At 35.5% G+C, this 288,358-nt stretch overlaps 2 long non-coding RNA genes and 1 pseudogene across 2 annotated transcripts; 2 read left to right on the forward strand and 1 right to left on the reverse strand.

Moving 5' to 3' along the window:
• Window positions 1–52,005: 52,005 nt before the first annotated feature.
• On the reverse strand, window positions 52,006–112,336 carry LOC105474880 (uncharacterized). The gene is made up of 6 exons (XR_011621624.1): window positions 112,264–112,336; window positions 111,685–111,750; window positions 74,696–74,854; window positions 60,516–60,591; window positions 54,164–54,257; window positions 52,006–52,673 (listed from the first exon to the last, which is right to left on the reverse strand). It is a non-coding gene; the product is annotated as an uncharacterized lncRNA (long non-coding RNA).
• A 54-nt stretch (window positions 112,337–112,390) lies between these two features.
• Window positions 112,391–171,802, forward strand: LOC105474886 (uncharacterized). The gene is made up of 6 exons (XR_011621625.1): window positions 112,391–112,560; window positions 119,657–119,817; window positions 132,809–132,939; window positions 155,664–155,812; window positions 168,371–168,446; window positions 171,703–171,802. It is a non-coding gene; the product is annotated as an uncharacterized lncRNA (long non-coding RNA).
• On the forward strand, window positions 134,525–134,886 carry LOC112425378 (large ribosomal subunit protein eL31-like; annotated as a pseudogene).
• Window positions 171,803–288,358: the final 116,556 nt, after the last annotated feature.

Genomic DNA, 288,358 nt, shown 5'->3' on the forward strand with positions numbered 1-288,358 from the left:
GGCAAGACGACAGGACTCAGGCTTTGCCGACCTGTTATTTTAATTTATAAATAAATAATTCAGTCCCAGATACATGAGATCTGCATGTCTTTAAATCTAGTGCTTTACCTACTACATCTTCTTTCTCTCATCAATGACTAGGAAAATGGTGTAACAGATAAACCTGTAATAATTTTTTATCCTATGTAAACCAAGAAAAGTATCAGACAGGTCTCAATCAATTAAAAATTTTATTTCGCCTAGGTTAAGGATGCACATGCGGGAAACAGGTCCATGCTTCTCCAGTGATGATTTTGAGAGCTTCAATATTTAAAGGGGAAAGGGTGAATACAGGGGACGAAGCAAGACATATTTAAAAGGTATAGGTAGATGAGGCAAATGGTTGCATTCTTTTGAGCCTCTGATCAGCCATTCACGTGTGAGGAAAAGATAAATAGTCACTTATGCATTCATCTGGCTCAGTGAATCTGCATTTTTACATATGATAAAATAAATGTAGGGCAGAGGAAGTAATCAGATAGGCATTTGTCTCAGGCGATTAGAGGGATGACTATGAGTTCTCACACCTGTGAAGATGAGCCATCAATTTACATTGCCAGGGTGAAATTCAACAGAACTGTTTTAGGGTAAAGATCTTGAGCCTCACATGGAATTTCCTAATGGGCAAATTGTGAGGGAAATATGTAGTGTTTTGTTGTTGTTGTTAGTTTTTAAGTGCGGCTGTCTTATTTGGGAATGAAATGGGAGACAGGTTTGCCTCAGTTTATTTTCCTTTCATACCTATGTTTTATTATTGGGTGCCAGTTCTGTCCACTCCCTTTTCAGAGAAATTCCACCTCCTGTCCTGGCTGAGGTGTTGTCATGTCACAGAACCCAATGTCACCTTAACTCACCTCAAGTGATTGGGCCAGGAGAAATCTTCTACGCTACAGCTTTAAAAAAATGATAATTCGCCTAGATTGCTTTATTGGGAATTTGAATGGAGAAATCAGAGGTAAATGACAGTTATCTTGGAGTTTTGACACAGTTAATTTATGAGGTCACACCTGAGAGAAAAAAATAGAAAGTGCATGAAGCAGTCAGGGGTGAGGCTGGTGTGCTAGCAAGTCAAAGCCACCTGCAAGCAGAAGTTATTAAAGACTAGGAAAGTAAAGTAAGTCAGCAGTAAGGAAAGGCAAGAGTAAGAATCACACATGCTGAGATCAGGGAGATCATGCAGCCCCTAAGAGATGACAAGAGAACCCTTGTTTTTCTACTTCTTAGTTTCAGTCCCTATAAGATTATGTTTCTTATTATTTGGTAACTGTACAATTGCCTGTTACATCTTTATTTTAAAAGATAAATCTTCCCTTTTCTTTTGCCAGAACTAGTTGGAGAGGTCTCTCTTGAAATTTAAATGATTGTAACTAGAACAGATTATACTGCTCCAAAAAACCCATTATTTTGTGAGGGGTGTGTGTGTGTGTGTGTGTGTGTGTGTGTGTGTGTGTGTGTATTTAGAGAAAGAGTCTGTTTTCTCCTCAAGCTATGAGTTTCAGTTTTATTTTAAGGCACACTTTTATCTGTTACCTCAGAGGGAGAAGAGAGAATTTTTTTGTGTGTGTGATTTCTTGCTTTCAGGAAAGAAAGCGTTTCGAAAATTGAATAAGAAATAATAGATAGGAATCATCTTTGTTACAGCCTCCCAATCTTATTCACATAGTCGGAAAATTCAGCTTTATGTAATAAGAACTACATCCATCTCATAGTTACAATAATTACTGAAGAAGTTTAATTTTGCAGGAAATGTAACTAAGAATAATAACAAATGAAGATTTCTTAAGCTTACTTAAATATTACATTTAACACTATATCAATTAATGAAAGTTTTATTTCAATAATAATGTTTGATTGACTTAAGCTAGCATTTTTATTCAAAATAAAAGCTTCACCAATGTGCATTTATAACTTATAGTCCTGATAGTTAAACTGAAGTTTGGGTTGAAAATATCTTTGTGCAATAGAAATGCACATTTAAGACTAACATAAACTATGGTTGACATTAAACAGAAGGGTATTACAAGTATCAGACCTAACTCAAAAAATGTCTGCTAATTGCATGCAAATACTCTAAAGGAATAAGATAAATGTCTTTTTGTGACTTAATAAGCCCAATTTCATTATTTTATACTTACACCACTATAACTTCAGTACAATGTGTAAATTGCTGTCTTTCAAGTTAATAAAAAGTAAAGACAGGTTTTTTAGGGGTATTAATGTTTTTAGACATAAATGTAGAGGTGATAGTTGTTTTCCTGGTATAAACAGAGCAGATAAAATATGCAAAACAGGTTTAAATCATTAAGCAAGAGAAGCAAAAATTATGAAACATTAGCTCAGCCATCATTCAGGATTAAGGTCACTTCAATAGGTTATTCTTAGAGACACTTAAAGTCATCCATTGGCCAAGCATAGAAATTCATTTCTCTTGTTAGGATTTTCTGTAAATATAGAAAGTTGGCTGTGTTTCCACAGACCCTTTATTCCGGCACTTCTCCTGTGGTTCTTCTCTGTTATCTACTACTGCTCCATTAATTTCTCCATGAACATTGGGATGATTTCCTACAGGCAGTTACCCAAAAGCCATTGCCAAGACTGATGTTAATCCTTCCTACAGTTCACATAGTTTGGCTGGTAAAGCCTACGCAGAACGTGTAGCTCTGTTCTCTCTGCCATCACGATCTCTTCTCCATTTGCCCCCGATCTCCTGTGTTGGCGTCTATCTCTAGCCCATCAGAAGCATTTTCACATTCTTGTCAAAGTGAGGAATGAGGGAACTAGGCCAGCATTATTAGTCACAACTTCACTCAGTACAAACAGGCATCATTCACTCTGCCCCTGGAACCTTCTTCAGAGAACTATCATTTTTCTTTATCACTATGGCAATATTCTTTCAGAAGTTTCATGGACTCTTCTTTGACTTTTTCCATAAAATCTTGAATCAAATCTGTCTCCATGCAATGATTCTCCCCAGCATGAGTAAGTTTAGGTCCTTTCCCTTGGGGCTGCCAGACTCCATACAAATAATGGGCCTTATGATGATTAAGGAATTCTTCCAAGTGACAGTTAAAGAGGCTGCCTGCCTAGAGCAGATGAAAGGCATGAGGAATGGAGATGGGTGTTATAAAGAGAATGAGTTTGGATGTGCAAATTTCACACAATACCTTCTCCGAAGATCAAATTCTGATGCAGATAAGAGACTGGAATTAGGTAGAAATTCTAGTTACAAAATCCATGAATAATTTTCTATTTCTGAATACAATATTGCCAGTTATTTTATTACAGAGTTGATGAAATGTGAATTTAAATACTCGACGCTTAAAAATCAAGAGAAAAGTATTAGAGGTGACTTTATCATTGCAAATTAAACATAAGAGCTAGATTTCTTCTTAAGTTTTTCATTTTTGTTTTTCTTCACCTGTAGTTTTCTCAAAACCTATATTTATGCTGACAAGACTATTTTGGTTCTAGTAGTAGATTCGGGTTTGCAACAGGGAATAATTGTAATTAGCAATTTATGCAAAATAATTGTTCTTTTTTTATGACTTGGATGTTGACCTTAGTATGTGTCTGTGTGTATGCACGTGCATGTGCATATATGTATGTAAGTGTACATATTATTAGAAATTGTTAGAAATGTTTTAAGGAGTACTATTAAAGTTTATAAGTGAAATAATCTTCATGATATAAAAAACATAAATAGACATAAATGAATAAAATATTTCGCAATGTATTTTTGAGTCAGTAATTTCAGGTGTCCTTTTAGTATTTTCCTACAATTCTGTCTTTCCCAAAATATAAAAATGTGTTTTATTATCTTCTCTCCAAAAATCCTTCCCTCTCCTGAGCTCCTTTTCATCCTTATTACCACCATCATTTCACCAATCACAGTTTCATACATCCTTGTCATCTTTCATTGCTCTTCCATCTTATTCAATCAAGGCATCATACAATCTTTAGAATTCACTTCAAAACATGCCTTACATTTATCTCTTTCTTTTTGTTACCTCTGTCTCCATTTTAATTGTGGAACTTATTATTTCAAATTTAGAGTGTCTCTACAGGTATCTCTACAGTTACACTGATACTCTACAGATATGCTGATATCTCCACAGGTATATTGTGGGGGCACCTCCTGCTATGTATAATACAATGTTTTACATTCACCACATATGTAACAAAATTTTTGTTTAACTGTTTTTTTCTTCACTTCCATTTTCTTCCTCTCCTTCTTCTCCCCTACAAATTTAGATCTGTATGTTATTGTCAGGCTTTCTTTATTGTTTTCATATTATTCCTTTCTTAAACAATTTTCAATAGCTTTCTACTGGCTATGGAAGTAAATCTAGATTTATCTGCTCTTATTTCATATCTGACAAATTCCGACTCTGCCATGCCAATCAAAACTTGTATTCCATAGCTTCACAGTGTGGACTGTGCTTTAGACAAGCCAACTCGAACACAATCCTTTCATAATGACATGCTTATGCTGACTTCATTCTTCTCTTTTGCCTAAGGAGTATTTAACGCTTCAAGTTTATCATTCAAGATGAGGTTAAGTTTAGTTTTCCAAATATCTGCTATAACATCTAATTCAAATTTTGCTCATGTAGGTGTTACACTTCATCATGTGCTACTTGATGAGAGTTTCTGGCATTTGCTTTCCCAGCAGGAAGGAAAAATGCCTCGATGGCAAGGATTAGGCTGCGTACTCTAAGTATTACAGAGTCTCCTGGCAGTAAACTGCCCTAGAGACCAACTAGGTCAGCCCCTTCATTTTAAAGCTGATAAAACTGAGGCTTAAGTGATCAACTGGCTTCAAAAAGCCATAGAACCCCTTAGCAACAGCATTAGGAATCACACTCCATTTTCGCCTCAGTGCATAGCGTAGCATATACATAGGAAAGCACGTATTAATTCCACTTAATTCTGGATTTGCATGTAACTAATTCTCTGTAGACAGGAAAAGATGTTTATTTTCACAATGTTATAGCTTTCAAAGCTGGCTGATTTCAAAGTATCCTGTTGTGACAAGAAATGAACAAAATATTTACTAAGGGAGAATATATGTCTTATTTTTAAATAACTTCTATTTTTTTCTTTTTTTTTTTTTTTTTGAGATGGAGTCTTGCTCTGTCGCCCAGGCTGGAGTGCAGTGGCATGATCACGGCTCACTGCAAGCTCGGCCTCCTGGTTTCACGCCATTCTCCTACCTCAGCCTCTAGAGTAGCTGGGACTACAGGCGCCTGCCACCATGCCCTGCTAATTTTTTGTATTTTTACTAGAGATAGGTTTTCACGGTGTTAGCCAGGTTGTTCTTGACCTCCTGACCTCGTATCTGCCCGCCTCGGCCTCCCAAAGTGCTGGGATAACAGGCGTGAGCCACCGCGACCGACCATAGCTTCTATTTTCTAAACAGAATGGGAACCCAGTTATCTTTTATTTACTTAGTAGGGTAATGTACCTAAAGAATCCAATGTGAAAATTGAAGAGAAAACTATAGAGGAAAAGAGTTAGAAGGAAAGAAGAGATGGCTGGAAGCATGGAGGGAAAACAACATGAGGATTTTTTGTAGTGAATTGCTAAATGCTTTGCGTTGTAATGTCATTTCTTCCCTAATCACTCCAAAAAATCTTTAATAAATTAATCTTACAACTCATTATTTCAAAACGCAACCCAAAGTACTTCTGCACTGGTTGAATGTGGTTAAAAAAAGAAAAGAGATTCAGCATAAACTTTCAGATACATCTGTATTACTTTGAGTCATCAGCAATAGTTTAAATTTTTTAATTATTTGTCTTCTTTTTTAATGCTGACAAAATCCTACTTCAATTAAAATAATGTAATTTACAAAAATTAAATATTGTAGGTATTTCATGGAATGTCTTAAGTATATAGGAAAGATGTATTTCAATGATTAAAGAAAATTTTTCATTAAACTACAAAATTGGAAATAAAAGTGACATTTTCTGAAAAAAGCTGAACAGGGAAATTTTTTTTTTTCCTGAAACGGAGTATCGCTCTGTCACCCAGGCTGGAGTGCAGTGGCGCGATCTGAGTTCACTGCAAGCTCCGCCTCGTGGGTTCAAGCCATTCTCCTGCCTCAGCCTCCCGAGCAGCTGGGACTACAGGCGTTTGCCACCACGCCCGGCTAATTTTTTGTATTTTTAGTAGAGACGGGGTTTTACCCAGTTTACCGCGATGGTCTCTATCTCCTGACCTCGTGATCCGCCCACCTCGGCCTCCCAAAGTGCTGGGATTACAGGCGTGAGCCACCTCGCCCGGCGAACAGGGGATATTTTTAAAATAAAAGCTTTGATTTTCACACAGTGTTTTACATAGTTTTGACAAGTCATCAAATGGTCCATTAGTTGACGAGTACAATTTATATGTAGAAGAAATATTTGAAAATATTAGTTATAGATGGATGTTTTTAGCTTAGTTAGTTGTAATACATTATACCTGCTAGGTACAAAATCTAAAAGTATCCATTGATTTTACGTTTGTGCTTGATTAGTGATTAATACAGTTTTGTGTAGTTTATGTAAAACTGTAACTAAATGCAAAATTTTTTGCATGATTCATGTTATTTTCAACATGCCAGAAATGTTTATAGTGATGTTTTCTATCTTGAAAATGTGTCATACATGTTCACCATTTAAATTTTTATTAAGCTTGTAATCCCAGATAAAACAACACCATCATGTTCTATTCTGTGAAATAGTCTTACTTGAACTCACTTGTTTATTTGGAAAATAAGCTCCTAAAAGTTTGAACTTTTTTAAAAGTTGGGGTTATTTTAGTCAACATGCAGACTCAGTGTGTTAGTTCCATATTGCTGCTTTAACCGATTATCACAAATTTAATGGCTTAAAACAACTAAAATTGGTTATCTTACAGTTCTAGAGGTCAGAAATCCAAAATGGCTCTTGGCAGGCTAAAACCGAGTGTCAGAAGAGCTGAATTCCCTTGCGGGTTCTAGGGGAGAATTGTTTCCTTGTCATTTCCAGCTTCTAAAGCCTGTTTGCATTCCTTGATTTGTGGCCCCTTCTTCTGTTTGCAATGCCAGCAGCATAGCGTCTTTAGATCTTTCTCTGACCCTTCTGCCTCCCTCTTCCACTTATAAGAACACTTGTATTTACATTGGGCCCACTAAAATTATCCAGGATGAGATCAGTTGATTAGTAGCCTAACTCCACCAAAATCTTCATTTCCATTTGTCATGTAGCCTAATGTATTCCCAGATTCCAGTGAGTAAGATGTGAACATCTTTGGAGGAGTACCCCCAGCCATTAAAATAAAAGTTGCTTAATTTTATTATAATCTCCATATCTCTGATTTTTAAGCATTCGTAGTTCATGTTTAGATTCATATCTCACAATAAACTTCTATACTCAGAGGACTACAAGATAAATTTTCTGTTTAAATAGAATTAAATTATTTTGTTGTTAAAAATTATCCAGTAAGTTTTCAAAATTTAGGTCGAGAGTACATGAAATTCAAAACCTTGGATCTTCATGCATTGCTCATTTTGTGAAGAAGATTGGCCAGAAAATTATTATAAAATTCCCCGGCAAGTGAATGCCCAGCAGGAAGAACATTTTTCCTACTTCCCCTACTACACGTTTGTCTACACAAATCATGTGTAAATGTCAGAATCTAGTTCTACAATTCATTTTTAAAAGTTTCCCTTCCATAGTGCTGAAATTTAACAACCAGTGAGCCAAACAATAAACTTAAATCTTACAGCCAAAAGTGGCTTTCAGAATCATGAAATTTTAGGATTGACTTAATAAAACACCACTATATTGTAGAAAGTTTTATGATTTTTTTGTAATGTTGTACTTTATATTTGGCATTTACAACTTATAGCTAGAAGGACAAATTTATCTTAAGTTTCAGTCCTCATTGAATATATATAGTTCAATTATGCCTCAAATCAGATATTAGTCTCTAAGCACAACTGACAAAATAATTTTGATAATCATTTATAAAATCTAGAAGGAATAAACATATTTTATTTCAATATTTTGTGTGACTTTAGTTTGTATAATTTCTATATGGCCTTTTCTATTGTGTCTCTTCTGTCAAGCTCACCAACTGAACTATTTTTATTTCAAGTATTGTGTTTTTCATTTCTGTTTGTATTTCATTATTTTAGAGGTTCTATAGCTTTTCTAAAATATTCCATATACTTTATTATATACTCCTTTAACTGTAGAAACATAAACATATTTAAATAGTTAATATAGCCTCTTTCTGATAGTTCTAACATCTGTGTCATTTGTTTTTCTTTTATTCTTAATCCTCTTGTTTATGTGTTTATTTTCTGCTTACATAGAGTATTTTTTATTATATACTGGACATTGCAAAGTTACATTTTAAGTATTCTGATTTTTAAAATATTTCCAAGGAAAATTATTGTTTTTCTAGCAGACAGTTAAATTACTGGTGTTTTGCTGTCTTCACATGAAGACTTTGTTTTACACTTTGCTTGGGTCTGTTTATTTTGGCTTTGCATTTAGTTCTAGGGCAAATTCCTTCATCCTGGGGCATGGTCTTTATTCCTAAAATGGAATCTAAGGTTTTGATGGAAATCTGAAGTGTTGTAATATCTCCTCTAGTATGACAATACTTCAACGCGAACATCTGTATTCTCAATGCCTAGAAGATTCTGAACAATCTACTCAGTTTCTTAGACTTCTTTCTGTTTCTCTTTTCTGTGTTCCTTGCAGCTTTAACCTTTTGCTTTGCCTTTATTCAAATTTTGTATTCAAATTTTGTATCATCTCCAAACTATGAGCAAATGTTTATAGTAATTTTATTTATAATCACCAAAAAAGGGAAGGAACTAAGATGATCTTCAATAGGTAAATAAACACATTTAGTAAATCCACACAAGTGAATATTATTCAGTGAAAAAAAAAAAAGAAATGAAATGTCATGCTATGAAAATACATGGATGAATCTTAAGTGAAGATTGCTAGTGAAAGAAGAGAGTTGGTAAAGGCTGAAAATAGTATGATTCTAATATACAGCATTCTCAAAAAGCAAAATTGAGGTGATAGTAAAAACATCAGTGGCTTTCAGGAGCTTGTCATGGGAAGAGGGTTTAATAGGTGAAACACGAGGGATACTGTAGGTTGTGAAACTATTCTATATGAGACTGCAATGATGAAATCAAGACACAATGGAAGTGTCAAAATTCATGGAGCTTTATTCCACAAACTGTTAACCTTAACGTATGTAAATTTAAAAACATATAGGAGGTCAGAAGATCTCAGGACAGAAAGCAGAGTTTAACAAAATTATCTAACTTTATTAGGAAAATATGAAAAGCGTTCACTAAAGAGGGTGAGAAAGACATGGTGACCCGAAAAACTCTGGAAATGGAGTATATAAGACAAAGGACAAAAAAAGAAGTGTATATAAGCATTGCCCTTTAGTTGATAAAGTTGATTCCCACTGGAATATGTATGAGCAATTCTTACAGTGCTATATGTTTATACTGGAGTTGAACAGTTAGGTAAATGTTTGGTAAACCCCAGGAGCCAGGTTTCCCACTGCTGGGGATGGGGTTATAGATAAGTAGGGGAAGGAGTTTAAAATGATCCATGTGATAATGGTTCAGAATTGGAGATATCAGTATGAACTACACGTTTGGCCTAATACAGATAAAGATGGTTACATATAGAAATATCTGTAGATACATGTCTATAAGTGAGTTCATATGTACATGTATATATTGCAGCCCCATGACAATGAGGACACCTAGCATCCAATTCTGGGTCTCTTTTTTCCTTTAGTTCTTGGTTTCTAATATTATTCTCAAATTTTAAAAACTAGGGTTCTTTGGAAAAGTCCATTATGTACAACGGTTCGAGCATTTTTTAAGGCCTCTGGTATATTGAAAATGCTATTATTATGTTTTCTCTCTTTAAAGAATCTAACGCAGCTACTCAACACCATCAGTTAATTTCTATTGTCCTCCTGTATTAAAAATATCTGTTTTATTTTTGAAATGTGCATCATAGCATATGTTCATTTCTTTATCTTCTTTAACTCAGAGCAACTGATTTCTTCATATAAATTACTAACTAAATATATGATTATATTTATGCACAAAATTCCAGTTTCATTGTGATGCCATAAAACTGCCTTGCACGTATGAAGATAGCTACTCACCTGCTTGGCCACTGTGGATCCCCACTTTTGTGCTGATGAGTTTGTAGCTTTTCACCTCGAGGTCTCACATTTGCTTTTCTCATAGCCTCATAACAGGCATTACATCACTATGTCCATCCAGTACTGAAAGTTTGTTCAGTATACATTTAAAAAGTTAAATATTACTTTAGGTTAACTGTATGTTCAAAGCAGCTGAACTAATTGGCTAGATCTGGGATGAAACAAAACATGTACCTCAAATTTCTCAACAAAGCCAGTATTACTATACTGATAAGCATTTTTAAAATTATTTTGGCTTTTTTTCTGTGTATTTTTTATTGTCAGTTGTAGGTCATTATTAGTAAAGATTTGACTATAGAGATTTTATCAGATAGAGATGATTATAGCTTTGAATCTAACTGCTGGTAGAAGCACTTCATGGGATGATAATCATCCTCAGCATTGATGTAAATCAAAATCCAAAGGAAAACTGGACAATTGTATATGATATTTCATTAGGACACCTTGCCATGCTGTGAAGGAATTAGGTCAAGCAAGAACTGGCTCTACCTAAAATTTTACACAGGTTTCATATCAACTCTTTCCAGTAATATTTGTTATCTTCTTCCAAGAAGTTATACTCTTTTTCTCTCGCTTCTTCTTCCTCCTAGTAAGGTCTATTCTTGAGTCCTTTACTCATTCTAGGGCAAGGATGGCTAATAAAACAAAAATGGAGCACTCATCTTCTTAATATGGACAAATGACATACACTCTACTGGATGAATTTTAGATCTTATATGTTGAATCAGAATTTTCCACGTTTCATGTGAGTGAGAAAGGTGCAATCAGTTTTTCTCATAGTACTTAAAATCATATATTACCCTGCATCATGTGTTAGCAACATATTTTGCAGGGAATTAAGACCACTTTTAAAACAATGTCTTGTTTTTACAGCTTTAAGGCATGTCTTAGAGGGCTCAAGCTGTCCAAGTTTGTTTGAGTGTGTCTGAAAAGTGAGAGAGGATGTCTAAGCAAAGGAAGGACAGGTAGGTGACGTGGCAAGGACACAAATTCTCTGTCTGCTCTGCCCTCTCGTAACATACCACTTGCTCCCTCCCTGGCACACTCTAGATCCAGATGATGATTCTTTTAGACTCTTAAGCACTGGAAATCCTTTCTTGCCTCAGGGTTTTCATAGGTACTTCTCTGTTTTTGCTCCAGGTAAAGGGATATGCACATTGTGTTTCCACAACATTTTGTATTTTCTCTTATGATACACGGTTTGTTCTAGATGATGAGAAACTATTTAATTAATACGATTTTGATCTCATTTATTTATTTATTCTCGATTAAGCCATGCTACAAGGGCTTGCCAAGCATAAGCATTTGTAAGAAGATTGATTTGGGCATTTTAGGGCCACTTTTCTTTGCTAGTTCTTCATCATGGCAAACAATGCCCCAAATATAGACAATGTCAAAGAGCCATAGTAGTGCAAGAGAATGTCTCTCCCTGTGTGAATCCTTTGGTCCCCAAAGAGGTGCCCAGGTTTCAGTATCTATGGAATAAAGGGTCTGCCAATTTCAGGAGCCCACCATCATGGAGCTGCTGTCCTTTTTTCATTTATTGGGCTGAGGAGGAGAAGAAGTAAGTTGTCAAATACCGATTTTTTTATTACCACCATTAAATTAATTTCTAGGCAGGAGCTTGACTCAAATCCAATTTGCATCATTAATGATGAAGAGTTGCATGAAATATAGACAGCCCAGTTTCTGCTCCCCCAGAGGATAAAATCTAGTTGGGACTAACATCAAATAATGAAGATCTATTCCTGCCATTTGTTATTTTAGTTATAAAAGTAAAAAGCCAATCTCAGCTGTTTGGAAATACCCAAGTGCCGAAGGGAATTGTTAGAGGGATGGGAGGCAGCTGAGTTGGGCTTAGTCTGGGTAGGCTCTGCATTGCTAATTCCCTGAGGGGTTTATCCTCTCCTTGACGACCATGAGGTTTTTTCCCAACTGTTTGACGTTGACCCTTAGTATTTTTATTCCCTTAGATCTAACACACACACACACACACACACACACACATAAACACACCCCACATAAAATGCTTGGGGGGAAAACAATTGGTCTTAAGCTGTTAGATAACAACTTTAGAACAACTTCTAAACAATGTTCAGGGGAAAAAGACAATTTATCTAAAGTTGTTAGATATTTCAATTATTTCTTCTTGGTTTTCTGATTCACAGGGGTTAGTCGAATTTACTGATTACCCTTTTTACAGTTTACTGATTACCTTTTTTTCTGTTTCTTTTTGAAGTTGGACCTATTTGAATGTCAGTGATCTAGGGCAGAGAGAAAGTATTTTCTGAAGAGGAAAATAAAAGTAGGAAAGATTGAGCATCAAATCTAGAGTTTAGTTGTTTCCACAGTAACACCAATGGCTTGTTCTGGATGTGCCTGTGAAAGGAACCCTGAAGGCATCAGAAAGAGCGGAGAATAAAAACTGCACTGGAGAAAAAAGGAGAAGGGAAAACACAGTGTCAGAGTTTGCATGTGGCGTGGTAAGAAGCTGTCTCACAGTTTTTGCCAGGCCTGACTCTAAAAGGACTAAATTATACCATCCCTTGGTATATTGATTCAATATTGATTCAAAAAAATATTAACTCACTTTCATGTGTTAGACACAACACTAAATTTCAGAATACAAAAATACTTTTAAAGTACATTTTCTTTCAAAGCAGTAATAACTTAGCCAAAAAATGTGACATTTATGTAACTCATATCAAGTTACCCATTTGCTAACAACTGCTACTCTTGACTTAAAAGCATCTTTTCCTTAAGTTGCTTACTGTGTATTTCTCATTAATTGTTTTCCCTACTGGCAATAATTTACCCAAACAGATCTGTTGCCATATCCATTCATTTATTAACAAATGTATTTAATTTCTATTCATGTATTTATTGATGCCACCTACATACCAGCCAGTGGAGATTTAGCAGTTAATAAAATAGGAATAGTGTCTACATTTTACATCATCCATATGTAATCCCATCATAAGTTTACAATTAAGTAGATAAAACAGACATTTTTGAAAGGGTCACACAAGTAATATAATCACCACTTAATGATCAAAGCTACTGTAAATGTCTTCTTTCTGTTCTTTAGGTGACTATCCCTCTCTACCCTCTGAGAAGGTTGTAGCAGTAGTATGTGTGTATGTATGTGTGCCTGTGTGTTCTGTATTTGTGTGTGTGTGACAGGTGGGTAGGGAGTCTGGTCTATCAGGCTTGAGGAGATTAGTGTCTATGAGAGAGACAGCCTTCTCAAGAACCATTAGTGGAAAATTAGTTGGTGTTCAGTGCCATCCCAGTATTTTCTAAGTGTCTTGCAATCTGTCTTAGACATTTTCTTCTTACTATCCCCAAATAATATCATTCAGACATAACTTCATGCAGATATCTTTATCTGAAAGTCAAATTTACTTTAGGCCATTCACTTCTATATTTATTCTTTCATTCAGTCAATATGCATTGAGTGCCTGCCCTACATAATTATATCACTTACGCTAGGTGTTTGGAAAGAGGGCAATAATCGATATAGACTAAGCTCTTATACTCTAGAACTTGTATTCTTGCTGCAGAAGGAGGGGATGAGAAAGACATTAAATTATGAAAAACTATTGATTATTTAAATAAAATTGTGATAAATGACACAAAGTAGAAATACAGAAGGCCAGTAAATATTATAATTGAGGGAACTGACTCAGTCTGGAAAGGAGGGTAACAGAAACTTCCCTTGAGAAAATGGCTTTTAAGTGAAGAGACCGTAAAGTAGTTAAGAGGTCAGAACCAGAGAGATAATGATTCATTCAAGCTTTGAGGTAGAAAGGAGCAAGTGATGTGCATAAAAGCTTATGCCGTAAATTCAGATGAGGAAGAAATACTGCTTTCTATTTTCCCCTGAAGCAAATTAAAAATGATTTCAATACTCCAATTCGGCAAGACAATGGGAAATCCTTCTCTGTTATTATCCTGGCTTCCCATCACATTTCTTTCAGCCACATGACAGCAGTGATCTTAACCTGAACAGACTAACTGGGAAAGCCTTTCCAGTTCCGTTCATTATAGTCGCAAAAAAGATGTGTGTAGTCCAGCCTTTGTCATACCTTGAAGTCCAGCTGCTCTGCTGATTCTGTACATTTTTAAGCATAGAGAACATTTCATGGAAAAGAATCCTGGCTCACAAATTACAACATTCTTACATTTTGTATACATCCTCCGCGGGGCCTTATGAGGAAGCCAGCCATGGGCCCCTTCCATTGGCAGAGCTCACTAACAGCCATCAAATCCTCCCCCTTACAGACGCTTCCCCTCCCTACTCACCTTGCACAAAATCTTTAAATAATTCAGGCTATGGGAAGAAAGCAAGTGGCTTGCAAATTTTGTTTTTGGTACTCCCAACTCCCAAAGCAAGAGAACAGAAAATCTTTACAACTTGGTGAATTTAAAAATAATCAAGAAAAGCTAATCAAAATTTAATGTATCAAGAACTTTTGATGAAGCATATAACATTTTTAAAAATTTAAAATGTTTAACAGTGGCCAGAGAGCAAGGAATTGAGAGACTTTCATTAGTTAGAGAGGAATAAAATTCTGCCAGATCTTGAGTACCACCTAAAATTCATATCTATTAACATTCTGGAGTAAAATTATATCACTCCATTCTATGTACAGTGTAAAAATATTTCTGCTGTTTTTGTCTCTACTTGCCAGCATTAGTTACAAGATGACAAAGCCAGTTTATCTTTTTTTCAGAGTTCCTCTTTTTAACCGTTATGCATCCAAGGGTCTCTCAGTCCTGTATATGCATGCATTGAGGAGAGAATCCAGATCTGAAAAGTTGTATTTTGTGAACTGACTGGGTGAGAATTTTCAGAAATCCAGTTGAAACTAGGACATGGAAAGCTAGAGCCAGAATTCTGGAGCTGAATGAAGTCAGAAACTCCCAATAATCCTAGCCCCACTGCAGTGGCTGAATTTTAGGGATTGAGCTGCATATGCTTTTATGTTTTCTGATGAACAGGCTTCTAGTCAGCCTGTTCTGGGCAATCTGGACACTTCTCATTAAAGATGTTCTTCTCATTGACACTTTGCAGATATGAGACAGGGGAAATCTTTTCAGGTTACAAGTATTTCTTGGATTGAGGCACATCTCATCATCCATGGAAGAACTGGGCTGTGAGGTAGTGAAGCACTGCTCATATCAATGAGGCTGTGGCAGAGGAGGAGGAGTCCAAACCAGTTGCATAGGTGAACTCTTCTTTCTCAGTTGCTACGGGAAGTGCTAACATGGAGCCCTTTATCGTAGCTATTTGGGGAAACGTGATTCTCAGTGTCAAATTCAGAAATAGGACTCTCTTCCCTGGCAACTTGAGTGCAAAATATTGTACTCTATTAGAGAGTTTGGCTCTTTCAGTTTCCATATACACCACCACCCTAATATATTCTAACCTCTACTTAGGTTAGCACTAGCTCAGAGTTTGCCTGTCTTTCTGCCAGAACCACTTTTTTTTTTTTTAATTTTCCTAACTTCTATTTTAAGTTCAGGGGTATATGTGCAGGTTTGTTACAGAGGTGAACTTGTGTCATGGAGGGTTGTTGCACACATTATTTCATCACCCAAGTATTAAGCTAAGTATCCATTAGTTATTCTTCCTGATCCTCCCCTTCCTCTCACCCTCTGCCCTCCAATAGGCTCCACTGTGTGCTGTTCTCTCCTATGTGTCCACGTGTTCTCATCATTCATCTCCCACTTATAAGTGAGAATATGTGGTATTTGGTTTTCTGTTCCTGTGTTAGTTTCCTAAGGATAATGACCTCCAGCTCCATTTTTGTCTCTGCAAAGACATGATCTCATTCTTCTTTATGGCTGCGTACTATTCCATGGTGTATATGTGCAACATTTTCCATATGCAGTCTGTCATTGATGGGCATTTAGGTTGATTCCATATACTTCACTATTTTCAACAGTACTGCAATAAACATGCATGTGCATGGGTCTTTACAATATAATTATTTATATACCTTTGGGTATATAACCAGTAATAGGATTGCTGGGGCAAATGGTAATTCTGTCTTTAGGTCTTTGAGGAATTGCCACACTGTCTTGCACAATGGTTGAGCTAATTTACACTCCCACCAACAGTCTGTAAGCGTTCCTTTTTCTTTACCACCTTGACAGCATCTGTTATTTTTGACTTTTTTATAATAGCCATTCTGAATTGTATGAGATTTTATCTCATTGTTGTTTTGATTTTCATTTCTCTAATGATCAGTGATGTTGACCTTTTTTTCATACGCTTGCTGGCTACATGTACGTCTTCTTTTGAGAAGTGTCTTTTCATGTCCTTTGCCCACTTTTTAATGTTTTTGTTTGTTTTTGTAAATTTAAGTCCCTTATAGATGCTGGATATTAAACCTTTGTTAGATAGTTTGCAAAAATTTTCTCCCATTCTGTAGGTTGTTTGTTTTCTCTATTGATAGTTTCTTTTTGCTATGCAGAAGCTCTTTAGCTTAATTAGATCTCATTTGTCAACTTTTGCTTTTGTTGCAATTGCTTTCGGCATCTTCATCATGAAATCTTTGCCCGTGCCTATGTCCTGAAGAGTGTTACCTAGGTTGTCTCCCAGGGTTTTCATAGTTTTTGGTTCTACATTTAAGCCTTTAATCCACCTTGAGTTAATTTTTGTATAAGGTATAAGGAAGGGGTCCAGTTTTAATCACCTGCATGTAGCTACCCAGTTATCCCATCACCATTTATTTAATAGGGAATCCTTTCCCCATTGCTTGTTTTTGTCAGTTTTGTCAATGATCAGATGGTTGTAGGTGTACGATCTTATTTCTGGGTTCTCAATTTTGTTTTATTGGACTACATTTCTGGTTTTGTCACAGTACCATGCTGTTTTGGTTACTGTAGTGCTGTAATGGAGTTTGAAGTCAGGTAGTGGGACGCTTCCAACTTTGTTCTTCTTGCAGAGGATTGCCTTGGCTATTCAGGATATTTTTTGGTTTCATATGAATTTCAAAATAGTTTTTTTTTCTATTGCTGTGAAGAATGTCAATGGTAGTTTAATAGCCATAGCATTTAATCTATATGTTACTTTGGGCAGTATGGCCATTTTAACAATATTAATTCTTCCTATCTATGAACATGGAATGTTTTTTCACTTGTTTATGTCATCTCTGATTTCTTTGAGCAGTGGTTTGTAGCTATCTTTGAAGAGATCTTTTACCTCCCTAGTTAGCTTATTCCCAGGTATTTTATTCTTTTTATGGCAATTGTGAATTGTTCTTGATTTGGCTCTTGGCTTCACTTTTTCTGTGTGTGTATAAGAATGCTAGTTATTTTTGTACATTTATTTTGTATCCTGAGACTTTGCTGAAGTTATGCATCGGCCTAAGAAGTTTTGCACTGAGACTATCAATTTTCCTAGAATTAGCATCATGTTGTCTGCAAATAGAGATAGTTTGACATCCTCCCTTCATTTCTTTCTCTTGCCTGATTGCCCTGAACAGAACTCTAATACTATGTTGAATAGAAATGTTTGAGAGAGGGCATCCTTCTCTTCTGCCAGTTTTCAACGGGAATGCTTCCAGCTTTTGCTCATTCAGTATGATGTTGGCTGTGGGTTTTTCATATATGGCCCTTATTATTTTGAGATATGTTCCTTCAACACCTAGATTGTTGAGAGTTTTTAACATGAATTGATATTGAATTTCATTGAAAGGCTTTTATGCATGTATTGGGATAATCATATGGTTTTTCTCTTTAGTTCTGCTTTATGTGAAAAATCACATTATTGATTTGCATATATTGAACCAAACTTTCATGCCAGGAATTAATCCCACTTGATTGTGATCTGCCAAGCATTGGTATCAGGTTGATGTTGCACTCATAGAATGAGTTAGGAAGGGGTCCCTCCTCCTCACATTTTTGTAATAATTTCAGTAGGAATGATACCAGCTCTTCTTTATTCAGTAATCTCTAAAAATCAGATACCCATGTCAAAGATTAAGGGAAATAATAAATTTGAAACATTTAACATGGTACCTGTTACGTGAAAATAATTGTTTTTGTCATACAAAATATGAAGGCATACCTGTCATATGAAACATCGCATTTGTAACATAAAATATTCTGTTAACAATATTAACATCTATTAACATGTTGATATAAATATTAATAATATAAATACCAAATCTAAAAAATATATGTATTTTGTGTGTGTATAAACACGCATACACAAATATATGCGTTTAATTCTTGATTTTCTAAAGAGAATTGGTGTGTAAATTATTACACTAATTAAAATAGAAGTCTATGTTAAAATGAAATTTAAGTATAAATCGGAAAAATATATTTATATTATTATCTAATTATCTAAAAACTAATTATTAGAAGGGTATTGCCATAGACTAAATGTTTATGTCCTAAACTTCAGTTTGATAGTATTTGGAGGTGAGACTTTTGGGGGGTGGAATTGGTTTCCTTATAAAAGAGGCCCCAGAGAGCTCCCTCATCTTTTCTTCTAGGTGAGGTTACAGGGAAAAGACAGCTGTCTGTGAAAAAAAAATAGGTGGGTTCTTACCAGACACCACATATGCTGACACCTTAATCTTAGACTTTTCCAGCCTTCAAAACTCTGAGAAATAATTTTTTTTATTGTTCATAAGCCATCCATCAGTTTATAGTATTTTGTTACAACAGTTCAAATGGATAAGACAGCCATCTACCATTTAGAACTACATATAGTAACCAAAAGAAAATATACAATGTTAAATCTCTTGTTTTGTGAGATTCCCTACCTTCTTTGCTTTTCGGAGTGAATTTTGTCTCTTGTTAGCTGCCTATCAGGGAGTAAAAGAAGTGGGCAAAATTTAATGTCACATATATTTGGGAGTAATATTGTAGTTCAAAATTCTGATTATATTCAATGCAGTTGAGAAAATAAAGGTTTTTTTTCCTATTTTTTCTCTTCTTGTCTCTAAGAAACTTTATATATATATGTGAATATATATATGTATGTGTATATATAGGTGTGTGTATATATACTCACACATATATACATTATATACATATATATGTATATACATATATAAATGTGTTTTTTTGTCATGACTAAGGGGTGGGGAAGAAAGTGTCACAGTACAAGGTATATCAATCCCAGGACTTGTCTAAAAGGACCAGTGAAACTGAAAATGGTAGGTCTTGCTCTGAAATATTTTAATTTCACACAGATATACACCAGGACTTATCTGATGAAGAAACAAGTACATACTCTGAAAAAAGAGAGAAAGACATTTGAGGAGGCTAACAATAGAGAAGTAGATAAGTTAAACTGATACTATGTGGCTTGGCTGTGATAGATGTGAATCAGACATTGAGTCATTGGGCATAAGGGCATTCAGGTTGTTTGGAGAAGAGAATAATGCTAATTAGTGAGAAGGAGAGCCAGCCAGGGAAACAGAACCATAAAGCTCACGAGGTTTAGTCACTTAGGCAGTATCTGCTCAGCTACTTACAAAGATCGGCATAATGACAAATCATTCACTATTTATGCAACAGATGTTTATTTAGTTCCTACCATAAACCAGAATAAGCAATGAGGTTCGGACAGTGGGCAAAGAACAGATTAACAGATAGTAGCATTTAACTATTCTGAGTCAAGCAACTAATGTTGTTGTTCATAATGAACTGAATTTGAACTGTTGTTCATAATGAACTGAATTTCCACTGGAATTTTTATACTTTTAGATGTTATCTTTATGATGATAATTTTGTCTCTGAATTATATTTATTGTTATAATTAAAAACATTATACATTTCCAACCATGTTTTGATTAATATTTTAGTAAATATTATTCAGTGTTAGTGAGCTCAATCACAGTTCTACTCTCCAGTATTTTCTTTAAGAAAAAATTGAATGTGTATTTATAATGATAGCTAAGCCCAAAAAGAATGACAATTTATTCACAAAATAATCACAGGATATATAAATTTTGAAAGTAGCAATGATAAAGCCCTGCTAACATGACGCATATCCTTATTTTATATGAAATTGGATTCCATTGTTTCCAATAAAAATCAGTGCTTCCTTTGAAACAGTTTCTTTGCATGAGACTGAACAAGGGGCTTGAAAGAAGGATTGAGGCATAAATTCGTATGGATAGAGGGGCTGAAGAAACACTCTTTTTGAGAGCACTGCTACTGAAGTCATCCACTAATGTGGTACAAAAGAATGAGTTGGAAAAGACAGGACATATAAATTCAATCCGCAATTATTCTCAACTCATAGCCCTTCCTTAAGATCTATTTGTTACTATAACAAAGACTCTCATGCATCTACAGTCTATTCTGGCACTTGCTTTTGACCGGCAAGGAAGAAGCATTCTGGAAAGTTATTGTTGCCTTCCTACATCATCTTACAGAGGGTCATAATAAGCCAGAGCTGGAGAAGAATGTGACCACTCCAACTACTCTGCAGGATCAAGTCTAGGTATCTGCAATGCTAGAAAGATTCATGAGCCAGCAGCAGCTGCAGCAGCCACAACAGCCCAGAAAATACCCTTACAAATCCTCATCGCCCGAGCTGTGAAGACTTCACTTTCCTGGTTAGGCAGCACAGAAAATAAGAACAGAAATAAGCAACGATTGCCAGCTAATACAGTTTTCTAAAAGCACCATATCACATTAACTGATTCACTTCAATGTTTTCTGCCATAACTTGTTTACTTAAAGCAGAAAAATTAAAATCGTTGTATATCTCCAGGTGAATGTTTAGGTGAAAAGCCAATCTCAACATTTAAAACTATTAAAAGATGATTGAATAAAGAAGTACCATTTTACAAACTATGCATATATCTTAATTACCCAAATATGATTGAGGACCTGATGCTGAGTTTTTGCTGGTATTAGGGAACATTATTTAAGCCAAACATCATCTAATGCAAGTTTTTTTGTTTAGTAAAGAAGTTTTGATTTGGCCTGTGATTAAATGGGTCCTAATAACGAGTCAAAGAATTCCACAACTGACATTTTCTTTTATTTAACATTTATTTTAAGTTGAGGGGTGTATGTGCAGGTTTGTTACACAGGCAAACTTTTGTCATGGGCGTTTGTTGTACAGATCATTTCATCATCCGGGTATTAAGCTTAGTACCCGTTAGTTGTTTTTCCTGATTCACTCTCTCTCCTCCCACTCTCCACCCACTGACAGGCCCCACTGTGTGTTCCACTCCATGTGTCCATGTGTTGTCATCATTTATCTTGTACCTGTAAGTGAGAACATGCAGTATTTGGTTTTCTGTTCCTGCGTTAGTTTGCTAAGGATAACGACCTCCAGCTCCATCCATGTACCTAAAAAGGACATGATTTCTTTCTTTTTTATCACTGCATAGTATTCCATGGTGTATATGTACCACATTTCATCAATGGTTTGGCATTCACAAGATATTTTCTTTTAAAAAATACTGCATGAAATGGTTGCCTTCCTAAGTGACATCATAAATTTAACTCAGCTCAAAATACAACTGACCAGGTGAAATACTAATTCAGCCTATGTTAGGCTCCATGTAATACACTTCAATACTACATTGATGTATTCCTTTTGTTACTATTATTACACTTGTAGTTATAATAAAAATCAGCTCTAACAAAATAATTGATATCCAAAAGTCATATAAGATGTGTAGTTGTATCTTATGAGATTAATAAAATGAAGACAGCAGGTTATCCATGTAGCTAGTTATTAGTTCTAGAAGTGCAACTTTGTGATACACTGCTGTGGTTTAAATATTAAAGAGGATGACTCCATGTCTTGTGACCGATCAGGACTTCTAAGACAGTGGCATTGATTTCAGCATTCCTCTGGTTAATTAGCACCCCTTTTATTGGCCAGCCATGGTGTAAAACTTGGGCTGGGAAATACTGAGAGATTCAGACACCAACCTTAAGTGTCTTTCCTCCTTTTCAAGTTGGCGTTGCATTATTTCCCTATATCACCTTACCCTCCCACAAAATCCTCTATTTTATCTCTGAAAAGCTGATGAGTATTAACATTTTTTTGTGAATGCGTGGACTGACCCTTTTTAAGATTCCTTTTTCTCATTTGTATTAAGAGTCTTACATGTAAATATGCTTAAGGGATTATGGTATGCTATGTGCTTCATTTACTTTGTTGACAAAAGCTATAATGCACTACTGTTCTATGATATGTCATGCTGGTGAGAATTCAAAGCCAAAAGCAAAAGTGGTAACATATCAAGGAAGAACTAACATGACGTTCCCAGGATTCAGTTTAGGAATAGGAAGTAACCAGAGAATTGTCTTTCAGTAAAATATTAATAATACATAAATAAATTACCCTAGGAAATTGTAGAAAAAGTAAGCAAACTCATGATTCCTCACTTCCCTGAAGTTCCATTGCTGCCCATTAGGTCCCTGCTCTTCTGTTCTCCTTATTTTAGGCCTCTGTGCCACTCGCTACACATGGCTTAGGGCTAATGATGATTTCCCCCTATGATTGAGGCAGATGCAAGGAGAAGGGAGAGAGAGGTATTCCCTCTTTAGCGAGTGGTAGGTGTGGTATCAATATGTATGCAAGTAGTTAGATGTATAAAAGCGGGGAGTGGGAGGTGGGAAAACTCTGACTGAAAAAGAAGTGGTTATTTTATAAAATGTTCCTCCAGTCATGAAAAAATGCTTGGATAACTATTATTTACTAGGCCCTCAGCTAGTTTCAAACGACTCATTAGGAAATAAAATATGGATTCAGGTCTCACAGAGCTTATGTTTGAATCTCAAATTGGATATTAAACAAATATAGAGACAATCTGCAATAAAGAACTCTACAATAAAGCAATAAATTAATTCTGATGGAATGCGAAAGATGGCTAGCTTCTGCTCAAATCCCATTCACATGCCCTTCACACAGATACTAAGACCTTATTCCTCCCTACATATGAGATTTAGATAAAACATACCAATACATCAAAGAAATGTCTTGATTCAGACTTCTCCTGATTTTGAAACTTTCATATCAGAAACTAGAGCCACAGGGGAGATTTGGGATAAGAAACATGATCACTAGGTAGTATAAAAAATAGAATCAGACCACAGACATCTGAAAAAAATGACCAGACATGAGAGCCCTCCTGAGGGAGGTAAAGTGAGCAAAGTCATGTGTATTTACTTTTATATCCACTTCCCAACCTGCCCTTTTTCCTCCCTCCATCTTTCACCTCTTTCTCTGAGGACACCAGAGTCTCCCACCTTTATTCAGACTAGATCTTGGGCAACGAGACCAAAGGACTGAATAGACAGCCCTGGTAGCAACAAGCCAAAGAAACAGCAGAGAAGATTCAAGAGAATTTCCAAGTTCGACGCAGTACTGGTGGGAAGCCTGAGATATTCTGGGTAAGCACTGGTTTTAAAAAATCACTCCATATAAGAGCCTACCCACACAGCAACAACAACATTCTACAACAGCTCAGTCCACCAGTATGTGAGGAATTTTAGGGACTATACATTATAAATTAACACTCTGTCAAAATGAAAAGTAATGGTATCAATATTAGAAAACTCTCATATGTATACTATCAACTTTTTTTTTCTTCAAATCGAAGCTGTCTTGCAGTAATTAAAACTAAGCTATGGAAAATACTCTCCCCCAAAAAAGTAATGTTACTATTTTTTTATTATCTGCCCCTTTCTTGACTAAGGAAATTGTTTCTGAGAATGTGTGACGCAGTTTGAGACTAAGTTTAAAATATTAATAATACCTTTGAGGAGTTCAAAAAAACTCAGCAAATGTTAACTCATTAATTCTAAATGCCCATTAGTGATGGTAGGAAAGAAGTGTCCTCAGCTTTAATTTACAGAGGCAGAAACTAAAGCACATCTTGAGTAATCAGCTTTTCTAACGTCAATAATCACAGATGACTTTATATTCATGGAGATTCAGAGAATAGGTCATCCCTTCAATGTGACTTCAATCTCAAGCCATTCATCCAATCCATTGTGCTTGAAAAAAATATATACTTGATTTTATGTACTAGAAATAAACTGTATATATATATATGTATGTATAACCACTTATTAATTCTGCTCCTGAACCAATTTTTGTGAAATATCCAGTTAATTATCAGATTTGTTACCCATCGAACATTAGCATGAATATCGTTATTGAATTGAAGTAGAAATAATCTGGAGTACTACATATAAAGTTAATAAAGTTACAAAAGTGATATGTATGTGTGTAAGACATACAACTAAAGCCTATTAAAGATAAATTATACACAAACACACTGAAGTACTGTATATGTTAGCCTAGCTGCAGTTGGCTGTCCTACAAAGAGACTTTCAGTTTAATAAGGTCAATAAGTTTTCAACTCCTTATTCATTTCTTCACTAGACAAATTATATATCATCATTAGAACATGATAGCTCCCTGAAGAAAAAAATGAAAGAACAATAAAATAAGCAAATTTGTTAAAAAAAAATACATTAACACAGTCTAATGAGTTTATTGACTTTAGCTATTAAGGCATATATAAAGTCAAAAAAGGTATTATCAATATATAATTTTTTCTATGACTCTGCAAACTGGTCTTGACAGAGGAACTAATGGGATAACTATATCACAGCCCATTAACACAGAAGTTTTAGGGGAAATAATAATCATGTATTTGAGGCCATTAAAGAAAATAAATAATAATCATAAGTAATGGGAAATATAATTGTATTCCACAGAAAATGCCTCAAAAGGGTTTTAGGTTCTAGTAATTGCAGGAAGGTCATATAATGGATGCTCCTCCTGTATGAACTGCAGCCTAATGTTATATATGTGTGTGTGTGTGTGTGTGTGTGTGTGTATCGTGTGTGTGTGTGTGTGTATATAGATATATCACAGATATATTACATATTTTATTTATAAAACACATATACTCCCCCTCCCCGCGGGGACTCCTTGAAAGAATACTGCATGATGTGTGTATATATCTCTCACTCTGGGGGTCTGTCCTAAGATGACTCCTGATGATTCGTGTCATTGTATAATCCTCTCTCCTTCAATATGGGCTAGACCCAGTGACACTCTCTTATAACAAATAAAATACAACAAAAGTAGCAAGATGTTGATTCTGAGATGAGATTACAGAAAGACTGGATTCCATCTGGCTCACTCTCCCCTGGAGTCTTCACTCTGGAGGAAGATAGATGCCTTGTTTTGAGTACACTTACTTAGTGACTATGTGCCAAGGCACTGGTATCTCCAACCAAATACACTGAGAACTTCAGATTGTCAACATCCCTGTGAGTGAGCACAGAAGTAGCTCTTGTAAGACCATCCAACGTCCACATGAGTGAACTCGAAGTGATTTCCCCCAGTCAAGCCTTGAGATGACTGCACCTGGTCTACACCTTGATTGCAGTTTTATGGGAGATCCTGAGGCAGAGGACACAAATAAGGTGCTCCTGAGTTCTAACCCTCAGAAACTGTGAGATAATAAATCCTCGTTCTTTTAAGCAACTACATTGGGGAGGAATTTATTATGCATAACAAATACACATTTGTAATGAGAAATATAATGTAATGTTATTCAACAGAGATTCCTCAAAGGTTTCAGATTCTGGAAATTTCAGGAATCTGTACTGACTTACCATCCTACAGATATTAATGTTAAATGCTGTTCAAAATACATGTTAAAAAAACTATTAAGTTTTTGAAAGAATGATAAAAGTAGGCAGAAAGTGGCACGTTTTGATTCTTGAAAGAAAGGAACCCTTGAAGATATGTTTATGTGTCTCCTTCTCTGAGGGCCCTCTATAGGTCATATGGAAGAATACCCTTAGAACTCAATCAGAATTGAAGATCCAGGCTGTCACAATACCTGTAAAGCAGGGGAAGAAAATGCAGATGGAAGGAAGCCACAGAGAAGTAAGGTTGTGTATATGTATGCACACAAATACACAATATGTATATATCTTCTCAAATTCGTGCCTGATTCATGATTTTTACATTTATGGGACAGACAGAGAAATCCAGTTGAAAACAACAGAAGACTAAAACCTGAGCATAGATTTTAGTTGTTGTTCACAACATAGAACATGGAGTTTAGTGTTTGAATTCTACTACTTAGAGGGTATTGGTAAACAATCTGAGCTTCACATTGAACCCCCAGCTGGGTAATGGTCTCTGAATAAATACCATATGCCAGGAATAAGAATTATCCCTACGATTGGAAACTATGAGACATATCTACAGTAACCGAATTTTAAACCAACGTTCTACTAGTTTCAGCAGTGTTTTTAAGATGACCAACTTCAAAATAGCAAAATGTCAAAAGTGTTTGGAGAAGAGAATAGATGCCAGATTCTGTGCATGGCATCACTGAAAATTCTTAGTATGCAATCAAACATAGGGGATTATTGCTAAGATTGTAAGTTAGTAATTACTAAAAATATGAAGGCACAAAAAAATGTCACCTAAATAAAAACCAAAATCAATCATGAAAACTGGACCTCAAGATGATTCAGCACTTGGAATTAGCGGGGGGGGGGGGGGGGGGAAGCAAACTTTTTAAAAGGGCAATTTGAAATATATGCAATGACATAAAATTAAAGATGGTTGCAATGAGTGAACAGTGGAAGAAACTCAGAATCTTTTTTAAAATTGGAATTTCTGACTGCAGTAGTAAATACATGAAATTATAAATAAGCTGGAATTATATTAATATAGCAGTAGATTAGATATGGAAGAAGAAAGGATCAGAGAAATTGAAGAGAGATAAACAGAAATTACTCATTCTAAGATACAAAAAAAAAAAGACTAAAGATTGAAAAAAAAAGACTGAAAAAAATAAAATGCATCAGGAACTTTGGGACAAACATTAAGCAGTTTAACATACATAACACTGGAATAACAAAAGAAGAGGAGATCTAGAAGAAGTAGAATAATTATTTAAAACAGCAATGATCAGTTCCAAGATGGCCAAATAGGAACATCTCCAGTCTGCAGCTCCCAGCGTGAGTGACACAGAAGACGAGTGATTTCTGCATTTCCAACTGAGGTACCAGGTTCATCTCACTGGGGCTTGTCAGACAGTGGGTGCAGCCCATGGAGCAGTGTGGGGCATTGCCTCACCCTGGAAGCACAAGGGGTTGGGGAATACCCTTTCCTAGCAAAGAGAAGCCTTGACAGATGGTACCTGGAAAATCAGAACATTCCCACACTAATACTGTGCTTTTCCAACAGCCTTAGCAAATGGTACACCAGGAGATTATATCCTGTGCCTGGTTCGGAGGGTGCCATGCCCACGGAGCCTCACTTACTGCTAGCACAGCAGTCTGAGATCAAACCGCAAGGCAGCAGTGAGGCTGGGGAAGGGGTGTCCACCATTGCTGAGGCTTGAGTAGGTAAGTAAACAAGGCAACCAGGAAGCTCGAACTGGGTGGAGCCCACAGCAGCTCAAGGAGGCCTGCCTGTGTCTGTAGACTCCACCTCTGGAGGCAGGGCATAGCTGAACAAAAGGCAGCAGAAACTCCTGCAGACTTAAACATTCCTGTCTGACAGCTTTGAAGAGAGCAGTAGTTCTCCCAGCACAGAGTTTGAGATCTGAGAACAGACAGACTGCTTCAAGTGGGTCCCTGACCCCTGAGTAGCCTAACTGGGAGACACCTCCCTGTAGGAGCCAACTGACACCTCATACAGCTGGGTGCCCCACTGAGATGAAGCTTCCAGAGGAATGATTGGGCAGCAACATCTGCCATTCTGTAATATTTGCTGTTCCACAGCCTCCGTTGATGATACCCAAGGAAACAGAGTCTGGAGTGGACCTCCAACAAACTCCAACAGACGTGGAGCTGAGGTTCCTGACTGTTAGAAGGAAAAGTAACAAAGAGAAAGGACATCCACACCAAAACCCCACCTGTACGTCACCATCATCAAAGACCAAAGGTAGATAAAACCACAAAGATGGGGAGAAACCAGAGCAGAAAAGCTGAAAATTCTATCAGAGAGCCTCTTCTCCTCCAAAGGAGCGCAGCTTCTCACCAGCAATGGAACAAAGCTGGACAGAGAATGACTTTGATGAGTTGAGAGAAGAAGGCTTCAGACTATCGGTAATAACAAATTTCTCCAAGCTAAAGGAGGATGTTCTAACCCATCACAAAGAAGCTAAAAACCTTGAAAAAAGATTAGACGAATGGCTAACTAGAATAAACAATGTAGAGAAGTCCTTAAATGACCTGATGGAGCTGAAAACCATGGCACAAGAACCATGTGACGCCTGCACAAGCTTCAGTAGCCAATTTGATCAAGTGGAAGAAACGGTATCTGCGATTGAAGAGCAAATCAATGAAATGAAGTGAGAAGAGAAGTCTAGAGAAAAAAGAGTAACAAGAAACGAACAAAGCCTCCAAGAAATATGGTACTATATGAAAAAACCAAATCTACATCTGATTGCTGTACCTGAAAGTGACAGGGAGAATGGAACCAAGTTGGAAAACACTCTTCAGGATAGTATCCAGGAGAACTTCCCCAACCTAGTAAGGCAGGCCACCATTCAAATTCAGGAAATACAGAAAATGCCACAAAGATGCTCCTTGAGAAGAGCAACTCCAAGACACACAATTGTCAGATTTACCAAAGTTGAAATGAAGGAAAAAAAATGTTAAGGGCAGCCAGAGAGAAAGGTCAGGTTACCCACAAAGAGAAGCCCATCAGACTAACAGCAGATCTCTCGGCAGAAATTCTATAGGCTAGAAGAGTAGGGCCCAATATTCAAAATTCTTAAAGAAAAGAATTTTCAACCCAAAATTTCATATCTAGCCAAACTAAGCTTCATAAGTGAAGGAGACATAAAATCCTTTACAGACAAGCAAATGCTGAGAGATTTTGTCACCACCAGGCCTGCCTTACCAGAGTTCCTGAAGGAAGCACTAAACATGGAAAGGAACAACTGGTACCAGCCACTGCAAAAACATGCCAAAATGTAAAGATCATCAATACTAGGAAGAAACTGCATCAATTAATGGGCAACATAACCAGCTAACATCATAATGACAGGATCAAATTCACACATAACAATATTAACCTTAAATGTAAATGGGCTAAATGCTCCAATTAAAAGACACAGACTGGCAAATTGGATAAAGAGTCAAGACCCATCACTGTGCTGTATTCAGGAGACCCATCTCACATGCAGAGACACACAGGCTCAAAATAAAGGGATGGAGGAAGATCTACCAAGCAAATGGAAAACAAAAAAAAGCAGGGGTTGCATTCTTAGTCTCTGATAAAACAGACTTTAAACCAATAAAGATCAAAAGAGACAAAGAAGGCCATTACATAATGGTGAAGGGATCAATTCAACAACAAGAGTTAACTATCCTAAATATATGCACCCAATACAGGAGCAGCCAGATTCATAAAGCAAGTCCTTAGACACCTTCAAAGAGACTTAGACTCCCACACAATAATAATGGGAGACTTTAACACCTCACTGTCAACATTAAACAGATCAACGAGACAGAAAGTTAACAAGGATATCCAGGAATTGAACTCAGCTCTGCATCAAGCAGACCTAATAGACATCTACATAACTCTCCACCCAAAATCAACAGAATATGCATTCTCCTCAGCACCACATCACACTTATTACAAAATTGACCACACAGTTGGAAGTAAAGCACTCCTTAGCAAATGTAAAAGAATAGAAATTATAACAAACTGTCTCACAGACCACAGTGCAATCAAACTGGAACTCAGGACTAAGAAACTCAATCAAAACTGTACAACTACATGGAACCTGAACAACCTGCTCCTGAATGACTACTGGGTACATAACGAAATGAAGGCAGAAATAAAGATGTTCTTTGAAACCAATGAGAACAAAGACACAACGTACCATAATCTCTGGGACACATGTAAAGCAGTGTGTAGAGGGAAATTTAAGGCACTTAATGCCCACAAGAGAAAGCAGGAAAGATCTAAAATTGACACTTAATATCGCAATTAAAAGAACTAGAGATGCAAGAGCAAACAAATTCAACAGCTAGCAGAAGGCAAGAAATAACTAACATCAGAGCAGAACTGAAAGAGATAGAGACTAAAAAAACCCTTCAAAAAATCAATGAATCCAGGAGTTGGGTTTTTGAAAAGATCAATAAAATTTATAGACTGCTAGCAAGACTAATAAAGAAGAAAAGAAAGAAGAATCAAATAGACACCATAAAAAATGATAAAGGGAATATCACCACCGACCCCACAGAAATACAAACTACCATCAGAGAATACTATAAACACCTCTATGCAAATAAACTAGAAAATCTAGAAGAAACTGATAAATTCCAAGACACATAAACGCTCCTAAAACTAAACCAGGAAGAAGTTGAATCCCTGAATAGACCAATAACAGGTTCTGAAGTTGAGTCAATATCTAATAGCCTACCAACCAAAAAAAGTCCAGGATCAGATGGATTCACAGATGAATTCTACCAGAGGTACAAAGAGGAGCTGCCTTTGAATATAGTTTCCTTCTGAAACTATTCCAATCAATAGACAAAGAGGGAATTTTCCCTAATTCATTTTATGAGGCCAACATCGTCTTGATACCAAAGCCTGGCAGAGACACAACAAAAAAAGAGAATTTTATACCCATATCCCTGATGAACATCGATGTAAGAATTCTCAATAAAATACTGGAAACCAAATCCAGCAACACATCGAAAAGCTTATCCACCTCGATCAAGTTGGCTTCATCCCTGGGATGCAAAGTTGGTTCAGCATAGGAAAATCAATAAGCATAATCCATCATATAAACAGAACCAAAGACAAAAACCACATGATTATCTCAACAGATGCAGAAAAGGCCTTTGACAAAATCCAACTGCCTTTCATGCTAAAAACTCTCAATAAATGAGGTTTTGATGGGATGTATCTCAAAATAATAAGAGCTATTTATGACAAACCCACAGCCGATATCATACTGAATAGGCAAAAACTAGAAGCATTCCCTTTGAAAACAGGCACAAGAAAAGAATGCCCTCTCTCACTGCTCCTATTCAACATAGTGTTGGAAGTTCTGGCCAGGGCAATCAGGCAGGAGGAAGAAATAAAAGGTATTCAATTGGGGAAAGAGGAAGTCAAATTGTCTCTGTTTGCAGATTACATGATTTTGTATCTAGAAAACCCCATCATCTCAGCCCAAAATCTTAAGCTGATAAGCAACTTCAGCAAAGTCTCAGGATGCAAAATCGATGTGCAAAAATCACAAGCATTCCTATACACCAGTAACAGACAAACAGAGAGCCAAATCATGAGCTAACTCCCATTCACAATTGCTTCAAAGAGAATAAAATACATAGGAATCTAACTTACAAAGGATGTGAAGGACCTGTGCAAGGAGAACTACAAATCACTGCTCAGTGAATACTGCCCAAGGTAAGTTATAGATTCAATGCCATCCCTATCAAGCTGCTAATGACTTTCTTCACAGAATTGGAAAAAACTTCTTTCAAGTTCATATGCAACCAAAAGAGAGCCTGCATTGCCAAGACAATCCTAAGCCAGAAGAACAAAGCTGGAGGCACTGTGCTACCTGACTTCAAACTATACTACAAGGTTACAGTAACCAAAACAGCATGGTACTTTTACCAAAACAGACATATAGACCAGTGGAACAGAATAGAGCCCCCAGAAATAATACCACACATCTACAGTTACAATCATCTGATCTTGACAAACCTGACAAAAACACGAAATGGGGAAAGCATTCCCTATTTAATAAATGGTGTTGAGAAAACTGGCTAGCCATATGTAGAAAGCTGAAACTGAGTCCCTTCTTTACACCTTATACAAAAATTAATTCAAGATGGATTAAAGATTTAAATATTAGACCTAAAACCATAAAAACCCTAGAAGAAAACCTAGGCGATACCATTCGGGCTATGGGCATGGGCAAAGCCTTCATAACTAATACACCAAAAACAATGGCAACAAAAGCCAAAATTGACAAATGGTATCTAATTAAACTAAAGTGCTTCTGCACAGTAAAAGAAACTACCATCAGAGTGAACAGGCAACCTACAGAATGGGAGAAAATGTTTACAATCTACCTGTCTGACAAAGGGCTAACATCCAGAATCTACAAAGAACTTAAACAAATTTACAAGAAAAAATCAAATAACCCCATCAAAAAGTGGGCAAAGGATATGAACAGACACTTCTCAAAAGAAGACATTTATGCAGCCAACAGACAGATGAAAAAATGCTCATCATCACTGATCGTCAGAGAAATGCAAATCAAAACCACAATGAGATACCATCTCACACCAGTTAGAATGGCAATCATTAAAAAGTCAGGAAACAACAGGTGCTGGAGAGGATGTGGAGAAATAAGTATGCTTTTACACAGTTGGTGGGACTGTAAACTAGTTCAACCATTGTGGAAGACAGTGTGGTGATTCCTCAAGGATCTAGAACAAGAAATAACATTTGATCCAACCATCCCATTACTGGGCATATACCTAAAGGATTATAAATCATGCTGCTGTAAAGACACAAGCACACATATGTTTACTGTGGCACTATTCACAATAGCAAAGACTTGGAACCAACCCAACTGTCCATCAATGATAGACTGGATTAAGAAAATGTGGCACATGTACACCATGCAATACTATGCAACCATAAAAAAGGATGAGTTCATGTCTTTTGTAGGGACATGAATAAAGCTAGAAACCATCATCCTGAGCAAACTATCGCAAGGACAGAAAACCAAACACCGCATGTTCTCACTCATAGGTGGGAACTGAACAATGAGAACACTTGGACACAGGGTAGGGAACATCACACACTGGGGCCTGTTGTGGGGTGGGGGAGCGGGGAGGGATAGCGTTACGAGATATACCTAATGTAAATGACGAGTTAATTGCAGCACACCAACATGGCACATGTATACATATGTAACAAACCTGCATGTTGTGCACATGTACCCTAGAACTTAAAGTATAATAATAAAAAAAAAACAGAAAAAGAGGGTATCAAAAAAAATGATCCCCAAAAATACCAAGTGGTGTAAAAATTAACCTACTGAATGAAGAATTTCAAAATTTTCAAGAAAGTAAATACAAGGAAAACTATACGTAGGAAAATCATTAAAAAATTAATGACGAGTAACTTGGTTGAGGGCAGTGACTCAAGCCTGTAATCCCAGCACTTTGGGAGGCCAAGGTGGGTGAATCGCTTGAGCCCAGGAATATGAGACCAGCCTGGGGAACATGGAAAATCCCCCAATCTACAAAGAAGGCAAAAATTAGCTGAGTGTGATAGCGCGTGCCTGTAGTCCCAGCTACTCAGGAGATTGCTGTAGGAAGATCACTAGAGGCCGGGAGGCAGAGGCTGCAGTAAGCCAAGACAGCACCACTGCACTTCTGCCTGGGCAACAGGGCCAGACACTGTATCCAAAACATAAAAAAGGAAAACTTTAAAATATCCAGAGAAGGGGACAAAGACACATACTGTCAATCCATAATTCCATATCCTGAAACACATTCTGAAAAAAAGACAAAATACATTCTTAAATAAATTGTTCAAGATGTATAATGCTGCAGTAATTAAGGCATGCTAGTGTAAGTAGAGGACAGACAGACAGATAGAGCAAAATATAATAATGAGCCCAAAATTGCATCACCACTTGGAAAGAGTTAGTGAGTTTTGTGTGAAATTAAACCTCCATTTACCATAAGATATAGCAATCAATTATTTTTTCTGGGTATTTAGCCAATGGAAATGAAAATATATGTTCAAATGAAGATCTGTATGTGGATTTTTATAGCAACTTTATAGCCCAGAGCAAGAAACAATCCACATGTTCAAAACATGCATCGGTTACACATAAAATGATTTAAAAAATAAAATGAAAGACACTGCTAGGTACTGGCTGTAGGTGGGTGGATGAGTTTTACTGCAAAGCAGCAAGAGGAAACATTTTGTGTTGATGAAATGCTCCTTGTCTTGATTGGTGTGGCGGTTATATGACTGAAATCATTTGTTAAAATCCATTGAATTGTATTTTGTGAGTGAGTGAATTTTTGCTGTATGTAAATTATACCACAATTAAACCTGATTTAGAAAATAGGGGTCTTTTAATTAATCAAATGAGCATTCGATTGAAGTAATTTAAGATTATGTAAAATAATTTCAGATTATAAGTTAGTTTAGAAAAGAGATTTGAGGATTTACTTGCCTTAAAATAATTGGATGACAACTTAGGGAAATTGAACACTCACTAGTTAGCTCCAAATTAATAAACTAAAACCAGTAAGTAGCAATGGCAAAAAGAGAGATTTTATTTCTATATAAGGAAAATGTCCCAACAATAACAGAACAGCTTATTCTATGAGTTAGTGAGTGCCTTATTAGTCAGCTAAGGAGAAGCTGGAGGTCCACCTATTTGAGATGAAGTAGATGGGTTTATTACATTGCTTGGAGAGGTTTTCTAAAGGATTCTTTGTAATTATAAGGTTCTCTGGTTTTATGCTGTAAGTCCATATGACCGGAATAGAAAACATGAGACAGTATTTCAATTTTTGTGAAATCAGAGTTTTATCTCCATCTTGAATTGTGCAGGTTCTGTCGGTTTTGACACAATATAAAATTATATTCTTTATAATTTACACAAAATGAATAAATAGACCAATAAATTATTAAGTGCCACTTTGGTACTACAACAAATTTAGAATTTATAATATTTTCATAAAACCTGTTAATATTCTACTTTCTTTCTTCTCTAATACCGTAAGTATCACCCCCAGGCAAATGTGTATATTTTCAAGCATAAATTTAATTCTTTGCATCTGTTTTAAAGATTGTTGGTTCTACCATGTAAAAGTTTTGTTTATAGGAAATATCATCATTGTAGTTTTAAATTGATTAATGTATTTATGTACTATATTATGTATTAAACATAGTTGTCTAAATCTTTTGTCACATTCCAGACACTGCATTTTCCTTAAAGTTAGAATGAAAAATATACCATCGTTATTATGAGATTTTACTCTTCAAGTTTAAGAGACAAACAATATTTGCTTAGAAAATCAGAGACGTTAACTTGTGAACAGCTGCTGCATCACACTATTTAGAATAGAATTACAAAATTGATTGGAAAATCTGTCTTATAAAAACTTTTCTATCAAAATACACAATGCCTAAAATAAAACAAAGATATGAAAAATAAACTACGCAGAAATGGAGGGGTTTTTTAACCAAAAATGCATGAAAATATAAATATTCAGATGTGAAATGGGAAAAAATAGGCTGTTTATTTTCATTTCTAGCAACTTTTTAAAGTTTTGAATCAGTATGCTAGTTTTAAAAATTATTAAAATACATATCATTTAGTTATGAAAAAGTTTGTGTTTGGATACCTCAAACAACATGGGATTTTAGAAACAGTGATCAAGAAGCTAGAGTTGATAGCAAGGAATGAAATGATATATTTAAGCTATCAAAAGAAGGGGCAGGAAAACAGAGTTCATAACACAGGAAGTCAAAATACAGCAGTCTTTGAAGACTTAGAAAGTTAAAGTGGCAATTGGTCATGTCTGAAAAAGAAATGAGCTAATGAAGACCAATGGGTTGAAGGTGCAGAAAGGGCTGCATGTTCTGAAGATAAATAGGCATGGAAGTGAGGCGAGAGGAGACAAGGTAAAGTGCACTGAATGAATGATAATGCCTGAATAGGTAGCATGTTGATTATTGAAGTAGTTCACAGCACTATAGATGAAACCAAAAGGGTATTAAATCATTTAATGGCTTTCTATGAATTATAGAGAAGGCCCATTACTGTGGTATGTTGTTACATAAAACTACATGTTCCAGAAAAGAGATCCACAGCCTTCTGCAGCCTTCCTCAGGGATTTCTTTATCCATTTAGAATTCTCTCATGTGAACCAGACCAAATATTAAGTGTCTCTCGGAGGAGTGACAAATCTTGTATTCTTCAGAATGGTGCAATAAAATTTAGCCACATACAGATGTATTGATTAATCACTGGATCTGTTAAATGTAAAAATCAAACTTAGAAGATGCAAATTTAGATGACCTACACCTTTTTTGCAAAATAAAAAAAGAAGAGCATTGAAGAATTAAACGTAACTGCTGAATCGGAGGAAAGAAAGTTTTCAGAACTAATCTTTTATATTTTTAGTATCTAAAATAAAGCACATATAACAGGAATTATACCTTCACATTTTTGAAATAAGCATTCATATATGAGTATATTGAATAGTACTAAATAGCAACTAAATTTATGCAAAGGAAATAGAAACTAGCTACATATTGATTATGCATTAATGTCATTAGAAATGGTAATTCAGATGAAATAACACCATATCACAGATTTAAGGTTTTGAATTTCAATTTAGGGCTCGCAAAGAAAATAATATAAAGTCATATATTTTACTTACTTGAAACCAAGAAGAGAAAATTAAATTTTGATAAACATAATTATTGTTATCTACATACTAGAAACTAATTAGTATGACTGGTTTTAAAATAGAAAATAATTTTGTGCTGATAAACATTGAGGATTAATTACTGAGATCAAACAACATAGATACTGGAACACTTGTCATTTTATTTTTGTAAATTAATCAGCAAACCAAAAAATGTTAATTGAGCAATAATGAGTTTTCTGGAAGTATACTAAATAATGAAGGAGATACAAAAGAAGAAAAATTTGCAATTCATATAATCAAAACCTCAATTGCTGGGTGACCACCATGACTTATGATTCCTAAATCTTATCACACAGGTAAGAATATAAGCTCTATTACAATTTAATTTTGTGAGTTTTTCTTCTTGAAAAAAGCAAAATAGCTAGTATGCTTTTGTATGAGCTTAATTTTTGAAATAATCAGAATATAAATTTAAATCATATTAATTTTGGCTAATTTTGGTGAACTGGGATTTTCATTGAATTTGGTTAACTTTTGCGGAAAATCATTCCTATTTATGGAACCAGAAGGAGATGCCCAAGTGAAAATCTCTAGCCATTAATTTATTATACTTCAAAATATGTTAAACAAAGCTATTAAGCATAAGACAAGAAATAGGAAGCTGATAATTGTATATCTGAGAGAATTTTTAAATGCCTACATAGACTATTATGAAATATATTTTTGATTATTTTTCTTTTCCATTACTTTTCTTGTATATTTAATGCATACATACACTCATATATACATACATTATTTAATAAAACATTTCAAGGGTTTCAAAGAAACCTATAAATCGAATGTTTTTGGCATTCTAGCTAAACTATTTTTAAGTAATTGAACCACATTTTAAAAAATATTCTGGAGTAATGTATATACTTATAGTTAACTCTTTACCCAAATGTGATGCCAATATCAAAAACCAGATATGATAAGAGAGACATGATTTCTTGGAAATCTTAATTTTTGTCACATAGAACTTCAGATTTGTTTTAAATAAGATACCACTGATCTACCTAAGTCCCTTGATAAACTCTTCTCAATATTTATCTCTCCCATCAGAGTAAGCCAGCATATGGTTTTAGATGTATCATTCAACAACGTTCTTCTTTAAATATTCACAGTCTATAAACAATTTTAAATTTCTGTAACAATATATATTTGTAAATCTAGAAATAATTTTGGTCATAACTTTATTTGAAATTAAACCAAAAATTGTCAAAAAATATTTTTCTTCAAAAGTGTTTTATAATTGAGAATAATGTCTTCAGATATAATTTCAAAGAAATTGAATTTTATGATTTTCAGGCCTCAGAACTTAATTCCTAAATATATTTTGGAAGTAAAGATAAATGAGTTTTTGAAACATGCAAAGACACCACTTATTTTAATGTTGATATCCTGTTATAACAGTAGACAGCAGAATTTTGTTCTTGCCATAATTTTAAACACTTAACTTAAAAATGCATAAGCCCTCTTGAAGGAGAACCACAACCACTGCTCAGTGAAATAAAAGAGGACACAAACAAATGGAAGAACCTACCATGCTCATGGATAGGAAGAATCAATATCGTGAAAATGGCCATACTGCCCAAGGTAATTTATAGATTCAATGCCATCCCCATCAAGCAACCAATGACTTTCTTCACAGAACTGGAAAAAACTGTTTTAAAGTTCATATGGAACCAAAAAAGACCCCACATTGCCAAGACAATCCTAAGTCAAAAGAACAAAGCTGGAGGCATCACGCTACCTGACTTCAAACTATACTACAAGGCTACAGTAACCAAAACAGCATAGTACTGGTACCAAAACAGAGATATAGACCAATGGAACAGAACAGAGTCCTCAGAAATAATACCACACATCTATAGCCATCTGATCTTTGACAAACCTGAGAAAAACAAGAAATGGGGAAAGGATTCCCTATTTAATAAATGGTGCTGGGAAAATTGGCTAGCCATAAGTAGAAAGCTGAAACTGGATCCTTTCCTTACTCCTTAGACGAAAATTAATTCAACATGGATTAGAGACTTAAATGTTAGACCTAAAACCATAAAAACCCTAGAGGAAAACCTAGGCAATACCATTCAGGCCATGGGCATGGGCAAGGACTTCATCTCTAAAACACCAAAAGCAATGGCAACAAAAGCCAAAATTGACAAATGGGATCTCATTAAACTAAAGAGCTTCTGCACAGCAAAAGAAACTACCATCAGAGTGAACAGGCAACCTACAGAATGGGAGAAAATTTTTGCAATCTACTCATCTGACAAAGGGCTAATATCCAGAACCTACAAAAAACTCAAACAAATTTACTGGAAAAAACAAACAACCCTATCAAAAAGTGGTCAAAGGATATGAACAGACATTTCTCAAAAGAAGATGTTCATACAGCCAACAGACACATGAGAAAATGCTCATCAACACTGGCCATCAAAGAAATGCAAATCAAAACCACAATGAGATACCATCTCACACCAGTTAGAATGGCAATCATTAAAAAGTAGGAAACAACAGGTGCTGGAGAGGATGTGGAGAAATAGGAACACTTTTACACTGTTGGTGGGATTGTAAACTAGTTCAACCATTGTGGAAAACAGTATGGCAATTCCTCAAGGATCTAGAACTAGATGTACCATATGACCCAGCCATCCCATTACTGGGTATATACCCAAAGGATTATAAATCATGCTGCTATAAAGATACATGCACACGTATGTTTATTGTGGCACTATTCACAATAGCAAAGACTTGGAATCAACCCAAATGTCCATCAGTGACAGACTGGATTAAGAAAATGTGGCACATATACACCATAGAATACTATGCAGCCATAAAAAAGGATGAGTTCATGTCCTTTGTAGGGACATGGGTGCAGCTGGAAACCATTATTCTCAGCAAACTATCACAAGAACAGAAAACCAAACACTGCATGTTCTCACTCATAGGTTGGAATTGAACAATGAGATCACTTGGACGTGGGAAGGGGAACATCACACACTGGGGCCTATTGTGGAGAGCGGGGCGGGGGAGGGATGGCATTGGGAGTTATACCTGATGTAAATGACGAGTTGATGGGTGCTGATGAGTTGATGGGTCCTGACGAGTTGATGGGTGCTGACGAGTTGATGGGTGCAGCACACCAACATGGCACATGTATACATATGTAACAAACCTGCACCTTGTGTACATATACCCTATAACTTAAAGTATAATAAAAATTAAAATAAAATGCATAAGCCATTATTTCAATCTGATCTTTTGTTTTTGTTTTTGTTTTTTTTCTCTGAGAAAAGTTTTCTTCTGTACTTTCTTATGCATGGTTTACTCTGCACAGGCTAGGCGTACCCTTTAACAATACCCAGTAGACCTATTAATTAGAAAGAAAAGAGGACATTTCTACCCCTCAAGGTGAAATAATAGTAATGAAGCAACAGTGACCTTTATTCTCTGAAACAACAACAAAAGTTCACTCAAAACAAAATAGCATCAATTGTATATCTGTTAAAGAAACTGCATTTATTGTTAAAAAAAAATTGTTCTATAAAGAAATTCCAGACTCACATAATTTTAATACTAAATTCTACACAAACTTAAAGAAAAATACTAAACATGCACAAATTTCTCCAGATAATTAAAAAGAGATTTCCTAATGTGTTTCAAAATACTAGAATTATTCAGGACATTATAAGAAAATGAAACTACAAATCCATGTTCCTCATGAATATAGGTGCAAAAATTCTAAATAAATTATTAACAAATCATACCCAAAATTATATCATTACCCTATAGGGTTGATCCCAGGAGTGCAAGTTTGGTTTAATATTTGAAAGTTATTCAATCTAATTTACTATATAACAAATAAAAAGAAAAACCATATGATACTCTCAATAGACACAGAAAATTGTCTATTTCTCATTATAAGACAAAACAAAGAGAGCCAATAGAAATAACAATACATCTTTCAGCAAACGAGAAATGCAAGGATACTTCCTGAACCTGATAAAGGACATTTAAGAAAACCCTACAGCTAATCTCAAACTTAATTGTAAAAACTTAAACGCTCTTCTACTAAGATCAGGAATAAAATAAGGTAGCCCATCGTCATCATTGGGCTGGAGTTCCAGCCATTTAAAAAGACAAGAAAAAGAAAGAGAAGACAGAAACTGAAAAGGAAAAATGTAAAATCATCTTTATTCACAGAAAACATGACTGCCTATGTAGAAAATGTCATGGAATCTATAAAAATGCTATTAGAGTTCAAGTGAGTTTAGGTTGAAGAAGACAAGATTCATACAAAAAAACTATTTATAGTCTTTATACTTGCAACAATCAGAAACAGAAATTAAGGAAGCAATATCATTATCAATAGAAACAAAATATTTTAAAAATATAAAAGTAGAGAAAAAGTGGCGCAGGAACTGTACACTGAAAATTGCGGTAACTGTGCTCACAGAAAGACCTCAATAAAAAGACAGATGTATTGTGTCATGAGTCCAAAGATTCATCATTTTTAAGACATAAATTATCCCAAATTGACCTATAGATTCAACATAAAACCCATAAAACTTCCAGCAGGATCTTTGTTTTAGAAATTGGCATTAGTGTTCTAAAATTAGAAATGGAAAGGATTTATTATAGCCAGAACAACTTTGAAAAAGAAAACAAAGTTCAAAAACTAACATTACCTGATTTTAATAATATTTTAAAGGTACAGTAATTAGCACACAGTAGTACTGGTACAAAGATAGACAAAAACATTAATGACACAGGGGGTCCTGAAACAGATTTATACACATACAGGTAACCAATTTTTAACACAGATTCAAAGGCAATTCAGAGAAGAAAGGATAACCTTTCAAATAAATGATGCTGAAACAATACAGCATTCATAGGCTGAAAAAAAGTAAAAGCAAGGAAGAAAGGAAAAAAGGAAGGAAGGAAAAAGAATGAACTTTCATCCCAAATTAATTCATATCAATTGATCCTGGGAGGCGGAGGTTGCAGTGAGCAGAGATCACGCCACTGCACTCCAGCCTAAGTGACAAGGGTGAGACTCCATCTCAAAACAACAACAACAACAAAAACAACAACAACACTACCCAAATCTAAAAATTAAATGACTAAATAAAGAAACAACAAGCAAAAGCTTTGAACAGACATTTTACCATAGGAACACACTGATGGCAAATAAGCATGTGAAAAGATGTTCAATTTCATTTATCCTTAGAGAAATGCAGACTAATCTCTAGCATCAGAAAGCAGATCAGTCTTTGCCTGATTACAGGTAAGTGGGGTGGGGATGGCTAAACTGGGGGGATTATGAAGGGGCGTGAGAAATTTATTGGGTTGAACTATATGTCCCTTTGTGCTTACTGTGAGAATAGAATAGATTCATGAGTATACATATACGCCAAGACTTATCAAATTTAAATTTCCAAATATGCAGTTTATATAACTTGTACTCCAATAAAACCAATAAAAAATGTATACCGTCATCAATTTCCATTTGTCTGAACCTGTTGATCCTTTATTCTCCCATTTATAATATATTTTTAAGCTTCATTTTATGTGGTCTTCATATTTTTCTTCACAGTACATAAAATGGATATTACTTTGAAGAGAAATATTGACTACATAAACTATTTTGTGCTACATTATTGTTGAAGGGCATTGCTATCTTGTTCGGTTTTAACACTTTATTTTCTAGTCTTAACCAAAATATGAATGTGGAGTTGAAGCTCATTTTGAAAATGTTTAGCACTTCATATTTTATTCACTCCCTTCAGTTGCATGCTAGTATTTCTGCCAAACAAAAATAAAAGTAAGGAATTTTAAGCACATAGAATTTTTTTTAGATTACAGTGAAATTATGTCTTCTATGCTAAGGTTAATGGTAATTAGCCTTTTAACTTTTTTCTATTTAGATATTATTGTTTTGCACAGTAAACTCATAACTTCCTTTTCCCTGTTATTAACATTGAAAAGATAAAGGAACTTTATTGTTGACTGAGAAATATCGAAAATGTACTGTTTTTTTATGAGCCATTGTTTATGTGCCAGGCCCATGTTGACATCAAAACACTCCTGTGATGGATAAAACTGCTCAAACATTACGTTTGATTTCTCAGTTTAGTCGTGCTTGATCCCTCAATCTTTTGCTAGTTTAATCATTCCTTCGTATTTATCCCTAGCTAATTAGGTAACTGCTCATCTTCTTTCTGAAAGTTTCTCTGGAATATTCCTATACATTATTCTTTCAAACTGTAAAACAAAGCTTAAAGTTTTATTTTCCCATGAACTCTTGGAATTCCTAAATTATCAAACTACTTGTTCATGTCTAACAATAATGTTATAAATCTCTTTTAGTATGAGGCATGTTAAAATATCTTGGCTTTGAAAGATACTTTAATGTATAAAATGGTAACATAGATATTTAAAGTTTCTGAGAAGCAAGGCACAATTAAATTGAATTGGATACTAGAAATGAAATTATCAACCTCAGTATTTTTGTCATGACCTGAGGTTTTACCATACTCATCTTGATCTATGAGACACACTGTGAGTGACAGGATAAAAATCACTTTTAGTGGACGTAACTACTCTAGAAAGAGTATTCCTCCACTCAACAATCTTCCTTGTATAACTCTCATGGCAAAGGCTATTGTGAAAATAAAGACAAATAAGTCACAGACAAAGGCAATTATAAAACACAATCTTTATAAATGAATTCCTCATTATCCAGGAATAAATTCTATAGGAAACCAAGAAGTAGCCTCGTTTCTCCCTAGTCCTCTCCCTTAAAACTGAAAATTCACTGGACTAAAAAAAGGAAGGTCCTGAAAGTCAGAGGAAGATCTGACTACGGGCCTCAATACCTGAGACAAGTCAAAGAAAAATTGCGTGGGACTGCAGCTAGCTCTTCAATATGTTGATTTATTTTCATTGGGCTATATACCCAGCAGTGGGATTGCTAAAGCATATGGTAGTTCTGTTTTTAGGTATTGAGGAACCTCTCTACTGTTTTTTTTGTAGTGGTTGTACTGATTTACATTCTCGTCAATAGGATATGAGGGTTTCCCTTTCTCCACATTCTTGCCAACATTTATTATTTTTTGTGTTTTTCATAATAGCCATTTTAACTTGTGTGAGATAATATCTCATTGTGGTTTTGATTTGCATTTCCCTGATGATTAGTGAAGCTGAGCATTTTTTCATATGCCTGTGGGCTATTCGTATGTCTTCTTTTGAGAAATGTCTATCTAGATCTTTTTCCCAGTTTTAAATCAGGTTATTTGTTGTTTTGCTATTGAATTGTTTGAGTCCTTTGTATATTCTAGTTATTAATCTATGAATTAAAAATGTGCTACACACACAATGGAATGTTATTTAGTCATAAAAAAGAATAGAATCTTGTTATTTTCAGCAGCATGGATGGAACTGATTAAGTGAAATAAGCCAGGTTTGCTAGCAAGAACCAAACTATAGGAGAATTGTGCTTTTGTTGCCTTATGACAAATTTCATTAGTATGCTAAGAATTATTCTGTCAACTGTTGTTGGTAGACATTTTATTAGATTTGTTTTTAAAAATCATAAGTGACAGGAAGACAGCTGCATATCTACCTTGAAAATAACATTCTACGTTTCCCTGTAAGCTAAACTACTGCAGTTGTCTGATAATTTTTACTCTTTTAAGGAAATCATTTGTAAGAACTAGACAAGTGATCAGCTTTGAGCCTATACTGACTTTAACAGGATTTTGGAAAGGCTGGGCAAGAGAACAAAGGGAAATTTATATCAGTGCTGAAAACTGGTCATGTGCTTATGATTTCTGCTGGTCTGTTGGACTTCTTTGTTATAACATTTATCTATCTTTTTCAAGAAAAAAGAAGTTTAGAAATACAAATACTACAGAGAAAGAAATAGCTGTGGTCCTGCCCATGTTGTTATTTAAAATTGGCACACTATATTTGTGTATATTTTTTTCTGATTCAAGTCAATGAGTTACTCTGGATACACTGGAATATTCACTTATTTATATTGGGTTACATTTGTACAGTCTGTTATTTTAAAGGAAATGCACTGATGCTCTGGGAAATATATTGCTAGAGAGATAGATAGTAACAGAAAAATGAAGAAATATTTCAAAAAATTCCAGTGGTAGATGAAAACGTTATTATTTGCTAAGATGCCTTGGTACCAAATATTCCAATGTTGAGTGCAAATTTTATTCAAAATATTTAAATAATATGTATGATACGTGTAATAAATCATGAACTCTAATAGACTCAAAGAAAAGGATATAAGGCACTGGTAGTATTGGTACCTTAGAAGCGTGATGTATGTGGGGACTATGATTTAGAAGACACCTACGGTAGGTTGAAATAGACAAAGCTTTGATTTGCTGAGACCACATTGCAGAGGTGAAGGTCAAAGTTAACCAGTTTGCTAGATTAAACATAGGAGGACAAAAATTCATGTTCATGTAAAGACTTACAAAAAAAAAAACAAACCCAAAACCCCAAAAACTGTATCTAAGCTTTTTAGAGCCAAGAGACAGGTCTATGGCCCTAAACAGCCTATCAAACAGTATACTGAATGGGAGCTTGCTTGTGACCACTGTTTCCTGCCCCTTATATTGGTCCCAAGCCAGAAAGATTCTTCTGTTGCTGAATTGCTTGGTTTAATTCAGCGTATTTTGAGGGTGAGCAACAAAACATCCCTGGGGATGTCTTAAAACTTTACGTTTTAAACACGTCCTTATTTGCAGTCAGTTGTACTTCTTATAACCTCCTCTTTGAATTCAAAGCAGTTTCAACAGCTGTTTAAACAGCAGAGGAAATGAAGCTGCCTCAGTGATCTTACTACATGGATGAGAAGAGAACTGGGCAATTTCAGAACAGCAGCATCAGGAAATAAAGCCAGAGCTGAGCTGGATGTTCTTGCTCGGTTCCCTGTTGTACTCTTTCCAGTTAAGTCAATGGCTCCTTCTTTAGGAATTATTCCTCTTTGGGTAAGAGTCAGGCCTAGAGGTTTGGATACAGGGAGCACGGACAAATATGTTCCTCTCATGTTTTTCGTTTTGTTTTGTTTTTTTCCTCCCTGGAGATGCGTTTAGGGATTCATTCTCCCAACTTTATCTTCTTGCTGTCTTAACCCATTGGGCTTAACAATTGATCCTATAGTCAACCAGAGGTGAGGTTGTTTAGCAATATATAATAAAAGTAAGATTTTCACCTTCATGAAGTGGTTCTCCTCATCTCTAGTCATAGGGTTTTATCGTGAATGCTCTCAGTACCACTGATGGGAAGCTCAGCTTTTATCCCAAAGCCTCAATGCATTAGAGACAAAAGTAATCACACCCTAATCTAAATCTTACAGCAAATATATCCAGCCATGTGTTCTGAGCTGGCTCTGGGTGTTATGTGATGAATCCAAATGCCTACAAAAATTACTCCAAATGGTAAAATGTCAGCATTATTAAAAGATGCTAAATTTAAATACTGTTTACTTCCTCACATTATCACATTTCAGTTAAATTTAAATTCCATAAATGAGATCATTGTTCCTTTAAATATAATTGTAAAAATAACAACTAAAAGTGAGTCTGAAGACATTAAAATCCAAAAAAAATCGTATTGTTAACTTTTTGTTATGCAAGTCTTAGCTAGATAAATCTCTTTCTGATGCCTGGATAATATTGGAATTCCTTCAGCAACTGCAACCTACACTGTGATACAGTGAAATTGGTATAGCCAACTCTAGAAATTGAACTATTTCAGTGAAAATCTTCTTAAACTAAAGGTATCACTTCAACAAAAGCCCCAAGTTTTCCATCTACTATTTCAGTGCTCAAACTGATATTTGTACTTATTTCTTGGAGTTTCTAAATAACAAAATAATATTGAGATTTTAAGAGTTCATTCAAAATTTAGAAATGAGACCTAGGCATCAGATAAATAGAGATCAAAGATGAGTATTATTATCGATAAAAGTTGGATATAAGAATACAACTTAATTTGAAGCTTAACAGGTTTCTATTATCTTCATCTTATATCGAAATTTAAAAGCCTTAAACTACTGATTCCAGTAAGCTTGCCACAAGCAAAATAGAGAAAGCCTTGGCACCTTCCACAGAAGGCAGTAAGTGAATCCTATCTTGAAGAGGTATTCTCATTCTTTTTCTTTTCTGGTAAGTGAAGTTGAACATTCTTTTCCTCTATGGACACTTGAAGGTAGAAATAGCATTTCCCAATTTCAATGGCTATATGAGAGAAATTCTAACTAAAAAAAAAAGAGGGGTTTATGATATTAATACTGGATATGATTTAAAGGCTTACCTTTTAAGTGTATTATTAAAAATGAACATATAACTGCTGTGATAGACATATATAGAGTTTTTCTTCATTGCGTCTTTTTCCTTGTGAGGGAAGTAGAATTTTTCTCTTCTGTCTCAGCAGAGCCTAACACCAGCTGCCAACCCGACATAAGATCAGGCAAGAACCTAGGTCTAATTTCATGACCTTGAACACCAAGAACAGCTCAACAATAGGCTGGAAAATTAAATAAGGACAATCAGAATCCTCCCTGCAGTTTTTCTCCTTGAATTATTTGGAAATACACACTGTTTCCCGTAGAAAATACCTAGTAAGATGTCCCACAGTGTTTAAACTAATAGTGCATTCGCTGCATGGAGACAACTTGTTCCAGAACTAACGTGATAGGATTTACTTAATGACACATTTAATTACCTAATGGAGCTATTCCTAAAATCTTGTATAATAACAATTCTGAGCTGATGCAACATTTATCCTAGCAGAATATTTAATGAAAGTTAGCCAAGAAACACATTTAAGACGTTTGTCACAGCCAATCTGAAAAACACACAAACTGCTGAAATTTTGATAAACTAATACAATGGGAAAGTGTATGTTTGAAACAGGACAACTTTTAAGTCATACTGTTAAGTAGAAAAAATAGATACAAAACTATGCACACACTATAACTAATTTGTGTATATTTAAATAATATATATAACTTTATGAGTAAATACATGTAAATTCTAGAATAACAAAGATGACTTTTAATAACAGTTACATTATGGCAGAAATAGTAAAAACTTAGAAAAGGGAAGATTTTGCTAATAATTTATAACTTTTCTTACTTTGGAATTTTTATGTTATGCGCATTTATTATTTTTAATATAGTTGTTACCTTTTGGTGGAATCATGGCCAGTTTTATTCTTTTTTTATAATTCTAACTTGAAATTACTAATAAATATTTTTAAATTATTTATGATACTGAAGGAGCACAGAGCTAGGTATGATAATATATATATCTAATCTCCACAGTAAGATTGTAGCTTCTTGATGACAGAGACCATGATTTCTTTTTCTTTTCTCCCTGATGGTAGCATGTAAGTTCTACATAATTTGATTTGATATAGAATTCAGCATATGGTTTCATGAGATACATTAACTGACAAATTCTTCTCTCTTAGAGAAACTGATAGCCTTATGTGAAAACACAAGATTGTTCCCTAAAATTATCCCAAAATTTATAAAATTAAAAATGAAACAATCATTTTATCTATTGTATGGTTAACTTCACTCAGAAAAATGAACGAAAAGCAACAGGAATTATGTGATTTTTGTAAAATGTCAAAGACTTTTCTTTTTATGATCGTTGTCTGGTGAATGAATTTCTTAGGCTTTTGGAAAAATTGTAGGGTTCATCCAACCTGAACATTCAGTACATTTTCAATTTTTTTAAAGTACTTGTATGCTGCTTAAGTAGTTTGTGTAGTCACGTAGAAATATGGGGCACATAACTTCAATGGCAAATCCCAAATTCCATTATATTGCTACATCTGTAGTTAATGAATAATGTAAACGAAAAATTCAGAGTTTTCTATATAGCACATACATTTTTATCTCTACTCTTTTATTTATGAATATTTACACCAGCTTGCGATTTTGTATCACTGCAAGTAAAAATGAAAGGCAATTGTAACATGGTTATAAAATATACCATAGTAACATTTAGATGATCGTCCACTTTTACAAGTACAAATAATGTTCTTTATTTCCCCAAAGCTTTTTGTTAAAGTTCAGTTTTTCTATGAGACTTATAATTGATCTCTAATTTAATAACAATATTGGCTCAATGGTTTGTTTGTACTATGTACTCCTAAGCATAAAAATATATCAAATGAATACTTATACAACAGATATGACTTGAAATATTTCAAATCAAGTTCTTCATACTAGTGCATTTAGGAATATGAATATCGAAAAACTACAGGATTTAGAACTCTTCCAAAAACAATATCTAGTGTATCTCTCCATGCCCTGATGAGAACTATGTCACCTCAATGGTGACTCTTATGTACCATAAACATTATTACCTTTGGACTCATCTCCTAATGACATAGAGAAAAAACTATTCTACAATAACAAATTATATTTTTGTATTCTTTACATTAGTCCCTATTTATTTGAGCTGTCTAATAGATTCTATTGTCCTGAAATGCATCAACATACCACAATAATGCAAGGAAACTTGCAAAATAAGCAATTAATACTTCAGTGCATTCAAAGATCACTTTAATTTAAAAAAATATAATGTCTTAAGAAGAATGCTTTTAAGACAACTTTGTAACACTAGTGTAACTAGATGATGTTCAGGGATATAAAATTGAGCCATATTTTTCCCAGGAATATATTCAGGTAAACATCCCTGAAATTTCAGGAAACGCTACTAATTTTTATAGAACCTTTGAAAACAAGGCAAATGTCAGAGCTATGGAGCACCAAATTGTTTGGATGAATAATCAAATGGGTTTTCCTTGTCTCTTGATTAATAGCAACGAAGGCTACAATTTGTTCCTAATTATAAAAACCAGATGCTGATGATCTCTGAATAATTGTAAGATTAAACATAAGAACTTGCATTTGCATAACTAATGTTAATCTTCAAATATATTTGCACAGATTATTTCTTTATTTTCTTATAGTTTTCTTACCCTTTTGATTTTTACAAGTATTACTGACAAAACAACTATATTGGCATTATTTATTAATCAGGTTAACATAGGTATGTTCTGGGTATTTAACCTTTCTACAACATGTTAAACTTAGCCCTTAGCCCAAGGGTTAACTCCTTTTACTAGTGCAGAATTCTAAATCCAGGGTTACTTATACCCGGAACAAGATTTGTCCCATTACTTAATGCAGCTTAAATTGAGAAGGTTGCCATTCAGTATTTTTCATGATCTAGAATATGGTAACCTCCAGATGACAAGTGATAATAAAGACTATATTTTGAAAATTCTTTTATAAACTAATGTGTAGTGACAAACCTTAGAGATGTAGTATAGGGTCCAGCCCATTGCAACAAGGTAAATACCACTGTAAAGTGAATCAGATAATTGTTTTGGTTTCTCAGTGCATATAAAAGTTATGTCTACACTATAATGTAGTCTAGTAAGTATGCAATACAGTTTGATCTAAAAAACTGTATGTATCTTATTTAAAACATACTTATTACTAAAAAATTGTAAGGATTAGTTAAGCCTTCAAGAAGCTGTCATCTCTTTGCTAGCGGAAGGTCCTGCCTCAGTGTGACGGCTGCTTTTTTTATTTTATTTATTTTATTTATTTTATTTTTTTTTAGATGGAGTCTTGCTCTGTCACCCAGCCTGGATTGCAGTGGCGCAATCTTGGCTCACTGCAAGCTCCGCCTCCCATGTTCAGCCATTCTCCTGCCTCAGCCTCCCCAGTAGCTGGGACTGCAGGCACCCAGCATCATGCTCGGCTAATTTTTTGTATTTTTAGTAGAGATGGGGTTTAACCGTGTTGGCCAGGATGGTCTCGATCTCATGACCTCGTGATCCACCTGCCTCGGCCTCCCAAAGTGTTGGGATTACAGGCGTGAGCCACTGCGCCTGGCTGATGGCTACTTGTTAATCAGGGTGGTGATTGTTACAAATTGGGTAGGCTGTAGCCGTTTATTAAAATAATACAACACATTGACTCTTCCTCTCACAAATTATTTATCTGAACCATGTAATGTTATTCCATAGCATTTTACCCACAGTACAACTTCTTTCAAAACTAAAGTCAATTCTAGCAGCTGTTTTATCAACTTTGTTCATGCAATATCCTAAGTTCTCTGTTGTAAGTTCAACAGTTTTCACATCTTTATTGGAAATCTTCACTGGGAGTAGGTATCATCTCAAGAATCTTCTATCTTTGCTCATCTATGAAAAGCAACTCCTCATTTATTAAGATATTATTATGACACTGCGACAACTCTGTCACATTTTCAGAATTTCTAATTCTAATTCTAGTTCTCTTGCTAGTTCTGTTACATTTGCAGTTTCTTCTTCCACTATGGTCTTGAATGCCTCAAAGTCGACAAGAAGGGTTGGAGTCAACTTCTTACAACTGTCTGTTAATGTTGATATTTTGACCTCTTCCCATGAATCACGAATGTCCTTAATGGCACCTAAATGGTGAATCCTTTTCAGAAGGCTTTTAGTTTACTTTGCACAGATCCATCAGAAAAAGCACTGTTTATGGACACTATAGCCTTACAAATTGTAGTCCTTAACTAATAAGACTTGAAAATCAAAATTACTCTTCAATCATGGAGATGTAAATGCATGTTGTGTTAGCAGAAATTAAAAAGAACCTTAATCTCTTTATACTTCTCCATCAGAGTACTTGGATGACTAAGTGCATTGTCAATGAGTAGTAATATTTTGAAAGGTATCTTTTTTTCTGAGCAGTAGGTTCAACAGTGGACTTAAAATGTCCAGTAAATTATACTATAAACAAATTTTCTTTTGCCTTTATTTAGAAAAAGTTACTCCTAGAATAATTTTTGAAATTTAATGACCAATATGAATCACACTTTATTGTTCGTTTTAAGTGATAACAAGACATAATAATTGTTGTCATTTAACAGTTATTTAATAAATTAGATATCACTTAAGCTGGGACTTCATTATTAAAACTACCTTTAAAAGCACTCCAAAGTTAATAGTTCATAATACTGATAAAGTTTAAAAGTGTTAGACAATGAAGGATATAGTATTTATAATTATATTTATATCAATCACATAAATATTATCTATATATTATATGTATATTTATTTTTACTTATAAATACACATCCATATATGTATAAATTTATATATGTGTGCTTATATAAAGATATAAATGTTTACATCATTTGTATACATGTCTATATGCATATAGAGATTGAGCTTTTTTAACTGAAATATCAGAAATCTGAAATGTTCCAAATTCCAAATATTTTGAGCATCAACTTCATGCTCAAAGGAAATGCTCGTTGGATGATTTCAGAATTTTGAATTTTCATATTAGGGATGCTCAACTGGTATGTATATGAAAATATTCCAGGATTTGAAAATCTGAAATCCTAAGATAATTCTTGTTCTAAGCATTTTAGATAAGTGATACTCAACCTGTGCTACATACATGGGCATATTATACATACACATACACATGCATATTATACGTACACATGTTTGTAAGTTGATGCATTTCTATGGTATGAATATGGTTTATTCCCTTTAAAACTCGTGTTGAGGCTTGGTCTTCACTGTGGCCATGGGAATGTTGAGAGGTAGGACCCTAGTGAGAGGTGTTTGATATATGGAGGTAGATCCCTCATGAATACATTAAGGCTATCTCAGTGAAGTCAGTGAGCATTTGTTCTTGCAGAACTGCATTAGTCACTGAAAGAGCCAGTTGTTGTAAATCAAGGTTCCTCCTCATGTTTGCCTCTTTCACATGCCAACTTTCTCTTCTTTCTGCTATGAGTTGAAGCAGCATGTGGCCCTCACCAGATGAGCCACCCAATCTTGAGCTTCACAACCTGCAAAACCATGGGGTAAGTAAACCTCTTTTCTTTATGTATTACCTAGTTTCAGGTACTCTGTTATAGCAACACTAAATGGACTAGAACGTGCAGAGAACACAAAATCTAGGAAAACGTATGCCAAACAACTATATATGGAGAAGTACATTGAACTTGGGGTATGGTAACATGTCACTATCAATATTTGCTTTATATCCATTGGAATTTTAAGGAAAATTTGCAAGCAGCGTGTCTTTGTGGATGACTTGTTATTTTAAAAAATCTTAAAATGTGAAAAGAATAAAAATCTTATCGTATCTTTTCAGAACCTCATTCTATCCTAGCATTCTGAAATTCTGAGCAACATCAGCCAAATTTTTTCAGTTACAGCATTTATTCTTTACAAAGTGTCTCTGGAGCATTTCTTTAAAGAGATTTTGTTGTACATTTATAATTTGTCAAAACACAGATTGACTAATAATTTTGCAAAGTATTTTCACATGTCAATGGGTATGCATGGGTTTCTTTTTGCTGAAAAATGTGTGCCCATTCAATTATGTATATTCATTTCTATTGCATACCTTCTTCTATTAGTCCCAGGGTCACTAAGCTAAGAGAATGTGAACATCTGCCTGAAACAAATACACCTATATTTTTATATTACATGTAAAATTTTCTGAAATGGAGAACAAAGACTGAAAGAAGAGAGAATCTAAATGTATAATAATGTTGACTCTAGTCGTTAATTTCCATTAAACCTGTCCCCATTTCTTTTTGACTCTGGGCATATTTCCTTTTTTTAGCTAGTACAGCAATAGTAAATAATGTTTGAACATCATGAATGCACTTTTTAATTCAACGAATAAAGGGAAAATGTTATTTTTCATTCTCCTTCCAATGTGAATTGTAAGAATTATTCAAGGGAAAAAAAACCTACAGTAGAAATGATATTCTATAAAAGTTATAATTTAATGGTTTCCTGACTTTACTACTAATTTACTTTTTCCTCTGCTTTCTGTGATATTTTCTGCCGGTAAAAGTTACATATTTCAAATAGCGTCTTAAATCTATTAGATTTTTACAGAGCTAAACCAATTTCTTAAGGACATAAAATAAATTAAAAATGCCTGATTATGGATAAATCTGTAGGAAGTAAAATATTAAATGAAATATTTGATCAAAATATTCATGATGATAAAATAATAACTGACAAGAAGACTGTTTTACTATCTTATATTATTTTTCAGATAATATACATTCTTAAGAATTAACTAGTAGCTTTACTTTTAACAAGAATATTGCTGGTAATTTGCTAACAAAGATACACAGTCAATGTTTAAATATAAGAAAAGTTAATGATTTTGAGTATACACAAATTAGAACAAAATTGCAGTTTCAGAATACTGAGTGGAGAAACTTATCAAGTATAAATGATAAGAAACAGAGAATTGTGAAGCAACAGAATACTCATATTTAAAGGTACAATACAGCCAGGAGCACTTTCTCACTTCTGTAATCCCAACACTTTGGGAGTCCAAGGTGGATGGATCATCTGAGGACAGGGTTTGAGATTAGCCTGGGCAATATAGCAAGATCCCATCTCTGGAAAAAAAATGTGGGGTGTGGTGTCACATGATTATAGTCTTAGCTACTTGGAATGCTGACACAGTAGGATCACATGAGCCCAGGTGTTTGAGGCTGCAGTTAGCACTACACTCCAGCCTCAGCAACAAAGCAAGGCCCTGTCTCATAAATAAAAAATAAATAAATAAGAACTATAAGTTCTTTGAAAAAGAAATAAAATAAACAAAAATGGTGATGTCATAGAATGACAAAAAAATGACAATACATGATGGAACATGAACTGATTTATGCTTTCTAGCAAGAAATTGTGAAATAAGCTTTTTGATAAGTAAGATAAACATACAAATTGCTCAGATACAAGTGATGTAATTCTAGCATAGCTGGTAGGCTAGAAAATCTTATATGACTAAGCAGTTTAACTCAATGTTTACACCATTCTTAAGCTTATACAAAAATCTTTAAGTGGCAAGGACCACAATCCAGTTTACTTAGAAAATGGTGTTTACTAAAGATCCTTATAAAATTCTGCAAATTATGAAAAGTTATTTAGAAAAAGTAAAAAATTCATTAGTTCAATCTATAGAAAATGATATACATGGGTGACGTCCAACTAATAATAAATCCTTAGATCTATTCAACTGTAAAGGCTGCTGAATTAGATTAATTATTAAGCCTGCTATTCATTTGGGTGTGTTTTCCCTCAGTTTTCTATTTAGTTTCCTACTTACCAAGGATCATTTTAGCTGTTGAAGGAAACATTAATAACCATGTCAAAAGTAATGTACTGATAAGGCACTATATTTACTTAAACTTTTGTTAAAGTGAAAAGCTATAGATACAGATGTAGATAGAGATATAGATGCATGTGTATATGTGTATATGCATGTATGTATACATTTATTTTGTTTACATACACATACTCTAGTTTGTTTTGCAAATTGATATTTGATAATAACGTGTACTTATTTCATACCCACATTAATTCATTTAGCTTATGCAAATCATGAAAGAAGAAACATAGCTTCTAAAGTTTTAAACATCTAAATTACCATCCTGACAATAGAAACTTTTTCGTTAAATTAAAACAAAAAAATAAGTGATATGAATGATCCCAGCAATATTGAGAATGGTTAAAATGGTTATTTCCTTACATTTTAAAACAACATATGAATGGAAAAATTTTATTTTGGGGCAATTATTATACATTATTTTATTAATACTTTCAAATAAAAAGATGTTCACCCTTTCACCTCTTCCACCATGTGAGGATGCAACAACAATGTGCCCCTTTGAAGCTGACAATGAGCCCTCAGCAGACAACAAATCTGCTGGCACATTGATCTTGGACTTCCCAGCCTCCTCAATTGTTATCAACTCATTTTCTGGTATAGCTAACTTAAGAAACATCTGGGCTGGTGCAAATACACACAAGGATGCCACTGCCCTACTCCCACCAGTGCTTCAGCCTAACTGATACATGTGTACCCTGCTGTATTACCCATGCTGCTGGCCCATGTGAGTGAGCATAGATCCAACTGCCACCAGTCTGATGAAGTGCTTTGATCAGCATCTTCCACTGGAGTCTTGTGGCCAGTGAACTGGGTATGCCTTTGCCTCTCTAGTGCAGCAGTTTCTAACCTCAAGGGGCCAGAGAATGAAACCAGAGGCCCCAAACAAGCCCCCTGGAGTTAGAGCATGAGAGCAGGAGTGCTAAGCTGAACTTTGGCCCCCTGAAATCTACAAGAAATGAAACCAATGGACTGACCCCACTTTGTACCACAATAAAACCCTCAAGTGCATTAAAGAAGATAAAAGCAAAAAGCCCAATCCAAACAACCACAACTTCAAAGTTTAAAGGAACATCAGCCCATATGGATGAGAAAGAAGAAGCTCAAGAACTCTGGCAAGTCAAAAAACCAGTGTCTTCTTATCTTCAAATAACTGCACTAGTTCCCAGCAATGCTTCTTAACCAAGCTGAAATCACTGAAATGATAGTCATAAAATTCAGAATATGGATAGGAACAAAAATTATGAAGATTCAGAAATGGAAACCCAATCCGAACAATCCAAGAAATACAGTAAAACGATATAGGAGGTAAAGGAGAAAATTGCCATTTTAAGAAAACAAACAAACAAACAAACAAAAACTGACATGATAGAGCTGAAAAAGCCACTACAAGAATTTCATAATACAATTGCAAGTATAATCAGCAAGACAGACCAAACTGAGAAAAGATTCTCCAAATTAATTCAGTCAGACAAAAATGAGTAAAAAAGAAACAACAAAATCTATGAAAAATATGAGATTGGGTCAAGAAAGAGAGAGAGAGAGAGAGAAAGCAATGTGAAAAACATATTTGAGGATGGCATTCATGAAAATTTCTTCAACTTTGCTAGGCAGGGCAACATTGAAATTCAGGAAATGCAGAGAACATCTGTGAGATACTATATAAGGTGACCATCACCAAGATACATTGTCATCCGATTCTCCAAGGTGGACATGAAAGAAAAAGTATTAAAGGCATTTATAGAGAATGGGCAGGTCATTTACAAAGTGAACCCCATCAGGCTAACAGTGGACCTTTCACCAGAAATCCTACAAGCCAGAAAAGATTAGGGGCCTATATTCAGCATTTTTAAAGAAACTCCAAACAGGAATTTCATATCCAGCTATACTATGCTTCATCAGCAAATGAGAAATAAAATCCTTTTTAGATAGGAAACTGCTACGGGAATACATTACCACCAGATCTGCTTTACAAGAGGTCCTTAAGGGAATGCTAAATATGGAAACAAAAGACTGTTACCAACAATCACAAAACACACTTAAGTGCATAGACCTTTGACACTATAGAGCAACTACCCAATCAAGTCTGCGTAATATCCAGCTAACGAAACAATGATAGGATCAAATTTAAACATGTGAATATTAAACTCAAATGTAAATGGGTTAAATGTCCCCAATTAAAAGGCACAGAGTAGCAAGATGAATTAAGTAACAAGACCCAACTGTATGCTGTCTTCAAGTGAGCCATCTTGCATGCCATGACACTCATAAGCTCGAAGTAAAGGAATAGAGAAACTAAATAAAATTGGATGTGGAAACCATAAAAAAGATCAATGAAACCAGAATTTGTCTTTTTGAAAGAATAAATAAGGTTAATAGATTGCTAATTGGACAAAAAAGAAAAAAGACAGAAGATCCAAATAAGCAAGACATGACAAAGAGGACATTACCAGCAATCCAGCAGAAATATGAAAAGCCCTCAGAGACTATTATAATCACCTCTGTGCACAAAAACTAGAAAACTTACAACTGGATAAATTCCTGGAAACATACAACTTCCCAAGATTAAATGAGGGAGAAATTGAAACCCTGAACAGACCAATAACGAGTTCTGAAATGTAATCAGTAATAAAAAACCTACCATCCAGAAAAAGCCCTAGACAAGCCAGATTAACAGCCTAATTCCACCAGATGTATAAAGAAGAGCTGGTGCCATTCCTACTGAAACTATTCCAAAAAACTGAGGAGGACCTCCTCTCTAACTCCTTCTATGATATCAGTATCATTGTAATACCAAAACCTGGCAGAGACACAGCTAAGAAAGAAAACTTCAGGCCAGTATCCTTGGTGAACATAGATGTAACAATTCTCAATAAAATACTAGCAAACTGAATCCAGCAGCATATCAAAAAGTTAATCCACCATGATGAAGTCATTATCTTACAGGTGCAAGTTTGGTTCAATATATGCAAATCAATAAATGTGATTCACCACATAAACAAAACTAAAAACAAAAGCCACGTGATCAACTTAATAGATTCAAGAAAGGCTGTCAATAAAATTCAACATCCCTTCTTGTTAAAAACTGTCAACAAACTATGCATTGAAGGACTATGACTCAAAAAATTAAGAGCAATCTATGACAAATCCACCACTAATGTCATACTGAATGGACCAAAGCTGAAATCATTCTCGTTGAGAACCAGAACAAGACATGAGTGCCCACTGTCACCACTCCCATTCAACATAATACTAGATGTCCTAGCCAGAAAAAAATCAGTCAAGAGAAAGAAATAAAAGGCATCCAAATATGAAGAGGAAGACAAACTATCTGTGTTTGCAGATGATAGATTTAATAACTAGAAAACCCCATAGTCTCTGCCCAAAAGCACCTAGATCTGATAAACAACTTCAGCAAAATTTCAGGATACAAAATCAATGTACAAAAATCGGTAGCATTTCTATACATCAACAATGTCCAAGTCAAATCAAGAACACAATTGCATTCACAATAGCCACACACACCAAAAAAAAATGCTAAAGTACCTATTAGTAGAGCTAACTTGGGAGGTGGAAAGAGTAACTCGAGAGTTACAAAATCCTGCTGAAAGAAATTAGAGATGACACCAACAAATAAACATTCCATGCTAATAGATAGGAAGAATTAATATTGTTAAAATGGCAATATTAAGCCAGGCATGGTGGCTCACGCCTGTGTTCCCAGGCCAAGGAGGGAGGATCACTTATGACCAGGAGTTCCAGACCAGCCTGGGCAACACACAAAACCCCATCCCTACTAAAAATACAAAAATTTGCCTGACCTGTAATCTCAACTACTCAGGTGGCTGAAACACGAGAATCACTTGAACCCAGGAGATGGAGGTTTTAGTGAGCCAAGACTGTGCCACTGCACTGCAGCCTGGGTGATAGAGTGGGATTCTGTCTCAAAAAAAAAAAAGGCCATGTTGACCAAAGCAATTTACATATTCAATGCTATTCCTATCAAACTGCCAATGATATTTTTCACAGAAAAAGCTATTGTAAAATTCATATGGCAGCCAAAAAGAACCTGAATAGCCAAACCAATGCTAAGCAAAATGACCAAAGCTGGAGGCATCACACTACTTAAGTTCAAACTATACTACAAGGATTCAGTAACCAAAACAGCTAGATACTGGTACAAAAACAAACACATATACCAATGGAACACAATAGAGAGCACAGAACTAAAACTACAAACCTACAACCATCTTGTCTTCAACAAAGTTGACAGAAATAAGCAACGGGGAAAGGATTTCCTATTCAATAACAGTGCTGGAATAACTGGCCAGCCATTTGCGGAAGGTTGAATTAGACCCCTTCTTTATACCAGACACAAAAAAATCAACTCAAGATGGATTAAAGTGTTAGATGTAAAACCCAGAACTATAAAAACCCTTGAAGAAAACCTAGGAAATACCAGTTATGGGATATCATTCTGGACATAGGCCCTGGCAAGGATTTCATGATGAAAACACCAAAAGCAATTCCAACCAAAACAAAAATTGACAAATGTGATCTAATTAAATTAAAGAGCTTCTGCACAGAAAAAAAAAAAAAAAAATGAGAGAGTTAACAGACAACGTAGAGTTAACAGACAACCTATAGAATGGGAATGGGAGAAAATTTTTGCAAACTATGCATCTGACAAAAGTCTAATAATCCAGAACCTATAAAAAACAGAAACAAATTTACAAGAAAAAAAAAAAAAACACTAAAAAGTGGGCAAAGGACATGAACAGACACTTTTAAAACGAAGATTGCAAGTGTCCAACAAGTATATGAAAAAATACTTAAGATGACTAATGATTAGAGAAATGCAAATCATAATGACAATGAGATACCATCTGACATAAGTCAGAATGACCATTAATAAAAAGTCAAAAACTAACAGATACTGTCAAGGTTGCAGAGAAAATGGAACAGTTATGCACTGCTAGGAGGAATAAAAATCAGCTCAGCCATTGTGGAAACCAGTTGGCAATTATTCAAAGGACCTAAAACTGAACTACCATTTGATCAAGCAATCCCATAATTGAATACGTTTCCAGAAGAATATAAGTTATTCTGCCATAAAGACACATGCACACATATATTCATCTCAATACCCTTCACAAGTGCAAAGACATGGAACCAATTTAAATGCCCATCAGTGGTACACTGGATAAAGAAATTTGGTACATATATACCACGGAGTACTATGTAACCATAAAAAAGAATATAATGTCTTTTGCAGCAATGTGGATGGAACTGGAGGCCGTTATCCTTAGCAAACTAATGAAGGAGCAGAAAGCCACATACCACATATTATCACTTATAAGTGGGAGCTATACACTGAGTACACATGGACACAAAGAAGGAAACAGTAGATACTGGAGCCTAATTCAGAATGGAGGGTGAGAGGAAGGTGGGGATTAAATAATTACCTATCATGTACTATGCTACTTACCTAGGGGATGAAATAATCTTTACATCAAACCTTCATGTCATGCCATTTACCTATGTAGCAAACCTCCATACATACCCTGAACCGAAAATAAAAGTTACAAAAAGTTTTAATTTGAATTTTCCTGATGATAAAAGTAATTAGATATGATTACATACCCACCACATAACTAGAAGTTTAAAAAAAAAGGATATCTGAAGCAGCAGGAACTCTTGAACATTGCTGATGGGAGTACAACTTGACACACCCACATTGGAAAACTCTTGGGCCGTATCTAACTATAGGGTAATATTTTTACACCTGTGAATCAACAAAACACTACCATTTCTATGCTCAACAATGCATACCTACATTTTATAAAGGCATGTGCTCCATGTTTATAGAGCGATATCTAAATTAATATCCCCAAATTAAACAACCTAAGTACCTATGAACCATAGAATAAATTAGTAATTTTGTGGTATCATCATATAATGGAATAAGATAAATTAATCAGAGTGAAACTATAACTACAACCAAAACTTTAAAAAATTTTACAAATATATCATGGAGTAAAAGAATTCAGACTTTAAAAAGTATTAATGCATAATGATATTTAAATTAAGTTTGTAAATAAGCACATTCCTTTCATAGTATTGGGACTGTTGTCATCCCTGGAATGGGAAGAAAATGTCTGCTTCAAAGGTGGTTTTTTGGTATGGTCATTGATATGCAAACTGGATTACACATTCTTAAGATATATACTCATTCATATGTTGCACTGTAATTTAAGAAAAGTTTATCTGAAAAATTATAATGATGCTTGAAATAAGAAGTAAAAAATAAAGTCTTTATTTCATTTCTTAATCCTTTAAATAATCATGATTTAAAACTGACAGGACTAAACTATCAGTAATGATAAAAGTCAGATTTACAAGGTCATTTAGCAATTATAGTGAGTAGTTCCGCAATGTATTTACCAGGAATCTAGCCCAAAGAACTGTCACATTTGCGGTTCTTAAATGCTCATCAGTGGTGACAACCTAGGGAACCCCTGTTGGAGAACTGGAAATTGCTCTCATCAATGTCTATGGGCTTTTCTAAGCCCACTCATAGGGAAGATTTCTTAAGGTACACTAAGATAATCCTCTTACTTTAATTATGATTGTGACTGCCTCCTCCACTCCCAATACCTGTAAACTATTTTTAGTTAAAATGAGAAGGATATTGAAAAAGTTCAAAGTGTAAAGTTAAAAATCAGTGAAAATACTAGTTCTATTAAACATATATAAGATACTATTAAAGAGTCAGTTCAATTTCAAAGAATATTTGCATTTCATTGCCCTGGATCATCCACTGAGTGCATGGTAGCTGGATGTGTCTTGATATTAACAAATTTGCAGATAAGTTTTCTTCATAATATTGCTTTATTTTTCCCAGAGGAATTTTTTCGTCTCCCTAACTTTTTAAAAATTTCACTGTGTTTTGATATCATAGTTAATATTTACAATTTTGTCTGGGTGTAGTGGCTTATCCCTTGAATTCCAACACTTTGGTAAGCCAAACAGGTGGACGGCTTGATGCCAGGAGTTTGAGACCAGTCTGGGCAACGTAGCAAAACCCCATGTCTACAAAAAGGACAAAACTTAGCCAGGCGAGGTGGAGTGCACCTGTACTCTCAGCTACTCTGGAGGCTGAGGCAAGAGGATAGTTTGAACCCAGGAGGTGGAGGTTGCAATGAGCTGAGCTCATGCTTCTTCACTCTAATCTAAGTAACAGAGTGAGATCCTGTCTCAAAATAAACATATTTTTGAGATATATTATGGAATTGAATTTAGTAACTGATAGTTATATGCTTATTTGCTTATGGTGATTTGTCATCCATATCTAAAAGTTTTCTTCTGTGTGTCATAATTTCTCAAAAACGGCCCAGAATTCAAGAGCTATGAAATGACTCCAATTTCAGGAAAAGCCAGTAATCATTTGCATAATACTCAAATAGGAAAAAAAAAAAAAAGTGATACAGGAAACTGAATCTCCACACACTTTCAGTGAATATTTTGACTTTGTTAATGCTCAGTTCATGACAAACAATTTGCCAGAAACTTGGTGAGCTCCTCTTGGGTACAAAATGATTCAATAATTGCTTTGAATAGGAAACTGTAACATAATAAATCTTTCCTGTATCTTCTTCATAAACATTCTGGTTATATTGAGTTGCTTTCATAGATATTTCTCATAGTTTATTACCTTATCAATTTAGATATTTACTGTTGTTATTAGACACAGGCATACCTCATTTTATTGTAGTGTGTTTTAATGTATTTCTTAGACATTGAGTTTTTACAAGTTGAAGTTTTGTGGCAACCCTGCATCAAGCAAGTCTATCAGTGCCATTTTTCCAAGAATTTGTGTTCACTTTATGTCTCTGTGTCACATTTTGGTAATTCTCCAATATTTCAAACTTTTTCATTATTATTTTCTGTTACGGTGATCTGTGCTCAGTAATCTTTGATGTTACTATTGTAATTGGCTGCAGAACTAAAGAAGTTATGTCTATAAGAAAGAAGTGCAATTTGAAGCAGCAAGTGCTGACGTAGAAGCTACAAGTTATCCAGAAGACTTAGCTATGATAATTAACAAAGGTGGCTATACTACACAACAGATATTCAATGTAGATAAAAGAAGCTTCTGCTGGAAAAAAGATGCAATCTAGGACATTTATAGCTAGAGAGGAGAAATCAATGCCTGGATTCAAAGCTTCAAGTGACAGATTGACTCTTGTACTAAGGGATGATGCATCTGGTGACTTTAAATGGAAGCCAAAGCTCATTGAAAACTCTAAAAATCCTAGGATTTTTAAGAATCATGTTAAATCTACTCTGCTAGTACTCTACAAATGGAACAACAAAGCCTGGATGACAGCACATGTGTTTACAGGATAATTTAGTGAATATTTTAAGTCCACTGTTGAAATCTACTGCTTAGAAAAAAACATACCTTTCAAAATATTACTACTCGTTGACAATGCACCTAGTCACCCAAGTACTCTGATGGATATGTATAAGGAGATTGCTGTTGCTTGTCTGCCTGCTAACATAAGATTCATTTGCAGCTTATAAATCAAATAGTAATTTTGAGTTTCAAGTCTTATTATCAATCATTAATGATAAGTTGGTTTCAAACCACATGGATAACTTTATATGTTCAAGACTTCAGTGCCAAAAGGAACTGCAGATATGGTAGAAATAGCAGGGACAGTAGAATGACCCTGGATTAGGCTTTGGCTTAAGGTAATGGTGTGGCTGGTTTGATCTTCTATCTGGACCACTAAAACTTTCTCTATAGCAGTAGTAAGACTGTTTTACTTTATTGCCTTTCACGTGTTCACTGGTGTACACTTTGTACACTGGTGTACCAGTCTTATTATTTAAGAGAAACATTTTGTAAGGCTATAGCTGCCATAGATAGTGATTTCTCTGATACATCTGTGCAAAGTAAATTGAAAGCCTTCTGTAAAGAATTTACCATTCTAGGTGTCATTAGAAGTATTTGTAATTCAAGCCGGGCGCGGTGGCTCACGCCTGTAATCCCAGCACTTTGGGAGGCCGAGGCGGGCGGATCACAAGGTCAGGAGATCGAGACCACGGTGAAACCCCGTTTCTACTAAAAATACAAAAAATTAGCCGGGCGCGGTGGCGGGCGCCTGTAGTCCCAGCTACTCAGGAGGCTGAGGCAGGAGAATGGCGTGAACCCGGGAGGCGGAGCTTGCAGTGAGTCTCAAAAAAAAAAAAAAAAAAAAAAAGAAGTATTTGTAATTCATGGGGAGAGGTCAAAATGTCAATATTAACTGGAGTTTGGAATAATTTGGTTTCAAATCACATGGATAACTTTATACATTCAAGACTTCAGTGCTGAAAGGAACTGCAGATATGGTAGAAATAGCAGGGGCAGTAGAATTAGAAGAGGAGTCTGAGGATGACTAATGTGAGTGCATTGCTGCAACCTCATAATAATACATGAATAGATGCAGAATTGCTTTTTAGGGATGAGCCAAGAGTGGTTTCTTCAGATTATGTCTTTTAGGAAAGATTCCTGATAAAATATGAAAACTGTTGAACTGATAACAAAGGATTTAAATATTAGATGACCTTAGTAGATAAAGCAGCTGCATGGTTTGAGAAGATTGACTCCAATTTTGAAAGAAGTTCTACAGTGGATGGAATACTATCAAACAGCATTGCATCCTACATAGAAATATTTCTTGAAAGGAAGAGTCATTCAATATATCAAACTTCATTGTTGTCTTATTTAAAGATATTGCTGCAGCCACCCCAAACTTCAGCACCCACAACCCTGATCTGTCAGCATCAATCTACATTGAGGCAAGACCCTCCACTCGCAGAAGATTATAGCTTCCTGAAGGCTGAGATGATCACTGGCATTTTTAGCAATAATGGTTATTTTAAATAACATATGTACAATATGTCTTCAAATGTGGCAGGAAGGAGAAGAATGAAAGCCAAGCAAAGACGGGAGGCAAATTATTAAATTCAAGTTATTAAATTTTGGAATTTCAATTAAATCATTTTAGTGTTTAAAACAAACATTCAAAGAAATATCTACTTAAAATTTTTGACTTATAAAAGTAAACTCCCACATTTGTGTATTTACTATTAAGATAATTTTGCTCATCACAAGAATATAGTGAAATCTGGGTTTGTTCAACAAATAGACTCTTACAGAGTAGTAATAACATAGCAAAAGATTACTATAACAGACAATGTATATGTGTATTAGTTATTCTCATGCTGCTAATAAAAACATACCCAAAACCAGGTAATTTATGAAGGAAAGATGCTTAATTGAGTCGCAGTTCAACATGGCTGGGGGGGCCTCAGGAAACTTAACAATAATGATGGAAGGGGAAAGAAACACATCCTTCTTCACATGTGGCAGGAAGGAGAAGAAGGAAAGCTGAGCAAAGGATAGAGTTCCTTATGAAACTGTCAGATCTCATGAGAATTTACTCACTATCTACTCATATGCTATTCTTGTGAATAGCATGGGGGAAACCACCCCCATGATTCAATTACCTCCCACTGGGTCCCTCTCACCACACATGAGGATTATAGGAACTACAATTCAAAATGAGATTTGGGTGGAAACACAGCCAAACGATACCAATAAGGCACTAATCTAAGCATTTTTGTAAGTTATGTTACTTCATCTTTACCACTATTAAGACTTACAGTATACAAATGAGTAATATGTGACTATAAGGGTTTAAGTAATTTTCTCCTACACATTAAGTTAATAAGTGCACTTTCCTGATTCAAAACCAGTTATTTATTCATCCCTCTAAAATTTATGAAGCAATGAAATTGCTACCCGTATTTCACAAATGTGGATAATGAAATTAAGAGAGTTTTCTTTGTGTGATTGTTGATATAGTGGTAGAATCAATGTCTGAGCTCAGAATAATGTATTAAAAGAGAAAAATCAAAGTAAACATCATGGAGCTAAGGGCCATGGAATAAAAATCTTGCTGTGCAACATCAACACGATCAGCTAGCTCTATGTTGATATTGAGCATATGTATTATCTACAATGACACATTTACTGGTTTATATATTTTACTAATTATATAATTAAAACATATCAATTTGGTTTTTAAAAGTCCAATAAATTGTACTGTTAACTAGGCAGTGTGAAGGGAAAAAACATGTGTACTCGAGTCATGTATTTTTAAATAATTTTTGAAGTGGAGATACTAAACTACACAATAAATTCTACAAACAAAAAATATAATACTAGTCAAAGGGTACATTATATATGAGCTGAACTAAACTTTCAATTTACTTCTCTGTTATTTATATTATCAAATCTTCTCTCTCCACTGGATACATGACTAACAAAAATGCATGAGGCTTCTCATTTAAAAACTTAAAAATATCCTGGGTTCTATATATTCTAACTCACATAGGAGTCTGTACAGCACTGCCATTTCCTTCAGAAATTTTAATCTATAGCAAACCTCAATAATTTTAGACATTTGTATGAAAACAATTATTGCTGCCATTGATCTAGAGATACCTTTAAACTTGTTCAAGTGAAATTTTACAAATTCTCTAATTTAGATCATCAAATTATATTGCAAATATTTGTAGGAATAACTTTTGAGGGAACTAAATAAAGACAGTGATTAGATCACATGTAATATCGGAGGTGAAGGAAGAACTATTATAATAAGAAGATCCCAAAGTACAGTTGTTTAAGCAAAAGACATGTGTGAATCTCTCTTGCACAGCAGTCCCTAGGTAAGCAGTCAATTTAACAAGCCATCTCTTGTTGCATCTCCATCCACCAGCACACTTTTATAACCTGTGAGATGAAGCTAGATTTCATTAATTTGTGCTCCAGAAAAGGCAGAGGAAATTCAATGCAGTCCTTATTCTTTGAAGCAAGTGAGGCAGAAAGTTCACATGTTACTTCGGGTCATGTTCCACTTGTGACGTTTTAGTTATATGGCCCTAGTCTTCTGAAAGGGAAGCCAGGAAGGATAGTCTCTAGCTAGGTGACTAGTTATTCATTTGAGCACCATGCACTGTGCTATCTGCTGGCTTTACAGAAATGAGGTAAATGCACACAAACGTCTGTCTTCATGGAGTTTATAGAACATAATACATAAAAATACCCTGTAGTATTACATATTGAAAAGAGAGAAATGCTTTGGAAAATAATAAATGAAAAGAGGATAAGGGTGTTGAAATGCATTGTGACATGTCGCACTTTTCAATAGAGGGATTGTTGTAGACCAAGCTTGTCTAACATGTGGCCCAGGATGGTTCTGAGGGTGGCCCAACACAAATTTGTAAACTTTCTTAAAACATTGTGAGTTCTTTTTGTGATTTTTTATTTTTTTAGCACATCAGCTATCGCTAGTGTTAGTGTTTTTTATGTGTGGCTCAAGACAATTCTTCCAGTGTGGCCCAGGAAAACCAAAAGATTGGATACCCCTGTTGTAGACCATCCTGAGAAGGACTTTCAGAACAAAAACTCTAAGCCCTATACACTTCTGGGGGAAAAAATCATTACAGGCATAGATTGAGCAATCAGAAATATGGTGCGATAGGGAAACACTCAGTGTGATCCAGGACCAGCTAGTAGGTCTGCTGTTTGGACCTCAGTGAGTAAAGGAGAAGCATGGTAAAATCTGAAGTTAGAGCAGTGACAAAGAACAGATCATTTAGGTCCTTAGGGGGTTGTTATGAGGACATTGGATTTTGCTCTGGGTGACTTAGAAAGTTTTTAGAGGTTGTTGGACAGAGACTGAGAAAAGTCGAGAATGGGTCATTGAGGAAACCCAGCAGCCGGCCACAATCAAATTTTTGGATTAGGCCAAATTAATTTATATCAACGTGACCAAAAAATGTGTGAATGCTGTGCATTCTCTTTTCTTGTAATTAATAATAAACTTAATTTGTTCAACTATTGATATGCTCATGGCAAAGGCAAAACCATAAGGATAGAGATCATTGTAGTGGTTGCCAAGATTTAAAGTTGGAGAGTGGGTTTAGTTACAGAAGAACAGCATGAATAATATCTCTGGGATTATGGCACTCTTCTGTATCTTCATTGTGGTGGAATTTGCATGATTATGCATTTGTAAAAACACATAATATATACCTATGACTAAATTTCAATATGTGGGAGTTAGAAACTCACTATATGTAAGTTAGAATAATTTTTTATTTCAGTTTTTATTTTAGATTCAAGGAGCACATGGACAGATTTGTTATACTGGCATATTGTGTGATGCTGAGTGTTTGGAGTGGACTTAATTCCATCACCCAGGTAGTGAGCACAATCTCCAGTAGGTAGTTTTCCAGCACTTTCTCCCTCCCCTCCTTCCCCTCTTTTTGAGTTCCCAGTGTCTATTATTCTCATGTTCGTATCCATAGTTGCCCAATGTTTAGCTGCCACTTATCAGTGAAAATGTGGTGTTTGGTTCTCTGTTCCTGCATTAATTTACTTAGGATAATGGCCTCCAGCTGCATCCATGTTGCTGCAAATGGCATGATTTCATTTCTTCATGGCTGTGTATTATTTCATGGTATATATGTACCACTTTTTTTTTAATCCAATCTACCATAGATGGGTGCCTAGGTTGATTTCATGTCTTTGCTATTATGAATAGAGCTGCAATGAACATACATTTGCGTGTGTCTTTTTGGTAGAACAATTTATTTTCCTTTTGGTATATACCCAGTAATGCAATCGCTAGGTTGGATGGTATTTCTTTTGTAAGTTCTTTAAGAAATCTTCAAGCTTCTCTCCACAGTGGTTGAACTAATGTACAAGGAATCATTTTTCTATGAATTAATAATTAAAATTTCAGGATTCTTTGAAATTGTGAGACAGCTTATTCCTGTAATGATGATTACTGCACTTAATTAAATAAATAGAATTTTAAGCTATCAATAATATTAGCTTAGAGAATGTCAACACTTAAATTCCTTTTCAATTCAACATTTCTTAATTTGATGGATCATCAGAGAATAAAGCAAACTAGTCATGCTTCTCTGTAATGATCCTCTTTTAATTATTTCTACTATTTTCTACATAGCACCATTTCCTAACATCTAAAAGATCACCAATATTTTTTGAACTGGAGACATTAAAAAAGAGAATTGTCTTTATAGCTCAGCTTTTATTCCTTTATGTTCATGCTTTCTTCTCAGAATTCTTTTAATACCTAGCCAATTTTCTACTTCTAATTAACCAATTATCACTACTTGTTTTTAAGGTAACTTCATGTTCTGCTTTTTAAAATTGCTAAATGTCTTTATAGACACTCTGTTCCTATTTGTAAGCTTTTGCTATTTTAACCCTTTATAAACTTTGAGACAGGAAATAGGGACTCCACATTCTTCCCAAATCACTACCATGAGTCACAGCACTTGAATCTGGACTCTGGCCAGCAGCCTTTACAAGTTTCTGGGGTATGACATGAAAATTTTAAAACCTTAGAGAGAAAAGGCTACAGAAAAAGAAAAGATACTGAAAAGATAATGTATAATAAATATTCAACAAAGTTGTTTTTTTCTGTTCAAGTAAAGTCACTTAATAAAGAATCAGAGATTGATTTGACTTTGACTCCTGTTGCCTGAAGGAAATTACTTAAACACACACACACACACACACACACACACACACAATCTTTATTCTATTCTCTAAACTATACCTAGAGAGAATGTTCTGTTTATAGATCATGGTTCCAGGAAACAAACTGCTTCTTTGTAAAATAAGTGTGAAGTATATGATACCCTGTGCAGGTGAACGTAAAATACTAAGGATGAGTATGCCTTTATTTATAGAGAAGTTGGGGGATTTGGTTTTCTTTTATTGTTTTGTTTTTTTGTTGTTGTTTTTCTTTTTCTTTTTTTGTTTTTATGAAACAGAGTCTCACTCTGTCACCCAGGTTGGAGTGCAGTGGGGCAACCTCAGCTCAGTGCAACCTCTGCCCCAGGGGTTCAAGTGATTCTCGTGCTTCAGCTCCTGAGAAGCTGGGATTACAAGTACCTGCAACCATGCCTGGCTAATTTTTGTATTTTTAGTAGAGATAGGGTTTCACCATGTTGGCCAGGCTGGTCTTAAATTCCTGACCTCAGACAATCTACCTACTTCAGCTTCCCAAAGTGCTGGGATTACAGGTGTGATCCACTGTGCCCGGCCTGGTTTTCTTTTTGACATGCTTTGGCTTTAGGAACACAGCCATAAATAGTCTGTCAGTCTTTTTTTTCACTGAATTCCAAGAGAAAGTTACTGAAATAGTAACTTCAGACACAGTCTTCAGATCCATCCTAACAATAGCCCAATCTCAACAGGTATTTTTGACCCACCTGATGATTTTGGAAAGAGTGAAGGTGAAAAAGAGTCAGAGGATAAAAATATGTGAAGGACTAAAGACTTAAAAATCACTGCGTTGTAGCCTACACCGATGAAGGTGGGAGCCTGGACTAAAATAGTTATGAGTAATACTTATTTTCATAATACCTCTTATTTTTGAAAGTATACTTACATTAATTATTTTGATGCTTAGGAAGTCTTATACAGCAGACAGATCAAGTATCATTACTAACTTCTGTTGGCTGTGGTAAAAGTGAGTCTCAGGGGAATATACTCATTTGGTGGAACGGTCACTATGGGAATCCATAGCTCATTATTTGAACCCAGATCCCTCTTCACAATACTCGGTAGCTTATAAATAAATATGAACAAACCCCAAATTCACCATTTTATCACTGTCTACCTATATTTCATTGTTTCTTATTTCCCCTTTTATTGTTAATACCAATACACTCAAGAATAGCAACCATCTGCTAGTGTGAATTATCCCAGGGTGGGAGATCACCTTCAGGATCTCTTCTACAGCACCTATTTCTGATATCAAAGGCCAAACTGTAATATCTGTCATTATATATTCTCTTCCTTTTTTCATTTATTTTATCTATTCTTACCTTTCTTAAAACTTTATTATTGAAATTTCTGATATTTATTTTGATGCCACATTCAGCAATTTTGGGTAAGATCAGGACTGATCATTATAATTATTCTTGATGTTTTTCATGAATCTTATAGGTAAAGTCAGTATTGACTTTCTTTTCTGATGATGTAATGAGAGTTTAATGGAATAAAGCAATAATGATAAAAGCTTGAACTCCTTACTATGCCAAAAGTAATCAGCCCCTATTTTGAGATGAACAATTACGGTTCATCATGATCAGTCTTCTATGTAGTTAGGATTCTATTCATTTAGTTTTATAAAGCCTTTTTTCAATGATTGTGTGGTCTTGGTTCCTGAATGTCATGTTGAACCTTTATGTGAGATAATGAAAAAGAAATTTGGCTACCTGGGTCATTGGAAATGTACAAAGTTTCCATTGCATCATTCCTCTGAGGTGGCATCACTATTGATTACTGTGTAACTTTTCTTTGAAGAGCACTGAAAATGATTAATGGTTTTACCTTGATTACGCCCAAGAAGTCTTGACATTGCCAAATTCAACTTGCAGATTTGGCTTAGTAATATCATTTACTTCAACAGTTTTAAGCAAAATACATTTTTGAAAAAAGAAAAGAGGCTGTCTCATCACATATCTGGATTTAGTTTGTCTTACTGAACAGACTGCCCACAAAATTAGTGTGTGTGTGTAATTTTCTGTAACAAAGAACTCTTACCAAACCAAGATATGTTTGGAAAATGGAATCTTTCTATAATTGAAATTTCAGCCCAACCACCAAATGATTAAACCTCTTTCCAAAGCACTCACTTCAATTAGTGTGTCTCTGGTCTTTTCCCCATAGCACTTGGTATATATTTTTATTTAGATATATGTATCTCCAAATACATATATATATCCCCAAACATATGGAATCTGAACTCTTGGGCAGTAGAGGTTATGCTTTGTTATGATTTTAGTAGTAGTAACAGGTAATAGGGACCTAAAACTCAAGAAATTACTTCAAAAAAATTATGAACTAGTACAAATTATAAATAGTCCGCTTATAAAGAATTCAATGAATTAATGTAGGATCAATAGGGTCCTGTAAAAACTTCGTTTCCATAGATTACAGCATAAACAGTAGAGGTGACTGTAAGAAAAACAACTCTTAGTTTCAGAGCCAAAGGAAAGTATGTCTCTACCTATCTGTGAGTCAATCTAACTATCTACACACACACATACATATGTATACACATACATGTATTATGCATTTGGAAAAAAACTTGATATTTTTAAGCAGGAGTCTTTTTGGTCCAATTTTAGTTCATATTTTATTAATTTGTTAAATATTTTATTAATGTGTGAAATGCATTTATATACTGCTCTCAATAAATTAATCCATGTTAATAATCTCTGTGCTTCTTTCAAAATATATTCCCCCATTAAATGTCTGTAGACACTAATGATAGAAGGATAGAAGGATAGATGAAATGGAATAATTTAATTTCTTAATATCACAAAGCCCAAATGTACTTTTTTTCTAAATCATTTAAGTCCACTTTAAGTACCTATTTTAGGTATTGGCTGCTTATATCAAAAGATAGGAATCTGTAATTTGAGATATAAAAGTGAAAGCCTCAAAAATAACTGTAATCTAGTTACATCTTGTACAGTATTTAATGTGACACCTTTTTTTCAACACTCTTATTGTGGTAAAATAATGTTTTGAGTATATGACCTTTAATACTAAAAATGAATATGAAGTTTTAGTGTGCTTTGTGAAATGTAGTAAAATTGTATACAGGTATCAGAAATAATTTTCTAATTCTGCTCACAAAAAAGCCTCTGAAATGTATTCATGGTACAGTTACATGTCATCATTGAAACCAGTAGAAGTTCATCTCATATGAGATTCATAAACAAGCCAGGATTGGGAGTTGTTTTCACTTAAATAATGTGTATTTTAAAAACTTAGCCAGGCATAATGGCAGGTGCCTGTAATCTGAGCTACTTGGGAGACTGAGGCAGGAGAATCGCTTGAACCTGGGAGGCAGAGTTTGCAGTGAGCCGAGATTGCACCATTACACTCCAGCCTAGGCAACAAGAGTGAAACTCCACCTCAAAAAAAAGAAGAAAAAAAAAAATATATATATATACACACACATATGTATAGTATTTTTACCTAATTAATATTTTTAGGTAATTATTTGCATGTTAAAATGTGTTAGTGCTCAAATCTACAAAATGCAACATACTATGAATTTAATAATTTAACAGGACAGTTTGGCCTGGTACTTAATCACAAAGAGTTAGATCCCTTCTCTCAGCTGTGCTCCCTCCCCACATACAACCATTGTAATTAGTGACTTGGAAATTACATGATAGGATGTCATTGTTTTTCCTCCTGTAAAGGACTAAATGTAAGACAAAATAAACATATTCAAATGCTTCCGTATTTAAATTTATGTCATATAGTCTCAATCGAATATAGGTAGGAATTAAGTTAACATTTTTTTCCTAAGGGGAATTTCATCATACAGAAAATGAGAGTCTCCTAGAGTAATCAAATTCAATTTTAGAGTCTAGGATATAGAAATAAGGTGTTGATTCTCTACAAAGAGTGCAGCTAATGCAGAAAAAGTGTCTCCCACCCCGCCCCCTGAGAAAAACTATAAATACCATTTGAGCATCAGTAACACACCAAAGACTTGAGGATGATGATTTATAAAAGTTATGACACAAGGGACGTCTCCTTTGCCCTCCCTGGGTATTATGCGAAAAAGAGTATTATTCATTTCTCAAGGACCCACGTTATCCACATAAATAAAAAAGCGTCAGAAGTGGCCGTCATGTGGGAACCACTGGGTTTCAGGGGTAATGGTTTGTCTTGTTCTGTCCTGAGAATGAGGCCGGAAGGATGAAGGGAAATGACATCAGATGGTCACTATTTTGAGAATCTAGCCTAATCAGGACACTTAATTTCCTGGCAGGTTATCCCAGGAGACCATGAGAAAACTGATGCAATGACAAATATAAGCAACCCTGGAGATCCTCAGAACTATATTTGGAATAAAACTCTGGAAAAAGACTGAATACCATCCTAATTTAATAGGTAGAGTTTTATAGATATTTATTTAATAAAAGTTATAATTAATCGTGGCAGTTTAAGTCTAATTATATGGTACTTACTATGTGTCAGTCATTCTTTGGAATCCGTTACATTTAATCAGCCTTTGGATCCACTCCATTTAACAGCTGGAATAATTGGAGTCCTGAAATACTAACTAATTTGCTCTAGTGCACACTTTTTAAACTGTTAAATAGTTTCTTTTACCTAAAGCTCAATAAAATGTATAAATTGTCTCACATATGTGTACATAAATAGATGAGACACACTACAAAATAGTTGAATGAGAAGCCACTAGTTGTAAAAATTTAAAACAAAAAATTACAGTATATTCAAAAATGTATATCATCCTAAATTTTGCTATAGAACATAATATCTTGAAATACCTCAATATAATGTCCATATTATTAAATAACAACCATATGCAACAGTAAGAGAAATACTATTCATTATCTGTCTGTCAAAAAACATCAAGAAATATTATTAGTGAGTCTCAGATTGACGTATTTTATAATTTCTATTTTTCCTGGAGTTCGGGTACTTCGTGAATTAATACTATAGCTACTCACCCAATATTCAAGTCAATTGAAAAGTAACAAGTTGGATTTCTAAAAAGTCTCATGGAAGATAAAATTATTTGAAATCCAATAATGCACATCATTCAAGTCATCAAAATGATTACTGCAGACTGTGTTGATTTAAAGCTTTTCATTTGTACAGCCGTCATTCTGAAAAGATATTTATGATTTCAGTTTTAATTTAAATAGGATGCATACCACTTATTTATTCACTATAAGTATTTTCATAGCAAAACATTTGACAGCAAACTGGATTTTAGTAACAAAATTTTAACTACTGGGACTTGGCTTTAGAAACCTAAAGAACTGCAGTGAGAGCACAAAGATTATAGTGAACAAATGAGGTGGATGGGTGCTCTCCTGAGCTACAGAAGAAATGATTTGTTGTTTAACACAAAACAAAAGTCAAATGTATTAGAGTTGTCCACCATTTCCAATGGTGATCTTCTTGCTGATTTTGTCATTCCGTGACACCTGCAACAGTCGTACCCTCATGCCCTCTTTCACTTAGTCCAGGCCCACATGGTTGCCATCCAACCATTCAGCCTTGGCATTGCAGATTAAAATTTGGAAACCATTTTTATTGGGTCCAGCATTTGCCATGGACAAGATGCCAGGACCTGTATGTTTCTGGATGAAATTTTCATAACCAAGTTTCTCCTGGCAGATGGATTTGCCACCAATGCCATTATGGCATGAAGTTACCACCCTGGCACATAAACCTTGGAATAATTTTGTGAAAGCAGAAACTCTTATAACCAAATCCTTTCTCTACGGTGCCCAAAACACAAAAGTTGTCTGCTGTCTTTGGAACTTTGCCTACAAACAGCTTGAAGAAGACGTGACCCAAGGGCTCACCCTCCGCAGCTATGCCGAACAGAGTGGGGTTGACCACGGCTGACGGCAGGCACCTCCAGGCAGCAGCAGTGTCTTAGAAAAAACACTGTTTATTCCACATGTGTAAAATTCAGTGAGTGACTTTCAGAAAGATCAAAAGAAAGTGAATGTAACATCCATCTGTTGTTTAAATTTTATTTTTATGTGCGTGCATGTTTCAAGGAAACAAAACTTTCAAGATATAGAATACAACATATAAAATAATTCAGAATTATCTTAATGTGTACACAAATAACAATAGTAAGTACATATATAGGATACATTGTATAATTTGTTTTGAGGTTTCAAAAAGCAGTAATTTGGTTTTAAAATTCTGATACTAATGTCTAATATAACAGTCAACTAAAACATATTTCAAAAGTTGAACTTTTGAAAATAATAACAAATTAACACATAATTCTAAGGCATTCTGCCTTTTTCACAATAGTCAAAATAGTGCCTTTCATTTCTTTTGCAGAGAGCAAGAAGTTTGCTGCAGTTTTTCACTTCAGAAAGTTTATCATTCATCAATTGTGTGGTAAGAATGGTGTACAAACGGCCAAATACCAATGTATCAAATTCACGAAGCTGCTTATTTAAAAACATGGTTATGTTCCCAGACTTTGAGAGAGAGCTTGACAGCACTGGTCTCTATCTTCTAAGACCTGCTCCAAAGTCTTCTTACCCCATCTGATGGCTTTCACCTTACATTTGACTTTTCACTGTTTCTGATAGGCCAAAATATGATGAAGAGGCGAAGGGTAAGGAGATCCATACCTAGCATGAGTGATCTCCCCGATTTAGGTTCATCCAACCACTGAAGATACAACTAGTAACAAAAGAATAGTCACTAAAACTTGGGAAAATGGTAATCTACTGTGGAAATAAGGCTAACATATTTGGGATATTTGAATTTCAACTGAATTTATTTACTTGAGCTTGGTGGAAGATTATTTAACTTACAAGACATAATTTTTTGTATCTTCCCAAGTAAAAAATGTAGTCATTTTTACCAATGGAGCTTGAAAAACAAATCTTTTTTTGATAAATAATCATCTTGCTTTCAGCATCTAAAACTTATTACCAGAAACATACCTTCTGCCAGACGAATGGCATTATTTCTTATCCAAATGCCTAAAGGTATGATAGGCATTTTGATTGCTATTATTTTTTATTGTGTTTATTTCTGGAATTTTCTACTTTGAAGTTACCATCCTTGTCGTTAGCTAGAAGCTACAATATAAATTTTGCATTCAAGTCTCTGTGCTCTTTCCTTTGCATGCAAATATTATACTGCTTTCAAATGATAATATAATCAGTTCACACTTTTATTGGAAGAACTAAAATATTAACACTTTGTTCTCTTTGAAGATGATGACCTAAGTTTTATATTGTAAACATTTCAATTAAATTATTGGTTCAAAAGATACTATTTTAAGTTTGGATATAACATACTTGACAATGCTTTTGTCAGATTAATGAAGCTTAGCTTTGTTTTTTTAATTTTATTTTGATACATGGGCTCATGCCTTTGGTTCAATTCATTGATAATTGTGTTTAAGAATAGAAGTATTTCCAAATTTGGGGTTTATATTTAAGATGAATATAAACATGCTTAGATTGTTCCAATACATTCAATATCTTTAAGTTAAAATTAGCTATAAGTTTCTCTATTCCTCCTAAAATTTCACAGAATGTGAGTATTATACAGAATATCTTCACAAAAAGTTAAAAATATCATATATAAAATAAAATCCTATGTTCCCTGTGTATTTATAAAAGTAAATCATCAATTATTAAGAAGATGTAAAGTGACTTTTGTAGAGCAGCTGCAATCAATTATTATTATAGAAAAGAACATTCACTCAACCAGGTGTAAGAGAATTAAATAAAATCCTTACAAACACTGCCTCTTCATTAGCAAACCAGCTGAAAGATTAACAAATTTGCTGCCTGTCTGGAGATATTTAAACTATTCCAATGTGATGGTTCAGGAATTATGAGAGGATTTTTAAAAACAAAATATATTGAAAACTTCCACAAAGTGTGCCTCTAAAGTCTGAAACTTGTATTTGACCAGGATTTGATATTCTCCATTGCCCTTCATGACTGGATAAGGGGAGAGCACCAGGCATTGAATCAGACACTTATATGATATACTCTAGGATAGTCAAGAAAGGAATACCACTCTCGTTTATATTCCCCTTTATATTTTCTATGAATTTACCTCTCATCCTTAAGAAGAATTTATTAAATAATATCAGACTTTTAGTAAAGGCAGGCTATGGTTTAAACTAAACCTCTTGCTGAAAATATTTAGAAAATCTAGACAAAAACACCATCTTGAAAGCATAAAACATGTAAGATTGTGAAGAAGACTTAGGCCAGGATCCATGGGAAGATGAAAGGCCAGAGAGGCAAGTTCAGGGCTTCTAAGTATTTTCAACAGCACAACAACGAACCCTTTTTTAACAGCCCTGCCCTGTTAGGAAGCAGAAATCAGAGTTCAGAGATGGTAATCTGGTGAGACCATCGCGATTTAAGGTAAGTATGATCAATGAGTAGTTGAAACTCAAAAGAGCTGAGGCTCAGCTTTAAATCTATGCAATCCCTGAACTTTGATTAAGTTGCTATTGGATTGCTAGTCTCTCAAAGTACCTGCCAGAAGCAAGCGTACTTTTTTAAGAGAGGATAATTTCATGAGACCTTACTATTTCTATAATTTTGCTAATATGTATAACACACAATGTAAAATAAATAAACAAATAAATACACTTAAAGAGGAAGACAATTATACAAACCAAAAGAATCAATGTAATCTATAGATATAAATATAAATGTATGGATCAGTTTTTCATATATGCCAAATAACATAGGAGACAGAAGATACCCTGTTAAATTTGAATTTCAGAAAAACATTGAATATCCCAAGCAATATGTGGAACATATTTATACTAAAAAATTATTCATTGTTGATCTAGAATTTTATTCAGCACTTATCTGACATTCAAATTCAACTGGACATTCTGTGTTTTATCTGGAAACACGACCTATGAGGAACCCAAATATGAGACTTCCCAGAACCAGATTTTAAAATAACTACTATGTTCAAGAAGTTAAAAGACAAAGAAGAAAGAAAGGGCTTCACAAGGTCACCAGCTACAGGTTTTAGCTGCAGTTGCCAGAAGAACAAGCAATGATTAGACAGACATCATTGCCAATGCCTATGAACAGCACAATGACAGCTCCTTCAATTTTAAAGTAGATTGAATAAAGAAAGTGAAATGAAACTATTTAAAACTGAAGAAGAGATTTGAACAAATGGAAATTTCTCTACTCCTCAGCAGGGTGGGAAATAGTGAGAAAGACCAGATGAACAGGTAATTTTGTCTCCAAGCTGCATTTTTAAAAAATTTATTGCTAATTATACCCTTATTTCTCACAACTTTTTCTCTCTTTTTGTAATTTACCTCTGTGAAGACATGTGTTTTGTTGTTTCATCTACATTTTCAGAATGGTAGGAGGCTGATCTGTGAGCTGATTTGTGAAATATCATGGTTGTACCTAAATAATTTGTGTAATTAAATGAGTATACTCTCTTTATATTTTTTCTTTTTATCATAATGAATATCTAATATTAAAACCTACATTGAGGTCAGCTTGACATTTCTCAAATAACTTCTTTCAGATGGATAAATAACATTCCTTTTTGGCTAGGATTCCTGGCATTTCCTATGAGAAAGGTAGAGGATCTGCTTAGAAAGTTTTCGTCTTATAATTACTTGAATATTTTCCCCCTTTTCTAATTTAATCTTCCATAGAAGTCAGAAGGGAGAATTAGGTAAATCTAAATTAAGTAAAATTATATTATTCTAAGCACTGCCACTAACATTTTACAGATAGTGGATGACATTATCTATAAACCTTTTCAAGAAGCTACAAACAGAACTAAAAATACCTAAGAAGAGGGTTATTTGTCCCAGACATTTTCCTTTTAAATAGTTCCAGCTTTTCTGAACTGGGGTGCTTTTGGTTTTTCTGGAGGATCAACATTTTGTTGTGTGTCACTAATTACAGAATTATTAGCCTTTTTCGCTTCGGTGCATTTAATTTGATCATCTTCTATTGACAATAATAGAAACCCTAAATATTTGAAGGGATAATCAGAAAATCAATAAATTTCAATAGAAATAAAATTACAAAGCACTACGCAAATGAAATCTGTAAATATATAACACATACATATATAAGAAAAAGGATATTTTCTTGTAGAATTCTTCAGTAATCTTTATTCAATTTAACATTTTAAGCAATTAATCTTTATTAATCTAGCAATTCACATGTCATCCCCACTACTCAGGGGAAATAATAAGAAAAAATACAGTTTTCAATGTATTAATAATTGATAATAATGCTGTTACATTTACTTATGTATAAGCATATTTAATAAATACATCTTTACAATTTACAAGGCTCATGTGCCCTAAGGGTCCTTTAGGAAGTATAGAAGTATGTGACAATTGCCACCTCATAGATGAGGATGCTTAAGCCAGAAGAATTCAGCTTACTAGCTCAAGATCATGCTGACATTTGGAAGTGGATGCAAGATTAAAATGGAAGATTTTGACAGTAAGTGTGGTGCTCTTTTTGGTACAATATTTCTCCGATTCTTCTGAAAAGTTTATATTTCATTGGTTTGTGGTTTCCTGGTGGCATATGATAGGGTCATTTGATATAGTTTACATTGATCTTATTTAAAAAAATAAACAAAAAACAAAAAAATAAACAAAAAATAAACAAGGAACAGAAAATGGAAACAAGCTCTTTTTTTTGACTGCTTACAATATTCCAGCACAGCTTTAAGTGCTTTACATATATTAACTCATTTAATCATCCCAAAATGCTATAAAGAGAACCCAAATGGAGACTTTTCAGAGTCTTAACTTGGTTGAAACCACTAGTCTTCAACTGAGACCTCACTCCTGTGGGCTCTTTTAGTACACCCCCAGCTGCCACAGAACCACCTGTGACAAACGCCTGTGGATCAGGGAGAGTGTGTGGCTCCATTTCTAACCAAAGCACATTGTTTTCAAGGCTTCGAACATACCCTGGAAAGTTCACATGGCCACTATTAACCCAAAGAATGTTGGGGAGAAAATCGACCGCATTGGTCAATATGCCTATTTCTCTTGATCAGTGCCTGAAGAACAAGTCCCTGCAATATGCTGCCATTATCACAGAGCTATGGGCTTTCTTGTTGTTAATTCAGCGATCAGCACTTCTATTGCCTACAAAAATCTATACGCTGTGGCCTCCATAATACCCACATCATTATAAAGGAACTCCCCCATCCTTTCCCACATATCTTCATATCTTCAGCATGATTTCTCAAAATTCCTGAAACCTCGAGTTTCATGAGAACACGATTTCCCGCGCACCCACTTACATGAAGACGGTTTATATTCTCAAAAAAACACTTAACCCGGGGTCAGTATTCTTCTACACCTCCAAAATTAAGCATCCAAAGCATCTTAAGAATATTAATAGTTAACTTTTGTTTATTTTATTATTATTATATATATATATATATATTTTTTTTTTTTTTTAAATTGTTGTTGTTTTTTTTTTTTGAGACGAAGTCTTGGTCTGTCGCCCAGGCTGGAGCGCAGTGGCGCATCTCAGCTCACTGCAAGCTCCGCCTCCCGGGTTCACGCCATTCTCCTGCCTCAGCCTCCCGAGTAGCTGGGACTACAGGCTTCCGCCACTGTGCCTTTTAGTAGAGACGGGGTTTCAACATGTTAGCCGGGATGGTCTCGATCTCCTGACCTCGTGATCTGCCCGCCTCAGCCTCCCAAAGTGCTGGGATTACAGGCGTGAGACACCACGCCTGGCCCAAGAATACTAATAGTTAACTTTTAATGAGCATATACCACATGCCCAATCTGTTTTAAGCATTTCACATGTAATTATAAAGTAAATCTTCAAAATATGTATGAGGCAGGATTATTAATATAACTGTTGGACAGATTCCTCATGTCTTAAGTCACATTAAATAGGAGGTGATCATTTCGACTTTGATTATTAACCTTTATGCTATAGTATTTCACTTATTTGCTTTTTTTAATTTAAAAAATTCACAATTTTTAATAATAGTTTACTATTCGTATCTCTATTAAGTAAATTTTTTATTTTTTCTTCCTTCATTATTTTCTACCATGCATCACTTGCATTTTTAATGAGAAAGAATCTTTTTTCATTCCTTGCCATTTATTGCTATAAAGTAACATTCAAGCCAAATCTACGTAAGAGCAATGCTGTTATATCTTTTGTTTTGTGTGGCTATTTCATTTATTTTTGTTGAGGTACAGAAGAGCAGTCTGATGAAACCCTATTTCATATACCTTATTAAATAATGGCCTAAAAGAAAGAAAAGATTTCTGGAAGTCTAATTGTAACAAATCTCCATTTTCTGACTACAGGAAGGATGGTATGACTGCTCACTGGGTATGCGTATCAACTGACATGAAAATAAAATCTACATGTCACGTCGTGGCTCCATACAGCTGCAATAATTGCTGCACTGCAGCTGTCGAACCTACCTTAAATGTCAGAGATAATTTCTAATACACATGTTTAGGTTTCGCCATTTTCTTTAATACAAGCTAAATAATTTGTGGGAATGTATAAATATTGTATACATAAACAATGACTCTGTAGCTAGCCTTCAGAAACATGTTGGAATGTCAACACACTATGACATTATGTATGAAGTAATTGTGGGAAATATGCACATAAACTTACAGCAAACATTTAGTGAGAAAAAACACTTGTAACTTTTCTATCAGAATTTCAATTAAAAAAAAATTAAGCACTTGACAGCAAATCCATATGCACATATCATCTGATAGCAGCAACTAATTAAATTATAAAAGGTAGAGCACATAGCACAAAGAAAGCGCTACAGAACCTCATGCCACTTCCATGTTGATCCCTGGATATGTACTTTATTTGCTAAATGCTGTTATATTGTAACATTCTTTTAAAAATTTATGTCATTCCCACTAGCAACACACCTTAGCTGAAAATTAAAGAGAGGCTGGAAAAGTCATTCATATAATAGGAAAATTATTGAAAGGAACTTTGAAATTGACATTATAGAGATCAGCGTGTGTAAGTGAAGAAAATATGTAAAATAATTAGGTTGGTGATATGTAATAGTACTTATACTTTTTAGATTAACAAATATGCTACTTTGTTGACTTATTTTGCTCTTTTGTTGTTGGTTTATTTTTGTTTCATTTCATTTTATTTTTTATTATTTTTATTTTTATTTATTTATTTATTTTGAGATGGAATCTTCCTCTGTACCCCAGGCTCTAGTGCAGTGGCACGATCTGGGCTCACTGCAAGCTCTGCCTCCCAGATTCACTCCATTTTCCTTCCTCAGCCTCCCAAGTAGCTTGGACTATAGGCGCCCACCAGCACACCCAGCTAATTTGTTGTAATTTTTAGTAGAGACAAGGTTTCACCATGTTAGCCAGGATGGTCTTGATCTCCTGACCTCGTGATCTGCCGGCCTCGGCCTCCCAAAGTGCTGGGATTACAGGCGTGAGCCACCGTATTTTTTATTTTTATTTTTTTGAGATGGAGTCTGGCTCTGTCGCCCAGGCTGGAGTGCAGTGGCAGGATCTCGGCTCACTGCAAGCTCCACCTCCTGGGTTCATGCCTTTCTCCTGTCTCAGCCTCCGGAGTAGCTGGGACTACAGGCGTCTGCTACTTTGTATTTTTAGTAGAGAGGGGTTTCACTGTGTTAGCCAGGATGGTCTCGATCTCCTGACCTCATGATACGTCCACCTCGGCCTCCCAAAGTTGGTTTATTGTTTTGTTTTCTGTTGCTATAATTTTTGAAAGGTTAAGTTTTATTCCAATTTTAAAGAATGTTTTTCAATATCAATACTCTGAAAATTATGTTAGTATATGATATTTGAAGTCTTTTGATCCATATTTATTAATATTATTCCCTCATGATTAGCCATTGCCATCTACTTAATATTTATTTGTTGAGAACCTATTATACACCAGACATTTTCTATATCCAGGAAAGACAGCTTCAGTCCTATATGATTACACTTTTATGAGGTATCTGAAGTAGTCACCTTCATAGAAATAGAAAGTATAATGGTGGTTGCCAGGGGCTGGGTAGAGGAGGGAATCAGAAGTTTGTTTAACGGGTACAGGGTATCAGTTTTACAAGACGAAAAAGTTCTTGAGACCCATTGCACAGCAACATGAACGTGCTTAATACTACTAAACTGTACACTAAAAAATTGTTAACATGATAAACAGAAACTTACCAAAATGTATATTTGACACATGTGTAGTTTATTGTACGCCAATTCTACCTCAATGACACTGGTTTTTTTGTTGTTGTTTTTTAAAGATATGGGGGAACCTTAAATACATATTGCTAAATCAAAGAAGCCTATCCGAAATGGTTACATACTGTATACTTGCAACTATAGGACATTTTGGAAAAGGCAAAACTATAGGGACAGTTAAAAGATCAGTAATTCACAGGGGTTCAGGGAGAAGAAAGGGAAGAATATGTGGATTGCAGGGGATTTTTAGGGCAGTCAAATTAGGTATGATATTGTCATAGTTGACACTTTTTAAAACCCATAGGACTTTAGAACACAAATCTAAATTATTGATCGTATTTCATAATAATTTATCATTTTTCAGCATTTTTAACAAATGTACCATACTAATGCAAGATGTCAATGTGGGGGAATCTGCCAGGATGTGGAGAGAGAATATATTGATAATGTTTATATTTTCTGCTCAATCTTTTAGTATAAAAATACTCCAAAAAAATCTAACTATTAAAAAGAAATACATTCAAAATGCAAACATAATCAAATCAATTCTCACCAACTCTACCGCCTTCGCCTTAATTTTAGACCATTATCATTTTTCATATTTTTTGCCCTGCTCCTGTAGAGGGTGTTCTAAGTGTAGAGGCAAGATAGAGTCATTTAAAACATTTCACTGTTCTTTGCAAAATCCAACTTTGGATTTTAAATTAGAATCAGACAGTTTAGTCATCACAGCCACCTATATGACTACCTAATTTTGTACCACATAATTCAATATCCTTTAACTTTTTGGCATCATCTGCCCAGCTCACTTCACTCTAGCTTCATTGACTAGTTCTCTTTCTTGAACACATCAGCCATTCTCTAACTCAAAGATTGTCTTTATTGTTCTCTTTCTAGTATGATCTTCTGCCAGACAGCCTGATAAACCTTATGCCTTAACTCCTTTGAGTCTGCTCACTTACCATTTTCTTTCTCTTTTTTTTAGACGGAGTCTCGCTCTGTCCCCCAGGCTGGAGTGTAGTGGCCGGATCTCAGCTCACTGCAAGCTCCGCTTCCTGGGTTCACGCCATTCTCCTGCCTCAGCCTCCCGAGTAGCTGGGACTATAGGCGCCCGCCACCTCGCCCGGCTAATTTTTTGTATTTTTAGTAGAGACGGGGTTTCACCGTGGTCTAGATCTCCTGACCTTGTGATCCGCCCGCCTCGGCCTCCCAAAGTGCTGGGATTACAGGCGTGAGCCACCGCGCCCGGCTATCATTTTCTTAATAAGCAGAAACTTCCTTGACCACCTAGTGTAAAATAGCAAGCATTTCTTCTCAGCACTTTCAATCCCTTTCCTTGCTGTATTTTTCCCCATAGCACTTATCATTATTAGATATTCTATCGATTTCACTGTGCAACTCTACAATATAATATGCCAGGAAGGAGAGAGAGAGGAAAGAAGGTGGAGAAGAGAAAAGCAGAGGAAGACAATAAAACTGAGAAAACAAATCTTAGAGATAACTAGGCTTTCTGAAGCTATCACACCAAGTAGGTGAAATCCAAGATTCAGACATTCTTCCAGACCCGTCCCAAATCCAGATAAATATGACTAATCCAAGATTCATACATAAGCATTTATACTATTTTGATACACATATTTATAGATTTTTGCCTAATTGCCTTATCATAACTCATCTCCGAACATATATTTGTTTGCCTTCATGTTATTCTATGGAGTAACTGCAAATTTGAGATAAGTATATTAACTGAGAACACTTAGTTACTGTATTTAAGTAGAGGAAGATTATTTCTTAAAGAAGACTGGGGTTTAGTTAAGACTCATTATCTGTCAGAGTTGGGTCAAATGCAAAAATAGCCTTTTACCTTAATATGATTGACCTAACAAAAGCCCTTGCATTTATTCATTAGGGTTATTCTTAAATGGTTCTGTCTGAAAAGTGCTTTTCAACAATAGATTAATCCCCAAAGCATTTTAAATCTTTGGGTAAGCTGCTGCAGGTTAGAAATTAAAACCTTCCATTATATATCTACCAAATAGAGTTCAGTGCTTCAGGCTGTGAACTTGTCTAAAACTCTTGCAAAGAGTATCTGTTTTGTAAATGTCTTTTATAGTAAAGTATAAAGGAGTCAGTTTAAATGTTAAGAAAAAAGAAAGAAAGGCATATGGAGAATAGTAAAACCATAAATTTAAGGTCATGACAGATGTCATGGTTCTTAACAAAATAACTAACTTGAATTTTGAAGGATCAAGAAAAGTTACAATTCAATTTGGGAATATGTTACTTTGTGCATTTCTTGTTTAGAACTAAAACATTTCTGTACAATTTAATCTTTTCATACCATTACACTGCAGTGTTAGGGCTTTTCTTTTGCAATGTTTAATTCCTTTTCTTGGATGGACAAATTATCCTTGTTTTCCCTGCAGCCAACTCTAATGATTTCCACTAACTGTGATAATGAGGCCAAAGCTGATTAACTTTAGGCCTTTCTTATACTAAAATTAACAAGCAAGCTATACTGCAATAAATGTAACTCTCTCTCTCTGTATATATATATACACACACACACACTATATATATAATATATCTCATATATATCGCTATATATAGTATGTATATGTGTGTGTGTCTGTGTATTTGTGTGTCTGTCTGTGTAAGAATATTCTTATCTTCCCTTCTAGCAAAAGGAAAAAAAAAAAATCAGTGAATCTGCCAACATGGCCATTGCCAGTTGGCCAGAGGATCAGGTCACTTGCATGTCCTCTCTCAGCCTGAGAGAATATATGCATACTTGGCTGCATTCTAGTTTTGAAGGACACCTGCACTGCTGGTTCTGGACTTAGTGGGATACAGAGGCACTGTCTTGAACAGCTTTATTTTAACCCATTTAAACAAAGAGTTAAACTGGAATTTAGAACTTTTTCAAGGAAAGATGTTATAAATCAGTATGAAAACTTAAATAGATTTCATTTTACCCAAATATTAATACATAAAACACATCCTTTTTTACTTAGCCTTTTATCATTAGTCATTTACCTTGTTTTCTAGATGGAGGAATTGTGTTTAATGGTACCAACTGTTTTGTGGTGTTTTTCTTGAAGAAGAGGCCATTCTTCTCCAGATGATTATTTTGGACTTTGCAAAAGAGCAAGGAAGCACTTACAAAGAAGTTTATACTCAGAATTTGCTTTTTACATCTCTATTGGAAAGCATATATTGCTTATTAAATAAATATACAGCTGTAGACTTCCAAACTTTTGGACTATCATTATATGCCTTGCAGTTTTTTATTGGTACTGTGAGGGCAGCAAGGAAGTAAAAAAAAAAAAAAAAAAAAAAAAAAAAAAAAAAATGACCTTCTCTAAAGCAGTTTCCAATTTAAATCTCGAATAAAAGACACTTAACAATTATTCTCTTACTATGTTAGATATTCATAAGTCCTTATAAATGCTTTTTTAAGAATATCTAATACAGTTAAGAGAGCTCTTTACATAACTATCTCTTACGTTTATGAGTCCTTGCTAGGTAGGAGCTATATCTCATCTATGTCTTTAATCCCTAATCAGTGACACAAAATCAAGCTTACAATAGGTGTTTGGTAACAATTTTTTTGTATGATCAAAAAGTTTGAATTCCATAAGCAGAGGTTTCATTTATTTCATACTAGATGCATATATTTTATATAATATTTATATACTTTTCTTCTATCTAAACACTTGAGTGTTTTTAGTTAAAAGGCCAACCAAAGAACTAAAGAGTCATTCTTCAGTCTTCTCCTTCTTTAACTCATATATCCAACTCATTTCAAGTTTCATAGATCCAGCAAAATGCATATCGAATCTTTAAATTCTGTTCTTCTCCACTGTTAATTTTTTTTCTACCATGAAAAATTGTGGAATAATTCTTTGATAACTTTAAGGCCATACATAATATAACACACTAATTACCACCACTGCTTCTACCTCCAGTACCGCCATTGCCACAATCACCATCAGTATCACCATCACAACCATTACTACCACCATCACCAAAACCACCACCACCATCAGCACCTGTACCATAACTACCATCTCCACCATCACCGGCACCATTATCATCAACATGCCACCACCACCACTGCCATTGCCAATGCCTCAGTGGAAGAGGAGTGGAGTAGCGAGGTGCTTGAGACAGAATTTTCTCCCCGAAATCCCCCATTATCACCATTGCTGCTAACACTATCAAAGCTAAAACTTCAGGTTGTTTCTATATCTGAAGCCTCAATACTCTTTATTATTATTATTATTATTAGTATTAGTATTAGTATTGTACTTTAAGTTCTAGGGTACATGTGCACAACGTGCATGTTTGATACATAGGTATACATGTACCATGTTGGTTTCCTGCACCCATCAACTCATCATTTACGTTAGGTATTTCTCCTAATGCGATCCCTCCCCCAGCGCCCTACCTCTTGACAAGCCCTGGTTTGTGATGTTCCCCACGCTGTATCCAAGTGTTCTCATTATTCATTTCCCACCTATGAATGAGAACATGTGGTGTTTTTTCTGTCCTCATGATAATTTGCTGAGAATGATGGTTTCCAGCTTCATCCACGTCCCTGCAAAGACATGAACTCATCCTTTTTTAATGACTGCTTAGTATTCCATGGTGTACATGTGCCACATTTTCTTAATCCAGTCTATCATTGATGGACATTTGGGTTGGTTCCAAGTCTTTGCTATTGTGAATAGTGCCACAGTAAACATATGTGTGCTTGTGTCTTTATAGCAGCATGATATATAATCATTTAGGTATATGCCCAGTAATGGGATGGCTGGATCAAATGGTATTTCTAGTTCTAGATCCTTGAGGAATCACCACACTGTCTTCCACAATATTTGAACTAGTTTACAGTCCCACCAACAGTGTAAAAGCATTCCTATTTCTCCACATCCTTTCCAGCATCTGTTGTTTCCTGACTTTTTAATGATTGCATTCTAAATGGCTTAAGATGGTATCTCATTGTGGTTTTGATTTGCATTTCTCTCATGACCAGTGATGATGAGCATTTTTTCAATAGACATTGGCTGCATAGATGTCATCTGTTGAGAAGTGTCTGTTCATATCCTTTGCCCACTTTTTGATGGGGTTGTTTCTTTCTAGTAAATTTGTTTGAGTTCTTCATAGATTCTGGACATTAGCCCTTTGTCAGATGGATAGAGTGCAAAAATTTTCTCCCTTTCTGTAGGTTGCCTGATCATTCTGATGGTAGTTTCCTTTCCTGTGCAGAAGCTCTTTAGTTTAGTTAGATCCCATTTGTCTCTTTTGGTTTTTGTTGCCATTGCTTTTGGTGTTTTAGTCATGAAGTCTTTGCCCATGCCTGTGTCCTGAATGGTATTGCCTAGGTTTTCTTCTAGGGTTTTTATGGTTTTAAGTCTAACATTTAAGTATTTAATCCATCTCAAATTAATTTTTGTATAAGGTGTAAGGAAGGGATCCAGTTTCAGTTTTCTACTTACGGCTAGCCAGTTTTTCCAGTAACATTTATTAAATAGGGAATACTTTCCCCATTTCTTGTTTTTGTCAGGTTTGTCAAAGATCACATGGTTGTAGATGTGTGGTATTATTTCTGAGGGCTCTGTTCTGTTCCATTGGTCTATATATCTGTTGTGGTACCAGTACCATGCTGCTTTGGTTACTGTAGCCTTGCAATATAGTTTAAAGTTAGGTAGCATGATGCCTCCAGCTTTGTTCTTTTTGCTTAGGATTGTCTTGGCAATGTGGGCTCTTCTTTGGTTCCATGTGAAATTTAAAGCAGTTTTTTCCAATTCCGTGAACAAAGTCATTGGTAGCTTGATGGGGATGGCACTGAATCTATACCTTGGGCAGTATGACTATTTTCAAGATATTGATTCTTCCTATCCATGAGCATGGAATGTTCTTCCATTTGTTTTTGTCCTCTTTTATTTTGTTGAGCAGCGGTTTGTAGTTCTCTTTGAAGAGGTCCTTCACATCCCTTCTAAGTTGGATTCCTAGGTATTTTATTCTCTTTGTAGCAATTATGAATGGGAGTTCACTCATGATTTGGTTCTCTGTTTGTCTGTTAGTGGTGTATAGGAATGCTTGTGATTTTTTTCACATTGATTTTGTATCCTGAGACTTTGCTGAAGTTGCTTATCAGCTTAAGGAGATTTTGGGTTGAGACGATGGGGTTTTCTAAACATATAGTCATGTCATCTGCAAACAGAGACAATTTGACTTCCCCTTTTCCTAACTGAATACCTTTATTTCTTTCTCTTGCCTGATTGCCCTGGCCAGAACTTCCAACATTATGTTGAATAGGAGCAGTGAGAGAGGGCATCCTTGTCTTGTACCCATTTTCAAAGGGAATGCTTCCAGTTTTTGCACATTCAGTATGATATCGGCTGTGGGTTTCTCATAAATAGCTCTTATTATTTTGAGATATGTTCCATCAATAACTAGTTTATTGAGCGTTTTTACCATGAAGGGCTGTTGAATTTTGTTGAAGGCCTTTTCCGCATCTATTGAGATACTCATGTGGTTTTTGTCATTGGTTCTGCTTATGTGATGGATTACGCTGATTGATTTGTGTATGTTGAACCAGCCTTGCATCCCAGGGATGAAGCCAACTTGATCGTGGTGGATAAGCTTTTTGGTATGCTGCTGGATTTGATTTGCCAGTATTTTATTGAGGTTTTCACATCATTGCTCATCACAGATATTGATCTAAAATTCTCTTTTTTGTTGTTGTGTCTCTACCAGGCTTTGGTATGAGGATGATGTTGACCTCATAAAATGACGTAGGGAGTATTCCTTCTTTTTCTATTGATTGGAACAGTTTCAGAAGGAATGGTACCAGCTCCTCTTTGCATCTCTGGTAGAATTCACCTGGGATTCCGTCTGGCCCTGGACTTTTTTTAGTTGGTAGGCTATTAATTATTGCCTCAAATTCAGAGCTTGTTATTGGTCTATTCAGAGATTCAGCTTCTTCCTGGTTTAGTCCTGGGAGGGTGTATGTGTCCAGGAATGTATCCATTTCTTCTAGATTTTCTAGTTTATTTGCATAGACTAGTTTATTTGCATAAATCTATTTTATAGTATTCTTTGATGGTAGTTTGTATTTCTGTGGGATCAGTGGTGATATCCCCTTTATCAATTTTTATTGTATCTATTTGATTCTTCTCTCTTTTCTTCTTTATTAGTCTCGCTAGTGGTCTATCAATTTTGTTGACCTTTTCAAAAAACCAGCTCCTGGATTCATTGACTTTTTGAAGGGTTTTTTGTGTCTCCATCTCTTTCAGTTCTGCTCTGATCTTAGTTTATTGCCTTCTGCTAGCCTTTGAAGTTGTTTGCTCTAGTTCTCTAGTTCTTTTAATTGTGATGTTAGGATGTCAATTTTAGATCTTTCCTGCTTTCTCTTGTGGGCATGTAGTGCCTTAAATTTCCCTCTACACAGTGCTTTAAATATGTCCCAGAGATCCTGGTACATTGTGTCTTTGTTCTCATTGGTTTCAAATAACATCTTTATTTCTGCCTTCATGACTTTATTTACCCAGTAGTCATTCAGGAGCAAGTTGTTCAGTTTCCATGTAGTTGTGCAGTTTTGAGTGAGTTTCTTAATTCTGAGTTCTATTTTGCACTTTGGTCTGAGAGACAGTTTCTTGTGATTTCTGTTCTTTTATATTTGCTAAGGAGTGCTTTACTTCCAACTATGTGGTCAATTTTAGAATAAGTGCTATGTGGTGCTGAGAAAAAATGTATATTCTATTGATTTGGAGTGGAGAGTTCTGTATATGTCTACTACGTCTGCTTGTTGCAGAGCTGAGTTCAGGTCCTGGATGTTCTTGTTAACCTTCTGTCTTGTCGATGTAATATTGACAGTGGGGTGTTAAAGTCTCCCATTATTATTGTGTGGGAGTCTAAGTCTCTTTGTATGTCTGTAAGGACTTGATTTATGAATCTGGGTGCTCCTATATTGGTTGCATATATATTTAGGATAGTTAGCTCTTCTTGTTGAATTGATCCCTTTACCATTATGTAATGGCCTTCTTTGTCTCTGTTGTTATTTGTTGGCTTAAAGTCTGTTTTATCAGAGACTAGGATTGCAACCCCTGCTTTTTTTGCTTCCCGTTTGCTTGGTAGATCTTCCTCCATCCCTTTATTTTGAGCCTGTGTGCATCTTTGCACGTGAGATGGGTCTCCTGATTTTAGCACACTGATGGGTCTTGACTCTTTATCCAATTTGCCAGTCTGTGTCTTTTAATTGGGGCATTTAGCCTATTTACATTTACGGATAATATTGTTATGTGTGAATTTGATCCTGTCATTATGATGTTCTCTGGTTATTTTGCCTGTTAATTGATGCGATTTCTTCATAGCATAAGTGGTCTTTACAATTTGGCATGTTTTTGCAGTGGCTGGTACTGGTTGTTTCTTTCCATGTTTAGTGCTTCCTTCAGGAGCTCTTGTAAGGCAGGCCTGTTGGTGACAAAATCTCTCAGCATTTGCTTGTCTGTAAAGGAATTTATTTCTCCTTCACTTATGAAGCTTAGTTTGGCTGGATATGAAATTCTGGGTTGAAAATTCTTTTAAGAATGTTGAATATTAGCCCCCACTCTCTTCTGGCTTGTAGGGTTTCTGCCAAGAGATCCGCTGTTAGTCTGATGGACTTCCCTTTGTGGGTAACTCGACCTTTCTCTCTGGCTGCCCTTAACACTTTTTCCTTCATTTCAACCTTGGTGAATCTGACAATTATGTGTCTTGGGGTTGCTCTTCTCGATGAGTGTCTTTGTGGTGTTCTCTGTATTTCCTGAATTTGAATGTTGGTCTACCTTGCTAGCTTGGGGAAGTTCTCCTGGATAATGTCCTGAAGAGTGTTTTCCAACCAGTTCCATTCTCCCCATCACTTTTAGGTACACTAATCAAACATAGATCTCATCTTTTCACATAGTCCCATATTTCTTGGAGACTTTGTTCATTTCTTTTTACTCTTTTTTCTCTAACCTCGTTTTCTTGCATTATTTCATTAAGTTGATCTTCAATCACTGATAACCTTTCTTCCATGTGATCGAATCAGCTACTGAAGCTTGTGCATGTGTCACGAAGTTCTTGTGCCATGGTTTTCAGTTCTATCAAGTCATTTAAGGTCTTCTCTAGACTGTTTACTGTAGTTAGCCATTCATCTAATCTTTTTTCAAGGTTTTTAGCTTCCTTGCAATGGGTTCAAACATCCTCCTTTAGCTGGGGGAAGTTTGTTATTACTGACATTCTGAAGCCTACTTCTATCAACTCGTCAAAGTCGTTCTCTGTCCTGTTTTGTTCTGTTGCTGGCAGGGAGCTGTGATACTTTGGAGGAGAAAAGGTGCTCTGATTTTTAGAATTTTCTGCTTTCCTGCTCTGGTTTCTCCCCATCTTTGTGGTTTTTATCTACCTTTGGTCTTTGATGTTGGTGACCTACAGATGGGGTTTTGGTATAGATGAACTTTTTGCTGATGTTGATGCCATTTCTTTCTGTTTGTTAGTTTTTCTTCTAACAGGTCCGTCGGCTGCAGGTCTGTTGGAGTTTGCTGGAGTTTCACTCCAGACCCTGTTTGCCTGGGTATCACCAGCAGGGGCTGCAGAACAGCAAATACAGCAGAATAGCAAATATTGCTGCCTGATTCTTTCTCTGGAAGTTTCGTCCCAAATGGGAGCCACTTATATGAGGTGTCTCTTGGCCCTTACTGGGAGGTGTCTCCCAGTTAGGCTACACGGGGGTCAGGAACCCACTTGAGGCAGCAGTCTGTCCGTTCTCAGAGCTCAAACATTGTGCTGGGAGAACCACTGCCCTCTTCAGAGCTGTCAGACAGGGATGTTTAAGTCTGTAGAAGTTGTCTGCTGCCTTTTGTTTAGCTATGCCCTGCCCACAGAGGTGAAGTCTAGAGGCAGTAGGCCTTGTGGAGCTGCAGTGGGTTCCGCCTAGTTCCAGCTTTCTGGCCACTTTGTTTACCTACTCAAGCCTCAGTAATGGCAGACACTCCTCCCCAAGCCAGGCTGCAGCGTCACAGATGGATCTCATACTGCTGCCCTAGCAGTGAGCAAGGCTCCATGAGCGTGGGACCCATTGAGCCAGGAAGTGGAGAGAATCACCTTGTCTGCCAGTTGCTAAGACCTTGGGAAAAGCACAGTATTTGGGCAGGAGTGCCCCATTTTTCCAGGCAGTCTGTCACAGCTTCCCTTGGCTATTAAAGGGAAATCCCCCAACCCCTTTTGCTTCTCGGGTGAGGCAATGCTCCACCCTACTTCAGCTTGCCTTCCGTGGGCTGCACCCACTGTCCAATCAGTCCCAGTGAGATGAACCAGGTACCTCAGTTGGAAATGCAGAAATCACCCATCTTCTGCGTTGATCACTCTGGGAGCTGCAGACCAGAGTTGTTCCTATTCGGCCATCTACTTCTTCTCCACTGTTTTTAAATCCACAACACCATAGATTTTTTCTAGACTTCTGCCAGGCTCCACCAGTGGTTCAGCCTGTATTCCTTCAGTATAATTTCTTTAAAATATGAATCAGAGAATGTCACTCTCTAGATTAGACCATTTAATGCCTCCAGTATGCTTAGAATAAAGTCAAATACCTTATCCTGTCTGACAAAGTCCCCCTAAACTGGATCCTACTATATCCTTATCCTCATCTTCGTTTACTCTCACCCTTCCCATTAAGCTTAAAACACATCATGTTCTTTTTTATAAAGCTCGCTCCAGCCAGAATCCTTTGGACCCGCTGTTTTCTCTGTGTGGAACCTATTTTTTTCTGTCATTGTTACAGCTGGTTCCTTCTTGTGATCTGTGCCTATAATTAAATGCTACCTTTATATCTATGTTTATATTGCCATAAATGAAAGACGCACTTAAGAGTAATTTTATAATGGGTTTAATTATTTTACTTATAAGAATTCTGGAAGAAAGACTATTACAATGCTAGTTAATGACATAGCCCCATGATATCAAGGCAGTCATTAAGTTTCTCTGCTCATCTTCTACTTTCCTTTCCAGATTGTACTTCAGCTAACTTGAGAATTCAAGCATCATATCAGGGGTGAATAGATGAGAATAGCACTCTTTTAGGAAAGAAGTACCAGGGGAATGACTGTTAAGCTGGCAATTAAAAATGTTTGCCGTATTTCCTCAGAGAGATAATCTCTGATAACTCAGTTTATAGTTGTACTCAGCTGTTTTCAGCACATATTCCATTTTTATTTTTCTGCATAACATTTATGATCATTTGGCATTTTTTAAATTTTTTGTTTGTTGTTTTGTTTATTATCAGTATTCCTTCATTAAAACATAAACTGTGGATTGCCTATTTTCTTCATAGTTTTATTTACAAGATCCAAGATAAATGTAATAAATGTATTTGTCTTTTTGTGGCTAGCTGATTTTACTTAGCATGATGCCTTCAAGATCCATCCATACTGTAGCACATGACAAGATTTCCTTCATTTTTGAGGGTGAATAGTATTCTATTTTATGTGTATGATAAATTTTCTTTAACCAATGATCCATCAATGGACATTTGGGAAATACAAATCAAAATCACAATGAAATATCACCTCATACCCATTAGGATGGCTACTATAAAAAAAGAAAAAGACAAAAAAGTGTTGGTGAGTACGTGAAGAAATTAGAACTCTTGTATATTATTGGTGAGAATATAAAATAGTATAGCTGCCATGGAAAATAATATAGTCATGCCTCAAAAGACTACAAATAAAACTACCATGTGATCCAGTAATCCCACTTCTGAATATATATCCATAGAAATTGAAAGCAGGATATCAAAGAAGATTCATATACCTATATTCACAGCAGTTTTGTTCATCATAGCCAAGAGATTAAAGCAATCCTCCATGTCTTTTCGTGGCAAAACAGCTTATTTCTTTTAATCACTGAATAACATTACACTATATGGGTGTACTACAGTTTGTTTATTCACTTTATTGAAGGACATTTTAGTTGTTTTCAGGATTAAGCCATAACAAATAAAGCTGATATACATGTTTATGTGTGAGTTTTTGTATGGACATAAAGTTTTCAAGTAATTTGAGTGAATACCAATCTACCAGATTCCCAGATATTATGGTAAGATTATTTTTAACATTATGAAAAACTACTATCTTCCTAAGTGGAAGTACCATTTTACATTCCTACCAGAAAAAAAAAAAAAAAAAAAAAAAAAAAAAAAAAAAAAAAAAAAAAAAAACAGAGAGAGTTCCTGTTGGTCCCCATCCTCACCAGCATTTTGTGTTGACAGCATCTGGGATTTTAGTCATTGTAATAAGCATTTAATGCTATCTAACTAACTTGGTTTTCATTTACAATACCCTAAAGAGGCATGATGTTGAGCATCTTCCATGACGATTATTTGCTAACTCTATATTTTATTTGGTAAGGTGTCTGTTTAGATCTTTTGCTCATTTTTTTCATTTTTTTTCTTATTGTTAAGTTTTAAGAGTTCTTTGTATATATTGGATACAAATCCTTTATTTGATGTGTGCTTTGGAAAAATTTTCTCCTAATTTATGGCTTTTCTCTTTATTCCCTCAGCAGTGTCTTTTGCATTTACATTTAGGTCTGTGATGCATTTGAGTTAATTTTTGTAAAAGATGTAAGCTCTGTGTCAATTTATTTTTCTTTACAGGTAGATGTCCAGTTGTTCCAATGTCATGTATGTAAAAGTCTACCTTTGATCCTTTGTCAAAGATATATTTATATGCATGAAGCTATGTCTGGGTTCTCTATTCTGTTGCATTATTTTTTGTGTGTTTTCTTTAGCTAATACCACAAGGTTTTCATTACTGTAGTTTTATAGTAAGTTTTGAAGTTGGATAGTCATCTATGTTTTTCTGTCTTCAGTATGATGGTGGCTATTAAGAGTGACAATTATATGTAAACTTTCTAATCAGTTTGTCAATATCCACAAAATAGCTTCCTGGGATTTTGACTGGGTTGCATCGAATCCTTAGATCAATTTCAGAGAAACTGAAGTTTTAACAATCTCAAGTGTTCCTATCCATATTTTTGGTATATATCTCCATTTATTTAGACTGTATTTATCTCTAAGTATGTGGGGTTTTTTTTTTTTTTGGTCTTAATATAAATATCATTGTGTTTGTTATTTCAAATTCCAATTGCTCATTATTGATACGTAGGAAAGCAATAGACTTTTCTATATGAACCTTGTATACTATAAACTTTTATAATCTTTTATTAGTGCCAGAGGTTTTTTTGGTTCATATATTGGGAATTTTTTACATACTCATATAATATATGAACAAAAAAAGGCTTTATTTTTTTCTTCCCAATCTGTATACATCTTTTTCTTGTCTTATGGCCTTAGGATTTCCAGTATTAGACTGAATAGAAATGGTGAGAGGAAGATTGATTTGTTCCTATCTTAAGCAGAAACCAGCTAGTTACTCACCATTAAATATGATGTTAGCTGTAGTTTTGCAGGGGATGGGGGAGTTGAAGATTTTTTTCTATCAAGTTGAATATGTTTTACTCTATTCCTAGTTTGCTGAGAGTTTTTATCCTAAATGGATATTGGACTGTGTAATTTTTTTTATGTAGCTCTATTGCTATCATCAAATGTTTTCTTTTCTAGCCTGTTGATGCAACCAACTGCATTAATTGATTATCGAATTTTGAACCAGTCTTGCACAACTGGAATGAATCACCTTAGTCTTCATGTATAATTCTTAATATACATTCTTGGATTCTATTTGCTAATATTTTGTTGAGGACTTTTGCATTATATGTTCATGAGAGACATTGGTCTGTAGCTTTCCTTTTCTATTATGTCTTTATCTGGTTTTGGTATTAGGATATTGCTGGTCTCATAGGAAGAATTAGGAGATATTTTCTCTGATTCTATTTTTGAAAGAGATTATAGATCATTGGTATCACTCATTCTTTTAATGTTTGGTGTAAGTCATCAGGGTTATCTGCTGCTTTCTGTTTTAAAAGATTAATTACTGATTGAATTGATTTAATATGTATAGACCTGTTCTGATTATCTACTTCTCCTTTGTGAGTTTCCATATATTGTGTCTTCGATAAATTGGTTCATTTTATCTATATTACCAAATTTATCGTAGTAGACTTCTTCATAATATTCCTTTATATTTCTAGTGTCCTTGTGATCCGTAGTGATGGCCCCTTTTTCATTTAAGAGGTTAGTGATCTGTGTCCTCTATATTTTTTATTTTGTTAGTCTGGCTACACATTAATCAATTTTATTGATTTTCTTCAAAGGATTAGCTACTGGGTTCATTAATTTTCTCTATTGTTTTCGATATTTTTTATTTTTTGCAATAATTTTTACTGTTTCTTTTCTTCTGCCTACTTTGGATTTAATTTGATCTTTTTTTTCTAGTTTCCTCAGACAGAAGTTTAGATTATTAATTTTAAATTTTTCTTCTTTTTAATATATGCAGTCATTGCTGTTGATTTTCTCTATGGAGATTTTGTTTTCAATGTCATTGGTCTCTGCTCTAATTTTTATTGTATCTTCTCTTTTGCTTACTTTGGATTTACTTTTTTCCTTATTTTTTCTAGTTTCCTACAGTGGAAGTCTATATGATTGATTTTAGATGGTTCTATTTTCTATTAAATGCTATAAATTATTTTCTAAGGACTACTTTTGCTGCAATCCAAAAATTTTGATACATTGTGTTTTCATTTTCATCTTAAAAGCATTAAAATACTTTTAAACTTTTCCTTGAGATTTAACTCTTTGACCTATGTGTTATTTATATGTTGTTTAATCTCCAAGTATTGGAGCATTTTCCAGCTCTCTGCCTGTTACTGATTAATAGTTTAATTCTATTTTGTTCTGGGAGTAGATACTGTATGATTTCTATTTAGTTGGATTTGTTACAGTGTATTTTATATGCCAGAATGTGTTCTATCTTGATGAATGTTTCATGTGAGCATAAGAAGAATGTGTATTCTGCTATCATTTAATGAAGTATCCTATTAGTGTCAATTACATCCAATCGATGCTAATGCTGTTCAGTTTAGCAATATCATTATTGATTTTCTGCCTGATGAATCTGTTAATTACCAATAGAAAGATGTTTTTACCTCCAAATATAATAGTGGATTTGTCTATTCTCGCAGTTGTGTAAGTTTTTGCCTCATGTGGTTTAATATGATTTTGTTAGGCACATACAGCTTAGGTGTTGTTGTCATCTTGGGAAATAGATCCCTTTATTATTATGTGATGCCCCTCTTTATCGCTGATATTTTCCTAGTTATAAACTTTAATTTATCTGAAATTAGCATAGCTACTCCAGCTTTCTTTTGATTAATGTCACTATAGTATATCTTTCTCTATCATTTTACTTTTAGTTTATCCGTATCTGTAAAATTAAAGTGGATTTCTTGTAGATGACATATAGTTAGGTCTTGCTTCTCTATCCACTCTGACAGTCTTTCTTTTAATAGGTGTAAGTAGAACATGAAAGTTAACATTAATATGGTTGGACTCATATCTACTGTATTCATTCCTGTTTCCTACTTATTGCCCTTCTTCTTTGTTTCTTTTTTTTTTAATATTACTCTATTTATCTTTCTTCTCTGGTTTTCATTGAGTATTTTATATAATTCCATTGTTTGTCTTCTTTAGCATATGAACTAAACACTTTTAAAAAATTTTAACGACTGTTCTAGAGTTTGCAATATACAAGGGTCTTCAAAAAGTTCATGGAAAATGTGTATTGTAAATAAACTATGCATGGATTTCAATTTTTTGCACTAAAATAAACTTGGGCTAACATGTTGTAACATATCTGAACAGGATCTAGTTGGTGGCACTAGAAAAATTAGACAATAGTTTGAAAAGAGGCCATACCAAAGCAACAAGTGTCCCGCTAAATTTGAAGCAAGAACAAACATCAAATTTATTGTGAAAGTTGGTTAGAGGAATGGCGAAATCCACTGAAGTTTTATGAAAAGTTAATGGTAAAAATGGCCCAAAGAAATCAGCAGTCTACAAATAGATAACTCATTTGAAGAAGCGGTGAAATGAAGTCGAAGATGTTGAAGATGAAGCCTGACCTTCCAGATCATATACATCGATTTTTTAGGAAAATATTAATCTTGTTTGTGCCTTAATTGAAGAGGAGTGACAGTAGCACCAAAAATAGTCAAGAAATCTCAGTTGGTTAGCTTACACAATCGTCACTGAAAAACTAAAGTTAAGCAAACTTTCCACTCAGTGGGTGCCTAAATTGTTGTGCACCGATCAGCAGCAGACAAAAGCAGAGCTTTCAATGGAAATTTTAAACAAGTATGATCAAGATCCTGAAGAATTTCTTTAAATAATTGAAACAGGAGATGAAACAAGACTTTATCAGTATGATCCTGAAGACAAAACACAATCAAAGCAACCGCTACCAAGAGGTAAAAGTGTTCCAGTTAAAGTAAAAGTGGACTGGTCAAGAGCAAAGGTCATGGCAACAGTTGTGTGAGATGCTCAAGATATTTTGTTTGTTGACATTCTGGAGGGCTAAAGAATGAAAACATCTGCTCATTTCGAGAATGCTTATCGTGAGAGTGTTTTGAGAAAGTTAGCCAAGGTTTTAGCAGAAAAATGCCCAGGAAAGCTTCACCAGAGAGTCCTTCTCTATGACAACAATGCTCTTCCTCATTCCTTCCATCGAAAAAGAGCAATTTTTGAGAGTTGTGGTGGGAAGTCATTAGGCATTGAGCCTACAGTCCTGAAGTAGCTTCTGCTGACTTATTTTTCTTTCCTAATGTGCACAAATCCTTGAAGGGTGCCTATTTCTCTTCAGTTGATAATATTTAAAAACTGCATTTACATCATTAAGTTTCCAGGGTTCACAATTCTTCAGGAATGGACTAAATAGCTGGTATCATCACTTACAAAAGTTTCTTGTATTTGATGAAAAATAAAATTGATTTTTTTATTTTTATCTTTTAATTCCATTTTTTATGAAATTTTTGAAGTGTCCTCACATTTACAACAATTCCAAGTTTACTTTCAAATAATACTTTGCTGCTTCATGCACAGTACAGGTTCTTATAGTGGATATTCTCAATTCATCTCTCTTCTCTTTTATGACATTGCCATCATTTATCTTAATAAAATGTAAACTATAATCCCTGATTACATTGTTGTTATCAATATTTTAGATTATTTCCAAATAAGGAAAATTATTCTACCATTATTTATTCTTTCTCTAACACTCTTTCTTTTTTTATATAGATCAAAGTTTCTGACCTACATAATTTTCCTTCTCTCTGAAAAAAAAAATTATTTTAACATTTTTGGCAATGCAAGTCTACCAGTGACAAATTCCCTCAATTGTTATTGGTCTGGGATAATATTTTTCTTTCATTCTGAAGAATAATTTCAATAGGTGCAGAATTCCAGGTTGGTGTTTTTTCTCTTTTAACACTTTAAATATGTCATTCTACTCTTCTCTTGTTTTTCACTCTACTTCTTCTTTTAAAACATGTCTAATATGATTATTATATGTGTTCTTCTGTAGATAAGGAAAATTTTTCCTCTAGGTTCTTTCAAGATTTTCTCTTTCTCTTTGTCATCCTGAAGTTTGAATATATTAGGGCAAATTTTCGTTTTCAGTTTTTGTTTTGTTGTTGTGGTGGTGGTTGTTGTTTTAGTGTTAATCCCATTTGATGTTCTCTGACCTCTAGATCTGTGGCTTGGTATCTGTCATTAATTTTTCAGAAATTTTCAGTCATTATTACTTCATATGTTTGTCTTTTTCTTTCTTTATTTTCTTCTCCTTCTGATATTCCAATTACACATCTGTTATGTTATACCTTTGATAATTGTTCCAGTGTTTGTATATTCTCTTCTATTTTATTATTTTGTTTCTTTTGACATAATTTTTTCTCTTTGATTTTCAATTTAAGAAATTTCTGTTGACATCGTTTTAAGCTCAATGACTTTTTTCTAGTCTATGTCCAATCTACTGATGAGTCTGTCAAGAGCATTTTTCATTTTGGTGGGTCTTTTTTTTTTTAATTTTCTAACATTTTCTTTCAATTCTTTATTGTGGTTTTTATCTCCCTGCTTACATTACTCAGTTCTTCTTTCATATTTTTAACTTTTTCTATTACAACTCTTAGCACATTGATTATAGTAATTTAAAATTCCAGGTCTAATGATTTTTAAATCTCTGCCATACCTAAGCCTGGTTCTGATGCTTGAATTTTCACTTCAGACTTTTGTTTTTAAGGATGACCTTTCTTTTTCACAGCTAAACATAATTAACAGGTAAAAGAAACAGAAAAATAGGTCTTTAATGTGAGGTTTTATGTTTATCTTGCCAGAAAGTAGGCTAGTTTACTGTTCACTCTAGCTAAATATGTTAGGTGCTAAAATTTCCCTGAGCATCCATGGTTTTGTTTTCCTTTTTTTCTGTAGGTTTCCGTAGATACTTATTCTTAAATAAAATTTGAGGCTTGCAATTCTTTAAGCTGGAGGTCCTTATTATTATTTAGTTGCCTCATTGGTGTGTTGATAAGTTGTGGGGGAAAAGGAAGTATTCTATTGACCTATAAAACCAGTAGTAGCTCTAGTGGTAGAATTATGATCGTGGGTTTCTGCTTTTGCTAAACTGTGATTCTCTTTATCCACTTGTCTCTCCAGTTTTCAGAGTGTCAGCTTGTCCTGTGGTGTCAATTTTCTGAGGAATCTAAAAAGAGTTATTGGTATTCAGTTTGCTTAGTCTTTTCTTGTTGTGAGTGTGGGAGTCAAAACTTCCAAGCTCTTTGCACATAAGACCAGAAACTAGAAGTTTTTTGAATACTTTTTTGGGGTAAAATTTTTCTAAAGTCTTCTCAAATAATATATGCAATAACATATGTTAAATCTCTTAGTGTAGGAGGACATTTTTGTGGAATTTCAATGCATTTTGCTCAAAAATTGTAAGTGGATTTTTATTATATGAGTTTATTTTTCTTACACGTTAGTAGAAAATAGCTATGGAAACATATATCAAAGTTCTTAATTACAGAGAAAAGAATTAGTTAATTTAAACAGAAAAATGCTTAATAAACAATATTAACACAGGGTCTTCAATACCAGAGATGCTCTCAGGACCAAAGGAATCATGAAATAGAGAGTCAGCAATAATGCTAACTTCACACCATGCCTACTGTGAAGTTTTAACAGAAATAGCATAGCTACTCCCACATATAGCTTAATTTATGACTTTATAAACTGAATATTGACCGGGTGGGGTGATCCATGCCTGTAATCCCAACACTTGGGGAGGCTGATGTGGGCAGATCACTTGAGGTCACAGGCTTGAGACCAGCCTGGCCAACATGTTGAAACCTGTCTCTACCAAAAGATACAAAAATTAGCCGGGTGTGATGGTGTGTGCCTGTAGTCCCAGACACTTGGGAGGCTGAGGTGGGAGAATTGCTTGAACAGGAGGTGGAGGCTGCAGTGAGCCAAGATATGACACTACACTCCAGCCTTGGGGACAGGGTGAGACCCTGTCTCAAAAAAATAAAAATAAAAAAAACCTCTATACCAACAAACTTTCTGCAGTTGAAATGTAGCAATCACAAGAATCTGTCATCATAAGTGACAGAAAATTCAATCATTGTTCACATGGCTGCTACTCCAATAGCTTACTTTTGACTCCAAATCTGATTCAAGATTCAGCCCAAATGCAGAATAGAGAGTCTGGGATATTAAATAATTAGCTTTGTATCCTCCATACTGCCACATCAATTATCGATTTACACCATAAGTCAGAAAAAAAGGTATGGCATCAAATATTCCTCATATTTTTAAAGTAAATGTTGTGAGATTATAGTATTAATAACAGAAATACTGCTGAAATAAATTGGACTAAGAAATTTTGACTGGATTATTTAAATGTGCTTTTTTATTTATTTGCTCCAAGCTTTCCTAGGTTGTTAATACAAATTGTATCCATGTACTTATTTACTTTGAATTTGGTAATTTCCACACACTCATCAACTCATGCAAAAGTTGCTCTTTCTGTAACACCTTCCACAATATTTCTGAAAACTTTTTCAGTGCATGATCTATCTCTCATTGCTCCCATTTTCCATGTTGCCCTGCTACCAGGATCTCCTGCCTCCAGCAAAAAACAGATTTCTGCACATCAACCCCATAGGGCCACTTAATATTCTTGTGCCTCCAGAGCTCAGCAGCCTCTTTCAAAGTGGAAAGATCAGTTCTGTCCCATCTGCTGTAGACTCTAATCCTGTTCATTTTTAACATCATTTCTGAGACCATTAATATGTTAAGGAGATTAATAAGACAATTATTTTAGTTTAAATATGATTCTTCCCAAGAAATACAGGTACGTGTCTTGTCATGAACTCAAGTAGAATTCCCCAGTTTATTCTGAGAAAAATGATGCTGTACTCACTTTTAGTCTGTTAGTGAATTTGGCTTATTTTACTTGAAACAACCTACCTTACAAAGAGATCTCTCCAGGGACACCTCACACTCCTGTAGCTGGATCTATCACCTTTATCCTGTTGTCCCTACCACTTCACCAGCAATAGTAGCATATACCTAAATCACAAATACGGAGACATATAATATTTTACCAGTTGACTCCTAGAGCCCTATGTAAATCAGTAAGGCAAATACATCCTTTACAGGAAGAGGTTCACCTGATGTGTTCTAATCTGGATACTAACTTAGAAGGTTTCCAATTACCTAAACTGATTTTAGCTGCTTTATTCCAATTGTTTCAGTCCTATGGAGAGTTACTAGCCTGGTGTGGTGGCTCACACCTGTAATCCAAGCAATTTGGGAGGCTGAGGCCTATGGATCACTTGAGGTCAGGAATTCGAGATCAGCCTGGCCAACACAGTGAAACCCCATCTCTACTAAAAATACAAAAATTAGCTGCGCATGGTGGTGCACACCTGTAATTTCAGCTACTCCAGAGGCTGAGGAATGAGAATTGCTTGAACCCGGAGGCAGAGGCTGCAGTGAGCCAAGATCATGCCACTGTACTCCAGCCTGGGTGACAGAGCAAGATTCTGTCCCCCCGCCCACCAGAAAAAAAAGATTACTATTTAGTCATTTAAACATTTGATAATATTTATTTAAATAATCAGTATTTATTGAGCACCTCATATATTCTAGCACACAGACCTATCATTTTCATTCAAAACTCTCTAAATGCTCTAGATTGCATCACTTTACTCATCATATTCTTTTTCCTGGCTCATTTCTCTTTTGAGAATAATCTTGTTACAAACTTAGTAGTATTAAAAATACTTATTGATCACTTTTTGTTTTCCTGGCATTGCTAATTTGTTAATAATAGAATTGTGTATGTTTACAACACGTGGTAGAGGAGAAAAGCAGAAATTTTATAATTTGGTGATGAACCTGAATGGAATGGAAGAGAATCAGAGCCTTGTTAAGCAAAAGAAGGAAAATAATAAAGAATAAATTGGTTTTCCTATCTACTCAATGATAGAATATTTGAATGTTATACTCAAAGACCTATATCAGGCTGGGTGTGTTGGCTCACGCCTGTAATCCCAACACTTTGGGAGACCAAGGTGGGTGGATCACCTGAGGTCAGGAGTTCAAGACCAGCCTGGCCAACACAGAGAAACTCCATCTCTACTAAAAATACAAAAATTAGCCGGGCATGGTGGTGTGCACCTGTAATCCCAGCTTCTAGGGGGGCTGAGGCAGGAGGATAGCTTGAACCTGGGAGGCGGCTGTTGCAGTGAGCCAAGATCGCAGCACTTAACTTCAGCCCGGGCAAGAGAAAGACTCTGTCTCAAAAGAAAAAAAAACCTATATTATGCTGATTTTTACAATAAGTGATTAGGTGGTCTCTAGTTGCAAACATGCAAAAGGGGCCTTTTTTATTTCTTTAAAGTTTTTCTAAATCCCTTATTATTTCTCTAGTTTCTTCAGTTTTTTCTGTGATTGACTAATTTAAGTCTCATTCTGTTGAAGGTCTAGAACATTGTTGGTAACCAAAGCAGTTGTCATCTTGAGTTGTGCATCAGAAAAAAAGCTAATAAATGTTTTGTCAGTTTGTTTTAAATAGTGCCTGATGATTCTGATTCTGTAGGTCTGGGGTAGGATCCAAGTAATGATATATTTCTACCGTTTCCATAGATACTGCTGAGGCTTGCTCTCTACTCCCGGTGATATCTATTGGATTCCAGAAAATTGAAGAGCAAAAAAACAAAACTATCCAAGATTTTCTTAACTTATACCATTTAAGCACATTCTCTTTATGTATTAAAGGAAAACAAACAACAGCAACACTCCATGACTTTCATTGAACTGGGAAGAGGAAGTATTCTGCAAATATGTTCTCAAACAAACATTCCATTTCTATTTCATTACTGTTTTTTCTATTATAGATACCTTGGCATTTTTATTATTTATTTAAAAAACAACTTTCCAGTACTATGTCGAATAGAAGTGGTGAGAGAGGGCATCCTTGTCTTATGCCGATTTTCAAAGGGAATGCTTCCAGCTTTTGACCATTCAGTATGATATTGGCTGAGGGCTTTTCATAAATAGCTCTTATTAGTGTGAGATACATTCCATCAATACCTGGTTTATTGAGAATTTTTAGCATGATGGGTGTTGAATTTTATCGAAGGCCTTTTCTGCATCTGTTGAGATAATCATGTTGTTTTTGTCATTGGTTCTGTTTACATGATTGATTACATTTATTGATTTGCATGTGTTGAACTAGCCTTGCATTCCAGGGATGAAACCGACTGGATCGTGGTGGATAACATTTTGATGCACTGCTGGATTCGGTTTGCCAGTATTTTATTGAGGATTTTCACATTGATGTTCATTAGGGGTATTGGCCTGAAATTTTCTTTTTCTTGCTGTGTCTCTGCCAGGTTTTGGTATCAGGATGATGTTGGCCTTATAAAATGAGTTAGGAAGGATTCCCTCTTTTTCTATTGTTTGGAATACTTTCAGAAGGAACGGTACCAACTACTCTTTGTACCTCTGGTAGAATTCGGCTGTGAATCTGTCTGGTCCTGGACTTTTTTTGGTTGGTAGGCTATTAATTACTGCCTCAATTTCAGAACTTGTTATTGGTCTATTCAGGGATTCAACTTCTTCCTGGTTTAGTCTTGGGAAGGTATATGAGTCCAGGAATGTATCCATTTCTTCTGGATTTTCTAGTTTATTTGTATAGAGGTGTTTATATTATTTTCTGATGGCAGTTTGTATTTCTATGGGATCAGTGATGATCTTTCCTTTATCATTTTTTATTGTGTCTATCTGATTCTTCTCTCTTTTCTTTTTTATTATCTTGCTAGCGGTCTATTTTATTGATCTTTTCAAAAAACCACCTTCTGGATTCATTGATTTTTTGAAGGGTTTCTTTTTTGTGTTTCTGCTCCTTCAGTTCTGCTCTGATCTTAGTTATTTCTTGACTTCTGCTAGCTTTTGAATTTGTTTGCTCTTGCTTCTCTAGTTCTTTCAATTGTCATGTTAAGGTGTTGATTTTTTATCTTTCTGATTAAACATATTTAAGCTAATAGCTCCAAAAAAAAACACTTTCCAATACTTGAGTTTTTTAAAATGCCCTTTATTCCAACTGTCCTTGAAGACCTCAGAAAACATCAAATAAAGTAATCCTTCTTAAGAAGGGCACCGTTTCACTGTCTTTAAAGACAAGTTGTCTCCCTGGAACAGGAAATGTCCAAGTACTTTTGATCTTTTTGCCATCAGCTGTTTTAACTATTAGTTATATTTGAAATGTATCTTGCAGCATTTTAGATACCCCAAAAGTATTCTTAGCCTATCACTTTTGAGTTATATATATGTATGTATATATATACACATATATATCTCAACCTGTGTACGTGTGTGAATATGTATGTGTGTATATATATTCATATATGTATTTACCATGCGAATATCATTCTATCATTTGTAGCTCACTCTTTTTCATAAGCAGAATAATTGTCCCCCAGTGAGTGAGTTCACATCCTAACTCCCGAAATCTTTGAATATGTTACTTGACACGGCAAAAAGGAATTTGCATATGTGACTATATTTAGGATGTTGAAACGAGGAGATTTTCCTAGGTTATTTGGTAGGCTCTTACGATGGGGAGGAGGAGGAGACATCAGTCAGAGAAGGAGATGTGATGGCAGCCACAGAGGTTAGAGGGACTCAACTGTGAGACAGTGAATGTAGGCAGCTTCTAGAAGCTAGAAAATGCAAAGAACAGGGTCTCCCCTAATGTGTCCAAAAGGAATGCAGTTCTGCCAACACTGTAATTTTAGCCCCATAAAGTCAATGTCAGATATTTTACCTCCAAATATGAATGATAATAAATTTGTGTGACTTCAAGCCACTAGGTTTGGACTTTTTGTCACAGCAATAGGAAACTAATACATTCCTTATATGCTTGCATTTCTGATGTGGAACTTCAAGCCAACCTCATGCTGAATAATGATTATGAAAGGTAAGAAATATTCATTTCTAGAAAGTTTATGATAGTCCTATTAGTAAACTCTATTGCATTGTGAAATCCTAGCCACCAAAAAAATTCACTTACCATTATTTTATGTACTACTAGAAGAGGGCATGGGAAGAGGTGGAGAAGATGTGAATCCATGCATAATAAAATGTTCTGGCATGGAGATGGATAAGTGTCACCAAAAGGATATGTCCAGAGCATAACTTCAATAATATATAAATATACCAAACAGAATGTTGCAATAAGGAAATTTGGATGTCTCAAACTAAATCTAGGAGAAAGAAGAAAATGAATTGTCTCCTGAGAAAATAAATTGGAAGCCAGTACTCATACAATGAATTCAAACAACCAATGTAGTATCAAAAACATCCTTAGGAAGAAAAATTAATCTAAAATAATCTTGGTTGGTAAGGCCCATTGGCAGGAAGCAAACTCAGATTGTCTCATGAAGAATGCAAATTCAGTTACATTGGATAGTAAAATGCAAAGTCAGAGATGTTAAAATAATCTTTTTAATTACATCTCAGAATCTATGAACTTGGCACATCTGTTTTGTTAAATCACATCCATTGTTATTCCAAGAGAGTTGTCTTATTTATTTCTAAGATGAATATGCTAACATACCAGAAATGTGTGTGTGTGTGTGTGTGTGTGCTTTTCCAAGTTACCATCAGATTACATAATGATTGTCCCTTTACCTAGTTTTTAAAGCCGTACATTATTTACCCAGTTTTTAAAGTTGTTATATTATAATTGAAACAATTGTACATATTAATGAGTACAGTGTGATGTTTCAATATATGTATGTATTGTGTAATGATCAAATCAGGATGATTAGCATATCCATCAATTTAAACATTTGTCATTTCTTCACAGTGATAGCATCCACAATCCTTTCTTCTAGCTATCTTGAAATATACACTACATTATTTACTAATAACATAATATTTAATAATAATTAGCTGTAGTCATCTTACTTGTGCAATAGAACACCAGAACTTCCTGTCAAACTGTTTATCAACCTCTCCTCATCTTTCCTTTTCCCTACCCTCCCCAGCCTCTGTTAAGCACTATTAAACTCTCCTCCTATAAGATCACTTTTTTAGATTCCACATACGAATGAGATCATGAGGTATTTGTCTTTTCATGCCTGGCTTATTTCATTTAATATAGTAAGACCTCAAAAGCACAGGCAACAAATGCAAAATTAGACAAATGGGATTATTATATCAAACTAAAAAGTTTGATAACAAAGATAACAATCAATATAAGCAAAAACCTACAGAATGGGAGAAAGTATTTGCAAACTGTGTATCTGACAAGGGGTTAATATCCATGTAAGGAAAAAGACAAATAATTCAATTTAAAAATTGCCCAAAGGCCTGAAGAGTTATTTGCCTAATTTAATGGACTCTTCTCTGTCTTCATATCCATATATCATTTAAAATGTTTATCTTACCATTAGTCTTGGAAGTCTTTTACTTCTTTGACTTCCTTAGCACCCTTTCTATTTGCTGACTACTTTTAAGTCTTTTTAACTTCCTTCTCTACCAGCTGACCTTGAAGTATTGTTTTTCCTTTCCCTCAGCCATCTTCACTTCACTCCACATTATGCAATCTCATTACTTCAGTTGTTAATGAAACTCAAATCTCTATGTCCAGTAAAGATCTTTTTTTCAAGTTTCTTTGAAAACAAACCAACTAGCTCACAAACATTTCTAAAATAATTTCTCTTCTCACATTCCAAGGTGATTTCTTCTGAACGTCTCACTTTTGCCACCTTTTAATCATTGAACTAAGTGGATCAAATTAGAAAGTGAAAAGTTATTCTCTTTATTATTAAATAAGTAAATTTATTAAATTTACTTAAAATGTAATGAAGAATATTAAGACTATTGGTAAATTAATGGAGGAAGTAAAGGAAAGAAAGCACACAAGTGACTTTTAGCTTTCTAGTTTGATCCATATACATAATAGAATACTATGCAGCCACAAAAAGAACAAGAGCATGTCCTTTGCTGTGACACGGATGGAGCTGGAGGCCATTATCCCTGGGAAACTAACACAGTGATGGAAAACCAATTACCACATGTTCTCACTTATGAGTGGGGGCTAAATGATGAGAACTCATGGACACATAGAAGGGAAAACACACACTGGGGCCTTTTGGAAGGTGGAGGGTGGGAGAAGAGAGAGGATCAGGAAAAATAACTAACAAGTACTAGCCTTAATATCTGAATGATGAAAGAATCTGTACCCCCATGACACAAGTTTACCTATGTAACAAACCTACACTTGCACCCCGATCTTAAAATAAAAGTTAAATAAATAAATAAAAACATTTCTCATATATAGGCCACCTTTTTCATTCCTATATCTTGTGATATCCTCACTTATTCCCAATCTACAGATGCTCCTCAATTTATGATAGGATTACATCATCATAAAGATGAACCCATCAGTAAGTGGAAAATACATTAATATACCAAACCTACTGACCTTCACAGCTTAGACTAGCCTACCCTAAAAGTGTTCAGAATGCTTACATTAGCCTACATTTGGGCAAAATCATCTGACAATACAGTGCACTGCAGAATATTGGTTGTTTACCCTCATAATCTTGTGGCCTGACTGGTAGCTTCAGCTGCTACCTCCCCAGCATTGCAAGAGAGTATCAAATCACACATCCTTTGCCTGGGAAAAGATCAAAAATTCAAAATTCAAAATAAGGTTTCTACTGAACATGTATCACTTTTGCACCGTTGTAAATTGTAAGTTGAATCATTGTTGAGGATTCTCTTACAAATATGGTCCTGGCTTGCATAACTATTTTAGTCAAAGACTATGTTTTAGTCAAACATTATGCCCTGCATAATGTTTAAGTCAATAACAGAAAATTGCACATACAAAGGTCATTTCATAAGATTATAATACTGTATTTTTACTGTACCTTTACTATGTTTAGATGTGTATAGATACAAAAATATTTACCATTGTGTGACAATTGCCTACAGTACAATAACATGCTGTACAGGTTTGTGGCCCAGGAGCAACAGGCTATATCATACAGCCTAGATGTGTAGTAGGCTAAGTTTGTTTAAGTATCCTCTATGAAGTTCCTTTAACGACACAATCACCTACAAATGCATTCTTTAGAACATATCCTCATTGTTAATTGATGCACGACTATACTTACCTGTTTTTTCTGCCTCTAGTTTCAAAGCCTTACATCCATGATCTTCATGATGTCTGTGTTAGTTGTCTAAGGATGTTAAAATAAAGTATTAGAAGTTGGGAGTTGGAATAAAATAAATTGATTGTCTCAAAGTTCTGGATTCTAGAAGTACAAAATCACGATGTCAGCTTCCTTGGTGCCTTCTCAGGTCTGTGAGGGAGAATCTGTTCTATGCAGCAATCCTAGTTTCTGGTAGCCTCAAATGTGTTTTGGCTTACAGAAGATGTTTTCTCTGTGTCTTCACACCATCTCTCCTGATATATCTATTTCTATGTCAAATTTTGTCTTTGTATTAAAATACCAATCACATTGGATTAGGGCCCACACTAATGACCTCATCTTAATTAGATCCTCTGCAAAGACATTGTTATGGGTTGGATATTATATCTTCTCAAAATCTGTATGCTGAAATCTAATCCCTGGTGGATGTGAGTGGTATTTGGAAGTGGGGCCTTTGGGAGGCAATTAGGTCATGAGGGGGAAGCCCTCATAAATGGTATTAGTGCCCTTATAAAGGAAACCAGAGAGCAACTAACTCACCCCTTCTGCCATGTGAGGACACCAGAAGTCAGAATTCTGCAACCTGGAAGGGAGCCCTACACCAGAATGTGACCATACTGCCACCCCTATCTAAGACTTCCAGATTCCAGAACTGTGAGAAATAAATTCCTGTTGTCTCAAATAGCCCAGTATGTGGTACCCAGTCATGATATTATGACATCCAGCCAGAATTAAGGCAGACCCTACTTCCAAATAAAATTACATTTACATTAACTGGGAATGAGGACTTCAACATCTTTTTTGAAGAACAAATTTAACCCATGACAACTGCCAGAGGTATGATTAAAAGAGATGTTATAGTACACCCCCCTCTTTCTTAACTCCCCATTATTATCTCAAAAAGTCAACTACTTAGGAAATAATCGAGGCTGCCTTCAACCTTCTTCCAATATTTCTTTCTCATCTCGTCTGCTAGTAATGCTTATAAATGGCCCCTTGCTCCAACCAGTATATTCCTGATGCTTTGAACTTTCTGGGTTTTGCTGAAACTCCACTCTTTATCTGAAATATTTTCTCCGGGCTACTAACACTTTACTTAATTTTCATAACCCCAAATCAAATGGCGTGTTCTCTAAAAAGCCCCCCTTGATTCTCTGGTCTCAATCCGCCATTCCGTATTCCCATTGCACTCATTTAAACCTTTTAAAATGTAAGATTTACAAAGCCCAACTTCTACAGAGATCTCCCTCATTCTTCAATGAATTCTATTCTACTCCTTTTAATGAGCCAGAATGGCATGTTACTAGTGAATATTTAAAAATACATGATTTATTTCATTGATCTATGTTTGTAAGTAGGGCCTCCTGAAACTATCAAACCTGAAAGAATCACACTATCATTGATGAAAATGGAAAAGCTTGACAGAGTAGCTTCTATGTCAGAAATGTTAATGAGCTTGACTGATAGAAGATACTTGTTAAATATATCAGAGCAGAATGCATAAGTCATTTCCATAAATGTAGGGATTGAATTTACTATATGAAATCTCCAAGTGGATAAAGAGAGTAACCAAAGGCACTCAGTGAGCTTTGGGAAACTCTGTTATTTATTGGGTGGAAGGAGAAATAATTTCCAGATCTACAGAAGGTGAAGAAATGAACAATGAAAAGAAAGATAGGATGTATCTGGTGTAGAATATAAATTTAATAATGGTTGGTTCTCACCTTAATTCTAGGTTTAGTTCTCAAATGTAGATACCACAAAATGGAAAATAAAAATTAATGTATTTACAGAGATAGTTAGGTAACCTGTTTTGCACTGAAAATACTCTGACAGATTTCAACTAAAATACAGGTACAGGATGTAGTTACAAAAGGGTGTTTTTCCTACTTAGGAAGTATTTTGCTATGCTATAACGTTCACATTTAACATGAAAACCTAAAACACTTAACGAAATTCTTAAATCATGCTACATTATGGTGCATGATTTAAGAGTTTCATTCTAATTAAGTATATGTACTAGTGCCTGGGTTGTTCAGTGGTAGAATTCTCACATCTGCCAATTAAGCATACGTATAAAGCTACAATTACTGCTAGTCTGCTTTTCTGTCTATACTTTTACCATTCGTCAAAAGACTTAATGAGTTTATTGGATAATTTTGGGAGATGGGACCTAAATCTTAAAGCTTTGTTGATTCACTGGAAATTCTAAATGCAATATTTCACCTTTGGTGTTTCGTTACATAATGGATAACACAGTTAACCCATCTTTCCCTGATGATAATGTTTGTCTTTACTTAAAAGGCATCATAATTTAAGTGCTGTAAATTTAAGAAATAGATCATCATTTTTTCCATAAGATTATGGCAAGGCAGCCTGGGAGTAACTCAGGAGTTTCTTTCACCATCTGCCAAGAGCAGAGGAGCATTCCTTTATGGCTTTCTTCTTAATGGGAAAATGAGTGGGTTTATGCGCATCTCTGTTTAATTTGGGACCAAATACATCTCTTAAGAATCCTTACTTCCTTTTAGAGAGTGTTAATTCTAAAGCAATTACAATGTGACAGGTGGAAAGCACAGGTAAAAACACAGCTGCACGCCTTTAAATGATGCCTATAAACATTCAGAAATAACCTAGGATATTTCCATGATCTTACAAGACGGGGTTGTCAGCCAGCCATCCCTGCTCTACCCAGTGGAATGCTTTCAAGACAGCCAGTGATGTTTTACATGTTGCTGAATTACAAAATACAACATGGTCTTGTTTGCTCTCCCCAGTGACCTGCCGGTGTGGAATTCTCATTTGATTCTTTTGGGGATTGTGGTCGGCATTTTCACTTTTGAAATATGTTACATTCTCCGTTATGTATACAAACTTCTGATTTACTGACATTTGGTATATTTTAGAAGGTAAAATGTCCTGAAGTCCAGAAAGCTATAGAACTTTAAAACAAAAATAAGATGTTATATTTAAAAGAGAAATACTTCATCAGTTCATGAAAATAAATGTCTTTCCAAATTATGAATAATGGCAAAATTATTATATACAAACATTTAAATTATTTAGCACATTTAATAGAATTCTGAGTATCTCATTTTACAGTAAAGCAAAATATTTTATAAACCTGCTTAGGGATTCTCAAGATATTTAAGTGTCGATACATGTACAGGTTATCAGAGAAAAAGAACACGTTTATAACTAATTGGGCAGTTTATCAATTAAAAACCAAAATCTTTTAAATATTGTCATTCAAGAAGCCCTGATCTTTTTAATGTATCATAATAATTCTCAATATTAGCAATATTTGAAATTCTGTGAAGATATAGAAGGATAGGCCGGGAGCAGTGGTTCAAGCCTGTAATCCCAGCATTTTGGGAGGCCAAGGTGGGCGGATCACGAGATAAAGAGATCGAGACCATCTTGGCTAACATGGTGAAACCCCGTCTCTACTAAAAATACAAAAAATTAGCCCGGCGTGATTGCAGGCGCCTGTAGTCCCAGCTACTCGGGAAACTGAGACAGGAGAATGGCGTGAACCTGGGAGGCGCAGCTTGCAGTGCGCAGAGATCTCGCCACTGCATTCCATCCAGCCTGGGCGACAGAGGGAGACTCCCTCTCAAAAAAAAAGGAAGGATAACCGTACCAATATTCTTAAAGTTTCATGTTTGGTGTTACTTGTTTATCATTAACAATTCTCACTGTCACCTTAATAAGATGCTAAACTTCTGTCCTGATTGTCTCTGTGTCCCCCAAAAGAAGCACAAGGCATATTGCTAGACAAGCTGAATTAGAAAATTGGGAATTGGGAACTGGCTCTGCAAGTTGATCTTGCAAACTTGCTGATTTTATGTCTTTTAACACAAAGCACACACTCTAACATTCAGCAATCTTGCCCTGAGGAATTAGTAATATAAAAATACTTTTTCCTCTCTTATTTGATGGAATTAAATCTCCAGCTCCATTGCTTATAAAACAAAGCTGTTTGAGTCACTTCAACTTGTACTGAATTCTTTAACACTTTAACACATATTTTTGCCTGTTTGTTTGCATTGTGTTGAATGTTCTACCTAGCTTTTCTAATTGTACTCAGAAAGAAATGGTCTACTAGAAGTTAGATTGCTACAGTGAGAAGCAGAAGTAAGAAGTTTTCCAAAAACCTCTTTCATACCAGCAGAGATGTCTTTCCTTTCTATATATTCATCATAAAAAGTTAATGTCTGATGTGAGAGCAATATGTGAATATATTGTATTTACCTTTGAAATAAAGAAAGCTAAATGTGTAGGTGTCGGATTTACTTGATTGAGGGCTATTTATCAATTAAATGTTTCTTATATCCATGCACCTCTTTGAATACATAGTTTTTTTTAGATAAATACTCTATTCACTCTTGAAATGTCACATAACACCCTAGAATATACAACATATTAAATTTAAGACCCAATGCTTTACATTTACAAAGTAAAAGATAAAATGCTAAATGTTTCCATTATTTTATATTGCTCTCAACATTTTAAGGCTTAACTTTTATTTACATAACACTGCAATCTAACCTAAATATGTAGGCTTTAGATTCTAGCTGCTCAGATTCAAATCCTGGCTCCATCACTCGCTTAAGTTACTTAAAGCTCCTATAGCTTCATGGCAAAAGACTATTAAAATTAAACTAAACCTCCATTATAGGATCAATGTGGAGGTTGAAATAATACGTATGATGTAGTGACTCTATTGCCAGGCACAAATAAAACTTCAGAAAGCCAGTGTGAACTATATTATCTCTGTGATATTAGAGGAAATATCCAATATTTTTATTTTCAATACCAACTTACAAAATTATAAAATAGTATCATATTTAAAACCCAAATTTGTTCGGCTATTTGAAGATACCCACACTCAAAGTCTCCCAACGAATAGTTAATTATTCTTTCGAGCACACAAGTCCACTTTTTAAATTTAATAAACAAATTGAGGATTAAAAACATAAAGCAACAGTTCTAAACAATGAGAGATTTCTCTTGGTATTCTAATGTAAGATGATTTTCTTTCAATCATGACATTTTCTTTCATTTTGCTTTCTCTTTCTTTTTTCCAATCACATCTATCGAATATTTTTTAGGCACTCAGAATTCAGACATTAAAGCCAATTCCTAATTGTCAAGGAATCCATTGAGTATAGGGGAGACAAGTATTAAAACAATTTACACGGACTGTTGTTTACGTGATAAGAAGGTGTCGAGAGGAATACAAAATAATAGTGGTGGTGTTTTCTACACCTACCTTAATGGTGATAATTGTGGGTAGAATGGAGACCTAAAAGACTGGCCAGTGGGTGCACCACAGGTGCACTAGTGGGTCTTCTATGGTCTGTGGCTAGCTCCAATACTTTACATAATGTACCATGGGAAAGCAAGTTGCCTCATAGAAAATCAGGCCCATTTAAAGGAGTCCCAAGAATGTAATTGATATGGTTTGGCTGCGTCTCCCCCCAAATCTTATCTTGAATTGTAATCCCCATGTGTCTAGGGAGAGACCTGGGAGAAGATGATTGGATCATGGGGGAGGTTTCCCTCATGCTATTTGCATAATAGTGAGTGAGTTCTCATAAGATCTGATGGTTTTATAAGGGTCTCTTCCCCCTTCACCCCTCTCTCCTCTCTCCTGCCACCATGTGAATAAGGTTCTTGCTTCCCCTTTGCCTTCCACCATGATTGTGGGTTTCCTGAGGCCTCTCCAGCCATGTGGGACTGTGGGTCGGTTGTGCCTCTTTTCTTTATAAATTATCAATCCTGGTGTAGTATCTTTACGGCAATGTGAGAACAGACTAATGTAGTTAGTGCATTTGAAATATAATTACATTTCATAATATAATTATGAAACATTGCCAGCAAGATTTTCATATCTATGAAACGTTACCTTACTAGATAATGAATAAAATAGGTCTATTCTGTCCTAAAGTTTTGAGTATCTTAAACATTCAGCTGACATTATGAAGCTCAGAATGTTAAACACCAGATATCCCCAAAGTCCAAAGTCTTGCCTGTATTGAAAATCAATTAACTTAATAGCTTGAAGTTTTTGACCTCCTGATGAAGTCAAAAAATGTACCTCTTCTAAAAGAAGTTGAAGTATGCCACATGAGTATTCCGATATTTACTGAATCATGCATTTCTTATTAATATGGTTGAAAGCTGCTAAATAAGGGAAAGCAGGGATGCATCTTTTCACATACTGCTTGTAGTAGATTAGATTGCCACAATTTTCAGGAAACCAGTTTAGTTATGCATACCAAGTCTTAAAATTATTCATTATGTTTTTTATCAATTCCACATTGAGGAATTTACAATAGACAACAAGAGATATATATGAAGCTAAATGCAGAAAGATGCTAATTTTATACTTTTACAATATAGCAAATATTTAAAAAATCAAATGTTCAGTAAGAAAAAAAGGTTAAATAATGTATACTAAATATAAGTTAAAATCTCATCATCACTAAGATTACATAATCATATAGTTTTAATGGTATAGATAAGTGCAAATACTATAATGTTAAGTAAAATAACACCATTAAAATGTTACAAGACAGGCCTGGTTGTAACAAGTCTATACTCCCAGCTACTCAGAAGGCTAAGGCAGAAGGATCCCTTGAGCCTAGGAGTGAGCTATGATGACACCACTTCACTCCAGCCTGGGTGAGAGAGAGAGATCCCGTCTCAAAAAAGAAAAAAAATTAGAAAAATGTTAGTTACAGTATAATGATTATACTGAAATGGATATATATTGCTTATGTGCAGAGAAAATCATTAGTTTTAATAAATTAGCATAAATTAAAATACATATCTCCAAATAGTAGCACCAACTTCCTTTGGGTGATAATTCTCTTGTTTTTGAGACAAGTTTCCACTCTGTCACCGAGGCTTGAATGCAGTGGCATATCTTGGCTCACTACAACATCTGCCCACAGGCTCAAGCAATCCTCCCATTCCAGCTCCAGACTAGATGGGACTGCAGGTGCATGCCACCACACCCAGTTAATCTTTTGTAATTTTTTTGTAGAATGTATTAGTCCATTCTCACTCTACTATAAAGAACTACCCAAGACTGGTCAATTTATGAAGAAAAGAGATTTAATTGACTCACAGTTCTGCAGGTTTAACAGGAAACATGACTGGGAGACCTTAGAAAATGTACAGTCATGGGGAAAGGTGAAGGGGAAGTAAGCACATCTTCACATGGTGGCAGAAGAGAGAAAGAGAGTGAGGGGGGAAGTGCCACACACTTTTAAACCATCAGATCTTGTGAGAACTCTCTCACTATGATGAGAACAACATGTGGGAAATCCACCCCCATGATCCAATCACGTCTCACTAGGTCTCACCTTCAATACATGGGCATGGCAATTTCACAGGAGATTTGGGTGGGAACACAGACCCAATCACATCATTCCACCCCTGATCCCTCATAAATCTCATGTCCTTACATTTCAAAACACAATCATGCCTTTCACAGTACCCCAAAGTCTTAACTCATTTGAACATTAACTCAAAAGTCCACAGTACAAAGTGTCATCTAAGACACCTTTCAACCTATGAGCCTGTAAATTAAAAAAACAAGTTAGCTACTTTCAAGATACATTGGGCAAATGTTCCTGTTCCAAAAGGGAGAAATTAGCCAAATTACAAGGGATACAGGTCCCATGCAAGTCCAAAACCCAGAAAGGGCAGTAATTAAATCTTACAATTACAAAATAATCTTTAACTTTATGTCTTACATCCAGGGCAGGCTGATGCAAGGAGTGGGCACCCAAGGCCTATGCAGCTCTGCCTTTGTGGCTCTGCAGGGTTCAGCCTCTGTGGCTGCTTTCATGGACTGGTGTTAAGTGCCTGAGGCTTTTCCATGTGCAGGTTGCAAACTGTTGGTGGACTTCTATTCCAGGGTGTGAAGGATGATGCCCTCTTCTCACAGCTCCACTAAGCAGTGCCCCAGTGAAGACTCTGTGTGGTGGCTCCAACCCCACATTTCCCCTCTGCTCTGCCTGAATAGAGATTCTCCATGAGAGCTCCACTCCTGCAACAGACTTCTGCCTGGACATCCAGGTATTTCCATATATCCTCTGAAATCTAGGTAGAGGTTCCCAAACCTCAACTCTTGCCTTCTGCACACCTGCAGGACCAAAATCATGTGGAAGCTGCCAAGGCTTGGGCTTTGCATCCTCTGAAGCCATGGCCCAAGCTCTATCTTGGCCTGTTTTAGCCAGGACTAAAGGAGGAGTGGCTGTGACACAGGACACCATGTCTCAGGGCTGCATAGAGCAGCTGGGCCTAGCTCAGGAAACCATTTTTTACCTCCTAGACCTCCAGACCTTTGATGGGAGGGGCTGTCTTAAATTTATCTAAAATGCTCTGGAGACATTTTCCCCATTGTCTTGCTGCTAACATTTGGCTCCTTTTTACTTAAGTAAATTTCTGCAGCAGGCTTGATTCTCTCCCAAAAATGTTGTGTGTGTGTGTGTGTGTGTGTGTGTGTGTGTGTGTATGTCTCTGTGTGTGTATGTGTGTTTCCCACATGGCCATGTTGTAAATTTCCCAAACTTATATGCCCTGCTTCTCTTTTAAATATAAGTTTCAGTTTCAGATATCTCTTTGTTCATGCATATGAGGATTTTGCCATGTTGCCCAGGCTAATGTCAAACTCCTGAGCTCAAGCAGTCCTCTCACCTTGGCCTCCCAAAGTGCTGGAATTACAGGCACTAGCCACCATGCCTGGCCTCATCTTTGGATAATAACTTTAAAAAGCAGTACACTTATTCTTTTTTAAATCTCTGATTAACAGATAAAGATTGTATATATGCAAGGTGTATAACGTGATGAATTGACATATGCAAACATTGGGTAATGATTGACACAATTAAATTGATTAACATATCCATCATTACCCATGCTATACTTTAGATCCTAGAACATGTTCATTTTATAACTGAAAGTTTCCCCCAGCCCTCAACCCCTGGTAACCACTGTTCTCTCTGCTTCTAGAGTTTGAATTTTTTAGACTCCTCAGATAGGTGAGATTATACAGTACTTTGCTTCCTGTGTCTGGCTTATTTCATTAAACACAATGTCCTCCAGGTTCATCCATGTTGTCACAAATGGCAGGATTCCTTCCTTTTTTTGTTGGCCAATATATATGTATATGTGTGTGTGTGTGTGTGTGTGTGTGTGTGTGTGTGTGTATGTGTGTATAAAATTTAAAATTGTCCTCCTGTTAAAGTCAGTGAAAATACTGCACTATTAAAACCACAAACAAAGTTTCATTTAGTACTTTAAAGTGAATATTTTAAAATACAACTGACCATGGTTTAATATGGCACTCATTATTCAGTATTATTCATTTGTTAGTACCTCATAATAGGCCACAGAACATGAGAGATAATCTTCATGAAATCGAATGTAGTTATTTTGTACTTTATAGATGATTGATTACACCACACTCAGCAACTTGCTATTTTTGCCATGATGCATTTTTAAAAAATGTAACTCTAGAAAGTTGCTTCTTCTGAAATATATGACCAAAATTATGCAATTTTAACATAATTAAGCAGAAATCAAATAATTTGACCATAAATGCTCTGTTGTTGAGAAGAAATATCTGCAGAGACCACTTTGCATAATGTAATACAAAATCCGAACAGTTTTTGCTTTGCTTTCTATCCCCTGCTGCTTGGTGTCCTCTAGGGAGGCATTTTACAGCCTGTAATCTTACAGCTCTTTCATCTATCATCCTTGAGATTCCAGCCTAGAACTTAACATTCAGAAACCTGCTTTGAGTTTTTACAGGTCTGATGAATTAAGAGGTCTAAAAACCAAAAAATACAGTTTTTCTCCATGTCTCATTTTGTAAGCACCAGAGTTCTTTCATGTGGTCTATATATTCTTATTTAAGCCAGTATTATCAAGTTTAAAAATTACAATATAGAACAGTTGAAAGTTTACAACTAAGTTGAGAAAAAAAAAAATCCTGCCAGGGAAAAACAAATGAGGTTTACTTACTGAAGCAACCGCTGAGTTCTTATTTCCAGGATAATATTATTTAGGAAAACCATTATATGTCTCAAATAAGTAGCTTTCATTTTTCTGTTGTTTGTTTTTTTGTTTATTTGTTTGTTTGTTTATAGACAGAGTCTCATTCTGTTGCCCAGGCTGGAGCGCAGTGGCACGATCTCAGCTCACCACAACTTCCGCCTCCCTGGTTCAAGTGATTCCCCTGCCTCAGTCGCCCAGTAGCTGGGATTACAAGTGCATGCCACCACACCCGGTTAATTTTTGTATTTTTAGTAGAGATGGAGTATCACCAAGTTCACGAGGCTTATCTTGAACTCCTGGTCTCAGGTGATCTGCCCACCTCAGTCTCCCAAAGTGCTGGGATTATAGGATATGTAGCTTTTATAAGTAGTCTTCTGTCTTACAATTTTCAAGATAAAATGTTTATAAAAACCTAAAATATGATCAACAACTTTGAAATGTAATGTCTACAGCTAAAATGGAATGGGAAAAAAATCATAAACTGCTCTCTTATAGTGCTGTTTTCTTTTTCTTTTTTAATTCTTGATTTATTTGTACTAATTCTACGTACTTTACTCAGATACCGGAAGCACATAGCAAACGGAATAACTTACAGAGTGTGATGCCAAAACAATTGTTTTTAAAGGTAAAATTTAAGAAACAGAGAGCATTATAGACTCAATATGAGAAGCATTACTGAGAAGATGCCAGATCATCAAATTTCTGTATAATCTAGTTGCAAGGGTAAGAAAACAATATTGGCATTTAAAAATAACATAAAACTTCCTACATATTCTGGCCATTCTTTCTATATTCATATGTAAGACCACCTCTTCTTATATCTCATTCCGGCTGAAACAAAATAGTCATTTTTCTAAAGGACAGATCAAGAAATGCTGTTCAAGAATGAAGGCCTGGAATTGGGGACCCCAAGAGCTTGCTTGATATTCTACCCCACTGTACCCAAGCTGCTACCTAACGTGCAAGACAAAGTACCTTTTTCCTTTTCCTCAGCTTTTCTCAAGCAGAAAGAGTCTCTCCTCATAGCCACCACAACTGTGATTGTTTCAGGTCTCACCTGAAACCAGCAGGTCTCAGAGTCTCACTAAAAGCCCACGGTGTACTACCCAGGTATTACTGTTGGTTATTCAGGGCCCAAGGAGTCTTTAGTAAGCATGTCATAAATCCTGCCAGAACTGGGTCCTTTTCTTCAAGGCAGCAGGTTCCCTTCTGGCCCAGAGTGTGTGTGTCATCCAGAAGCTAGGACCTCTAATCGGGGCCTCATAACCGTGCCCAGTGCCCTATCTTACTGTGGCTGAGCTGGTATCCACGATGCAAGATGCAAGACAAAGTCCTCTTTACTCTTTCCTCCTCTCTTCTTAAGCACAAGGAAAGTGTCACTTTCATTGCTGTAAGTTTCACTGTCTGGGATTGGGGAAAGGGTGATGCAAGCACTCCCTTTGCTCCTCCACATGTGTCTCACTAGGCCACATGTCCCCCAGCTCTACTGGCTTTGAGACCAGCCCTGCACTAGGACTTGCCTAGGAGTTGCAATCCTTATGTCCTAACCTGCCTCTTACAGTTATTTACCACTCCAGAGCACTTCAGTCTGCAGTGGTGAGGCTTGCTGAAACTCACATTCTGGTCACTGGCTAGGGCTGATCTAAATGCTCCCTCCGAGCATGGCATTGGCTAAATTTAGTTCAGTTTTGCTTTCTTTGTGACAGGCAGCACTGAGTTCAATGCAAAGTCCCAAAATATCTGCACTCTCCCTCCCTCAAGCAGATTCTCTCTTCACACCATGCCATTGCCAGGGAATGGGGAACAGATGACACTGGTGATTCAAGACTGTCTTTCTTATCCTCTTCAGTGCCTTTTTAGCCATATGAAGTTAAAACCAGGTACTGTAATTGCTCATCTGATTGTGGATCTTATGAGGATGCTTTTGTGTGTGTGTGTGTAGATAGTCGCTAAAATTTTAAGTTCCTGTGGGGGATGATGATCAGTGGGCGCTTCTATTCAGCCATCTTGCCCTGCCCCTTCATGGTTACTTTTCCTTTTCATGCCACTTTTGCCTCTGGGATTCTTAGCAATTGTTAGTATGGCTCAAAAGACTGATAAGTGATGTAAAGGACCTTTGCTAAAAGATGAAAAACGCCAGCAGAGTTCAAAGCAATGTCTGAAAAACTCAGAGTCAAATACTAAATTTGAGACTGGAAAGGTATCTGGCACTTGAAGAACTGAGATGCCCAAGAGAGTAACAGAGAAGTGAAACATACACTTCATCCTGGTTTTTCCCTTCTGACATTTACCAAGGATAACAGACTGATATACCAAGGAGAAAATATTTGAAATGCAGAGGAGAGATTTAGGGGAGCTCACAGTATGGGGACACAAAATCATTGAATAGGAGAGATACTATATAAAGTCCATAATGTACATTTGCAACTAATGGGGGTGAAACGGACTACAAGATAGGAGTAAAGGTGTGGCCGGAATTGGTCTTGCTGACTTCAAGAACAAAGTCGCAGACCCTCGCCATGAGTGTTACAGTTCTTAAAGATGGTGTGTTTGGAGATTGCTCCTTCTGATGTTCAGATGTGTCTGGAGTTTATTCCTTTCGGTGGGTTTGTGGTCTCACTTGACTTCAGGAGTGAAGCCGCAGACCTTTGCAGTGAGTGTTACAGCTCTTGAAGGTGACGCATCTGGAGTTGTTCATTCCTCCTGGTGGGCTCATGGTCTTGCTGGATTCAGGAGTTAAGCTGCAGACTTTCAAGGTGAGTGTTACAGCTCATAAAGGTAGTGCAGACCCAAAGAGTGAGCAGCAGCAAGATTTATTGCGAAAAGTGAAAGAACAAAGCTTCCACAGCATGCAAGGGGACCCGAGTGTGTTGCCACTGCTGGCTCCCCTGGTCAGCTTTTATTCCCTTATTTGGCCCAGTCCACGTCCTGCTGATTGGTCCGTTTTACAGAGACCTAATAGGTCCATTTTACGGAGAGCTGATTGGTCCGTTTTTGCAGAGCACTGATTGGTATGTTTACAAACCTTTAGCTAGACACAGAGCACTGATTGGTGCATTTTTAGAGTGTGGATTGGTGCATTTTACAATCCTTTAGCTAGACACAGAGTGCTGATTGGTGCATTTACAACCCTTTAGCTAGACGGAAAAGTTCTCCAAGACCCCACGGGACCGGAAGGCCAGCCAGCTTCACCTCTCAAAGGGAGACCCAAACATCAGAAAAAAAAATGAGTGGAAGGGGGAGAGAGAGATAGAGTGGGGGAGCATAGAGAGAGAGAGAGATGTAGAAAAAGAGGAAGGGAAGAGGAAAAGGAGGAAGAGAAGGAAGGAAAGAAGGGAGAGAAGGAAGGAGAGAAGGGAAGAGGAGAGAGGATAAAACAAAAGGACTCCAAAACCAGCAGTCAGTCACCTCTGTGTGATTAGATTGGGGTGATCTGCTCCTCCATGTCTGGTAAATACCAATGTAAGTTATCTTTAGGGAGAAACACGAGAGACACATTGAAATGTCTAACAGAGTGTCATTAGAGTTTCTGTCTGGGTGAAAGGAAAGGGACAAAGGGATATTTAAAGAAAGAACAGTGAAGAACTTCCTAAAATTTACAAAAGGCATTCAGTCACATATGAACAAAATTCTACAAAACTCAAAGAATAAATAATAAGAAATCTATACCTAAACTCATTATAGTAAAATTGCTGAAAATCAAAGAAAAAAAAATTTAAGCAGTTATTTTCAGGAAAATGTGCTTTCTTCAAAGGCATGCAATAAAACTAGCAGTAAATAAAATAATATATTTAGAAAGCTGAATGTAAACTATTGCCAACCTAAAGTCCTATATCTAATAAAATTATACTTCAAATATGAAGAAAAAACATCACTTTTTCTAATTAAAAACCTAATTTTTTAGCCAGGCGTAGTGGCTCATGCCTGTAATACTAGTGCTTTGAGAGGCCAAGGTGGGCGGATCACCTGAGGTTGGGAGTTCAAGACCAGCCTGGCCAACATGGTGAAACCCCATCTGTATTAAAAATACAAAAATTAGCTGAGCTTGGTGGCACGTATCTGTAATCGCAGCTACTCGGGAAACAGAGGGGGAGAATCGTTTGAACCCAGGAGGCGGAGGTTGCAGTGAGCTGAGATCACGACACTGCGCTCCAGCACTCCAGCCTGAGTGACAGAGGGAGATTCCGTCTCAAAAAAAGAAGAGGAGAGGAGAGGAGAGAAGAGGAGAAATAATTTTAGATCAATAATAGATTCTAATATGAATTATTTAAGCAGAAGGAAAATAATCCTATTAAAAGATAAAAAAAGAAAATTAAGAAAACAATAGTAAATACCAGAAAGGTCAATATTGGGATAAATATGTATGAGCACTTAGCTTCAAACAATATTATGAATCTAATCAGGGAATACATGCATTTTTACGAATACAAAAATAATTTATGAAGAGTCGACATGATAAAAAGGAGTAACATTTATGGGGGTTATTTTGGTAGAATTTACTAGTTCTAAAAGCAATGAGTTAATATTTCTGTGTTGGAGCTATATTGTTGAATACTTTTGAAAATAACAAAACAGACCACACAGATCTGTTTATAATGATTTAATTATATTTGAAAATAATCACTAGGAGATAAAAATGATGGAACTACATTACATTCAAATGTGAAAAAAAATTTCAGATCACTGACAATATTTGTAACTGATAGTAACAGAATACCCTTTATCCAAGGATTATAATACACATGAAGCATTCACAGATTCTGAAAGTGATAGCAATACCCATCTGTGTAATGTATGCGAATCTCAGATGATAACCTACATAAACTTTCCTCATTAAAATGTCATATATTGAAACATTATTTTAAACGACAATTTTAGTAGCTGAACACAGATACTTTCTCAAAGTCACAATCAGTTTGTGATAATACTAGGATTATGACCCTGATCTCCAGGTATTTTACATATATCACAAGATATATCATTGAAAGTTGCTTGATGCCCTGAATAGTCTGTTAGAAGCTAACATATGTGTGTGTACGTGTGTGTGTATGTGTATATGCATATACGTATATACGTATGTATATATACATATGTAAATATATACGTATATGCATATACACATACACACACATGTACACACACATATATATATTTTTCAGTAAAATCCTTCCCCCTTGAATATCATTAATACAATTTACCATATGAACATCTGTTGTAACAGGGTTTTCTTGATCGATTTATAAGGAAATCCACTCAAAGTCAAATAGAATTTCTCTGTCAATCTCAGAGCGGTAATTTTCTCTATAAACAGTACTTTGTTGGCATATGATTATATTTTTGGTAAGGCAAAAAGCAAAAGTAAACTGAATTCTAATATTGACTCCTTTGACTTCCTATAAAAATGCCATTACCTTTCAGTCTTACTCATTGCACCAAAATTCGAAAATCTATCAACCTACTTAAAAATATATATTCACAAATAGCTTAGCAAAATAAAATGATCTTTACAATACTTCTGGTGCTTACAGGATGAAGGTATTGTATGGGCACTGCTTTTCTTCTTGAGATCAAAGCAATTTTCATTTGAATTCATTACAGAGAAGCAGCCTGAGCCACATTTCATCATCAGCTGCTAGAGCTATGAATGTGATTTCTAACAATGTGCTCATTATAGGTGTAATGAAATTTGACTATAATTAAACAGTATAGTGTTTGTCAAAATTGGACTTTACCATTATCTTTTCACAGAAATAAAATACCCAGTAGTTTCCTCGGTGTCGCACCTGCATTATTCCCTTTGCTTTGAAAGATTCTTGTAATTTCTGAATTTATATTCATTATCTATAAAATGAGACTGATATAAGGACATTTCTTAAACAATATAAATATGAATGCAGAGAGAAAGAGAAGCATGCACTGACTTACATACCCACACACCACAACCAACACAGCTATTCTAGAACGTCATAAAACATGATTGCTGTACTCTGCAATACATCAGGTATAGATTTCATCAAGTTTTTGGCTCTTACAGATAAAATTTTTCCCATAAATAGGTAATTATTATTTTAGTATGTTTATACAATTTCGACCTATGCAATCATTTTCATTATTTTTTTCTCCTTTCAAAATAAAAATAGATAAATTAACCAGGCTTTACAAAACCAGTAAATTAATAACAACAGCAACAACAATAATTAGCATTTAGGAATACTAACATGTTGTTACATTTGGTGTAGCCTATAGCGCCTACACTACAAACCTGTACAGCATGTTACTTTATTGAATATTGTGAGCAAATGTAACACAATGGTAAGTTTTTGTGTCTTTAAACATATCTAAACATAGAAAAGGTATGGTAAAATTATGGTATAAAAGATTAATATGGCACTTATGATGAACAGAGCTTGTAGGACTGGAAGTTGCTCTGGGTGAGTGAGTGCGTGAGTGAGAGCGTGAGTGAGTGAGTGAGTAGTAAGTGAATGTGAAGGCCCAGGATGTTACTGTACACCAGGGTCTCCCAACCCCTGAACTGCAGACCAGTACCAGTCTGTGGCCTGGTAGGAACTGGACTGCGCAGCAGGAGGTGAGGTGCAGGCGGGCAAGCAAGCATTACCACCTGAGCTCGGCCTCCTGTCAGATCAATGGTGGCATTAGATTCTGAGCACGAACCTTATTGTGAACTGCGCATGTGAGGAATCTAGGTTCCACATGAGAATGGAATGCCTGATGATCTAAGGTGGAACAATTTCATCCTGAAACTATTTTCACCTTCGCATCCACCCTTCCACCTCCATCCTCCCAGCCCCCATCCCTCCAACCCCACACCAAGACTCCAGACTGTAGTATCCATTAGAGCAAGAACTATTTATGTGTTGTTAAGTATTATCTTCCTAGAACCTAGCTCGCTTCTTGGCACATATCTATGCAATCAAATCATCTTTTTGTTGACCATGTGATTATCTTACATACTGATACATATGATGACAAGACACATGTTCAAAATGATAATTATTGGTATCTAGCTGAAATTGTTCACCTCTCCAGCTTCTGTACTATTGTAACAACATGATACTGTTAACATTTCCTGGGAATTTATTTTATCCAGATCAGTTTCTATTTTGTTTCCATATTGCTCCAACACTCAAAATGCTATTACTACTCAAAAGGAATTTAAAAGACCACTTACTATTCCTAGTAGAGTATTTTTTATGGTAATTCAAAGAAAGTTCTAGACATGTATGTTGCTGTAGCTGTAGCTACAGCAATTTAGGTTATACCTACTTTCACAAATAAAGTGCTCTTCAGCTTAAGACTTTATTGCTAGTTTAATGTTGCTCAAACTCACATGTTCTTGCAATTAAGATAGATACTATTGAAAAGAAATTTGAATAGCAATAGGCAGAGTATTTTCCTAACAGTGCCTTATAAATATTTAACCCTGCAATCTATTTTATGAGATATAGTAAAAACTCACTCTTTAGAGCAACTGAATATAGCTGCATTTCAATGCTCATGCTCCTATAATATGAGCCAGCCTGCTTTATAAGTGTGTATTTTGAGATACACAAGTTGGAAATTTCAGCTGTATTCACCTCAGAGGCTCTTGGTCTGTTTCGATTTTTTAAAACTATTTTGATAATTGGAACTATTTAATTATGAAAAGTATATCTGATTTTAGAAGTATATATATATATATACATATAAATGTTCACAAAAACATATAAAGTAAATAAAACACCTCATTGAGGATCTTATTTACATTCATTAAGACTACTATCATAATAGTTTATTTCTCTCTGAGAAAATTTCAGTTACCAGATATTTGCACATCTGCGTGTACGTGTTTTTATTTTGTTGACAAATAGGATAAACATTATGCATATTTTTGTATTTTTTTCCACTTAAAATACACTTTGAATACCTTCACATAGTAGCAAATACATCTTTATTTCAGTTTTATTGAGGCCTACATAATAATTCATGGTAGAAATATATCTATAATGGGCACTTAGATTGTATATTTTGCTATTAAAACTGATAGCATAAGAAACATTTATAATCTATACATACATCTATACATAGGTGTCAAAGTATATATTTAGAATCAATTGCTACTTGAGTAAAAATTTTGCCAAATTGCCTTTCAAAGAATTTGTATCTGTTTACATTCCCAAGGAGATATGTAAGAATGCTTATTTTTTAGATCCTAATAAACCCTGTGACTTAAATATATTTTTTAAACGTACAATCCGATGATAAGACCGAGAATACCAGTTAAACCTTAAATGGAACTTACTACGTACAAGAAACTATATACTATTTGTGTCTGTGCATGCATCTGTGTAAATCTGTATATGTACATATCTCGATACATATATACACAGATATGTATATAATATAAATTTATTTACGTTTATGGAGAGAGTTAAACAGATGTCTCAAATTTGTTAATTTCATATGCGTTATTTATGCATCTTGACTACTGCCATTTGAAAATATCTACAAACACATACCACATATATACACATTCCAAAGGAATATGTATGCATATATAGAACCATATAAATATAATATTTTTAATAATTCACAAGAAGTTCTTCATTTCCACCAGGAAAGGGATTTGGCAGAAGGTATTACACTTTCAAAATTGATTTTTTTATATCTGCAAATTTTATTTCTGTAATCAATGAAAACATAGCTATTTGAAGAAGTAGAAACAGGAAGAGGAGATTAAAGAAAAAGAAGAGGGAGAGATTACACTCAAAAGCATTAGTCTCAGCTAGGGACAGTGGTAATTTTTTTCAAGACTTCAATAAACAGATAAATGTTCTATTTATTTACTTTTAGTGTTTTTTAAATTTAATTTCAACTTTTATTTTAGATACAGGGAGTATGTGTGCAGATTTGTTACATGGGAATATTGTGTGATGGGAAGGTTTAGGGTGTCAATACTGTTACCCAGGTAGTGAGCACAGTGCTGGCCTGATAGATGGGTTTTAAATTTTTTTTTAACCTCTTCCTCCCTCCACCTTCTAGTAGTCTGCAGTGTCTATTTTTCCCAATTTATGTCCATGTGTGCTCAGCGTTTAGCTCCCATTTATAAGTGAGAACATGTGATCTTTGGTTTTCCATTCCTACATTGATTTGCTTAGGATTATGGCCTCCGGCCCCATCCATGTTGCTGTAAAGGACATGATTTCATTTTTTTTATAGCTGCATAGTAGTCCATGGTGCATATGTAAATTGGCCTATTGGAATGCTTTTAGAGCATGCAGAGAGAAGTACAGATTCAAAATTATTTTCTTTTAATTAGCAAGTAGTAATATTAAAACTTCACAAACATAAAAACTAAAAATTACTGATCATCTTTATTTAAGAATGTTGAGGAAACAGTTCTAACAGTGACAACATTTTCTGTCTGATTTTGAATACTTTCTTCCACTAAAAATGTCTGTTATTCTAATGCACCTACTTCGTTAGACCCACTGCATTTTAATTCTCACTTTTACACATAAATTTGGGGATTTAACAATGAAGTAAGAATTGTGAACAAAAAAGATGTGGCTAATTTTTGCTGCTTTTAATCTAGTGGTGAAGACAGAATTAAGGCAAATAATTTAAGGGCATACATTTCATGAGATGGTTAGTACGAAATGATGTATTCATAGTGATTAGGAAGGTTTTTCCTGAGGATGCTTTGTTTGAGCTGTAACTTGAACTTTGTGTGTAATTTACCAAGAAGAAATCAGAAGTAGAAGTGAAATAAAAAAGTATTCCAGGTTAAAAAATATATATATAGTTCAAGAAAAGAAGTGGCACATTGGAAGAAGTAAATGATTCTCATGCAATCATTATGATTGAATCACAGTGAGACTGAATCACTGTGAGACTGATATAAGGATTGAATCACAGCGAGAGAGTGTGAGGGGTAGCATGAAACTACTCTGAAGAGTTAGGCAAGGGCTTCATTGAGGACAACGTTGTCAACCATATTAAGAAATTTGAACTTTGTCTTTAAGAAAGTTGCTGTATCTTACAAATACATATTGTTAAATTATGCCAGGGATGTTTCTAGATTCTGGGGTTTCATTGATGAACAAAACAGAAAAAAATAAAATAAATCCCTACCTTCATGAAGTTTATACTCTAGTGTATTTTGCCAGTAGTTTAACCTTAAGTGTGGAATTAACATCTGCAGGATGAATCTGACTGAATGAAGCACGGATATACACAGACCAAGCACAAATTCCCCAAGACCCAACACTCAACAGTAGATTAGGCCAGATGTTCTACACATGGCTTCACCCAGATACGTGTTCTTCCCTTTCCTCGTATCTTATATTTGATCGAATTACATTTACTTAGTGACCACTTTTATTAGGAAGCATTTCTTGTAGTGAAATGTTTCCTGATTTCAGCTTTCTAAGACACAGGCATGAACCAGGTGAAATTTTTTTTTTTTTTTTTTTTTTTTTTGAGATGGAGTCTCGCTCTGTCTCCCAGGCTGGAGTGCAGTGATGCGATTTCGGCTCACTGCAAGCTCTGCCTTCTGGGTTCATCCCATTCTCCTGCCTCAGCCTCCCAAGTAGCTGGGACTACTAGCGCCTGCCACCTTGCCGATTTTTTTTTTTTTTTTTTTAATTTGAGAGAAAATGGTAAATTAACTCTAGGTAATACTGGAGAAAGAAATGAAAGACCAAAATAAATAATTTTAAGTTGTGTTGAAATCCAGTATTTGCTCCCTTGCTATCACTGGTTCAGGCTTTGTACTGTCCTATGTAGTTTTAAAAGAAAGAATTTGACTTATAAAAGTGATATAGTTGAGATGGTCTATAGTGAATGGTGGGAAGATGTGGAATAGTAAAGGCACAAATAAATATACATACTGACCTCGGGTATCATGCAGTAAGTTCATTACAAAGACTAGAAAAAGCAAACTTTTTGTATCCCTACCATTGTATAGACATTTGAGACATATGCTCATTTTTATATATCATTTTCTTAGATCTTTGCAATACCCTGACACTCCGACCCCTACAATAGAGGAACTACAAAGTCATAGAGATAGACAAAGGCTTTGAATCCACATGTGTTTAATTTCAAAGACTTGAGCTCATGGGACACTGTAAGTCTGAAGTAAGTAATATTGTAATAGCCCTTTGTTCTCTGGACATATGTTCAAGTTGTACTTTCACCATATCAATAGAAATTTTTTTAATGAAATTAATACTCACTTGTATTAAAGATAATAGTGACATATTACTTCTATTTTTACAAAGAGTACTAAATCCCGTTCTTTAGACATATAAGTAGATTACTATGTGAAAAAGTAAAATTATATTCTACTTTTAGAAAAAAAGTGAAATAGGTTTTGTTTAAAGAGGACAATATCTTCTTAAGATTTAATTCATATTGCAGACTACTATATATTTATCATCTACTTATTGAAAAAGTCAAGCATGCACTAGGGTATATTTATGTATAATATGGTTTCAGATATTAGATTTTATTGGAAAGTTTGTCACTATATTTAGCTTTTTTGGATTTTCTTTAGTATAGTTTGCATGAGACTATTCATGGTAAGTGATATATCTTTTTTATAAAAAATAATGAGCTGTTTTACAATTCAGTCAAAGAAATATTTAAGAAGTAGAAACATGTTAACATACATGAAGGCATTCATATGGTCATATGAAGGGACGGAGTGGGTACTATTTCCCAACAGTTTTCTTTTTTTTTCTCTTGAATTATTTTTCATTAATCTGTCTTGTCTCCAGTTCTCTTCTATAGATCCAAGATAAAGATTGTATATGGGATGGGTGAAGGAGGAGGTTAGGTTGTGCCAAAATCCAATATTTGCTCCCTTGCTATCGCAGGCTTTCTTCTGACCTATGTATGCCAGTAATCAATGATTAATACCTGCCCCTTAATCAATGATTAAGGCTTCTTAGATAGAAGAGATGTAAAAATAATAGGGTATCAATGGCACAAGTATAAAGTGACACTAAGGAGAGTTCACATAGAATCTGCCAGACCATATATATTCCAAAGATCAGAAAACTGCTCTCCTTGAAGAATGATCATCAGTCAGTTGAGCTGTATTATTAGCACAAGGATTTATAAAAACTGGGTTGATGTAGATTTGGTAAGAAAATAACTGGAGTTTCTGGATCTGTTTAATGTTTAGTTGCTCTCCTTGAAGAATGATCATCAGTCAGTTGAGCTATATTACTAGCACAAGGATTTTTAAAAACTAGGTTGATGTAGATTTGGTAAGGAAATAACCAGAGTTTCCGGATCTGTTTAATTTTTAGCTCTGTTACATAAAAACTATTTTATTTTAGAGGGTATGAAACATCTGAAGACTCAGCTTCCTCATTTGAAAGCTGTGGACAATGTCTGCCTTCATAGAATGCTATAGGTATTAAAATAGAAAGTATAAAATGAGCCCTTAGTGCACTAACAGACAAATGGCTAGAATATGATAAAAGCTCCTCTCTTTCCTTTGTGTGCATACTCTATGAGTGAATGGAATTGGTAGTATTATAGAACATATTACCATAGACATTTTCGGCTTTAACTTTATACCTTTTATCATAGTTTTTATAAGAATTGCTAGTTAATATGAAAAATATATAGTTGGATTAATTACCTTACTCAAACCGAAAAGGCCAGGCTTAAAAAATATACATATATTGCTTTCCAACTCGGACCCAACAGAATGGCTCCCGCAAAGAAGGGTGGCCAGAAGAAAAAGGACCATTCTTCCATCAACGAGGTGGTGACGCGAAAATACACCATCGATATTCACAAGTGCATCCATGGAGTGGGCTTCAAGAGGAGTGTCCCTCCGGTACTCAAAGAGATTCAGCAATTTGCCAGGAAGGCGATGGGAACTCCAGATGTGCGCATTGATACCAGGCCCAACAAAGCAGTCTGGCCGAAGGAATAAGGGATGACCCATACCGTTTCCGTGTGCGGTTGTCCAGAAAACGTAATGAGGAGGAAGATTCACCAAATAAATTCTATACCTTGGTTACCTATGTACCTGTTACCACTTCCAAAAATCTACAGACAGTGTGAATGAGAACTAATCACTGTTCGTCAAATACATCAAATAAAGTTACAAAATTGCAAAAAAAAAAAAAAAAAAAAAAAGGCCAAAAAGTCAACTAAAAGTTACCATGATTTATTTTACTAAATATAATAAAAAAAAGATTTGCCATATTTCAAGAATCTTAAATGACATAGGAAAATGTCTATGCCATAATTATAAAAAATAGTATATATAACTACATAAAATATTATCCCAATATAATAGATAGTAAGCAAATACAGAATATATCATATCTGACTAGAAAGAAATGCACTTTAACATAACAATATCCATTTTCAGGTGATCAGATGGTAGGGATTTTTTATTTTGTGTAATGTGTATGTAAGCCTGTGTGTGTATGTGTGTGAGAAAGAGGAAAAAAAATATGTCTTCTCTAGGAATATTGGCTTGAAAATAGGAAATTTCCAATACCTGACCATTTCTGGTCAGTTTTATGTATTTCTAGAGAAATACATAAAAGTAATTTCATCTGAATTTCAGTTAAATTCACAATCAGGTAATTATAAAATTGTTAGTTTTGATCAGTGTCGTATCTGTAACGATGTGCAGTTATTTGATTTGGATTTTTTTCAATATGTGCCCTTCAAGATTTTAGGTCCAATATAATAAATTTTAAAAACCGGCTGGGCGCGGTGGCTCACGCCTGTATTGCCAGCACTTTGGGAGGCCAAGGCAGGTGGATCACGAGGTCAGGAGTTCAAGATCAGCCTGTGAAACCCCGTCTCTACTACATCTACAAAAAATTAGCCTGGCATGATGGTGGGCGCCTGTAATCCCAGCTACTCAGGAGGCTGAGGCAGAGAATTGCTTGAACCCGGAAGGCAGAGGTTGCAGTGAACCGAGGTTGCGCCACTGCACTCCAGTCTAGGAGACAGAGTAAAACTCCATCTCAAAAAAAGAAAGAAAGAAAGAAAGAAGAAAGAAAGAAAGAAAGAAAGAAAGAAAGAAAGAAAGAAAGAAAGAAAGAAAGAAAGAAAGAAAGAAAGAAAGAAAGAAAGAAAGAAAGAAAGAAAGAAAGAAAGAAAGAAAGAAAGAAAGAAAGAAAGAAAGAAAGAAAGAAAGAAAGAAGGAAAGAAAGAAAGAAAGAAAGAAAGAAAGAGAATGAGCACCATTAAAAAAAAAAATTAAGAAGAAGAATTGTCCTACGAATTCTGAAATTCCCTCGTTCTCTCAACAAAGTCTCTAGAGTGAATCAAGCTTTTAAACGTCTTGTTCACATTTGTTTTCTAGAAAATGAAATGAAGACTTGGGTTGTTATATAGATTTCTCCTAACAGCCAGTTATGAAAATCTCTAGGACCAGAATCACTTTTCTTTTTCTTTTTTTTTTTTTTTTTGAGACAGAGTCTTGCTCTATCGCCCAGGCTGGGGTGCAGTGGGGCCATCTCAGCTCACTGTGCAAGCTCCGCCTCCCGGGTTCACGCCATTCTCCTGCCTCAGCCTCCCGAGTAGCTGGAACTACAGGCTCCCACCACCACGCCCGGCTAATATTTTTGTATTTTAAGTAGAGACGGGGTTTCACCGTGTTAGCCAGGATTGTCTCGATCTCCTGACCTCCTGATCCGCCTGCCTCGGCCTCCCAAAGTGCTGGCATAACAGGAGTGATCCACCGCACCTGGCCACACATTTTAAAAATTAATTTCTGTAAAACAATAATATTACCTTCAAAGAGTATGTAACTTCAGATACATTTTTTATTCAAATTTAACATCATAATGCACATTCTAGAATTTATTGTTCCAAAAATTACATATTATATGTTTCCCCTTAAGAACACTTTGTATATTTTTAGCATAGTTAATTTGCGTAAAGGAAAGATTGACTTAAACATATGTTACAGTATAATTGACTCTTCCCATAAATATAATTGCTTTGCTTATACTGAAAATGCACCAAAGCTTATCATAAAGAGCTTTGTAAATAAAGAGCTTCACTGTAAATTTTAGTTTGAATTGGCCTGGGTGTTTTGAGTGTAAAGACAAATCAGAGGTTTGATCTCTGCTGCATGTATACAAAATTTAATAATGTTAAGAATTATTTTTTACCTAAGTATTCCAATACCCATTCTAATATATGGAGAATCACTTATAAAAATTAGCTATGATAAACTCAGTTTACAGTTTCCACTAAAAAATATGAAACAGAAATGTTTTTATTATTTCTCATTTCAAGGCTCAGAACAGGAACTCAAAACAAATATAAGAAATAAGGAAATAATATGATCATCAAAATCTGTAAATGATCGTATCCCAAACCACAAAACGTAGAAATCATTTGGAAAATACACTGCAATGTGAATCAAACTGAAGAACATCCCCAAGTTTTAATATCTTCTTCTCTACATTTCTTAGCAATTTTCAGCTTTCCCTAGGATAAAGCAACAGTCTAGGAAAAGCATAACAATGCTTGCACTGATGAAGTGTCAAGGCTTTGGGGGGGGTGGTCACAGAAAAGTGAGAAACATCCCATATCTGTCCACATTCATTTTGCTGTTTGACAGTGTAAACAGAACTAAAATAAAAGCACTGAGTGTTATCATCTTCATTTGCTGGGATGTATCCTCATACTTGAAATGAAGCTTCCAAAGGCCAGGGAGGAGTTCTACCACTGATCAGAATTAGCTGAAGAGAGAGAGATAAACTAAGTCAGAGGTTTATGACACCAGAGGAAATCCTGTTCACTGTAAAAAAATGAAGAGAAATATACTTCTAGGGTTGAGGAGAGAATGTGGTATACTGGGTGCAAACATGTGAGAGAACACTGCCTCTGATGTGCAATAGCCAAGTTCCACACATAGGCCCACACTTTCCTGTCCTTCCCAGACTATTCTTGAGCAGGTAGCTGTCGCTGATTGACTTGCCTCAAGTCAAGATATGTAATGATCATTAAAAAACCAGCAAGAGAACAATTGATAGATGATGAATAAATATAATAATTATGAAATTTCAAATATATGACTCTCGACACTCTATTCCTAAGCATAAAGCAAAACCTGGAAATCAACCAGTGGAATACCAGTTAGAGGTGGATAAATTTAAAGAACTTTAAGCAATTACCTAGGGTAAGTAAAGCGGAATGGTGGAATATTAAGAAAACAGAAACACAACCAGGATGAAGGAGTGAGAAAGAACTGAAGAATAGTAATACTAAAAAGTATCTTTCATTTTCTAGTCATCTTCTCAAATTAAAGGATGTCATTTTCCAAAACAAAATATGCTGCTGGCTGCTCACTGTGCTTTGAAAACTTTTAAATATATTTTCATATCTTTTAATCTGGTTCCAATCTACTTTTGCTTCGTTCCCTTTCAAGATATCTTATTTGTCGACTTGTTTAATTACATGCTGTGAACTTTTGTGGCTCTTTATTTTCTTCATATTGGTCTTTCTGTCAATCTATTTAAAAGATCCTTCTTCAAACTATTTTTGATGTTGCTGATATTCTGTAAGAACCAAGTCAAATGTCACTTTCTCTGTGAAATTTTCCCTTATAAGGCAAAAGTAATTACTCTTTTATTCATTTGTTAAAATTTCTCTCAAAATATGTGACACATCTCTCCTTCAGGTAAGTGTTTATTGAAGTCTTCTGTACATTTTTTAATTAGGTTATTTGTTTTTTGCTATTGAGTTGTAGGGGCTTCTTATATATTTTGACTATTAACCCTTTATCGGATTTATGGTTTGCAAATCTTTTCCCTCTGAAGGTTGCCTGCTCATTTTATTTATTATTTTCCATGCTGTGCAGAAACTTGTTAGTTGTATATAACTCCACTTGTCTATTTTTGCTTTTGTTGTTTTTGGTGACATATCCAAAAAATCATTGCCAAGACCCATGTTATGAGCATTTGCCCCTGTTTTCTTCTAGGAGTTTTACAATATCAGGTCTTATTTGTAGGTCTATTGAGATGCTTTTTGTGTATGTCTGTGAAAGATAGAGATCTTATTACATTATTTTGCATGTGGATATCCAGTTTTGCTAATGTCACTTATTAAATAGATTATCCTTTCATCATTGTGTATTTTTGGCACCCTTTTTGAAGATCATGGACTGAGTAGTCATGGGTTTATTTTTGGAATTTTTATCATGTTCAATTGGTCTATATGTCTGTATTTATGTCAGTACCATCATATTTTAGATACTGTAGCTTTGTAATATATTTTGAAATCAGGAAGTATGATGCTTCCAGCTTTGTTCTTTTTTCTCAAGATCACTTCACCTCTTCTGGTTATTGTGTGTGTGTGTGTGTGTGTGTGTGTGTATGGTTTCAATTCATAGATCTTTTTTTTCTATATCTGTAAAAAATGCCATCGGAATTTGGATGGAAATAGCAGTGAATCTGTAAATCACTTGGGGTGGTACAATATTCAATGAGATTATTTTCTTAATTTCCTTTTTTGATCATTTACTGTTAGTATACAAAAACACAACTGATATTTGCATGTTGATTTCCTATTCTGTAAATTTACTGAATTCATTTCTTATTTCTAACAGTTTTTTAGTGGAGGCTTTACAATTTTTTATATATGATTTTCCAAAGAAGCCTTACAAATGGTCACCCTGTATATGAAAAGATGTTCAACATCACTAATCATAAGAGAAATGCAAATTAAAACCACAATTCTGTATCACCTCAAACCTGTTAGGATGGATTTCATAACAACCAAAAGATTACAAGTGTTGGCAACGATATAGAGAAACTAGTACCCTGTACACTTGTAGACTAGAAATACCACCCTTGTAGTGGAATGTAAAATGGGGTAGCCAGTATGAAAATCATAAGAAGGTTTCTCAAAAGAGTAAAAATACAGTAATCATATAATGTAGTAATCTCACATCTGGATATCTATCCAAAGGAATTAAAGTCTTGAATAGATATCTGCACTCTCATATTCACTGCAGCATTATTCACACTATCCAACACATAAAAACAACCCAAATGTTCACTAACAGATGAATAATTTTTAAAATATGGCAAGTACATGCAATGGAATATTAGCCTATAAAAGGAAGAAAATTCTGCTATAATACAGCAATATAGATGAACCCGGGTGACATTATGCTAAGTAAAAACAAGCCACTCACAGAAATGTCTTTCTGTGCATAGTGAATGATTTCACTTAAATGAGGTATCTAAAATAGTCAAATTCATAGAAGCAGGGAATAGAATGGTTGTTGCCAGGGTATGGTGGGACGGGAACATGGAAAGTAGTTTCTCAATGGATATAAAGTTCCAATTATACAAGATGAATAAATTCTAGATATCCACCATATAACACAGCAAATACAATTAACAATACAGTATCATGTACTTTAAAAAATTTGTTAAGAGGCTAAGGCAAGATATGAAATCAACCTAAGTGCCCACTGATGGATGAACAGAAGTAAATGTGGTATTAGCCGGGCTCAGTTGCTAATGCCTCTAATCCCAGAACTTTGGGAAGCTGAGGTGGGAGGATCTCTTGAGGTCACAAGTTCAAGATCAGTCTGGGGAACATAACAATACTCCTTTTCTACAATAAATAAATAAATGGAAAGTGTGGTGTGTATATATGCAATGAAATACTATTTAACTATAAAACAAAATGAAATCCTATCATTTGTGGCAAGATAGATCAACCTGGAGTGTACTATGTTAAGTGAAATAAACTGGACACCTAAAGACAAATACCACATGATCTCATTCATGTGGAATCTAAAAAAAGTTGATCTCATAGAAGTAGAGAGTAGAATAGTGGTTACCAGAGGGTGGGAGAGTAAGTGGAAGAAGAGATTGCTCAACAAGTACAAAGTTACAATTAGACAGAATCAATTCCGGTGTTCTATTACACAGAAGGGATACTATAGTTAATATTAATGTAGTGCATATATCAACATAGTTAGAAGAGAGAATTTTGAATATTATTACCACAAATAAATAGTAAATGTTTAAAGTGATAGATATGCAAACTACCCTGATTTCATTATTATACATGCATTGAAATTATACAATGTATACATGCATTGAAACATCACACTGTAGCCCACAAATATGTACAATGATAATATTATCTGTCAATTAAAAATAAAATAAAACTTAAAACATAATTATTAAGAGGGTAGATCTCATATTAAGTATTCTTACACAAACCACCACCACCACAAAAACACAAAGGGACATAAGGAAATTCTGAAGGTGATAGATATATTTTTTATCTTGATTTTGGCAATAGTATCATGGGTATATGCATATGTCCAGACTCCCCAAATTGTATATATGTGCAGTCTCTTTGTAAAATCACATATACCACAAATATGCAATACTTACAATTACATTAATCAGTAGTTTTCATATAATCTTTTTTTTTTTTTTTTTTTTGAAACAGAGTTTCACTCTGTCGCCCAAGCTGGAGTGCAGTGGCATGATCTTGGCTTACTACAAACTCTACCTCACGGGTTCAAGTGATTCTCCTGCCTCAACCTCCCGGGTAGCTGGAATTATAGGCACATGCCACCATGCCTGGCTAATTGTTGTACTTTTAGTAGAAACGGGGTTTCACCATGTTGGCCAGACTGGTCTCGAACTCCTGACTTCAGGTGATCCACCCGCCTCAACCTCCCAAAGTGCTGGAATTACAGGCGTGAGCCACCACACCCAGCATTTTTTTCAGCTGAAGAATTCAAGGTATATATTAAGAAACTTCGAATCAACAGTTATAGAAAAAGGAAAAAAAGGCCTGGGTTTGTCAGTTTCAATAGGAGATTCTATGTGTTTAGTTTGCAAAGAACCCAGAATTATCTGTGGAGAGTTTTGAAGGAATGAGCCATTTGTAAAAAACATAATATGTAGGGCATGGCAAACAAGAAGAAAAAGCAAAAAGAAGCATTAGAGTGACAAAAAGACAACCCCAAAACAGGATTTACATGGAAACCCATGCCAGCAACCTGCATCAGAGAAATGTATCTGCAGCCAGCAGTATCTCTGTTGCCATATAGAGGTCTAGAAATTTTGAAAGTTTATGAGGCAAAAAGAGAAAAGACAAATACCAAGCAAGGATTCACAGATGGAACAATCAGATGGATTACTAAAACAAGAATCCAGTCCAACAGAAATATTAAATAAGAATTGTCAGAATTGAGATGCTCATGAGAATGTCAGACTCAGAATAAGAGAGGCCTGATATCAAACCCCAAATATTTATGATGGAATTTTAACTCTTTCCTATCTTAGTTTAGAGTAAATATATTCTAGTGAATCTCAACCCTGCATGATGATCAAAATGACTGGATGTTTCATATAACACAAATCCTAAATCCCATTTTCAGAGTCTTAGGCTAACCTTGTATTACAACAAACAAAAACCAAACCAACAAACAAACAGAAACTGGCAGCATGGGCAACATTGTGAGACCCCATCTCTAAGAAAAAAAATTAGCTGGATGTGGTAGCAAACACCTGTAGTCCCAGCTGCTTGGGAGGCTGAGGTGGGAGGATCACTTGAATCCAGGAGGTCAAGGCTTCAGTGAGCAGAGTTCACACCATTACAATCCAGCCTAGACACTACAGTCAGACCTTGTTCAAACAACCAACCAAAGAAACAACAACAAACAGATAAAGAAAGGTCATTCTGTTGTTTGGTATGTTTGTTTTAGGGTGGAAACATGGTACAGGTAGAGTCAGCTTATGCTTGACTTATTTTTTTCCTCTTCATCTAGAGCTTTTAATTTCATTTCATCTGTTTTCTCATTAAGAAGTTTTTTTATCTGTAGTGTCTCACCCTAATTCTTGTCACAATTCTGCCCCTTGGATATCTTGCTTTGTGTGGTGGTTAATTTTGTTTCTGTTTCAAGGAAAGATCCCACCTGTCTGATGATGCGCTTTCTTCCACTCCCCCAGCAGGTCTCAGCCCTGAATCCCTATTGATAAATAAGCAAGCATCTTTGATTTTCCTTGTACTAATGCCAAGGAGACCTATCTCGACTTAACAGCTTCTATCCGCACATATCTGTCAACAGATTCATCAAGAATCTCTATAATTAATATGCTTATCCTAGTGTTAATGGTACAATTGCAAACCTATAATTAACACTTCAGTATATAATTAATATTAACATTTCAACCATATATTACAGCTGACACATTTCTGATTAAATGAACAAACTGAATTCAACAAACATTTATCTGCAACTACAGTAATTAGATGAAGATTGTGGGACAATGACAAATCAGTTCCAAGGACAAATTTGCAATCTCTTGAGCAATGAAAAAAGCCCACAATTGAACCATGTTATGATTTTAATAATGTCAAAACACTAACAGGTATTTTCACACAAACCATGGATAATGAATTTTTTTTTTAATATTCAATTATAGTTCAATGCAAGAGTTGGAAATTTCCTTTCTACAAAGAGCCAGATAATAATTATTTTCAGCTTTGTGGGCCATTCCATCTCTTCCACAGCCATTCAACTTTTTCAGAGTAGGTGTGCCCGTGTTCCAACAAACTTTATTTACAAAAAATAAAAGAAGCAGGTGGCTGAATTTTCCCCCCAGGTTGTACTTTACCAATTCCCGTTTTAGTGGACATACTTTGATCAGTGGTATATTATACATTAGTGCAATGTAATATGAAAAGATTGCTTTCATTTTCAAAATCCTTTGTATAACATGTCTTGAAGACATGATAAATTTTGTACTATTTTCACAATATGAGAGTTCTAGAATTCACATTATCAAATATTTATTCCATACTCTGTGTTGCATGATGCACGAGGGATAGAAAGAGGAAAACATGTATTGGTATGAAATTCTTTCTGACAAGCTTTGTTTCAAAGTGGCTGCACTATTTCCTAGGATTGCTGTAACAAATTACCATAATTCTCATGCCTTAACATAACAGACATGTATTTGCTCACAGTTCTGAAGACTAAAAGCCTGAAATCAAGGTATTAGCAGTGCCAAGCTCCCTCAAAAGCTCTAAGGAAGACTCTTGCCTTGCTTTTCTCTACCTGCTGTTGGCTCTCAGCAATCCTTAGTGTCCCTGAGTTTGTAACTGCATTACTTCAATCATCTTCAAATCACCTTTTCTTTGTGAGCCTCTGTGCCCTCTCCTTTTCTTTTAAGAACACCAGTCACCATAAACCTAGGTTGATTTTATCTTGAGATCCTTAACTATTAACATATGCAAAGACCCTATATCCAAATAAGATCATATGCTGTGGTTCCAGATGGATATGAATTTTGGGAGGGGGCAGTATTTAATCCCCTACACTAGTCACTATTTTTAAAGTATGATTTCATGACTCCTTTGATTTCTTTCAACTAGAGCTATTTTGCTTTTAACTCCTCAAAGAGCAGAGTTCAAAGCCTTTGTCAATTTGGATTTGTTGAGCAACACAGAACCACTACAGATTTTAGCAGAATCAGGGAATTAATTAAAAGTTAGAGTTTAAATAAATGTGAAAGGGTTGACATGAGTTTTCTGGAAGGCTGTAGCTGAAAAATAGGAGAAAAATTCATGGGCGTGACTGTGAAAGCCAAGACTGATGGAGAAGTCTGAGATGCCTCTACTGTGTTTCATTAAAACTACAAAATGCATGGAAACATCTCCAAACTGCCAAGTATGTCCACCATGACTGCAAAATGAGAACTTATGGAAGGTCTACAGAATGGCTGTTCATGACTTTCATAACCTTCTGAGAATAATAACTTCTACTTCATATGAACCTTTGCCGAATTTCCTCTTATTGACAAAGTCAAACCCAAAACCATACAGAGAAGGGGATTCTGGGCATATATTTTCCAGTCTTCACAGGGAGTGGTGGTGTGTATGTATGTGTGTGTGTGTGTGTGTGTATATATATATATATATATATATATATATATATATATGCACAGGCTATGCTGAATTTCCTGGTGAGATATATATGTATATCTCACCTTTATCAACTTGGCATCCATAATCACCATTTTAACCATATTTACTTTACATATAATATGCAAAGTGCCATCAGATTCTACGGTCAGTGCAGTATCCCTGCTATTTGCAGAGTAGTTCATTGGTATCAGGAACCAAAATTGACCTTGTGGCCATATCAGCTTTCATAGTTCTGAACTCCAATGGAAAACATTAAAAATCAGTAATGTTTTTGAGTTTTGTGGGGGATTTTTGAGTGAAGTAGGGGTAAGAGAGTTAGTTTATGAGTACACAACTGCCTGACTCAGTCTGGTGAGCAGTGGTATGTTATGATATGGTATAGTACCATATCATATCACAAAAATCAGCATTAGTATGTAACTGTTATCCAATAAAACTCTCAACTACTGAATATCATTGTTTCTTCAATATACAATCACCAAAAATAAAAAAAAAAATTGCCACCATAATGCATTCAGAGAGAGTTAGAAATTAGCAGAATAAATTGCTGGCACAGTAAGAGAGTCCTTCATTAAGGGCCTAAACTTTCTTTCTCTTAAAGATTCCTAGGCCTGTGAATTGGCTCAATTCTGGGAATTACATGTGGGACCATGACTAATATAAAACCTTATTTATATAAATCCTTAAGAAGGCTACTGTATTAGTCCATTTTCATAGTGCTATAAAGAACTGCCTGAGACTGGGTAATTTATAAAGAAAAGAGATTTAATTGACTCACAATTCCACACGGCTAGGAAGGCCTCAGGAAATTTACAATCATGGCAGAAGGTGAAGGGTCAGCAATGCAATCCTGAGAATTTCATGATATGCTAGCAAAAGATTGTCCAATATCTCTGTAGGTCAAACCATTCTTGGTACTGCTCTGGTCTTGCTATGTATTAGGCTTACTCTATGTAGGTTGTCTATAGTGATTAAGTGGCACTGCATGGCCCCACCATTATAAAATTCCATCATTTCATTATATTTAATAAGCCCCTTTTAGTAACACCATTTCCCACTACTATGCTTTGCTTGCAGAGAAAAACCACTAGAATGCATTCTGAAAGTGCCATTGCTTCCCTCATTGTGCGGGTTGAATTCCAAAAAATATGTTGAAGAGCTGTAAATGTGACATCATATGGAAATACAGACTTTGTAGACATTATTGAGTTAAGTTGAGGTCATACTGGATTAGAGTGGGCCTTAAATTCAATGACTGGGGTACTTAGAGAGAGAGATTTAGGGAAAAAGGGACACAGAGGAAACATGCAGAGAAAACAGCCATGTAAAGACAGAGGCAGGGATTGTAGTTATGATGCCAAAACTCAAGGAATGCCAAGAATTGACAGCAAACAGCAGAAAGAAGAGGAAAGAAGACTATTCCTTAGAGCCTTCAGAGGGAGCACAGTGCTACCATTGACTTGATTTGGGCTTTCTAGCCTCTAGATTTGTGAGAAATAAATTTCTGTTATTTAAGCCACCGAGTTTATGGTAAGTTATTAAGGTAAAACTAAGAAATAGACTCACTTGCTAATATATCTCACAAGGCTGTGCTGAAGAGGTTGTCCTCTGGATTATCTCAGGGGACCTACTTAGGAATAAGAGAACAGGTTATATAAAATAAATCCACTCGAGCTCTCCTACCTTCTTAAACTTCTTACCTACCTTCTTAAACTCCTTAAACACCAAAGATTTTCTAGCTTGTCAAGTGTACCTATTTTTAAAATATTGGCCTTCATTGTATCCTAATTACCAGACAATGAGATTATTCATCCCTTTAAATCTAATCAGATCAGATGATCAATTCTAATTTTGCAACCTAAGTCTGTACTCACCGAAGTACTTATGGTACCAAAAATTTTATTAATCCCAGTGTATTCAAGGAAATAGAGCCACTACAATTTTTCGGGGAAGAATTTAGTCAAGGAATTTGCACTTAAACAAATGTAGAAGGACATGTTAGAGGGAAGGTCTGGAGTACCTTAGCCAAAGGCATGGGGAGAAAGTTGCTAATGGCTTCAAACCAGAGCAGGTAGAGAAGGCAGAGCTTGTGGAGAAGACTAAGAAATCACTACATTCACCTTCTATTTTCAAAAAGGAGTTAGCTGGAGAGTGGCATGACTGCAATGTCTTGGTTGCCAAGAGTAATGGCTTCTAAATCTCACCTAAGGTCCTCGCATTGGCAAACCATAAACCAACACCATATACTTAAGAGGATTCTAGGAAACCTAGTTCCCAGCTTTGACAGTGAGTGTTGTGTAGAAGAGTGTGGTGGCTCCGACACAGGGCCCCTCCACTCCGGACTAAAAATAGTTCTGTAATATTTCTATTTATATATTTCCATCTATATATTTCTATATACAAATTCTTCCTTAGAAATGGAGGTAAGACCATTCCTTGAAAAATTACCTTAAATTCTAGTTCTACTTAAATGCTATTGACCCAATTCAGTTTCTAAGCCTTATTGTCTAGAAGTACATAAGAAAATATTCTAATTTTCTCTAGAGTTTAATTTTAGTATACAGACCAAAGAGATTTTTAGCAACATCTTGATGAGATTTCAGTGAAATTGTCTGCCTATATCATTAAAGCATCTGTCTTAAACTCTGTGACAAAAACAGGTAATATGTTTCGATTAAGATGTGTCACACTTAGAAGTATTACTAGTCCACATTCAATTGCTGACATCATATGAAAAGATGCTTTGAGTTTAAATGTAGATTCCATTGCAATTTGTAGCCACTTACATTTCTAATATCACACTGAACTACACAGTGAGGTAATAGAGTGATGCTGTATTTTTACTTACACCACAAAAGGCAATACATTGCTTAGTCATTCTCATATTCATAAGAAAATATCATAATGGCATAAGAAACAGATTGATGATTTCGAAAGTCTCTCTAAACCCATTCATTAATTTTTAGAAGAATGAGATTATTTCATAACGCAAGAATGTTTAATATTTCTGAATTATCAGTGATGAAATTTTGTTGTTGCCATTCTTCTTTATTATAACAAATATAACCCCATATATGTGCTTGTACAAGCAAATTCTACCGAGTGAAATTCAGTTTGCTCAATTATTCATAAATAGTACATCCTCTTCCTATTTCCCTCAAAAAAGATAAACAAACAGAAACCAAACAAATCTGGAATTTTAACTATAAGGAATCATGTGGTCTCAGAAAACAGAAGCCAATATATTGAAAAAAAAAAAAAAGGAAAAACTCAAATCAGACTGCATAGACTTTGATTCTATGTTTGAAAGAATACGTACATTTGTAGACACATATCTAACCTGTTTTGGTGATCCTTAGGGGTTACTGACACCTCTTCTGCAATATGTACCTTGTCTGCATTGTTAGTGGCAAAATACAGAATAAAAGAATCAAGACAAAATATTCTCTTAGGTTTGCATATTCTAAGTACATTTTGAGGGTACAAGCATGAAGCTAGAATTTAGGTTGTGTAAGTAAAAGTTTTCAAATCCATTTATTTAATAACTATTATTTTGTAAGTACTTGTGATTCAGGACATTCTATTTGGCATCAAATTGTTAATAGTTAAACTTAAATGCTATAATCATTTTGTAGAGCTAAATATCTGCCATGACATTATAGCAAAGTATATTCAGGATAATTTGGTGTGTGATGTTTTCAACATATCAGCTATTAGACTATCATTTATAGAAAAAGTAATTATACTTAAATTTTATCAAATTCTGAGTAGGTCATTGGGGTGTAGAGATACAGAGGTTATATATGTGTGTGCCTAGAATAATGAGATATCAAAGTCGAAGATTTCAAATGAGGTTTTTAAGCTAAAAGGAACATATTTCTAAAATAATATCATAGTGGCAAAGAGCAGGACTTCTGGAGTTAGACTATCCAGTTCGGAGCCAGCTTCTAACAAGCATCTGAAAATCCTCAGCGAGAACTTTGGGAAGTGATTTAATTTTGCTGAGATTGCATTTCATTTTTGTGAAAATTAGGGTAAAAAATAATTCCAAGCTTCCACATAAAACATGTAAACATTTAAAGTGGTTCCAAACAAATGGAAAAACAAGAGTAATTATTATTACTTGTTAAAATGTCAAATGTATTTTGTCCAATTACATTGAAACATAGAATATGTATTCTGGCCTGTAGATATCGAGGTCCCCTCAAATGCAGAGTCAATTGCTATATGATTTATCTTTAGATGTTCCTGCAATTGTAACCAAGATGTGCCACATTTTTTCACCATTTAAAACTAACACTTCCTTTAATGGTTCACCACGGGAAGTACAGTTTTCGGTTATTTGAGGGTTTAGTTTCACTCCTTTTATTCCTGCCTCCTTCTCTCCTGCCTTCTTTTCCTTCCTTTCCCTTTAAACCAGGTTTTCCTATGCAAGTATTTCTGAAAATTCTCAGAGAAGATCACATAACCTCCACAGGCAGCTGATTTTAGACCTTAGCCTCAGTCTGAAGTTGTTAAAGGTGATAGTTATTAAAGCATTCCTATATTGATTCATTCTAAATGTAGATACAAGCTGCTCACTGAGAGGAGACACATATAGTTAGTAAAAATATCACTGTAACAAAAGAAAAGATAAAATCAAATTCTATTCATGGCTGCAAGCCTGAAGTAGATATGCCTTCCCTGACCCAACTCCCCAGGCCCTGAGGTTTCTGTAAAATATGAAAACGAGCCAAGAAACAAAAGTCTTCTGCAGAAGGTAATACTGGCCTTCATGAATACATCTCTGGCGTCATGGCTTTTTTCTTATATTCTGGCCATTCCAAAAAAGGATATACCTAGTTTTGTGGATAAATTATTTTGGAAGATATTAACCTTGAAATTTCACATATCAAATTAACACTAAAGATATAACAAAATAATAGGTAAAAGACATGCTAATTTATTCATTGCTATTAAAGCACCAAAAATAAATGTGTTTTTTGAAGTTTTGAAACCAAAATTATACATGGCATAAATGTTTGAAAAATCTTACTGGCAGGTTTGAATGCTTTAAACATTGAATAATATATCTTAAAAATAAAAATTACAAATAACACTAGAAATAAACACATTAAATAGGGAAAAATGTACACTTTTCGATTTGATTGCACACACCTACTACCAATCTATTTGGGTTAAATAATTCTGATATATTAGCTGTCTATGCAATGGTGTTTGAGGTTTGACCACAATGGGGAGGCTGGCTTGACACCTGTATATTGGCATCATTAGTCCTGCCTGTCTCAGTGCTGTTTTTACCCATTTCAAGTTGTGTCTTTACTTATTTATTCATTTGAATTGTTGATGCATGAAGCTAAGTAAATTTTATTTCCTAGTTTATGACATATCACCTTCATTACAAGATGTGACTCCTATTTGAATTTATTTGATTGTGTTTCTCCTTCATCTTTTACCATCACTGACTTTCCTTTCCTTCTATAGGCATGTAGCCTTAAGATTTTGGTAAAATGTTGTTCATCTATTACTACTGCCTCTGAAAAAATGTCTAGAACAAAATGCTAAAATTAAAATGATACCCAGTGAAAGACCTGTCACTATATTTTACAAAAGGCCCCGTGTTTTCAGTGTTTGAAACTAAAAACAACTAAATACAGAATTAAAAACAACAACAATAGTAATACAGTCACACTGAAAGAAAACCACTCCTCTCGAATGTTTTGTATTTACCATTTTAGGATAATAGAAAAAAGTTTTATTTTTTTTTCTAGAAATAGCTATATTCAAAATGGATTCTTCCCACAAGGTTGACATTAACTAATTAAACTTTCTTAACAGCTTCTATAGTCATAAACTTGTATTTGTTTAAATGCCAATATAGTTATGCAGAACTTATCTTTACCATACATAGGCTGTTGAGGACCTGAATCATAATTGTCTGATTTTAAGATGCACAGAGAAATAATATTGCTACTGATTTACAGCAACTGCCTCCATAAGTCTCAATTTTTAATGCAATAGTAATCATACAAGAGGTAGAGAGGAAGGTAGAGTAAGAAGTATTGATCTTCTATATCAACTGTATTTGGTTGTACAAAACAATAGAGACCCTCTAAGTTTTCTGACAGAACATGGTAGGGTCGGTTTTCTTAAAACAGTAGAGGGTGGGTAGGGGAAGGCGACCTGGGAAACACATACTAACATTTACTACAAATTGTTGCCTTTTAATCAAATGACAAATGAGATCTATGACAACTTTATAGAATAAAAGTTCTGTTTATATAATAAGTACAGTATATTAACTATGCTATCCAAAGTACTTTTAAAAAATTTTAATGATTGTATTGATGTTGATGGCTCTGGTGTTTAAAAATCAGTAGCACTGCAAATCTGACAGAGATAGTAGAAATAATTGATCTAGTTTTTCCAACTTTTTGAAAGCAAACATATAGCTTTTAGTTTGTTTTATATCCATCATGGCCTTTTGCATGATATTAAGCTAATTGAAGAGCAGTACGTCTCTGTTATGCAATGTGTGTGTGTGTGTTTGTGTGTGTGTGTGTGTGTGTGTGTGTTACGGAGTCTCTCTCTGTCCCCCAGGCTGCAGTGCAGTGGCACTATCTCGGCTTACTGCAGGCTCCACCTCCCAAGTTCATGCCATTCTCCCACCTCAGCCTCCCGAGTAGCTGGGGCGACAGGCGCCCACCACCATGCGTGGCTAACATTTTATATGCAATTATTGATAACCAAATCAATTTTCATGTTTTAATTTTAGGAAAAACTTTTTCTCATATATGACCATAACTCATTAGTTATAAGATAACTTGATGGGAGTTGGAGGCTGGACTTAGTGAATATCCATTTTCACCAGGGAGCAATAAAGAGAACATGCAACTATACTGTTCTGAAAAATAGGGCACTAAAATTTGAAATTAAAGAAGACATAGAAAGTGAGGGCACAATGTAAATTTACAAGTATTTTCATCCAGAGCTGCCTAAGTCCTATTAAGAAAAGCAGTAAGTGGACATTCATCTACTTTTATAAGGAGTCTACAAGCCAGAAAAATATGTGTGACAATGAGACAGAGAAAACAAAACAGCTACAAGTTGAAGAAGAAAAATCGGTGACTATTTTATAAGACCATTAAAAAGATGATATTTTAAAATAAAAATGATAGTGTTAAAGTCAAATGGACAGAAACACTTGTTATAGATGTAGTATTATTAGATATTTATGATAGTAATCATCACCATCAACATCATCATAGCTAAAAATCACTAAGTACTTACCATTGGTCTAACACCATAATGTGTCTATCAACTTCTTCAGGCAGCTATTTTCTCCAATTTACAGATAAGTAAATTAAGACTCTCATCGTTTCCTACAGCCTTACTATGAAATCAAATAATTTACCTTAAAGTCAGATAAAATTAGAAGTTAGACTAGAATCCTGGGTGGTGTTTTTTTTGTTTTTTTTTTTTGTTTTTTTCTAATCCATTAGAAGAATTTAACTTTTTTTTTTTCTTTTTCTTTTTCTTTTTTTTTTTTTTTTGAGACTATCTTGCTCTGTTGCCAGGCTGGAGTGCAGCGGTGGGATCTTGGCTCACTGCAGTCTGCACCTCCTCCTGGGTTCAAGCGATTCTCCTGCCTCAGCCTCCCAAGTAGCTGGCATTACAGACACGTGCCACCACGCTTGGCTAATTTTTGTTTTTTTCAGTAGAGACAGGGTTTCAACCTTTATGGCCAGGCTGATCTTGAACTCCTGACCACAAATGATCTGCCCACCTCGGCCTCCCAAAGTGTTAGGATTACAGACATGAGTCACCGAGCCTGGCATTATCTTTTTAATCTTCTGTTTAACTGTGACTTATTTTATTAAATCAATTTTGATTGTCTGAAAAAATGCACTGTATTTACAGTAGATCATTTCTAGCATGAATAACGTATAGTAGTTTAAACCCTCAAGTAAAATAACATTGTTTTTGCTTACAAAACTTAAAAATATTATAATGTCTTTATTGAGTTAATTCTTTCTAGACATGTTCTTTATAAAAGGGCACTAAGTTTATAGCTTCCATATAAAACTAGTTTTTCATTCCTTCCTATATACTAAATATTCTACCTCAAATTTAAACTAGCACGTAAATTCCACTAAGAGATGTCTGTACACCAATCTATTGGCTTAAGTATGGGACAGAGTTGTTGGATTTTCTCTATGATGATTTCTAAAAACATTTTGGTGGTTTAGCAAAAATTTGGTGAGATGGCAAATTATACAACCCTGACAAAAGTATAATTATATATTTTATTTGTCCATGCTAAAGACTGAAGCCCGGCATATCTTAGAGAAATGATAAGATCACAGAAAATATAATTAGACTTCCATTGTAGCTTTACATTTCACTCCCAGGATTATGCTTGAATCTATAAAATTACTCTCAGACTTTATATATATATTTTTAAATAAAGGAGACAGTGATATAGAGAACTTAAAATTGTAAACAATTTTAAAATATTTTCACTGGTCTGTGGTATAAATTATTTTATTTTGGAGTTGATTTATCTTTCCAGGTGTTCTTGTCTTCGGCTAAAATTTTATTCCTATTTTTGAATATATGATCAGTTGAATAATCAATTAGGTCACAGGATGACCTAAAAGTGCATGGGAACAGAAGAAAATAATAATAATCCTACTCTAGAACTCCATGGGATAGAATTGGAACAAAATAAAGGTCCTTAAAAGTGGACATATATGTTAGATATTAACAAAGGGGAAACTTAGGATATAGGGCTTAAATTCAGCTATTCATTCTAAAAACCCTTATGTAGGTCAAGTAACTTTCATGAACACTGATGTTTCTTCCTTTCATTCCTGTCTTCCTTTACATATGAAAGGAATTATACATGGAAGCAAACAGGTTCCCCTGGTCTATTTACCATGAACAACTTGATATTCTTCTAGGCGGCATTTACAATGAGGAATGGAGGGAAAGATAAATTAGAGCTCTCATTTTGGTGAAATTTCATTTTAGTAATCATCCTAATTTTATAGCAAATTTCTTTTTTCACCTAGCATGAGTTCCATTCAGCACATATATTTCAAAAACGTATGTTGATCCCCAATTTTGAATTTTGGTCTTTTGTCATTCTGATGAATAGAAAGATGCATTTTTAAAGGCTGTCATCTGGGAATGAGTCAATGTTCTGCAGATCATTGGCAGGTAGGCCAAAGAGTTATTCCACCAAATTATATTCCCAGCAGGAGTGGATGTAGACACTCTAAAAAACTCTGGGCACGGTGACATCTGTATCTTTGGAAAGGGACCAATTTGCATACCATCTGGCACCAGAGAGTTGAGCTCCTTGAAGTGGTAATGGAGAGACATTTTGGTTCTGGCAATCAGGGTTACAGCTATGTGGTGAGTTAAATCCTCCACACGGAGATGCTGACAGGAGTATTACAGCTCTGAAAAAGACAAACTGGGTGATATCAATGGGCTGACTAGAATTATCGCAACAAAAGGAAGCCACCTAAATTGGAGATTTCTGTTATTTTGGAAAATTTAGAAAGCCTTATATTTCATAGTAATTCACGGTATTGAAGTTAAGTTCATTCTTTGAACATAAGTTAGTTTTTAAGACATTATTCTTGAGACTCAATAAAAAAGCATAAGGATGTTCTTTCCAAGGTGCAGCATACTGTGTCTGTAAGTAACAGCTTGAGAGAAAATTACAGTCATTAGGGTGCAATGGTAAAGTGTTTTTATTTCTATTTAATTCAAATTAAATCTGATTCAAAATACATGGGGAACAGGGGTGGTTATTGCCAGGAATGCTATGAAAGCTTCTGTTCAGCATTTCTGAGGACCCTTTATTAAAACGAGAGTGACAATATCATCTTCTCCAGCACGGCACTGTTCTGCTTGCTATCCTTTCACAACAACCCTAAACACAATTGCTTCCGGTTTGAAATAGGGGATCAGAGACAGCAGGCAAGGGAGGAGAGGCATGAATAGAAACATTTACGTATTTTAGTTTATTTAAAAAATTAAAGCTTTTACTCACCATTTACAATATTGTGTTTATAAAAAGAAACTCTGCCCTTGGTTTGTGACACCTGCATTTTTAGAATGAATTAATTTTGCATCATTACTTTTATTGTTTCTTTATGAAATGAATTGATTTTATCTTATTGCATTGCCATGCTCATACTAAATTTTCATATAAACTTCTACTAACTTCTAAGAAAAAATACTCTATGTACTTGTTTTAAATTTTTGTTTGCAACAATTCGTGTTATTTCTTGCCCATCATCAGTTGTGATGATTAATTCTGTCTTAACAATTTATGGCTCCGTTATTCACACCAACCAGAGATGTTACTTACAGCAAAGCATCCTATTTCTTTCAATCAATCTTTCTTTCTTTTCTTTCTTTCTTTCTTTCTTTCTTTCTTTCTTTCTTTCTTTCTTTCTTTCTTTCTTTCTTTCTTTCTTTCTTTCTTTCTTTCTTTCTTTCTTTCTCTTTCTTTCTTTCTTTCTTTTCTTTCTTTCCTTTCTTTCTTTTTCTTTCTTTTCTTCTTTTCTTTCTTTCTTTCTTTCTTTCTTTCTTTCTTTCTTTCTTTCTTTCTTTCTTTCTTTCTTTTTCTTTCTTTCTTTCATTCTTTCTTTTCTTATTATCTTTTTTTTTCATTTTCTTTTATTCCAGAAGCAGATTTCATACATTTCCAATTGCTGCTGTAGAAATTGGCCATAAATTTAGTGGTGTGAAATAACACAAATGTAGCATACTAATGTTCTGGATGTCAAAAATCTTAGAATCAGTGTGTGAGTAGGGGTGAGTTTTTTATGGAGATTCTAAGAGAGAATTTATTCCTTTTTTCTTTTTTACAGTCCATAGAGGCTACCTACATTCCCTGGCACATGTTCCTCCTCAGCAATAGTACCTCTCTGACCCCTGCTTCCAATGTCTCCCTCTTGTAAGGACCCTTGTGATCATACTGGGCTTACCTGGATAATCGAGGATGATCTCCCATCTCAAGGTTCTTAATCACATTTGCGAAGTTCTCTTTGTCATGTAAGGTAACATATTCACTGGTTCTAATGATTAGGACACAGAAAACTTTGTAGGCATATTATGTCACCTACCATATACATAGAAAGCACTAACTGATTATATCAGAAGGTATCAATTTCCACCAATGTCAACTGCCACTGTATTCTGACAGATGGTCTAATACTGTTACAATTATCAGCAAGGTTCCCTCCCATGAAAGGAAATAGAAGTCACACTCCTGCCCGTAGGGAGTCACTGATTCTCTTATGCATGAGTCTAGTTGAGCAATATTCTGAGACTGTAGGAAAAATAAATACTGTCTCTTCTCAAGAAGCATAAAACCTACCATAACAAAAAGGTATGTAAATAACTAATTAAAAGGAAGGGTAATGTGGTAACATCCATGAGTTGACTCCAATGTATCAGAACACAGAAGACAGAGAGACCACTTCCACTCCAGGTCATTAGTGAAGATTTTATTTTTATTTATTTATTTAGCAAATATTTGTATTGCTCTTACTTTGTTCCAGACATAAATCCATATATTTTTCAGACATTACCATTTAATTCTTCTACCAATTATCTGTGAAATTTTATTATTATTATCATCCCAATTTTACAGATGAAAATATCTGGGGTATAAATAGATAGAAGAGTTAAACAAGGTCACATACCTGTAAAGAGATTTGAACCTAGGCAGTTTAGCTCAATAATTTTTTATAACTACTGCACTAAGCAGCCATGTTCAGATGAATATCTATGTCACTAGAGTATCCATTTTACACCCACATGTTTATAGATGACCAAAACTCCAAATCACTGGGCCATGTCATCCAAGAGCTTCTTAAACTTGCAAATACTCTTAACATGAATCTTTGAATTTAGCACAAATGTGCAGCTCAGAAAATCTTGATTTGTGGAATTTTGGCTTATTAACAATTACCTGTCAGGGTATTCAATTTCATGTCTGTAACTTCCTCTTTCAGTTCTTGGAATATGTTTTGGTTTGGTGATGTTTTGTTGTTTGTTTGTTTTTGTTTGTTTGTTAGTTTTGAGACAGGTTCTGCAGTAGTATAATCATGGCCCACTGCAGCCTCAGCCTCCTGAGCCCAGATGATCCTTTGACCTCAGCCTCCTAGGTAGCTGGGACTACAGGCACAGGCCACCATGCCTGGCTAATTTTTGTAGTTTTTGCAACCATGAGGTTTAGCCATGTTGCTCAGGCTTGTCTTGAACTCCTGGGTTCAAGTGATCCACCTGCCTCAGTCTCCAAAAGGGAATATGTTTTTCTCATTGTGAGAATTATTACACTATATATGACTTCATGATACCAACAGGCAAGAAAATAAAGTGGTAAATGCTTTCAGAGTCAGAAAGCTCTGGATATAAATCATATCTCTGCCATTTGCTAGCCATGAAAAATATATTCCCATCTTGAGGCCCAGTTTTTTCATCTGTAAAATGTGGATAAAAACCACTACCTACTTCTCCAAATGGTAATTAAAAATATTAAGTTTTAAGAGTGTATATTAAATCACATAGTATAGAACCTGATACCTATTATACAGTAAGTGGTAGATATTAGTACTCTAATTTTTATATTGAAATAATATGGTAAGAATTGAATTGTGAGCTATTAATAACACAGCACACTGAAGAGGTTCAATATTTTAAAAAGCGTATTTTTGAACACTGATAAAGGGGGCATCATGGCATACTAGTTAGCAGAATTGTGTTTTGAATAAAACAGAGTGGGTTGGAATTTTAGCTCCATGATTTACCATCACTTACCATCAAATATGTGACTTTCAGTATGTCAGATAAATCACTGAGCCTATTCTCAGCATCTGAATAAAAATAATATGAACAATAATATGGTTTAGCTCTGTGTCCCCACCCAAATCTCATCTTGCAGCTCCCATAATTCCCAAATGTTGTGAGAGGGACCTGGTGGGAGATGATTGAATCATGGGGGTGAGACTTTCCCATGCTGTTCTTGTGATAGTGTATGGGTCTCATGAGATCTGATGATTTTAAAAACATGAGTTTCTCTGCACAAGCTCTCTCTTTGCCTACTGCCATCCATGTAAGATATGACTTGCTCCTCCTCGCCTTCTGCCATGATTGTGAGGCCTCCTCAGCCATGTGGAACTGTAAGTCCAATAAACCTCTTTCTTTTGTAAATTTCCCTGTCTCAGGTATGTCTTTATCAGCAGCATGAAAACAGACGAATGCAGCAAATTGGTACCAGGAGTGGGGTCCATTTTCACATTGCTGATAAAGACATACCCAAGACTGAGCAATTTACAAAAGAAAGAGTTGTATTGGATTTACAGCTCCACATGCCTGTGGAGGCCTCACAATCATTAATCAGAAGGCAAGGAGGAGCAAGTCACATCTTACATGGATGGCAGCAAAGAGACAGCTGGTGCAGAGAAACTCCTGTTTTTAAAATCAGATCTCATGAGGCCCATACACTGTCACGAGAACAGCATGGGAAAGACCTTCCTCATGATTCAATCATCTTCTACCAGGTCCTTCTCACAACATATGGGAATTAAGGGAGCTACAAGATGAGATTTGGGTGGGAACACAGAGCCAAACCACATCATTCTAACCCTGACCCTTCCCAAATCTCATATATCCACATTTCAAAACCACTCATGCCTTCCCAACAGTCTCCCAAAGTCTCAACTTGTTTCAGCATTAACTCAAAAGTCCAAAGTTCAAACTCTTATCCATGTCACAACACCATCTAATCAGCTGCCAGCACGGCCAGGATATAAAGCAGACAGAAAAATGTAAAAAGGCAGATTGGCTTAGCCTCCCAGCCTACATCTTTCTCCCATGCTGAATCATTCCTGCCCTGAACATTAGACTCCAAGTTCTTCTGCTTTGTGACTTGGACTGGCTTCCTTGCTCTTCAGATTGTAGATGGCCTATTGTGGGACCTTTTGATTGCGTGAGTTAACACTACTTAATAAACTCCCCTTTATATATGTATCTATCCTATTAGTTCCATCCCTCTAGAGAATACTGACTAATAAAAACAATATAATATATTCAAAATTATGCACATAGGATTCTACTACATTGCCAGAAACATAGTAGATAATTAATACAAATGTTTAGTTTAACACTTTAATTGAACTCCTATTATTCCCTTCTAAAATGTTATTTGTGATGAAAGCTTCAACAGTGATAACAGAAAGGTAGAAGATAACAAATTATCGGCATATCAGTAGTTGATCAAAATTCTAAATATTTCAAAATAACACCTAGTTATTTTACACTGGGCCACAATAATTATTTGACAAAAAAGTTGTAATTCATGAATTATTTTTTATTACATAGATTTGTGCCTAAATTTGCCCACTGGTTGTGATGAAAGCAGTCAAATTGATCATTCTTTAGGGACAATTGTATCTTCAACAAAATATAAACTGAAAATAGCATAATACCCAATTCCACTGAAATTAGAATTTTAGAATTTATATACATAATCTAATGAATAGTTGCTGGCTGAATCAAAGAAATTGCTTTAGAAAATTTAAAACGGTTCCTGACATCTGCTCTTGGGCCATTATTTAATTAACTTTACAGCAGGAGGGGTAATTATTATAAAGTTAATTTATCAACTAAGCCTTTCTACCAGCAGGTAAGAGCTGATTTTCCAACAGCAAATAAGTATGAAAAATTTAAAGCACATGTTCAGGCAGTCCCAGAATTATATATATAGCCTTTCTAATACCAATCATTTCACCTAGTATTTTTTTTTTTTGAACTTTTAATGCGAAACACTTTACAAGAAGGACCACATTCAATTAACAGATTAAAACCTATGTTTGGCTTTTTAAAATTATTTCCCCTCTGCCTCATTTTCCAGATCAGTAAACTGAGGTTTAGATAAGTGTCTTTTTTTTTTTTTTAATTGCTCAAGTCATATAGTTAGACATTGGCAGATCCAGGACTTGAATTCAGGTATGTCCATCTCTAAAACTCATTTGTTAAGCTATTCTGTTTTTAATGATTTTATGAATAAGCACAAGAAACATTATCTCTATAGATAATCACAGAAAATGTCTTCTCTGATCTGCTATCTATAGGTGTTACTTTTGTCTCCCAAAGCTATCATATGATGTTCCTTACCTCTATTTTTGCTGCATTCTTCAAAGCTAGGTCACCTTCACCACTGTAGGCTGGGTTTCTATGCTTCTCCCAACTCCTCAGCCTCCAACCTCTTCAGACTCATTCCATTCATCCTTCTCGCCCAGATCCTTTACTATTTTACCTTGTCTCTGCCATTCTGAATGTCTGGAGCAAGGTTTCCTGGGAGAAAAGACCAGAGTAGGTAACTCCCACTTTGTCCATTGCAAGTGGGATACAAATCTTGGATAATACAAAACAATTTTAATAAAATCACTAGTATCTTCCTTTTGGGATTTTCTCTGAAAAAGAAAAAAGAAAAAGATGAATTTATTTCCCACCTTCACATGCCAAAAAAAACCTCTGCTTTTTAATTTTTTTAAATACTTTTGGGTTTAATTCCAAGAGAAAACTATGGTACAACAAAGGAAGGAAGATTTTCAAAATCTAACATTTTCTTTGTAGCTTTCACCAAAACTCATTAAAAAAAAATAGAACAACTAACACATAATCTTGACTGGTGACTATAGGATGAAGACAGTGTGGTTTTGGGAGGAATATTTTTTGTTTATTTTCATCTTTTACTTAAGTTCAGGCAGTACATGTACAGGTTTATTACATGGGTAAAGTGTATGCTGCTGAGGTTTCTAGTACAAATGATCCCATCACCCAGGTAATCACCAGGTAAAATCCTGATACGTAGTTTTTCAACCCTTACTGCCCTGCCATCCTCCCCGCTTTATTAGTCCCCAGTGCTTGTTGTTCCCATGTTCATGTCTAAAGATAATGTTTTGTGATTCAGTCTCTGTAGAAGTTCCAGGATGACAAGAAGAATGGAAAAAATGAGAAAAAAAAAAAAAAAAAAAAAACAAGGCAACTCTTGGAGTGAGAATAAATATAAACACAAAGAGAGAGAACAGAAGATAAAAAATGAAAAATAGTGAAGACTTGAAAGCAGAAGTACCCTAAAGGAATATTACAATGTAACTATTCCAGAGATATTGGAAGCATCTACTCTCATTGTTGACCAGATCCCAATGGCAAATCTCAACTCTAATCTTCATAAGCTTCTAAAACCGGGAGTAGTGAGCCTTCCTGGGCCTTAGCTTGTGCTTTAGGAAGTCATGGCAAATACTAAATTAGATAATATTTTATGCACTTTGCAAATTGAGCTTTGCAGAAGGATATGGTTACATGCCAACATGTTGCCAAAGCCACCTGATAAATATGAGCTACACCCATTGAATGAGAATCTGTTTAAGGCATTTAAAATATTTATATATCAAAACCAAAATGCACATTTGAAAATAATGTACATCATATAATCTCTGGCCATAATGGGAAGAAAATAGTTTTATATCCATTTCCTGTATGAAAGTTGCTATAAAATAGATTAAATAATTTCAACTTTGTGTGTAATGTAATTTTTCTCACAAAATGCAACAAAATATTTTTGAAAAATTGAATGCCCCATTCAGATCTTCAATGTTTATATAAATGCTGGTCTGAAGGCATTTGTAAGACTATTAAAATAAATCCCATTATTAAAATACTTTCAGTATATGAAATTTTGTTATTTCTCTGGAAACAACCAAGAATCTTCTGGAATCTGCAAATTTCTTATGATTTTAATGTAGTCAACTACTTATGTAAGGACAAGTAGAGGACAAGAAAAGTATACTAAAATGAACTTTTAGGGCCTTCATGTAAGCTATCTGGCTAAATTTTAAAAGTTGCTATAAATTCTTCAAATTTTCATCATGTCAAAGTCATACATTATTACATAAATAGGTCTTCTAGGTTCTTGCAGAATAATCAAAATTGCAAATGCTGAATAGTCTGTTGCCAACATTATACTTTCCTTTATAAAAATCTGTTCTAACTAATAATGCCAAATGAAAGTTTGAGCACATAAATTAATGTGCTAGTTAAAGCAAGCAAAACATACAAACCTTTTTTACTTGAATGTACCAGTTTCCATAAAAAGAATCTCAACCCAAAATTCATATAATCAATTGCTTACATAAAGAGATTTATGTTTCATATGCTCATTGTCTTCAATTACATCAAAACAAAGTTTTCAATGTAAGCTATATTGTTGAATGACAATAAAGTCATCAATATAGAAACCTGTGATTTACAACCTCTTTAGACACTGGTAATTGATTATGTTCTCTGATGGAATTATATCAAATGAAAATAGGCATTCAGACAATACTAATTAAAACATATGGTAATTCAAATGAAGTCACTTAAATTTCTTCTATGAGTAAAAGATGAGTTCAATATATACAGGAGAAAAAATTACTTTTAAGCATAAAGAATATGCTTATATTCCATCACTTGAAATCCCACTTGTAAATTCTTTGTACATCTCTCTACCTGAATCCTAAAGTTACTTTCCAATTTGTCAATATTTATTTGGTCGTGTTGGAATTATTAAATTAATTTAAGAAATTTTTATTTTAAAATTTAGGTAACAACTAAGTCAATTTTTTATTATTTCTATGTAAGAAGAACTTAATATACATATTCCTAATGTTAAATACATCTTATTTGTTACTTTTCATTGTTATTGTTCTTAAGAAAGCCTTCAAAACATGGTACTATCTACTTTAAACAATGACTGAAATGTTACCTTCTTTTAAAGAGCATTAAAATCTGTCAGGAAAAATGATAGAATATTATGAAATATTAGTTATTTTCAGACTACAGTGAAAATATCTCTGGACATAAAGTAGTTACTATAATAAACAATTGCAATACTAATAACAGTGGCTGATGTTGTCTATATAAAATTAGGTACCTTATATTTGAGAATATGTTTCAGAAAATATAAAGTAAAGGAAATTCTTACAACAAATCTTGTTACCTCTAATTAAACCTAAGATTCTTCTCAAAATACTATTACTAAAGTCAACCTCAAAATTAATTTTAAATTAATCTCAAAAGTATATTAGCTCCAAAAATAAAAAAAATAAGTATTTTGAATCAGATTTTTTAAATTGTGGTAGGAACACTATAAATGAGATATATTCTCCTAACAAATTTTTAAGTGTATAACACAGTTTTGTTAATTAAAGGTACAATATTGTGCAGCAGATCTCTAGAATTTAACCACTTTGAATAACTGAAATTTTGTATCCATTGAATAGCAACCTCCCATAAACTGCATGATTGGATTTATCACAAAGATTACTTATGTTAGACTTAAGCACAGTCTAAAATGATTATCTAAAATAATCAAATAGATGGTGTATTATCATTTTGATGTGCCGTTGAATTATTCTGCCAGTATTTGGTCAAGGATTTTGTGTCTATATTCATTCAGGATATCGGTCTGCAGTTTGTTGTTGTGTCTTCATCTAGTTTTGGTATCGGGGTGATAACTGAACTCATAGAATGAGTTATGGAGAATTCCCTCCTCCTGTATTTTTTTGGAACAATTTTGGGAGGATTGGTAGCAATTATTTGTATATTTGGAAAAACTCAACTGTGAATCCACCTGGTCCTGGGCGTTTACTATTTTGTTGGAAGAATATTTATGACAGATTTAATCTAGTAACTTATTATTGGTCTGTTCAGGAATTCTATTTCTTCCTCGTTCATGCTTGGATGGTGTGTGTTTCCAGGATTTATTAATTTCCCCTACGTTTTTTAATTTGTGAGCCTGTAGTTGCTCATAGTAGTCTGTAATGTCTCCTTTTTCATTTGTGATGTTGTTTATTTGGATCTTCTATTCTTTTCTTGGTCTAGCTAGCAGTTAATCAATTTTATGTTTTTGAAAAACGACTTTTTGTTTCGTTGATCACTTGTATTCTATTTTTGGTCTCAATTTCATTTAGCTCTGCTCATTTTTGTTATTTCTTTTCTTCTGCCAACATTGAGTTTAGTTTGTTCTTGTTTTACTAATGCCTTGAGGTGTGAGGTTAGGTTTGACTTAGGATTTTTCTTCTTTTCTGATGTACGCATTTAATTGTATAAACTTTTCTCTTAGCACTGCTTTTGCTGTATCCCAGACATTTTGGTATGTTGTGTTTCCATTTTCATTCATTTCAAAAAAAATTCTAAATTTTGTCTTAGTTTTTTCATTGACTCAAAAATTGTTCAGAAGCTTGTTATTTAATTTCCAAGTATTTTTATAGATTCTAACGTTCCTCTTCTTATTAATTTCTAGTATATTCTGCTGTGATCTGAAAAGATAGTTAATATAATTTTGATTTTTTTAACTTGTTGAGACTGATTTTGTAGCCTTACTTATGATGTATCTTGGAGAATGTTACACATTCTGATGATAAAAATTTATATTCTTGAATTGTTGGATAAAATGAAATGTCTACCAGATACATCTGGTTTACAGTCAAATAAATAATCAGTAGAGTGAACAGACAGCCTGCAGAATGAAAGAAAATGTTTGCAAAACTGTACCTCAGACAGGGGATTGATAGTCAAAATTGATGAGAAAAATCACACAACCCAACCAAATAAATAAATAAATAATCCCATTAAAAAGTGGGCAAAGGACATGAACAGATACTTTGCTAAAAAAGACAAACAAATGGCCAATAAGAACAGGAAAAACTGGTCATCAACCCTAATCATTAGAGAAATGCAAATTAAAACCATAATGAGATAACATTTTGTACCAATCATAATTATTAAAAAAAAAATTAACAGAACTTTGCAAGAATGCAGATAAAAGGGAATACTTATATACTGTTGGTGGGAATGTAAATTAGTAAAATCTTTATAAAAAACAGTGAGGTGATTTCTCAAAGAACTAAAAATAGGACTACTATATGATCCAGCAATCCCACTACTGGGTAATTACCCAAAGGGAAAGAAATTGTTATCTCAAAAGGATACATGAACTCATGTTTATTGCTGCACTATTCACAACAGCAAAAATATGAAATCACCGTATGTGTACATCAATGGATTACTATATTTTTAAAAATGTGTTGTAGATATGCATAATAGAATACTATTCAGCCATGAAAAAGAATGAAATCATGTCTTTTGCAGCAACATGGATAGAACTAGAGGCTGTAAGAGAAATAACACAGAAGCAGAAAGTCAATTACCACATAAGTGGAAACTAAGTAATACTCAATATTCATGGGCATAGAGTGTGGAATGATAACAACGTGGACTTGAAAGGGTTGGGGGCTGGGAAGGGTGAAAAACAAGAAAATACTTAACAGGTACAATGTATGTTATTCTGATGATAGACACACGAAAAGCTCTGAATTCACCATTATGCAGTATATCCATGTAACAGAATTAGACTTCACTTCATAAATTCGTACAAATAAAATAAAAAGTAAAGATAAAAGAAATCAAACACAGAAAAGCAGAGAGTAGACAGTGGTTGTCAGGACCTGGGGGAGAAGATAAAGTAGGAAGTTGAATCACATGTTTTTAAAGTAAAAGTTGAATCCACAGCTAACACAACAACAAAGTCATTTATTGTCTTCAACAAGAAATTGTTGAGCTGATAATAGGCTGATCATTTCTATCTGTCATCAGAATCAGAGGAGTGTGGAATGTAAAATATCAAACATTGTAAGTATATTTGAAAAAACATCAATTTAGTTGGGAAAATAAAAGCCCAATTTTTATTTTACAGCAAAAAAAAAAAAAAAAAAAAAAAAAAAAAAAAAAAAAAACCATAAGTTTATAATACAAAATACTTTTATGTAGGTATATTCTAAAAATACTCTCAACTGCACAGCATGATGCGTCAGAGCCAGTGAGAAAACTGGATCTGAAAAAGGCAAACTACATAAACATAACTACTGGCATCTTATCAAGTTGATTTGAAATTGACACGTATTTTATTAATTACATATATATTTTTCAAAAACCTATTTTTTTCAATCTACCCTCACATTTCACATCAACTTGTGTTATCCCTTTAAGATGACTGACAAGGATAAACCAGTTATTTTTATTGTCCCAAGTTGTCTCATATGAAAAATAAAATGAGATTTTTCAATGATATTTGTATGAGCTTTGTCATGCTACAGTCACAAAAGATAAGACAAAAGTCTTGAAGTCTCAGTGGATTCAAGCCACAAAGTTTTCTTTCCTACTCGTTTTTGTTCATACCTCATGTCCAGTATAATTTAGCAAGCGGCACTTGCACCAAGTTACCCTCACTCTTGGACCCAGAGTGATAAAACAGCTGCTAACTGGAAAATCGTTTCCATCTCAGAAGGAAGAGAGAGTCTAGTGCGTGATAACTTGGATAAACGTCCATCTAGAAGTGACTCATGTCCTCCCTGCATTCACATTTTTCTGATCAAATCAAGAAATATGACCATTCGCAAATTCAAAGTAAAAAGTAAGTGCAAGCCTATCAACTTGCCAAGGAAAAGAAGCAGAAGTGTTTTCAGGCAACATCAAAGACTATAACAATTTGCCCTCTGGGTTGCCAAATATGCAGCTTATGCTCCTTTCTACATTTCAGAATATGAGGAAAAACCAAAAGTTCTACTTAATCTCTGCATCAGACACAAAGTCTGATGTCTGAGCATGATGCCTGGCTGTGTCTTCACAGCCATTCCTCTTGGTACAGAAATCTATAAACTTAAAATCCAATTTGTCTGCTTCCAATGCTCTTAATATATGATGATGAAGCATCAAAAGGAAACTCACAGTAAATATTCCATTTGATAGAAAAATGATGGGAGAATCAGCAGTCACTTATGCATAGAAAATCTATAACTTACTTGCACACTATGCAAGGTCCCCTACACTAGATTATGAATTGTATCATTATTAGGCCCTAATTCTTCTCCACTGCAGGCCTTCCCAGTCTCTTATGCCCTGGCTCTAGCCCTTAGGTAATTCCTCCTTTCTGATTTGCCAAATGCCATCAAAATTCTTCACAGAACTAGGAAAAAAAATCCAAAATTGATATAGAACCAAAAAAACCCCTGCATAGCCAAAGCAAAACTAAGCAAAAAGAACAAATCTGGAGGCATTACATTGCTCAACTTCAAACTACACTACATGGCTACAGTTACCAAAACAGCAGAGTACTGTTATAAATATCAGCACATAGTCCAATGGAAAAGAATAGAGAACCCATAATAAACCCAAATACTTATGGGCAACTGATCTTTGACCAAACAAAAATGTAAAGTGGTGGAAAGGGCACCCTATTCAACAAATGCTGCTGGGATAATTGGCAAGCCACATGTAGAAGAATTAATCTGGATCCTTACCTCTCACCTTATACAAAAATCAACTCAAGATGCATCAAAGACTTAAATCTAAGACCTGAAACCATAAAAACTTTAGAAGATAACATTAGAAAAACTCTTGTAGACATTGGCTTCGGCAAAGAATCCATAACCAAAAAGCAAGTGCAACAAAAACAAAGATAAATAAATGGGACTTAATTCAACTAAAAAGCTTCTGCACAGCAAAAGAAATAATAAGCAGAGTAAACAGACAACCCACAGAATGGGAGAAAATAGTCACTAACTATGCATCTGACAAAGAACTAATATCCAGAATCTATGAGGAACTCAAACAAATCCAGAAGAACAAAACAAATAATACTATTAAGAAGAGGGCAAAAGACAGGAAGAGATAATTCTAAAAAAAAAAAAAAAAAAAAAAAAAAAGAGAGAGAGAGATACACAAATGGCCCACAAATATATGAAAAAATGTTCAACATCACTAATTATGAAGGAAATGCAAATTAAAACCACAATGAGATACCACCTCACTCCTGCAAGAATGGCCATAATTTAAAAATAAAAAAATAACAGATGCTGTGATGCATGTGGTTTTTACCACATCCTTTGTATTTCCTTTTTAGGAAACACTTTTACACTGCTGGTGGGAATGTAAGCTAGTACAAACACTATGGAAGACAGTATGGAGAATCTTTAAAAAACTAAAAGTAAAACTAACATTTGATCCAATAGGAAATGAAAACCAATTTTCATACAAGAAGAGAGTTGCTGCTGTAAAAATACCTAATCTGTAGGCATGGCTTTGGAATTGGGCAATGAGCAGAGACTGGAAGAATTTTGAGGCATATCATAGAACAAGCTCATTAGAAATATAGCCAGCTTTTACTGAAAGGAATAGAAAGATGAAGTAATGGAAAAAGGTGTTGACTTCCAAAATTCTAGAAGCAGGAAACAGGCTGGTAAAACTACTAACCTACTGTGCCGGCCTTCATGAAAAAAGAAGGACAATTATAAGGAAAGAGCCACTAGTCTCAGAGGATTATTCTCAGGCCTTTAAATTCAATGGAGTTTTCCATCTGAGATTTTGAAATTGGAATTGGTGACTCCTTTATTCTTCCCTCATCTTCCTTTTTTAATGTGAATGTCTATAACAGGTGTCTTATTCCTGTCCCATCATTGTATTTTAGGAGCGGGAAACTTGTTTCCTAGTTTCACAAGTCTAAAGATGAAGATACAAACAACTTAATGATGTAAGCACTGAAGGTTAGTTTGTTTCCTCAAATTTTATATCCTATGGCGGTTAGCTAAGGGCTCTTCTCTAAGTCATTCTTATTTTGGGACCTAGGATGAGAAAACGAGACGATATTTTCTGGAGTATTTTCTGTGTACTCTGTGTATTACTTCGTTCTCATGCTGCTAATAAAGACATACCCAAGACTGGATAATGTATAGAGGAAAGAGGTTTAATTGACTCACAGTTCAGCATGGCTGGGGAGGCCTCAGGAAACTGACAATCATGGTGGAAGGGGAAGGAAACATGTCCTTCACATGGTGGCATGAAACAGAAGTGCCCAGCAAAGGGGGTAATGCCCCTTGTAAAACCATCAGTTCTTGTGAAAACTCACTCATATAACAAGAACAGCATGAAAGTAACCACCCCCATTGAGAGATGACCATGTGCTAGCAGCCCTCACTCTTGGTGCCTCCTCGGCCTCAGCATCTGCTCTGGCCAGGTTGAGGAGCCCTTCAGCCCACCGCTGCACTGTGGGAGCCCCTCTCTGGGCTGGCTGAGCCTGGAGCCAGCTCCCTCTGCTGGCAGGGAGGTGTGGAGGGAGAAGCATGGGTGGGAACCGGGACTGCATGTGGCACTCACCGGCCAGCATGAGTTCCAGGTGGATGCCGGCTCCGCCAGCCCTGCAATGGGAGTGGCCTGCCAGCACCTCCAGCCTTAGGCACTGAGGGACTTAGCACCCAGGCCAGCAGCTGCAGAGTCCCCCAGCAGTGCTGGCCCAGCCATGCTTCACTCAAATTCTCGCAGGGCCTCAGCTGCCTCCCCACTGGGCAAGGCTGGGGACCTGCAGCCATGCCCAAGTCTCCCCAACGGGCACTGCCCCCAGCTCCGCAACGAGGGGTCCCATCCACTGCCCAAGGGCTGAAGAGTGCAGGTGTGTGGTGTGGGACTGGTGGGCAGCTCCGCCCACAGCCCTGGCATGGGATCCACTAGATGAAGCCAGCTGGGCTCCTGAGTCAGGTGGGGTCTTGGAGAATTTTTATGTCTGGCTGGAGGATTGTATATGCACCAATCAGCACCCCCTGTCTAGCTCAGGGATTGTAAATGCACCAATCAGCACTCTGTCAAAGTGGGCCAATCAGCTGTTTGTAAAATGGGCCAATCAGCAGGATGTGGGTGGGGCAAGATAAGGAAACAAAAGCAGGCTGCCCCAGTCGGCAGTGGCAACCCGGTTGGGTGCCCTTCCACAGAGTGGCAGCTTTGCTCCTTTGCTTTGTACAATAAATCTTGCCACTGCTCACTCTTTGGGTCCACATTGCCTTTATGAGCTGTAACACTCACTGCCAAGGTCTGCAGCTTCACTCCTGAAGTCAGCCAGACCACCAACCCACCAAAAGGAAGAAACTGCAGAGACATCTGAACATCTGAAGGGACAAACTCCAGACCCACCATCTTTAAGAACTGTAACACGGTGAGGGTCCGTGGCTTCATTCTTGAAGTCAGCAAGACCAAGAAATTCTGGACACACCATAATTAAATTACCTCCCACCAGGTCCCTGTTACCAGGTCCCTCCCACGATCTGTGGAGATTATGGGAACTATAGTTCAAGATGAAATTTGGATGGGGACACAGCTAAATCATATCACTGTGGCAGAGAAAAAAAATGTAGTGTATTATTGCTGGTTCAAAAGTCTCAGATCGGCTGGGCATGGTGGTTCATGCCTGTAATCTAAGCACTTTGGGAGGCCTAGGCGAGTGGATCACAAGGTCAGGAGATTGAGACCATCCTGGCTAACACGATGAAACCCCGTCTCTACTAAAAATACAAAAAATTAGCTGGAATTGGTGGTGGGCACCGGTATTCCCAGCTGCTGTGGAGGCTGAGACAGGAGAATGGCATGAACCTGGGAGCCGGAGCTTGCAGTGAGCCGAGATCGTGCCACTGCACTCTAGCCTGGGTGACAGAGCAAGATTCCATCTCAAAAAAAAAAAAAAAAAAGTCTAACTTCATAAATGATACAAGTCACCTCTGTTCCCATTTCATTGTCCAAAGCAACCTAGACCATACAGCTTCCCAATTGCAAGGTGGCAGGGAAGGAGGCCCAGGCATAACTGATATGGACAGCAATCATGACTACCACATACATTATTTGAATGAAAGTTGTGATACTCATACGTTTAGTTTTCTGGTTAAAAATGAGAAGCAGACTTTTTAAGAGAAAGTTTAGGCATTATTCATAACTGCATACCACCAATATTCAACTGTGTGATGTTCTGAAATGCAAAACACAACAACAGAGTTTCTTTGTACTGTATGATACAGAATCTTAATGACAAAACCATTACTCTGTCTATGCTTGGATTCCTTTTACATTGCAACTAGTCCCATATTCCAAGAAATTTAGAGGAGGTCATTAAAGTATCATTTTTATATATTACAATATTTATATAAAATGACACTGTCACGCAGTAGTGCTAATGCTTTAGAAAATGAGAGTGTAAACTACAGTTTTACCACATTTATTTACATCTGTATGAAAAGATGCTGGACTATCTTATAAGGAGATCATTTTCATGTAAAAATTAGTTGCATAATAACAACCTTATATGTGAAAGCAAAGTCAGTGGGTTTCCTTTTCAGAAAAGTGAAAAGGGAACATAATGGTGCATCAGGAAATTAGTTTTTTGTTTATTTTAGGGTCAGTACTATTAGTGTCTGTCCCACTGGAATTCCCAAGCACTTGCCTGAGCCACAGTGGCACGGCCTTTGGTGAGGGTTAGAGAGAGTTCCATGTTGGATAGTTTCCACACTGGTATACCATGGAAAGTACAGAAACTTTCCAGAATGAGCCTATGAATGCCCTTGTGGTTTACTATAAAGCTACATAATCTACCTATAATTTGGAAATTATAAGATGATAAAGAAAAGGAAGGTAATTGTCAGAGAAAAGACAAAGAATTAGTATTGTTAAAAATTCATATTCTACAGTGTTAGCAATTTTATAGTATCTTTCAGGCCATTTTATGGACTGTCTTGTAGGAAGGAGAATTTACCATTTTGTAAACAACAAGCTGTCAGAATCAAAAAGGAAACAAATTATATGAGCAACACCAAACCTGAGATCACCACAGAGTGCAAGACTTATTAAAAATCCATGATTCTATAAAGCTTGTAAGAGACAGAGAAAGTAATAAATGAACTAATGGCAAGAGCCTATAGTGAGCAATTACTCCTGTAATGATGCCTTAGTGACCCTCTAATAAATGCTTAATTTGTTTCTTGGCAGGAAAACACCCTTGGAAGGCCTAAGGTGATATGGTCAAAGTAATGTGAACAAAAAATTGCTTTTTAATAGCTACGTAATGAAGCTTGCAGGACTTTAAAACATTGAAATAAACTCTACTATTTCACATTGGTGTTTTCTCTTCCGAATTCCAAAACTACAACAACAATGCAACTTTAATATCTTTGTCATCTACGTTTTTAAACAATATTCTTCTAACTCTTCATACTTTTTGGAATGTGTGAATAACTTTAAATTAAGATATACTACTTAATATGGCTTAATATTCCTAAGCACAATGACAAATTTTACTAAATTAATAATTCATAAATATTAGTTTTAGATACAACGGTTAACATGTTTCTATGCCTAAATTAATTATCTTCTATATTTATCATATTCTACCATTCTTGTACTAATTAAAATATACTGTCAAAAAAACTGTCTGCTAAAGGAAATATAACTCTTGCTCTTTTTTTCTTGATATTTAACTAAGGAAAACTATGAAAACGTGCTATATACACCTGTACAATTTTGATACTGTTTGTCCTGAAATTTTACTTATGTTCACTGCTTTATGTTGCTGCTTCTGAAGAACAAAACATTCTGCAAGTTAGAATTAATGCACAATTAGGTCTTGTTGGGTATATTAGAAGGGTCAGTGTTTAGTAAAATGGTTTTCAAAGCCAGACCTTATCTCTTCTTCCACTGTTCATGGGTAAAAGCCCAATTGTCGTATGAGACGATTCCTTTGTCAGGGAATCTCTCAATGAATGAGCTTCTTATGCACCCCTGATGCTTTCTGATCAATCCCACTGAACATCATTGCAAGTCCTCTGTAGCAGTGCCCAAGCCAGCTTTTAATTTTTGTCCTGTGTCTTCATCTTTGATTTAGTTTTGTCATTTTTTGAAGGTCCCTCTTGGTCCAAGAGTCCCTAGTTTCCTGTCTGTCATTAGTTTCTAATTTCATGTCTTACTGATACAGGTTCATCTACCCCACTCAAATTAGCTCTGGATTCTGGGCTTCAGCTCCGGCCTGTGGTGCTCTTATTCCTGAGAAGGATATTTAGGCAAGGAGATAAGAAAAGTCAGGTGATTCCACCAGTACCTACTATAATTGAAATGACGGTAAATTATAGACATGATGACTTCAGAATCCTGTGAGGGAACAGGATGACAGAGGTGGGAACCCAATAGCCTAGACAAGCAGTTTTGGAACACTAGATGCTATATGGAAATATATGTCCCCCTGGATTTACAGACTCAAGAAACAGACTTGGTAAAACTCATTAATTATAGCTATGTTATATGAGGAGCATGGATGATGTAAAAGAAAGGGAAGAGGATGAGCAATAATTCTAAAGTAAGCTATCAGTAATTCAAAGATGGGAGGGTTATAAAACCCTTGACCAAGGATTATGAGTAAATTTCACTTTTAACTGATTCAATGGCATAACACCTTTCCAAAGAAAACCACAACAAAGATCAAATTGGAATTCATCCTTGTCTTAAAATCCAAAACATTCTTAGACCCATAGCATTCAAATATATTTAAATGACATACCACATTTTAATTTAAACTTAATTATTAATCATCTCGGTATTTGGGTTCTCCAGAGAAACAGAATCATATAAATATATATACACACAAACACACACACACCTATCTATGTACACCTTGTCTGACACACACATACATACATATATATGCACACACACACGGATTTTTTTTTAAATAAGGAATTGGCTTATGCAGTTATGACAACTAAGTCCCACAACTTGCGATCAGCAATCTGAAGGCTCAGGAGAGCCAATGCCATTGTATTAGTCTGGAGCCTAAAGGTCTGAGACAAGGAAAGCTGATGGTGTCAATTGCAGTCTGAGTCTAAGTCTGAGTCTAAGTCTGATTCTGAGTTTGAAAGCAAGAGAAGACTATTGTCTCAGCTTAAAGATAGACAGGCAGAGGGAACTGTGAAAGGAAAATAAATCTTGGGGCCCCCAAATCACTAAGCCAAAGGGAAAAGTCAAGCTGTGAACTGCTTAGGGCAAACCTGCCTCCCATTCTATTCAAAGTCACCCCTCCTCTCACTGAGATAAATGCATTGTTGATTGCCTTCTTTGGAGAGGCTAATCAGAAACTCAGAAGAATGCAACCATTTGTCCCTTATCTACCTGTGACCTGGAAGCCCCCCTCCCTGCTGTGAGTTGTCCCGCCTTTGCTTTGAGCTGTCCCAGCCTTCCAGAATGAACCAATGTTCATCTTACATATTTTAATTGATGTCTCATGTCTCCCTCAAGTGTATGAAACCAAGCTGTGCACTGACCACCTCAGGCACATGTCATCAGTACCTGCTGAGGCTCTGTAACAGGCACGCATTTTCAATCTTGGCAAAATAAACCATCTAAATTAACTGAGACTGGTCTCAGATATTTGGGGTTCACAGAACAAATTCTCCTTTCTCAGACTTTTTCTTCTATTCACGCCTTCAGTGGATTGCATGAAAGCCACACACGTGTGGGAGGGTAATTTGCTTTACTCAGTCTACCAATTGAAATGTTAATCCTATCCAGAAACACCTTCACCCACACCCACACACCCAGAATAATGCTCAGCCAAATATCTGGAGCCTCCTATGGCCCAGGCCACACATAAAATTAAGGATCACAACCTCCATATGGAGATGAGGTCTTAAATTTGAAATTGTGTCTTATTTTGTTCTGAATGTATAGCTCAGTCACTTATACTCACACACTGATCTATCCAAAAACAATTTCGTAGGTATTTCCTTTGTCCTTAGAATTTACCTAAGTCAAGGAGAGAAAATAATTCTACTCTGCCTGAGAGTTTTTGTCTGTGGAATAGGAAACATTGAAAGGTTGAGGGACAGCAATAAAATTAATTTTCTTTCTGTGAATGAAAGACATTGTGTTCTCTCCAGCACAATAATGGTGGCCCTTGAGGATCATACTATAGATTACACAGAGACACTCACTCAGTGATATTTATTTTTGTTCTTCAACTATCATAGTATTGACAGTGATTTGTGAGAAAGAAATGTAGAGTGGCAGTTGGAATGTCTGGGCTATAACTACTTACTAGGCATTATTTTTGTGGCAATCTTTATACAATTCTTGAATAACATTTAAAAACTTAAGCTAGCCACACATGCATGATATGTAAATTTGAAAGCATTCCACATTATAATAATAAAATAAGTACAAAATATGCCGATCAGAACTCTATTCTTATTTGGGGGGATAAAAGGAGAGTATTTTGGTGTGTAATTTTTTAGATCTTTTCTTTTCAAATAATTTCAGATTTACCAAAGAGCTGAAAAGACAGCAGAGCTTTCACTCAGCTACCCCTAACGTTAACACTTTACATAACTATGGTACATATATTTTGAAAGTATCCTCATATAAACAAGTAAATCTGCAATAAAAAATGAACTTATAAACATTGGCATAATAAGTGTGAAATCAGCAGCCTGCCTGGAAGCTTCAAAAAAAAAAAAAAAAAAAAAAATGAGTCTCCTAGACTAAGGAACGGATTATATGAGCGAAATGTCATTAACAAGAGAAAGCATTTGAGTACCCTTTAAGGCTTTCAGTAGTGTATAAAAAGTTATTTAGAAACCAGGAGCCACTTCCACATCTCATTTACCTAACTGATGAGAGATAAATGAGCTCAGCATTTAAAGCACAGCCTGGAGGTATTGTTTTACACATGAACTACAGTCTAACTCCACTAAAAGACGAGAGAATCATTAACTTTCTGCTACCACAGTGCCAGCAGCAGTCACTAACCCTTCCTACCATAAATAGTTTCAGAAATAATAATAGAACAATTATAAATCCTGATTTTCATCACTGATTTAGTGCATTTTGATAAATCTAAGCCAAGACACTATAAATGTAATACTTAATTATGTGTAAACAGGATATTGTTATTTATTAAAAATGTCATTAAATCTCACTGTGATAGTGCAAAAATAATTTTTACCACCTCTTGGGAGCTCTTTTTTATGAAGCAACTGAGAGATAAATATTTTGTAGATTGCTTTAAAAACAGATGAAAGTTTCATTTGCTGAGAAGAGTGAACATCACCACCATTTGGGTAATGCTGAAATCACACTTGAGGCTATTGCCAAGACTAGAATTCTCCCTTGCTGATACAAAAGCTGGTGATAAAATGTCGACATTTAAAATGAGATAGAATTAACATTAATTTGAAAATGCAAGAACGCACTCCAGTCCTGTCAGCCCTGTAAAGCATCGTGTTGCGCTCACATTGCAGTGAGATGGGTGGCATTAACATTGCACACCAGCACAGTTTACATGAACTACTGATTTAAGTCTTACCTTCAGGAAGTCTCATGACAGCTAAATGCTGCCAAATGCTGACACAGAGTTCTATCTGTGTATTCGCTGTTTTCACCTTTCTTACTAAAGCATCTGTAAGCGCTGTGCAAAACAGTATGTAAAACAATCTTATTACATTTATTATAACTCATAGATTTTTTATTTTCTAACTATGTAACCATTGACATGCAAATCATAAGAATTTTTCTTGCTCCTTTTCTATGCACATGATGTCTACTTTTGTTTTTCTTTTTCTTTTCTCTATTTTGTTTTTGTTTTTGTTTTATTTTGTTTCTTTTGTGATATTGTCTTAGCTAAACCCTACAGTGAGAGGTAGAACAAAAGTAATCCTGGGGGTGATTTTCCTTTGTGCACTACTGGAGGCAGTGGGAAAAGAAAGAGGGCAGAAGGGAAGAAAGTTTTAATATTTTACCATCAAGTTGGAATGCTCTTGGATTTTTGCAGATAGTCTTTATCTCATAAAAGACGATTCTTTGTACACCTAACATACTAATAATTGTTTTAAAATTATGAATGGGTACTGAATTTAGCAACGGCATCTTAAAAACTTACTTTGAGATAGTTGTTTTTAATCTTTTTTGTAGTTCTTATGGTAAATAACATTGACTTTTTTATGTTCAATCATTCTGTGAGTTTGCTTTGCTATCTTGTTTACGATTTTGGTAACTATACCATGAGAGAAACTGTTTTTTAATTACAGAGTGGGTGCTATCCTTGTCCGATTTTATAATCAAGATTGCGATGACCTCATAAAAAAAGAACCATTTTCCTATAATTCAGAAGAGTTTGTTTAAGGGTAGGGTAATTTATTCAGAAATAAATGGAAGAATACACCAGTGGAGGCATCCGGTATCAGGATTTCATCTGTGAGAATGTTTTAAATACATTGAACGTATGTTAGGAATTTAATGTAGTTGACACGATTCTATTTTCACGTTTATTCTTCTACATCTTTGGGCTCAATTGCAGCCTTTCTTGGGTATTGAGTAAATAACTAGGAGTGTGATTTCTGGATTGTATGGTAAGTCTATGTTCAGCTTCGTGTAACACATAACCAAACCGTCTTTTAAATGGTTATAACATTTTCCCCCTCCACCTCATCAGTTTGGATGATACAATTACATTTTCTTGCAGAAATTCTATCTGATTCTCTCTCCATAAAAATGAGATTTTTTTTTTTTTGAAATAATGATCAGATTCCTAGGTAATGCTCAATGGGATATTGTGTTTTCCAAACCAAAGAGGATCCTAGCCCAGTTAAAGCCTGAGGCCATTTAAAAGCAAACTCCTTATAATTGTCAGCTTATAAAATTGAATAAGAGTTTTCAAATTATGTAATGCTGAATGGAGAATGACACCATGCAATTAAAGGTTAACTTCTAACTCTAGAGGTTTTTTTTTTTTAGTAAAAAAGAAAAAATAATAAAATTTTGATGTTAGAATACTTTTTCCAAGAAGATTAATCAGATTTTTTTTTATTTTACTTTTTGACTTTCTTAAAATAATTTGTTGTCTTTTGCTGAAATTGTTGGATAGATTTCCTATTCTGAGTGTGTTTGTGAGTAAATATGTGAGTGAAAAATACACTCCTCTAATGTAAAGGACCCATTTTTTTTTTTTTTCAGTTACCATGATTTTTTTTCTTTCTTCCTATCTCTAAAAGTGTTTACAGTTCTTTTTGTCACTAGGGTTACTTTTTTTTTCTGCTCTAATTTCCTTTTCTACAAGTATCATTATGACTTCTAATTATTTCTGCCAATATATATTTCTTATTTGTCAGTGTTCATTCTCTGTTGTTTCTTTTACTAGATTCACATTCTTAAGAATCCATTTTGCAGTTCTAGTTTCTAAAGCCAAGCAATATATTCACCTGAATCATCTTCAGTTTTAACTGCTCCCATACAAATGAGTATTATGGTATTCGAGCATGCTACTGTAGATGATATTATCTATTTGAGAATAACTTGAAACTTCAGATGAACTGTACCTGAAAATATTTTGGCTGAGACTAGCCAGAGCTAACTTATGTCAGAACAGGCTGTCATTACGAGACTAACTGGAACAAAAGTAATCACTCTTTGCCCTCAAATATTTTTCATATTCATAGAATATTTCATCCATGAATTGCTTATCAATCATACGAGGCATGTCAATACCTGAATTCCTAGCACAACATAGAGAAAGGGAAAGAGGAAGTTTTCAGAAATAGTGATGTCAGTTGTAAAAACGTGGAGTAACTATTTTTTTTTCCACTGTTGCCAGGGGTTAGCCCTTTCTGAGCCACTATTAGTGCTGTCAGATGTTTATGACCATGCCTCTGGACTGTCACAGATTCAGCCAGCCTCTTGCTACTGCCTGTGCTCAAGTGCTTTGTCCATTAGAGCTTCTTTCCAGTATTTATGTTGTGGTACACTGCCTGAACTCATGATTTTGTGTGCCTTTAGAAAGTTTTTTTAATGATATTTGAATAGTGGTACCCCTCAGCTCTGCATATTTTTTAAAAATAAGTTAGTATAGTTAAAAATGAGATGTGGCTTGGCAAATTAAGAAAAGGAATTTGTGGTTATATTAATTTTCTCAGGCTGATATAATAGGATACCATAGACTGGGTAGCTTAAACAACGAATATTTATTTATCACTGGTCTGGAGACTGGAAGTCCAAGATCAGGGTGCCAGAATGGTCAGGTTCTGCTAAGGGCCCACTTCCTGGCTTATACACAGTCACTTTCTCACTACATCCTCACATCTCCCAGAGAGAGTTCTGGTCTCCTCATCCCCTTATAAGGGCACCAATCCCATTACAGGAGCATTATTCCAATAACTTCATCCAAATCCAATCAACCTCTCCAAAGTCCCACCTTCAAACATTATCATATTGGACATTAGGACCACAACATAAAAAGTGGGAAAAGGGGGAACACAAACATTTAATTCATATCAGTGGCCATATTGTAAAGGTCTTACGTATCATTCTTTTCTGTCCAAGATTTGAAATAAGTGTTAAAGTAGAAAATATTGTGCTCAAATCTGTGGAAGGGAAGACATAGAGGATGAGACTTCACAAAAGGTCTCTCAGTTCAGGGATAACTGAGACAATTGGGAAAATAAGTCTGCACTGATAGAGCCACGGAGTAGAGGAAAACCATTTCATATTTAACATAGGCAGAATAATAAGAATGGCTTGGTAACCAACTGATATGAGGTTGAAGGAAGGCATTTCAAAAATGTTTGAGCTTTTGAGTTTGGATACCTTGATGAATATTAATGTCATTGGCTTCATTTAATGAAATAGGAAACACAGGAAACTTTAGTGACAAATTTGTTTTGGCCTTTTTAGTTTTGCTTATTTAGGAATGTCCATTGCTGTTAAGAAAATCTGCATAAGAGAATAATAGCACACACAAATCATGTCTATATGAGCTAAGGAGCAAAGATGAAACCATGGGATGCACCAACTATTGGGATACAGCTAGAAGAAAGCCAGAAAGAAAATGATCGGTGAGCTGAAGGGCGGGTAATAAAATAGTGTGTTACAGTGAAGGAAGAAAAGCATCATCAATGTTATCATTCTATCGAGTAGTCTAACTAAATAAAAGGCAATCACTGGATTTAATGATTGCAGGTGCACATCTATCATATTAAAATCAGAAATCATATCCAAGTGAGTTTACTAGAAAATAGGAAATGAAATAAAATAAGTGGTTTTGTAGGTTCTCTAACAAAGTTTGTTTATAGGAGGGAGAAAATGAGGGCAGCTGCTTACAAGGAAACGTGGTTGTGTGTTTAGAGTACATATTTGTAGATTGAAGGTGAGATTAATATTTCTGAACAGTTGGAAAAAGTGAACTTTTTCAGGGTCAGTTCCTCTGCTGAGAAAAAAAGGTATAGGGAATGATAAAGACTGCTAGAGGAGAACACAGATGGACTGTAAATGGTTTGATGAGTATGAATGGCATGAAATGGGTTTATGAGACTTGAAGAGAATAAAACATATCCACTGGATGATGTATAATTCAAACAAAAATGAAGCCCCACATGCCAGCCCAAGCATGGAGTTGGATGGAACAAAATAAAAACTAGCAGTCGAAAGTAATGAAAAAAAAATTGCTGTTTACCATCATCTCTCAAATAATGTCAAAGGGTAAGAAACTTATTCTCTTTGTTCTGAACATATTTACCAAATTTTATACTTCTGTCATTAGCAGTATCCTTCCCTTGAATCACAAGCGATATTCTCAAAATTTCTCCCCTGCAACCTGACTACAACTCCGAATTCCTACGGTTTTTCTTTTTAGCCACCATTCTTTCTACTCTTTTTTGAGTATGCAAGTCCTTTTCAATGATGCTCAATTTATGTGTTTGTCTCTTCCTTCTTTCCTTCCTTCCTTCCCTCCTTCCTTCCTTCCTTCCTTCTTTCCTTCCTTCCTTCCTTCCTTCCTTCCTTCCTTCCTTCCTTCCTTTCTTCCTTCCTTCCTTCCTCCCTCCCTTCCTTCCTCCCTCCCTCGCTCTCTTTTATCTTTCTTTCTCTCTTTCTCTTTCTTTCTTTCTCTCTCTCTCTTTCTTTCTTTCTTTCTTTCTTTCTTTCTTTCTTTCTTTCTTTCTTTCTTTCTTTCTTTCTTTCTTTCTTTCTTTCTTTCTTTCTCTTTCTCTTTCTCTCTCTCCTTCCTTCCTTCCTTCCTTCCTTCCTTCCTTCCTTCCTTCCTTCCTTCCTTCCTTCCCCCCCCCTTTCTTTTTTAAATGGAGTCTTGCTCTGCTGCCCAGGCTGGAGTGCAGTGGCATGATCTCAGCTCACTGCAACCCCTGCCTCCTGGGTTCAAATGATTCTCCTGCTTCAGCCTCCCAAGTAGCTGGGACTACAGGCACATGTCACCATGTCCAGCTAATTTTTGTATTTTCAGTAGAGGTGGGTTTTTACTCTGTTGTCCAGGCTGGTCTTGAACTTCTGACTTCTTGATCCACCCACCTCGGCCTCCCAAAGTGCTGGGATTAGAGGCATGAGCCACCGTGCCCAGCTGGGTGTGTCTCTTTCTATTTGTTGTCCTAGATTCATGATGCTTTCCTTGTTTCTATCTCTATTTGTTATCTGAAAACTACATCACAGGCCAGGTACAGTGGCTCACACCTGTAATCTCAGAACTTTGGGAAGCTTAGGCAGGTGAATCACTTGAGGTCAGGAGTTCGAAACCAGCCTGGTCAGCATGGTGAAAACCCGTCTCTACTTAAAATACAAAAATTAGCCAGGCGTGGTGGCAGACACCTGTAACCCCAGCTACTCAGGAGGCCGAGGCAGGAGAATTACTTGAACCCAAGAGGCGAAGGTTGCAGTAAGCCAAGACTGAGCCATTGCACTCCAGCCTGGGTGACAGAGTGAGACTCCATCTTACCAAAAAAAAAAAAAACAAAAAAAAAAACTATATCACAAAAAGCCTAAAGGCTCAGGTGACACAAAGCAGGTACTCACTAGATGTCGATGAGGATATAGAATCACAATAGAAAAATATAGGAATCTTCTTGACCATAGAGAAAAAAAGCAGACTGAAAATATGCAGACTGAAAAATGTAGATATCTTTACCTTGTCAAAGATGGGAAAAGGAGTTAATGTTCAAAAAAATGTGTTCATCATTTTCTTCTAGAGTTGCGAAAATATTAATGACTTTTCAAGGGTAATTCAAAAATTATATCATTCATAATTTGGGTATATATGTATCTAGAATCAATTACTATAGTATTATATCTTATTAAATTATCATACATTGCCTCATAAGTCCTACCACATTCCATCAATATATGTGGGTGGTGGAATTTTTAACTCCATGAGGATATTTGTAAAATTATATTATTCAGTACAATAATAATAGCTTCTTAAATATCTGATATGTGCCAGAACCTTCAAAGCATTTACTCTTCAGAACAAACCTAAGTTGTTGTAGAACTCTTATTACCTTTTACAGATGAGGAAATGACATCATAAAATTAAAAGAAATAAGTTCCCCGTTGATCTGATTGATGATATAGAACCATAGTAGGCAGAATAATAACTTCCCCCACCCAACTAAGATGTTCCTGCTTAATTCTCACAACCTGTAAATACGTCATCTTCCATCTAAAAAGGAATTTTGCACATGTGACTAAGTCAAGAGTCTTGAGATAGGTAGGTTATACTAGATTTTCCAGGTGGGTTCCGTGTAATCACAAGATTTTTTATAAGAGGGAGATAGGAGAGCCAGAGTTAGAAAAGGAGAGGTGATTAATGAACCAGAGGTCAGAGGGACTTTAGAATTCCCTGCCTCTCCCACCCTACAGGTTCCAAACCTTATGAATCTAGTGTGTCTGATCTAGATATACTTCAGGTCTCAGGTGACAACTCCCTTCTGAAGGTAGGCATTCTCTGACCCACCAAAAAGGAGAAAGTGTTTGTGTCTCTTGTCTGTCCCAAGAGCACTCAACACTGTCTCCATATCGTGCTCTACTCCACATTTTGGAAGTGCAGAAAAATATGAGTGCCAAAATTCCTCTTTAGGAGAGTACTGTTTTTTGCTTTTTGCTTTTTTTTTTTTTTTTTTTTTTTTTTACTTTTTTACTATTGGCAAAAACTACATTGACAAACTATGCAGTGTGATTCCAAGGAAATTATCACCAGACTGTTATACATGAGTCTATGAGATAAATTTATTTTATTTTGCTAGAGGCAAAAGAGAGAAGAATATAAGGACAAGAAGATAATAAAACAGGGGTGCAGTTAGATGACGCCAACTGCTATACATTTACTTGTCCGTGCCCTTACATACACCAATAAGTGTACAATGAGAACCTCCAGATAAAGTTATTATTGATAATTATGAATTCTCTTTTTACTTCTTTATATTATTAAAAAATCTAAAATGAGCATTTTTACTTCTGAAACCTAAAAAAATTGCAGGTGTATTTATTTAAAAAACACATATTGAAACTTTACTAAGTGTCAGGCATTTTCCCAGGTACTGGGAATAAAACAGTGAACAAGAGAGACAATGTCAGAGATCGAGACTAGAATGATGGTTACCTGAGGCTGAGAAGGGTAGTGGGCAAGTGGGGAGGAAGTGGGGATGGTTAATGGGTACAAAAAATAGAGTAAATAAGATCTAGTATTCAACAGCACGACAGAGTGACTATAGACAATAATGATTTAATTATACATTTTAACATAAACGTATAATTGGATTGTTTATAACACAAAGGACAAATGCCTGAGGTGATGAATATTCCATTTACCCTGATGTGATTATTATGCATCGTATGCCTGTATCAAAATATCTCACATAACCCAGAAATATATACACCTACTATGTAATGAAAAAGTAAAAAATTAACACAGACTATGTCCCTGCTTTCAAGAAGCTTGCATTTTAGTAGCAAGTGAAAAAACAAAAACAAAACTCTAAAAATAAGTAAGGTGGTATCAGATAGTGAGAAGTTAATAAGTAGTATACTAGAAAATACAAAGTGATATACTAGAAAGTAAGTCTAGTATATCACTATACTAAATATAGTGGTTACGAAAGGAGCTTTTCGGTGAAAAGAAGGCATCACTCAGGTGAAGATGTAGGGAGGTGCGTTCCAGGCATGGGGAACAGCTAATGTGAAGTTATGACAGCATAAAAGTCAGGGTATGTTCCAGAATTAAAACAAAGACCAGTGTGGATAAATTGTGATACGGAAGGAGGCAGATGGGTAAGACAGGAAGTAGAGTTAAGCAGGGGACAGATTATGTAGGACGTTAGAGTCCAGAATGATGAAGTAGATTTTATTCTCCATGTGGTAATAGTAAATTTATTATAAGCATTTCCCAATTTTACTAAGCATTCTTCTAAAATACCATTTTAATGGTTTCACATTATTCTGTCATATGGATGTGCTGAGATTCAATTAATCATTCCCTTATTATTGGATATTTAGCTTATAAGACTTGGCTAAAATCCAACTTGAATCAATTAGTGAAACAGAATGATTCCACCTTTTTACCACTTCAATCAAATGCCAGTTAGTAGCAATTAGTACTCACTGAAGATGATATATGATCCTGAAAAATTCTAATCAGGTAAGAAATATGCATTATTTTCCCCGATATAACTTATTTTGACATGTGTGAAAAATAGTAGATGCTTAAATTAATCTCAAGCATGTTTGCAACCATCTCTGGAGAGCTATTACAAATCTAATAAGTGGATATGCTAGTATAAATAATGTGACAATTTTAGAAGAGTTTTATTTGAAATAAATAGAATATTCATTTCACAAAAGAGAGCCTCAGGATATATAAATGTAAGCATAGCATATGGATTATTTGAAAGAATGATAGAGAAGATGTTTATATTTATAGTGGTGGACAGCCATCATTTTAAAGGGAGCTACGTTACCATGGGACGTGTCAACCATGGTCATGGATCCTGTCCTACCTATCACTTCTGGATTTCTGGGGTTTGAATTGCATCTGCAATAGCTGCCAATTTTTTCTTCCTGTCTTCATATATTTATTGCTATTACCCTGTGATAGTTGGGCAAAGCCTATGGACCCCATCTCAGAATATTGATTTTAGCTGTATTCAATTAAATACACAGGATTATAAAGGAAATCAATCATATTGAAATGTAGTTTTATGTATAGTCTCAGGACACTGATGTAGACCTACATTATCAGCTCTTCATGGATGATTTCTAAATGGTAGTAGAAGACTCCTCTCTTGGCTCAAGTAGATATATATGTATTGTAAAGAATATTTATGACCATATTGTGCAATGTGTTTATAAAAATTGGTCCCTCAGGCTACAAAAGCCTGGATGTATAGTCAGTGTACAAGCAAATTTAAAATGCCTTACTTTGTATCTGGGCTCCAGGAATCCCAACCCAATCCAACCCATTCATTTACTTTGATTCAGTGGTTGATATTGTGGGTCACAGAAAGTCCTTATATTTTCGTAAAAGCTGTCATTCTCTGGGTCTCATATGTATTGGAATGCAGCACCAAATGAGCTGTCTGTTAGTTCTGCAAGGATGCTGCTGGTTATAAGGAGGGATAATTTCTGTTATGATCACTGCAGGTGCTGAATTCCTACAGCTGTATCTGTTTCACTGATCCTAAGGCAATCAAACTCTGTGTTCTGCTGGACTGGAGTTGCTAGAAAGGTTCACACACCACTCCTCACATAGAGGTGCTGTGCCGTTTCCCACATTTCCCTTCTCCTCACCCCACGTCAAAAACTCACTCAAAGAAGTCATATTACACAGACCTAGACTCCAGGTCAGACCATATCTGACCATAGACTTGAGCTTTTTTTGTTATTGTAGACTTGATTCTGTTTTCTGGGGTTTTGTTGTTTTTGTTGTTGTTTAACTTCTGACACCTTCACAGATCAGGAAGCAATGTTTCTTCTTCTTCCCCACTGTCCTCCATGAAACTACTCCTTACTCTCTCCCAGAAGCCAATTTTTATTCTTACTCCTTGTAGTTATTGGTCAGCTACTTCTCTCAACACTCAAGCAGCAAACTAGATTCAAAACAAATCTTTCATGACATTCGAGTCTAAATAGCTAAGTTTGAGATGCATAGTCTCACATACTATGATCAACTCTTATTTATCTGCCAGTTCTCCTCACACCAAGTCTATTTTCTTTCTTTCTTTCTTTCTTTTCTTTTCTTTTCTTTTCCTTTTTTTTTTTTTTTTTTTTTTTTTTAGATAGGTTCTCACTCTTTCACCCAGGCTGGAGTCTGTGGCACAATCACGGTTCACTGCAGCCTTGACCTACTGGGCTCAAATGATCCTCCCACCACAGCCTCCTGAGTAGCTGAGACCACAGGCATCGGCCATCACACCTGTTTTTTTGTTTGGTTGTTTGTTTGTAGAGGTGTTATTTCACCATGTTGCCTGGGTTGGTCTCAAACTCCTGGACTGAAAGCAATCCTCCCACCTTTGCCTCTCAGTGTTGGAATTACAGAAATGAGCTACCTCATCTGGCCCACCCACACCTTCTAATATGCTTATGTGCATGTCCACATTAGTGAATGGAAGAATGTCTGCTTCTATCTCTATGTGAGTATCTACTATTGGAATTGTAAATACTGGGATATATAAGTGTATTTTTAAGGATTTTTTTTCCTTATAGATATATGAGGATTATAAAGAAGACATGAGCATCTTTTTCTGGGTAATTACGTCTCTGCTAGAGTGTCTCTGGGCATGCACATGAAAACGAGCAAGCTTTAAAATCATGGTCACTGGGAAATGAAACAGAAAACTGAAGGAAGAACAGAACTTCTGACATAGAATAAGAAAGCAAGTCAGTGCTTTGGAGTCAGATATCCTGAGATCTCCTCCATCTACTGACTGCTATGTAACCTCAAAGGGTTGTTCAGGGCTTCAAATTTCTTATCTGCAAATAAAATAGACATATAATTATTTGAGGATTGAATGCTTGGCACAGCATAGGAAATCAATCTATGTGATCAATAAATGGAAGGGTCCTACCTCAGTCAGTAAGTGTTGCTTTTTAAGATCTTAAATGCTTAGTGATCAAATTTGTATAAGTCCTTAAAGATAGCAACTTTTATTGAGTAGTTAATATATATAGGAGGTATTCTCCTCAGTGCTCCAAATCTTTTATATCATTTGATATATGTACAAATTTATGAGATAGACATTTCCGTTATCTGTACTTTGCAAGTGAGTAACCTGAGGCCCAGAGACAGTAACATGATGAAGATGACAGAGTAGACAAACAGAGGAGCTGGGTTTGAGCCACAGCAGTCTGGATCCAGAGCACATGCACTCTTACAGTCTTCCTCTGTATGCCAAACTACCTCTTACAAAGGAGGTAGAATTGACACAACTTGGCAGGATGAAGAAGATAGAGATGCTTTCCCACAGACCCAGTTTTGGTGAATTAAGGAATAAAATAGTCTCTTCTTAGAGAATGAATAGTGAGTCTGTATCATACAAGAATCAGGACTGTTTGAGTAAGATCTTAGGGGCTCACTCTGTGTTCCTTAAACAAAGGGCTAGCTGGATTTCAGGAGACTTATTGTCTCAGCTAGAGAGGAAACCAAACTTGGCTTTTTATAGGATCAGTGGTGCCCTCCTTTTGGCATGTAGCATCCCAAGGAATTTGTTTCTCAGCTGTCCCTTGATCAACAGGTTCAGGTTACCTGGCTTTCCCAGACACTCTGTTAGCAAGCAACACCCTCTGATAGAAATTATCTATGCCAAACAGCCTACTTATTTCCTCCTGTGCAGATCCGTTCTTTGAACATCTTCTATATGAAGAGATCCACAGGTAGAAGTAGTATTAGAATAAATCTCACACTCCATGGTATGATGGGAAACTTGGGGCTGCTTCTATTCTCTGCCTTGTTGATTCCAACCACAGAGATTATCCGTTAGATCACACATTGCCACACTGTGATATTTGTCCCAATCCCATGCACGACAGGTGACAGTCCTGAAAATATCCACGATGCATGAGAGTTTATCAGCAATATAAGAAAAGAGGAGACAGTTCTGTTTAGCAACTGAGTGGCTGAAATGACATGCTTATGTCAGCAGGTTGATGATGATGATAAGACCTCACATTTGTACATCACTTTGCAGTGTAAAAACCATTTTCCCATCTATTATGATATTTTATCTTCAGGGAATGCAATGCAAATTATTCACATATAACAGCTGAGAGAACTAGGACACTAAGAAATGGAGACATTTCCGAGTTTGACTGCTAGTAAATTCAAGAATCAGCACAAGCCTTCTGATTATTTTATATCATGATGCCTGAGAAATATCAAGCAATTAATTCAAAACTATCAACTCAAAATACCAGTTTAGAGATGGGCCCCAGATAAATGGGAATCCTGTGCGCAATGAATTATAACTAGCTAAATATAACGAAGATACACACAAATTATAACTAGTCAGGGCAAACTGTAGCTTAAACTCTGTTTGTTTCCTCTGTACCGGTAAAAAGTATGAAGGTCAGCTGAACTGAGAAACCTTTCCATTAGAGTGTATTTGAATGCTGTTTAGCATAATTCTACTGTCAGCATTATGTTTCTTTCCTGGCAGATTACTATTTTTTAGTTAACAAGATAATTTGATAGTCATCTAATTAAATAAAAGCAACAAAGGCAGTCCTGTTTTCCCCAAAACCAGTGTTCTTTAATTACTCATTGTTCTTTCTCTTTGTAATCAATGTTAAGTGTTGCCTCTAAGTGGACTTTTAATAGGTACATATCTTCTCAGCCAGATTCTCCATCTTGGCACAAAAAAACTGCATACACAAATTGAACATCAAGTTAATGCCAATGGTGTGGACAGTAGTTTTATAAAAACTGAAGTAGTTTACTATGCCGTTGTTCCTTGTATCATTCTCTTTGCCACACATAGTCTTTGTTGTTGTTGTTGTTGTTGTTGCTGTTGTTGTTGTTGTTGTTGTTTGAGTCGGAGTCTGGCTCTGTCACTCAGGCTGGAGTGCAGTGGCGGGATCTGGGCTCACTGCAAGCTCTGCCTCCCGGGTTCATGCCATTATCCTGCCTCAGCCTCCGGAGTAGCTGGGACTACAGGCTCCCGCCATGGCGCCAGGCTAATTTTTTGTATTTTGTTAGTAGAGACGGGGTTTCAGTGCGTCAGCCAGGATAGTCTCGATCTCCTGACCTCGTGACCCGCCCACCTTGGCCTCCCAAAATGCTGGGATTACAGGCATGAGCCCCCGCGCCCGCCTCACATAGACTTTTTGTCAATATTGAAACAATTGCCAAAAACTGCTAAAACACAGGTCTGAGTATCTTTGATCCGTTGTACACTAACATTTTAATTGGACATCAATGAAGACCACTGACTTTTTAAGGTTCACGACAAGGGATTGAGTATGACATCATCTAGCCTTTAAGCCTTCACCATATGTAAATAACGACTCCCCTTGTGTGCATTTCTCTACTGGATTTGAAGGGGTCAACACATTTTCACAGGAAGAACTAGTCAAGAAAGTAAAAAGTGATGCATGTCTAACATAGATTAATTTACTCTTGAAATCCCATGATGATACATTCTCTACCATCAGCCAAATATTATACGATCATATATACTGACATAGAAAAAACGTTATTTAGTAACTCATTTATTCATTGAGCTATGCTTTATATATAACACTGTGTATATTGTTTATATGTATGCTATTTATATTTTATATCTATATTATATGCCACTCTTGTTGAAAGAGTTTGCATTCTGGATACTCTATAACTGGTTCATTGGATTCTACTGATGATCCAACAACATATATTTTGAAATAAATAGCATGAATCCCAGATTGACATTATTATCTTTTAAAAAGGAAATAACAATAAAATATTAGTATGTTATTGCTAGGCATGGTGGCTCATGCCTGTAATCCCAGTACTTTGGGAGACCGAGGTAGTCCGATCACCTGAGGTCAGAAGTTCGAGACCAGCCAGGTCAACATGGTGAAACATCATCTCTACCAAAAATACAAAAATTAGCTGGGCATGGTGTTGGGCGCCTGTAACTCCAGCGATTCGGGAGGCTGAGGCAGGGAGAATTGCTTGAACCCAGGAGGCAGAGGTTGCAGTGAGCCGGGATCACGCCACTGCACTCCAGCCTGGGCAATAGAGCAAGACTCCACCCCCCAAAAAAAGAAAAAGAAAAAAAAATTAGCGTGCTACTTTTCAAACTAAATTTTCGTTTTTCCTCTCTATTTGGTATCCAGACAAGTTATTTTGTTTTTGCTGGGTGACATATATCCCAGGAGCTTTATAAATTTCTGGTATTTGGAAACTCATGTATTAACACATTGATAGTTCATCCATTGTCTAGTAAACAGAATTTAAAGAATTGGTTTCTAGTATAAACTTTTCCACCCTGCCTTTCAATGTCAGAGGTATCCATATTGATATATCCAAATGAGTTTTTTTAATTATATGAAAATAATCAGTTAATATTTATCAAAGTCTTCTTGGGTAAATAAAATATACAACCAAATTTGATTAAAGTGGTATATTATTATTTGAAATTTTTTATATTCTGATATTTGTAATTCTACTGTATCTGATGTATACTCAGCCCTCTGTTGCCCTAAATCCAGAGACAGCAAATAACCATCTTGTATCAGATAAATATATTATCCTAGGTATTAAAATTCAGTGATGATTTAAGACTCTTCACTGATAAATAAAAATAGCTAATGACTGTGCATTTCCTTTGATTTTGCATGTATTCAGCTTGTTTTTGTTTTTAAGGCAAAAACAGATTCAAGGTGGTGGTTTGGTGTAGGAGTCCTTTTGAATTGGATGTCAGAATGGGGAAATTTCCCGAATGTCATATTTCTAAAAGCATCATCCTCTTTCTCTTTTTTTACACTACTTTTTCTTAAAGAGTAATCCTCCAACTGATTTAAAAGTGCTAAAATTTCACTATTATTATTGCTTTACTCCTTTAACCTCTGTTAAAGCAAATTCCCTTTGACAGAATAATAATTAAAGTGATTAACATCAATAAGCTCCTCAAAGTGTTCCCACAGTGACGGTTTTCATAAGGGAAAAAGAGAAAATATAAATCAAGAAATAAGTATAAAATGAAGACAGACTTCACTCATTTGACTTTTCCCCAGGGTCATCTCCAGAAACTCAGAAGGTAAATACTCAGGACAATATAGTAGAGCTTGTGGGCAAAAGGGATGACTCCCAATCATGGACATAAACATGTAGTGGATTTTCTGTCTTACAGAATTGCAAATCATCTGTGTATCATATAGAACAATATAGTAACCTGGAAGAGCACATACTTTTAGAAACCCAGAAAATTCTACTTTGAGAACTGAAAGTGAAACAAATGAAAATTGATTGACATGAATATTGAAACTACACACACAAACACTGAAAATCCTCAGCAAACATTCTAAAATATTACTAACATAAAGTGTAATTTCATGTTCAGTTGGCATTTATCTGCCATGAGATTGTTTTAAAGAGAGCCTCTGACAATCAAAAAATAATATAGAAAAATAAAAAGAGTCAGCAAATAAGTATATATTTATCCAACACCCTTGGATGGTGTTGGATAAATAAGGAAAATGGGAATTTTTGGAGAAATTCTCATATTTTTGGAGAACATGATCCAATGGTGTTGGATAAATAAGGAAAATGAGAATTTTCCTTAAATGACATGACAGTGGGACAACTATCACAATTCTAAGGGTGCTTTACAGCTTAAATAATCTGGCATCTCCATGGTGCACCTACAATTCTGGAACAATTATCCACGATGGCTCAAAGCTCATCAATTAGACTATATCAGCATGTGGTGAAATACCTCATGGCTAAATGAATTTCTTCAGACTAGAAGAAAATGATTACTAGACAGAAAAATCATATGGTTAGGAATAATTAATTTCAGAAATCATAAATATGTGAGAGAGTATAAAACAGCATTTTTCTTTATGCAAAGTACATATAATAGCTTAAAAATTATAACTTTGCCTCTGGGTTTCTAATGTATGTAATTATTATATGAATATGCCTTAGAGACATCACAGGTTTGGTTCCAGACAATCACAATGAAGCAAGTCACACAAACTTTTTGGTTTCCTAGTGTATATAAAAATTATGTTTATATTATAGTATAGCCTATTAAGCGCACAATAGCATTGTGTCCAAAAACAATATACATACCTTAATTAAAGAATAATTTAGGGGGTCAGGCGCGGTGGCTCACACCTGTAATCCCAGCACTTTGGGAGGCTGAGGTGGGTGGATCATGAGGTCAGGAGTTCGAGACCAACCTGGCCAATATGGTAAAACCCCATCTCTAATAAAAATACAAAAAATAGCTGGGCATGGTGGCGTGTGCCTGCAGTCCCAGCTATTCGGGAGGCTGAGGCAGGAGAACTGCTTGAACCTGGGAGGTGGAGGTGGCAGGGAGCTGAGATCATGCCACTGCACTCCAACCTGGGTGACAGAGCAAAGCTCTGTCTCAAAATAATAATAATAATAAAAATAATAATAATTTACTGCTAAAAATCCTAAGCATCAGCTGAGCCTTCAGTGAGTTAAAATATTTTGCTGGTGGAGGGTATTGCCTCAAGTTAATGACAGCTGATGAATCAGGATGATGGTTGCAGAAAGTTGAGGTGGCTGTAGAATTTCTTAAAATAAAATTAGGTGCATTGATTGACTCATCATTTCACAAAAGATTTCTCTAAGCATGTGATGCTCTTTAACAGCAATTTACCTACAGTATTAACTTTTTTCAAAATTAGAGTGAATCCCCTCAAACCTTGCTGCTGCTTTATCAACTAAATTAATCTAAAGGTCTGGATTATTTGTTGTCATTTTAACAATGCTACAGCATCTTCACTAGAAGTCATTTCTATCTCAAGAAACCACTTTTTTTTTGCCCATCCATAAGAAATAATTCATCTCCACTAAGTTTTTTCATGAAATTGTAGTAATTCAGTCACATCATCAGCCCCATTTCTAATTTTAGTTCTCCTGCTATTTCCACCATATCAGCAGTTACTTCCTCCACTGAAGTCTTGAATGCCTCAAAGTCAACTAGGAAGGTTAAAATCAACTTCTTCCAAACTTCTGTTAATGTTGATACTTGGACCTCTTCACACAAATCGTGAATGTTCTTGAAGGCATCTAAAATAGTACATTCTTTCTAATGGATTTTCAATATATTCTACCCAGACTGATTGCAAGAATAACTATCTATGACAACTGTAGCCTTACAAAATGTATTTCTTAAATCATAAGATTTGAAAGTCACAATTACTCTTTGATCCATGAGCTACAAAATAGATGTTTTGTCAGCTGACATGAAAAGTGATTGCCTTGTAAATATCCATCAAAGCTCTTGGGTGACTAGGCACATTGTTAATGAGAAGTAATATTTTGAAAGGAATCTTTTTTACTGAGTAGTAGGTTTCAACCGTAGGATTAAAATATTTAGAAAACCATCTTGTAAATCAACGTGCTGACATTCAGGCTTTGTTGTTCTATTTACTGAGCACAGGTAGACTCAATTTAGTGTAATTCTTTTCTTTTCTTTTTTTTTTTTCTTTTTGAGATGGAGTCTCGCTCTCTCGCCCAGGCTGGAGTGTAGTGGCGGGGTCTCAGCTCACTGCAAGCTCTGCCTCCCTGGTTCACGCCATTCTCCTGCCTCAGCCTCTGGAGCAGCTGGGACTACAGATGCCCGCCATCTCGCCTCGCTAATTTTTTGTATTTTTTGTAGAGACGGGGTTTCACCGTGTTAGCCAGGATGGTCTTGATCTCCTGACCTCGTGATCTGCCCACCTCGGTCTCCCAAAGTTCTGGGATTACAGGCGTGAGCCACCGCACCCAGTCAATTTAGTGTAATTCTTATCAGCCTTAGGGTTTTTCAGAATGGTAAATGAATGTTAGCTTCAATTTAAAGTTACCAGCTTCATTTTACTCTAACAAGAGTACCAGTGTCCTTTGAAGGTTTGAAGCCAATCTTTGTCTTCTCCTCTAGCTATGAATGTCCCAGAAGGTATCTTCTTTCAATGGAAGACTGTTTGACTGCATTGAAAATCTGTTATTTAGTATGGCCAGCATCATTATTGATGTTAGCTGGATCTTCTGGGTAACTTGCTCCCGCTTTTACATCAGCACTTGCTGCTTTAACTTGTGCTTTTATATTATTGAGACAACTTCTTTCCTTAAAACCTCATGAACCAACTTTTGGTAACTTCATACTCTTATTCTGCAACTTCTTCGCCTCTCTCAGCCTTCACAGAATTGAAAAGAGTTAGGGCCTTGCTCTTGAATATGCTTTGTCTTAAGGGAATGATGGTTTGATCTTCTATTCAGTCCACTCAAACTTTCTCCATATCAACAATAAGGCTACTTCACTTTCTTATCATTTGTTCACTGAAGTAGTATACTTTTAATTTTCTTCAATAACTTTTTTTTGTATTCATAACTTGGCTAACCACAGGGTGAAAAAGGCCTAGATTTCAGTCTTTCTCATGTTTCAACCTGCCTTTCTCCCTATGCTTAATCATTTTTTGCTTTTAATTTAAAGTAAGAGACATGCAGCTCTTCCCTTCACTTCAATGCCTGGATGACATTGTAAAGTTATTAATTGGTTTAATTTCAATATTTTCGTGTCTCAAAGAATAGGTGATGTAGAAGCAACTATTGTTTGTACATCTACAAGGAGACGTAGAAGCAACTCGTTGATGGAGCAGTCAGAACACACACAATATTTATTGATGAAGTTCGCCATCTCTTATGGCTGTAGTTTGTGGAACCTCAAAACAATACAGTAATAAGATCAAAGATCGCTGATTATAGATTACTATAACAGGCATAATGATAATTTAAAAGGTTGAAATATTGTGAGAATTATCAAAATGCGACATAAAGACACAAAGTGAACATAGGATGTTGAAAATATATCTCTGATAGACTTGCTCCATGCAGAATTGACATAAACTTTCAATTTGCAAAAAATGTATTATCTGCAAAGCACGATAAAGGAAAGTCCAATAAAATGAGATACGGCTGTATATATATGACAAACATGACATTAAAAATGAAGAAGCAGAAATGAATGAATCTATATGATTGCAAAGTTTCTATCCATTCCGAAAAATAATATAATATGAAACTTCAGTAGATGATTAAAATTTAAAGATACATTTTGTAATCCCTAAAGGAACTGGGATATTTTAAGAATATCTACTATAAATTGAAGGAAAGATACATAGTTAAAAAGTCAATACATTAATTGAAATGTAACTGCTAAAAATTCAAAATCAGAATAAAAAGGAAAGATGAGAACCGAAGAGAGAAAAAAAAGAGAACACACTGAAGATAAAAATAAAATAATAGATACAAATTCAGCCATATTTATGATTATATAATAAATGTAAATAAAATAAATACTTTAAGTAGGTAAACAAAAAGGAAATAAAGGTAAATAACATTCTATTTATGGGAAATGCAACTGAATATATAGATACATTGCAGAGAAGGGGATGGATAAACATATACCATGCAAAGAATTAAATACAAAGCTGGAGATAAAATTGACTTCAAGAAAAAGTGTATTGGCAAAGATACAAGGGACATTTTTAATGATGAAATATTCAATTCAGGAAAACACAACAATTGTGAAAGTATAAACATCTAAGAACAGAGCTTCAACGTGCATGTAGCATAATTTGAATTAAAGGCATAGAGAATTCTCCCATTAAGAAAGAGATTTTAATACCCTGCTCTGAAATACAGTAGAGTAAGTAAATAGAAAATTAATACAGAAATAAGTAATCTGAATAGTACTACCCACCACAATCTAATTAATATTTATATATAACACTATACCCCAAATTTGCAGAATATATGTTATTTTCTTCTGCCCGTGGTAGATGCACCAAAATATATATGTTAGACATAAACAAAATTCATTAAGATTGAAAAGGTTGTGTTTATGCAGAATATATTTTAGGGCCATAAAATATTTAAAAGAGAAATTAACCACAATAAGTTATCTGTCAAACCCCTAAATATTAAAAAAATTAAACAAACATTTCTAAATAATTCATGTGTCAGAGTAGCATGTTACTATGAAAATTAGAAAGCACTTTAAATGCTTTTCGGTTTTAATGAAAACCAAATATAACTGTGGGATATAGTTAAAGCAATACTTATGAGACAATTTACATTGTTAAATGCTTATACTACAAAATAACTTTTATAAAAGTTAACAACCAATAACTAAGATTCTACCACACCATACTAGAGAAAAAAGAAGGAAAAAAGAAACATAGAAATAACAGCAGAAATCAATAAACATCAGAACAGAAAAAAAAAATAGAGAAAGTCAAAGCTAAAAGCTGAAAATGTGAAATGATCAACAAACAGTGAGAGAACAATAATAATCAATTTGAAGAGAGAAAAAAAGAAATATCCCAGGACATCCTATAGATGTTAAAGGGTAAATAAAAGACCATTATGCATAACATTATGTCAACAAAATAAGCAACTTGCTTGAAATTAAAAAAAATTAAAGATAAAAATTAACTGTTTATTCAAGAATATGTATAGACTTAATATTCTGTATACTTATTAAATAAATCAGATAATCATATACAAAAGAATGAACTCTGATTCCTACCTTATACTATATATAAAAATTCATGCAAAATGAAATAATGACCCAATGAAATAGGGCCAATTAGACTGTTAATGAAATAGGAGCCCAAAATCATAAAATTCTAGAAGAGAATAGAGATGATTCCTTATGACCTCAGATAAGATTCTTAGAGTAGATTGACACCAAGAGCACATACAACAGAGAATAAAAATATAAATTGAACTTTGTCAAAATTAAAGATGGAGAATACTTGCAAATCACATATCATATGAGTTGATATCCAGAATTCATAAAGAACATTTACAACTCAACAATAAAGAGAGAGCTCAATTAAAAAAAAAAAAAAAATGGGCAAAGAACTTAGACTTCTTTTTTAATAAAAATAGACAAATAGTGGGCAAGCATATAAAAAGATATTCAACATTTTTGGTCATTAAGGAAATATAAGTCAAAACCACAGTGCAATAGTATTTCACACATACTCAAATAGCTGTAATAAAAACAAACAAACAAAAAGTAATATGTTTTGATGAAGATGTGGAGAAATAGGAAAACTTGTACCTTGCTGGTGGAAATGTAAAACTGTGCAGCCAATGTGGAAATCAGTAAAGTTACCAAATTAATTCAGTGAGGAAAGAGTTATGGTTACAAATAATATGATAAAAACAAAAAACTGGTTATACATACATTTGAGAAAAAAAAAATGAGCATTGACTTTTACCTACACAAAATTTTTTAAAAACACACACAAATTGAATAATAGTTGCAAATGAACAACTATAAAATTTCTAAAAGAAAATATAGATGACCCCAGCAAGCTATCTCTCATAAATGAGAGAGAAATAAAGTTTTTCTTAGATAAGCAATATCTGAGGGAATTTGTCACTACTAGGCAGGTCTTACAGAAATGCTCAAGGAAATTTTTGACAAAAATACAATAATCACTATCATGAAAACATGGAAAGTATAAAACTCAATGGGAGAACAGATACCCAAAGGAGAAAGAAAAAAAGAATTAAACCTTAGCATTACAGAAAACCTCTAACTGCAATGATAAATAATAAGGGAGGAAGTAAGGAATAAAGAATATACAGAAAATAACCAGAAAACAACTAACGAAATGAGAGAAGCAAGTCTTCACCTATCAATAATAACTTTGAATGTAAATGAATTTAATTTCCCCCATTTAAAAGATACAGACTGGCTGAATGGATTTTAAAAAATATTACCCAACCATATGCTGCATACAAGAAATTCATTTCACCTGTGAAAACATACATAGACTGAAAGTAAAGTAATGGAAAAAACATTCCACACAAATGAAAACTGAAAGAGAGCAGGAGTAGCTTTACTTATATCAGATGAAACAGACTTTAAGTCAAGAACTATAAGAAAAGACAAAAAGGTCATTATATAATGATAAAGGGATCCATTCAGCAAGAGGATCTAACAATTGAAAATATCCAACACCAGGGCACCCAGATATATAAAGCAATTATTACTAAATCTATAGAGGGAGATAGACTCTAGTACAATAATATTTGTAGACATCAACACTCCACTCTCAGCATTGGACAGACCACCTAGAAAGAAAATCAACAATTGAAAAAAAAATTGAATTTAAACTTCAGTTTAAAGCAAATGAACCTAGCAGACATTTACAGAACATTCCATCTAATAAATGCAGAATATGCATTCTGCTCAATAGTACATAGAACATTATTCAGGACATACCATGTCTTAGGCCACAAAACAAATTGCAACATATTTTTTAAAGAATTAAAATAATATCACATACTTTTTCTGACCATGATGAAATAAAACTAGAAATCTGTAACAAGAGGAAGTTGTACAAATTTATAGAAATTAAACATGTGCCTGAACAACCAAAGGGTCAATGAAATTAAAAAGAAAATTTAAAATATTTTGAAACAAATAAAAATAGAAAAAATATCAAAACCTATAGGATACAGCAAAAGCACTACTGATATAAAAGTTTATATCAGTAAACATTTATTAATATATCAAAAAATGAAAAGACAAAATGAGCAATCTAGCAATGCATTGTAAAATACTAGAAAGAAAGAGAAAATCAAACTGAAATTACTTGAAGAAAATGAATAATAAAAATCAGAGCATGAATAAATAAAATTGAGACAAAAATACAAAAGATGAATGAAACAAAAAGTTGTTTTTTTGAAAAGAACAAAATTTTTTAAAAATCTATAGCCGGACTAAGAAAAAAAAAAATAAAGAGAAGATCCAAATAAATAAAATCAGAGATGAAAAAGGAGACTTTACAATGAATACCACAGAAATTCAAAAGGTTATTAGAGGCTATTATGACAACTACATGTCAATAAATTGGAAAACCTAGAAGAAATGAATACATTTCTAAACATACACAACTTACCAATGAACCATGATAATTAGAAAATCTAACAAAAAAAAAAAACAAGTAACAAGACAGAAGCAATAATAAAGTCTTCTGTCAAAGAAAACTCCAAGACCTAATGACTTCACAGCTAAATTCTACCAAACATTTAAAGAATAACTATTACCAATCCTACTCAAATTATTGCAGAAAGTAAAAGAGGATGGAATACTTCCAAACTCATTCTATAAGACCACAATTACCCTCATACCAAAACCTGACAAAAACACAACATTAAAGAAAATTGTAGCCCAATATCCCTGTAAAAACAAAGATGCAAAAATCCTCAAATAAATTCCATCAAAATGAATCTAACAGCATATTAAAAAGATCATTCATCATGATCAAACGGAATTTATTCTAGGGATGCAAGGATGACTCAACATAAGTAAATAAATAAACATAATACATCACATCCATAGAATGAAGGACAAAAACCATATGGTCATCTCAATAGATCCAGAAAAAGCATTTTATATAATTCAACATTTCTTTATGATAAAAACTCTCAAAAAGTTAGGCATAGAAGGAACACAACTCAACAAAATATGGCCATATATGACAAACTGAGAGCCTGTATTACAAAAATGGGAAGATGTTGAAAGCTTTTCTTCTAAGATCTGGAACAAGATAATGATGCTCATTTTTACTACTTTTATTCAACATAGTACTGGAAGTCCTAGCCAGAGCAGTTAGGCAAGAGAAAGAATATAAGGGTATCCAAACTGGAAAGGAAGAGGTCAAACTGTCCATTCGTAGATGACACGAGCTTATATTAGATTGGTGCAAAAGTAATTGCGGTTTTTGCCATTATAATTAATGGCATTATCTTTAATGCCGTTATCTTTAATGGCAAATATCTTTAATGGCAAACATAATGCCATTATATTTAATTGCCAAAACCGCAATTACTTTTGTGCCAACCTAATATGTAGAAAGTCCTAAAAGCTTCATTAATAAACTCTTAGAACTGATAAACAAATTCAGTGACATTACAGGATACAAAATCAACATACAAAAATCAGTAGCATTTCATACACAAACAAACCAGTAGAAAAGAAATTTTAAAAAGCAATTTTATTTATCATAGCTACAAAAAAAAAAAAAATTACCCAGGAATAAACTTAATTAAATAATAAAATGTGTATACAAGAAAACCTATAAAACGCTGATGAAATCAATTGAAGAGGACCACCATAAAAGGAGAAACATTCCATGGTCATAACTGAAATAATTATGACTGTGAAAATGACCATACTACCAAAAGCAATTTATAGATTCAATGCAATTTATACCAAAATATCAATGACATTCTCCACAGAAAAAGAATAAAAAGCTATAGTACAATTTATATGGAACTATAAAAGACTCCAAATAGCCAAAGCTACCCTGATCATAAAGAACAAAGTTGGAGGCAGCACAACACCAGTCTTCAAAATATGCTACAAAGTTATAGTAACTAAATAGTATGGTACTCTCACAAAAACGGACACAGACTAGTGGAACAGAATAGGGAATCCAGAAATAAGTCCATGTATTTACAGCCAACTGATTTTCCACAAAGGTGCCAAAACGTGTATTGGGGAAAGAATAACATCTTCAATAACTGGTGCTGAAAAAACTAGATAACCATATAGAGAAGAATGAAACTATACCCTTATTTTTCACCATTTTAAAATAATCAACAAAAATGAGAGAAAGACTTAAATTTAAAACCTGAAGCTATGAAACTTCTAGAAGAAAACATTTCAGGATGTTAGTCGGGGCAAAGATTATTTGGGGTAAAACCTCAAAAGCGCAGGCAACAAAAGTAAAAATTGGCAATTAGAATTATATAAAAGAAAAGCTTCAGCACAGCAAAATAAAAATAAAGATAAAACAATTAATGGAGTTTAGAGGTAACCTGCCGAATCAGAAAAAAATTTTGCAAACTATTCATTCAACAAAGGATTAATATACAGAATATACAAGCAAAAAAAAAAATCCAATTAAAAATGGGCAAATGAAGTCAATAAATACTTTTCAAAAGAAGCCATACACTGGCCAAAAAGTATATGAGAAAAATATTCAATATCAATAATAGGGGAAACGCAAGTCAAAACCACAATGAGATATGATTTTACCCCAGTTAGAATGGTGATATTAGAAAAGCCAAAAATGCACAAATGCTAGTGAGGATGAAAACAGGAAGTCCTATACACTGTTGGTCGAAATGTGGGTAAGTACAGACATTACGGAAAACAGTATGAACATTCCTTAAAAAACTAAAAATAGAACACCATATGACCCAGCAATCCTACTATCAGGTATATATCCAAAGAAAGCGACATCTGCACTCTCATATTTGTTGCAGCACTACTCACAATCACCAAGATATGAATTCAACCTATATGTCATGAACAGATGAATGGATAAAGAAAATATGGCATATATACACAATGGAATATAATTTAGCCAGAAAAAAAGCATGAAATTCTGTCATTTACAGCAACATAGATGAGTTTGGAGGACATTATGTTAAGTGAAATAAGCCAGGCACAGAAAGGTGTATATGACGTGTCCTCACAGAGTAAAATAGTGGTTACTAAAGCAATTAAAAAGGAGGGGCATGGGGTGATAACCAAATACTGGTTAATGGATGAAAAAGACAAGCAGATAGGAAGAATAAGTTATAAGGTTCTATAGCACTATAGAATGACTATAATTAAAAACAATTTATTGTATATTTTCAAATAGTTAGAAGAATGGATTTTCAATGTTCCCAACCCAAGGAAGTGATAAATATTTGAGGTGATGAATATGCAAACTACCCCGATTATTCAATTATTGTACATTGTATACATGTTTTGAAATATCACACTGTACCTCATAAACATGTAAATTTTTTGTGTTAATTAAAAATAATAAAAGCAAAAATAAGAAAATGCAGGAGAAAATTGTGTAAAATAGGCAGGTCAATAAAGTGTAAACTTTAAAAATCTATACGTTTTACTGTATCAGATTTTAATACCTTTTTCTGTTTAAATGACACCATTGAGCAAACTAAACAGCAAATTGCAGAATGGGAGAAAATGTATGCAATACATCTATATAACAGAATAAACAGTAAGAAGGTAAACAATTCAATTTAAAAAACTGGCAAATATTTGAACAGATCCTTCATAAAATAATATATACATTTGGATAAGAATTTTATACAATAGTCAACATCATGAATCACGAGGGAAATGCCGGTTAAAACCACAGTGAGATAATACTACATTCTCATCAGAATTGCAAATATTAAGAAAACTGGCAATACCTAGTTTGCCAAGGATCAACTGCAACACTCGTTTACTGATTGTTAGAAATGTAAAATGATGCAACCACAGGTGGAAAATGTTTAGAAGTTGTTTTTTAAAAATGTTACAAATATAGCTAACATGATACCTAGTCATTCTACTCCTAGGTATCTGCTAACAGAAATTAACACATATGTCAAAATAAAAACTTGTATATGAATACTTCTAGTGGCTTAGTCAACAAGAGGCAAAAATAGGAACAATCTAAAAGTCCGTTGACATTTGATTGAGTAAACACATTATGAGAAATCCATATAGTAATGGGATACCATTCAGCAATTTAAAAACGAAGAAACTTCTTAGTGTGACTACAAATTGATTAATTTCAAAATCTTTATGCTGAGTGGAAAACACACACACACACACACACACAAAAGGGTACTTTCTATGTGATTCCATTTGCATAAAGTGACAGGTTTATAATGATAAAAACTAGATTAGATCATCTCTGGGGCCAGAGCCAAGGGAGGATGAGCAGCAAAGAGGCACAGGTAATCTTTTGGAAGTTCTGAAAGTAATCTGTACTCGATATAGTTGTTTCATGGACATGTTTAACTGTAAAACTCGTTAAATTGTAGAGTTTAAATGTATGTAGTTTACTGCGTGTATATTATTACTCGAAAAAGTTGTTAAGAAAAGAGATTAAGTTCATGAAATCACAATAAAGTTCATGAAATCAATTAAGTTCATGAAATCACATAAAGGAGTAGAGACATTTAAGTTTACCTAGTCCAATTTTTAAAAATTATACGAGTTAACCAACTTTATTGAGACAAGCGTTTTTATGACTAAGTCCTGTTACCTAAAACAGTACCAAAAAATCATAGAAGATTCTCAATAGCTATTTATAAAATGAAGGTGTGTATATAAAATAGTCATCAACATCTCAGATTTATGATAATCATTTTCTGAACACTTGCTTTTACGAATGGCTTATTCCAAGGCAGCTTCAATTCTGAGGAATAATAAATATTTTCTCATGTTGAACTAAATCGTACCTTCTTATATCTCCTTCCTTCTGATTCTTACTCTTTTCTGTAATCTAACACCTTCATTAAGATGACAGGCCTTCAAATAGTAGATGGTAGCTTTTACTTTTTGCCCTTAGTTTCTTGTCCAGGCTGATAATTTAACAATCCCTCAAAGGCCACACTTTTCACAACTTTCACAATTACTTGCTTTTTCTGGAGCCATATCTGTTTGTCAGCATACTTCTTTCTTTCTTTCTTTCTTTCTTTTTTTTTTTGAGACGGAGTCTCGCTCTGTCTCCCAGGCTGGAGTGCAGTGGCGGGATCTCAGTTCACTACAACCTCCGCTTCCCGGGTTCAAGCGATTCTCCTGCCTCAGCCTCCTGAGTAGCTGGGACTACAGGCGTCCGCCACCACTCCCGGCTAATTTTTGTGTTTTTAGTAGAGATGGGGGTTTCACCATATTGGCCAGGCTGGTCTCGAACTCCTGACCTTGTGATCCGCCCGCCTCAGCCTCCCAAAGTGCTGGGATTGATTACAGGCTTGAGCCACCGCACCCGGCAGCATGCTCCTTTCAAAAAATGATATTATAAAATATAATCAGTTCTTGACACTTTCTTTCTTATTTGAATATGCGTTGTAGACATGTTTTGTCATTCAGTTAAAAAATCAAGTTTCCAAAGTAAAATCATCCACAAAGCAAGGCATAAATCCAGTATCTTCCATAGATAGTACATTTGTCGAGACTTTTGGTTGTTGTTGTAAGTGTTACGGACTGAATTGTGTCCCCATAAAATTCTTATGTAGAAGTCCTAACCCCCAGTATGTCAGAATGTGACTATAAATTTGAAGATTGAATCTTTAAAAAGGTAATTGAGGTAAAATGAGATCATCTAGGTGGGCTCCAATGCAATATGACTAGAGTCTTTGTAAAAAGAAGAAATTAGGACACAGACACGTGCACAAAGAGGAAAGACAAGGTGAAGACGTAGAAAGAAGGTGACCATCCACAAGGGAGAGAGGACTCAGAAGAAAACAAACTTCACAACAGCACTTTGATCTTTGACTTCTAGCCGCTAGAACTGTGAGAAGATGCATTTCTGTTGTTCATGCCATTGCATCTGTGGTATTCGGTTATTGCAGCTGTAGCAAACAAATAAGGCAATTGACAGGAAGGCAACTTAAACTAGCTTAAGTAAGCAGGAGATTAACCAGAGGAAGCTGACATGGCTCGCATAATTTTGGAATGTTATTTATGAAAGAATATTAGTAAAGATGTTCTAATGTCATTAAGACTTGCTCTCCACTGTTTCTTTGAATTTCAGCGACTTTAACTGCTTTTTTTTAATGCGTTTTTAACATGTGACAATCTGCCAAACAATTCCTGAGCCTCATTCTTGAACCTCTGATCCCAGAAAGGGTCTACCTCTGCCATTAACTACTCATCACAGAATTCTGACTCTGATTGTCCCACTTTGAGTCACTACTAAAATGTGCAAAATTACACAGAATTTTAAAATGTGGTACTTTTTTTAAGTAAAATACCTCATGAATGACTTTTATGTTGATTGCATATTTAAATTGTAATATTGATTATATATTGAATTGAATATTATGTATTATTATAATTAATGCCATCTGTTTGTTTTACTTTTTTTCCATGTGGCTACCAGAAACATTAACATTAAATATATGGTTCACATTGGTGGCTCACGTTCTACTCCTATCGGATAGCACTATGGAGGATATGAGACACAAAAAGTAAAAATAAAACAAAACAATTGGTCTCCTCCGGCAGCAGCAGGATAACTGGAACCAGTTCCTCTTCTTGGCAGAATCCACATAGATTATATTACAAACACATGTGATTTCAAAAATCTTCATGATGTCAGCTGGACACAGAATATATCATTCTGCAGAACTTATGCTTATCAATATATAATTCAGGGAATTTTAACCAAACTTAGAGGAAGCTAAAAACACTCCAGATTTTCCATCTTGGTTTGTTTTCACTTTAAGAAAACAATCCAAAATCTATTTTCTATCCATGACCTTGCCTTGACCTTATACTTATCTTTAATTTCTTTCTCCATGGTTTTACTTGAAACACTCCTGCTCAGTCATAGTTTTCCACCTAGGCAATATTCAGATTCTCTATTCTTTATCCTATAAATATAGCTATGGTCATTGAAGTAGTAAAAGGGTGATGAAGGATGTTGCACTGCGTATCACTAATTACCAGTAATGTTTGAAACACTGAGCAATTTTCTGAAAATATTCAAAACATACCTCATACTATAAATATCCCAGTAGAAAGAGAGAGGGGATTTAAAAAGTCATTTTGAGGGTGATTGACTTATAATAAATGCATAAATATGGGTTGTAGTTGTTCTAAAAAATATCAGTCCTATAAATTTCAATTTAATAGAAGAAATTGGGACTGCTATTAATTTTTGCCTCTTTATCCTTGAAATTCTGTATCTGGTATGTAACAGATGAGCTTCACAATTATAACCAGTATATTTGTGCAATGAGTAAAATAAAAGAGGTCTAAATGCCAGAGGGATTGTGTACTATGCTGATCATAACACTATGAAATAGGCTATAAATCCATAGAAGTTTTAAGCACACAACTGCTATTCATTATGAAAAGCAGAGGGATTTTTGAAATATACTATATTCAGATGTGTCTTTTTTAGTTCAGGCTTTTGTTTAAAACCTGAAGAGGTAGAGGGTTTATAGTGGAATGTCCTATGTACAAATAGTACTGCGTTTGAGAATACATTATTTTTGAGGAAATTCTCAAAAAACATTTTAAAATTAAAAAATAAGATTTCCTTTTTGAAAGCAACATAAAATTTCATGAATTAGAAAATGTTCAAGGGGGAAGTACTCTTAAAACTTCCTATTTGTTCGATGAACAGAATTTAAATTCATAGATAATATTTCACAGAAAATATTACTCATTAATGCTAAAATTAATTAGCTTTTGAAAAATACACAAGGAGTAGTATCTAGATATAAGGAATCATTTATTTATAATAACTGCTAAAGAGCATAAAGGGAAAAAATGTTAGAAACTCTTTATCATGACAATAACCCTTCATCATACAATTTCTCTGATATAAAGAGTCAGTAATGGAAATGGAACTCTCGTTTGCTTTGCATAAAAATAGTAATTTATTATAAAACAGAGAAGTATAAAATGAAATTAGAGGTATATAGGTGAACTGCTAAGTAGCTGAACTGGTCAAGGTTTAATTATAAAGTACTAATATGGATTTATAGATTCAATCTAATTTATTCCTGGAACAGAAGCATCTTCCACGAGAGAGGCACTTTGCAACATGGGTTATACTAAAACTAATAAGTATGGTTTCTACTTTAATATGAAATAGTATAAAAAGTAATTTGTAGGTGATCCCAAAGAAATAAGAAAAAATCCTTTGAGTTAAATTGAATAATAGAACAGAGAAAGGCTGAAATATTGGTAATAATAATTATAACAATAATAACGAATATGGACCAGAGTCTGGGCCTATTTGCCTTCAGATTCATTATTTGCCCTTCTCCCTGAACACTCTGGACAACTGGCAAGCTGATTTCATGAGCTGGATTTTTAAGGTTCTCTTGTCACTTGACTTCTAGTTAGGTTCCTTGAATGGGAGGAAAGAAGTTGAAAAGATGGGAGAAAGCAGGGTATTTGTTGTCCATCTTGTCATCAAGATCAGGCAGTGACTGCATCTCCTACAAGGCAGCAGCTTCCAAATATGTGACTTTGCCCCTGAGTTCTCATATTGCCTGATCTCTTTGTCCAGAATGCCTAGAGGTGGTAGCGACATCCTGCTGTTGCTCATTTATGGATTGCCTCACCACAGTTTCCCATTCATTTTTTTCAGCTTTTCCATCACTTGTGGAAAAAGCTATATACATTAAAACAGAGTGTTTACTGTCTTTCTCAGTAGACACTGAGGACATAAACACCATAGTTATGAACCAAATATTTGTGTCCCCCTAAAATTCACATGTTGAAATCTTAATCCCCAATGTGATGGTATGTGGGATTTAATGAGTTCTTGAGGGTGGAGCCCTTATGAATGGGATTAGCAACCTTATGAGGACAGACAGGAAAGCTCTCTCTCTCCTCTCCACCACATGAGGACACAAAGAGAAGAAGGTGTTATACAAATCAGAAAGACTGTCCTAATCAGAAACCATGTCTGTTGGCACCTTCTCTTGGACTTCTCAGTCTCCAAAACCATAAGAAATAAATTTCTGTTGTTTAAGCCACCTCATCTATGGTAGTGTCTTATAGCAGCTTGCACTGATTAAAATAACTAGCAAGTTTTACTGGGTGCCAGGCACCATAAAAATCATTTATATATGATGTTGCGTCTATTGCATACAACAACCGTAAATATAGATAATATTAGTAGAATCATTTGGTAGGTGAGAAAACAACTTTAAAGTTATTCAATAATTTTCACCATGTCACACAACTATAAGTGTCAGAGAGAGAATGTGAATTCAGATAGACTCTAAATTTAATGCTCCTAACCACCAGAATATTAGATAAAAATCATCCCTGTCACGTGTAAGTATCTCCAGTAGGAATAAGTCTAAGCTGACCAAATCTCCAAAAGATGAATCTGGTTCAAATACATATTGATATCCAAGAAGTTAGGCCAATGCACTAAGGCTGAAATTCATTAATATCTTATGACAAAATTCACTGCCTTCATGAATTAGCTTACAAACAGAGAGTAAAAGATAACAAAGAAATAAATCATACAAATATAGTATCATGGTATTATCTAGAAGTAAGCCCTATCATATAATAAAGTAAACAATGGGAAGAAATATGAGAAGTATCAGAAAAGGATTTGGAATTTTAAAAGAAAAGGTTCTATGTTGGGAATATTCTTCCAACTAGTTCCTTTCCTCTTTCTCCTGGTCCACATCCCACCTCTCAGAACTGCAATTCCATTCCATTCTTAGACATGGATGAAATATCATACTACAGGTTGTAGGATATGGCTTAGTGACCAGTCACCCAGAGGCTGGACACCATCACACAGTAGTGAAAGAGGTGATTACCTCCAAGTGTTCTGCATCATGTGATCTCATGGGAAGCAGGAGGCAGGAAAGCACTAGGCAAATAGCCTCCCTCCGTTTCCTCTCTAGTGAATTACTCTGACATAAAATTTCTCCATTCCATGTTTTCAAAAATTGTTATGTGCCAAGTGAGAAACTACTATCTCTTGTGTTACTATGCCTCCTGGTGAGCAGATACCCAGAGAGAGATGCATTGCATTATTTTACTTGGCATCTTCCTTTCCTTTGTTGCCATGTTTTCATCACCCACATATTCTATGTATGTTTCTCTTAAGTGAAGTATTAGCACTTCCGTGTTTCCATGGACTCAGTTTAAAAGAAACTGAGGTTATACTATCACACAATTATGAATTTGGAGAGGCAGCTAACAATCACCACATCTGTGTCTCGGAGATGTCATAGATGCATCCCTGGTGTTATCTTGACCTTGTACTAAAATCCAAATGAAGGCTAAAGCTCTTCTCATTGTATTTTGATTTGTAGCAGGAAGAAGAGGGATGGAAAAACCACCAGTTGGGTTTCTCTTTTCATCATGAAAGAAAGAACTTCCCAGAAGTTCCAACAACACAATTCCACTTAACATTTCATCTTTAAAACTGTACTTGGCAAGCCTTGCCTTTAAGAGAGGCTAGAAAACTAAATATTTTGCAGCTCTTGTCTTCTTAATGAAAGAGTATAAGGAAGAAGAGGTCTGGGAGCATACTGGCCAGTGGTAGAATCCACCACATTCATTAGTAGGAGCTCCAACAGCATAGTATAGAAGGAATATCACAGAACCAATTCTTGTAAAAATAATGACTGAAATCATTCAGCGCTTAGTAAAGGTATGAATTATCATATTAAAATAGGCCATTTATTCCCAAGCAAGATGAATAAAAAGAATTCATATATAATTAATAGTTAAAATGACCCTCACAAAAGCAAATAAAAAGTATTGAAGCTAGGCACGGTGGCTCACACCTGTAATCCCAACACTTTTGGAGGCTGAGACAGGCAGATCACTTTAGTCCAGAAGTTCAAGACCAGCCTGGGCAACATGATTATACAAAAATGAGTCGGGCGTGATGATATGTGCCTGTAGTCCCAGCTACTTGAAGGGTTGAGGCTGCTTGAGCCTGGGAGGGTAAGGCTGCAGTGAGCCGCATTTGCACCACCACACTCCATGCTGGGTGACAAAGTGAGACCTTGTCTTAGAAAGAGAGAGAGACAGAGAGAGAGACAGAGAGAGAGAGAGAGAAAGAGAGAGAAAGAAAGAAAGAAAGAAAGAAAGAAAGAGAGAGAGAGAGAGAGAGAGAGAGAGAAAGAAAGAAGAAAGAAAGAAAGAAAGAAAGAAAGAAAGAAAGAAAGAAAGAAAGAAAGAAAGAAAGAAAGAAAGAGAGAGAGAGAGAGAGAGAAAGAAAGAAAGGAAGGAAGGAAGGAAGGAAGGAAGGAAGGAAGGAAGGAAGGAAGGAAGGAAGGAAGGAAGGAAGGAAGAAGGGAGGGAGGGAGGGAGGGAGGGAGGGAAGGAAGGAAGGAAGGAAGTTAAAAATAACCATAAAGATGAATTACTTATAAAGAATAACAATTAAACTGACAGTTTTTGACAGCAACAAGAGGCTCAAACATAGCAGAACGATATCTTAAAAGTGCTAAGAGAAAATGAATGTCATCTAAGAATTCTGTCCTCAGTTCAGTTATCATTCAGGAGCGTGGATGATATGAACACATTTTCTTTCAAATACTGTAACAGTTTAACACTAATACATAGTTGGTAAAAGAATTACAAATAATATATCTGGATAAGAAAGAAATTGAATTAGAGGAAAGAAGTAAAATGTAAGAAGCAGTGGTATAATCTGTAACCATATTTTCAGATCCTGGTTGAGAACAATTGCAAAGAATAGCAAGAATATTCAATTCAATATGAGGTGATCAGATAACTTACTGATCCAAACTGGGAAATTTTACAGTGAATGGGTTTACTAAAATAATTATAAAATATAATTTTATAAAAATTTTATTGACTAGCTATTCATTTCATTATATTGGTAGACCATAACAGAATTATGTTTTAAAATATTTTTGAAATTAATATATTTCTTAAAAATGTTTAAATATATCTACATATTTATTCACATTAAACAAAATTTTTCAAAGTGCTTAATTTTCTAAGCCTTTAAAAATAATACAAATTCACCTGGGCATATATTTACATACTTTATTTAGTTTCTTGGTCATATCTGTTTCTAATACTATGCCAATGATGCTAATACAAATACATTTTAAATATGTTCTTAATATTTTTAATATTTTTGACAAAACTGCCTATACTTGTTCTCAAAATAGTATTTTATAGTTAACAAATATGAAAATGCTAACAAGTTCTATTGAAGAGTCTTCACATATTTTTAAATTATGAAAATCTCTCTACATGATGAAGTCCCTAGGAGGCTGAGAAAAAAAAAAAAAAAAAAAAAAAAAAAAAACTTCTACTAAGCATAAGACATTTCAGTTATTGTCTTTTCATCTCCAATCAGAGTATATTTCTTCAATAAATAATTTCACAAAATAAAACTCATAAAACAAGTTGTAACTACTTCTGAAACATGAAGTATTATAGAAAGTAAAAAGAAAGGCTGCATGTACCACCATGCTGAGCTTTTGTATATGGGTTCATTCAACATCAATTTTGCCACAATTTTTTTAGTTTATTTACTTTAGAGGTGTATAGGCAAAAATTGTAGATGTATACAACTTCATGCTTCTACGCCCATTAGTAGAACATTCATCTTATTTGGGTATAATTACAAGTTATGTGTATCCAAAAACCAATTCCAGCTATATTTCTGCTCCATAGGTTTAATTTAGTTCAAATATTCCTTTTACTACAAAGCTTTGCCTTGCCAATTGGCTAAAATAGTTGTATCATTCATGGTCAATTTTTACTGAAATTTCAATAGCATGGTGACTGTTTCACTTTTAACAAATTGAACTTCTACATCTATATTTTCAGTCAATGAATATATAGGAAAAGAAGCATTTGAAAACACTACTTAAAAAAAAAAAAACTAGAATAATTTATTTTTGAAGTTTCTCTTGCACCAATGCAGCCAAGACATTTCACATCTATCATATCATTCTTCATGAAAATGGACTAATACAAGAAATTGGTACCAGGAGAGGGGCACTGCTATAAAAATAGCCAGAAAATGTGTAAGCAACTTTGGAAATGGGTAACAGACAGAGGTTGGAACAGTTGGGAAGGCTCAGAAGACCTTCCTAGGAGTTGTTGAGTGGTTTTGACCAAAATGCTGATAATGATAGAGACAAGGCTGAGGTGCTCTCAGATGGAGATGAGAAACTTATTGAGAACTAAAGCAAAGGTCACTCTTGCTATGCTTTAGCTGGCAGTATTTTACCCCTGTCCTAGAGATCTGTGGAACTTGGAACTTGAAAGAGATGATTTAGGGTATGTGGAAGAAGAAATATCTAATGAGCAAAGCATTCAAGAGGTGACCTGGCTTTTCCTGAGAGTGCAGTTGTATGTGTTCACAAAGAGATGGTTTGAAATTAGGAATTACGCTTTAAAGTAAAGCAGAGCATAAAAGTTTGGAAACTTTGCAGTCTGACCATTTGGTTTAGGTTGATGCAAAAGTAATTGTGGATTTTGCCATTACATTTAATAGGAAAAAAAAAAAAAAATCCTGAGGAGAAATTCAAGCTAGCTGAAGAAATTTGCATAAGTAATGAGGAACCAAATGTTAATCACCAAGATATTGGGGAAAATGTCTCCAGGGCATTTCAGAGATCTTAGCAGCAGCTTTTGCCATCACAGACCTGGAGGCCTAAGAGGGAAAAAGTGGTTTCTTGGGCCAACCTTGGGACATGGCACCCTGCATTCTAGTCACTCCAGCTCCAACCATGGCTATAAGGGCCAAGGTACAGCTTGAGCCATTGCTTCAGAGGGTGGAAGCCCTAAGCCTTGACAGTTTCCATGTAGTGTTAAGCCTACAAATGCACAGAAGACAAGAGCTGAGATTTGAGTACATCCGCCTAGATTTCAGAGGATATATGGCAATGCCTGGATGTCTAGGCAGAAGTGTGCTGTGGGGGCAGAGCCCTCATGGAGAACCTTTGCTAAGGCAATGTGGAAGGGAAATGTGTGGTTTGGATACCTCACAGAGAGTACCCACTGGGGAACTGCCTAGTGCAGCTGTGAGAAGAGGTCCAATATCCTCCAGACCCCAGAATGGTAGATCCACCTACAGCTTGCACTATGCACCTGGAAAAGCCACAGACACTCAACACCAGCTATAAAAGCAGCCAGGAGGTGGACTGTACCCTGCAGAGCCACAGGATGGAGCTGTCCAAAACTGTGGGAGCCCACTCTTTGCATTAGCATGCCCTACATGTGAGACATGAAGTCAAAGGAGATTTTGGACCTTTAAAATTTAGTGATTGCTCAGCAGGGTTTCAGATTTGCATGGGGCCTGTGGCCACTTTGTTTTGGCCAATTTCTTCCATCTTCAATGGGAATATTTACCCAATGCTTCTACCCTCACTGTGTCTTGGAATTAACTAATACCTGCTTCTGATTTCACAGCCTCACAGGTGGAAGGGACTTGTCTTGTCTCAGGTGAAACTTTGGACTTGAACTTTTGAGTTAATGCTGGATGAGTTAAAACTTTCGGGGCTGTTGGGAAGGCAATGATTGGTTTTGAAATTTGAAGACATAAGATTTGGGAGGGGCCAGAGGTGGAATGATATGATTTGGCTCTGTGCCTCCACCCAAATCTCACTTCAAATTGTAATACCCGTGTGATGAGGGAGCGCCAGGTGAGAGGTGATCGGATCATGGGGGTGGTTTTCCCAATGCTGTTCTCATGATAGTGGAGAGTTCTCATGCAATCTGATGGTTTAAAAGTGAAAGTTTCCCCTGTGCTTTCTCTCTTTCCTACCACCTTGTGAAGAAGGTGCTTGCTTCCCTTTCACATTCTGCCATAATTATAAGTTTCCTAAGGCCTTTCCAGCTATGCTGAACTATGAGTCAATTAAACTTGTTTTGTTTATAAATTACCCAGTCTCGGGTAGCATCTTTTTAGCAGCATGAAAATGGAATAATACAATATATAAGTGCATAAATGGAGCCTTTGCAGCTTTGTGTGCAATCTTCTTAAATAATCAGAATTTAGAAGTAGACAATAAGACCATGACAAGAGCTAGAAATAAAATGTTTTGAGTTTTCCCACACCTATCCTGATTTATTCTAAAGCAACTGTTTACTTTAAAAAAATCTTGATTAAAAAATGAAAATCTGGGACAAATGCTAAACTAGATGGATGCTGGGATGATACACAGAAACCAGACCTGTCCCAAGCAAACCAGAATGTGCAGTTGCCCATAACAAACAGCACATTACACTTGGTCATTTACATATAGTAGACTGGCATTTTGGATAATGTGCTTTAAAAATCTGACTTCGATTTTGTATAGCCAGCATTATGGACTTAATCTATGAGGTTTAGAGTAATGTATATAAGGCATTGAAGAGGATTTTACAAGGCTTAAAAACTTACTTAAAAATATTGAATGCTTTTATTCAATAAAAGGAAGCATGCTATAAAATTGTTTAAATCCACATTTGTCATGATATTTTATTTTATTTCTTTCATGATAATATGACAAAGTGCTATTGTTAAATATTGGTCTTCACTTAAGGCCAACTGCTTCATTTTCCCCCCTGCTAAAAAATGAGGAACTATCCTTTTTATTGATTTATTTTTATATAACAAGCTGTTAGAACTAGTAGGTGAATCCAGTAAAGTTGTAGGGTATGAAATCAACATACCAAATCTGTAGCATTTTTATACACAAATAATGACCTAACTGAAAGAGAATTCCAGAGAATTATTCATTTATGATAGTGTCAAAAAATAAGATATCAAGGAATATATTTAACTAAGGAGATTAAAGATCTGTACACTGAAAACTATATAATATTGATGAAAGAAACTGAAGAAGACACAAATAAATAGAAAGCTATCCCATGATCGTGAATCACAGGAGTTGATTTTCTTCATGTATTCATGCTACCCAAGGCAATATACAGATTCAGCGTAATTCCCATCAAATGTTATTCTTCACAGAAAGTTTCAAAAACCTTAAAATTTGGCCACGAGCAGTGGCTCACACCTGTAATGCCAGGACTTTGGGAGGCCGACGCGGGCATATCACGAAGTCAGGAGATCGAGACCATACTGGCTAACACAGTGAAACATGTCTCTACTAAAAACACAAAAAATTAGCCAGGCGTGGTGGCGGGTGCCTTTAGTCCCACCTACGTGGGAGGCTGAGGCAGGAGAATGGCGTGAACCCAGGAGGCGGAGGTTGCAGTGAGTCCAGATGGGGCCACTGCACTCCAGCCTGGGTGACAGAGCGAAACTCTGTCTCAGAAAAACCAAAACGAACAAGCAAAAAACACTTAAAATTTGTGTGGAACCATGAATAACCAGAATATCCAAAACAATTTTGAGAAAGGAAAACACAATTGGGGGCATCAGACTCCCTGGTTTAAAATTACTGTGTATTCCAAAGCTAAAGGAATCAAAAGAGTATTGTACTGGCATAAAAACAGACACATAGACGAGTGGAACAGAATAGATTCAAACTCCAGAAATAGATTCAAATTCCAGAAATAGAAACATATAAGGTCAACTCATTTTTGACAAGGGCACCTAGAGGACACAATGGGGAAAGGAGAGTTCTTCAAACAAAGGTGCTGGGAAAACTGGAGGTCCACATGTGAAAGAATGAAATTAAATCTTTATCTTAAATCATAAACAAATATCAACTCAAAATGGATGAAAGACACAAATACTTAAGATAAGAAACTATGAAACTGCTAGAAAATAACATAGAAGAAAAGCTCCTGGGTATTGGCTTTGGCAACAGTTTTTTGACTATTACACCAAAAGCTTAGACCACAAAAGCAAAAATAAATATAGGAGACTACATCAAACCAAAAAACTTCTGTATGGCAAAGGAAACAATCAACAAGATGAAAGAATGAACTACAGATTGCGAAAAATATTTGCAAACCATATATCTCATATGTGGTTCATATTCAAAATTTATAAAAATTTGTATGACTAAATAGTGAAGAAACAAATAGCCTGATTAAAAATAGGCAAAAGACATGAATAGATATAAAGAAGACATACAATAGACAACCGTTATATGAAAAGGTACTCATCATTATTAATCATCAAGAATATGCAAGTCAAAAACACAGTCAGATACTATCTCACATCCATTAGAAAAATCCTAAAGACAACAAATGTTGGCAAGAGTGTAAAGAAAAGGGATCTGTTACACACTATTGGTAGGAATATAGATTGACATAGTCATTATGGAAAACAGTATGGAGACTTCTAAAGGAATTAAAAAGAGAACTACCATATGGTCCAGCAATCTCCCTTTGGGCATATGCCCAAAGGAAATGAAATAACCACCTCATAAATATACCTTCGCTTCCATGTTCATTGCAACATTACTCACAATAGTGAAGATATGTAAACAACCTAAGTTTTCATCAGTGGATGAATGGATAAAGAAGCCATGGTACATATATACAATGTAACACTATTCACACCTAATAAAGAGAGAGATCTTGCCATTTGCCACAACTGGATAAGTTTGGAGAATATTATGCTAAGTGAAATAAGCAAGATGCAGTAAGAAAAATAGTGCATGGTCTCACTTAGATGTATAATCCAAAAATAAATAAGTAAATATACAGAGAAAACAAAATAAGTCTAGAGAGCTAATGTATAGAATGAGGACCATAGGTAATAAAATTGTACCTTGTAAGAGACTGATGTTAAATAAGTAGACTTAAGTCGTTCTTGCCACAGAAGCAAAACTGTGGGTAACTATTTGAGATGATAGATGTGCTAATTTGCTTCATTATATAATTTCTTTACTATCATTATGTATACCACACCATGTTTATACATTAAATATGCACAATAAAATTTATTTTTAAAAGTCAATATATAACCATTTTTCAGCACAGAAACTATAATTTAAGTTTGAACAAAGTGTATTGCCATACAAATTATATCCTTTCTTCATCTTTACCTGTAGTGCAGCAGAAGTCTGGATGAATTTCAGAATGTATCACATGAGCTAAGGAATACACTTCATTGAGAAAATTTGTGTATGCCCAAGGTCAGCAAGCGAAGTTTTAGGAGCCCCTTATCCTCCTATCATTCCGCAGAGAAAGGTGCTCAGTCTTGGAGCCTGTGAAATCATTGAGTCCTCTCTACTATGAGTCTCCCTTTTTTATGTAACAAGTATAGGGAAACAGTATCATCACTGAAGGAATACATGAATTGATGGATTTACGGTCCATCTATTTCCAAAGGTGTTCTGGAAATACTAGCATTTCAAAACCTAGAGATCTTGGATCTCAAGAAATCTCTCTGTTGGGGGAGGAAGCCCCAGGTCTATGGGAAGATGATATGGTAAGGGAATCGCTACCTTCAAGTGGCTAATTTACAGGCAACACAAGGTGAGCATGTGAGGTCACTTTCAGTAATTCTGCTTGTGGCAGCACAAGTCTTATAAAAACTCATGTGAAAAGTAACTTTATTATTTATTTATAACCATTGCTATAATATTATCTTACACCAATGGTAATTTAAGACAAACAAGTACTACATCATACCATTGCAAATTTACCTGAACTTTCTATATACGGTACATTTTTAAGCTTCATATTTGCAAGAATAATGAGGTCACCTGGTGCCAAACAATCTTAACTGTCATAATCATTACTATATTTTAGTACTTTAATATGATGTACCTGAATGAAAACAGATTCACGCCTGCAGTCTACACTTGCCTCAGGTAAGCAGGGGATGGCTGTCACTGCTTTGAACCACAAAAAATCTGCAAAGTACTTATACAAAAAGTTGCTGGTTTTCACACCAGGAACATATAGTGTTTAGAGTCTAACTAGCTATCCTTTCTTGATAAATTAAGTATTAAATTGAATGCAGTCAAAAATGCTAACTAAATAACTGATTAGATTCCAAAAAGCTGAATTAGAAATCACTGAAATTGTATGAAGACTGAAAATTTAGCTCTACAATACACATACAGAAAATTTTACTATCTGATTGTCGATTATGTTAGAGTATATGAATTATAACTGCCTGCTTTGATGTTAATTTTCTATTCAAAACCACCACAAATTAATCACATTCCCTAATTTATGGTATGAAAAGGACTACTTTTGACAATTGCAGAGGACACATAAACCACTTGAAACACAATATGCTTCTTTTCACTTTTCCCTGGAATTTTGTTTGCCTTAAAATAAAACTAAAGCCTTTTATTCATGTAAGTAAAAAAAAAAAAAAAAAATACAGGATGACAGACAACAGAGACTTCAAAATGACAAAAAAAAAAAAAAAAAAACCACAAGATATCAGAGCACACAAGGGCACAGACTGGTTTTATTCCCATTGATTGCGTCTTCACCATTCAAATATAAGATAATCAGGAAGAGGTATGTAAAACCTGTGTTTCAGTTTTTACAACTCTAAAATGGAAGTAAGAAGACAATCTCAAAGTAGAACTGATAGAAATTATTATGCCTATCACAGTAATTTTAAGGATGCCTGCCTGAATTCCAAGTTGATGACTACATTGTATTATTTATCATGAGTTTTAGAGAATAGTTTGATCGTCATTCACCTCAATACATTTTTAGAGTTAATAAATAAAATTGCCTCATATTTAAATATCTTAAAGAAATACTTAGTTACATTTGAACAACATTCTTTACTTCCGGTCTTTTCAGGAACTTCTTATGCCATTGTGAAAGTTGAAGAGAGCAAAGCCAGCATGCATTGATTGCCAAATACATAAAGTCCTTTTTTTTTTTAACTGAATTTCCTGGGGCTAATTTCTCTTAGCAAACTTTGGGGAGCACTTAGCACTTATCTTATTTTTTTTAAAAGAATTTCGTCTTTATTGCCAAGTGGTGTGAAGCTCATACAATCATTTAAAAAAATAACATTTTATTTTCACTCATTAATTACAATCTAATCTTTAAACCGCAGAAAGTATTTATTTACACTTGTACCTTTGGTGGTTTTAAAGTTACTTTTGAGTTCATTTTTTTAAGGGCCAAAAGTTTACTTCTTTGTTTTCCAAAGAACATGAATCCATTGGAAGGAGGTGTTATTTGTTGTTGTTGTGTCAATTTGGAGAATGTTGTTGGTATATAACTAAGTTCAGTTGTTGACCACAAAGAATGTCTTTCATTTATTGATGTAAAAAAAAAAAAAAAAAAAAAACACACACACACACACACACACAAGAAGCAAGAACAAAGGAATCTCCTGGTAGCATTGCACAGCATGTTCAGAAAAAGTGTTGAGCATTTTCTGAGCAGAATATTATGGCGCATACAAACATTGCTTAAGCTTAGACTTGAGATGTCAAACTTGATATTCCAAACATTTAAGTGCACATATGTGTGATTCTCCACATATTCCAGTGTACTGCAGGACAATGATGACAATTATAAGAGACTTCTTTATGCAAAACACAATAATAGCCTTAAGGCAAAGGACTACATTTGTTTCCTTTTTCTTTTGTAACAAATTATCACAAATCTAGTGGTAAAATGGCTTAAAACAATGCAAAAAAATATTTTGCAGTTTGGAAGTTCAAAATGGGTCTTATGAGGCCAAAATCAAAGTGTCAGCAGGGTTGCATTCATGCTGGAAGCTCTAGGGGAGAAATAGTTTCCCTGCCTTTTCCAGTTTCTAGAGGCTACCTTTATTACTAGACTCATGGGACCCTTCCATCCTCAATAAAAGCCAGCAATGAAATCACTCAAACCTCTGCTTCTGTTGCTATATCTTTTTCTTTGACTCTGCCTCTCCTGGATCTCTTTTTCACTCATCAGGACCTTTATGATTACATTAGGTTCACCCAGATAATCTGAGATCATCTCCCCATTTCAAGACCCTTAATTTAATCACATCTGCTAAGTGCTTTCAGCTATGTAAGGTAACGTATTAATGGTTTTTAGGAATTAGGACATGGACATCTTGGGAAGGCCATTTTTCTACCTACCTTGACAATGCTTTCATTTACATTTTAAAAAAAGACACAATTCAAACCCCTCTATGAGTTAGCAATCATAAATCTCAATTTCCTGAATATCAACAGTAATGATTTAGATTTTTTGAGTATTGAGAGAAGATTTACTTGCCAAGTGACTGAATAATATAAATAGCACCAGCTACTGAGTTTAAAAAATAGAGGACATTATTTTAGAGTTTTTATTGCATATGGCTAACATAGACACAGAATGATTTTGTCTCACAGCTACTACATCCATCAACTCAATTTTATCACTTTGTTTTCCTAAACAAGAAAATGTTTTATAAATCTTATACATCTGTCATCTGTAAGAGGAATCATGTGTTAAGAACAAGTGTTTGGAGTTCAAAGTGATGTATTTTCTCTTTTTAATAACTTGTCTCTGCCTGGTATTTTCTCACCTTGCAGCAAAATTTTAGAGGTTGCAATGTTCTCCAATGAGCTATTCTATTACAAATCCAAAGAGGTTTACCACATTAAAAAAAAAAAAAAGCATCTGTTGACTTGATAATTCACTGAGTCCATTCTTGACATCGGATAAATGCTATTTGACCATGTGAGATCTAATAAAAGCCAATGCCAATTTTGTTAAATTCTCTCACTGCTGCATCTGGGCGTGGGTCATTAAACACCTTTAGCACATCATGTATGCTAGACATTAGAGCCAGAACTGGTTCATCTAAATCAATTTGTAATTTATGTAGTTCAGTTATGGATTTTCACTGCTAATGCTTCAAAATGTGACCCAAGTATTTTTTAAGTTAACAAAACTAATAAAGTACAATTCAAACTGAGAGCAATTGCTTTTATTATTATTTTTCGTCAACCTCATTACAGCTTTGAGTTTCACTTTGCTTATATTCTGGATTCAAATCAACTCACATAAATCACAGATTCAGATAATTTGGGGCTCTCTCAGAAAGAACAGTCAGGATTATCGGTAAACTTGTGCCACAACAAAATAATGGACATTCTATAATGTAATGCCCTGAGTAATCTGTTCTGAACTACATCGATATGGGAGAAACACAATGAGATTATTTTAAAATTTTTATATTTAAAATCATGTTTGTGAAGCTTTAGATGGATCTGACTTATTCTGAATTCCATTCTAAGATGAGTTTTAAAACAAGATTTCATTGTATTTGGATATCAAAATGGGACCCTCTATAAGAACTTAGAGGAAAGGAATTCATTTGGCAACTGTTCTTTCAGAGATTGTTGTACAAGATTAGTCTAAAGAATATGGAAGTCATGTATTTCTAGAAAACATGCTATTTTAACTTGTTCAGCTGTGGTTATCAAGTACCCTGTATCACAGGTGATATTGTATTTGCCAGTGAGCTGGGACTGGGTCAAGACCCACTACATGAAACATGGCACTAGTAAGAGCTAGAAAGAAGCTCATGATGCCCTGAGAGCTGGCAAGGCTCATACACTACAGAAATTCGGGGAAAGGCTGACTTCTTCCTTGATGCTGTGACACTAAAGACATTATTTCATTCTTTTTATGCCTGCATATTATTCCATGGTGTATATACACAACATTTTCTTTATTCAATCTTCTATTGATGGACACTTTGATTTCATGTCTTTGCTATTGTGAATAGTGTTGTGAGAATAATGAGTGCAGGTGTCCTTTTGACATAATGATGTCCTTTCCCTGGGAGATGGGGATTGCTGGGTCAAATGGAAGTCTTGTTTTTAGTTCTTTAAATCGCCATACTATTTTTCAAAGAGGTTGTAGTAATTTACATTCCCACCAACAATGTATAAGCATTCCATTTTATCTGCATCCTTTCAAATCTCTGTTAATTTTTAGTCCTTTTAGTAATGGCCTTTCTGATTGGTTTAAGATAGTATCTCATTGTGGTTTTAATTTGCATTTATCTGAAGACTAGTGATGTTGAACATTTTTTCATGTATATGTTGGCTGCTTGTATGCCTTCCTTTGAGAAATGTCTGTTCATGTCCTTTGCCCATTTTTTAAATGGAATTACTTGGTTTTTTTTTTTTTTTCTAGTTAAGTTCCTTGTAAATTCTGGACATTAACCCTTTGTCCAATGCATTGTTTACAAAACTTTTCTCCCATTGTTTACTGTTTATTTATTATGTTGATTCTTTTACTGGGCAGAAGCTTTTTAGTTTAACAAAGTCTCATTTATATATTTCTGTTTTTATTGCATTTGCACTTGAGATCTTAGTACAAATTATTTTTCTAGGTTAATATTGAGAAAAGAATGTCCTAGATTTTCTTCTAGAATTTTTAGTTTCAAATTTTTTTATGGTTGAATGGTACTCCATTGTGTATAAGTACCTCATTTTCCTTATCAAGTCATCTATTGATGGACACTTAAGTTGCTTCCACATCTAAGCTATTGTAAACAGTGCTGCAACAAACATGAGAGTGCAGATGTCCCTCTGATATACTAATATTCTTTCTTTTTAGTATATATTCAATAGTGGGCTTGCTGGATCATATGGTAGCTCAATTTTTAGTTTTTTGAAGAACCTCTAAACTGTTTTCCATAGTGTTACTGATTTATTAATTAGTGTTACTAATTTACATTCCCACCAGCCGTGTATGAGGGTTTCCTTTTCTCCACATCCTTGCCAGAATTTGCTATTGCCTGAATTTTTGATAGAGGTCATTTTAACTAGGTTGAGATGATATCTCATTGTAGTTTTGATTTGCATTTCTCTGATGATTAATTATGTTTATCAATTTTTCATATTTTTTTCTGTTTGTGTATCTTCTTTTGAGAAATGTCTATTCAAATCTTTTACCCATTTTTTGATCAGACTGTTATCTTTTTCTTAAGAGTTGTTTAAACTCCTTCTGTATTCTGATATTAATCCCTTGTCAGAGGGATAGTTTGCAAATATTTTTCTCCCATTCTGTATGTTGTCTCTTCACCATGTTGATTATTTCCATTGCTTTGCAGAGGCTTTTTAACTTGATGGGATTCCATTTGTCCATTTTTGCTTTTGTTGCCTATACTTGTGGGGTATTGCTCAATTTTTTTTTCCCAGACCAATGTCCTAGAGATTTTCCCCAAAGTTTTATTGTAGTAGCTTCATAGTTTGAGGTTTTAGATTTAAATATTTAATTGACGTTGATTTGATTTTTGTATCTGATAAAAGACAGGGAACTAGTTTCATTCTTCTTCACATGAATATTTAGTTTTCCCAGCACCAATCATCAAAGAGATTGTCTTTTTCCCAGTGTACATGCTTAGCACCTTTGTCAAAAATGAGTTCACTGTAGGTTTGTGGATTTGTTCCTAGCTTCTCCTATTCTGTTTCATTTGTTTATGTGTCTATTTTTATGACAGTACCATGCTGTTCTGATTATTATAGCTCTGTGGTATAATTAGAAATCAGGTAATGTGGTTTGTCCAGTTTTGTTCTTCTTACTTAGAATTACTTTGGCTATTCTCGGTCTTTTGTGCTTCCATATAAATTTTAGGATTGATTTTCTATTTCTGTGAGGAATGTCATTGGCATTTTGGTAAAGATTATATTGACTCTGTAGATTGATTTGGGTAGTATGAACATTTTAACAATATTGATTCTTCCAATCTATGAATATGGAATATCTTTTTTGGGGGGTTCTCTTCAATTTCTTTCATCAGTATTTTATAGGTTTTATTGTAGAGATCTTTCATGTTTTTGATTAATTTCTAGGTATTTAATTTTTTTGTGGCTATTATAAATGGGATTTTTTTTTAGTTTCTTTTACAGATTGTTCACTTTTGGCTAATGATACTAATGCCTCCAATCTATGAGCATAGAATGTTTTTCTATTTGTTTGTGTCACCTATAATGCCTTTCATCTGTGTTTTGTAGCTGTCCTTGTAGATATCTTTTACCTCCTAGGTTAAATGTATTCCTAGATTCTTTGCGTGTATTTGTGGTTATTATAAATAAAATTGAAATCTTGATTTGGTTCTCAGTTTGAATATTATGAGTGTATAGAAATACTACTGAAATTTGTATGTTGGTCTTGTATCCTGAAACTTTACTGAAGTCATTTATCAAGCCTAGGAGTCTTTGAGAGGAGACTTTAGGGATTTTTAGTTGTAAGATTATGTCATCCATGAACAGAGATAATTCGACTTCCTCTTTTCTAACTTGGAAGCATTTTATTTCTTTCTCTTTCCTGATTTCTCTAGCTAGGACTTCCAGTACTTTGTTGAATAGAAGTGGTGGGATTGGGCATCTTTGTCCTCTTCCTTTCTTAGAGGAAAGGCTCTCAACTTTTCCTCATTTAGTATAATGTTGGCTGTGGGTTTTCCATAGATGGTTTTTATTTTTTTGTCATATATTCCTTTGATGCCTAATTTGTTGAGGGTTGTCATCAAAAAGCGATGTTGGATTTTATTGAATACTTTTCCATATCTATTGAGATGATTATATGGGTTTTGTTTTTAATTCCCTTTATGTGGTGAATCACATTTATTGATTTGCATATGTTGAATCATCCTTGTATCCCTGAAATAAAACCCACTTGATCATGATGTGTTATGTTTTGATGTGCTGTTGGATTCAGTTTGCTAGTATTTTGTTGAGAATTTTTGCATCTGTGTACATTAGGGATATTGGACAGTAGTTGTCCATTTTTTGTGACCTTCCCTGATTTTGGTGTCTGGGTGATGCTGGTTTCATAGGATAAGTTAGAGAGGAATCATTCCTCCTCAATTTTTTGAAATTATTTCAGAAAGATTGGTATCAGCTCTTCATTGTACATTTGATAAAATTCAACTGTGAATCCATTTTTTCCTGTGCTTATTTTTTGGTGGAAGGAGGGAGAATTTAATTACTGCTTCTATTTTGTTACTCATTTTTGAGACCTTCAGGATTTCTATTTCTTCCTCACTCACTTTTGGGAGCTGGTATGTTTCCTGGAATATATCCATTTCCTCTAGGTTTTCTAGTTTGTACACAAAGAGATGTTCATAGTAGTCTCTGATGACGTTTTGTATTTCTGTGACATTCATTATAAAATCACCTTTACCATTTCTGATTGTGCTTATTTGTCCTCTCTCTTTTCTTCTTGGTTAATCTAGTGATTGGTCTATCAACTATGTTTATCTTTTCAAAGAAAAAACTTTTTATTTTGTTGATCCTTTGGATAATATTTTAGTTCTCAATTTCACTTTGCTCTGCTGGAATCTTTGTTATTTCTTTTATTCAGTTAGCTATGGGTGTGCTTTGATTTTGTTTCTCTGTTTTTGTTTTGTTTTGTTTTGTTTTTTTAGGTGCAATATTAGGTTGTTAATTTGAGATTTTCCTATGTTTTTGATGTAGGCATTTAATGCTATAACTTTCCTCTTAGTGCTGGTTTTGCTAAATCCTGAAAGTTTAGATAAGCTGTGTTTGTATTTTTATTCATTAAAAAAATTAATTCTTTTTTAATTTTATTGTTTACTCAAAGATCATTCAGAAGCAAATTATTTAGTTTTCATGTATTTAGGTGGTTTTGATGAAACCTTTTGATATTGATTTCTAATCTTATTCCACTGTGATCCAAGGAGATACTTGATATTATTTTTGTTTTTTGAATTCATTGAGACTTGATTTATGGCCAAGCATCTGGTTAATTTTGGAGATTGTTCAATGTACAGATGAGGAAAATTTATATTATGTGGTTTGTGGGTGAAATGTTCTGTTAACGTCTATTAGGTCTATTTGCTCTAGAGTCCAGTTTAAGTCCAAAGTTGTTTTGTTACTTTTCTACCTCAATGATCTGTCTATTGCTCTCAATGGGTTGGTGAAGTCCCCTACTATTATTATGTTGCTGTCTGTTTTTAGGTCTAACAGTATTTGTATTTTGAATCTAGATGCTCCTGTGTTAGGTGTATATCTTTCATTTCAGAATTTCCATTTTGGTAAGTCTATTGCTAGAGGGCCATATAATACTGTGATAGTGTCATAATGTTCAGTTTTTCAAGGTGCCAGAGTTTTTAAACTGTTTCCTTCTCATCTGGAGAAGCTGACATTCTTGTTTTTGAATTTACTTTCATTTCAATTGAATTTCCTGCCCCCCCTTAGAGATGATTGCAGTGTTGAGTATAGTCTTTTGGCTTTGCTTCTATAGCCCTATGAACTTCTGTCTGCAGGTGTTATATTGAGTTGTGCAGTTCAACCTCCATGCCAGTAGGTGGCTCTTGTGGGTAAAAGGTGGCTGTGACAAATGGAGATGGGTGCCTACTTGATCATTATTTACTGTGTGCTCTCTGTTGTTTCAGCTGATGGACTGGACACTGGAATGCCCAGTGCTTGACTTTCCTGTTCAGTTTTAGCCGTGGGGAAGCTAGGCAGAGTTAGACCACCTGGTTTCCCCACAAATACCCCAATGTTGAGCATGGGCACCATTCCCGATGGGAGTGGCTGGGGAGTTCCTGCTGAAATGTGCCAAGGTCTCTGCAGGTGAGATGGCCGCAGTAGCTTCACGTCCTAGACAGGCAGGAACGTGATCTGTTTCTCTAATACATCCCTGTCCCAAGGCTCATGACTGTCAATTCAGAAATGCACTGTCATCTATCTCGTGGCCACAATATATCTGAGACCTGCGGAAAACACCAGCCCCATGGTTCTCCATGGGAGTGACTTCACAGGGGAAGTTCTTCACTCAGCCCAATACACCATTCATCCCTTCCCTGTGTCAGGGAGCCTCAGGCTGACACAGCTTCAGGCTGGTCCCATGTCATTAGGCTGCTTGGCTTTGCTCTCCTCTGCTTTCCATGATTCCCATCACTTCTCTGTTGAATTCCAGTGTGCTGTCTTCGGTGATCCACTTGAAGTGTTAATATTTACATGCTATCTTGATTTCTTTCTGTGAGAGAGGTGCTCACCAGCTGCTTCTAGTCAGTCATCTTGCACAAGGATCTTTGAATATTTTAGATAGTTGATTCATATAGAGTTAAAGTGAGAAGTATTCTGAGCAGGCATTTTGTAAAATGAATAAAGAATCAGGATTAGATTTTGTATTCATAGATATATAATATTATTAAATATTTAATGATAGTCCTGACACTAATCAAGCAACACTGCTGAAAACAGCAGATGTCATGCTACGTTACACATGATTAAGGTACAAATTAATTATGTTGTTATGCCCAGACTGTTTGTTCCCCAAAGAAGACCACCAGAGTCCAGAGTCAAAGCCAAGCGGCAAGGATCTTTACTACAAGTTCGAACTTGGTCCCTCCTTTACACAGTATGCAAGAGGGCCCCGAACAATGCGAGCGTTTGCTTTTTATAGCCCGAAAGTTGTAGGGGAACAAAGAAATTCCTGCGCTTTCAGTAACCTTGAACGGCTGTCTCCTTATCGGAGACTTTCCAGGTGGTGTTTGTACTGGCCCTATAGCTCAGGGAGTTTGAGAGATATATGGTGGTGGGATGGGAGGATGGGATGTGTTTGTGCTAGGCTCAGGGAGTTTTGAGCCCGGGGCTGAGGAATGTGCCCAGCTCCTTTCATTCCCCCCTTCTTTTCAGGTATCTTTAGAGCCAATCTTGGGTCTTATAAGTCTGATTCTGTTTCAGCGTTTACAGGTTGGTATTGGGCTCTGAGGACCATGAGTTGTACGGTGTCAAATCTCTCCCTAATAAATTGTAAAATTCTGTTAACAACACAAGGTCCTACGGTAAGCAGAAATAGTAGACTTAGCAGGGGTCCAAGGAAGGGGGCTAACAGAGAAAACATAGAGGAATTCCACCATTGGTCTGCAGCTGAAGCAAACTGCCGTGTTTTTACTTCAGTGCTTAACTTGCGTAACTGTTGGACCCGGTCCTCTACAAGTCCTGATTCATTTATGTAGAAACAACAGTCTTCTTTTAGAAATATACATGTACCACCTTTTTCTGCAGTGAGTAGGTCTAGGGCCCTCCGGTTTTGCAAGGTTACCTGAGCTAGGGACGTGAGTTGCCGCTGAAGGGAGGCAAGGGACTCAGCCGACTCCTCCATAGCAACGGCAAATTGTTGGTATAACCTGTTACTTTCTATGAGGGTGTGACCTAAGGCTCCCCCCGCCAGTCCGGCCGCAATGAAGGATGCGGTGAGGGAGATTCCTGCAATGAGGGGGAGAAATATGGCTCGTGCAGGTCTTGGTCTAGGGTCTGGGTGAATAACAGCACTAGTCCAGTTACCGGTATACCCTAAGAACTCGCCAGCAGTTAGTAGAGTCAACCGGGGAACTAATGTGACAGGGAGACATAGTAGGTTATTAACAGAAGGACTAGGTAGGTTCTTAGATAAGGTTCCATTACACCAGAAGAATATGCCTGATGGAGCCCTTAAGGTAATATTAGGGGGCGTTGCAGTGATGCTGCAGAGGCTGGAATTGGTTCCTGAGAAACAGTAGGGAAACTTCTCCTGACTAGGGTTTAGGTATAGGGGCACGTTCAGGATAGGAGCATACGAGTGGTTTTGGAGGTTGTTAGCTTGGGCAAAGGTAGAGGGTCCCCATGGCAGAGGGACAGCTGTTAGCGGTGGACGCCCTAGAGTGGCGCACAGGAAGCAGCCAGACAGGCTATGAAGTCCTGTAAGGTTAGCAAGTTCCAGTCCTTCTTGTAATAACTTTAACCAGGAGAAAGGACGTAAGTCTTGTGTTAGTCTGTTTTCCTGTCGTTGGATATTCCCGTGGACCAGGGGCAGTACTTGCACTAGGCCTCGCCACAGATAGAGGTGACTGCTAGGCCATGTGGAGGAGGGGGAGTAGTATACAGCCCCATGTTGAGGTGTGGTCCAGCGGGAGTTCCAGGGGTCTCTAACTATCCATGTATATGGAAAGTCTTTATCCCGTCTACGATAGAAGGGCCATTTAGGGTCTAACTGTTTTCTCTCTCCCCAATAACGGGGCCTGTGGATGTTACAATAGTTATAAGGACAGCCAGCATTTTGGTGCCACCAATAGTGTTTACAATTGTATTTAGTCTGATCAAACTCAAAGCATATTATTGGTGTCATAGGTTTGGCTATTTGAAAACCGGTAAAATTTAGTAGAATTGGGCTGTTGCACCCTGAGGAAGGGCAATCAGCACTGGCCAATAATTTTCCGGGCTTATGAGGTTGCCCAGGGTGGGTTCGGTTTTCATAAAGCCAGAATCTCCAGACAAAGGGATTATGAGCTGGTTTTGTGATTTCTCCAGCGGCCACTAGGGCGACTAACATTAGGGTTAGACTACCTAACTGCATGTTTGCAGTGAGCTATGTTGTCGGCGCAGGGTGAGTTTTAAGGGGTTGTTTCTAGCTCTGTCCACAGTCCACGTGTCCGGTGCTTCAGCCGCCGCCGTGATTGGTCCCAGAAGATCAGAGGTTGGGTCCACTGGCTTGACGTGGGTGTAGTGGATCCACGATGCGATGCCTTCTACCTTCAGGGCGGTGGGTGTGGTTAGGAGTACCTGGAGTGGTCCTTTCCACCTGGGTTCTAGGGTCTCTTGTCGGTGTCGCTTGACCAGGACCCAGTCTCCCGGCTGGTACGGATGGGGTGTCGGCGGGGGACCGGTCTCATATAGTTCTTTCAGCTTGGGCCAGATTTCTTGATGAATTTTCTGCAAGGCTTGTAGGGAAAACAAGAGTTCAGAGACATTTTCTGTTTCGGACTTGAGCAGATCATCTTTTAGGCCGGGAACTAAGGGTGGGGGTCTGCCATACATAATTTCATAAGGAGTAAGGCCCAGTCTGTAAGGGGTGTTACGGGCCCGGAACAGAGCGTAGGGGAGAAGGACCACCCAATTAGCGCCAGTCTCCATAGTCAATTTAGTTAAGGTCTCTTTTAAGGTCCGATTCATTCTCTCTACCTGTCCTGAACTCTGGGGCCTGTAAGCGCAATGTAGTTTCCAATTTGCCCCAAGGATGGAAGCCAAATCCTGACTTACCTTAGCGACGAAGGCCGGCCCATTATCTGACCCTATCTGGACGGGGAAGCCATACCTGGGGAGGATATCTTCCAGGATTTTCTTTGCTACAACCTGAGCAGTCTCTTTCTTGGTGGGGAATGCTTCAGTCCACCCTGAAAAAGTGTCTACAAAGACAAGTAAGTACCGATACCCGTATTTTCCTGGCTTTATCTCAGTAAAATCTACTTCTCAGTAGATACCGGGCCTGGTTCCCCTGAGCCTTGTTCCCGTTGCAGCCTGGGATTGGGGGTAGGCGTTGTTAAGCTGGCAGACTTTGCAACTTGTCACGATGTTGCTGGCCATCTCGGCTGTATGTCTGAATTTGAGCTTAGAGCGTCTGATCAGGTCTATCATCCGCCGAGCACCCAGGTGGGTGGTTCGGTGGATGTGTTCTAACACTTGTTGTCCTAATTTTTCTGGTAGGATGGTTTGGTCATTAGTATCAGTCCACCACCTATTCTGGATCTGTTTCAGGGGAAGCTTGTCAATCCACTGGAGATCTTGTTCTGAATAATCAGGGAAATATGGCAAGTCCCGGGGGCCCGGGTCAGGGAGCTGGAGTGCAAGGAGTTGGCTGGGAGCCTTCGCCACCTTTCTTGCAGTTTGGTCCGCTAGAAAGTTGCCTTGAGCAGTTGGAGTAGTTAGTTTCTGATGCCCTGGGCAATGCACAATGGCTAACTTTTCTGGCCTCCATAGGGCTGTTAGCAGGGCTAGGATTTCTTGCTTGTTTTTTATTTCTTTTCTTTTAGCCGTCAGTAACCCCCGCTCCCTGTAAATGGCCCCATGTATATGTGCTGTTGCAAAAGCATATCGGCTGTCTGTATATACCGTCAGCTTTTTCCCCGCCCCTAAGGTAAGAGCTTGGGTGAGCGCTATTAATTCGGCCTTCTGGGCCGATGTCCCCGGGGGCAGGGGTTCCGCCCAGATTACCTTAGTCTCTGAAGTCACTGCCGCTCCAGCGTACCTCTGGCCCTGATGCATGAAGCTGCTCCCATCAGTGAACCAGACGAGGTCGGCGTCAGGAAGTGGGCGATCCTGCAGGTCTTCTCGAACTCCGTGCACCTGAGCTAGTATCTTGGTGCAGTCATGGAGTGGGGCGTCCAGGTCCGGGTTGGGCAGTAGCGAGGCAGTCTCTTACCCAGTGGCCAGCCTCCTTGCAGTAGGCACATTGGTCTTTTTTTTTTTTCAGATTATCATGCCTGGGGGGGGGCCGCCTAGGTTGGGTGTACTCTGGCTGTAGATGTTCTTTCTGTACTACTGCTGCCAGGACCTTGGTCATTTTTTTAGTGGCCTTAAATTGCCTTTTTTCTGGAGTATCTCTGTTATTATAAACCTGCTGGGCTATCTGAAGGAGGTTTTGAATCCGCTTTTCTTCCAAGTCTTTTAGTTTTTGGAGTTTTTTTAATATCTGGGGCTGCCTGATTTGTGAAAGACATTACAACAGCTGTCTGACTTTCTGGAGCCTCTGGATCTATGGGGGTGTACTGTCTAAAAGTTTCTATTAATTTTTTAAGTAGGTGGCTGGGCTCTCTGTCTTTTCTTGCCGAATAGAATATATTTTAGCCAAATTAGTGGGCTTGCAAGCAGCTGCCCGGAGACCTGCCATTAGAGTCTGGCGATAAAGGTGTAGCCGTCCCCTACCTTCTGCCGTGTTGTAGTCCTACGCCGGCCTGGTCAGAGGAAAGGTCACGTTTATGAGGTCAGGGTTAGCAGTCGGTTGACTGTCGTCCCCCGGGACCAGCTTTCCAGCTTTTACCTGTATTCCCTCTCGCTCCTCCGTGGTAAACAAGATTCGGAGGAGCTGCTGACAATCATCTCAAATGGGCTGGTGGGTGAACATGACACTATCCAGTAAAGCCAGTAAATCTTTGGGGTTGTCTGAAAACCGAGCACTCTGAGCCTTTTAGTTATACAGATCACTGGTGGAGAATGGCCAGTACTGGAGCTTGGGGATTTCTGTGTCATCTGGGGGTTTTATTTCCCGAAGGGGTAAAGCCACCGTGGAGTCAGGCGGCTGGGGGGGGGGGGGGCCCTAGTCCGCGAAGTGCGCCCTCGCGTCCGCCCCCCCAGCCTTTTAAAGTTACTTTCCCTTTCAGCGAGCCGGCCTCCCCTCCGCCTGCTCCGTCCCTCTATCTCTCTCTCTAATTTTTCCGTTTCTGTCTAAATTTTTGATTGACATACTTACAGGGTCTTTTCTTTAAGTTTCTATCTCATTCGCGCGCGCTTTCTCTCTCTGTCTCTCTGTCATCCCGTGTCCTTTCTCCTTTATACTTAGTCTCTTTCTCTGACTCTCCACATCTGCCGTTTTCTCCCCTTTCTCTTTCCGATTTCCCTTCTCACTTTCTCCCTTTCCCATCTCTATGGTCTCTCTCTCACTTATTTTTTCTTCTCTCCAGTCTCACTTTCTGTGTCTCTTTTTGTAAAGGAATGTGGGTTAGAATCCCAATAGAGGAAATCTGATCTGACTTATTACTGATAGCTAGCTGGGAGTGCGGCGCCGGAAGCCGGGGAGCCCCGGGACCGGGGCCGGAAGTGTGGCACCGGAAGCCGGGAGCCCGGGGACCGGGGCCGGAAGTGTGGCGCCGGAAGCCGGGAGCCCGGGGACCGGGCCGGAAGTGTGGCGCCGGAAGCCGGGAGCCCGGGGACCGGGCCGGGAGCGCGCCGGAAGCCGGGAACCCGGGGACCGGGGCCGGAAGTGTGGCACCGGAAGCCGGGAGCCCGGGGACCGGGCCGGGAGCACGCCGGAAGCCGGGAACCCGGGGGACCGGGGCCGGGAGCGCGCGCCGGAAGCCGGGAGCCCGGGGACCGGGGCCGCGAGCGCGCGCCGGAAGCCGGGAGCCCGGGGACCGGGGCCGCGAGCGCGCGCCGGAAGCCGGGAGCCCGGGGACCGGGGCCGCGAGCGCGCGCCGGAAGCCGGGAGCCCGGGGACCGGGGCCGCGAGCGCGCGCCGGAAGCCGGGAGCCCGGGGACCGGGGCCGCGAGCGCGCGCCGGAAGCCGGGAGCCCGGGGACCGGGGCCGCGAGCGCGCGCCGGAAGCCGGGAGCCCGGGGACCGGGGCCGCGAGCGTGCGCCGGAAGCCGGGAGCCCGGGGACCGGGGCAATTCAGACAGCAGGCGCGCACCCGGGGACCGGGGCAATTCAGACGGCAGGCGCGCACCCGGGGACCGGGGCAATTCAGACGGCAGGCGCGCACCCGGGGACCGGGGCAATTCAGACGGCAGGCGCGCACCCGGGGACCGGGGCAATTCAGACGGCAGGCGCGCACCCCGGGACCGGGGCAATTCAGACGGCAGGCGCGCACCCGGGGACCGGGGCAATTCAGACGGCAGGCGCGCACCCGGGGACCGGGGCAATTCAGACGGCAGGCGCGCACCCGGGGACCGGGGCAATTCAGACGGCAGGCGCGCACCCGGGGACCGGGGCAATTCAGACTGTTGCCCGGATCGCGAACCCGCTCCGGCAACTCAGATCGCAATTTAAATCAGAAGAGAGCCAGGGGACGTCTCCCACCGGTCTCCACTGGCTGTCCTATAGCGCGTCCGCCAGGACTGTGCCAGCCTCAGTTTCAGACCTCGCGAGTCAGAGATTCAGATTCAGAACAGACACACAGACACAGACAGACAAACGGAGACGAGCCAGCTCACCTATCAGTAGATCGATCCTAGCAGATCCGTTGACCAGGGGTCTGGTGGGCTTGGGGAATCCCGGACGAGCCCCCAGATGTTATGCCCAGACTGTTTGTTCCCCAAAGAAGACCACCAGAGTCCAGAGTCAAAGCCAAGCGGCAAGGATCTTTACTACAAGTTCGAACTTGGTCCCTCCTTTACACAGTATGCAAGAGGGCCCCGAACAATGCGAGCGTTTGCTTTTTATAGCCCGAAAGTTGTAGGGGAACAAAGAAATTCCTGCGCTTTCAGTAACCTTGAACGGCTGTCTCCTTATCGGAGACTTTCCAGGTGGTGTTTGTACTGGCCCTATAGCTCAGGGAGTTTGAGAGATATATGGTGGTGGGATGGGAGGATGGGATGTGTTTGTGCTAGGCTCAGGGAGTTTTGAGCCCGGGGCTGAGGAATGTGCCCAGCTCCTTTCAATGTGTAAATTCAAAAATAGATTTCCAGGGTCACTTTCTGTGCCAAACAACTTACCACTAATCTAAGTTTGCTTAATACTTCTAAAAGGCAAGAATTTTCAGTGACACCCTTTTAGAATGCATTATAGGCATTTTGAGGGAATTAATACAACTGTAATCTAATAGCAAATGTATTTCAGACTATGTAGAAATTTCTCACTATCAGTGATCCTTATCAAAACTATTAACCAATACATGGCAAAACTATGTCTATTGAGTGCATTTTTTTTCTTTATAAACTTCTGTTTTGAGTTTGCTGTGTTGGTTTATGAATCTTCTTATCTTCTTTGTGCCTTTTAAAAAAATCAAAGTTAAAAATATCAGATAAATAGTTAACATCAACATTTATGTGAGAGATAAGGATCCTGGTTGACTTATGAGGCACTGTGGATTAATTCTAGTCTATCTAAATATGTTACTAAAGTTATGGTTTGTGGGTGGAAGTATAAAAGTGGTTTGAGAAATTGTCACATTTGAACATAGTCACGAACAAAGTCACTGAAAAAATTTAACAGTTTAATTTTACGTTTACATAGAGGACAGGACTAAGACCCATGCCAGCTATTTTTGCTTAAAATAATAATTTGTTTTAAGTTAGCATCTTCTCAACATATGCAAATCATTCTAATGTGCTATCGTGTTTTCCCATGAACATTTGTTAACAGTAGGAGCTAAAGATTATAAAAGTGTTTGTTCTCATGGGATTGAATGACTTGAAGTGAAAACTACCCACAAGTAACCACACTGCTGACTTGGTATTACAAAATCCACAAGGAAGAAAAATAGGAAATGACAACCTAAATCTTCACACATTTGATGCAAATGGCAAAGGAAATCTGCAGCCACAGGGGTGACTCTCAAGACTAAATTAACATAAATTTACACCAGAATTGTCTGTATTCCAAGACAGATAAGGAAAAATTAAAAAAAAATGCTTATATATTATGTGGATGGAGAACTTATAAGTGGCAATAGAGTAAAGCAGTGCAAATTTCACAAAATTCCCTTTATCTTCATAGTACAGATATACTACTTCACATAATAACTAAGTGTTTATAATGAACTTTCTTTGCTCATGATTTGAGCTATAAACTTATTCATTTAGTCATCACAATCAGCCTGTGTGGAGAGCTCTTTTGTGATTCAAACTCCATAAATGAGACAAATGAGAAGAGAAAAATACGCAAAACAGGGAATCCACCTGACATAATTATAGCATGTCCTCCCTACTTAAAAACCATGTTTTTTTGCCTGGTAAGCTTTGGAGTGCTTGGAATTGTACATGGGAGATATTTTATGTGTAGGTAGGATAAAATAATTTTCAAGCTCTTCCAAGTATGACAACTGCCTTAATGCATGCCCTCTAAAGTTAATATTATCATTCAATAATAGTTTTGCACATTGTCTATTGTACATTTGAAAGGATATGTTTGGAGCTTTTATTTCTTACTCATGCCATTTCTTAATTCTTTAAAACTTTATGTCACATAATAAAACTGCAAATATAGTAAAGGCCTCAATTATGATTAATTTATCTGAAATAATGGAACATGATTTTTAATATTTATATATTTTTATTGATTTTCAAAATTTTCTCCTTGAGTTTAAAAAATCTAACCAAAAGAGATTTTTTAACTTGTTTTCAAAATATTTGACTCACTTTTACAGTAAACCAAATTATATATCTCCTGTTACTCTTTCTTTGAGTTTACGAATGTAGTTTATTTTATATTTGTAAGGAAAAAGTTAATTATATAGTAGATACTTAGCACATACTTGATTGAAAAATTGAATTTGTTTGTTTGTTTTTCAGTATATTGTACTATTATGCCATATCAAATACTTCTCAATGGTAACTTAAAAGTGATCTTTGCTTGAATTGAAAAAAAATCTTTTAAAAATTGAGTTAGAAAAGATTTGTCACTTTTCTCCTAAATATATCAAGTAATTCATTGTTTTGCAAATTTTTAAACTGACATGTTCCTTTTGCTGATCACCTAAGCCATTGGATATTATGACTTCAGAGAGACCAATGAATTCTGCACTTCCCTCACATTAAGTGTGTGTGTGTGTGTGTGTTTTAATTTCTTTTAAGTCCTCTAATTCCTTGTGCGAATTAGTTACTGATGAAATATGAGTGATGAATTTCAGCTTTGACAACTGACTTTCTATGCTAACCCATGCTTTGTTCAAAGCAGTCATTCCATCTTAAAGAGTGTTTCTTTGTTTCACCAGGCTTTTCAAACTCAATCTTAGCTCTCATTTTTGCTGGTTGCATTCCAGATTTTAACTTTGCCAGCTCCCAGTTGTGTCTTTTTTAACTTTTACTCTAATTAGATTTTCAGTCATTGATGTCAATTACATTTTTACTTGTATTAAGCTCTGTTCTTGCCTACCTTAGGACATTTTGTTTGTTTGTTTGTGTGGTTGTTTATCAAGTAGGAGCTTAAAAGCTTAGAAACTAAGCTCCTTCTATTGATGCAGCAGAGTCTGCTAATACTGGTCCCACTATAAAAGTTTGTGGGTAAATGAGCTGGTATCATATACAAATGATTGAAGTGATCTCAGTGGCACTCTTTCATGTTCCATCATGATACCTTTCTGTCGTTCACTTATTAACATACTGAAAAAGTCATTTACTTTTTCTGCTTCTTTTACTGTCTTACTTTCCCTTTTCTGATTTTGTTTTCATTCTTTTTTCTCTTCCTCCTCCAACTATACTATTGGTTTTCTTCTAGCAGTCAGGGCTGAAAAGTTACTGATCTTGCTTCAACAATAGATCCCACCATTAAACGCTCTGCCTCTTATTTTGAATAATCAAATAAAAATTTTAAAGTTTTCATGGAATTGTTGAGAAGGAAAAAAATGTAACTTTGAATATTTGATATATCCTTTGACTTCCAGTGAATATAGCCAGTGTTTAGGCATTTTGCTTGCAAGTAAAGCTGATGTATTCTTTTGAGCCATAGAACCATCCAAGTCACTTAAGGAAAGAGTATGTGACATTTTTGAAAAATAAAAGTAAGAAAGAAAAAGAAAAAAGAAAAAAATAACCCAACAACAGCATTCTGCTGATGTCTGCATGGGATCAAACAACCTTGTTTATTCAGTCTTAAAAAAAATAAAAATAAAACATTTGTGTTGCTTTCACAAAAACATTTTTCATTGAGGGTCATGTATTTTTAAAATGAATTTAGGATTATGTTAATGTGATGATTATCCTCAAAAGTGTCACTAGACTATAATTTAGAATAATGGAAGATGTGACTATTGATATATATTCTATTCAAATAGAAAGATATGCCAATTTAAGCACTTTTCTGCCCTTGAAAATATGTTTTGTAATTTCACAAAGTTGACTGACAAACCAACTTTGGAAGTTTGCAATAATGGCATGGGTCTCAATAAAAAATTTCTGGTTTTTTTTTTTTTTTTTTTTTCTCCCTATAATACCTTTCTATTTTCCAGATGTTTGTGACTTTCTTTGTTCATGCTTCTCCACCAAGGAAAGTACACTGTGCACACTGTGTCATTTTCAAGGTCTTTAATTTGCCTTCTCCATTGGTCACAGTCACCTTGCACCAATCTGGTGCTGGAGCGTTCTAGTGTAATGTGCAGGCTATTAAGATGAAGCAGTCAGAGGGAACTGGTTTCAAGTCCAAGAGAAGAAGTGATGAAAATTATATGCAACTAATCCTTTTGCTATTTGAAGTGACTGTAAAAGATAATGGATATGGCAGCAAACAGTTAGATCAGCAGTGCAAAGAAAAAAAATGCAATACAGAATAAAATTTCAATATAAAGCAATTGTTAAAGAGAAAAAAAATCTCCTCAGTTAATTCTTTGGAAACATTTCCCCCTACACAGCCAAGTATGACTTGAATGTATTCGTTTTCAAATTTTGTCAAACTGATTATTAAATTTATAAGTACATAAATTATTTGGAATATTTTTAAAACTAGTCTAAATTAATAATGGGAAGAGTCAAGCTTCTAAATGATAGAAAATATTTTACATAATTAAAATATTCTACCTTTTATTTGTGTGTTCTATAATTTACATAAGCTTTCGTTTTGTCTGTTTGCTATGTGCTGTGTGCTTCAGAAATCCCTGTTAAAAAACTGAATAGGCCCGGCACTGTGGCTCACTCCTGTGATCCCAGCACTTTGGGAGGCCCAGGGGGCTGGATCACGAGTCAGGAATATGGAGACCTCCTGACCAACGTGGTGAAACCTCGTCTCTGTTAAAATACGGAAAAAAATTAGCTGGGTGTGGTGGCGCACGCCTGTAGTCCCAGCTACTGGAGAGGCTGAGGCAGGGGAATCGCTTGAACCCAGGAAGTGGAGGTTGCAGTGAGCCGAGATCGCACCACTGCACTCCAGCCTGGCGGCAGAGCAAGACTCTGTAACAACAACAACAAAACAAAACCGAATAAAGAAGCAGTTACAAATGATAAAGAGGAAATGAGAGATTGATTTTTTTTTTTGTAATATATTAACTTCATTGCTTAAATGCTTAGAAAATCTGGTTTAAACCACAGTTTCTCCTCTACATTAGGAGAAAAGAAAAAGTTTACAACTAAAAATCATCATTTCAGAGTACAGTGTTTAGAGAAGAATCAAGAAAATAATTTCTATGTTCACCCTCTGCCTGTTGAGTGCTTTGGTGATTCTCCTTAACACGTGTTTACAATTCCCCTGTGAAAAATAAAGCTGATTTTAGCAATGTGAAGAATTCAGTTTCACATTTTGTAAAGTATGAGAAGTGTTCCACAAACGAACTGCATTGCTAGTTTATGTTTCCCGAATGAAAGAGTAGGTGATTGATGATGAAATGAACTAACAATTTCAAAGTAAGTGTGTATAATGGCGAGACTTGGAACATGGCTGTGTTCTCACCAATGTGTAACTAACTGCCTGGGGATAATACAGAAATTGCCTTTTGCTTGCTAGTATAAATTTTAAATCAATCTCTTCAGTCAATCAGAAAAAGAGAGGCTGGTCTGGCTCCTGCCACAGCCCCTGTATTTGTTATTAACTTTGCTCACAGAATTTATGATTTATTTATTTTTTAATAACCAACTTACACAGCAGACACTGATGGATCAGCTATGATTTAGGTTTTGGAAGCGTTTCAGCCTGTATTTTACATAAGATTACACATCTTTGGAAATGTCGTATCATTTTCAAAATCATCCACAAATGTTACAAAATAAAATAATTTATAAAATGTTATAAATTAAATTATAAGTGTTATAAATTAGCCACATTTAGAAAATATAATTTCTTAATGAAATATAATATCCACCTTTGTAAAAAAATATATTAAATATAAACTGAAAGATGTGTAATTTATATAGTATGAGTGCAATATGAGGGGTTTCTGAATTGTACATTACCTAAATTCTCTTTCTCATGCCAGGTACATTATTTCATTTCCTTCATAAATTTCCAGGACACACTCAAAGTTAGACTGACCTTCTTTAGACCTCCACCAGAGAGGATCAGTCCAGAACTTCCTCTTGATATGACCCAACCTCTAATGCCATTTCCTCTTTCCCTGCACTTCATCGCTATCTATTTGGAATCATTGGGCCTAAACTAATTATAACCTTTATCTCTGTTTTCTATCTGTATAAATTTAAGGTTAATAAGTCCAATTTTGTTAAGGGGTTATATTAGTCCATTTTCATGCTGCTGATAAAGACATACCTGAGATTGGGAAATTTAGAAAGAGGTTTAATGGACTTACAGTTCCATGTGACTGGGGAAGCCTCACAATCTTGGTGGGAGGTGAAAAGCACATCTCACATGGTGGCAGACAAGAGAGGAGAGCTTGTGTGGGGAAACTACCCCTTTGTAAAACCATTGGATCTTGTAAGGCTTATTTACTATCACAAGAACAGCATGGGAAGGACCTGCTTTCATGATTCAATTACCTCCCACCAGGTCCCTCCAATAATGTGTGGGAATTCAAGATGAGATTTGGGTGGGGACACAGCCAAAACAGATCATGGGTGAAGTCTGGGCTCTTAGTATATTCAAACTGGGATAATGTACATCATACCCATTAAGTAATTTCTCATAATCCACTCCCTCACAGACCCCCAACCTTCTGAATATTCAATATCATTTCATACTCTGTGTCCATGTGTTACTTGGCATCTGCTTATAAGTGAGAACATGCAGTATTTGTCTTTCTGTGTCTGACTTTTTTCTTTAGATAATGGTCTCCAGGTACATCCATGTTGCTGTAAAAGACATTATTTCATTCCTTTTTATGGCTGAAAAGTATTCCATTGTGTATATATACCACATTTTCTTTATCCCATCATCCATTGATGAATACTTAGGTTGAGTCCATATCTTTGCTATTGTAAATAGGTCTGTGATAAAAATATAAGTGCAGATAACTTTTTGATATAATGACTTATTTTCCTTTGGGTAAATACCCAGTAGTGGGATTACTGGATCAAATAGTCGTTTAATTTTTAGTTCTCTGAGAACTCTTCATACTTCTTTCCATAGAGGTTATACTAATTTACCTACCCACCTACCTGACTTCAACTGCAAGCCTATAGTAACCAAAACAGCATGGTACTGGTATAAAAATGGATACACAGATCAATAGAATAAAATGGCAAACCCAGAAATAAGTTGCATACTTACAACCAACTGATTTTTCACAAAATCAAAAAGCCATACACTAGGAAAAGGACATCTTTTCAGTAAATGATGCTGAGAAAAATTGGATTGCCATATGAGAATAATTAAACTTTGTCTCTTTTTATATTAATCACCAGGAATCTCAGGTCTCCAGGTTATTCCTCATGCCCCAGATTCTAATTCTTCTTTTCTGTCTATTTTTAATCACTTTCCCAGCTCCTGAAACCTTTCTATTTTTTGGTCTCTAGACCTCACTATATTCTCAAACTTTTCTGAGAATTCTTCCCATTTTCCTGCTCTACTGCCCTCTGGCTTCTCACACAGCTCACTTAACTGCTGTTTGTCTCCTTTCTTACCACCTCTAACTACTGGGCCTGGAGATGTAGTAGATATTCATCTTATTCTAATTGCCAGTTCTAAAGTATTATCTTCTCTTTCTCTCTAAAGACCACAAGTTCAAATGACTCAAGTCATTTTCTCCTCATCCCTTGAAGATTTGACACCTGACTCACAATTACTGTCTTTAAAACTACTCCTCTATTTTTTCTGTTGATATCAAATCACAAAGATAATTTTCTTCATATATTGGCCTCTTAATTTCTAAGATAATTGTTTCTAACTCTACTACAGTCACTCACTACCATATTCATAATGTAAACATTGTCTTTACTAATCAAAGTAACCCAACCCCATAGTCTCTGTTTGAAACCTACTATTTTCCAATCATCACTTTCTGTCTTTACAGTTCAAGCTCTCTAGTCCTCCTCCCCATTTCTTCCACCCTATCCAGAATTATGATCCATTTATCTTACTGAATTTTTGCAAGCACTCACACTATTCATGCCATTATCCTGTTTCTATAGCTTGAAATTTATAATCAAAATTTAAAATCCCTCACTTGCCTATCCTCTCAATTGTCTTGCCACTTTCCCATTCATCCCCTTTTAATAACCCCCTGATCCTTAATAAAACTCAATTCTCTATTTCTTCTCTTTATTCATGGATAGAGAAAAGCAGTGCCCATGCAAACTGGTCACATTTGTTGATATTTAAGAGCTTACCTTAAAATGGTTTGTAATGTTGTCTGGACACACAAGACAATTCCCTAGGCCTTTAATCTCTTACCCTTCCAGATAAGTATTTCATTTATTCCCTGTTCTTTTTAAATCTCAAAAGACTTGTCTTAGTCCATTTGGACTGCTGTAATAAAATACTATATACTGGGTGGTTTCTAAACAACAGAAATTTATTGTTCACAGTTCTGAAGACTGAGAAGTTCATGATCAAGACACTGACCGATTTGGTTTCTAATAAGGGCCAACTTTTCAGTTCCTAGAAGGTGCCTCCTTGATGCTTTCTCATGTGGTGGAAAGGACCACCAAGTTCCCTTGGGCCTCTTTTGTAAAAGTTCTAATCCCATACATGAGTGCCATTTTGCCATCTTCCTGCCTGATCACCAGCCAAAAGCCCCACCTTCTGAGACCATCACCTTGGGAATTAAGATTCCAACACATGAATTTGAGGGGGGACACAAACATTCAGAACATAGTGACACCACACATTCACTCAATGGGAATTACTGATTCTCATTTCACTGGGAAAATAGAAGCAATCGAAAGACAATTTTCACAAATTCCCATTACTGTATTTACCTACTTACCTGCACCTGTCTTCTCTTCCATTGCTTTGAACTAAACTTTGTCCTTGGAAAAAGCCTACTTCCCCGTGGTGAACCATAACATACTACCTCTTCCCTGCTCAAGATTTGCTTCCTCAAATATCCTCATTCTCTCCTGAATTACAATTTGTCCTTGTCTTTCTACCATGTCCTCTCCTTTACCATATTAATATGCAATATTTCTCTAATTTTAAAAGTTCTTTAATTCCTTTCCCCAACCCATTTTTCTATTTTGTATTACACTTAATTTATTGACTCTCTCAACGTTCTATCTTTTAATTCTCCCCTAAAGCCATTACAAACTGGATCCTTGCCCTCACAAATATAGTGAAAGTTATCTACTCTTACTGAAGCCACCAATGACGCCATGTTGCTAAATCCAGGGGTAATTTTTATTCAATTATCATTATGTTTAACCTTTTAAGGAGCATGAGATGCAATAAATCACTTCTTTATTAAAAATATTTCTCTAATTTCTTCATCATGCAGAGCCTCAAGCTCTGTGCTTGTACTTCTCTTCATTTTAAAATATCTGCTCACATCATCTAATCTAAACACACATCTATTAATATATATTGATGACTCTCAAATTTGCATCTCAGACCCTGCCTTTCCCTGCCACTTCAGACTCATATAGCCTAATGATTTCTTGAATTTCAAATTAACTTCCAACACTGAAGATCTACAAAATTCCTGTAAGTCCTATTTTTGCCAAATCATTCCCCAGATCTATTAATAGCAATACCTTTACAGTTATTCAAAACAAAAACTTTGGTCTCATCTTTGATTTTCTTTTCACTCACATCCTACTTCCAATTTATTTCTAAATTATGCTGACTTTATTTTTGTAAGATTTCAAAAATCTAACTATTTTTACCACTTCCACCATGGTATATGTCATCTTTCTTTTCTCACATGGGCAATTGAAATAACTTTCTAACAAGTGTCTTTGATTCAATCCTCAATTCCCTTGAATCTATTTTTCCAGCAGCCAGAGTTTTTCTTTTAAAATATATGGCACATTATATCTCTGCACTGCCCGAAATTCTCTAATAGCTTTCAATTTTCCTCAGAGCAACCTAGTCTACAAGGCCCTACTGTATCTAGTATCATCACCAGAGTTCAACATTCCCCTCTCAGTAATCAATAGAACAAGATGACAGAAAATCAGTAAGGATATAGAAGACCTGAACAACACTATTGGACAACTTAACCTAATTGACATTTGTAGGACACTTCACCAAAGAAAAAGCAAATATTCATTCTTTTCAAGTTTATGCTGAACGGTCACCAAGATAAACCATATTCTGGCTCATAAAACAAATCTTAAGAAATTTGGAAGAATTGAAATAATGTAGAGTATATTCTCAGATAGCAGTGGGATTCAACTAGAAATAGATAACAGAAAGATATCTGTAAAATCCTTCAGTATTTGAAAATCAAATAACATATTTCCAAGTAACCCATGGATCTAAGGGGAAGTCACATGGCAGATTAAAAATACTTTTAATTGCATGAAGAAAACAACATACTGAAGTTTAGGAGATGCAGCTAAAAGAGAGCATAGAGAGAAACCTAATGTTTATGTTGTAAAAGAAAAATGTCTCAAATCAATGACTAATCTTCCACCTTAATAAACTAGAAAAAGAAGAACAATTCAAGCCCAACGAAATAAGAGGAAAGTGCATTGTCAAGAATAGAAACCAACAAAAATAAGAGCAAAAAAAATAAAAAATAAAAATAGAAAATCAATGAAAACAGAAGGTCGTTATTCAAAAATACCAATAACATTGATTAGCTTCAAGAAAAGCAGACAAGAAAAATTAAACAGGGGGGTGACACCCAAGATGGCCAAAGAGGAACAGCTCCACCTCCAGCTCCCAGGGTGAGCGACACAGAAGACGGGTGATTTCTGCATTTTCAACTGAGGTGCAGACCGACACATCACACCTCACACGGCTGGGTATACCCTGAGATGAAGCTTCCAGAGCAAGAATCAGACAGCAATATTCGCTGCTCAGCAATATTCTATCGTCTGTAGCCTCCGCTGCTGATACCCAGGCAAACAGGGTCTGGAGTGGACCTCAAGCAAACTCCAACAGACCTGCAGCTGAGGGTCCTGACTGTTAGAAGGAAAACTAACAAACAGAAAGGACACCCACACCAAAATCCCATCAGTATGTCACCATCATCAAAGACTAAAGGCAGATAAAACCACAAAGATGGGGAAAAAGCAGGGCAGAAAAGCTGGAAATTCAAAAATTCAGAGCACATCTCCCCCTCCGTTGCTCCCGCCAGCAACAGAACAAAGCTGAACGGAGAATGACTTTGACAAGTTGAGAGAAGAAGGCTTCAGTCGATCAAAATTCTCAGAGCTAAAGGGGGAACTACGTAACCAGCGCAGAGAAACTAAAAACCTTAAAAAAAGAATGGATAACTAGAATAATCAACGCAGAGAAGATCTTAAAAGAACTGACAGAGATGAAAACCATGACACGAGAACTACGTGACTAATGCACAAGCTTCAGTAACCTACTCGATCAACTGGAAGAAAGATTATCAGTGATTGAAGATCAAATGAATGAAATGAAGCAAGAAGAAAAATGTAGAGAGAAAGAGTAAAAAGAAATGAACAAAGCCTCCAAGAAATATGAGATTATGTGAAAAGACCAAATCCACGTCATATTGGTGTGCCTGAAAGTGACAGGGAAAATGGAACCAAGTTGGAAAACACTCTTCAGGATATCATCCAGGAGAACTTCCCCAACCAGGTAAGGCAGACCAACATTCAAATTCAGGAAATACAGAGAACGCCACAAAGATACTCCTCGAGAAGAACAACTCCAAGACACATAATTGTCAGATTCACAAAAGTTGAAATGAAGGAAAAAATGTTAAGGGCAGCTAGAGAGAAAGGTCGGGTTACCCACAAAGGGAAACCCATCAGACTAACAGCAGATCTGTCAGCAGAAACTCTCTAAGCCAGAAGACAGTGGGGGCCAATATTCAACATTCTTAAAGAAAAGAATTTTCAACCCAGAATTTCATATCCAGCCAAACTAAGTTTCATAAGTGAAGGAGAAATAAAATCCTTTACAGACAAGCAAATGCTTAGAGATTTTGTCACCACTAGGCCTGCCCTACAAGAGATCCTGAAGGAAGCACTAAACATGGAAAGGAACAACTGGTACCAGCCATTGCAAAAACATGCCAAAATGTAAAGTTCATTGATGCTAGAAACTGCATCAACTAATGAGCAAAATAACCAGCTAATATCATAATGACAGGATCAAATTCACACAAAACAATATTAACCTTAAATGTAAATGGACTAAATGGTCCAATTAAAAGACACAGACTGGTAAATTGGATAAAGGGTCAAGACCCATCAGTTTGCTATATTCAAGAGACCCATCTCACATGCAGAGACACACATAGGCTCAAAATGAAGGGATGGAGGAAGATCTACCAAGCAAATGGAAAACAAAAAAAAGCAGGGGTTGCAATCCTAGTCTCTGATAAAACAGACTTTAAACCATCAAAGATCAAAAGAGACAAAGAAGGCCATTACATAATGGTAAAGGGATCAATTCATCAGGAAGAGCTAACTATCCTAAATATATATGCACCCAATACAGGAGCACCCAGATTCATAAAGCAAGTCCTTAGAGACTTACAAAGAGACTTAGACTCCCACACAATAGTAATGGGAGACTTTAACACCCCTCTGTCAACATTAGACAGATCAACGAGACAGAAAATTAACAAGAATATCCAGGAATTGAACTCCACTCTGCACCAAGCAGACCTTATAGACATCTACAGAACTCTCCACCTCAAATCAACAGAATATACATTCTTCTCAGCACCACATCACACTTATTTCAAAATTGACCACATAGTTGGAATTAAAGCACTCCTCAGCAAATGTAAAAGAACAGAAATTATAACAAACTGTCTCTCAGACCACAATGCAATCAAACTAGAACTCAGGACTAAGAAACTCAATCAAAACCGCTCAACTACATGGAAACTGAACAACCTGCTCCTGAATGACTACTGGGTACATAATGAAATGAAGACGGACATAAAGATGTTCTTTGAAACCAATGAGAACGAAGATACAAAATACCACAATCTCTGGGACACATTTAAAGCAGTGTGTAGAGGGAAATTTATAGCACTAAATGCCCACAAGAGAAAGCAGGAAAGATCTAAAATTGACACCCTAACATCACAATTAAAAGAGCTAGAGAAGTGAGAGCAAACACATTCAAAAGCTAGCAGAAGGCAAGAAATAACTAAGATCAAAGCAGAACTGAAGGAGATAGAGACACAAAAAGCCTCCAAAAAATCAATGAATCTAGGAGCTGGTTTTTTGAAAAGATCAACAAAATTGATAGACCACTAGCAAGACTAATAAAGAAGAAAAGAGAGAATAATCAAATAGATGCAATAAAAAATGATAAAGGGGATATCACCACTGACCCCACAGAAATACAAAGTACTATCAGAGAATACTATAAACACCTCTACGCAAATAAACTAGAAAACCTAGAAGAAATGGATAATTTCCTGGACACTTACGCTCTCCCAAGACTAAACCAGGAAGAAGTTGAATCCCTGAATATACCAATAGCAGGCTCTGAAATTGAGGCAATAATTAATAGCCTACCAACCAAAAAAAGCCCAGGACCAGATGGATTCACAGCCAAATTCTACCACAGGTACTAGGAGGAGATGGTACCATTCATTCTGAAACTATTCCAATCAATAGAAAAAGAGGGAATCCTCCCTAACTCATTTTATGAGGCCAACATTATCATGATACCAAAGCCTGGCAGAGACACAACAAAAAAAGAGAATTTTAGACCAATATCCCTGATGAACATCGATGCAAAAATCCTCAATAAAATACTGGCAAACCGAATCCAGCAGCACATCAAAAAGCTTATCCACCATGATCAAGTGGGCTTCATCCCTGAGATGCAAAGCTGGTTCAACATATGCAAATCAATAAAAGTAATACAGCATATAAACAGAACCAAAGACAAAAGCCACATGATTATCTCAATAGATGCAGAAAAGACCTTTGACAAAATTCAACAGCCCTTCATGCTAAAAACTCTCAATAAATTCGGTATTGATGGAACGTATCTCAAAATAGTAAGAGCTATTTATGACAAACCCACAGCCAATATCATACTGAATGGGCAAAAACTGGAAAAATTCCCTTTGAAAACTGGCACAAGACAGGGATGCCCTCTCTCACCACTCCTACTCAACATAGTGTTAGAAGTTCTGGCTAGGGCAATCAGGCAAGAGAAAGAAATAAAGCATATTCAGTTAGGAAAAGAAGAAGTCAAATTGTCCCTGTTTGCAGATGACATGATTGCATATTTAGAAAACCTTATCATCTCAGCCCAAAATCTCCTTAAGCTAATAAGCAACTTCAGCAAAATCTCAGGATACAAAATTAATGTGCAAAAATCACAAGCATTCTTATACACCAGTAACAGACAAATAGAGAGCCAAATCATGAATGAACTATCATTCACAATAGCTTCAAAGAGAACAAAATACCTAGGAATCCAACTTGCAAAGGATGTAAAGAATCTCTTCAAGGAAAACTACAAACCACTGTTCAGTGAAATAAAAGAGGACATAAACAAATGAAAGAACATTTCATGCTCATGGATAGGAAGAATCAATATCGTGAAAATGGTCATACTGCCCAAGGTAATTTATAGATTCAATGCCATCCCCATCAAGCTACCAATGACTTTCTTCACAGAATGGGAAAAAACTGCTTTAAAGTTCATATAGAACCAAAAGAGAGCCCACATTGCAAAGACAATCCTAAGCCAAAAGAACAAAGCTGGAGGCATCACGCTACCTGACTTCAAACTATACTACAAGGCTACAGTAACCAAAACAGCATGGTACTGGTACCAAAACAGAGATATAGACCTATGGAACAGAACAGAGCCCTCAGAAATAATATCACACGTCTACAGCCATCTGATCTTTGACAAACCTGAGAAAAACAAGAAATGGGGAAAAGATTCCCTATTTAATAAAGGGTACTGGGAAAATTGGCTAGCCATAAGTAGAAAGCTGAAACTGGATCCTTTCCTTACTCCTTACACGAAAAATGGCCGGGCCTGGTGGCTCAAGCCTGTAATCCCAGCACTTTGGGAGGCCGAGACGGGCGGATCACGAGGTCAGGAGATCGAGACCATCCTGGCGAACACGGTGAAACCCCGTCTCTACTAAAAAAAATACAAAAAACTAGCCGGGCGAGGTGGCGGGCGCCTGTAGTCCCAGCTACACAGGAGGCTGAGGCAGGAGAATGGCGTAAACCCGGGAGGCGGAGCTTGCAGTGAGCTGAGATCCTGCCACTGCGCTCCAGCCCCGGCGACAGAGCGAGACTCCGTCTCAAAAAAAAAAAAAAAAAAAAAAAAAAAAAAGAAAATTAATTTAAGATGGATTAGAGACTTAAATGTTAGACCTAAAACCATAAAAACCCTAGAAGAAAACCTAGGTAATACCATTCAGGACATAGGCATGGGCAAGGACTTCATGTCTAAAACACCAAAAGCAACGGCAACAAAATCCAAAATTGACAAATGGGTTCTAATTAAACTAAGGAGCTTCTGCACAGCAAAAGAAACTACCATCAGAGTGAACAGGCAACCTACAGAATGAGAGAAAATTTTTGCAATCTACTCATCTGACAAAGGGCTAATATCCAGAACCTATAAAGAACTCAAACAAATTTACAAGAAAAAAGCAAACAATCCCATCAAAAAGTGGGAAAAGGATATGAACAGACACTTCTCAAAAGAAGACGTTCATACAGCCAACAGACACACGAAAAAATGCTCATCGTCACTCATCATCAGAGAAATGCAAATCAAAACCACAATGAGATACCATCTCACACCAGTTAGAATGGCAATCATTAAAAAATCAGGAAACGACAGGTGCTGGAGAGGATGTGGAGAAATAGGAACACTTTTACACTGTTGGTGGGACTGTAATCTAATTCAACCATTGTGGAAAACAGTGTGGCAATTCCTCAAGGATCTAGAACTAGAAGTACCATTTGACCCAGTCATCCCATTACTGGGTATATACCCAAAGGATTATAAATCATGCTGCTATAAAGATACATGTACACGTATGTTTATTGCAGCACTATTCACAATAGCAAAGACTTGGAATCAACTCAAATGTCCATCAGTGACAGACTGGAGTAAGAAAATGTGGCACATATACACCATGGAATACTATGCAGCCATAAAAAAGGATGAGGTTGTGTCCTTCATAGGGACATGGATGCAGCTGGAAACCATCATTCTCAGCAAACTATGGCAAGAACAGAAAACCAAACACCCCATATTCTCACTCATAGGTGGGAATTGAACAATGAGATCACTTGGACACAGGAAGGGGAACATCACACACTGGGGCCTATTGTGTGGAGGGGATGGGGGGAAGGGTAGCATTAGGAGATATATCTAATATAAATGATGAGTTAATGGGTACAGCACACCAACATGGCACATGTATACATATGTAACAAACCTGCATGTTGTGCACATGTACCCTAGAACTGAAAGTATAATAATAAAAAAAAAAAGAAAAAAAAAAGAAAACTGAAAAGAGAATACAAAGGTTACAAATGTCAGAAATGAAAGAGGGGATACTGCCACAGGCTTTAGAGGCATTAATACAATAACAATGGAATATTCTGAAAAAACCCTCTGATCGCAAATTCAAATAACTAGATGAAATAGCTCAACCCCTTGAATGACACAAATTACCCATAAGTATTCAAAAAGAAATAGGTAATCTGAATTGTCCTATATCAACAAAAGAAGTTACATTTATAGTTAAAACCCTCTCAGTAAGGAAAATTCTAGTCCCACATGACTACTGTGGCACAGCACAGACACAGACCAATAGAATAGATAGGGATTCCAGAAATAGAATCATATATATATGGCAAATTACCTTTTGGAAAAAGTTAATTCAATGCAGAAAATGTTGTTTTTTTAAACAAATGGCACCACAAAAACTGGATATCAACAAAATAAAACAAAGACTGAAAAAAAGAAGGAGAGAAGGACAGAAGAAAGAGAGAGGTAAAGAGAAATGGAGGAGGGCCTAGAAAAAGGAAATAAAAGTCTCACACTACACCTTTCACCATATATAAACGTTAACTCAAAATGGACCATAGACATAGTAAAACTAAAAGATACCAGAAGAACACATAGAAGAAAAATCTTTGCGATCTTTGATTAAGCAAAGATTTCTTGGATAAGAGAACAAAATCACAATTCACTCAAACATTGGTAAGTTGGACTTCATCAAAACTAGCAAATTTTGCTCTGAAAAAAACATTTTAAGAGTTCCAAAGAACTCTCAAAATTTATTAATAAGAAAACCAACAACCTAATTTTTTAATGTGTGCAAAGAATTCAATGGACATCTCTCACAGACAAAAAGTTAGCTATATTAAAAAAATGTTTGACATCTTTAGTCACTGGGGAAATGCAAGCTAAAAGCACAATGATCTGCCATTATCGACCTATTAAAAAAAAATCTAAATTTGAACAAACAAACTGGCAATGGCAAACAATAGTGAGTATGTAGAGCAATTGGAACTGCTGTACTTTACCGTTGGTAATACAAAATGATACAACGACTATAGAGAATGGTTTGGAGTTTCTTATAAACTAAAACATACTTAATATGTACCCAGCAATTTATTCCACCTGTAGGATTCCACTCAAGTTGAAATAAAAACTTACATTTATATTAAAAACTATACATAAATATTTCTAGCACCTTTATTCATAATTCCAAAGGTAAAAACAATAAACTTCTCCCTCAACTAGGGAATCAATAAGCAAACTATAGTACATCTATACAACAGAATTCTACAAAGCTATCAAAGGAGCAGATTACTGATTTGTGAAACAACATGGATGGATCTCAAATGCATTACGTCAAGTGAGAGAAGGCAGTCCCAAAAAACTATATATTGTATGATTAATTTATATTATATTCTGGAATAGGAAAAACTATAGGGGCACAATACAAATAAGTGACTACTAGGGCATGAAGATTGAGGAGCAAATGGACTGGTGCACAGGGAAATTTTGAGGGGGTGACACTACTGTTCTGCATATTGATTTTAATGGTGGTTACATGATTTTGTGCATTTCTCAGAGATCGCACAACTGTATGCTAAAAAACAGTGAGTTCTACTGTACATGAAGGATATCAAATTGTTAAAAGGAAGATATGCAAACAACAAATAAGCATATGACAACCGATTGAACATCATTAGCCTTCAAATCATGTAAACTAAAACCACACTGAAGCAATTTTATACACACTGGATTAGGTAAAAGTTAAAATGGACAACACTAAATTGGTTGAAAATGTGGAACAACTGAAACTCTCAGACATTGCTGGTAGAGATAAAAAATTATTTGGCTGCTTCTTATAAAGATAATATACTTATCTTCTATCTAAACAATTACTCTCTTAACTGTTTACCCAAAATAAATGAAAATATATCCAGAGAAATTGTACAAGAATATTAATATCTGCGCATTAAAGAAGTGTTATAATGTAAATTATGGGACATTAATATAACAGATAATACTTAATAATAAAAGGAAAATGTACCTGTAACAACATCAAGAATTTCAAAGCCATCGAGGTGAGAGAAAGACGTTAGACTTAGATGTATATCCTGTATTTTTCTATTTATATGAAGTTAAAAAAAATCCAATCTATATGGTAATTCAAAGTTTGGATGCCTGTGGAGTAGAAATTGACTGGGAGGAGACACCAGAGGACTTTGTAGAGTGATGGAATTATTCCAGGTCGTGATTGAATTGTATACAGTGGGTGTATACATGTGTCAAAACTCATCAAATTATGCATTTCACAGTAATTAAATTTTACCTCAATTAAAAAAAGGAAAATCTTGCTTGGAAGCTTTGCAATTCTTAAAACACTTTAAGAAGCCTTCCCAGGCCACTCAGCCTGCTGCAATAAAGTGGTTGGTTCTGAAGAGCTTGCTGGGAAGGCAGTGTAAAGCTTTTTCCTGCCTGCTCATCTGACTGCAGAGGCTACCCCCAAACAATAATAGCCTCCTCTTTACTTCTGACTGCTATACCTCATGCAACTTCTCTTACTGGCAAATTCTAACCTGGAACTACAAAGACAAAGGAATCTCACTAACAGAAAAGAGTGATCCCATATTCATAACAGACAAGTACTCAGGGTAATGTAGTACAAATGAAAGAAAATTCACTGAAGCTATTTGTGAAAAAATATGTAGCCAAAATAAGCAATCAGCTGTTCTAGTATTTTTTTTCTTTCTTTCTCTTATCAAGTAGCTTTTTCTAGTATTGTTATATTCCAAGCAATTAATATTTTTAGTTTTTCATAATTAATTATATAACAGAAACACTTTAACTCTATTCCCTTTCGAAAGTCCACTAAAATGACAGTAAGATATCTATTTTTCAAAGTATTCAACTAGATAGATTAGAACAAGAGATGTCAACAGACTTTTGGAAGTTATAAATTGATTAGGTTAGTAGTAACTATGAGAGCAGATACAATAGAAATCTAAGTAGTTCAGGACTCAGAACATGATGCCCCCAAAATATGGCACATTGACATACTGAGTATTTAAAACTGAAAACAAATTGAGAAAAACACAGGAACAGAAAGGTCCGTCTCTGACCTTCTCCCACCTTTTTCCCCTGATACATGGTCATACAAGTCTCTCTTACCTTCTTGCCTTGAAAATAGGTCCTAAGATCCTCATTCCAGAGGGGTCCTGCTTTGAAGCCAAGAAGAATCTGAAAAAACAGGCCCTCCAAAGTTCTCTCAATTTATTATTTCTGTTTGTATTTGTTTTTATTATTTATTATTATTGTTTTATTAAATTTATATTAAGTATATTATTGTCATTTTTATCATTATTTGTCTCCAATAATACTCCGCATGATTGTCCATAACAAAACACGATCTTCCCTGAGTCTTTGAGTCTTCATTTTTGGAGCCTCTGTGTCTCATAAAACTTATATTAAAGAAAGTGATATGCTTTTCTCTTGTTAATCTTTCTTTTGTTATGGGGTATCGCCTTAAGCCTTGTGATGGGTGAGGAAAATATATTACTTTCTTTCCCTTACATGTCTAAAAGAAACAAGTTGATGTGTAGTGTACTGCAGAATTCTACAAAACTCAGAAAGTGGAAGCCTTCTCTGAAGGCAGGAGAGCAGGGGACCTGATGTTGGGAAGTCTATTTGAAAAACTGCATAGGTGGCTCACGTCTGTAATCCTAGCACTTTAGGAGGCCGAGGAGGGTGGATCACAAGGTCAGGAGATCAAGACCATCCTGGGTGAGACCCCATCCCTTCTAAAAATACAAAAATTATCTGGGCGTGGTGGCATATGCCTGTAATTCCAGCTACTCAAGAGGCTGAGGCAGGAGAATCACTTGAACCAGGGAATTGGAGGTTACAGTGAGCCGAGATGGCACCACTGCACTGCAGCCTGGCAACAAAGAGATACTCTGTATCAAAGAAAAAAAAAAGAAAAGCTGCATAGGAAGCCAATAGATTACTAGGGGTCCTCCCCTACTACCCTCAACTGGAAGAGTACCTTCATACATTCTGGCATTAAAGATGATGTGCATTCTCTGGAGGAATGTAATAGAAAGCTCTGTACTAAGAACGGAAAGGAATAGATGGAGGCAGAGTGTTGCAACCTAGGTCTTTGCTACTCAAAGTATGTTCCATGGACCAGCAGAATCAATGACTCCTGGGACCTTGTTAGAAATTCAGAAACTCAAATTCTACATTAGATATCTGGAATCAGAATCTGTATTTTACAATGTATTTGTATGTCGATTAAGAAGCACTGACTATTACTAAGTGTGCAATGTCGGCCAGCACCGAGCAAGGCTTGCCCTGAGCAAGTACCTACAGACGCTGACACTTTGAGAAAATTTCTGTGCCAGAGATAGTTAGCTGCCAACAAAATTAATACTCTTCCACCACTAGAGTTGTCATTGGAAACCAATTGCCTAGGCTGAGTCTGCATTTTCTATTTCAATTTGTATATATAACCTTCAACTATTCTGGCCATTGTAGTTTGAACAGATGTGTGTCAGTTCCAGGCCCGGGATGGAAACAGTAGTATGTCCTCTTCTAAGTGCTCTTTCCCTTTTTGCCATACGGATACTGCAACACCCTGTGGCCAGTAGGATTGCAAGATGAAGAAAGTCTGTTTTTGAATCTCTAAAGAGAGAACATTAATCCATTAACCAGATAAGTGAATAGTAAAACATTTCTAATGCATTTAAGCGTTTAAACATTTAGGATCTATTTGTTTATAAAAGCTGGCCTTGCTTTATCCAATACCAACTCTCAAACAAATAAATGAGTATGCACCTGATCACCTCATGGTGAAGCTGAGCAATTGTTAAGCTGAGTTCTATACAAAGTTTTCAATTTTCATTTAAATGCCCCACTCTCAAGTATGAATGAATAGCTGGCATGACCGAACATTTGAGGGAAGTCTCCAAAGTCTCTAAAAGACAAGTAATAGGTATATAGAAAACTAAGCAAAGGGAAAAACAAGGGGTCATTAACACCACCAAGAAAAGCCAAAAAATTATACAGGAAAGAAAATGCAATCAGAGCATATTACAAGATTGATGTGAACAATATCTACAAAGTCACAATAATACAAACACCGGTTTGACAAATAATTGTAATATAACTATACTGGGAGAGAGAGGGAGGAGAGTGTGAGGAGGAAGGGATACAAGAGAGAAATCTTTGTCTTCAAACTAAAATTGTATTTTGTCCACATTTTTAAAAATCAAGAAGTAGCAAGTATTTTATATATGATACAGAAGTAAATAGGAGAAGATGCAAAGAGTTGGAAATGTCAGGCTCTGCAGATTCTGGGGTGAAGAGAGATGGAAAAGGGTGAACGCAGTTTTCAGTTTCTAAGAATTTGGGGGCATTTTAACTCTTTAAATTATGTACATGAATAACAGAAAAATAAAAAATAAAATAAACAATATGAGTAATTTTTTATGTAACCCAATCTATCTCATAATACTTTATTTATAGTAATACTTTATTTGTGTTAGTTAATTCTACAATTCTACAATGCTTCTCATTCTACCTACCACCAAATTTTGTCAATGCGTTCAATTTGAAGATGAGGGTCTATGTTTCTTTGAAAAGCATGTTTGTTAAATTCGCAAATAAATAATTACACTAAAGACAGACATGGAATTGAGGAGCCATGATTTATTCCATTAAAAATAATATTTTACCCTAAGTATTTTGTAAGTTGCCTCTAACACAATGCATTTGATTTTCCAGTTAAATTATTAAAAGTCTCAAATAATGAAATTGCTTTTGTTAATATGCTATGACTATTATAGAAGGTAAGAGTATATCAGAAATTAAATACGAATAAAATTTTACCATGTCAAACCCTAAAGACTGTGCCTTTAAATCATATGTGTCATTTTAAACCATTACAAATAATCTTTAGTGATGTAGCTTCAAATCGAAATTAGAAAATATTAATTACTCAAAATAGGAAATACCAGATGTAAAACACCAGTGGAGTCTCCCTCAGATTCCTCGGGAAGTTACTGCTCCATTCCTTACAAAATACAAATTTCATCCATGCATAAATACCAAAGTCAAAGCTACATGACAGGAAAGATGACAGGAATAAATCCATGATTGGACAGGCTGAATCAGAAGACCTCAGTCTTAAAATAGCTTAATTCCAAACTAGAAGTGAAATGTCAAGTCTAAATATTCAACTTTATTGATAGATTTGTTATCAAATAGCCAATAAGTATTTAAGAAAAAAATTCCTTGTGATCACTTTACATTCATGACTTAATATGTTTTCACCAAAATTATCAGCAATATGCAAAGTGATCCTACTAGTGTGGAATACAGATCTCCAAAAGATTGATGGCAACATGTGTAGTTTCATTACTGTGATTTCTGACATAGGCTCTAAAAAGGAACATTATATCTCAACTTCAGTCTGATCACAGAGGCTAAACACAGACACAGGTTCAGAGATAGAAAGCAAGCTGAGAGTGATTCACTTCACCCTTCTATTTTTAAAGACTGCAGCTTCAGAAAACAAAGCCTTCTCATGCGGTAATTATATTTTGTTAGTTTACATAATAATATATCTTCCAGTCTACTTCTGTTTTTGAAATCACCTGGGGATTGCAAATTGTTCTTGCAATTATCTGATTTTCTGTCTGACTGGGACAGTGTTTCTCAAACTGTGAGGCTGATCACACTGGGGAGACTTCAATCTTTTCATGGGGATATGAAAATCAACCCAAAGAAGAGGGTGTTATATTTCTCTGCTCACTAGTTATTTTCACTAATGACTGAGAAAGCAAAAGCATTTAATTAGGAATTTTTGTTATTGGTACTTTTTAAATGAAGTATATAATTTCTCTTCCATATTGTGTCATCAAAATATATTTACATGTTTCATTTGCATTCATACATTAAAGAGTAAAACATGTGGCTGGATGCAGTGGCTCACACCTGTAATCCCAGCACTTTGGGAGGCCAAGGCAGGTGGATAGCTTGAGGTCAGGAGTTCTAGACCAGTGTGGCCAACATGGTGAAACCCTGTCTCTACCAGAAATGAAAAAATAAATAAAACTAATACAAAAATTATGAGGGCTTAGGGGCAAATGTCTGTAGTCCCAGCTACTCAGGAGGCTGAGACATGAGAATCGCTTGAACCCAGAAGGTGGAGGTTGCAGTGAGCAGAGATCACATCACTGCACTCCTGCCTAGGTGAGAGAGCGAGACTCTGTCTCGAAAGAAAAAAAAAAAAAAAAAAGTAAAAGATGTAATAATTTCAGTCATCAGCTTAATGATTTTATTTGTATTTTAGAATAGGAAAAAATACAAAAATGTCAAGGACTGAAAAAATAAGGGTCCTACTTGTTTTTTAACGTACCCTAGCATACTCAGTGGAAATGTTGACAATTGTATCATTTCTGAAATATCATAATACTCCAATTTCTCTTTGACTCTATAATTAATTGTTGATCCTTCTAATTTGTGATATGCCTCTTACAAAGAGTATTAAAATATTGCAGAATATTTTCTATGCCAATAATTTTAGAATGACATCATGGAAAAGCTATTTGTTTACAGCCTAGTCCCTGATGAGACAGGGAGCACAACTGTAAATAACAGGGCCACTGAAGACGGAATTTTCCCCAAGGTCGTGTACTATGTCTGTGAGAAGCCCCCACAGCTCAATAGTTGATCTACTCTCCAGAAGAGGCATAGTCATTTCTTTACTATTTGCTAGTAGAATACACACAGATAAAAACATAAAAATTATGGTTTATCTCTACCTTATTTAACTAGCCAGAAGCCTAGCTTTGTAGCCTTTTGAGCTACCTTTCCAATTTAAAAAATTCTGTTAACACCACCTTCATTCTACATTTTTATGGAATAAATATCTTTCAATTTGTTTATGCAAGATGATCTTTCTTTTTTACTCAACCCGGTCTCCAAAGATAATCAAGAAAGTAGAGAAATATAGAGATAATCATAATATAACCATTGTTGACATTTTAAATACTTCCTACTAATAATTTTGACATTATATATTTTGAAAAGGAAATAATTTTATCTATAATCTTATAACCTGTTTTATGTTCTGCTTAACATTATTGTCTATAAACTTTTAAAATAAATTTTGGAATATGCATGCAGTTCAAAAGCATATCATGTATATCAAAGTTTTCATAGCTAGGCTGGGAGAATAGTAAACAGTTAATGCAATTGGCTTACCTTGTTCAAAGATATGTTAACTGAAAAGACTACTAATTAAGAGACAAAGAGCTCTGCTTATATTATGTGTCAGTCTAATTACATGCATTTGTTTCTATAGAGGAAAAAAGAAATAAAAAATAAGATATTTAACTAAACATAACTAAGCTGTATTCACAGACCAGGCAGAAGATATTAATAAATGAATAAAACATGTTTCATTTAATACAGTAGCAATTGGTGAGAACTATAGCAGGTGGGAAAATATGTATCCTGACTATAGACAATCAAATAGAAATTGTCAAACATGTGTTTCTAATAACCTGTCCACAGGCCTCTAGTTGATAACCTCTGGACATCTAGGGTGATGTTTTAAATTGTTCTTGAAGAGTATTTCAGAACATCAGATCTAATTGTGTATAATTATAAAAACACTATCCATAGACAAATATAAGAGTTAAATCATTTAATTTTTTGCAACGCCTATGGCTTTCATTTTCATGATCTCTCCTGTGACATCTTCTACTTAACAAGATATGTTTATTTACACATCTGCTACATAATCGTTCATAAACACTCAATAATCACCATACACTAGAAAGTTTTGTACAATCTCAAATGTTCTATATTTTTGTCTCTGAGCTATGGAGCCCTGTAAGACTTAGTTTCTCCTACACATTTTCCTCCGACTGCATGTCATTTGAGTGCTATGTGCTAACATTATTCACTGCCTAGATATGCTGTTCATTTGGTTCTCACTATTAAAAGGCAATGCTATAAACTATTTCTCACCCAGAAAACACTGCCAAGGCTGTCAAACTAGCCCAGAACTGTTCCAGAGGAAAATTTATAGACTATTTAAAAATTAAACCAACAAAAATGACTCAATGAACAGAAGTAGGACTACGCATGTGCTTGTTAAAAATAAAAATAGCAACCTGAGTTTCAACTTTGTCATTTATGCATTTTTAACCAAAGTGTTAGAATATTCTGATCCACTGAAAAACATGTTTTTCTAATAGAATTTACTTACATGAGTGTGTTTGATGATAACTGTGAAAAAAATTCTATATATGGCATTGAATAAGAATCATAAATTTTGATATAAAGCAGATCTTGATTAAGTTCTCATTGAACCAGTTAAATAACTTCAGAAACTCTCAGGACATATCTGAAAGATGAAGAAAGAAGTTTCTACTAGAAATAGTTGTTTTGAGTATTTGAAATAATTATTCAGTTTTAGGTTCATTTGTGTACCTCTTGTGCTGCAAACTGGTTGTCTTTTCAGATACTATACTTGTGTTGGTATATTAGTTTGTTCTCATGCTGCTATGAAGAAATAACAGAGACTGGGTAATTTATAAAGAGGTTCAATTGACTCACAGTTCCACATGGTTAGGGAGGTCTTGGAAATGTACAGTCATGGTGGAAACGGAAACAAATACTTCCTTCTTCACACGGTGGAAGGAGAGAGAAGTGCTAGGAAAAGGGGGAAAAGCCCCTTATAAAGCCATCAAATCTTGTGAGAACTCACTCAAAATAGCATGGGGATAACTTCCCACCCCCGTGATTCAATTACCTACCACCAGGTCCCTCCCATAACATGTAGAGATTATGGGAACTAGAATTCAAGACAAAATTTGGGTGGGGACATAGCCAAACCATATCATTCTGCCCCGGCCCCTCCCAAATTTCATGTCCTCACATTGCAAAACACAATCATGCCTTTCCAACAGTTCCCCAAAGTCTTAACTCATTCCAGCATTAACCCAAAAGTCCAAGTCCAAAGTCTCATCTGTGACAAGACAAGTCCGTTTCACGTATGAGCCTGTAAAATTGAAAGCAAATTAGTTACTTCCTAGATAGAATGGGGATACAGGTGTTGGTAAATACATTAACTCCAAATGGGAGAAATTGACCAAAACAGAGGAGTTAAAAGCCCCATACAAGTCCAAAATCCAATAAAGCAGTCATTAAAACTTAAAGCTCCAAAAATCTCCTTTGCCTCCATGTCTCACATCCAGGTCACACTGATGCAAGAAGTGGGCTCCCACAGCCTTGGGAAGCTCCACCCCTGTGGCTTTGCAAGGTGCAGTCCCCATCCTGGCTGCTTTTATGGCTGCTGTTGAGTGTCTGTGTCTTTTCCAAATTCACAGTGCAAGTGTCAGTGGGTCTATAATTCTGGGGTCTGGAGAATGGTAGCCCTTTTCTCCAGTAAGCGATGTCCCAGTGGGGACTCTGAGGGCTCCAACCCCACATTTCCCTTCCACACTGCCCTAGCAGAGGTTTACGTGAGGGCTCTACCCCTGAAACAGACTTTTGCCTGGACATCCAGGCATTTCCATACATCCTCTGAAATCTAGATGGAGGTTCCCTAACCTCAATTCTTGTCTTCTGTGTACCCACAGGCCTAACACCACATGGAAGATGCCAAGGCTTGGGGCTTGCACCCTCTATGACAATGGCCTGAACTGTACCTTGGCCCATTTTGGCCATGGCTGGAGCAGCTGGGACACAGGGCACCATGTTCTGAGGCTGCACAGATCAGGGGACTCTGGATCCAGCCCAAGAAACAATTTTTCCCTCCTTGGCCTCCAAGTCGGTGATGGGAGGAGCTGTCGTGAAGGTCTCTGACATGCCTAGAGGCATTTTCCCCATTGTCTTGGCAATTAATGTTAGGGTCCTCATTACATATGCAAATTTATGCAGCTGACTTGAATTTCTCCTCAGAAAATGGGTTTTTTCTTTTCTTTCACATCATCAAGCTGCAAATCTTCCAAACCTTTATGCTCTGCTTCCTCTTAAATGCTTTGCTGTTTATAAATTTCTTCTGCCAGATACAGTAAATTATCTCTCTCAAGTTCAAAGTTCCACAGACTTCTAGGTCAGAGCAAAATGCCAACAGACTCTTTGCTAACATACAGCAAGAGTCACCTTTACTCCAGTTTCTGACAAGTTCTTCCTGTCCCTCTGAGACCACCTTAGCCTGGACTTCATTGTCCATGTCACTGTTAGCATTTTGATTGCAGCCATTCACCAAGTCTCTAGGAAGTTCCAAAGTTTCCCACATTTTCCTATCTCCTCTGAGCCCTCCAAACTGTTCCAGCCTCTGCTGATTACTTAGTTCCAAAGTCACTTCCACATTTTCAGGTATCCTTATAGCAGTGCCTCACTCCCTCAGTACCAATTTATTGTATTTGTTCATTCTCATGCTGCTAATAAAGACATACCTGAGACTGGGTAATTTATAAAAGAAAGAGGTTTAATTGACTCACGGTTCTGGATGGTTGGGGAGAGCTCAGGAAACTTACAATCATGACAGAAGAGAAAGCAAACATGTCCCTCTTCATGTGACAGCAGGAGAGAGAAGTGCCAAGCAAAGTGGGAAAAGCCCCTTATAAAACCATTAGATGTCATGAGAACTCACTCACTATCATGAGATCAGCATGGTGTAACTGGCCCCATGATTCAATTACTTCACACCAGGTTCCTCCCATGACACATGGGGATTATGGGAACTATAATTCAAGATGAGATTTGGGTGGGGACACAGACAAACCATATCAGTTGGAATTCATGTCTATGAATTATGTATGTTATAAGCCTCCAGATAATGTTGCTGGCTGAGACTCTATGGCAGAAAAGCAAAACTTATTTTGTTTTAGTAGTTCCATAGTTTCATGTCTTATACTTCAGTCTTTAATCCATTTTTATTTGATTTTTGTATATGGCGAGAGATAGAGGTGTAGTTTCACTTTTCTGTATGGATTTATTTCTGGAATCTTCAATTCTGTTTCATTAATCTATGCCAGTACCACGCAATTTTGGTTACTATAGTTCTATAGTATAATTCAAAGTCAGGAATGTGATTCCTTCAGTTTTGTTCATTTTGCTCAGGATGGCTTTGTTATTTCTGGGTCTTTTGTGGTTCCATGTAAATTCTAGGATCATTGTTTTTATTTCTGTGAAGAATGTCCTTAGTATTTTGATAGCGATTGTACTGAATCTGCAATTTGCTTTGGGTAATCTGAAAATTTTAATGATACTGATTTTTTTTCAGTCCGTGAACATGGAGTATCTTTCCACTTTTTTGTGTTATTTTCAATTTATTTCATCAGTATTTTATAGTTTTCATCCTAGAGACCCTTCAGTTTTTTGGTTGATTCCTAAGTATTTTATTTTATTTGTAGCTATTGTAAATGGGATTACTTTCTTGATCTCTTTTTCAGATTGTTCACTGCTGGTATACAGAAATGCTACTGATTTTTCTGTATTGATACTTTTTCCTGAAACTTTACTATATTTTTTGATCAATTCTATCAATTTTTGTGGATTCTCTATGTTTCTTTCAAATATAAGATTATACCATCTGCAAACCGGGATAATTTGACTTCTTCTTTTCCAATTTAAATGTCCTTTTTTTTTTTTTTTTTTTTTTGCCTGATTGCTCCAGCTAGCAACAGTACTTTCAGTATTGTGTTAAAAGGGTGAAAGTGGGCATCTTTGTCTTGTTCTAGATTGTAGAGGAAAGTCATTTTTTTCTGCTTGGTGCCCTATTCTATTGTGCCTAATCTGGTTTCCTAATTGCAAGACAAAGTCCTTTTTGCTCTCTCCTCTCCTCTCCCCAAGCAGAAGGAAGAAGACTCTCCCAGAGTTGGAAGCTGTACTGCCTATCATTGGGGGAAAGGTGTTGCAAGCACTCCCTTGGCCATCCCAGCTGGTGTCTCACTGGGTGTCATGCACCCCAAGTCCACAGGCACCAAGCTCAGCATAGGACTAGGACTTGTTTAGGAATTACAGTCCTCATGGTCTAGACTGTCTTGCAGGTTTATTTAGAACCCCAGAAAACCTTAACCTATGGTGGCTAGTCTATCTAGAAATTGGGTTCTGACTGCCGGAATGGACACTTTCCCTCTGGCTAGGGCTGGTCTAAATGCTCCCTTTGTGGGTGCCAGTTGAATTCTGCCCCATGTTGTTTTCCACTGTGACAGTCAGCACTGAGTTCCAATACAATGTCCCACAATCACTGTGCTCTCTCTACCCCAAGCACACAGATTCTCTCTCTGTGACACATGGCCTCTGCCAGTAGATGGGGGCGTGGTGGTGTCAGCAATTCAAGACTGTCTTTCCTCCCTTCTTCAGTGCCTCTTTTCTTGCTATAATATTAAAACCTGGTACTGTGATTACTTACCTTATTTTTGCTTCATATGATGGTGCTTTCTTTTGTGGATAGTTGTTCAATTTGATCTTCCTGTAGGGCAAGTTAGGGATAATCACTGGAAGGTTCTTTCTGGTCATCTTCCTCCACTTCCTCCCTATAATTCATTTAGAGTTAATATTTTTATGTTGTGTGAGGTAGGAGTCCAGGTACATTTTTTGCATGTGAATATCTATTGTCTCACAATTTGTTGAAAAGACTATTCATTCCTTGCTGAATGGTCTTAGATTTCCAAAAATCTCATTTCTCTTTCATTCATATATGTCTGTCCTTAGGGAAGTACCATACTGTCTTGATTACTATCGTTCTGTGTTAAGTTTTGAAATTGAAGTTAAGTCTTCAATTGTTTTGATTATTCTGGGTCTGTGAGGTTGTTTCGAGAACTCCTTTTTACATCCTATTACCCAGTGACCGGTACAAATGTACAATAAATTTTTGTTCAATAAGTGGAATAACTAAAAAATGAACAAGGTCTGTTAACCTAAGGATATCACTTGTAAAACCATTAAAGAGCCTAATCCTTTTGTTAAATGCCTTAATTAACATTTTAAAATGTAACTTAATAAAATAATGTTTCTTGGACTTAAAATGTGAGGTAAATATCTTGCCATCTTTAATATCTAATAACTAAATATTCTTAATTCAATTGTATCAGAATTAGCAAGAGCCCTATATTCTAAGAATAATAGATATACTGTATCTTTGATTAGCCCTCTTGACTTCTGTTGTTTGTGGTAATGGTATGCTTATAACTTTTATTTTATTCCATCTGTTTATAAATAAAATTATTAACAATCTTATATAATTTACCATTAATATAATATAAATAAAATGCATATTTTATAAATATACTTCTATTTATAAATATAATATAAATAAAATTAGCAAGCTTACATAATATAATTTACTTTTAATATAATTCGCTTTTATGAAGTGATCCAGAATAATTCTTCTTAGTACTCAAACTTTCTACATTTAGATACAAATGACTACTTTGTCTTTAATAAAGTGAAATCAGCAAAGTTTAGAAATTCCTCAAAAGTTAGGGAAGATAATAGCCACTGAGTTTCAGACATGTGAATTTACAGTGCTTTAATCACACCACAGACATTAGCAGACCAAATATGATATACTTTATAATAATCTCTAAATGCTCTGAAACATAATTAGTAGGGTAGCACTGAGAAACATCATTAATAATTTTGGGGTGAAATAAAATGTGCATTGTTAAGATCCAAACTTTGCCAGAATTTTTATTTCACAAGAGGACAGTATGGGTCTACAAAGAAGAAAAAAATATAATTTTGAAAGATTAATTTCATCATGCTAACACAGGATTTGAGGGTTTATGAGTGATTGCAGGTTAATCATGAATATTTGTTAATCATTCTTAAACCAAAATGTACTGAACTTTTTACTAGCATGAAGATGGTCTTTTTTGACAGTGTGTCAAATTGGCAAAATTACATGCTTTATGGCTGGACTGACCTGCTATTTAACTTTGACGAGTCTCCCAGTTTCTCTGACAATCACAATTTTTGTGAGAATTCAAATTAAATGAGATAATTTGTGAAAAGTACCGGTAGAATTTGTCACCCTGATGTCCTGACTTTGTTATCAGCTCATATTACAATTGAAGTTCTCCTCTGTTGTACTACTCACACCAGAATAGGTACAAAGTAACTATAAATTAAAACTAATCTGAATGGGTTTGATTTTTGGAGCTGAAAGTTCATCTTATCTGCACAGTAGTTCCAAAGACGAAGGCCTCCGGTATAACATTGTAAAAAAAAATTAAATTACTTATGAAAAATTTAAAATGAAAACAGTCTCCCCATGATTTAAAAAAAAAAAGATATGTCTAATCAAGGTGTCTATGCATTTTTTTTCTAACAACAAGAGACGTATTTCTAGCATAGGCGACATGAAGGATGATCACTAGCATTGTGTTTCATGCACTCTGCACAACTGTACATAATGGGCCTGCTTACTTCCAGATTATCCTGAGGCCCTGACGTAATTCACATTGGCTCTTTACCTTGACTTATCCACAAAAATAATTTAGTGGTATCTCCAACTTCCAACTTTAAAGTATTGTAGATGTATGGATTTATCCTAGTAATTTCCCCAGGTTATATAATTACATACATACATATATATGTGTAAATTAATGGAAAATCTCCTCAAAATATTTAGAAAGCCATTCTTGTAAAATACAGTGATAGTCAAAATGTTTCTCAAGCACAGACATAACCCACTTAGTTTAACCTAAATGCAATCTTTTCACCACCTTTAGTTTTGGGCCCTACTCAAGCTCTTCATTTTAGTTTTGGAATTTACAGAGAACTTGGAATTCATGCGTCAGACTGTGGGAAGATGAGACATCCAGTTCCAAAATTAGGATAAAATAGTGCTATTTATAAGAGAATTTAATGCCTTTCAAACTTCAGTAATATACAGACCCCAGTAAGATAAAATAAAATATAAAGGATTCACCAATAGTTGATGAAAAATATTTTTATTATTGTATTTTAAATATATGAATGCATATAAGCCCAACATAAAATTGTTTTCAGTTCTCAAAAATGAACTTAAACTGGCTTATAAATTAAGCACAAAAAATAGTGTAATACCATCAAAATGAACATACATGTAATGACTGGTCACAGCTAACTATTCATCTCATGTTCTTTCTCTTGAGCTTCTTTGTCTACGTTGTTGTGATCAACCACCCTCCATCATGTCCTGATAACTTTTCTCTACTTGAACTATTACTAAACTTTCACTGATAGGTCAGTGTAATACCATCTGGCTTTCACTAGTCGCCAATTCATCATTTACTTCATTTTTACATTAAACCTAGTTCAGTGCTTTTCTCCTCAGCCAGAGACAATTAATGTGCCTGACATGAATGGGATTTACATGAAATCTTCAAACAAGGGTACTGAAATTAGGGATAGTGATCTTATAAAATGTCATCTAAAATCTTCAAGCATGGCTATTAAAATTGAGGACAGTGATCTTACAAGATGTCATCTACATGATTCTAAAAATGTTTATAGAATTTTTTTAGTTACATTGTAAAATAAACCATAAATTTGGAAATTATCACAGAGAACCTGAGAATCCTCAGTAATGAAAACATGAAACCTCGGAGATCTGTTGTCCCTATATGAGAATTATTCTGTTAATACATCCAGAAGATCAAGTTAGAGAAAGAACACAATTTAAAACCTGAGTGTGTAAGCTGATCAGTGGAAAACCATAGCAATATCCAAGGCTCTATAAAGAATAGCACTATTGTTTCGTGGGGTTTGAAATTGCAACTGGGGATACACAATATAGTTAGAGTTACCAAATTAGCAGTTTTCTAAAACAGAAAAAGTAGTCCGACTAAATAGAAAACGGTGACAAATGGAGGTGAGTTTGCTTTGATACTGTGTATCTTCGAACTTGCTTGTCTTCAGTGATAATGATGAATCTGGATCTCTTAGCAGGCTTATTCATGACTGTAACAAAACCTTGTCAATAATTTTCTCGAAAGCCTATTCATCCACCTTTTTTTTTCACCTAACAAAGTAACATGAGTCTTTCCTAGCATCACTTCGCATACAAAACTTTTTTTTCAGCTACTGTTCATCTAAAGCCCATTTTCTTAGATCATATTTAAATTTACCTTCCAAAAGCAAATTCCCTTTTCTTATATAAACTTAAATAGTAGTGGGAAAAAAAGATAAAAAATAATAGAGAGAAAGGTAAATACATTTCTACCTGATTTTTTTATTGGACCTGATTGCTACTAGATTAAAGTTTCTTTTAGAATCTTGCAACACTGATTTGAAGTGTATATTCATAATATATATCATACTTAGGAATATATAATCAGATGGAAGATTAATGCAATGCTTTGTAATTTGGTAATAGAAATAAATGTTGTGCGTACTGAATTACCATTTGTTTATTAAACAGAGAACAGATATTCTTTGGAAATTTAACACACTCTTTTTATATATTCTCTACTCCATGTCTCTAATCCCATGAAATATATGCCCATATAACAGCTTTATAAAATGCATATGTGTTTATTTCTCACTTTCCAGCTTTTTAAATTTTTTGAGAACTGAATTAGATATTAGAGTTGCAGTGTCTCAAGTTGTATACATTTGAAAAAGCTAATGCCTCAAAAAGTAAGAGTATTTCCTTTCATTTTTCTTTTTACTTTATGAAAACGGAGAACAATAAGTGCTCTAATCACAGCATATTTACACTTTCAAATATTGTGTTTAATTATATGCTTATGCTTAAACAAAGACAGACAATTGAAAGTAGTTAGAAGCATTTTCCGTAATGGGTTTCTATTATAAGAAGAGCTAAACCTCTAAGTGGTGAGCATTAGTGTTTCTGAATTACAAAATTATAAGTCTATTAATTCTGCCTCAGAGGAGAGGAGTTCACACAACTGTTTTAATAGTAAAGTCTGAATTTTCTCATCAAATGCCCAATCACAAAAGTTATCTATTGATATGGTATCTATTAACATGTGGAAATAGGCACACGGACTGAAGGGTATAGACTTAAGTTTATCCCTTTCCTAGTGGGATTATAAGAAATTGACTTCTTAGTAGATCAATGTATTGAAGTTAAGATTTTCTTAATGATTACTTCAATGATTATTTTGTCTAGCAAATTTATTTAAACTATTTCTCATTTCAGTCTAACAGCTGTTCTCATTGATATTTTCTTTATGATTGGACAACCAGCTTGAAAAACCAATTCTGAATTAGATTTAGCATAATTTAACTAGTTGACAAACCTAACTTGATAAGTTTATCCAATCGTCATTTACAAACAACTTTTCAAATATGTGAAAGTCATTTATACAATCATAAGGATTCCTTAGAAAAGTGGAAATATGAAAGTTTGCAGAATGTGAGTTTAAATTTAAAATGGTGAAATGCAGGAAAAGTTAAGACTCTATAATGTGGATAAGCTAGAGAATAACTCCCCTACTTAAAAATCCGTATGTCATCATTATAAACATGACTCCAAAACTTCTTTAAAAACCTCAAAAAACTCCTATTACTGAAGAATAGACAAAAATTCAAATGTATTTTATTCCTACAACATTAGTAGTCAAACCACTTTTCACATTGACAGCGCCAAGCCCCAGTAATACGACCACTCTTGATTTAGGTTTAGATATCAAACTGTGAACATCATCTGTCCTTAAAGCTCATTGAAATGCACCACATAATATAGCACAGAGCAATGGACAGAGAAAGATCCCTTTCATCTCCTCCAAACCTGTCAACCATGTGTTCTTTTCCTCAGCTATGTCTGAAAGTTTAATAATAAAATGGATTCCTGACATTCATTTTTTTCTCGCATGTATGCAATTCTGTATTTTATTACTAACTCAGCTAGGATTTTAGGAACACTCATGAAATTAAAATTTTAAAAAAATCAAACCATAGGTTCACTAGTCACTTTTCATATTTGTTCTTGCAGAATTCAAAGAAAAGTTGCTTCAATTTATCATTTGCAATCATAAATTTCAGAATAAAGAGTTATTTTTGTATCACACTTTTATACATTTTTACATTTTCTGTGATTGAGACTTATGGTTGGAAATAAGTAGAATAAATGTTTTAAAAAGAAATTTCTCATTTAATCATGAAAAGCCCAACAGCATTGTGTTTTTTAAAACCTTCTTTCTCAGGATTTGATTCTTAGAGATAATAGACTAACATAGCTTTAGAGATTGTTCATCACCTAAATTTGCTCTTTGAAAAAATATGACCTCTTACTTTAACTTTAATACTAGCTATATAAATCGGTTATCTTGAAATGTATCATTATAAGTGAGAAATTCTCTCCGATTCAAAGCTAATAAAAATGATTAAAAGAATATTATCATACTAATAGAATTTTCTGAAATGAAGCCAGTCCTCTGAATAATTCTTTCTTTGAGCCAGAGACCAAATACTTTCTGATACAGAGTGTAGTTTTTTCAGATAGACTTAAAGAAGATCCAGATCTCTTCTTCCCATAGTTCAAGAGCAACCATGGACATCAATAAAGATTTATAGTCTATTAAAATCAGAGCAGAACCCGAAGTATATATTTTGCTTTTTTAGAGACCATGTAGACCAAAACTTCATGAGCTTTGGGTTTCACCATCTGCATAATTTGCATAATCCTGTGCACGATAAAACCCGGGGCAAAGTTTATTCAAATCAGTAAAAAAAAAAAAAAAAAAAAAAAAGAGAGAGAGAGAAAAAAAATATGGAGCCACTTATTTAAAAATTAAGAATTCCAAGAAAGTAACAATAGTTCAGTAAAGCAATTGAGAGGTCCTTCTAAGCATGAACCCTGTTTGACCACGTAGGTTGTATTACATGAAACTGGTCCTGATTATTTGTATATGAAGGTTCTTGTGTATTTAATAATCTACAGCTTTTATCAGATCCTCAAAGGAGTCTGTCCAAACACAACGGAAGGTGGGGGGAATAGACGTTGAAAACATCTGAGTCATATACTCATGACACCTTGTGGCCCATAGGAAGTCAATATCAGAATTATTACTAGTAACAGGTCTCTGGCTTCCAGAAGTTAGTCTTAGGTTTGGTATTCTTGCTATTTGTTTATTATCTGTAATATATCATGGTATATGTTTTTACAGATGATTGATGTAGAAATGCAAATTTATAGTTCTTTTAAAGAAAAAATGATCTGAAATGTCATCAAAAAGTTCAGCCTTAATAATATTAATAACATTAAAACTACTTGAGAATATAATAGAAAGTGCATAAGAACTGGAAGGCTTTTTTGTTTGTTTCATCTTAGAGTTCAGAGAAGACCAGTCATAAGTCTAGCCTTTCTGCCAGGTTGTAAAGGAGAAAAAAGTATTAGTACCAGACGAAAGTTCAGTATTTAGAATAGCACAAAGTAATAAATGAAGAAAAGAGAACACGAAAAAGAACAGCAAGATTTAACTTTAATTAATATTTAGTTTTTTTGACTCAATAGAAAAAGTGAAAATCTTTCCCAGCAACCAGAGCATCATAACAATAGATGTTTGTTCTTATGGATTTCTAGGGATTAAACTAAATAGTAAAATTAATATCTATTTTAGATAACACAATTTTTGAAAAATTACTTGGAAAAACTGAGTGTATAATGCCAAAAAATCTTAAAATAATTCAGACCATATAAATTTTGTAGAACCTATGTAGCGACTTAATATGTTAAATGACATGGTTCTTTTTAATGGAGAAATTTGTTATTTAAAAGGCAAATATATACATTGTCTTATACATTGTCTTAATATAAAAATAAAATAAAAAATATATATTGTTTTATTAAGAAAATATTATTGTTAATTTCCTCACAAAATGTAAGAAAAATTTTTAAATGTAATGAGTCCTCTTACATTTTGATCATGGGACTGAAAGGACCTTCAACAGACTGATGATCCTGTCTATCTTCATGTCTTCAAGGTCATTTTAGAGTCTTAGCAAATCAGTTATAGTTGTTCTTTCTGAGTTGTCCAACTCTTTGCCCCTACCTTCCTTGCAGAGTCCTAATTTACACTAATAAAGAAATGTCTGCATATCCTGGACTTCTGACTTCTGAGTTCTCCTAAACTGAGGGATATATATATATTATATAAAATATTATGTAACATTATATAAAATATTATTATGTTACTATATAATATTTTATATAATATATAATATAATCAATAATATTATATATAATAATATTATATATATACTTTAAGTTCTAGAGTACATGTGCACAATGTGCAAATTTGTTACATAGGTATACTTGTACCATGTCGGTTTGCTGCACCCATCAACTCATCATTTACATTAGGTATTTCTCCTAATGTTATCCCTCCCCCAACCCCTCACCCCTCAACAAGCCCCAGTGTGTGATGTTCCCCACCCTGTGTCCAAGTGTTCTCATTGTTCAATTCCCACCTATGAGTGAGAATGTGCGGTGTTTGGTTTTCTGTCCTTGTGATAGTTTGCTGAGAATGATGGTTTCCAACTTCATCCATGTCCCTGCAAAGGATATGAACTCATCCGTGTTTAGGGCTGCACAGTATTCCATGGTATATATCTGCCATATGTTGTTAATCTAGTCTATCGTTGATGGACATTTGGATTGGTTCCAAGTCTTTGCTATTGTGAATAGTGCCGCAATAAACATACGTATGCATGTGTCTTTATAGTAGCATATTTATAATCCTTTGGTTATATACCCAGTAACGGGATTGCTGGGTCAAATGGTATTTCTAGTTCTAGATCCTTGAGGAATTTCCAATTGTCTTACACAATGATTGAACTAACTTACACTCCCACCGTTGCAGGCACTGGAAGACTTCCACCTTCTAAAATTTGATAGCTTTTCTAAGGGCTTAAGTTATGTAAATGCTATAGTAAAAACCTTGCTTTCCTCCCTAGTCATATGTATTTTAATAAGGAATTTCCGAATATAATTCATTGATCAAAATAATGTTTTAATGGAATTTCAGTTACCAATGGGGGCTGGCTAAACATCTATTTGAACAGGGGACTTACCAGCCCTCTTTGAAACCACCACACTTTGGCCAACTACACATTAGGTGCCTACTCAGATTTTTTTTTAAGTTTGTATATTTATGTAACAGGAAAGCAAATCCTTGTATAAATTAACCTATCTCCCCAGGGAGAAAAGAAAAGTTCACATGGTCACCTTGCAGACCTAGGCTCAAGTATCTGTGAAGCTTGAAGTTAGTATAGTATTTTCTGGAAAAAAATAGGCGATTTAGATAAACAATATGAAAAATTACCACCCACCAATGAACATTTAATGTATATATTTGTATACATTATACATGGAACTATGATGTGATAATAAAATGATAGTTAATTGACAATAATTTATGAACACTACCTCCAGGGCTCCTTAAACAATGGGTCACAGAACTGTTTGAAACTCAAATAAAGGCTACTGATCCTATGACCCTAGGTCTGTTTAATTGCACATATACTTTTACAGACACACAAGCTATTTAAATAAGCTATCATGAGATGAGCAATTTTTTTGAAGTCCATCAAGGGACTTGTAGGAAAACTGGAATAAACGTCTCTGTTTATAGCATCATTTCAACTTGCTGCATAATATTCTTTGTATGAATGAAGTATAACATTATGAGAATCCTGTATAGTTATACATTAGGTTGATAGTAAATTCAAAGAGTATTAAATATAACTGTCATATTCATGTTTGTACATATATGTTTGCTTACTGATCCAATTATTTTTTAATATAATATTGAAAGTGAATTTACTTGATCAAAGGATAAGCATATTTTTAGATTTTGAGATTCATTATTAAATGCTGACCCAGAGTTTACATTAATTAAACTCACACAGGCCATGAAGTAGAGTATCCACTCCTTTTTTATTAGATATCATTATTCCTTTTAAACTAATGGGTATGATAAACAAAAATATCATGCTTCAGTTTTGCTCTACTTTGCATTTTTTTTAATTTAATGAAGTTAAATACATCTTTTATATCTTTATTGCCCATTTCTATTTCTTCTTTCTTTGAAATTCCTGTACATATTATCTATCTATTTCATTGGTATTGCTGATTTTAAATCATGTGTTAGTACTCTCTGGGAGTTAATATTAACACTTTGTTTGTTACTAAGGGTTTAACATATTTTCCAACTTGTGATTTACATTTTAATTTGGTTTTTGATAAAATTTGTAAATATGATAGTTGTATCTATTATATTTTTACTATTTGAATATTATATCTATAATTTTCTTGATGTAAAATGATACATACATTTAATGTCTTTAATTATCTATTAATTTTTTATCAATTGAATAAAAATACATTAATGTTTTATTATAAACATAATGCTTGTTTATTGTAAAACTTTATAAGTTACAGAAAAGTATAAAGAAACAAGGGAAAAAAACACCTGTAACTTCATTACTGAGAAATTAACAAAGATACGTGTTTAATTATTATTTTATTCAAACACTATGTTATGGGATATTCTTATGTTCAGATCAGCATTACATTAATTTGATATTATAATTTTAATGTACATTGTAATATCTGATAGGCAAGAACCTCTCATATTTTTTCTTTTTTAAAAATGTTTCTGTTTATTTTTACTCATTTATTTTTTCCATAGAAATTTTAAATTTTAATTGAAAAAAATAAATATTTTATTTGCAATTGACTTACACACATATATTTGTGGGGCAATTAATCTGTAGTTTTAAAATGTCTTATTCTCATCAAGAGACATGTAATATCTGTCTCTTTAGTTCAGTCTTTTTTAATGAAGTGTAGTAAAATTGTATACTTATTTACTTAGTGCATCCTCTGCCACCTGCTGTAGTTGTCTCCCAATGAGTACCTCCAGATGATCCAGAAGGCTGAGATTTGCCCCACCCACAGTCTGATACACAGCCTTACCCTTCATTTCCCTCCCTGGTGTGCTTATGTCACTTCAGAATTTCAGTTACCTGTGGGAAGCAGAGGTATAGCTCCTGGAAAAGACAGCCTCCAGGCAGGGAGCTTCAAGACTATGCCAAATAGTTGCTTCTTGTCATTTGGTATGGCAGGACGATTTTAGGTGGGACCTGTCTTCCATGCTAACGAGCTCATCCTCCTTTAGTGTGAGCTCCCAGCAGTGGTGTCTGTCCTTTAAAATCAGATATAATCTTTCAACAGCTGTTAATTCTGAATGCTGAATCTGATGGTTTTGTCTTGCATGAATATACATTAATAAACTACTGATAGAAAGTTCCAGCTAGTAGGAAATCACAGAGGATTATGTCAGACTTGAAGTTTGGAAACTTTTTTTCACTAAACACAGATCTATCACTTACTACAGAGATTTTCAGTGTGTCATTGAACTCTCTGAGTCTCAGTTTTAATATTCATAAATAAGCAATGGTGTCTTTCAAGGTTTTGCTTAAACCTTCACCTCTTTCTCTGAGAATTTTGTAAACTATCCCGACCTGTAGTTACCTATCCCTTTTCTTAACTGTCAGCATATCATTGTACGCTTGGACACTTGTCAAATAAAGTCAGATTTTCATTTTATTTATATGTGTATGCTCTGTCTCACAAATTAAATAGTATTTCCTTGGAAATAGCACCTGTGCTCCTTTCTTTTTTTACATTCACTAGCTTAGCAAATTACACATATAATGATTTAATAAATATGTGTTAGGTCAATTGAGTTCCTGTATTTCCTCATCTTTTCACATAGTTAAGACTATTGTCACTCTATTCCTCTCCACAATGACAATTGACTGATTTCATATGAATGAGAAAAAAAATATTTTGTTTTACTTTCAACTACTAAAATAGGCCATCACTTTCAGATAACTTTACATTTTCAACTAATTTCTACAAAATTTTCCTGCTTTATGCATCTCTGGGCATAAGGAACAAAATAAACAATTAAAAATTAGAAGAATATATTAAACAATGCTAGCTTACAAACATTGAAACTGTAAAAACAATTTACTTGCAAGAAGAATAAATATTTAATAAAGAAAGCACCATTTTTAACTTTTATTTTAAGTTTAGGGGTACAAATGCAGGTTTGTCACATAGGTTAACTTGTGTCACGGGGTTTTGTTGTACAGATCATTTAATCACTGAGGTATTAAGCCTAGTATCCATTCGTTATTTTTCCTGACCCTCTCCCTGCTCCTAACTTCCACCCTCCAAAAGGACCTAGTGTGTGTTACTACCCTCTATGTGTCCATGTGTTCTCATCATTTAGCTCCCACTTGTGAGAACATGCAGTATTTGGTTTTCTGTTTCTGTGTTAGTTTTCTAAGGTTAATGTCCTTCAGTTCCATCCATGTCCTGGCAAAGGACATAATCTTGTTCTTTTTAATGGCTGAATAGTATTCCATGGTGTATATGTACCACATTTTCTTTATCTAGTCTATCATTGATGGACATTTAGGTTGATTCCGTAACTTTGCTATTGTGAATAGCCGCAAAGAACATATATGTGGCATGTGTCTTTATAATAGAATGATTTATATTCCTTTAGGTATATACCCAGTAATGGGATTGCTGGGTCAAATAGTATTTCTGTCTTTCAGTCTTTGAGGAATTGCCACACTGTCTTCCACAATGGCTCAACTAATTTACACTCTCACTAACGGTGTATAAGCATTCCTCTTTCTCAACAACCTTACCAGCACCTATTATTTTTTAACCTTTTAATAATAGCCATTCTGACTGGTGTGAGATGACATCTCATTGCAGTTTTAATTTACATTTCTCTAATGATCAGTGATATTGAGCTCTTTTTCATATGATTTTTGGCCACATATATATCTATTTTTGAAAAGTGTCTGTTCATGTCCTTTGCCCACATTTTTAGGGATTGCTTTTTTCTTGTAAATTTGTTTAAGTTCCTTATAGTTGCTGGATATTAGACCTTTGTCACACTTATAGTATGCAAAAATTATCTCCCATTCTGTAAGTTGTCTGTTTACTCAGTTGATAGTTTCTTTTGCTGTGCAGAAGCTCTTTAGTTTAATTAGATCCCATTTGTCAATTTTTGCTTTTGTCGCAGTTGGAAAGCACCTTTTTCATATGCCACAACTTCAGTGTTTTCCACTGCAAAACAAAGGACTAAAATAGAGTCATTTTTATTATTTTATTGTTACTACTGAATATGTTAGTATTAGCCATTCATTGGTTCAATTTTCTTTTCTACCACTATGTTGCTAGGAATGCTCACACTTAATATGTTTTCAAAAAATACCATGTTTAATGAACCTAGTTGGTCTAGTTACTCAAAAGTGCTAAGCATCAGTAATTTTATAGGAATAGCATTGAATCTATAAATTACTTTGGTCAGTATGGCCATTTTCATGATATTGATTCTTCCTATCCATAAGCATGGAATCTTTTTCCATTTGTTTGTGTCCTCTCTGATTTTCTTAAGCAGTAGTTTGTAGTTCTCCTTGAAGAAGTCCTTCACTTCCCTTGCTAGCTGTATTCCTAGGTATTTTATTCTCTTTGCAGTGATTGTGAAAGGAAGTTCATTCATGATTTGGCTCTCTGCTTGTCTGTTGTTGGTGTACAGCAATGCCTGTGATTTTGCACATTGATTTCATATCCTGAGACTTTGCGGAAGTTGCTTAGGAAACTTTTGGGCTGATACAATGGAGTTTTCTAGATATAGGATTGTGTCATTTGCAAATAAAGACACCCTGACAAAAACAAGCAATGGGGAAAGGATTCCCTATTTAATAAATGGTGCTTGGAGAACTGACTAAGCATTTGCGAAAAATTGAAACTAGACTCCTTCTTTACAACTTACACAAAAATTAACTCAAGATGAATTAAAGAGTGAAAATGTAAAACCCCAAACCATAAAAACCCTAGAAGAAAATCTAGGCAATACCATTCAGGACACAGGCATGGACAAAGATTTCATAGTGAAAGCATAAAAAACCATTGCAAAAAAGCAAAAATTGACAAATGAGATCTTATTAAACTAAAGAGCTTCTGCACAGTGAAAGAAACTATCATCAGAATGAAAACACAGCCTACAGATGGGGAGACAATTTTTGCAGTCTATCCATCTGACAAAGGTCTAATATTCAGAATCTACCAGGAACTTAAACATATTTCCAAGAAAAAAAAAAACATTAAAAAGTGAGCAAAGCACATGAACAGACACTTCTAAAAAGAAGACATACCTTCAGCCAACAAACATATCTAAGAAAGCTCAACATCACCGATCAGTAGAGAAATGCAAATCTAAACCACAATGTGATATCATCTCATGCCAGTCAGAAGGGTGATTATTAAAAAGTCAAGAAACGGCAGATGCTGATGAGGCTGCAGAGAAACAGGAACGCTTTTACACTGTTAGTGGGAATGTAAATTAGTTTAACCATTGTGGAAGACAGCATGGAAATTCCTCAAAGACCTAAACAGAGAAATACTGTTAGACCTAGCAATTCCATTACTGGTTATACATCCAAAGAAATAAAAATCATTCCATCCCAAAGATACACGCATATGCATGTTTATTGCAGCACTGTTCACAATAGCAAAGACATGTAATCAACCCAAATGCCCATCAATGATAGACTGGATAAAGAAAATATGGTACATGTATACCAAGGAATGCTATGCAGCCATAATAAAGAATAAGATTATGTTCTTTGCTGGGACACAGATGGAGCTGGAAGCCATTGTCCTCGGCAAACTAATGCAGGAACAGAAAACCAAACACCACATGTTCTCACTTATAAGTGGGAACTGGACAATGAGAACACATGCACACAAGGAGGGGAGCAACACATACTTGGGCCTGTCAGGGTTGGGGGAGGAAGAACATCAGGAAAAACACCTAATGCATGCTGGGCTTAATACCAAGGTGATGGATTGATAGGTGCCACAAATCATGGTGGCACATGTTTACCAATGTAACAAACCTGCACATCCCGCACATGTACCCTGGAACTTAAAGTTAATTAACATAGAATAGAAAAGAACTAAGCATCAAAATGCCTAATGAATGGGTAAGACAAACTAGCTGCTTTTCTTTCTCTAATAGCCTTATTGAGACATAATTAACATACTATATGGTTTACCCATTAAACTACATACTTAAGTGGTTTCAGAATATTCAGTTTTGCAACCATCGCAACAATCTAATTTTAGAACATTTTCACCATTCCAAAAAGGAAAATTGTGTATCAATCAGCAGCCACTCCCTGTCCTGCCTAATAGAGCCTTTTATATAAAGAAAACCATAAAATATGTGACATTTTATAGATGAATTGTTTGACTTAGCATAATGTTTTCAAGGTTCATCCACACTGTAGCACGTTTCAGCACTCTATTCCTTTGCATGGCTGAATAGTAAGTACAACAATGTTTGGATATGCTATCTTTTGTTTATCCATTCACCATTTGATGGACATTTAGTAGTGTGTTTAACTTTAGGCTATTATGAATAGTGCTGCTCTGAACAGTTGTGTGTAAGTTATTGTATGAACATGTTTTCATTTTTCATGGCTATATACCTAGAAGTAGAATTGCTGGAGCAATTAATACCTCTATATTTAAATTTTGAGAAACTACCAAACTCTATTCCAAAGCAGCTGAATCATTTTGCATTCCCACCATCAATGTATAAGGATTCCCTTGTCTCCACATCCTTGCTAACACATGTTGTCTATTTTATTATTATGATGATGATCTTACAAAACTACAATAAAATGTAAAATGGCATTTTATTGTAGTTTTGATTTGCAGTTTCCTAATGACAAATGATATTGAGCTGAAATATGGCTGATTCTGGATTACTTGCATTTTCATACATATCTGATTATTAGATTAGCAATTTCTGCATGGAGCCAGCCAGAATGCTGCTAGTGATCATATGCAATTAGCAGATTGATTTAGAGAAAATGCCCATCTTATTAATACTGAGGATCTATGGTATCAAGGAGCTATGCCATTCCATTTACTTAGAACCTCTTAAATTTTTCAACAATGTTTTCTAGTTTTCAGTGTAAAAATTTTCATGATTTTGTTAAATTTATTCCTAAGTATTTTTTTTATGTTTTTGTAAACAGAATTGTTTTCTTAAATTTTCTGATTGTTAATTGCCAGTATATAGAAATAAAATTGATTTTATATTGATCTTGTGTCTTGCAAAGTTGCTTAACTCATTTGTATTTTAATAGTATTTTGGGGGATGTGGGTTCCAAGGTCATGTTTTCCATCAATACACAAGGTCTATACACAAAGTCATGTTATCTGTCAATAGAGGTAGTTTTACTTTTTCCTTTCCATTATGGATACTTTTTAATTCATTTTCTGTTTTCTTTTTTTTCTAATTGCTTTGGATAGAACTTTTATTACAGTGTTGATTAGAAGTGGCCAAAGTGGATATCCCTGTCTTTGTCCTGATCTTAGGAGGAAAGCACCTGTTCTACCTCCACACATTATAAGATAGATTCTATAACTAGGCAAAGAAACTATTAAATACTTTGGCATGGGGGTATTAACATCTTAATATTGCAGATATTCTGTTAAAGCTAATCTATAAAAATCATTGCCCAGACACATAATCAGTTGGGATATATTTTAACCAAATAAAATGCTTTCCAAGGGAGAAGGTAGGATTTTCACACTCATTTTTCATTTTAAGACATATAACAGTCTAAAAATTTCAAGGTTTTAGTCATGTTTGCCATTACTATTCAGTGAGTAGAAAGAAGAGTTTGAACATCCATATCAGAAAAGTTCTATTACACAAGCGCCACCAAGATATATTCAACTTCATCATTCTCCATCTTCCCTAATGAAAATCTTTCCTGTAGAAGACTTTGCTTGAGTGCAATGCAAATACTCTTTTAAAGAGGGTGCACAATAGGAATATCAAAAAAGATATACTGGTTTAGACTTTGCATTATTCTCATTTTCCATGAGTATATATATCTGAATCTGCTATAAATATTCTTACTTTTCTTTCTCCCCATTCACACCTTCTCTGTAATGTTTTTCTTTGTCACTGTTCTTTTCCCCCACGAAAATCTGTTTAAACAATACAATCATCAAGCCAGTGTCCATATATTCCTTCTTCAATAGCTTCAAATAAAGTCCTTCTTTCCTATTTAACTTTGTTGGCTGTCTCCCTTGAGGAAAGATCCCATGTTGTGAAAGAAGGGAGCAAAGATATATTTGGAAAATGGAAAGTCAGACTAAGTCAGAGATAAAATGGTCAGCAAATAAACCTTGTCCTTCTCTCATTACCTATCTTCCTTGCAAGTAATGCACAGGGAGAACCATATGAATAATGTTAATTCATTAGGCAGGTCCATATGAATAATGTTTCTATAATGAGGTGAGAGTAGAAGTGACTTGTGTCACTGAAAAGCTGACGCAAGATACTCTATTTTCTCTTCCCCTGACCAAAGAAGCTGTACATTCAGTTTCACCGTGAGTCAGCATTACTGAGTAGCCATATAGAAGGTGGTTGCCCAGATCCATAGAGAACATTGGAAACAAGAAACAAAAGACTCTTTCTTATTGCAGCATTACAAGGCCTTTCCCGACTGAAACATGAATGATTGGTTAGTCACCCCTAACCAATATAACAATGGCAGTAAGAAATGTGTTTATTACATTTTAGTGTAAGCTTCTTTATAAACATTTTTAAACAAATACAAGATTTTTGGAAGTACATTTTAGAATGCCTTTTTCTAAACAATTTTATATATAGTAACTTATTTAATCTTCAAAACCATATAAGCAGTTAATAAGAGTCTACACATTTTGTTGGTGAAAAATCTAATACACAGAGAATTTCAGTAACTAATTCAAGCTCATCCAGATAGTGAATGATGGAATTGGGACATTAATTCTGTCAGTCGTAGTCCATATCTCTATTTTGACCACTGTGTACTATTATTGCTTGAAATCAATATTGAGGCTAGGCTCAGCCAACCAAAGTAGTTTGATAAAGCCCTTAAAATATTTATATACAGGTTCATGCCACTTTAGAAATCAATTATTAGAAATGTAATTTAACCAACAAACTAAGTGGAGATTTGTTACATCACAAAGAATATTTTTAAAGAGAAAGAGTCTCCTGTACCATTTCAAATGTGATTTCAATGACAGACAATCCATTCTGAAGCTTGGAAAGCCAGGTCCCCCTACACACCTGTGGGGGAACACAGAGTTACCATTTTCATTGGGGATCAATGAACTATGATCAATAGGGGCAAGGATGGAAAGTAACATCATTGGATGTCTTCTTATTTCTATTTTTATTATGCCAATAATAGAAATGCAATTTGGTGCAAGAATAATTTATTTGTAATGACTGAATTGCTTTTCATTTTAATATGTAAATTATTCAACTGCTTTTTGTGATCAACTCTTGTATCTAAAAATTGCATGTTGAGGCTGGATGTGGTGGCTCACGCCTGTAATCCCAGCACTTTGGGAGGCCGAGGTGGGCGGCATCACCCAAGGTCGGGAGTTCAAGACCAGCCTGACCAACATGAAAAACTCCTGTCTCTCCTAAAAATACAAAATCAGCCAGTCACTGTGGTGCATGCCTGTAATCCCAGCTACTCAGGAGGCTGAGGCAGGAGACTCGCTTGAACCCAAGAGGCGGAGGTTGCGGTGAGCCTAGATCGTGCCACTGCACTCCAGCCTGGGCAACAAGGGTGAAACTCCATCTCAGAAAGAAAAAAATTGCTTGTTGAAGACATGATTTAATTCATCATATTAATCATATACTTATTTATATTTATAGATTGCACTTACTTCTTTTTCATATGCTCTTTGCACATGCACCTAAGAAAAATTAGGGAAATGTAACTTGAGGAAGCATTCCAAGAATGATTTAAGATATGAAATTCCTAGAGATAAGATTGAGATTCCTATCAATACATCCAGTTCAAAGACTTATTCCTGCGTGACGTTCAGGAGTGTCTACATAAAGTCAAGGCATGACTGTGCTGGGTGTGGAGACATATGAACTAAAAACGCAAGTTCACTATCAAGTGTAATAATAAAGCTTCTACTAAATCACTACCATTTAGAAGAACAAAGAATGGGAGACAGAAAGTGATGTAGTCTATTTAATTTACTGAGAAATTGAAAACGCGATATTGTAAGAGGTGGGAGTGCTCCCTATTTTATTTGTTCCTTTACATCTCCGTATACACTGTGATGTCAGCCCTATATCCATTCTGCGTACCCACTGGACAGGCATTGTAAAGGTCCTCATGCCATAAGGGTGAAAAATTACCAGAATTTATCCCCAACCATGTTCTATGGGAGGAGCAACTATCCAACGTTCTCTTCGGACCTTGAGCCGCCTGTCTTTATCCTCCTTGCCCGTGTCTGAAGTGGGCATTTGGTGGTGGAGGAGGTATGTCAGCTAATTTCCTTTCTGGGCCTGAGAATGATTTTAATCCTAGTCTTTTTTTTTTTTTTTTAGACAGAGTCTTGCTCTGTCGCCCAGGCTGGAGTGCAGTGGTGCGATCTTGGCTCACTGCAAGCTCCACCTCCTGGGTTCATGCCATTCTCCTGCCTCAGCCTCCTGAGTAGCTGGGACTACAGATGTCTGCCATCATGCCCAGCTAATTTTTTTTATTTTTTAGTAGAGACAGGGTTTCACCGTGTTAGCCAGGATAGTCTAGATCTCCTGAACTCGTGATCCGCCCCTCTCGGCCTCCTAAAGTGCTGGGATTACAGGCGTGAGCCACCACGCCCAGCCTGAATCTTAGTCTTAAGATGTTTGCCTTATGATATACTTCTCAAAAACTAGCCTTCTTATTATACTTGATTCCAATCGGTTCATATGCACAACAGCCTTTCCAAGGTAAATTTCAGATTTACTCTGTTTGCTTTCTTGCTCCCATCATATTCTTTAATTTAGATGAGGATATTTTGAGGCTGTGGGCTTTTCTGCATTCCAATCAGATTTTTACCCTAAGTCATTTTATTCAGTCAAAAGTATTTACTTAGTCTACACTTTTCATCTGATTTTTTTCCTGAGTCAGTTTAAAGATCTTGCTGGATTTTTAGTCTTCAAAGTTTTCTCAATCTCATCTTCTATTGCTGGGGATCAGGAAACAATGACTTTCTCAATACTGAACAACCTAGATTTTGTGGACTGTATCTATTTGCTTGCCAACCAGCAAACTACCACCTGAACCCATTGCCTTATAATATCTTGGCAAACACAGTCTTTTACAACTACACAAAATTATAAATTTTTCAAACTCTCTTTTCCTAAAGCCACACATTTTTGTTGTTATTAGTGGTGTTTTTACTTTTAAATTTTGTTTTGTTTTGTTTTAGGTGTACAATCTGTCTCCCTAAATCCTTCAGGGGTTTGTAAAATGCAATGGTTTATGCATTTTGCCAAACATTTCACTACTGTATAATACCGATTACCATCTTTTTAAGGCTTTGATATCAGTTTCTTTCTGCTCGTATTTTAGGTTTTTGCTATGAAAGCTTTCTAGTTCCGGTTTCACTGTCAGTATTTGTCAGGGCAAGAATGATTATTCTTCACTAACAACCTTCAATGTCAGTGGCTTGTAACAAAAGTTTATTTCCCTATCACACAAAATTTGGTATGTCTCCAGAAAATCTACAGCAAAATTGTCCTCCAGAAGTCCACTCAGGCTAGCAGAGGTTCCACCATGTGAGTTGCACTACCTGAAATTATGTATTATTCTGTTCACTTCTGTTCATAACCCCTTGGTCATTACTCATGACAGTATCCTGACTAATCCCAGGGGCTCAAAAATATAACCAAACAAATGAAACAGATGGTGAACAGACTGCTTCTGACAGTGTTACATTCTCAATTTCTCAATAAATTAAATAGATTCCATAATGCCATCTTTTTCCTCTCAGCATTATTGTTTATAAACTATGGTACATTTTTGTACTTCAGAGCTGATGATGAAGTTGGTAGTTGCCAATTAGAGCTTTATTCTGTGCAAAGTTAAGAGACTTCTCCAGAATTGAATGTGTGACTTTACTTTCATAAGCACCATGCTTTACTGCCATTGAAATCACATTAGGGAAATGAGTATGGAATCTAAGGCTAGTGGTGTTATGTTCAGTGCAACTGAGATAAAGAACTTGAGAAGAATTTCCATAAGAATTTAAATATTGTATAATCTAATATTATGCAACCCTCAAGCTTAAAATCTATTTTATGTGTGTGAATCTTAAGAAAACATGATCAAAGGATAGCTAACATGCACACTGAAGAAGCACTATAAAAAATCCATGAATAAAATTCAAAGACAATTTCTGTTTTGAAAGTCAAAAATATTTAGGTTTGGTAAGACTCTGTGAATCAACAAGTGACAGGATAATAACATGTTGACTTAGCCAAAGGACAAATGCAAAAATGCAGTGTGCAGAAAAAAATTAAATATAACCTTTGATATTAATATATTCCAATTTACTGTATTTTCTTACTGAAAACTAATAAATCTACATGTATTTAAATTTGTGTATATTTTCAGAGAAATACTTAAATTTTTAAGGCTTATGACATTGAAAATGCAATTAAGCTACCAATAACTTAATTAGTAAATTTCTTGTTTCTGCTGTGGAGTCCCATGTGTAAAATGTATTTTTCAACTTGACATGGCTTATACATTAAAGAGTCTACCTTCAGGGTGCTTTAGTCTTCAAAAAATAAAAAAATAGACTGATCAGCAATTTTACCTTGTAATAAACCTTACCAACACTTCACAGGTCCATCTAATGGAAGGCAAATAATATTAAAAGTTGTTTAGGCCATGTCATCTTGCCCATTTTAAAATAACACTAGTTTAATAATGTACTTCCCTATTTTGCTGCTAATTGCAGCAAATATTTTTTCCTTAATGAGTCAAACTTCATTCTCATTACCAGTACAAATCTTTTAAAAAATCAAATGAAACTTTTAAAAAGTATTTTTAACCATGTGCTATTTAGCACTTTACTAGCAATCCGAACACTGATAACAACCATTGTCTCTGATAAAGAGAACTATACTTTTTAAGGCAAAAATTAAAGTGAGTCTGCAAAATAAATTGAACATAATCCCTTACTGCACATACTATAATTGCTGCTCAAAATGAAATTGGACATTATGTTGGTCATTAGAGTGGAAGTTTGAGGCTGCATTTGGATTCCTTATAGGAAAAATAAGTAATGTCACACCCAAGTAAGTACACCATAGGAAAAAATATACAGAAGGAAAATATATTTAGAATTTAGTTGCAAATTCAGGTTTGAAAAATGCATCATGAGAACACAAGATAAATTCTTTGGCCACGGTTAACTTATGAAGCAAAGAAGCAAATGGGCATACCACCTGGGGCTCATTACTAGTTTTGCTTTTGGCTCCAAGATTTACAGTTTCAAGGTCAGGGCTTTGCATTAAATTCAGTCAAACAATTCAACCTTAGTAGGCTTGGGACAAGACAGGAGCAGGTGCCTGTGGGGCAGGAGAGAATTCAGAATTCTTATCCACAATCTGCTCCTGTCTAGATTCTTAATGCTGGACTAGGAAACCTGCCAACTTGTGATCCTAATGGGCAGAAACTTTAGTAGCCAGTTCTCCTTAAGGTCCCGTGTCTGATGAATGCCTGTGTTCATTAAAGGTTCCCTACTAAGGACCCTCTCTTGGTTTCTTGGGTCTCTATTCAGTACCATTGAAATAATACACTAAATTTGGAGAAAATTGAACTTCTCTGTATTTTTGCTTCTAACTTGAGTTTCCTCAAAGGCACAGCCACAGACAAAGACTTGCAAGGCAAGAAATGTAATCACAAGAGGTTGAGAGTGAGAAGAGGTTAGCAGGAAAATAGAAAAAACAAATGAAAAGTTGCCTTGTTTCATTACCCATTAGGCTGAGACATGGTATTTTTCTTTTCTTTTCTTTCCTTTTTTTTTTTTTTTTTTTTTTTTGTGAGAGGGAGTCTCACTCTGTTGCCCAGGCTGGAGTGCAGTGGTGCGATCTCGGCTCACTGCAAGCTCCACCTCCTGGGTTCACGCCATTCTCCTGCCTCAGCCTCGCCCGGCTAGTTTTTTTTGTATTTTTTAGTAGAGACGGGGTTTCACCATGTTAGCCAGGATGGTCTCGATCTCCTGACCTCGTGATCCTCCCATCTCGGCCTCCCAAAGTGGCTTGAGCCACCATGCCTGGCGAGACATAGTATTTGATCTTGCCAAATGTTGTGAAGTTTATGAAATACATGTCAGAACTTGAAACTCAGAGGACAATAGGGAAGAAATTTGTTCCAGTAACTTCTGTCCCCTACTGATCAAAGATAGCACCATCGGCATTGAAGTCCCACTCCTAGCTGTCTATCCATGAGTGTTTATCAGACCCCTCTAGGAGTTCTAAGCTGTGTCTTCAAAAACGACTTGGGGCAGAAAACTAGAAAAAGCCCTTGCACAGGATAAGACACAGTCAGATTGCTCCTGTGAGGTTGAGGGACATCTTAAAGAGACAGGGAACCACATCAGTGGTTGTAGTAAGAGGTTCAGTCAAGATAATTTGGAGTGGTACACAAGGGCTCCCCATAGATTGGTTTAAATTTAAAACTAAACCAGAATTAAAGCACTAGGAATAGAAATGGAAAGAAAAGGGAGAAGGAGAAGTTACTGGACTACTTTCTAAATGCAACTTTATTATTTTGCCACCAAATATTTAGTTTTTTCTTTCACACGTAGTAGACATGTCCCATGTGGCCTTGAAGAGCATTTACATATCACTCTTAAACATTCAGTGTAGGCAAAGTTTACATCTTACTAAAATTTCCTCAAAAAGAAGTTAAATCATTTTAAAAATATGTAATTATTAAAGAGCATTATTAAGGAAAGAAGCCTTCTGAATAATTTAGTTTTCAGGCTAATTGAAAGCTGAAACATAAATGATGTGAAACACCTGGGGACTGGTAATTTTTTCTCCTGATGTAATAGAAAGAGCATTGAACTTGGATTTAGAATCTGTAGGTCTGAATGTTAATCCTGGCCCCTTGTTATTGTACAACCTTGGACAATAACATATAAAAATATTGAGACTCTCTTGGGTCTGGATATCTTTATAGGTAAAACTCAACTAATAAAACTTGCTTGCAAATGTTACTGTTTAATATAAGGCCGAACAAGATAATATGTTAGAAGATATTGTCCCCTGGACCACCTACCTTGGTCTTTATGACGTCACACAATTCAGAGATTTCAGACACCATGCCAAATTGGTCCTTAGTCTATGACTAAGTGAGGGCACCAGCTCCAGTGCCTCTTTATCTCTACTGCCTCCGAGGAGCCTTTAGGCACCTTCAGAAATCTCCTTACACTCACAAAATTTTGCACCCATGTAGGTCATTTCCAGTATTACCAACCTATGCTCATAACAACATAGTCCTCTGATTCTGCAACTGTACTTCTCAACATAGATTATTTTTAACATGTACTTTTAGATGGTATGTATTTTATCATTCTTCTTTCTCCAGGGTGGAATATTCCAGTGTTGAAATTTTGCCCCAGTTGTTTAAAAGAATCATCTGTATCATCATCTTTACTCCAATGATCTGTTCAGATCTTGGCTGGCAATAATCCTCTCAAAATGCTAAATACAGAAAATTAGGATTTTTGAGCCAATTGGTAACCTGGTATTGGTTATACTTTATTTAATCTCCTTCAGTTTTTTAAATATTCTTGACTTAATAGTTTCTACTTAAGTACAAAACCTCATGCAGATAATTCAACATGTTAAGTAGTACTCCTTAGCTAGCCATACTCAGAGCATGTTATGTTTTCCTGTGTTGTAAGATAGATCTTTCCCTAGAACCAGCCCATGTTCTTCTTGAGTATATAAAATTCCTTCGAGAAGTCAAAATGTAATGATTTTATTATAATAAGATATCAGAAACTGCCTCTGAAAGTTTGTTTTAGGTAGTTATAATCGCATACTTGATAATTGTAAATTATTCCATTTTAAAAATACAGAACCTTTGCAATCAAACATTTATAATCTGTACTATCAATCTCACCAACAACAGACTTTCAAAGAGACTTCATAAAAATATGCAGTTAAAATTGTCTCTAAGGATATTTTTTCCAAGTAGAATTAAGCCAGAAGGGAAAGCAGTCTTTTCCTAAAACCTCACAGAGGCAAAAAACAGAAATCTTCAGAACTTCTGAGAAATAAATTTTAGAAATAAATTCTAATTAGAAATATTAAGAAGCTAGAGGTGAGTATAAAAGACAAAGGGGCACCTAATATGGGAATTGAACTTGCCAGAGTAGCTTGAGTTGAAAATATAAACGAAAAGTTGACTTTGTACTAAAAGAATAAACTAATACACTGGGGTAGAAAGCAGAGAGTTACAGAAGACTTTAAGTTAAGCAACTGTTCTAGTAATATTCGCACACACTGAATATTCATCAGACTACGGTACTCGCTATGGCACTAATATACCATATAGATAATTTACCCATCCTGACTCTATACAGTAAGGAGGTAGTCTCTGAGATAGACAGACAGACAGATAGATAGATAGATAGATAGATAGATAGATAGATAGATAGATAGATAGATAGATGATAGACAGATACACGGATACAGACATAATTTGTCTTAATCATCCTAAATGCTTCAATATTTATCTCTTGAGTTAAAGGCTATTCCATAAGAGTAGCAAGAGGTTAATGAAATATTCTATATTTAAGCTGAAAGAGAATTCTTCAGTGGTCATTAACTCCAACCTTTTATTTTGCAGATTTAAAACTGAGGCACAGAAAGTTGATTTGGTTAGCTTAAAGATGCACAGCCAGTGTGTGCCAGAGTTAAATATTTTTATTTCTGAGCCAGTGCTCTGATAATTTCACCTAGTTGTGACTGCATAACTGATTGAAAAATAATATCAATTACACTCTTGGATATCAACAAGCTGAAATTTGTTACTGTGCTTAAAATATAGTGCCATGATGCCATCTTCTTAATGATAAATTCATGGGCAAAC

The sequence above is a fragment of the Macaca nemestrina genome, chromosome 4 (assembly GCF_043159975.1).
Source record: "Macaca nemestrina isolate mMacNem1 chromosome 4, mMacNem.hap1, whole genome shotgun sequence".
In the NCBI taxonomy this organism is placed as follows: Eukaryota; Metazoa; Chordata; class Mammalia; order Primates; family Cercopithecidae; genus Macaca; species Macaca nemestrina.